The sequence below is a fragment of the Adelges cooleyi genome, unplaced genomic scaffold, assembly GCF_023614345.1.
Source record: "Adelges cooleyi isolate 19-005CV unplaced genomic scaffold, UGA_ACOO_1.1 ACOO_flye_CR_arks_rails_tigmint_CR_PRNA_8, whole genome shotgun sequence".
Taxonomy (NCBI): Eukaryota; Metazoa; Arthropoda; class Insecta; order Hemiptera; family Adelgidae; genus Adelges; species Adelges cooleyi.
The window spans coordinates 4,495,195-4,715,652 of NW_026096513.1; the positions used below are offsets into that span (position 1 = coordinate 4,495,195).

The 220,458-nt window shown below is 30.8% G+C and overlaps 19 protein-coding genes and 1 pseudogene across 28 annotated transcripts; 11 read left to right on the plus strand and 9 right to left on the minus strand.

Moving 5' to 3' along the window:
- The first annotated feature begins 316 nt into the window (after positions 1–316).
- Positions 317–4,160, plus strand: LOC126845789 (pleiotropic regulator 1). The gene is made up of 8 exons (XM_050584688.1): positions 317–557; positions 650–756; positions 1,299–1,453; positions 1,521–1,759; positions 1,828–2,172; positions 2,243–2,361; positions 2,420–2,753; positions 3,864–4,160. Exons 1-8 carry the CDS (start codon positions 516–518, stop codon positions 3,921–3,923), a joined length of 1,401 nt encoding a protein of 466 aa, XP_050440645.1. The 5' UTR covers positions 317–515; the 3' UTR covers positions 3,924–4,160.
- On the plus strand, positions 4,126–7,787 carry LOC126845788 (5-methylcytosine rRNA methyltransferase NSUN4). The gene is made up of 9 exons (XM_050584687.1): positions 4,126–4,346; positions 4,420–4,599; positions 4,665–4,822; positions 4,905–5,230; positions 5,303–5,434; positions 5,572–5,726; positions 5,824–5,948; positions 7,280–7,417; positions 7,506–7,787. Exons 1-9 carry the CDS (start codon positions 4,251–4,253, stop codon positions 7,642–7,644), a joined length of 1,449 nt encoding a protein of 482 aa, XP_050440644.1. The 5' UTR covers positions 4,126–4,250; the 3' UTR covers positions 7,645–7,787.
- A 1,680-nt stretch (positions 7,788–9,467) lies between these two features.
- Positions 9,468–10,872, plus strand: LOC126845718 (neuralized-like protein 2). Its single transcript, XM_050584562.1, has 2 exons — positions 9,468–10,473; positions 10,556–10,872. The coding sequence occupies exons 1-2, from the start codon at positions 9,813–9,815 to the stop codon at positions 10,669–10,671; spliced, it is 777 nt and encodes a 258-aa protein (XP_050440519.1). The 5' UTR covers positions 9,468–9,812; the 3' UTR covers positions 10,672–10,872.
- Positions 10,873–11,180: 308 nt separating this feature from the next.
- LOC126845661 (uncharacterized) lies at positions 11,181–13,970 on the minus strand. 2 transcript variants are annotated; one of them, XM_050584465.1, is made up of 7 exons: positions 13,837–13,963; positions 13,462–13,604; positions 13,170–13,373; positions 12,695–12,880; positions 12,500–12,629; positions 12,228–12,431; positions 11,181–12,145 (listed from the first exon to the last, which is right to left on the minus strand). In XM_050584465.1, the coding sequence occupies exons 2-7, from the start codon at positions 13,513–13,515 to the stop codon at positions 11,826–11,828; spliced, it is 1,098 nt and encodes a 365-aa protein (XP_050440422.1). In that variant the 5' UTR covers positions 13,516–13,604; positions 13,837–13,963; the 3' UTR covers positions 11,181–11,825. The 2 variants fall into 2 exon arrangements, with proteins under 2 accessions (XP_050440422.1, XP_050440421.1); XM_050584464.1 differs by having other exon boundaries at positions 11,182–12,145; positions 13,462–13,607; positions 13,837–13,970.
- A 5,044-nt stretch (positions 13,971–19,014) lies between these two features.
- LOC126845765 (protein Wnt-5b-like) lies at positions 19,015–75,469 on the plus strand. The gene is made up of 7 exons (XM_050584650.1): positions 19,015–19,699; positions 57,985–58,304; positions 59,107–59,287; positions 66,375–66,486; positions 67,893–67,995; positions 73,017–73,184; positions 74,432–75,469. Exons 1-7 carry the CDS (start codon positions 19,593–19,595, stop codon positions 74,617–74,619), a joined length of 1,179 nt encoding a protein of 392 aa, XP_050440607.1. The 5' UTR covers positions 19,015–19,592; the 3' UTR covers positions 74,620–75,469.
- A 394-nt stretch (positions 75,470–75,863) lies between these two features.
- LOC126845570 (DNA ligase 4) lies at positions 75,864–83,643 on the minus strand. Its single transcript, XM_050584280.1, has 17 exons — positions 83,535–83,643; positions 80,533–80,710; positions 80,309–80,466; positions 80,071–80,225; positions 79,826–80,001; positions 79,543–79,757; positions 79,317–79,474; positions 79,065–79,257; positions 78,876–79,002; positions 78,694–78,805; positions 78,445–78,638; positions 77,281–77,418; positions 76,969–77,215; positions 76,631–76,905; positions 76,451–76,564; positions 76,248–76,372; positions 75,864–76,178 (listed from the first exon to the last, which is right to left on the minus strand). Exons 2-17 carry the CDS (start codon positions 80,686–80,688, stop codon positions 76,076–76,078), a joined length of 2,646 nt encoding a protein of 881 aa, XP_050440237.1. The 5' UTR covers positions 80,689–80,710; positions 83,535–83,643; the 3' UTR covers positions 75,864–76,075.
- On the minus strand, positions 80,727–83,592 carry LOC126845571 (general transcription factor 3C polypeptide 3). Its single transcript, XM_050584281.1, has one exon. It carries the CDS (start codon positions 83,475–83,477, stop codon positions 80,973–80,975), a length of 2,505 nt encoding a protein of 834 aa, XP_050440238.1. The 5' UTR covers positions 83,478–83,592; the 3' UTR covers positions 80,727–80,972.
- Positions 83,644–83,772: 129 nt separating the features above from the next.
- On the plus strand, positions 83,773–87,848 carry LOC126845572 (uncharacterized). The gene is made up of 6 exons (XM_050584283.1): positions 83,773–84,056; positions 85,116–85,422; positions 85,512–85,778; positions 85,839–86,060; positions 86,905–87,097; positions 87,185–87,848. Exons 1-6 carry the CDS (start codon positions 84,002–84,004, stop codon positions 87,728–87,730), a joined length of 1,590 nt encoding a protein of 529 aa, XP_050440240.1. The 5' UTR covers positions 83,773–84,001; the 3' UTR covers positions 87,731–87,848.
- Positions 87,849–88,613: 765 nt separating this feature from the next.
- Positions 88,614–90,214, minus strand: LOC126845573 (isoaspartyl peptidase/L-asparaginase). Of its 2 annotated transcripts, XM_050584285.1 has the most exons (6): positions 90,061–90,214; positions 89,893–89,966; positions 89,523–89,820; positions 89,223–89,448; positions 88,928–89,160; positions 88,614–88,863 (listed from the first exon to the last, which is right to left on the minus strand). In XM_050584285.1, exons 3-6 carry the CDS (start codon positions 89,794–89,796, stop codon positions 88,661–88,663), a joined length of 936 nt encoding a protein of 311 aa, XP_050440242.1. In that variant the 5' UTR covers positions 89,797–89,820; positions 89,893–89,966; positions 90,061–90,214; the 3' UTR covers positions 88,614–88,660. The 2 variants fall into 2 exon arrangements, with proteins under 2 accessions (XP_050440242.1, XP_050440241.1); XM_050584284.1 differs by having other exon boundaries at positions 89,893–90,214.
- A 1,272-nt stretch (positions 90,215–91,486) lies between these two features.
- Positions 91,487–94,999, minus strand: LOC126845690 (LETM1 domain-containing protein 1). 2 transcript variants are annotated; one of them, XM_050584511.1, is made up of 8 exons: positions 94,921–94,999; positions 94,570–94,712; positions 93,851–94,151; positions 93,601–93,785; positions 93,121–93,234; positions 92,788–92,959; positions 92,566–92,712; positions 91,487–92,052 (listed from the first exon to the last, which is right to left on the minus strand). In XM_050584511.1, the coding sequence occupies exons 2-8, from the start codon at positions 94,665–94,667 to the stop codon at positions 91,870–91,872; spliced, it is 1,200 nt and encodes a 399-aa protein (XP_050440468.1). In that variant the 5' UTR covers positions 94,668–94,712; positions 94,921–94,999; the 3' UTR covers positions 91,487–91,869. The 2 variants fall into 2 exon arrangements, with proteins under 2 accessions (XP_050440468.1, XP_050440467.1); XM_050584510.1 differs by having other exon boundaries at positions 94,813–94,932.
- Positions 95,000–95,157: 158 nt separating this feature from the next.
- On the plus strand, positions 95,158–99,034 carry LOC126845689 (adenosylhomocysteinase). The gene is made up of 2 exons (XM_050584508.1): positions 95,158–95,413; positions 97,566–99,034. Exon 2 carries the CDS (start codon positions 97,610–97,612, stop codon positions 98,948–98,950), a length of 1,341 nt encoding a protein of 446 aa, XP_050440465.1. The 5' UTR covers positions 95,158–95,413; positions 97,566–97,609; the 3' UTR covers positions 98,951–99,034.
- A 7,292-nt stretch (positions 99,035–106,326) lies between these two features.
- Positions 106,327–121,395, minus strand: LOC126845858 (ATP-dependent 6-phosphofructokinase). 2 transcript variants are annotated; one of them, XM_050584847.1, is made up of 15 exons: positions 120,919–121,395; positions 120,758–120,852; positions 119,977–120,128; positions 117,954–118,354; positions 114,143–114,251; positions 110,879–111,067; positions 110,587–110,777; positions 110,386–110,473; positions 109,709–109,855; positions 109,484–109,642; positions 109,259–109,411; positions 108,955–109,181; positions 107,533–107,630; positions 107,111–107,333; positions 106,327–106,978 (listed from the first exon to the last, which is right to left on the minus strand). In XM_050584847.1, the coding sequence occupies exons 2-15, from the start codon at positions 120,843–120,845 to the stop codon at positions 106,837–106,839; spliced, it is 2,367 nt and encodes a 788-aa protein (XP_050440804.1). In that variant the 5' UTR covers positions 120,846–120,852; positions 120,919–121,395; the 3' UTR covers positions 106,327–106,836. The 2 variants fall into 2 exon arrangements, with proteins under 2 accessions (XP_050440804.1, XP_050440803.1); XM_050584846.1 differs by lacking the exon at positions 114,143–114,251 and adding an exon at positions 114,704–114,812 and having other exon boundaries at positions 106,332–106,978; positions 120,919–121,392.
- A 3,536-nt stretch (positions 121,396–124,931) lies between these two features.
- LOC126845860 (uncharacterized) lies at positions 124,932–126,375 on the plus strand. Its single transcript, XM_050584850.1, has 2 exons — positions 124,932–125,142; positions 125,222–126,375. The coding sequence occupies exon 2, from the start codon at positions 125,233–125,235 to the stop codon at positions 126,235–126,237; it is 1,005 nt and encodes a 334-aa protein (XP_050440807.1). The 5' UTR covers positions 124,932–125,142; positions 125,222–125,232; the 3' UTR covers positions 126,238–126,375.
- A 544-nt stretch (positions 126,376–126,919) lies between these two features.
- Positions 126,920–130,386, plus strand: LOC126845859 (DDB1- and CUL4-associated factor 8-like). The gene is made up of 11 exons (XM_050584849.1): positions 126,920–127,452; positions 127,673–127,832; positions 127,959–128,128; positions 128,197–128,446; positions 128,545–128,795; positions 128,973–129,150; positions 129,216–129,372; positions 129,439–129,569; positions 129,647–129,769; positions 129,911–129,970; positions 130,065–130,386. Exons 2-10 carry the CDS (start codon positions 127,677–127,679, stop codon positions 129,959–129,961), a joined length of 1,467 nt encoding a protein of 488 aa, XP_050440806.1. The 5' UTR covers positions 126,920–127,452; positions 127,673–127,676; the 3' UTR covers positions 129,962–129,970; positions 130,065–130,386.
- A 106-nt stretch (positions 130,387–130,492) lies between these two features.
- LOC126845861 (transmembrane protein 147) lies at positions 130,493–132,812 on the minus strand. Its single transcript, XM_050584851.1, has 4 exons — positions 132,420–132,812; positions 132,217–132,349; positions 130,939–131,160; positions 130,493–130,830 (listed from the first exon to the last, which is right to left on the minus strand). Exons 1-4 carry the CDS (start codon positions 132,494–132,496, stop codon positions 130,564–130,566), a joined length of 699 nt encoding a protein of 232 aa, XP_050440808.1. The 5' UTR covers positions 132,497–132,812; the 3' UTR covers positions 130,493–130,563.
- A 587-nt stretch (positions 132,813–133,399) lies between these two features.
- On the minus strand, positions 133,400–138,633 carry LOC126845663 (zinc finger protein ZFP2-like). Of its 2 annotated transcripts, none has more exons than XM_050584468.1 (8): positions 138,291–138,633; positions 137,910–138,070; positions 137,719–137,826; positions 137,222–137,399; positions 136,756–137,019; positions 135,445–135,663; positions 135,024–135,299; positions 133,400–134,573 (listed from the first exon to the last, which is right to left on the minus strand). In XM_050584468.1, exons 1-8 carry the CDS (start codon positions 138,407–138,409, stop codon positions 133,676–133,678), a joined length of 2,223 nt encoding a protein of 740 aa, XP_050440425.1. In that variant the 5' UTR covers positions 138,410–138,633; the 3' UTR covers positions 133,400–133,675. The 2 variants fall into 2 exon arrangements, with proteins under 2 accessions (XP_050440425.1, XP_050440426.1); XM_050584469.1 differs by having other exon boundaries at positions 137,719–137,805; positions 138,291–138,632.
- A 622-nt stretch (positions 138,634–139,255) lies between these two features.
- LOC126845658 (zinc finger protein 271-like) lies at positions 139,256–162,579 on the minus strand. Of its 5 annotated transcripts, none has more exons than XM_050584457.1 (9): positions 162,291–162,579; positions 145,189–145,307; positions 145,028–145,112; positions 143,375–143,494; positions 143,135–143,248; positions 142,891–143,004; positions 142,650–142,763; positions 142,408–142,521; positions 139,256–139,871 (listed from the first exon to the last, which is right to left on the minus strand). In XM_050584457.1, the coding sequence occupies exons 2-9, from the start codon at positions 145,208–145,210 to the stop codon at positions 139,844–139,846; spliced, it is 711 nt and encodes a 236-aa protein (XP_050440414.1). In that variant the 5' UTR covers positions 145,211–145,307; positions 162,291–162,579; the 3' UTR covers positions 139,256–139,843. The 5 variants fall into 5 exon arrangements, with proteins under 5 accessions (XP_050440414.1, XP_050440413.1, XP_050440415.1 ...); XM_050584456.1 differs by lacking the exon at positions 139,256–139,871 and adding an exon at positions 140,409–141,168; XM_050584458.1 differs by lacking the exon at positions 139,256–139,871 and adding an exon at positions 141,708–141,903.
- LOC126845659 (uncharacterized) lies at positions 146,292–150,413 on the plus strand. The gene is made up of 2 exons (XM_050584459.1): positions 146,292–146,755; positions 149,520–150,413. The coding sequence occupies exons 1-2, from the start codon at positions 146,530–146,532 to the stop codon at positions 149,729–149,731; spliced, it is 438 nt and encodes a 145-aa protein (XP_050440416.1). The 5' UTR covers positions 146,292–146,529; the 3' UTR covers positions 149,732–150,413.
- A 1,339-nt stretch (positions 162,580–163,918) lies between the features above and the next one.
- On the plus strand, positions 163,919–166,736 carry LOC126845776 (uncharacterized). The gene is made up of 2 exons (XM_050584665.1): positions 163,919–164,056; positions 165,245–166,736. Exon 2 carries the CDS (start codon positions 165,248–165,250, stop codon positions 165,863–165,865), a length of 618 nt encoding a protein of 205 aa, XP_050440622.1. The 5' UTR covers positions 163,919–164,056; positions 165,245–165,247; the 3' UTR covers positions 165,866–166,736.
- Positions 166,737–197,507: 30,771 nt separating this feature from the next.
- LOC126845872 (heat shock protein 70 A1-like) lies at positions 197,508–199,350 on the plus strand (annotated as a pseudogene).
- The last annotated feature ends 21,108 nt before the right edge of the window (positions 199,351–220,458 follow it).

Consider the following 220,458-nt stretch of genomic DNA (forward strand, 5'->3'; position numbering starts at 1 on the left):
TAGCATACTGTTACAGTTTACCATAGAAAAAAATTAACTATTTTGATAGTTAATTTTTTTTTCAACTCTTGTAACGCATTTTTAACACAGTTAATGCCTTGAACAATTAATAAAGAATTTAAATATTTTTTTCAAAACTTAAATCAGAGTTTTCTTTAGGAATAGTACGCAAGTGTAGAGGCCACTTTTAAAAAATATTATAAAAATAATATTCTGTTTTGGGCGTAACCAAAGAGTTTGTAAACATATACCATGGTATCTTATCAGTTATTATTAATTGTAACATGCTGTTTTGTTTATCTCGCGACAGCCCGCAGCCGACAACTATATTATAGTCGTAAGTACTAAGTTGTGTTTGAATTTGTCGTGGTTTCCAACAAGAGCGTTTCGTTAAATCATTCCATAATTAATTTCTAGTGTTGATATTATAATATTAAAAAGAACAAATAAAATAGTGATGCGTTTTGCATATTTGAAATATAATCTCATTTAGAAAAAACTTCACCGGCTCAATAATGTCCGCAAGAAGTCAAGTAAACGGGATGAACTCAATGGAGGTAAATAAAAGACAATTCATACAATTTTATTATAATATACTTAATCAGTTTCATAACGATACTAATGCGTTTTTAAAAAAAAATTTTCAAAGGAGGTTCAAAGACATTCTGTTCATACGTTGGTGTTCCGTTCCCTGAAAAGGACTCACGACATGTTTTTGTCTTGTCAAGGAATGTTGCCACCAATCGACGAAGAAGCGTTAGTATCATTTTACCGTTTTAAATATTTTAACTATTGTTATACACTATACTTTTTTATTGTATAACAACGCCTAAGTACATACTGTTAAGCGTGATTATTAAATGTATTACTTAAAACAGTGTCATTTAATCAATTTTCGTTTTATATATAGTTCGTTTACCGATGTCCACATGCCAAAATAGATACAAGCTGTGCTTTAATATTCAAAACTTTTTTTTGTTACCATGAGTTTTGTTTTTTATTAAGTAAAAAAAATAACAATGATTATTTCATCAGCACAATTTTGACACACTTAAAACATTTTGCCTTTTATTCATAATTCATATTATATGTTAATAAACTGTGTTCAAGCATGGATTTTTTTATATATAATTATACAACATTTATAAAAGCCCTAAAAAGTTTGAATTTAATGGGTCAGTTAGTTTTTGAAAAATTTTACTATTATGTAAAAAATAAAATTTAAAAAGATATTTTCAATATTATTTTTTGATAATAAAAAATTTAATTTAATTAATTATAATTACTTTTATTTACAGAGAAAAAATTAAAAAGATGGTTAAAGCGCGGGATAGTTACGGCCTCGTCTTTGATAAAGTGGAACGTAACAAGATTAATATGAAGAAATCACAACCTAATCTGATAAAACACGATCACTTGGATTCACTTAAAGACAACATGCCCTTGGCCATAAGTAAGATGGTTTGATTAGTTAAATGTTTTAAATATATTTGTAAAGTTTTTTTTCTTTTGGGTTTTAGCCGACAACCCAGAAAAAATAAACAAAAACACCGAAACTAGTATGGTCTTGTCGAGTCCAAGTACCCAAAACATAGCCGCTGCCAATCGTCTTATGAACCATATAATGCCGAAACCCAAGTGGCATCCACCGTGGAAATTGTACAGAGTGATCTCTGGCCATTTGGGTTGGGTGCGCTGCATCGCCGTCGAGCCCGGTAACGAATGGTTTGCGACCGGAGCGGGCGATCGAGTTATCAAAGTAAAATTATTTAGACATCATTAGAGAGTTATTTCATCAATGTACTACGGTTTTAATTTCGTACTTAGATTTGGGATTTGGCAACCGGTAAATTGAAACTTTCGTTGACCGGACACGTCAGTACGGTCAGAGGTCTACAGGTTAGCCCTCGTCATCCGTACTTGTTCAGCTGTGGAGAAGACAAACAAGTCAAGTGTTGGGACTTGGAGTACAACAAAGTAGTGAGACATTATCACGGTCATTTGAGTGCTGTTTACAGTCTATCGCTTCATCCGACCATCGATGTATTGTTGACCGCCGGCCGTGATTCCACAGCTCGTGTATGGGACATGCGCACTAAGGCAAACGTCCATACGTTGACTGGTCATACAAACACTGTGGCTAGTGTTGTCACACAAGAATTCGAACCACAGGTTCATAGACCATTTTAACATGTATAATATGGTAAATTATTATTAATGAAATTTGAATTGTCTAACTCAGGTTTTGACTGGATCGCATGACTGCACGATTAGATTATGGGATTTGGCAGCTGGAAAGACGAAAGCGACTTTGACAAATCATAAAAAAAGCGTTCGGTCTCTTGTTTTACATCCTAAATTGTAAGCGTTAAATAAGCCATAGTGTTTGATTTGTCTCTAAGTTTTGTGTTGTGCTTAGATACATGTTTGCCAGTGCCAGTCCAGATAACATTAAGCAATGGACTTGTCCGGAGGGTAAGTTTGTTCAAAATCTCACTGGTCACAACGCCATCGTCAACTGTATGGCCGTCAATTCCGATGGTGTACTCATGTCTGGGGCAAACAATGGTACTATGTACGCTTGGGACTGGAGGACGGGTTATAACTTCCAGAGAATACAGGCTCCCGTTCAACCGGGTTCAATGGACAGCGAGGCCGGAGTTTTCGCAATGGCTTTCGATCACAGTGGTACCAGACTAATCACGGCCGACGGCGATAAGACCGTTAAACTATACAAAGAAGACGATACAGCCGTACGTGACCTTATTGACTACAATATTATTATAATATTCTTCACTAGCCACCAGTTAAATTGTTGTGCTACGATAGTACACTATAAACTTCACATAATAGTAAAATTGTTTTATTTTGTTGAATTTTATTTTTAATTAATCATCTTAAGAGGACGCCACATCGTCCATTTTTAAGGAGTAAAGTATAGGCAATTTTTCGAAAAATCTTTATTTAGAGTTTGAACTATAATGCATACTTATTAATATAGTAATGAGGCTACTTTGTTGATTGCTATTTTTTTTTTTGTCAGACTATCACAGTCATTTCTATAGGATAAATTACAATTTTTCCCCTTTAAAACTGCTCTGCGCGAATTAATTTTCCTCAGGCTTCATATATAGTTAAGGAAAGAAATTCATGCATATTATTTATGACAAAATTATCTGTGTTCCATCATCCGTATTTTTTCGATATACCTAATACAACTAACACTATATCATTATTAAAAGAGTCCTTTCTTAATTAGTTAATTAGTCATTAACTGGTTGAAATATTTATAAAAGGGCGATGGTAGAACTCAGACAATGTTGTCTATATTATGTAAAAATTTGGTAGTTTTGATTATAGCCTTTGTAAAATTAATCCGCGCAAGGCGGGTTTTTTGAAAAAAATAGGAAAAGGTGTGTGACGTCCTCTTAAAAGATATATATTTAATCAAATTTTAATAGCAAACTCTCTTATTCTGTCTTGCACAGTGTACTGTATATTTCAATATTTTTCCTACAAAAACTATTCAACTTGTTAATTTAAATTTTTTGTATAACTTATGTGTGGTATATTTTTTATATGTACAAAAAAAAACAGTCGAATTTAAATGTTTAAATTTACAACCCAAAATTTGAGACGTATTTGCTTTGGGTTTTTTTCTTGCCGAATTACAAACTAAGAGTAAAATTTGATTTATTAAATTTTGTTAAGAAAGTTTTTGAAATTAAAAGAATAATTCATAACTGTTAGGTAAAATAGTAAAACTCAAAGCTTTCCTTTATCTATAAATAGTTGAGATGTACTTTTATAACTTAATAGATTATCAAAGCAAAAAATATTATAATCTCAATTTTTTTTTTCAGACCGAAGAAAGCCATCCTATTAATTGGAAACCGGACATACTGCGGAGGAGAAAATATTAATTCAACTTATGTGTACATTTTTTTTTCCTTATATGTTATGATTATAATATTAAAGTAGACACAAGCTGACCGACAACAATAATATTTGTTAAATATTTACAGTATGTGCTATAATAATTTAATTATTGTAAAAAAGATCACAAATAATGATAACAGTTGTTGATAAGAGATAACGTTATCATAGTTTAGCGGTATCCGTATCACATGTTTTTTTTGAATAAACGATTTCTTATTTTATTTTTAAGTGTCAAATGTGTCGAATTCAAATATTATTACTACCTAATAAGACATAAGTATTTATTATTTAGATACTTATAGTTTTGTGAAATGATCCCGAAAAATATCAATGTCCTTTTACCGCAGACATTGTCCCGCAACCGCGTTATTTTAAAAGTTCCCGTCAGGACCAAAAAAACGCACTGGGTAAAACGACATGAATGTTTTAAAATCCAATAAAAAAATGTCTTTATATTGATTTTGTTTTGGTGTTTGTTAGTCTGTGTTGAAAAAGAAAATTTATCCTAAGGACAAGGCTTTGGAACATTTTGACGATTTTTATGGTTCAGTTTATGGTAAACGATGGAAATCGATGCGTTTGGCTATGTTGTCGCCTCACAAGTACATGGCCATCGTTAATAATTACGGCGAACCAGAGAAGACGGCCGAGAATTTAGAGGTAACTGCAGATTTAGCTTAATTTGGCCTTTGGCAAACGGTTATTATGCCGTTTTTTTTTTTAAGTGGATGGGAGCTATGAATATAAGAAAAATTGTTGAAATGCAAGCGACCAAGATTGAAAATCAGACTCGTTCGTTTACTACGAAAAAACACAAAGATAAAGATATCAAAGAACTCGATAGGAAACTCGAAGGACTCTTATTAAGCAATGAAACCGAAAAGTAGTATAACATAATTTAACAAAAAAAAAATAAAGATCTATTTAATCACATATTTGATTACTTACTATTATATCATTATAAGACAGGAACCATACGTAGAAAAACCGTCACTCCAGGATAGTCTTGCAGAAGCTGAATGCGACGAAAGCAGAATCATAGATCCTGAAAGCAACTCCAACTTGGGAGGACTTTATCAGTTTGTGCCAGCCACCGAACTTCACGGCAAAACAGATTGGATACCCGAGTCGCAACATTATCAATACTATCAAGAAGATTTAGACTTTCCATTAAATATAATCGAAGAAGACAAACCTCTGGTCATTCCATCTCATTTGCAAGTGTACACCTTCGATCGTGGAGACACCTCGCCGTTTCCGCATCCCAGAACTGGTATCACCAATGTCAGCAGTTAGTATACACTTATTCTATTGCACAACATAATATGAGTTGCCGACGGAGCTGAAATTATTTAATTTTCAGATTACTATTTAATGGACGGGGGTTCGATTGTGCCAGTATTGGCGTTGGATTTAAAAGTGGGCGACCGAGTATTGGACATGTGTTCGGCTCCCGGCGGAAAAGCATTGGTTATGTTGCAGACTTTACTACCAGGTAAATTATCTGTACCTAAAAGATATATATATATATATATTTACTACTTAACTGTGGATCGACGTAAGGTGTTTTTAAAACGTCTGCGATTACACACATTTAATTTTTGTACAATACAGTTTTCTTTTTAATTTCAGATTCGTTGGTTTGTAATGATGTTCAAGAATCAAGGCTCAACAAATTGCACAGGGTAATGTCAGAGTACATTTACGACTACAAGACTTGGGGTGATCGATTAGTGATTACGCAAAATAACGCACGAGAAATAGACGAACCCGGAGTGTACAACAAAGTAAATAAAAAATACCATTATCTATTATTGTTTTGTATTATAACTAATTATTACTAACGTTCGAGTTTTAAACATAACTTTTCTGAATTTTGAACAGATATTAGTAGATGTTCCTTGTACAAACGATCGTCACAATTTAGAAGTTAACGAAAACAATATTTTCAAGCCTACTCGCGCCAAAGAACGACTTCAACTACCAGAAATACAAGCATCTATTTTATGGTAACATTTAATAATAATATATGTACAAATATATATATATATATATATATATACTAATCAACAGGACTGGGATTATTTTCTTGCAGTTAAAACTATGTAAAACCGACCAATTGTTAAAATATCAAATACATTTTAAAAAGATATTTCAAAATTTAATTGTTGAGGTGAATAATTCATTAAATAAAAGCAATAATAAAAAATTAAAGAAATATGTGAATATTCTTACAAAAACAAACATTTTTTAATTTTTACATATTTTTATCTAATAAAATGTGTTTGTTTTTAGTAGAATAAAGCAAAAATGTTAAAATTTGTTGAACTAATGTGAACTAACGTGTTAGTCTTCATTAAATGTGTTAGAGTATGTAAGGAGCAATTAATATTGATAGAAATTAATTTTTTTTTAATATTCAAAGTAATTTGCTGGTAGTTTAAATTAGAAATAATATATTAACCACAAATATATTTGAAAAATATAAAACTAAAAGAATAAATCGTAAAAATTCATCACAATTTTCAGTTGTAATAAACAAAATATAAATTGTTTTCTTCTTATAATAACAGTATACTCTGGTCACAATAAGAGCGAACCTCAGCGGCTACCTTAAAACTAGTTTTTCACGTGGCTTTCAGATAGGTGCCAAGGTTTATTCTTATTGTGAACACAGTGTAAAATAATCTATCTGATCTATGTATTTAATTTTTTACTGAGTACTTTTAAAACTTTTTAATGACTGAGTAGTATAATGATTATGTTTTATTAATGATGAATTGTTTGCTTATATTATCTGTGTTCATATAATTGAGGTAAACTATTTTACTCCGCACTAACTGTACCAAAAGAAGTATTCGGCTATTCAAGCCATTTATTTATTCAGCCATCTAAATAAATTGAAAAAATATCTGCTTGACTTTACATAAATTAAACGGTACATTCAAAAAACCTAATTATTTTTTACATTGTTCAAATTGTTATACTCAAAACAGTCAAACTTGACATCCTAAGTTTAATCTTAAAAACTGTTTTTGCTTAACTTCACACTCTTTTTTTTTCACTAATTTCGCTTGCGATGAATTTAATAAACTAATTTAGTTAACACATAATAAAATGTGGTATTGTTTACAGTTAGCTTTATTTATTAATTATTCACTAATAAAAGAACTAAAAAATTAACTTAAGAAAGTGTGATCGAGGGTTAAGTACCTAAAATTAAAAAAAGCAATAATTTGTAAAAGAAGAATGGTTACAAATTTGACACTTAATTAGATATACTAAAAGAAAAAGGAAATTTTAATTTAATGTTAAAATTAATATTTTGTTCGGTCTTTAGTAACGCGTTGAAAAACGTAGCTGTTGGCGGCACTGTGGTTTATTCTACTTGTTCGTTGTCTCCAATACAAAATGACGGTGTCGTTAAAATGGCCATGAAGAAAATCTGGGAAGAAACAAACTATCAAATCGTGGTGAAGTATGTTGTCATAAATATATTGGTTACTCTACTTTATTGAACTTTGTTCACTTTTAGTATAGCCCTACATTTTAATGTTTGCTTTCAGGGACTTGAAAAAGCAATTTGAACCGTTGCACTCGTTGTATTCTTTCGGAAAAGGTTTGAGGTTGGGACAACTGGTGGTTCCATTTCTACCTCTTAACTACGGACCTTTGTATTGTTGCAAACTAGTCAAAGTAAAATAATTCACATACTTTAACGTTGACAACTCGATACTGAAATATTTCTACAGTGTGTTCAACAATTTTTAGGTCATAATTACTGAATTTATTGTTGTTTATAATTATTGTTTCTTTTTTATTAAGCAAAGTTCATAGAAATTGTTTTATTTTCTGTGTTTTTTGTTTGTCTTCGTTGACTTTGAGGATGACTTCCATATGTCTGACGACTGAAGTGATCCAAAGACGTTTGTTTGAATAATTGATAAAAGTTATTTTTAACAATATATGTGTACGGTAGGCGTAATACCATACTGGTGTGCTTAAACACGTGAGTCCTATTTGGAATCTGTTCAGTGTGACTTTTGTTTTACGACTGGTTTTTTGGTTAGTTCTTAGGTCGTTCACGGTATGTTGATTTCGGAGGAGACTCATTTTTCATAAATCGCAAAAATAATTAAATGAATAGTAGTGCTTTTTTTTCAAAAAAATTATCCTGATATATGTATGGTGGATTGTGTTTTTTTAAGTAATTTTTTACCATAACATTTTTCTGAAATTGTTTAAAAATGAGTTATACTAATATTTTTTCAGCTAAATTTAACATAGCCTAAGAATCATTATAATATGACTTTTTTTATTTACTCATAAAACAAATTAAAAATCACAGTTACAATTGTGTTAAACATAAGTTAATAAATAAATTAATACAAAATTCATATAATCGCAACTACTATTTATAGGCGGATGTAACTTTTATTGATTTTCGCTACTTACAGACTAAAATCAAATTCGACTTTTTAAACATTTTTATTTTATTTTGTTGCATTTGTGTTTTGAAACATTAAAACCACTTTTAAGTTTTAGAACTACAACTGTGGCAATAATAATAGTTGAAACTGGGAAAATATCATTGAAGAAAAATTGAAGCTATAAATTATGTTATTTTAACTTTGGTGCGAGATTTTTAAATAGCAACAAACTATAATCCAGATAAACAATTTAATAATAATATAAAAATGTTTAATACGCTTCAAAGCGTTTTTTAGAGTAATTCTATCAAACCTCGGTTATAATAAAATCATATTTCTGAAGACCGATCACACTGTGCTGGTTAATTTTTATTGTAAAAGTCATTAGGTAATATAATATAAATGTTCATACAATGAACAAAATTTGTGTCAACGTCATTTAACAAATTTAAGCATATTATGCTATATCTGTATGTTATCAAATAAAGTGTACTTTATTTATCAACAAGAATTTTTCAATAAAGGATAAAAATCACTTTTGAGTATTAGTAATGGTATTAGTAAATATCTGATTTGCATTGAGCGAAACAATTGTTTTTTATTCGGTTGAAAAACCAGCAAATGGGAACAAATTTTCAGAAAAAGGCAACCAATACCTTCTCAACTTTGCACCAAAAATAATAAATAATAAACTTAATTTGCTAACTTATTTAAATACAATTTCATATAAATAATTTTAATTTTTAATCGAGTGAAAACACAGATCACAGTATAAAACTAACATCAATCGCGTTTTAGTGTTATAATTTATTATTAGTAATTGCATAAATACTTGTTTAAAATCGTTAATACGTTTTTTTTAATATTAGCTATGTTTTAATGCGACACGTTCCAGTTTAATACAATTCCCGCCGTTTCCAGGTACCAAAATACAATAATATGTATAATATATATTATATATAAATAAATAAATATAAATATTAGTATTCTCGAGAAACATATTTTTTTGTGTAATTCAAAATTAGTTCCAAACCAATATCGTGTTTTTGCGCCGAACGGGCGTTGGTTTCTTTTGTTGAAAATAACGCTGATGATAAGATTATTATTATTATTATTATTATTGTTGTTATCAACAATAGGTTTCGGTATGTCGTGTGTGTGAGTGTGTGTGCGCGCTGTGTCTACACTTGTTCGTAACACGAGCCAGGATAATCGAGCAATGAGATTCAAACTGGATATTGTGCCACTCAACAGTGCCACTCGGTTATTGGAAAATTATTCTACTCCTCTAGGTGACAGAATTGCACATGTGCCCCGAACCATGACGGTGGCCGAGGTGAGAGCAACGGTTTTGTTATTGCTATCGGTTTAGACTCCACAGAGTGTGTGTGTGCGTGCGCGTTTGTGTGCATATTTTGGTTTTGAGACAACAGGCATCGGACCATGTCGGAAAAGCCATTGGCTTGCCACCAGACCCGATTCCACCAGTACCACGGCTACAACCTGAGCTTGCACGAACACAACACCGTCGCTCACCGCGAGATGAGCTTCGCCAACGCCATCGTGTTCAGCGAACGATCGCTGTCCCCGGGCGAGGTGTTCCTCATCGAAATCGAGAGCTCCGAGAACGGCTGGTCCGGCCACATCCGACTCGGGCTCACCCAACTCGACCCGGACGTGCTGCAGCACAGCGGCTACCTGTTGCCCCAGTGCGCCATACCCGACATGGTGGCCAACAAGTCGCTGGGCGAGTCGTGGGTGTGTGCGCTCACCAAACACCAGGCGTGGTACGAGGGCAAACACAAGACCCAGTACTTCAGGCTGGACGGCAATCACATATACACGTCCCGCGGTACTTTTCCGACGAGCATCCTGCGGTCGTCGAGCGAAAACAAAACCGAAAAACTACCCACGGACGTGGGCAGTCGCGTCGGCGTACTTTATTTGCCGTGCGGCAACAACATGGCCATCATGCATTTCATCATCAACGGTGAATTTGTCGTACCGTTTTCCAGGGTCATACCGTACAACGATTGTCCCATCCGGGCGGTGATAGATGTGTACGGTGCGACCAAAAGAGTGCGCATTGTTCAAGTTTACAACGGTAAGTGTTGCTTTGACAAACGGCCTGATGATGTTAGCTCTCACAAGTATTCTCACATTAATAGATTTGTTTTTTTTTTCAGTTAATTCACTACAAAGTGCGTGCAGAGAATCCATTCTGAAAAATATCGAAGCTTCATCGATTTCCCAATTACCATTACCCAACGCTTTAAAAGAGTATCTCCTATATAAGACTTAATTGTTATTATCATTATTATATTTTATTAGTCATTAGCTCCCAATTTTTATTTATATAATAAGATATTTTTTTATTTTACCTTTCCTTCAACTTCATATAACAGTAATAACATTTTGAAAATGTATTTGATCAAATACTATTTATTTATAATTTTGTGTTATTTTAATGTTTAATTTGAAAATTAGCGGATAAAGTTGCCATTTGTCAGTATTAGTTATTGTAATAATAAAACATACAATAACTTTTTATTTTGTACCAATACTTTTATGAAAATATGTATACTCTGTGGGACTAACTTTTTAAAATATTTATTAAAAATGAGGAAAAAAAATTAATTTATTTTGGTTAAAGGAAATAAAAATCAAATCCCACATCATTGGCCACAATACAATTTTACATTCCTTAAAAGTATTTTAGGACCACAAACTTTTTTTTTTAGAGTAACATAAAAAAACACAGACGTCTTAAAAATATGAGGACAAAAAAATTACGTTATGTAGCACATATATATTTTGTTGTCAAAATTACTTTTAATTCTATTTGAACATAAGATAAAAAGGTACTTAAATATATTGTATTGTAAGTATAATAATTTGTATTAATAATAATAATACTAATTAAAACTAGAAAATTACATAAAATATTAATTGATGCAATTATTAAAAATACATAATAATATAATAAAAAAAAAATACTATCTTAAAATTCACACGTGATATTATATTAAATGGAATGGGCATAAAAACTAATTAATATATTATATGTATATAGAAACTACATAATAATACCACCTTAAAAAATTAGACAGCATAAAACACAAAGAATAGTATTTAGTTATAGAAACAATTGAATGCGTCGGTCGGTTCAGTTAAACCGATGCAGGTTGTATTGGCACTATTATTATTTGCAATTGTAGTAAGTTTAAACGTTATAGTTTTTAATGGGAGCAAGTTTGAAAACCATAATGAGCTCAACAACAATGTAGAGATACGATGGTGAATCTCAAAATCGTTTATGAAGGTAGATAATACGCAGTCTTATTTGAAAATGACTGACACTTTAGATCAATCACATAGTCATAACTATTTTGTAATGTGGAAAAATGGCATGTAAACGTTAATCGTTTGACATTTTTTTTTTTTTTAATATCAAATCTAAGAATCGTATTCTGATTTGATGCACGGTTGCGTCAAATCAATTTTGACGTTTGAGCCACTCGATATTTCCTTGGTAATTTGTACGGGTCTGGTGGATTGGTTATAAATACGTCGTTGCAATAAAGACTTGTGAGATGTTGTTTGAGTGTGATGCGACGACCTCGCGCCGATATCGAGATGACTCTTAGACACGTTTGGTAGTTCCATGCCTTTTTTTAATGGCAAATTGACAATTTTTCGTTGACTCTGCAAAATGTTGTAAGGTCGATAACGCACTCGTCCGTCGTTTGTCAATTTGTTTTCGCATTTTCCCAGACCTATGTTGAGAATTAACAAAAAATGTATCTTTGCTTAACACGTAATTGAATATATAACAAAATTTTGTTTTAACAATATTACTCGATTGAAAAGTTGGAGTGGTTTGAAGTCTTGGGCCGGCACTGTATCTCGGTTGGGCCAAACCAGAGTTTGTCTTTGCTCGGTCCAAAGGCACGGCTATGGGCAAATGATATTTTCTAATCAACGGTTTGCTATTCGGTTCAATGTCGTCTTCATCGTCGTCGTCATCATCGTCATCGTCGTGTATTTTAATTTCTCCTTCGCCTGTTAAACATTTTTTTTTATTTAACAAATAAATAATTGTTGGCATATAATTAAGTTTAATGACTCACTTAAATCCGAATCGCTCACTATTTGTTGTTTAGTCATATGATTATTTATTGGTTTTATCGATACAACTTTTTGATCGTTTTTGGAACCCATCGAGGTAGAAATATACTCGTACTCGTTACTATTATCATCCTAAATTAGAAAAATGCAATTAGATTGGATAGTATTAACAAATTATTTTAAAATCAAATATGCACATCATCGTCTACTCTGTGTTTCATAAGTAGTCGAAATTCTTCATCCGATATTGTGTTGTTGGCTTTCATTTTGGAAGGAGACATTTGTTTTTGTTGCATGGAATGGTTAACTATGTGGTTGTCTTCTTTTATCTCGTTATCCGGGGACACACGCGAAAGACGGTTACCTGCCCTTCTGTTAAGTTGCTAAAAAAAAATATATATATACTTGTTAGATGATTAACAAGCATTGATGAGATATGTATTTATATCGACGGTCACAACATAGGACGTAACTCAATTTTCACAAGATTTCTGTATACCAATTACATACATTTTCAGAGTTAAATAATATGTTATTTTTCAAATAGTTTTTTTATGCTTTTATAAAACTTTCATGGAGGAGTCAGAGAATTACAAACACTATTAAAGTTACGTCTTTCTATATCAGCAATGTTGTCGTATTAAAAAAAAAAAAAAAAATACAAGTCATTACTTCAATAATATTAACATTTGTCAATGATTCATGAGGCTCGCTGTATTCTGTATACTTAAGCAGTACTTGGTCCATATCTGTGCTGGCGTACTGGTACAACCTATTGGCTTTGTTAAATATAATGATGGCCACTTCGCAATCGCACAAAACGCTCAGTTCGTACGCTTTTTTCATAACTCCAAATTTCCGTTTGTTGAACGTCACCTACATCGGACAAGAGAGAGACGGTTTGCATTAGAAATATTGACATTGAATAAATAAAATTGTCAATGGTCAGCGTAGGTGTACTTACGTGACGGTTTCGGTCGTCGGTGATTTTAGATATTTTGATTTTCTTCCGCCCCATGATCGTGTATGAAATCAGTTGAATATGTAGTCAGAATAGGTTTATTATTCGAAAAAATTCACTAATAATCGTAGACCGGTACGACGTATCTACTAAAAAAAATATATAATTAACAATTAAAATGCGTTAATAATAAAACAATATACAACTAAAATTTTGCAATTAACTGATAAGAGATGAAAAAAAACAATGAAAATCTATTCGGAACTTATTATCTGACTTAAATGTACAAGATAAAAAACTAATTTTAATAAAATCTTTTACATCGGTCGGGTGATAAGTTGAAAAAAACGAACGTTTAAAATAAGCTCAGGAAAGTACCTGTGTATGAAAATAACTTCTTTTGACGTTTAAAATTAGAACTTCCGTTTATATAGAATGTGTACTATTCGACGAGCGCCGAGCGTGTGTTTATTTTAATAATATAATATAAAGGTTATCCCGTGCATGTCATTTCGTAGTCGTGCCAAAGACCATGTACAGTAAATACAATACTACCGTATTCGGTTGGGGTTCTTTGTTACCGCGACCACGGTAATGTCACGCGGTTGATGTTTTTGCGGTCAGATCGCGTTGTCAGGATTGATTCCAGTTTCTTCAATTTTGTATCGGCCGGCAGCGCGGCGTACGTGCTACGGCAGTAAATTAATTATTAATGACAGTAATAATTTCTTATAAATGATTATTGTTTTAATAGTTTGAAACAAAACGTTAAGTTTGTCGTCACGAGCGGTCGGACAGAAGCAACAACCAGCACAATAAGGAACACAAAAAGTGCATACAGATATTAAAAGAAATGTGTCTTTGATTTGGTATGACTTTAGTTGTATCGAATCAAATTTTAATTTTTAAGTTATCGCGTTAAAAAAAATATATTAAATTAAAGTGTTTACTTCTAACTCGAAAAATAAGTATGATATTCAATTTCGGATTGCACTATTTTTTTAGGCGTAAAAATATACGCATTTTCAAGAAAAAATCATAAAAAGTTCATTTTTACGAAGTTATAGCACTTTTTTTTTTTTAAAAAATGAAGTAAACTAAGTTTTTGCTTATAATTTCAAAAAAAGTCCGACCCCCCAAAGTGTGATTAAACCATCGTGTCAGCGTTAAAAAATACATTTATTCCCAAAAAATAAAAACTGCATTTATGCCAAATTCTATGAGGGGGAGGGGAACTTTTTCGTTTTTATTTTTTGGAAAAAAAAAAATTTGCTTGCTATTATTATATTTTAAGTTAGGTATTACATTTTAAAGCGACTCTCACAAACTCTCGACATTTCTAAATTCTAACTGTTTTGTTACTACTGCCTACTTGCTGTTTTTTTATAATCTTATAAGAACATTGTACTTATTCGGGTTTCTCATAGAAACCAAATGACAATGATTTTAGACGAATATCGCTTTATCTGGTATTAACTTATGTGTAAAACGTCTTTTAACTCTCCTAAGTTATAAAAAAAAACACCGTTTTGTAGTATTTTGAACGTGTTGATTAAATTATACATTTCAAATAGATTTCTATAAATGATTAAAACGTTGAATTGATCTCAAAAATAGCTACAGTAGAATGTCATTTTTGATTATTTTGAAGATAATTTGTAAATTTGTATTTAAACTTTAGAACCTAAAATCAAAGGTAATTACCCAAAACTGGTCATCGAGCAGTCAAAATGTTCAGAAAATTATTTTTAATTTAAAAAGTTAACTTTGACCAATCCCTATTTAGCATTGTTTCCAACAAAAAAATTTAATCTATGTTTCTTAATTTTTTTTTTCGAACTCTACACCCACTTCCTGTCGGTTCCTTAAAGTGTAAACATGTTATGTGTTATAAATAAATAAAAAGTAGTATAAAAAAAAATATATTCTTTTTTTTAATTAATGTGAATGTGTGATTTCCATTAACCTGTCGTTGTTAATAAAATACAAATATCAAGAGTAAGAGTTTCTTTGCGTTCTCGGTATTTTAGTTTAAATCAAAAATGTAACTCCAAAATTAGTTAATGTGTCTATGGTGATAATAATACTATAATACCATTACATTTTATACTTGATGGAACGCCTTTATTTTGGCTTCTGGTGAATCTTTTTAAAAATTCACTATGTAGGTAGGTATGTGTTTGTGTAGAATGTAAAAGGAGAAAAACACGATTGTCGCCGAACAATTGTGTTCACAAAGGCACTGTTGTTCTCCACACAACTCACATTTATATTTTAGTAGATATTATGTGTATATATTTGTCCTGGCCTCTCCATTATCAACACAGACCTGCACGTACCGTCTGGGGGGCCGTACATAATTTGTATAATAACTTCTTTATTCTTGCCCGTGGACAAGCATAACTGCCAAATTAGACCGTGTCGATGATATCCTCCCTGCTGTGTATTTTGTGTACTTCGCCCCACACATAACATGGGTGAGTATGTCTATTATATAAACACATATCTGTATATCACTATTCAAGTTGAACAGGTGAATTCTTTTCGTCCATTAAACAGCGGTGTGTTTGTACAATGTGTTCAGATAGATCCTAACATAAGTCATGCACAGTAAGAAACTTTCACGTTTAATAGATGGATTTCTATACCTACCCTCTCTTTAATTTTCTAAAAAAAACCCAACTAAATTCATAACGAAAAAAAAAACATACACCGCAAAAAAATGTGTTTAGAACAATAAATATGACCTGATAATGGACCCGAGACCAAACTTGGTTTTCTAGTTATCTATTATTTTTAATGGGTACCACTATACTTTATACTTTTGCATACATGTAGATGTATAGATATGTTATGCACAAACAAAAAATTGGATTTTTTTTTCTCCTCTTAAGAAAATATTCTTTATGTTATAAAAGAAGTCTACCAAAATTTAAAGTCGAATACATTTTAACCTACGCGGCAACGTCGCTAAAAACGCTTAAATATAATATTTTATTTTAAGACTTCTTTGTCAATAACACGATTTGTCTTCTGTATACTATATAGAACCAGAATTTTGATTCGTTTCATAGAACTTCTGGTTTTAAAACTAAATTTTACGAAATCATATCATAAATGATTTCATACATGGAACCCATGTCAAAAATGTACCCCACGAAAAAATCTTTTAGGAATGACCCGATTGAGTTCATACCAAACAAGTTTATGTACTGTTATTAGTGTATTTATTATTAATTTTTCTTGTAATCCATTTATATAGAATTTTATTTATCCCAACATTGTAATGTATTTTTGACACTTTTTTTTATGGGTGTGTTTTATGTTTACCCTAAATGATCCGTTAGTTACACAGAGATATTGTTAGCATAACTAATGTCTCTGTACACAGGTATCGGACAATCTGTACTTCAAAGGGTTTGTTCGTAAAAACAATTAACATTTAAAACAAAAAGATATACTCGTATACTCGTATACTCGTATCTCTCATTTTCATTTTTCTTTGTACCTATTTTTTTTTTTTTTAGTCAACAAACTCAGACTAGGTGTCAAGTTAAATACAGAGAATACATAAGTTTAAGGTAAATATAGGGATATATAATATTACCTAACCGTTACAAGGTTTAAGAATGAATATTTAGACAAAAAAAATCATTCCGACACGAACCATAATATTTTCAGAATTTTTAAAACCGTGATTTAACGGTAGTCGAAGTTGCTAAAATCGTTTCAGTGTAGTTCTATTTGTGATTTTTCTTTTGTTTATTTCAATTTTTCAGAAGAGCTGGGCTTGGGAAATAAATTGAAAGCTTTTTAATTTATTTAATAGGTACACTTATAAGTTATAAATACATCTAATGTTTGTATTAAACCGTACTCGTTATTAGTATCAGATAACATTAGAATTTTTCTACGATAACAGTTTGTATATTACTGTATACAAGTTGTCTGTTGCATATCGGATAAGCTATTATTTGTTAACCTACTCGTGCATATTTTCAGAGTACTTTCAAATGTGTAGTTTTTCACGAATAAGAGAAAACGGTAAAATCAATCGATTGGTTTAATAGAAAAAAAGGACAAGATACAACCATGTTTTTATTTAACTAATGAATTTATAGATGTTGATCCAACGATTATAATTTTTTATATACCTTTTACTGCGACTGCCTACATTGCGTTATAACTTATAAGTAATTAATATTAATTTAATTTATCTGTTTTGATTGACCATTTGACTATGTTATCTTAATTGATTTCGTGCCGAAAAAAACAACATCGGCATTCAAATAAGACGTATTAAATCATTTCCGAGTGATCTATCATCTAGGGAAAGTGCGGATGTGCATTCATTTGAACTGGTCTTGTTTGGTATTATAAAAAGCGCCAAAAAAAAAAAAAAGCAAGTACAATTTATTATATTTGATGAATGACGAATGACGAATAATTAATTTTAACATTCCTTCTAGTATTTTTTTTGATGCTAAGTTTGTCAAAATGCTAAACTTAACACCAAATACAGAATAGAAGTCCTAAAATGGATTATAAATGCATTCTTGCATTCATGAGTTTTGAAATTATTTATTTGATTAACCATTTAAAGTTGGCTGAACGAGCCGTTAGCTCGATATTTCAATGTATATTAATATTGTTAAATTACAAATAGAATTTTAGAACATTTTTAAAAATAATTTAAATTTTATTGGAGTAGGTATTAGACTTTTTTAAATAATTCTCTTTCATACTTTTTAGTGGCTCAAATTTAATATATTTTTCAACAATATATTCTCATCCCTTATATGTTAAAACCATATGAACTTCAGAAAGGTAACGTATATGATTATTATCTTAACTTTTTATATTAAGAATAATTTTCTAAAAATGTTGAATGGTCAAAAACCAGTTGCGAGTAATTGCTATTAAAGTTATTTAAATGTAAAATTTAAGACAGGGTGAAGTGCGCAGAAAAAAATAATACTACACACCACCACCTTCCTTATGTATAACCTTTGTAGAACTGGTTATCAACTAGTCGCAATTTGTAGAAAGTTATACCTAATGTGAAATGTTAATAAAATATATACGTTACCATTTTTAAAGCTTGAGTTCATAAGGTTAAAACACACAAGGGATGGGGTTATATTTTTGGAAAATATATCAAAATTAGCCACACTTAATAGTGATCCCAACTATTTAAATATAAAAAAGGATAATTTCGAAAAGTCAAATATTTTCTAAGATATGGACTGTATTGGTTATTAAACATTATACGCTAATTGCACGTGTGCATAATTTATATAATATACATTTTTTTTTTTTTGGACAAATAAAAAATATATTTAAACGTTTTACATTTGTGAAGCGTTCGCGTGCGTCGGCGGTGATGGTCCGGGAGATAGATATAGGTGTGTAGAGTGTATATAATATAAATATATATAATATCTTTAACGTGAACAGAACTCTGTTGCATGGAGGGGGGTTAAGGGGTTGTGAAAAAAACATCATGGGAGGGACTCGGCCGCCGGTTTCTAATTCAGTGTTCTTTCAGACGGTAACGCCTCCTCACGGACCATATAGTGAACGCTTGTACGGCGGCGCGCCGGTTTTGTTGTGTCGGTTTTTTTTTTTAATAATTTTTGTGCGGTTTTATCGCTCTTGTCGGACGGTTCTGTTGTATTTGTTTATATATTTAAATATATTGAAATATATATATATATTAAAAAAAAAATATATGTATACACGTGATTAAATGTTTATAAAATAAATAAATATGTATATATTTATTCGTATATATAATATATAATATATTTGTTAAAAAAAAACCCAAGTGATAGACATCGTTGTTCGTTTTTTCGGTTTGGTTTTTAAAAAACGGATCGCGATTATTTTGTTCGAAATTTTCATAAAAAAAAAGGAACAATAATAATAATATTATTATATCGAACCATGTACCGCGTCATGATGGAAAGCTCGCCGGGCTGTAATACCGGTGTGATTTAATCCAATACACGGTCCTGTCGGTTAGATATACATAATATTATATTATATTATTATGCTAGGTCGTTTCATTTAGACGTTAATAGTGTGCGTGTGTGTGTGTTTAATTGGTGGTCGTCAGACGATTAACAAAGGAAATGAACGTGTTTGGTTGTTGTTGTCGTTGGAAAACGGTTTTGATTTTGCTGTTGGTGATCGACGGCGTTACGCGGGCTTACGCTGGACATGCTTCCAGTTTAAAGTCGTAAGTGTTAAATATTTATTTTAAATTATAATTTTTTTTTTTGCCAAGATTGCCCTACCACGGCAGATCCCGCCGAACCGTGCACTCGCCGGCAATGACTATTGTTTGTGGCGCTCTAGCCCGGAGGCTGGTAAAAAACAAAAAAAAACGCAATTGGATTTTCGACACTAGTCGGTCGTCGATTATTTATCGTAGGAGTCGATTTTTAATTTTAATAACAGTCCACCGTCTATTGAATGCAACGACATTTGCCGCCGGCGGCGAATACCGTTTTTTTTTGTCGAGAAGACCTTTTATTTATTAAATTTTTTTACCTGCTCGCCGACAAGCCGAATTCGAAGTGATTTTCTTGCAGCGGGCGATCGTTTATCCCGGGCAAAACGTTATCGCAAGGCCAATAATAAAGTTAAGTATACACTACAGTTGTATGGACTGCAGTCGAGTTAAAAATACCCTAATGGTGTTTCCGAAGCTTTTAATTGCGTGCCTTTGCCGGTTATCTATCCATATTATTACAGCGACGGCAATCCAAATCACAGCGGTATTGTGATAAGTCCTCGTATGGTATACATTAGGTGTACGAATATATTTCGTAAGACGTGAGACTTGTCTTGGAATGAATACAATTTCAGCAATGCGTTTATTTAGTTGAAAATCATATGCGCGACTAGACCTACATTTTAGGGGGTGCTAAAATTATGTATACCTGACAAAACATAATTCTTATCTTCAAACCATTATTTATAAAATAAAATATTTTAGAACAAAAAGATTCTAAAATCAACAATTTTACCAGAGTATGTAGGTACATTATTAAAATGTTATGCGCATACAAATCAACAATTGGGGTTACAATTTATGGGGGTGCTAATTTTGAGTCTGAGAGTGCTTAAGTCCCCCTAGCATCCCTAGCACTAATTTTATTTTATAAAATATACAATATGTAAATTAAATGTGCGATTGTATTATACAACGAAAATGCATAGATTTCTATAACAGCTAAAAGAAATAGCCCGGCGTTGACATAAAAAGTGTTAAGAAAAAAAATATTAAGTAAGATTATTAGCCTAGACAATTTTTTTTCAACTATTGCAATTTAATTTTGCACACTTAACGATAAAATTTCATCTAGAAATTTCCAAAGACTACATGAAATTTTAGATAAGTCGTCTAGACCGCATTTATTAATATAACTATAGGGGTGGACCGTTACTAGAACCGATATTAGTGATATTGGTTTTTTTTGGAAACTGATATTTGGACCGATACCAAAAAAATAATAATCAATGGTAGGTAATATATAAAATCGGTTTTATCGGTTGATGGTTTTTGTAAAAAAAATGGAATTTTTAATATATCGGGTATCGGTTTTATATCAGCAACATATGTATATCGGAAAATCGGGAAAAAGTGGTATCGGCCCATTCCTAAATTTAATAACTATTATAATATTTTAAAAAACAAAAAGTTTCACGTGTAGACAATTTTGATTCTTGCCTTAATAAATAAATAAAATTCTTAATATCACAAACATATATTCAAATTAGTGATAACTGATAACAATACAATTAGAATGTTACTTAGGGTTGTCGTAAAGAAGTCGCTAAGAAGTTAAATTTAAGTGCAATTTTTTTTTAAAGAAATATTTGACTCATTAAATATTCTTCATTGTATGTATAAAAAGTTGAAAGTGGTAAAATCACATTTAAATGATTTTGAAAAAATTATGCAGGTTTGTTTGAACTTATGGTCTTAAAAAGTTCTGTGTATAATACGTAAAAAATCAGTAGCGGTTAAAAAGCTTAAGACACGGACAAATGATACTTTTTTAAAGGCCAATTTGTTCCGCATCCGGCATTAAGGCTAAAAATGTATTTTATGTACTTTTTCATTCTGATATATTGCAATCAAGCTTATTTTTATCAATTTCATTTTTAATTGTAGTTTATTATGAAAACAGAATATATTGTTACTTTTATTTTTTTTAAATTCATAATCTTAATTGAATGATAGACTGAAATTATTTTTTGTTTGTATCTTATATAATAATCAACGGAATAAAATTCGGGAAACAATAATGTAGAAAAACAAATTAGTGCGTTGTAGGATTGTAAAAAAAGGAGTTTTTAAAAATATTGTAAACTCGTGAAAAGTTTGGAATGAACCAATTAATTTTCAAACAATATTTTTTGGTTTTTATTTATAAATTAATTATTCAAACGGTTGAATAGTTTGTTGTGTCAACAAATGATTTCGTTTTACTTTTTTATACTTTTACCTTGATATTCGGCATTTGGAAACCTGTCGGCATTTGGAATATTAGCTGATGATAATTTAATTCTTGAAATAAATTGCTTCGCGAAATTACCATAAATCAATATTTTAATGGATTTTATTTACACTATTCAGTATACAGGCTATGTGTGACGTGCGTAGAACGTAAGCAAATCAAATGACCAGTCGTTAGAAATTACTTATTCTATAATACAATATACTAATAATACATATTTTTATAGTAGTATAATAATAATATAATCTGAATGCGGCTTTATGTGTGTACGCATGTGTGTGTGCGCTTGTATCTCATCTAAAATCAATTAAAATACCGAGGTCCGGCTTAAAGTCTCAAACCGCTCGTCCAGATCGAGTTTTCTTCGTGGAAACATATTAATGGACATAATTGTTGTCTATCGGCCAAGAATCGCAGGTCTTACACAAACGGCATATGTCAGGCTTTGTCTAACTGACGGGCGATTGTATTAAGCAAATTCGAAATTCCTAATTAAATTATTCATTCCGTTTATTGACAACATGTTTTTTTACTTGCCAAAAGCAATTCCGGCTTAGCAATAATCAGTTTGAATGTGTAAACTTTAGAAGATGTTAAAAGTATGAATACTGCTAGTTTTTTTAGATTCTTTATAATATGTGTTTGTCCCTATACGTAAAACAGAATCAACTGTTTTTATTAAATCCATTTCTAACTAAAGCTAAACTATTCGAATTCAACCTTAAATACAAATACATCGTGCGTATGTATAGTACACATTTATAAAAACTACTCAACTTTTGATTAGTTGAGTAGTGCGCGCGAAAAAAACATTCTAACTATAGGTTAAACCACCCATAAATTTTAGTGATGAGAATCAAGAGTACAAGTGACAAGTATTTGTCCATTAAACATTAGTTAGCTAACACTTTTTTATATTTGTGTATGTTTTATAATTCTCGATTAATTTGTGAAAAAGATATTGGGAAAAACTATTAAATATTGACCATTGTCTATAATATATTTGAACGCATTAAAATCTTCAAAAACTTAAATTCAATACTTACTCATCCAACAAGGGGGGGAGCGGTAAGAGATAATATTGTATTTTACTATTATTTTGCATTTATTTTTGTTCAGTCGTATAGCCACATATTATACTGACTTAAAATACGATGTTAACTTTCAAGCATTATAATTTCATCACACGCATCACGCAGTTGTATAAATAAAAATTAATTTCGGATATTATAATATTTTAGTTGTTGGACATTTTGTCCGATTACCATCATGTTGTTATGGAAAATAATTACACCTAGCAATGCACACAACGCCCTGCGCAGAGAAAATTTTTACGGTTTGATGACTAGCGCACTGGAGTATAATTTTTTTGTCTAGTTTTTCGTTGAGTGCGTGGAATAATGCGTTTATAAACTATAGGTAGGTACCGCATGTATCTGGCAGGATATGCGATGGCGTTTAAAATCTTTTGAAATGATTTCTCAAATCTCTATACACCGACCCGGACCCCTTTATAAAAAATGTCTATGAAACCGTAAAAAAAGGTGTACCTACCGTGTAATAATTCTTTTCGAACGAATCAAAACGTCATCAATCAACTAACTTCTTATACCGGGTGTGCGAGATGGCCCGTCTGGTCCTCAAATGCATGTTAAATTATCATCGAAATTCAAGCGCTTGTAATACCTGACTATGATTACCCGAAATTACACATAATCATTCTGTCGGCAGGTTACCGTGTAACACATGACAGCCTTATCTTGGAGTCCGCCACTCGGTGGTCTGTCTGAAACGTATTTAGCTTGCCTCAATTAATAACATTGTAGGCTATGCATTTTAGAAATAACGAATTAGTCACCACCATTTATAGAATCCCGGTAGCTGGTTCCTAATTTGACAATTATGTTTAATAGGCCTCCCATCTTTGGATTAGGAGAGGGGTGTTTTTTAAGTTTAATGTCGATTTATATGTTTTTTTAATAACTACTGGAACATAGTAAACAACGTTTTCTAATAAGCAAATTGATTATTTATTATGCTTTGTTATATTATATTTAACCTTTTAAACATCTTTAAAACAAATATTTTTACTATATTATTTTATGTACTTTATCATCTACAAAATACATGTTACTAACATAAAATTATTAAAATAGAGTTTTAATAGTTTTTGTGTGCCAACTATCTGAAAATAAAGTAAATCACGACCATAGTCACAAATCACAAAAACGTATTGACACTATTACCAATACACGGTCCATTGTAATCAGGTTTAATCAGACTTGTAACGGGTACTTATGAGAACCATTAAATCGACATAAAGATGAACTTATTTAGGTCTTATTCAGATCATATTTTCTAGTCAGAGTTACATTATATACTGTAATATGCTAAATTTACTGTTCAGACGCACCACTGTCGTAGTTAATACACCATGTAATTGCTAGAATAATAATGTAAATAACATTAATTTACAGAGGGGCACAAATAAAATTGATCTCATTCAAAGTGAATAGTATTATTGTTATAATAATAATTATTATTCGTTTTTTTAGTTTTACGTACGGTAGTCATGCTCTGTACAATATAATGTATAATAACACAACATGCGAACGGTTAGCCATTGAAATTGGCCGACGACTGAAAACCGGCATTACAATATATATATATGTATACATGTACATGTACGTATTATTAGTATTATTATTATCGGTGTGTATTGTCGGTGACTGGCACAATAGCGGGTAATAGAGGGTACGCGTTGTTGTTTTTATTGTTTGTCGGCGGCGATGGCTTCTCAAAAAGGGAGACCGTGTAAAAAAAAAATAATAATAATAATATCTGTCCGGTCGATCTGCATTGTCGAATTCTTTTTCATGCTAGCCGGTCCATTCATGATTTTTTTTTTTTGGCAAGACGAACCCTTCTTTCCGCAAAGAAATTAGTCGTTATTATTTTTGAATTACCGTAAACCGATACGTCTGTATGTATGTAATCTTCATACTCCCGTAACATATCCTTACTCTTCCTTCCCCCAACATCATGACCCCTTATTATTGGAATTGTATGTCGCCCCCCCACCCCTTCGACTTCTACTACTTTTCGCATATGAACATTAAATCCGAATGAAATATCATTCGGATTTATAGCCGCGTGTCGTCGCAAAGTGAGATCGTTTAGCTCGGGAGAGAGAAAGAAATAAAGAAAAGAGGAAACCCGATCCTTCTAATATTATACGTTTAAAGCGTGGATGTAAAAAAAAAATTGCTTTAAGGCAGACACACAATTAACTCCATTCAGCTGTCTGGCGAGCTTCTGTTTTTACTGCTGCTGCCGCCACCGCTTGCTTTTGTACACATGCTCTGTTGCCGGCTTAACTGTATAATATGCGATGGCGGAAACAGTGCCGAGTCTTCCATTATAGATGTTTGTTTGAGATTTTGCGCTATACCTATACGGACAACGCATTATATTTAATTAGTGACTGTGTGTTTATAATCATTAACAAACGTATTCCATTATTGAGTTAAATGCATTTGGCTTGAGAAAAACGCAAAAGACTCGCGGAGACCACACGCACCATATGTTTTCATAATATTATAGACTTGACATGTAGACACCCGCACTTGATAAAGAAATAATTTCTTGAATTGCCATAAGACGACAACAATTTACAAAGCATTGAAGAAATAAACTAGCGGTGTACGATTATTGTTATTAGACGTGTGCACTTGTCGGTTGTCGAGTGAAGTGTATGCATCTTGATTGAACGCATAAGTGATGAGAGTGGTCGCGATTATTTGATGAAAGATAACTATACTTGATTTAAGACAACAGAAAAAAAATACCCCATGCGATCAATGTGTGAAAAATGAAAAATGTGTGTGTATAAACCTGTCGCTTAAATTTTGTTTAAACACTAACATAATATTATATATATATATATATCTAATGACCGAGAACGGATCAGAATGATACAGATCTAGAACAGGAAAAATACACATAGTAGCATATTTAGTTTGTTGATATTTTTCCTAAGCATAATACGTTTAAAAATAGCGTATTTAAAGAGGATGCAGCCAAGAGACCGTCGTCTAAAACACAAAGCTCTTTCCTAAAAGAGCTTTGTGTTTTAAAAAAACTTAATTTTGAGAAAGTTCAACAAATTAGTTCGAGGCGTTTTATAGAAGCTATTAGGATTTTTGGGAGCAGTTATAACGCAAATAATTATTTCAACAGTTATTCTACTCAACCGAGTAAGTTAAAAAAAAAAACCTAGAAATCAAAGTATTTAAGTATACATCATATACATAATTACTTTGAGAAAACCTGGGCAATGTTTATTTAAATAATTAACATAATTATATGAAAATAATGAGCGGTATTAAAATAAATTTGTATATGAATATGTTTTATATATATTTAAATAATTTTTTATTTGAATTATAATTGCTATTTTTATTTAAATAACAAGCTATTTAGTGTAAATTAAAAATTTAATTAAATTTTTTCAAATTTATTATCATAATTTTTACTTGCCAACTTAATCGAGTCTATATAGTATAACTTTCGATATTTAAATCCCAAGAAAAATGTTAATGGGATCAGTATATAAAAATAATACCCATGTTCTTATCTATCACGTTTACAACTTAAATATTTCTAAATATTCAATAAAAGTCAAAATATAAAGATAATACATATTATTAGTATTCTTCTTTAAGTTTCAACTTTATTAACATGTTGTTTTAATTAAAACTCACGGAATTTCTGATTAGACAACTCTGTACAAAACTTGCTTTATGTTAAACATACAGCTATAATACTAGTTGTAAATGTGTACACGAAGTGCAGTAAATCATACAAGCGCCATAAATCATTTTTGAAATATTATCCTTGCAGCTGTAGTGCGGGAATAATTCCAAAAGTTCCTCGAGGCCCACCGCATAGGACAGCTCAATTCCCAGACTTATGTAAGTGCAGCACATGATATACAGTTAATTAATGAAGTAAGTAATTTATTATCAAACTTTCTAATTACAAAAAAATATTCACAATTTAAAAGTTTGCTTAATAAATAATTTAACTAGATTTGTGTTGTAGGTATAATGGTATAAGCCAATTAAAAAAATATTTCAAAATCATAACAGTTAATATTCTATTGAAAACCTTTTACTTTATTGCAACTAAATAGAATCGAATAAAATATATAAAAAAATGTTTTTTTTTTAATTAATGCAAATATGATATGGTTATGCTTTGAAACCAATTAAATTCTTTAAAAATAATCTAGGGACACTTTTTATATTTTATAATTGAATAACGTAACAACTAATATAGTATAATATAACTATTATATGTAATATATATAAAAGTATGTTAATGACATTTGTGGAGTTGGATTATAATAGTATAACATGAAATACTCAATTTAACTGAAATATAATATAGACTAGGTATGAATTAGTTGTTATATTGTGGATTTCTATATGATGTATAACATTAACAAATGTATCGTTCAGGTTGTTTGTTGATAATCCAGACTAATCGTCGAGTCTGTCTTCAAATGTCTGTAATCACCATGTAGACTGATCAACAATTAGTCCTTTATATTGAAGAAATAGGGACACGTAAATTAATTTGTAAGCTCATAAATATTTAATGTGTAATAATCATGTTGAATTGTACATTTTATATTAAAAAAATGTATATTTTCTGTTATTATTGGTCGTATCTTATAATTTGTTGTTGTATAACATGGGGATATTTTTTTACGTCAAAATTGTTTTCATGTTATATGTACAGTCTTTAATATTGAATCTATTTGACGTTATCGGTTATCCTATTACAACGCGGTGAATGGTGATATTTAATACATAATAATATTATATATTATTCGTACGTCGACTTAGCAGAGTCATTATTCGTTAAATATACAAGATAATGCGGATTTGTACCAACCTTATAGACGGGACTGTTAAATGTTATATTTTATTTTTTAACCGGTAACCGGTATACTTAAGCTTGTCAGAAAAAAATATATAAATTGATAAACATCACTTATGCTACATGACCCGTGGTCGGTATTAAAAAATTGTATTTTAGTATAATTAATTTTTTTAATTAAATTTTGTGGCTGTCAAGGTTTTTTTTATAATATTAAAGAACAAAATGAAGTTTTCAAAATGTATAGTAATCGATTTCGTGAAATAATAATCACATTGTTCGGTAAGCCGGAAAATATAATAAATTTGTAATTACTATTAGAATGAATTCAACCGTTACCATGAGTTATACAAACCAGTCGGCATTACTCTATGGCTTCCTTTCCGACATTGTCCCGTCAACAAATGAACCGAGCCTTTTTATATTATATAAAAAAGTAATTTGTATGTAATACGTTTTCCGTTAATCGTTAATTAGATATTAATTATGTCGTTGCAGTTCACCTACAATAATGTCGATAATTACTAAAAACGCGAGCCAAAGTATTTAAACTTAAATATGGAAGTTAGATCAATAGTTTATTTCTTGCTCGGGACTTAACAATGTTGATTAATAAATTTGTATTTATTCATTTTATTGTAGGTTTCTTTTTTTTTTAATAGGACCCCAAAATATGGGATTCTTAGGTACATAGTTGAAATACTGCGGTGGGGTTCTCACCGCCATGTGTAAAGAAAGTTCTACAAGCACATTGCATTATCATTGAGTTAAACAATGGACGTTACGCGTCACTATAAATTACTATTTTAATTCTAAAAATTCACAATTAACTCTTTGAGGGGAGGGGGGTGTTAAGTATACTAACCACTTTTGTTATGACCCTTTAGGGGTGGTGATAAAAGTAGATAACCCTTTCATGGTTACATTTTTTTGTTTTACTTTAGAAGTTAAAAATGATGATCACGTAAAATAGTCAACTTAACCCAACATTAAAGAATGCGGTTACTTATTATTTTCGTTCCTCACTAGAATAGTCGAACCTATCGAATCCTATATTATTTTTATCCAATAATTTTGCTGATTATATCATTTTTAGTTTGCATCTTAAGGGTCTTTTATTGCTCTTTAAAGAGTTAAATTAATCAACACAATCTATAAATTAGGTATTAGTTATTACTTATTAAGACATTTTTTTTCTACCTAACCTAACTTAAATTAGGCATGGATTAAAATACTGTTTTGTGATCCAGTAGTACTTTGAGGCTATTTTTCAAAATAGGGCTTTTATGAAGAGACAATAGTCAATTTCAAAATTGCTTAGCTTCCTCAATTTCAGTTTTCAAATGGATCTTTTACAGTTCCTAGTACAGTGACCTTTTTTTATACATAAACTATGTAACTTTTTTTTAGTATTATGATTGAAAAACAAAAATGAAAAAACACAATAAAAGTATAGTTAATATCACCTAGGTGACAACATTAATACTTAATGCTGTCTTGTCAATTGACAAATTCAATATAAATCATAATATACACTCGACTGCATTGTAATAATTACTGTAAGAAACCCAATAAATTTACCCTTGGATCGACATAAATGTTTACTATACCGCTAATTTGTAGGCGTGTTCACAAAAATCAAATTTAGGTTTATTTTTAAACTAGTAGAAGGAGTAGAAAAAAAAGTAAATAACAGTTTCGGCGTCAATTTAAGAATATTTGAAGAGTCTCGTCGAGTTTTTGTTCTGTTTGCGGGACAAGCAACGTTTGCTTGTTATTTTTGTTTTTTTAACTCTTGACAGCAGCGGCCGAAGAGCGTGAAACACCCGAGACGGACTTTACCCGAACCAAAATAATAATAACACACTAATTATTATGAGCTCGTGTACCGGCGGACATGCGAGGCAGGCAATTCAGCACACAAGCCGTCGCAACCGGTGTGTCACTTGTGCTTTCTGAGATGTCGCCGCCTATTTACATATTACCGACCGGGGCTGGCCTTTTTTTTTTTATATACCATAGGCTATTTCACGGTTGAGCAATCATTATTATTACGTGCAAGTAGCGTCGGCATACAAAAAAAAAAAAAAAATGTAAGGAAAAAACAGCCGTCGACGATTCTGAACCGACTAATCGACTTTGGCCATGCGCGCACTACGCGGTCGGATCTCATTAGTAAAACGGTCGACCGCAATAATATGTATAACACCCGGCTCGCATATTATGTATCTTGAGCCATTTATGACTATCTCTCACTCTCTTTTTATCTGTCCGATTATCAAAATCATGGTGTGTATCAACTGCCGCGGAGGTGGTCTTAAACAAATGACTTTAACATACCGAATCGTAGTGGCAGACTTGAGAAGTAGCTGCAGATACATAGAGATTGTTCTTCTTATTGGACTGGGTCTTTTTAGGCGAACACACATTCTCTTACAAGAAGCATATCAGGTAAAACAAATACCCGTTTGTAAGTTCTTCTGTAACCTTGTCGAAGTCACAGCAAACCCGAAACAAATTTCCTGCCCACTTTATTCACTTACAACTATGACAACTCATTATATAATATTATATATTATTAATATTGTATAGGTACCTGTTGTGAACTTTAAAGATTTAAATGTACATGTGACTTTTTTTTTATAAAATTAAGCACTTCGCAGAATAAAATTGGATAATATTAATTCAATTTTTATTGTGTTTACACGGAATGTATTTTATGAATAAGTTATTTGTATAAAATTGCGAAGAGCAACTCTACTCATTAGCTGTGTGTACGGTTTGAAAAAGAAGTAAATTTTAGGTTCTCATTGTGGAACATCATAATCTAGTCTAGGATGTTGTGGCCTCAAGACTAAATAATTATTTGTATGTCAGGCTCTTTTCCTCTTTGCTGTCCTCGTTATTTCCTAAGTGCTAGTCTTATATACTACATTCTGTGTTTAATACGTACCTAGTCACTTCACGTATCCATCTCGAAATTCTCATTTCAGTTACTTCCAATTTCCTTGAGTAAAGGAAATTGAAATTTCCTTTACTCGCACTCAACAAACATAAAGGGTTGTCAACATCTTACTTATTGTAAGAAGGATGCTACCTGCTCCTTAAAATTCCGTTTACACGATTGATATAATAATAACAACAACAATAATTATTGCCTTTTCGCCCGCTATAATAATATATTTTATCGATCACGAGAGCTGGCGTCGACAACGGACTCGTTGGGCGTGGTGTGGGGATTTAGTAGTTTTGTATCTACAAAAGAACACGTCTGTCCGCCGATCATTATTATACCCGGTGTTTTTATGTTCTAATAGCTTGGTCTGAGTGTATAAGGCCATATAATATACCTAGCTGATTTATGTCCCGGCAAGTTCTTTGACTGCATAAAGCGGCACGGGCCATTTCGCCATGTTCACAACATACACACACATATTATATACATGTTGAGGAATGCATATCCTGTCCGTGTTCGCAACCGATGTGCTGTGTACCGTTAATGATCGTGTTAACTATTTCGATTGGTTTTCTTCCACGAAGGTTTTTTTATAATACACGGTATGATGTATAAATATATATATATATATATTGTTTATATAAGTACACAGACATTGAGCTCAGCCTGGATGATGAATACCGTCTATTTGGTTTAAACAAACGATTATAGTGAAGAGTTGTTCGCCAAGACTTTGGATACGACGCAACTTTTGAGTATACGGTCGCTTAGTTATTTATTTGGCTTTCTTTAAACATCCCGTTGGAGTTTTATAATAATAAGACTGACTGTTACGTGATAACCAAAGAATCGTAAAGAAATGTTAGTCTGATGGACGATGATGGCAAGACTGAGCTTAGTTTATCATTTATGTTGAGTTTGTTGAGTTAATGATTTATTGCTAAGTTATGAGCTCACTGTGGCAATACCTGTAGTAATAAATGAATAAATCGTTTATCGAAGAAACGCCTCAGTTCTAATATTTACACGGCAGGTAATAAGAAACAGATTTTATGGGAAAAAAACAATTATTTATATAATAACAGTGCCGTATTTAGAATTGTCCAGCCCGCTACAACCAATTTTTTCACCTTCCAAATTCTGCTTTTCTAAGCCTCTTTTAGTTTTCAAATGTTTAAATAATTTTCCTTTTTTTGTTATTTTATAAGATCTCGTGTTATTTCTAACATAGATAACTTCATTATGTTCTGTACAAATAAATAATGCGTTAAGTAAAGAAATAAAAAAATATATTTTATTGAATTCACTAAGACGTAGAGCTAATTAATTAATGAAAACAAATTTATAACTAGATAAAAAAATATCAAAATGTTTATTACTTTCCTTCATTATCTTAGAGTTAAATGAATTACTTTTTTCTCATCGGATTAAAGTCAATTGAAATAAATTGTTTGTCAGAAATTGCTCAGCTTAGTTTAAACAACATAGCTAACGTCCTATCCCTGAATTATGATAGCGAATCATCAAGCGCCTGTATTTTCGATACTAAACAATCAAAAAAGGATTTGTATGGACTATGGTAGTGTATACAAGTTTAGTAACAAAAGTTACGAAAATGCTTAGTTTTTCCTCGATAATGATTATATTTTAATTATTTTAGGGTTATTAGAATACTAATAAATCATGTTAGTAGTCAGTTAAATTTAAAACAACATAGCAGTTATTGTTTATGTACAATAAAATTGTCGAATTATTATTATTAAAGCGCAATCAACGGTTAAAATAAACGTTCTCTCGATAACCTAACGGATATCATATTATTTGAATTGGTGAGCAATAAATTACAATTTTTAACGTTTGTAAACGCCGTTTGCGAAATCTAGGGAAGTCGAACAATAAAAACCCGTCGTAAAGGGTCGAATGTTTTTCGCACGATAAAGTAAACGATTCACCGCAAAAATTATTTACGAGAGCGCTATAATTCGTTCTGGTCTTGGTGTTGGTGGGCTTGGTGGCAGCTGTGCACAATGATTGTTAAATTTGGTAAACTTGAAATTAAAACGTCGTTTTTAATGGTCCAAATACATTGGCCGACATTTTATCTGTATGTGTGTGTGTGTATATTTATATATAAAGTCACATTAATACATTTATCTACTTTTATGGCAAAGCGATTAAAACACTCGCAAGAGGGATTTATAGCTTTCTACATGCGCATCGACAAAATCCTGTTAAATTCACTGATTTTATTGTGTTACTGTTATGCTTGGAGTTTAATTTTCGCGCTTTGGATCCAGAAGGGCTGCAGAGTTTTGTAGGGTTCTACTTTTCCGAGCTTAATAATTATTATACAATTGATGGCATCCATGTACCCTAGTAGGTTATAAAGTTTTAATGCGTTTTCGAATTTAGCAGAATATAATAGCGTGTCCTGGAAAAATAATTTTATTTTTTTAGCAGCAGCATTTCCCAGAGATTCATTTGTGTTCCATTTTCCCCAATGGTTAGATCCCTGCTTCTGTTACCAGACCGTTATATTGACATCTGGCCACTTGGCTGAAGTGGATTGTATGTATACCGTTTAACCCGACGGTAGCATAATACATCTTAGTAGTATGTTTATTAAAAAGGCTGACACTCCCCTATAATATAATCGAGTTGTATATTATACGTTTAAGTATAGTTTAAAAATGAATAACTATAAAGTGTACATTTTTAAAAATCTTTTAACTTTATGTGACATTACACAGATGTCTCCTTAAAACTTATATTTTAAGTGTATACCACAAAACACATTATTACGCAGTGTTAGAAAATAATAAATTGTTTCTAGCAGATTTTTTATAGTTGCACACACACAGGCCGCTGTCAGTTGATATGGGAAAATGTTTACAATTTCTTGGTAAATTGTTGATTTTCTGCGTACCTATATTAATTTTTTTTTTATTATTATTACCCGTAACAGTAGGAACATATATCACGGATTATAAATATATATTACACATATTAATATAAAACATATTATTATATTATTTATTAAATGACAGTGTAGGTAAAAACAAGATGAAATGAAAACAGTGTGTATTGATACAGAATTATAGAATAGGATACATAAACCATTTTTACAATACACAACACAAATAATTTTTGGTTTTGATATTTTTACAAGTAGTAATTTATTATTCAAGGTTTTAGGCCACTCAGTGAACATAGTGAAAAGTGAAAACCCTCTAAGCTTTTCTAAAGTCGTTCATTAGTTTCAAAACATAATTGCAGTATGAATTGCTCTAATTTTGAAACAAACTTTTTGTCTATATAATTAATTTTCTTTAATTATGTTTATTTAAAGTTTATAATTAATAACATTATAATATTGTATACACGGTTCAAAATAAGAAAATACCTCGGCGGCTATCTGAAAGCCGCGTAAAAAACCGGTTTTCAGGTAGCCGCCGAGGTCGTTTCTTATTTTGAACAGAGCATGGACTGTATTGAGAGGTTACAGCTTGTATGTCTCGATCATGCCGTGCAATTAGACCACAATTAATACCACAGACCACAGGCCGGTCCTACTCTGATGACTGATAAGAAGAGTTGACAGAGAGATATGGTTAATTTATAGCTAGGTTTTAAATTCCTTATGGAATCTGGTCGTAAAAATAATACGTTTATACATACTGTATTATAGGCATTATGCTTTTATAACGATCAATTACTCGGGGTTTATCCAAACGAATATAATATAATAATATGTAGAATATGATAAAAAGGATCGGCGACGAAAAAAGGATTTGGTAAAATAAGTAGGTACAGTTGTTGTATAGACAAATTGATCGCCACAAGCTTTCACGTGTATCGCGATCAGGATGTCCCCAGTGTGGTAATAAAAAAAAACAGAAAATTATAAAAAAAACACCATTATAATAATATGCCGACGCCTTCTCTTGGAGATAAATTTAAGGTCTGCCGGGCCGGAGAAAAAAATAATAATGTAATTTATTGTCCAATATAAACCGGACGATAACGTATTTCGACGGTTTTTCGTTAATATGGACGACGGCGTGCATGCCATACATAGGTACGCACTTAATATTATAATAGTAAAAAAAATCAAAAAAAAAAGAAGGAGAAAAAATCAATTAAATTTTAATCACGGACTGGGAGGAGTCGTGCCCGCGTTCGTATCATCCGCGGATCCGAAAATATTATTGTACACCGAATCACAAATCTCAACACGTTGTACCTATAGTAATTATCGCGGTAATACTGGTTTTTTACTCGAGATCCATCTATTTTTTTTTATTATTATATACCTGTATAATATGCACGGGGTCACGAATTAGCCGTGTACATATTATCTCTCTATAATATAGATAATAATAAATAAATAAAAGAGAACGGAATGGAATGATATATATATTATATATATAATATATATTTTTTGTTGTTGAACTCGAGGTCTCCGACCATAGGAATTTCTTCGGGATCTCTCCGGTCTGTCCGGTAGCAGCGTCGGCGCGCGCGGTGCCAAGCCAAAGTATGTGCCGACAAAAAAACCTTAAAAAGTAGAAAAAAAAAAAAAATGTATATAATTTTTTCGAAAACTATATAATAATATATAAATCGGTTCCGGTGGGAAGGATCGTATATATTTTATCTTCAGTGCATATTCACATATATACAGGTAGGTCTTACGTGCGTGAAACTTATTCTCGTGCCTTTGGACGACCGCCGCGTCGCTATGACCTGCCGGTGTAAACGTGTCACTTGGGTGTGTGTATATGTGTAGAGTAGACGTACGCTGACCACAAAACCTATTGTTTTGGATTTAAGAAAAAGAAGTAATAATAAAAAAAGACAAAGATAATATGCAGGGATATAGTTAAACCGTGTCTCGTCTCCCATGTGAGATAACGCGCTATGTCGCTTATAAATGACTCGAGTCGTGCATTGTTATACGTCAGCCGTCTTTTCCGATGCACATTTATACACTATGTATAATAATTTAGAATATGGCTACCATCAATAATAATAATATTCTCTTGTAGGCTTGTGACGTCGAGATTAATAAAAACCGCACGGGAAAAAAGTCCAAAAGAAACCGCCGGCACACTGTCTGCACCTTGGTTGTTCATTTTTTATTTAGTCTGTTATTGAACTGTAACGGTAGAAACAAAATTGGATGTTGAATCTGTTATTACGAGCGTATTAGAATAATCTTGCATGTTTTCCTTCTGTCGCAATTAAAGTTTGATCAGAACGACAAAAACGTGTCAAATAATATCTCAAGTTATGTATTTATATGGTAATAAAACAATAATAACTTATTCAATCCTGTAGGATGAAGGAAAAATTGCTTATGCTTATATCTTGCCATCATTTCTGTTAGGGAAAAAACAATCATCCTGTTCCACTGACATTTAATTGGTCGGTCTAACAATTATTATTTGTGTTACAAGAGCAATATTAAATTAACGACGCCGGATTAACTTTGCTAAATAATTGTTGTTCTTAAGATGCCTTCAAAAGCTGACCTAAACGCAAGAAACATGCTTGGAAAACTGGAATAATGTGTATGTAGACAATTCAAATAAATTATATTAATTTCATTAAACTAAGTAACTCTATGCCCGCGTAACGACTAACGATGGAGTTGTTTGATTAAGTATATCATGGGAATCCAATTCTAAGTACCTACTGACTATACAGAGCACGAGAAGTTTAATAAATATTTAAACATCGTCCATCGAAATGCGTTTGGAGCAAGTACAATTCTATAACTAAATGAAACGAGTATTTAATTAATTAAAACTAAACCGTATAGAAATACCAAAGTAAAATTCAATAACTCATTATCGTCCATGAGTAACGATAAAAATGTTTATCTATATGCATTACTTTTAAAAATCTGAATAAACGTGACAACTAGAAGAAGCTAGAAGAAAAATATGCGCATTACTATTTAAATAATTGCATAATTATACATTTGTTTCTATGTAATTTACAAATATACAATTATTTTATAATAAATTGCTGGCTAAAGTTATTTCAATTTGATTATGCTATTTGAATTAATTGAATAAATCATTTACTTACGAAAAAATGTTAATTTATTTAAAATATCTTATGCTGACATTGAACATATAATCAGATTTATAATTTAGTTTCTTAACAAATGACTAAGAAGATTTAACACTCAGTACAATTAGCAGTTATAAACATGAAAATGGATATTTTAATACTTTGAATTTACATTTTAAGCTCATAAAATCTAATTATGAACATTAATTCTAGTGAGAAATTGTCAACAAAAATGTATATTAATAAAAAAACATAAAAATGAAGAAGCACACGAGTCTCATATAAGTCAAATAAGCTATTCGAAATAAGTAAAGATTACATAATGTAATTCTTCTTTAATTAATCCAATCTTCGACTCAATTATAAGCTTGTGTGGAAAATTTTAAATGAGACTGAAAGTTAAGTTATTTGATAACAGTGTTACCCAACTTCAGAAGCCTGTACTTTAGTTTAGAGAAAAATGCAATTTATTTTTTTATTGTCCTTTATATTATATTCTCCTCTAATTAATCGGTGTAATTTTTTTTTTCGTGTTTGGGTGTAATTAAATTCAGTATTAAAAAAAATGTTATTTTAACTTTTCGCCTTTGAATTGCATCGTTGCTCTTTCACCTCTTATAAGTCTCGATCTTAAATTCACGTCAATACCAGATTTAGCAATACCTTCTTTCTCCCATTAAAAATATACACATTTCTCAAGTTGTTTAATTATATGCAATATTTCCAAAGACTGAGGTTATACTGCGTTATGAATGCCTAAGAAATTTCTTCACTCTCACGGATTGACTGTTTTACTGCACGTTTTTTTTTACATTTAAGTTTTCTAACACGTTTTTTCTTGCCTACTATATCTTTCCTTTTTGACTCAGGTCGTGTGCTTCGATAATTTTGAGTTTTTTTTTGCAATGTTTGCACCCTCGTGCGGCGGCGGCGACATATGTGACAGCATTGGCTGTATACTATTATGTTATACTTGTATAATATACAAGTATGTATATATATGTGTAATATTTATATATGGTATATAAACGTGTTGCACGCTGAGGCCACCGAATCAAAAACTAATGGGCGTGTACTCATCACTGTAAAGCCGCCGCCTTAACATCTCCTTATGCACAGACAACACATTTTATGATATTACTTATGTGTATAATGTATGTTATACAATATTAATAATATTCTGTTATGTGCCTCTAGGCTGTCTGGTTAATAATATAAAAAAATATATATATCAATAATAATATTATTATTGTAACTTTTTATTTTACCTACTCACAATCGGACGGTGTGCGGTAGGTATTTGTTTTGTTATTAATTTTGTATTTGTATAATATACATAAAACATATTAAATGAAGACATCGGCAGTAAGTAACAGCCCACGGCTTGTGTGTTAATAATCCTCTTATAATTGCTCCTGCCACGGCTTGGACGTTTTTTATTTTTGATATTTAAATTTTGTTTTATTATTACTCATTTCCACTAGTCGTACACGAGTGTTTTTTTTCTATTGAGAGACCTCTCGTTTGCTCTTGGCACTGTAGACATTTTACTTAATGTAATATATTATTATGTACACAAAAACCCGTATTGAGTTCTCGGATTCTTAAAAACCAGGCCATCTAGATCATGCTACTAATAAATTTAATTGTTTCTATTAGGACATAGAAAATAGGAATGGTCATTAGTAAATGTATTTACAGATTTAGATAAACAAAACAATGAAATGAATATTCATTAAATTGCGTAATTATATTTCTAAATATAATAAATAATAATAACAACTAGTTAAACATATTATTTACGCACAGCAGAATCAACTGTCCCTGTTGGTAACTGTGCCACGCCACGCCACTGTAAAATGTAAGTAGTTCAAAAAACCTTCAGATTTCAAAAGGTATTTTACTCCACAAAAGCATGATCCTTTTCGGTACACTTACATCGTATACCAGGTTGTAAGCCTAATCTGTTTTTTAAGGATTTGTAGGCTAACCTGGAAATTAAAGAATTGTATCAGAAATATCTAAATAAATGGCCAGAGTAAGACAACTGTGTTATAATTGGCCGATCAGATCAAACAAACAAGCGCCATTTAATTATTTATCTAATTGACATTATTCGGTCAATTTTAGTCACTATAGTTTTATTTTGGCGTTCAAAAGGATTCTCGTTCTCGCTTAAATGCTGGCCTTTTGTTTTGATTTTTTTTTTCAATTATTATAGTTATTACTTACCACCATTATCATTATTATTTGTTCGTTGACCGACGGCCTTCGACAGGTAAACGACATCGACGGCAGAGAGGCATGGGCAGCGGTTACTGCAGTATTATCGTTGTACCGGCTCACTGACAAAAATTGTAAAGAAAACGACCATTTTCTAGTGGAGAAATTCTTCTTCTTAGAAAACGACCGAGGGCCACTTTTCGGTTAATCAAACAACTGCCGCCGCCGCCTCCCAAAAAAAGACATGAGATACCTTTAATCGTCGTCGTCGTGTCGGCAAACATCTTTCATCTTATTGTTGTTACGGGAAAGATGAAAAAAAAAAAAAACTACACACCGACCACCTTCACCACAGACTATATATAGCAAATACTTGGGTATTCTTTTTGTTGTGAGATGTTCGCGCGGCCATCCCGATCGCGCACTGACGTGTTTGATCCTGTTTTTTTTGTATTGTTTGTGTCGAGTACCATCGAATAGGGCCTATTTACTCGTGTAATAATGACATTTAATATATTATTATTATTATTATTATTGCTGCTGCTGCAGGTATTGTCATCACAATGTACACTGGTTGGTCACTGTAAAAATATGGATGCGAATTTGTCGTTATACAATATTATGATTATCGCGATAAAATAATAATAACACAGAAAAAACATTGTGTTTTCCCATGATCGTAGGACGGTAGCTGTAGTTCGGAAATAATACTAAAATCAGTGGCGCAATTGGGGGGTTACTACAAAGGTAAGGAGCATTTGTAACCCCCATCATGATTTGACAAAATAATTAAATATATCAGCTATTGCCAATTTTACTTGTAGTAATATTAAAAATGTTATAACTAACTGGTATATTATTTGTTTATTTATTCGCAATCGGTGTACTGATTATATTATGTATTCTTCACACATTATTCCGTTGTAGAATCTATTGCAGTTATTTATATAAAATATTTACATTATTAGTTATATTAAATTCTAACTAATCTGGAACTGTTTGGTTTGCACTATTATTTGTTTGGTTTTCTGCACGGTAACTGTTTTTTTTTTTGTTACACAAATAACAGTATGAACTAGTTAACTGGTTTAACAATTATTTGTTTATTTATTCGCAATTGGTCAACTGATTGTTTATATTCAGCACATGTATAGTTTAACTATAATTTATGTAAAGTGTACATTATTTGTATTTGGGCAGGTTCACCCGTTAATCGACCGAGTATAATTCTTGTTTGTAACTTAAAGTTAACCAATTCAGATTAAGCTAACACTGTTTAGTTGAAAAACTAACCATTATTCGTTTAATTACTCGCAGCTGTTTTTTTATCCAACACAAATAACTGATTTTTGTGAACGTTGAAATTGTACATTTTTTTATTAAATAACTATATTGTTAACGATACTTTTCAATTTCAATATACTAATTAAAATGTATTCTATTAGTAATAGTTTAGGATAATCGTATTGCTCGGGTTTGCCTGCTAGTGAAGCGAGCACCTTTCTGCTTTGTCAGTTGGTAACTTACAGTAATGATCGACCGAGACTAGAATTTATGTATTTCTCCGTAAATCGGTATTTGTTTTTATGTTCTACATATTGTATTTTTAAAGACAGACTAGCTTCAAATTAAGTGTCGATCCAATGATATTTCCGTTTTCAATTCTATTTGCCTTGATTTTAAGTTTTGACTAGCATATTATCAGTTGGCGATAATTTACTGGAATAATTTTATTGCAATCGTTAATTGAACTTAAAGTCACATTGTCAATGTACCTTCATAATGAGTTATGTTATGCAGTTGACTCTCCTTGATGGAATAATTAGTTTGTTCAAAACCGTTTTTTGCGTTTTATTGCGGCGACGACCATGCCTTGTCCCGTGCATTACACGCGTATAACACACCTCCCTGAGATTCTTAAAAGCGATTTGTAAATAATTTTTCTCGGTCAGGCACCTAAAACAATAATAAAGCTGCAGGAGATGAAATACCTCTCGTCGACGTGACAATGGGATTTAATCCTTGTTCGTGTTATTTTTTTATGGACCACCATAATGACCACCATCCTACAGGCAGATTTAAAGTTCTAGGAACCACCGGGCCAATTACAAACGTTTATATATTATATTTCCTATCAAACATGCAATAGCATCGATGCGAGTTCCGATAGCAGGAAGGTATAGTTTTTACAATGATGTGTTTTTATTATTGTATGTGGCCCACGATATCTTTTAAACCACTGAACCAATTTCTTTATGTAGCAGCTCTATAGATCAGAAATCGTAGCTGTAAGATATTTTATTGAGACAAAAATTTTAAAAGATCACCTCTTCCCTTTTAAAGTCAAGAAAAACGCTAAAAAAATGATTATAATTATCAACTTGAAATTGCGGTGCTCTAAAACTTTTAAAAATAGTCGAATTAGTTCCAAATTTGTATGGAATATTTAAAAGATAAAGTACTATCGATAAACGTTGATAAAACAAAAATATCACCAGCGCTTTTCCCTAGAAGTGGTGGAAACTTTTTCTTTTTCTTCTCTTTTTGGAGTGAGGTTTTAGGACTTCAGGTCCGAAAATTATACCGAAGGTAGATCCTGAGCGGGGCTATAACATGTATGATTTTTTAGTAATCTGTTATCAAAAGTTTTTGGCTTCTTTGTGTAGCTATGAAGGTATTTTTTTACAATGTACTTATTAACGTTTTTTAACCTTGCACTTATTTAATTGACTAAATCTAATGAGCTATTAATTGTAATCGAAAATGGGGTTTTGGCATTAGAAAGGATGTTGTTGTTCTTATTGACAACGCAACATTTTTATCATTAGTTGAAATATTAAAGTCCTTCGTACAATCGGGCGCGAATTCAGGATGTCTGATTCCGGGGGGGGGGGGGGGTATCAAATAATATCAATAGAGATTATCAGGGTCTATGTTAAATTTTCTTGAAATCAGGATAATTATGATTGAGACGAAGTTTACCTCGAAATTATTTAGTTGACCAAAATTGAAAATATTTCATGTAGACTATTGGTGCCCTAAATGATCGTTATTTTTCATTATATTTTAGTTCCAAAAAGTAAACTTCAATAAATAATTAAAATTTTTTTTGTAATAAATAAACAAAAACAAATTTTAAATAGAATTGACCGGTAACCAATATCATTTTTACAAAATATTATATAAAATATAGAAATATTTAATAAGATTATTGTTTTAATTAATTATTTTAATGTTTTTCTTATGCAAGTTTTGATATTAATCCTATAGAAGATAAAGTTAAATATATTTTTATTACTATATAAATATGTAAACCTATAATAATTTTCACCAGCCTTTTTTCTTTTGTTGAGATTTGGAGGCTATTGCTCCCATGGCTCCCCCCTTGTATCTGCACCTGTGTACAATAATTCTATTGAGTTTGAAATATCTAAGAATTACAGGAAATTAATTAAATTTCCGACTCATTTATCACATCAGCTACTTTTTTTTTTAAATTCAGTCACAATACTCTTTTTGTTTAATTTCTTTGCTTTCTAATTAACGATTAACTGACTTACTATACATGCAATCTTTTGAATTTTCTGTTCGTTCGGGTTATTTAGTTACTATGCTTGATTCCTGGCTCCTATGAATTCATTCATGTTAAGTCGTACAACGTTGGGACGAGGTCGGCGTGAGTCTAAAAAACGAAAGAGAACAAATTGCGGACAAACGGGATTTCTATGCGTGTGTTCGGGCTTTGTCGTGTAGGACGGTGGCTATAAAATACAAATTAACCGGTCCGCGCCACTAAAGGCTCAAAAGGATTGTAAAAAAAAAATACATAAAATTGTTTAAGTATAGATGTACGAAATGACGGAGACACGTATTGTGTAGAGGCCGGGAGCAGCCATTAACGGAATATGGACAATTAAAACCCATCGGAGTATTTCTTCTTCTCTATAATGTGATAACTTACAAGTTACTTAGGCGCGTACAATATAATAATATGTATATATTAACGCGTGTAAGGATCACGGTCGGCGGCGGTCAAGGGAAGGAGGTGTGTAAATAAAAAGAAATACTGTTATTTTATGGGAAACGAACTGTGCGCTGTTTGTCCGTTGTCGTAAAGCTTCGTTTCATGCCGTACGTGCCTTATCATAAATCTCGGATAACGCTATAGGGTCTGGTCACGGGGATAAAATTATTATTATACACCTATAATGTCGTCCAGTGGAAATTTCGGACACGCCGCCGTTGAATACTGTTATATTATTATTAAAGCGCAGACGATGAAGAACAATTAATAGTTGGAAAACGTCCAGGATCGTTTTGAACGCGCACAAAACGCCCATAAAGTTAAATCAAAACAATTACCCGCTTTAAAACTAACATCTAGAGAGTATTTTTTTTCTGTGAAAAAATAGTGGATATGGCTCAATACTACTTTTAACTCTCCCCCGGTGCAATTAAAACCGATACGTTAAAACAGTTGACTAGGGGATGTCGTGAAAAAATTCCAGGCGCGACAAAAAAAAATCATTAATAAATCTAGTAAATTTACTTAAACTCTTAGGTAGGCGTTGTGTGTATATATATACACTTATGAAGAATCTTTATCGGTTACAATATTATATTATCATATTATATCATAGCGTGTATTTACAACGGAATTGCCACTTTTTCTTCATTATTGTTGGACATTTATCTATAAATACTTATTAAAACTCGAGTTTTGTTATTTAATCTCCTGTATTAATTGTTTTAATTAAGCGGATTGCATGCGGTCTGTTTTTTCAGTCATCAACACACCATTTGTATTCCATTGCACAGGCCGAATCAGTCACCCGACAAGCAATCTAAAAACAGATTTGAATTTTTAGGGTACTTTTTTCAATTTTTAATTTTAACCCTTTCCAAATTTGAAATTTTATATCATTCTCAAACGTGTTTTATACATAGTAGGAATAAGATATGAAAAAAGCGCGCTGACCGATCTCAAGTAAACTTCATAACGAATTCAAATCCGTTTTTAGATTACTTATCCGGATCACTGGTTCAGCCTGTGCGATAGACAAAAAATGTACTATTATATTAACTAAAATGGCTTTTACTCATAGACAAAATGATTTAAATTAAAAATAATACCACGAAGCTTATACAAACTAACCGGTAAATTAATTGACACGGTCAAAATTGATTAAAACCACTTTTTTTCTTAAATATTGCCTATACAAAACCGCTTAAAAACCAACCGCATGCAATCCCGCCCTTAATAAAACGAGTTTTACTTGCACCTTTTTAAGACACAAAAAACTGCTCCCTCGTGTTTCGCCGATTGAACACCACGATTTATGGCCAGTGTTAATTTTTTTCGAGGTTCATATAGTGTCGACGCGTAAAGGATTATTATTAAATACGCATTGGCGTGCACACAACAAAAGCGCTCATAGATTATGACGAAGTTTAGACTTTATCTCGGCTTGCCCCTAGTGATGATGATACTGAACGAGAGGCGCATCTGTATGTTATAACAACGATGTGACTAAAATGCGCAACACGATTAATAGCTGTCCGGGCTGCGGCGGTCTGTCCGAGAGACGGACGTGCGTCTGCTGTCGAATGCAACGTGTATATATATATTGTTCTCCTCCCCCACATAAGTCAACGTGATAGATAACTATCAGATTGTGTGCGTCGGATAACACGTGTACAAATTGCACGCGATAAAAACACCCTTTACGCGGTGGTGTCAACATGATTAATTCGTTTTTATTGTTACGCGAGCACAATACAAATCAGACTGAACACCAATGATTTCGAACAGATTTCGAAAAATACCTACTTACGGTTCGGCGGGCACACTCGTACGGAAAGCGTGCGCCCGTACTTAAACTTTAACGTACACATTTTAGTAGCGTATATAAGGACCGCCGGCCGACTTTGGAGTTCGTGACTTGCGGTGGGATCCGGTTATGACACGTCTTGGGTTTGAGCAACACCGCTGCTATCTTGGATACCCGTGGGAATTGTGTAGATCCGGTGGACGGATAAAAGTTCCACGTTTGTTTATGTGTCGTGTACGGTCGTCGAGCCACGAAACGAGTGTTTGCGGGCAAGGAAAATAAAGAAACGCTATAATATAATATAGCATCGTGCGCGTCATGTACTTAAAGACCTTCTAAAATAGCGGAGCAATCATAAATCTGCAATAGCGCATAAAACGGTATGTAATATGCTGTTGCTGCTGCTGCGAGACAACTGCAGTCGTGTATGCTTATATATAATATATATATATATATATATAAAAATATATACATAATATTCACTTTACACAGTATAATAATATCATACTAACGGGTAAGTGGCCGGCCAACCATTGCAGTTGGACGACATGTGATCGGCGATGAGCTTACCCGTTGCCTTTTTAAGTTCATTATTTGTACCAGAGTTCAAATCTCTGCAATTTTTATACTTGCGACGACGCGTTTAGGATATTCATGTCATAGTCGAAATTAATTTAACGTTATTATACTATTATTATAAAATCGTATTCTCGTGTGAATTGTCCGATGAATTATTTTTATCGCCATGTAAGAGACATCATTTTGACCATCTGTTCAAATACAACGAGAGTGTTACATGCATTACTCAAACATAAAAAGAAGAAATCTACTTAATTTTTCTACGGTCTACCTCTACTTTATTATTCCTTTACGCTCTTGTCCGTTTCACAATTTTGTTTCTTTCCCTTTTTTAACGTGCTCAAATCATATTTTTATCATTCTCGGATTTCCATCTAACATTTAATTTCAGCGCCTGAAGTTGTGTACGTTTGTCGTTTTAATTTAAATGGCGTATACATTTTATAATAATTCTCTTTCAGACCCACTAGTTATCAATTTTATGTCATCTCTCAATGCCTTCCATCCATTTATCTTGTTTTTAATACAACTTCTAAAGATTCTGTGCTTTTATTTGCTGAACTATGATATCACCTACAAACAATTTCAAAAGAAGTCTGAATATAATATTATAAAAAAATAATAATAAAATAATAATAAAATAATTTATAAATGTTAGTCAAATTATTAATATATTTTTTGACTGTTTGATCTTTGAAATTTATACAATTATAATTTTATATACTATATATTTGTTTTTATTAAAGTGCGCAGTTTTAACTTGTCAATCACCGTTATGAAAATCACAGGGTTTTTTAAAACAAATTTGTGAGAATTTTCATTACATGGAAGAAACAAATTTTTATAAATGTGTTAAAGCTTTCATGGACTGATATATTATATGGATAACTTTCGAACGTATCCATGTCTTCAGTTGCAAACTGACATTTCGAGAAGATGGTTGGTAAATAAGCAATACATAATAAAGAATTATTCAAGAGAAAACAAATTAAAACAACCCATCAATGCCAAACATTATAACAGTCATTGTCGAAATAAATGAAAATTGAAAATGCAGAAAGAAAGAAAGAATATGTAAATAATTCCAAAAAGGCAATATACAAAAAAAGCCACTTGATCATTCGTACGACACCCCCTAGCCCAGATAACACGGTTATTTCAAGGATGCGGATAGTGGTAGAAATTAGGAAACAAGAGAGCCAGTAAGTGAGTCCGAAACGTAGACATGTATAAAACTGAAGACATGGCATTCGGAAAATTATCCAGATAAAACAAGTTTATGTAATATAGTGTATTAATAATTATTGTGTACAATTTTTTTTTTCAATCTTCAAATAATAATTTCCTCTTATTAATAGAAAAAACTGGTAGGTGTATTACAAATTATACACAATATAGGTATTGGGATACCTCCAAACTAATCTGTAAAATAAAAAATATTACCCGTTGAATGATAAACACAGTTGTTAACTAGAAATAATGAATTATGAGATATTTACACATTACACAATTTTTTGTTGTTTGATAAAATTAGTGCATTCTTACCTATTGTCAGACTTTTTTTTAATCGAACCTTTTAACCGTTCACTGTTGTAGTCACAGGCCCATTATTTCCAAATTTTGATAATATTATTCAATGAAATCGCCCAATTTGCGCAACTTGTTTATAGACGCCCTTGTAGTTTTCTCTTCTTTGGAGCACATAATCTCATAATATGGTATACATGGTGTAGCAATAGTGGTAGTACAAGTGGTTTTTGGTATTTTGTTGTTAATTGTTGTCGCGTCGTTGATTTACTTCGAAAAACGGATGATTTATGGATCAAAAATCTAACGGTGGACAATAGAAAAGCAGTATTATCGCGGCGAACGCAGCAGAGGATATTCCGTGGTCAAGGTTTATTACCTGCCGAGTGATGTATAACTGGGCAAGTAGCGGAAAGGATATGTCATGGATCCGCCGTCTGTTTGGTGTACTTTTACAATGGCTGTGCTAATGGTACAAATAAACAGGCGAAAATGACCAACAATAACTTTATTTTATAAGATATGTGATGTACATATAATATGATGGCTGATGTTTTGTTGTCTCCACATGTAAAACATTTTCACGTATACTGAACAATAATCAATTTGGGTAATAATACATAACGTACAATAACAATATTATATTGTAAAATATAGGGTGGTAGTGGTGGTATTTTATTTCCTTAAACGCGCTGGAATTCGTCTCCGAATGCAGCGCAGTATGTATAATATAATGCGTTGAAAATGTATAAACAAGATAATTATATGATACTTTTAGGTTATAATATTATTGTATATAATAAAGTAGAAAAAAAAGAGCAAAAAAATAAAAAATATCAGTGACCATGATTCTCGTATTCCGGCTAGGTTCATATTGGTGAACGCCAACAAGAAATAAATTCCTATGTGTTTCATTTGGACTTTGTCTAAATTTTATTCATTAGACAGTTAATATCGATAATTAGGTTGTACAGGGAGAGAGTGTAAAGATGTAAATAATATTATAATATCGTGACAGGTGGTATGTATCCTAGTTTATTTATCCGCTATCATCTGGTCAAGTACAATAATGTGTTTATTATTTTTTATTGTTACTATGTTGTCTTGGTATATTACCTGTACCTATCTATAAAACACGGATATTTGCGCAGCTTGTTCCTTGTATACCGTTTTGCCGTAAGTCGTGACTCATTTATAAAAAAAAACTGGTCGAGACACTTAGCAGTAGCGTTATATTTATGTATTTACATCGATAATTTGAATGAAAAAAACTAAGTAGTGCCTAAAATATTATATGTCTTTCTAGTATTTTATACACTTAATATTAATATAGGTATTTGTATTATAACATTCACGTTTAAGGTGAGTATTAACGAAAAACGTCCAACAATGAGGTTCGTTCGTTCGGTCATTCATACTATTCACGACTTACTCTAATGTTATACTATATTAGACTAATGGAATGTGTAAGGTCCATTGTTATACCGGGAGCGAGCTAGGATAAAAAAAACGGATCAAGGTTCAGCCGTAGATGTTGGTTGACAAGATTGTTTTTTATAATCACTGCAATGAGGTTTTGTCATTATTTTTACTCATACAGACATCATCATAAGTGTTAAACTTTGTTATCAGCTGACAACAGATAAACCCTTTTAATAAAAATTGAGAATGGAATCATATAATTAAAATGTGCTCGTAAATATTATAAAGAGTAATTTTCTTTCTCACAATAACATTGTTATTAATGTTGAAGGTAGACGTTCCACAAACATAGGTAGTAAAATGTTACTATGTGGTTACATACATTTATTCTATTAGTGTGGCTTATTTGTGTAACTAAAAATAAATGCTATTTTTTACAATGAGCTTGTTGTGTATACAACTTAGTGGCTTGTTGTTGTATACGCATTAAATAAAAAAATGCATAAACAAATTTGTAATTATAATAGCAATGTCATAATTAAAGTTACGAATATTTTGCTTTTATCGGTTTTTAACTGTTAAAAACGTATACCTCAGCAAAAAAATTAAGTAAAATAATAATACAGAGAAAACATGTTGTATTTTCTCATAATCGTAGGACGGTATCTGTAGTTCGGAAATAATAACAAAATCAATTGTTGCAATTTGGGAAGGCCAGGGGGTTATTTGAAGCTCTATCAGTATTTGACAAAAAATAAAGTACCTATAAAAAAATATATATATTATATTAATATATTATACACTATCAATAATTTCATATGCATTAATATTCAAAACGTTATAAACTAACTTGTATATTATTTGTTTATTTATTCGCATGGTTAACTGATTATATTTATTCTTCACACATTATTCCGTTCTATTGCAGTTATTTATATAAAATATTTACATTATTAATTGTATTAAATTCTATTCTAACTAATCTGAAACTGTTTATTTTTCACTATTATTTGTTTATTTTTTTGCACGGTGATTGTTTTTTTTTGTTACACACTTTTTTTGTTAACTGGTTTAACATTTATTTGTTTATTTATTCGCAATTGGTCAACTGATTGTTTTCATTCAGCACATTATTTGTACTCAGATTGTATTCATTATTTGTATTTGGGCAGATTTGCCCGTTAGTCGACGGAGTATAATTCTTGTTTGTAACTTAAAGTTAACTAATTCAGTTTAAGCTAACACTGTTTAGTTGGAAAACTAACCATTATTCGTTTAATTAATTGCAATTGTTTTTTTATCCAACACAAATAACTGCTTTTTATGAACTTTGTAATAATTGTACATTTTTTTTATAAAATAACTACATTGTTTCCAATTATTAATTTATATTAAGTAGTTACATTATTAATTGTATTCAATTATATTTTAACTATTGTTTACCGTTAGTGACGGCATTGAGCAGATTCGCCCGTTAGTCGACTGAGCATAACATAGTTAACTAATTCGGATTAAACTGAAACTGTTTAAAGTAACTATGTTGTTAACATTTTTCTTTACATTTCAATAGACAAAAATATTTAAGTTAAATTCCATTCTATTAGTTACAATGTAGGATAATCATATTGCGGAGTTACCTGTTAGTTAGGTGAGTACCTTGCTTTGTAACTTACAGTAATCATCGATCGGTACTAGTATTTATGTGTTTCTCTAGACATGTGTTACATGTATTGTTAATGGCAGACTCGATTTAGTATTATATGATTTTGTTTTTATTTATTATAATTAATAAGCAGTGCTTGCCTAAAAATATTACAGCTCACTCATACGCTTTTAGACCGTTCTTGTTTATCATTCGATTATTTCCCCCTCCCCCGTTTTTCAATTTCGTTGTGTATAACTTAATTGTTTGGAAGTGAAGAAAATAAGGAAATGGTGAATAAAAGTTAGGTTATACCTGACCCACCGTTTAAATGACATTTTTGCTGATTTGGAATATTTCAACCAAAATTAAGCGAGTTGTACTTACTCTGCTTAAACATGTTTAGATGAAAAAACAATATTAAATCGCTTTCAAGGATGCTGTGGTACAACGAAAAATAAATTAACTGCCAAAAGAATCCCAATTACTGAGCTAATAATTATGAATAATAAAACACATCACCAAGGGTGCCCGCAGGTCAAAATTCAGGGAGGGGGCCGCCTATGATTTTGTAATAGATTTTACAAATTTGAGATATTGAATATACATTTTTTAAGGCACCCCTCCCTTCCTTCCCTGTGGGCGCCCTTGCACATCATAGTTTTACCTTTATACTAATATTTTCCAACAAATTGCCTTTAACTTACTCCTTAACAAATAGGAGGGGGTACGACGTACTCTTAATATTGCGCTTTATAATGGCGTACGGTTTAAGAAACTTCAACTCCCGTTATGGAATACCTTGCGTTATTTTGAAGAATGAAAAACCTGTTTATCTATGTACATGGCGTGGCCTTTAGAAAACGGTTTGTTGTTTTTCATGCTTCACTCTTAAGAAGCCTACAGTGTATCTGATATGCTTGAAAAATTCTTTTGAGTATAATAGCCACTTTGGTTGTTAATTGAAAATCTTAAACGGTTTATTAATAATGTACAAACCAACCATTGGCTTAATTCTTACCAATAGCAAACGGGACTTTCTGTGTCGGAAACCACGAGAAAAAAGAACATAGGGAAGACCTGAACCGCTTTGGGTTGATTGATGCTACGTTAGGTGAACACTAATGGAATCAAGTGTAGGGTGCAGGCGTGCAGCAAAGGCTTGAATGACCTTTGTGTGTTGTTAATTTTAACTTACAATGTATGTTTTTAACAGTACGATATGCTTCAATATTTGACTCCATCCAGCTGACGTGTTTATCCGACAACGGTAGCCTGTACAAACTTTCACATAGTGCCGGCGGTTGACGGGTTTGTTTTTTAGCCGCCACCTACGCTTAGGTACATTTAATCAAATTTCGGATAAACTAACGGTCGAGAGAGCGAAAAGTTCGCAGACCGATATGAGGGTTTTTTTACAAGGTTTGGCACGAAGACGCTATATCATAAGCATGGAATATATATATTTCTGTATACATATTTATATGTACGCGTTTTGCTTCAGCAGGTAGACTGGCGGTGGCGGCGGCTAGATGATTTAGAGCGCGTTATTTCAACAAAGGACAGTTTACAGAACCACTTAAGCCTCTTGGTGCACATAAATCACTAACGGGCGAACGCGGTCGTCGCGCGCCGACCTGCCATCCTCCTGTGCGTGTGTGTGTGTATGGATGTATATAAAATAATAATAATATGAGCTCCGAGGGTATATATATCACCGCGACAAGGCGGCCGTGTCTCTGGCTAGCGGCACGGGGGAGGAAAATATTATAATTTAAAATTCTCGGCTCGTTCGATGGCGAAAATTTAATATTATTACACGCCGATGTCCGTCGTTGTAGGGAGAAGCGGAGGAAAAGGCAAAAGGAATGTCTGCGACGGCCTACGAGACTGATCGAACGGCGGTCCGCATATAATAATAATAATAAAAATATGTCAACCGTGTGTGCGGATCGTCGGCTCTGTCAATGCGGCCGAACGAGGAAACCGACTTGTGTTGTGGGAAACGTCTGACTTGACCACGAGTTAGTTCAAGTCTGACCGACATAAGTATGAAATATTGCTTGTCGTCGGTCAGTCACAGTCGACAAAAGGAAAGATACCTCCGGAAACGGATCGGTTAAATTATAATGTTGACTTGCACGCACAGAACAAAACCAGATTTTGTAGTACCGGAAAGGTTAGGTTAGGTTGGGTTAGGTCTTTGGTCGGATTCAAATGAAAACCGTACACGACAGGCGGTAAACGCACGGTCTAGTTCTTTCTTATCACGACCCCATCTAAAATCTACACTATCAAAAATCGTAATACCGTTGTTTGGCCTGTCTCGCACAGATCAACTATTTGTTCTAGGTATTATCTACAATTTTTGCTCAGGTTCGATTGTTAATATTAGGACATTACAATTACATATGCTGTACAGGTTTAATGAAACCACAAGCTCGTGTATGGTGACTCCTATAAAACCACCACCTTCGTTTTTAAAATGTTAAAACTTATAGCATAACACATTAGTGCACATCGCCGCATTGCACGTTGATAAGACGTCGGTCAGTTTTTAATGACCGTTTCACGTTTTAACGACTTTTTTTTTTATTGCACTTGTACCTATCGATATTAACCGAGACAATATAATAGTAGCTCGGGTGCACTATATTTGCTTACATCTTATATAATACATGTTATAAATGTCTGTTTTCAGCCACGCACGATTTATCACCGCTAGGTGTATTATAATTGTACAAATATATCAATAACGGCGTCCGCAATTGTATTACATCATCATAATGATTAACGGCAACAGATGTTTGCAAAATCAATACCGCCAGGCGCAGATCCATAGTAGTAGGACTTAACAACGAACGTTAGCCTTATCCACGCGATCGCTCTATGTGTTAACCCAAAGATTTTGTACTTAGCTTCAATCTTAACCTAACTGTACAGTGCAGAGATTATGATGGACAAAAGTTGCGAAATTTTGATACGGATTAATTGCGTAAATCTGTGCACAAACCATGAACTATTATAATTTTTTATTTCGAAACGTGATTTTTTGCGCCTTGAAATACATTTTCAACGAGTAAACGCCAGATTGCTCCGTCTTTGTATGTGATGTCTGGATCCACTCCTGAGCACAGGAAGTCGCTTGTGACAGTGCATACGTATTGTAATGACGTATACTACACAAATGAATCCGTCAGTCCCTGTAAAGAACAGTCATATTTCATAGAGAGCAAGTTATGTTGTTCTCATAACCCTAAACGTTTTGCTGTTCTCTATGCGGGATAATACTCAACTTTCCCCTAACGGCCGACCCGTGTAGCTGTAATACTCGCATTCCCGAATTCTTTCCCCCCGCGAAAACCTCACCTCTGACCAGGATCTCCAGCGGATCCGTGCGCGCTAGACGAAGCGGTTTGCGTATTATTGCATCGTGCACCGCGCTCTCCTTCTTTCAATTACCCTAATAGATTTGCCGTGACATCAAAAGGAATCGAGTGAAATCCATCGTACAGCAACCGACCTTAAATATATATATACATCTCCGTAACACCGCGCGGTACCAAGAAGAGGGTTGAGCTTGATTAATGGGACCTGTGTATTGCTGCTGCTACTGCCCACCCCTATAGTCTACGCTCAACACGCGTGCCACCCCCTTTGTATAAATCATCCCCTCTACTCCTGGCTGGACGACGGGCCGCCGTCGTAAATTATTGCACTCGCCTGTTCTCCTCTGGTTCGCCTTCGCCCTCTCGTCATATATTATACACGGTCAGCGCAAGGCATTGGCCTTGTCGCGTGCACTTTTCCGCATTACAATGCCCGTGTACACGCGCGCTTCTCTCTTAGGTCGCACGGGCGATTTATCGCCACCGCAGATGCCGCACGTCAATCCGAATGAGCCGCCAGCAGGATCTGCAGAAATCCGCACGACCGGTACTGTGCTGCTGTGTATAATTCAATGGGTTTAACAAAAAAAAAAACCATATATATATATATATATATCCGTACATCGACAATGATTTACTATGGCCGAAAATATTGACGTAAAAAGGCTCATACAAAAGCTTCTAGTCCACGGTACCGCGGTCGTCTTGTAACCGTTAATATGTTTAGACATTGAGCAGCGGAGTCTGGTCCGAAGGACTACTATTATATCATTAGTCAGCTAATAGTCTCCATAGTCGCACATCACTTACAATGTCAAACGCAAAAAAATAAGTTGAAATTTATGGATACAAGAAACTTGAGCCGAGTTAGAGAGAAGATGCGGATGTATACAAAACGAATGAAATGGAAATTAAGATCTTGCCTTTTACAGATAATACTTGGGGGTAATTATTTCGGTTAGGTGGTGGACGATGAACAGATAGAACATGAACGTTAACCTGACAAAGACTGTACAAAAGCAGTATAATGCAATCATAACATTGTAGATAACTACGAGCAAAGGATATTGAAGTGATAGTTAAGGAATGCGTTTCAACCTTATGAATTTGCCACACAAGCTATGTCTCCAGTGCACATCATTTGGAATATTTCCCCACTTTTTCTAATTTTTATTGGTGTGGGCAAAAATGGAGGGTTCCTTTAATATTTTGTAGCCAAAATTGGAAAACCGCTTGAAGTCAATAAGATTTATAGTGCATATAGTACCTATATCAAAGAAAAGCTGTCAAATTAGGCTAGACATAAATGATCAACAAAACTAGTACAATATCTAGTGTATCAGTAGTTTCATTGGAATATTTCTTAAATGCAAAAGACGTTGGGTCAATAAGGTAAAACATACATTCCATTGATTAGTTTGCATCGAACAACACATTTGTGCTAAATCTTACACTTCAAGTTTTATATTTGATCGTACACCAAAGAATATTATATGTAAATGTGTATGTGTATAGTTTACACGGACATTGGCTATAATTATTTCGGTTTGTTGTGTAAAAACTTGGACGAGGCGCTACAGGAGAGCGTTCCTCTCACATCTTCGACGTTTTATTGTATGTTTACACCTCGGCCGACGTTTTGTTAATACTATTCATCATTGGTTTTGTTTACATCCGTCTTTATGTACATTACGTCCGACGACACACGCATATTATTTACTCGCTTTTTAGTAAAGTCTGTTCGTATCTTCGTTATATATATATATATATATATATATAAATGAAAAATGGATAAATCTGTGATTCTGCAGCCGCAGTTTATACGTCTAAAACTGTATAGATATATTTATATGCACAGCACATGATGCTCGTTTCCTGGATCAAGATTAGTTTAAACACAGTCCAGATTAGCTATACCTGCGTACATGGAGTAAAAAATAATATGTCCTTTAGCCTTAAGAGATTATTCGTGGAAACAATAGCCGGCGGTATGTTAAGTATACAATATGTAATGTACCTTATAACGTAAGTACCGTATACGTGTGCTACTTATGGCTTACGGTTGGCGATTGTTTCACCGTCTATTGGTTGACTTGGTGTAATTTTTACCAGATATTTGATCTACTGTCTTTACTTTAAAATGTATGTAATAGATTCAAGGCTGATACCGCATCAGCCTCGGAAGCTTAGAAAATTATTTTAGTTTAAAAGAGTTCATTATTATTTATCGGTTAATAAACAAACAAGTTTTGTTTCTAAATCAATAGATGTTTTATTTTGTGTATATTGAAAACGATTGTGATTAATCAACTGTGATTATATTTTAGTTTTATTACCAAGGGGTTTAGGTGTAGTGTATATAAATCGTCATGTTGCCCAGCTTTGAATACAGCTGAAACAGGGACCGAGGTAAAAATCCGACAGTTCCATTCCCGGCAAAATACACCTCTACCCAAGGTAAACGACGGTAAACATTTATTATTGGATTTATAAATAAATCGAAAACGAACATGGTAATATTATTGTGTTAGGCCCTCGAGGCAAAGCAATGGACGTGTGTATTAACTAGCATATATAATATATATTATACAACATAATATTATTAAAACCACCTACGAGGAGAAATATTTTTTTTTATACAAGCGGTTCCAGATTGTCGAACATATCCGATTGAATAATATTGAGCACATGATATTATAATTATTATTGTTATTGATACTATTCTTAACGTGCTTATAGAGCAATCTCAATCGGTTTCCACTAGTCGTTTATAAGTAAAATAACGTTCGTATATGATATATTATGTCGTTGTCATTGAATTGTTAGGTTTGATTAACCGCTAATAGAACTATCATCAACCTCCAAGTCCTAAGTGATCCCTTTATAAATTCAGAAGTCACGAACGGTGCTACTTTTCGTAAGACGCGTCGATATATAAATCTGATACCAAGGGAAAATATATACACAAATATTATAGCATTTATCTGCGGTATCTATCAGTTATATTTTTCGGTGATATTTTTATTCTGTAAAGTCTCGGCCTTTAAAAAATAATAATTGCAAATTAAAACCACGCAGCTCAGTCGGTTATGTCTTTAAAATACAACATTATACTCTTGCGAATCCTATACAACACTCGCGGACTTGCTTTATAAAGTCGACACTTATAAATTACTCAATTAAAATAAAACGGTCATTTGAGAGTGCAGACATGCCGCATAAAAATGCAATCTCCATTTTATGAAATATTTAAAGAATACAATAGAAAGACATTGTTACATGTAATATAGAGTAAATGGAGAGATAACCGTTGACGTTTACTTCATAAATAAAATATTATCATCGCCTTTATTTTGGCGATCCTTTAAGCATCCTTTTCAACCATATACTATACAGACAACGGATATTGACTTTGATGTACGGATCTAGTGAGTTATTGCTTATTGTTTTTCTTTAATATATTTGTCGTCTGTCGATTCGCACTGTAACATTTTTTTTTCCTATAGTAATTTTACATTTTTAGTCCTAAATTTTTGTCCGTTAAATGCTTATTGTGCTGGTTTTTGTTGCTTTATCGGATGGCATATGCGGTTTTAGGAGACCGAAGGAAAGCAAATAATAAAAAGCTTCAAACGAGTATCTTTGGTTTTCTGCTTGTAAGCAAGGCAATCGCGGTTAGGAAAGACAATTATTTACACAAAGTCAGTGGAATATATACGGTTTTCAGAGGACCAAGGGGGAGGGAGGTGCTTCAAAGGCTGTGCTGGTCGTTGGCCGGAAAATCGGTCGGTTGTATGAGGAACGGTAAAAATAGAGCTCTAACGTTTTAAGCGTAATTAGGCAGTCCGTTTACACTGCACTCGCTCCGGGGCAGCGGTTGATGATCCGTCCGCGCTTTAGGGGGTTGTTTGTTTGTGCTGACGGGGAGAGCACATGTATACTACCGCGGTTATTCGCTTCTTGTCTTTCGGCCGCCCTGGCTCCTGCCCGCCGGCGTTTTATGATTGCCATACACACAGGCAGCACCCGGGCCCTTGGCGAACCGTCGATGCAAATGAAATATAATATAAACACTTCGCCCTCCGGCTCGGTGCCGGCATTAAGTCGTTATACTTTAACGGCGGGCAAGGGGTAAGTGAATGAACAGCGTGTGGAGGGGAGGGTTTATAATTGCCTTCGGCTGCACTGCAGACGCGCACCGCTCGAACGAGAGAAATTCAGTTTCGCCAATATATTATAATATTATAATACTGTTACTATGATTCGATGATGATGTTTTCGCGTTGGCCCGCGGCATGAGCTTTATTTATCGTTACAGACGAATCACGGGGAAACATTTTGTTTTATCGACAAAAATAATTCTCAACGCTGATTTTTTTTTTTTTAATGTGTTTTGCAGGCATTTCAAAGAGCCGCCGTACCCACAACAGGTGCCGTGGACACCGCCGGAATTGGGTGGCACCGGTTTAATAGACCCTTCGGCGTCGCCTTCTCCACCGCCTCTACCCACCGAACCGCCGCCCAAGTGCTCGGAAATCACCGGTCTGTCGTCCGGTCAGGCCAAGCTATGCCTGCTCTACGAGGAACACCTGGCGTCCATCCGGCACGGTGTCCAGGCGGGACTCGGCGAGTGCCGGTCACAGTTCCTGCACCGCCGGTGGAACTGTTCCATGACCGCCGAGAACACGGGCGCTTTCCTAGGCCCCGAGCTGCAAACAAGTGAGTTTCAATATCGTTCTAAGGATGGAAGGTCTAAAGGGATTAAAGGGCGGAGATGTCTCAGTGACATCCCCTCGTCGTGGACGCGGTGAAGCATTACCCAAGAGCTGTCTTAGAGTGCCGCCTTCGACTTCCAGGATTTTAACGTAGATGTACACGTTATTCCGTCAATTAATAGTGCATGACAATCAACTGCGATTTTTGTTCTCTCCCCTGAAAAACGCGGAGCTAAACGTTGGTGGTGATGAAAATTAAAAAAACTATTTTCTCTGCTCCACAGAAAAACATTGGACCATAATTATGTCTTATTGTACCTATAAAAAATTAATGTTAACATTCACGTTTATGTTCCTACCCTACCCTCTGACTCTCTCAACAATATCTTTTCTCTATTTGTCACTGAATTATTATCAGCTGCTTCTTATCACGTTTGGGAAATTGACGCGCAAATTTTCGACCGAACCCCAGCCATAAGACATATTCATGTCAAAACGAGAAGACGTTTTGGTTTTGGAAATATAAAATAAATAATTGTAGCTAGCGGAATTAAAAATAACATTTCTATACGAACCAAGTTACGAGACTAAAGGTAAACTTACAGACAATGATCCGTTGGAAAATCTGTATTTTCCTGGCGGTCTTCTCCGCTATTCGAGTAGTTTATACTCAAGTGGTATCCGCCGTAAGTTCGGTGCGGATATAATTCATTGTGTGTTTATTTAGGACGGAGTTGAAAGTTATTGTGTATAATATCATGTACGCATTGTTATTATTTTGCTAAATTCATCCGCATCGTTTGCAGGTAGCCGTGAGGCGGCGTTCGTTCAGGCGATCAAAGCGGCCGGCGTAGCGCATGCTATGGCACGTGCCTGCAGAGATGGTCGGCTGAACACATGCAGCTGCTCGAGGTCCGGGAGACCGAAAGACCTGAGGAGGGATTGGGTTTGGGGAGGCTGTGGAGATAACATGGAATACGGATACAAGTGAGTAGTAAAAATTAAAAACCTATAATGAACACGTTATTTTAAGTTCAGAACGAGTGTCTCTATTAAAATAGTGGCCACGATAAATGTATGTAATAAACTGTACACGGATTAATTAAAAATCTCACCAGTTTTAATGCAAATCTAACATTATCTCAATTTCAGATAGGCTATCTTATATTAAATCAGAATTTGGCGAAATTTAATTAAATAGCGAGTAATAACTTAAGTAAATCGAATAACGTGTAAATTGATAAAAAGAGATAACATTTTATTCGAATAAACATTTTTCGATCTACATAAACATTTTTAATAAAATTATTTTTACAATAAATTCATTTTATAATAAAATAATCGTTTTATATGCAATTATTATGATATAATTATGTTTAAAAATTAAAAATAACATTGTATCTAATATCTATCTATTTAGGCAACAACACTTTTTAGATATCAGTTAGTCTGTCTTAACAAATATATCTAAAATACTGAAAACTGCATATCATAATCAAAATTTGTGGATTAAGCTTTTTGTTCCTATACACTTAAATTATTTAAAAGTCAATCTCTATTAAAAGTTTAATGAATTAACAGTCATTTAGAGACGTGTCCTTTAAATGTTGATCAATTTACACGGATAATAATATGTGGTCACATCTGCAGAAAACTGGTTCATCAAATATTTTATAGTTTATCGAACAGTAGGAACAATAAAAATGTTGTTTGTCAATTTTTTTCAGTCTACGTATATCAATGGTAACAACGTACAATAGGATCACTGAATTTTATTTTGCCAAAACAAAAAATATAGAAAATTTATCGACCTAATATGCGTTATGAATTCGACATTTCTTTATGATTTAATTAACAACAAAAAAAAAGAACCTTTTAAGTAGAATGCAATTTTAAATGAACTTTTAAACAGCTGATCGGTTGGAAGGTCAAAGTGGAATAGCATTTGGTCAATTAAGACGGCGTAAACGATACTTTATTAGTTTGAGATAACCACCATACATCTTTTCAATAGACATTAATGTTCTATAAGTCTTCTGTGTTCGATGAATTACGACGCGATTGCGGTACATATTTTGGTACATGCATTAAAACCGGTTACAAACATACTTTATTATAATATTTTTGAACGATATCTAAAATACGTGTACATTTACTAATCGTTCCCGTATCGGGGAAAACGATCAAAGCTATATTTTACACTGAAATATCATCTCAATGTATTTTCTATGTTAATACAAACGTACAATATTCTTCCATTTGATATTATGCTAAAAAAAAAAAGGTTAACTCTTTCGATTAATTATCGCAAAATTTATATTTTAAGTGCCAGTTTTGTAACGTACAAAATATTTTTTAACAGGATATCTTATATAATGCGATGCGCAATAAACGGTTAAGGAATATTTTAACGTTTTCATCTGCTCGATGAAAATATTTTCTAAATACTTATTTTGGGTTGAACAATGTAATAAAACTTTAATTTTATTACATTAAATAAAAAATAAATTGATGAAAAAAAATGGGCTATGTTATCCCAATGGCATTAATTTTGCTTTTCTTGCAATCCAAGACCACCGTGAAAAAAAACCGACTTGGAAGTCCCGTTGTCGCGCGCATGTAGGTACTTAAGCCGTCGTTATTCCTTATTTGGATTCACTATAAATGTATTGGACAATGATTTCCAATACCAGAAAACGATAGCCATCGAGTTGTCACTATAATATTGTCGGTAAAAGTACAACGTTGTTGTCCATAATGGAATGCAAGAAATATTCTTATCTACAACGCGCTTTGATGAGAATTTTCTTTGTTAGTAATTTTATTTCATGATTATATAATGTCAAAATAAATTATAAATAATTACACGGGTTGGGTATTTTTTTGGGGGGGATTCTATTATTTGCTCCTATTGAAAAAAATGGTTTATATTAAATCAAATTTCAGCCACATCCTAACTTTATGTAACGTACATAATATACTCTAAAACTTTGTTCTTGCAACAATTACAAAGTAAACGACGAATTCCCCTCGAAAAATAGTCTATCGGGTGATTTTACTATATATCAATGTATTTACTCTCTTAAACTATTTACAAAGAATGTCGGTATGCATATAAATAATGCATTCGCCAACGATCATTAATAACATCAATAGTATTTATTGCTGTTAACAATGAAACATAAAATATTAAGATCGCCGAAGAGACTTTTTTTATGAATTGAATAAGCGTTTTTTTTTTTTTTTAATTATAAAAAAAAACCCCGAATATATTACGCGTGAGTGTGTGTGCGTTGGTCGACGTGTCTAATGGAGGATTCCTCTAAAAGCTTTGGTCCGCCCTGAAAAACGTCCCAATATATTATTTCAGTGTTGATAAACCGTGTAATGCTCGCCTTGTACGTATACACAGATGCACAAAACACTTTATGGACGAATGTGTGTGTTTTCGTATAAAAAAATACCGTAAAAAACCTTTTCGAGCAGATAACCGAAAAAAAAACTATAATGTCGCGTAAAAAAATACACGTTTGTACTTTTATTCCCACGTGAAACCGGTTCGGACCGAGCTAAGTGTAATAAACATAAATATAATATGCTCTTCCTCTCTTGCCGTGTGCGTTTTTCATCGAAATCTGTCGACTCGAAACGATGTTTTCGTGTAATGTTGCGGTAAAATGTACATTTTTAAATAATAATAATAAAAAAAAAACGCGGTGTCTTTTTTTCGACTGGTTTTTTTACCATCGACTAATTCATCCTCGGTCTACCCGGTAGCTTATGAGTTTTCGACAATATTTTTTAGTGTCGCGCGCACACGCCGACGATATCTTACTCGGTTAACCGAACCCGGCCGGTGATGGGGGACCCCCGTGGCTCATTACAAGGCAGTTGAGTCAATTGATAAATAAAGAAAAATTAATACTTACATCTGTGTCCAGTCTTTTGTAGACCGGTGGAAAATCGAAAAACGGGGTACCGAAGGAGGTAGTAGATGCCACGATGTAGCAGATGCTAGGGATAAAAGTGCCCAAACAAAGAACAGCAAACGTGATTAAGGAGAATGGAGGATTCCGCACGAGTTCATCAACCCTGATTGGTTTTTCTCAGTAACAGATAAACTTACGAAGTACCTACAAAGTGATGAATATTGCATCTTTCTACTGTACTTTGCGGATCATGTAGGTTTTTTTTTTGGACACAAGTAAAAAGTGTTGAGAAAACTTATATGAAAACATATTGCAGGTCTGCAACCGAACATTAAGAGGTTTAGTAATATAAGGAGATTAAAAAATAGTTGGATAATCTGTTATCGTTGGAGAGCAAATGATGGAGCGTTTCAGTAATTGGGATCAGGACTGCAAGATAAGGGAGGAGTTGAAAATACGCGATAAATATAATCAAGTTAGATTGTTAGTTGGATAAGGCGCAAAGAAGAAATGGGTATATTGTGTGACAGTAGGGTGTCACTTGGGTGAAATAATATTGAATAAGATAGCTAAACAATGGATATGTTTCTATAGTAGCTAGGTAAGACGGAATTCGAGAGGTAGTTTGGGAGTTGCACCAATAGTAAGAAAAATTAAAAGGATTGTTTGGTCATGACGAGAGAAAGGATGAAAAAATATGTTCAGAGAATAATGTAGAGGAGTAAGATTTATGTTTATAATTTTCCAATTGATTTTTACATTAATTACAGGAGTCATGGACTTGGTGATGAAGAATATGTAATATTTGAAGAACCTGTGTTAAATGGATTTGAGAAAATGAAAGTATTTGGGTTTAGTCATACAAGACGATACAATATGCTCAAATATTTAACTTGTAGAATACAGTTTTATTGTATAAATCAAGGCCGGCAATATTGTATGAAAGTTACTGTTAAGCATTGAATACGATAGTGTGCTGAAATGAATGTACAAAGAATCTGAAATGAGAATGTTAACATTTTAATTAAAGAATAACTAGGTTAATTAGATTTTTCTTGTGGACCAATTAACTTGACTTCCTTTTAAACCAAAATCATATAAGGTATTAGGCACTTCGGGTACTAAGGTGGGTCAAATGTTGAAAAAGTCCTACATCCCCAAAATTATAAAACGCTTCATTTCAACCAAAATTCGGTTAATTCTCTTCCACCCATAAAGGAGACATGTTTTTACTATAGTTAATAAGCACAATTTTAGGACTAGAGCTGAAATGTACATCCACTGAAGGTCTTATTAAAATCGAAGTTTCGAAAAAATCACTAAAAACTTCTAATAATATGAGAATTATCAATAAAATTTCAAGTATACATATGCTAGTATTTAGTATGTGTTAAATTATTTGAACATTATGATTATTTAACACTGTTGTTTTAATTAGTTTTTTAACAGTACTTTATACTGTATTTAGTTTATACTTTATAGAGTTTATACTTTATAGAGTTTATACTTGTGTAGAGTAGGGCCTTTAACACCAATGTGTCCCCCGAGTTTTTAGTCTTAGGCTTTGTATCGACTTTTCTATCTGATCTAGGCGGTTATACCGATGGCGGCAAATTGTAAAATTACACATGTAACGAGATCGTGGTCCCGAGTGTACCTCAAACGTGTATAGTGGCTGTACTAGGACTAAGTGCATGCCTGTACCGTGACCGTGTCCATTGTTTTTGGAAACACCTATACGTAATAGTAAAGTAGTAGTAATAATAATAATGATGATAATAATACTATCGTTCTCTGTGCATGTGTACACGGTAGGTATGCGGCAACCCTTGTAATTACAATAATAATTTCGGATGGGCATCTCCAAAACCAATTAAACGGGCGATGCCGGTCGGCACCTCAACGGGTGATTTTCGTTCTGCCGCGATGACTGTCTCGCTACCTATATGCACTTGAATAGATATGTATAATAATATGTAGGTACATGTATACTTATTACTTGTACCTGCCTACCTAACCGACCCGGCCGATGTGTCTGATTAATTAGCTTCCGGGACCCTTTCTGGCGGTAATTATCGTTTTTGTTATTCCCCCCCCCTTCTCGCCCTTTACCTCTTTATAAGATAATTTCAATACAAAAAAAAAACACTTACGAAGCCAAGGAGGTGAGGTCCAGGCTAATAGGATACGTTAATCGCGTTAGCCGCGCAATTATAATATGTTATTGTATTCAAGTATCGTGATTAATTTTTTTTGTTGCTGTTATTGAGATATGTTTTTTGTTGTTAATTTTTTTTTTTTATTTCCTCATTTTCCTTTTAGTTTGTGTCGACTTTTTTTAAAAATAATAATGCGTGTTTTCGACCCTATTTGGCGTCTATCTCATTTATAGGTTCACTGGATCGTAGTTTAATAACATCTTAATTCCAAAATAACACTAAAGAAATAACACATTTTAATTTGAAACCAAAAAAAAAGATTAAGAAATTATTATTTATTCTGTTTCCAAAACTTAAGGGGAGAATTTTGTTTACAGAGCTAAAATACTTTAATAAAAGTAGATGAATTTTCAAAAAATAATGTTCTTCTTTTAAAATCTGTATGCATACTTTAAATAAATAAATTTGTCTTGATAGACTCTAAAAAAAAAAAAATAGATCTTTTGTTTCAACACATATTTTCCCAGCTCTCCGGAAAACAGAAACTGATTAAAAATTATAAGGTTTATTACACTAGAGTGACACAATATCGACAGATGCCTAACAGGGGTAATATATATATATATATTTTTTTTTTTTTCATCAAATTACTTTTAGCTGTCCAGTGGCGACGTGCAAGTGTACTTGAGATCTTATCCGTGTCTGAACAGTAATTATGCATATTTAGTTATCGTCATGCATAGTACATACTCATATATACATACTCATCAATCTGCACGGTCTAGAATAATTATGAGAACGTTTACGAGTGCTGCCCGAAACCGATTGTTATAATTTACTGCCCACTTAAGTACGAATGTACTTTACTTTTAAACATTCCAGTTGATAGATGCGTCCAGAAAATAATAATTATTAAAAAAAAAAAATAATCAAAAACTATTCATTTTTCTCTGATTGAGCAACATTAGTTTTGTCGATTCCGTTTAATCTGTACTATATACAGTTAAAGCGCAGATTGACTTATAGTTGATACAATTGTACAGATAATCTCATTAATCAATAGAATTAATTTGTCATGATCGAAAAGAGAAAAATATAGTTAAACTAGCTCAAAAAATAAAAATGTATGCGATTATGATTTCGTTTAAAGGAAATACCGAGGAAATAAACCGGTTACTGCTTTAACGTGTTAGCGCACGTGATAAGCATTTAAAAAATGTATGAAGAAACTGAAAGTGTTCGTTGTGGTTGTCAGTGACCAGTAGATTAATCATACAAATTAATGTCCATCATAAGATGTTCCCGTATGATTATGTTGTTCTTAGAAATTATTTTTAAAATTAAAATTGTTTAAATTAAGGTTACGTTACAAAATAGGTTTACTAAATTATACGACTCGTCTATGTAAAAGAATTCTAAAAACCAACATGGTACAGAATTTATTTTGGCAACAAAAAAGTGATAGTACACAATGGACAGTATCATATTCGCTGGAATTGCCAAAATGGTCAACGTGTTGCAGATGAGCGTCCTAAATTGTCAAAACAGACGACTACTGAACAACTGTTAAAAAGAGAGGAAAGCGATGTTATGTTAATTGAGATACACGCTCATCAACAAAAGACTATCCCCAATGGCGCAGCAAGGAATCCAAAAAAGCTTCGACAGAGTCCGCTTATTGGAGTCCTGATATTCTCTTATCCGAAGAAACTTAGGCTACAAACTCCGCTTAAGGTCCTATCAAAAGCATAATAGGAATTCCACAAAAGAACTGACGCATGGCTCCAAGAGTTCCCAATTATCAGATAGTTCTCATCACAATTAGATTTGAAGTTCATGTCAGGAAAACGTTATGCTAACTGACCTCGGTTCAGTGTAGTCACACAGGGCTTAGGGATTTGAACGCTAGTCCGTCGAGTTGCTCGAATGTGTAATACTTAAGTGGCTCGATGAATAAATAACGGGTTTTTTTTTTGTTTGTTTTAGATTCACCAAAGTATTTTTGGACGTCAAAGAAAAGGAGAAGAGATGGAAAAAAGGAACACCGGAACAAGGCCGGAGTCTAATGAATCTGCACAACAACGAGGCTGGCAGACGGGTACGCACTGAAGTTAAAAATACATTATTGTGATAATAGACAATGATGAAAGAGTTAAAACCTATCCGAGCAATGTTGATGACTGCAACAGCTCTAAAATCTTGGAACTCCCATTGTTATTGAACGGAAATTGATCATGATATTTATCATTTTTTTTTACCGGCACGACGTTTTCATTTTTTTTTTATTGCGTTTAAAAAAAATAAAAATCACCTATAGAATTATAATATTAATATTATACACCTTGGGAAGTGCCGGAGCTGTGTTGCCAACCGGTAGCCGGCTACACGCTGTTATTATTGCTCGTGTCTAATCATTTCCGACCACTTACAGTAGTTTCATGTTGCGTTTTTTTATTTTCATAATTTTCTTAATTTCGGTGTTTATTTATTTTTTACTCACGATACTACTAATAAGTTCTGAGTAAGTAGTCGTCACGAACCGCACGAAACATTAATATCGTTTTTTAATTTCACCGTAGTAACTAAAAAATGTAGTTTTTTTTTTTAATTTAAATAATTATGTGCACGCGTGAATATTGGTTTTTTTTTACCTATATGACCTTTCTGTATAGGACACGTCAGAGATTGTGTAAAAAAAGTTTATGTGATACAAATTGTTGTCATATTTCTTATAACCGATATAATCCAGTTTTTATATTCCGGCTTAGACATGATTTTGTTTATTTTTGTTTTTGAGCCTTCCGGTTTTTATATTATACACTTAAGGCTTAACATGACATGCGAATAGTGGTTTTCAATAGTTATTTATATTGTTTTTTAATAGCATCAATGCTGGTATTCACGCTAATAGGCACTTTGTAAATGTTTTTTTTTGTATTGTTCACCATAAAATAATTTAGAAAAAATTTCTTTTTTTTTTTTAAAAAAAGGACTTAATTTCTATAGATCGCTGACAGACGGGCGACCTTAAATTAATCTCGGGGAGCAAGTGATCAATAGAGTAGAAAAATTATGTTTTATTTGGGATAAAATGTGTGCAAGATAATAGAGGATTTGAAGAAGAAGTAGCGAGTATAAGGTAAGGTGTCTTTGAATGAAATTAGAAGAGGAAACAGTACTGTTGTATTGCGTGACGGAAAGTTGACTTATTCTTTTAAAATTTTAATGGGAAATAACTTGAAAACTATCGTGGGTGAGCATTGGAATTGTGTGTTAAGTCAGGTTAGGTTAGGTATGATGACGTATGGAAGCGAAATATTAATGTCTTACACAACTAGTTATCCAAAGCACAAAAAGGGTTTATTAACAAATTGCATTCACATTTGCCCCAATCGTGTACAATTACCATCTCCCGTCTTCCCTTTAGAATGTCTTTTTTTCCTTAAAAAAGCTCTCAATAAAATATGATTTATTAATTTTTTCCCTTATTCTTTTTACCTTTAGGCCGTACTCAAAAAATCTAGAGTCACGTGCAAGTGCCACGGCGTTTCCGGTTCGTGCAGTTTGATCACCTGTTGGCAGCAATTGCCGACAATTCGCGAGCTGGGTAAGTGCTGTTTTACTATGTGCTAAATTTTTCAAATTATTTTATCTGAACTGTATCTGAAGGGTTTTGATTATTAGAAAACCCGTCATTGATGAGGATTGTGATATAGATTGGACTATAGCTTTTGTCTAAGATTTAGCGAAAAATTGCCCTTCACCTAACCTTTTAATAAGCAAGACGTGTGTTGTCCACTTAATAAAAGACATGTTACATAACTATATTGGTTACAAAGTTACAACAATTAACTCAATAATTTATGAAATAATTTTTATATCAGAAAAAATACACTATTATTATGCCTAAATTATCTTAATAGTGTACAATTATTTTTATTTAACAAGCTAGTTAAAAACTCGTTTAAATTAAACTTGTAACTTAATTGTTGTTTTTTTATTTAGCTTGACCAACTAAATTTTTTTCTCAATTAGTTTATTTTTTTTTCCGAATTTGGAAAACCAGGTAACCCGAAAACAAAAACGTAACTACAAATTAAACAAATTTAAAGACGTTTTTAATCATAAAACTGAAACTAGCAAAAAAAAAAACGTTTTCAGAGTCTAGAACGAAGCCCAAAATCGGGCCCTGGCATCTGCTTGTTACATTATTATTATTATACGTGTGTTCAAAAAGTCGTCGTCTTATTTTACTCAGCCGCATCCGAGTTCTAATTAAGAAGATAAGTAAATACCGTTTAGACCCACACGTTTATAGTGGATCCCTCCGAACCTAAGGTTTTTTCTAATGTCGTTCAATTTACAAATACCACCTTAAGCTTGATATTACCTTGAGAGGATAGACAGGGCATACCTGCGTTGTTGCAACGGGTCATATATATAATATATTGTTAAGTTTCGGGAACCTGTTTCTCGACAGAGACACTCGGCATAATATAATGTATATTATGTTGATAATATTGGTTTGAGTGTGCCTACTCCACCCGTGAGAAAGCCATCTCAGAGGTCTTGGGAGCTACTCTAAGTGTATTGGCCAATATATATATGTATACTAATTATTTAGTATACAGCGACGATGGAAAATCGGTGTAAGACCAACGGTGGGCGGCAATTAATAAAATCCATTAAGTATATAGACAACGATAATTAATCACACCCGGTATATACCTATATATTATTTATTATAGTGTGTGTTTTATTATTGTTCGTAGGTGTATACGTTTCACACTCACCTGGGCTATACCTCGTTTACCTCCAGCTCCCACCCTACATATATATATAGTAGGCGATATAATAGTATATCTCCTCGACGTCTGCCGTATGAATTTGCCATTTTTTTCCCTTTGTTTTTTTTTTTTATACTTGTAAATCCGTATATTTATGTGACGTTTTGATTTAAAAGCCTCTTCTTCCTGGGGCGACCTCGGCGGTCTGCCGTACCGTCTTCACAACCACCGTTTACATACCATAGTGTGGAAGAAGTGAAATTCTTTTTTTTTGCCCATGTCGGTGGTGAATCGTCGCCATTCACAAGGTGCACACCGGAAACATAAGGTCGTCTCCATAATAAATATTACATTATACAGACACGGAGAATAGGTCTCGAGCACATAACACGCATATTGTGGGGTAATATACAGTAATGTGATCTCTATCGGGACGAGTCGGACATTTTTATCAAACTAGTGTTGACGGCCTTAAAAGCCGAAATAAATTACACCCGATAACACATACACACATGTGCATATGTAGTGTGTACTATTCTATGTACTATAATATAGATATAAGCTTCTTCCACAAAGGGTTGGCTCGACAACCCGCGGTCGAGTATGTACTCTGACTTTCGACTGCAACCCTTTTTTTTAATTAATTTTTTTTTAATATAACATATTATTTAGTGTTCATACGTTGGTGGTGGTAAGTACGCAAGAATATATAATATGGATTAGGGAGGGTGTCTCGATTTGTTTTCTGACAAAAACGTCCAAAGTCTGGTCCGAGTTGGAATATTATTATGTACTTTATAAATGAGTATTCCATCAAATCCCGTACACCGTTTGATTTGCTAAAATTGTAGAGAGAAAAAGGATTTGGACGGCCAAATTCATTTGAATGGGTTAAGGTGAATCATAATAAGAACTCAATTGTAAAAATACCGGAACTGTTGATATCAAAAAGTAACCAATTCAATATTTTAAATATAACTAAATCTAATTGAGTTAATTTTTAACCTGTGTTTAAGGCACAGATTTAAAATTAAAGTTTAAAACTTAGGATGTGAGGTGGAGTATGGTAGAGTTAATGCGCGCAGATAAAAAATAATACTACAGTCCACCTTTCCTCCCGTCCTTTTATTTAAACTTTAATAACTTTAAAAAAAATTATCCAAAACTGGTTATCGACTAGTCAAAATGTTCTGTAAATTATTCTTAAATTAAAAAGTTAATTAAATATGTACGTTACCACTTAAGTTTCAAAATTGGATAGAGCTCTGGAAGATACTTAAAAAAAGTAAATATTTTGTAATTTTATAATATTATAAATCGCATAAATAAAAAGGTTTTCATAAAGAAGAACTACAAATATTTTTCGAGGAAAATCGGTGTCCTAACCACTGTATATTAGAAAAATATTAACCTCTACAGTTTAAGTTTTTATTTTAACTAAAACATAACCACTACAAAATTGGGTAAACGTTATACACCATAAAATACAAGTATACTGTAGTTTTTCATCAAATTCATTTTTATTCATTAAAATTTATTAAAAGTTTTCACAAAGAATATATTACCAAGAACAAAACAATGATGATATATATTAGCTAGTTTTATTCGTTTATTTATTTTTTTTTTTTACAAAAAAAAGTTTAATCGTTTTTTTTCTTAGTACTTGTGGTAACAATAATAATTATTGAAATTGGGTTTTGAACATTATACTTTTGGGTTGCTGAGAACTGTACAAAACCATGTACAGCTCTGATATTAACACGACAATCGACGAATCATCCCCTTCAAGTTGTGTCTGAACTCAAATATGATGTGATACTGACACGCGATCAACTTCAATGTGCAAACATCTATACTCCGGCAACACATACACAGTATACATTTTAGTTTGTCCAAAGTTTTGCCGGTGGGAATTGTAAAAAATACACTACTATTAGGTATATGATATAATACATTATTATATCATTTGCATTTGGAAGCGGTTTCGCTTGTACTACATCGTTGTATTTGGTTTCCAAACTTTAAACAAACATTTTACGACCGCTTTTCGGTCTACTACTAAAAGTTTTAATGTATATTTTGAAATGTCAAATGTGAAACCATCAATGGCTGTGACTTATGTAGAGCTGGGGCTTCAACATTACTTTCGACCGCTTAGCCTCTGTGTATACACAACGCAGTTGGTGTATGTACACTATGTACCATCAAGCGGCATCCATTCAAAACTTAATGCCAATGCATTTCCAACAATGCCCGGCTCTTGTGTGTAAATAATAAACACCGAAAACCAGAAACGAATCACCAGCAAGTTACCGATGAAATAAGTTCAAAAATAAATTTGATCGATCATATCTGATTTCATCGTTCTTTTTCGACATCAAAAAAAATATATTTGTGGAAATCAGAAAAGGTACAATAATTATACACGCTTCGTGGCCTAAGCGTGTGCGTTTTATGGTCGCTCCTGTCTTTGAAGACGTTTAACGGTTTGCTTTTTTGTTTTATTTTTTTTTATCGACAACCGTCTGACAAACATTGTTTACACTCAAAGTCGGCTGTTCCGTGAGCCAAAATATTCGACGTGGGTGTTCGCCGCGTTCGACCCGTCTTTATTATATGTGAATAATAACGATTTATCATTTCATAGGCTTGCGCCGGACGCGTGCTTAGGAATTTCGATTGTGTCCATCAGCCAAGTGAGACAACCGTTTTAATCTGATTTACCTATGAAAGGCCACACGTATAAATATAGATATTGTATGGTACAGGCTAGTTGTCACATAGGTTCGCGACCGAGGAGATGCGCCGGTTAAGAATTTTCGATAACAATTTTTAACTTGAAACGAGTCCACCGAAAATAACATTTTAATTCCTATTTGTAAGAGTACAGACAACTGAATATAGTTTGTATGTATTATGTACCTACAGACTACAGTATAGTGTAGACCTTGCTGAAAACAAGGTAGAGACTAGAGGCATACTATCTATAATTAATATCCCAATAAAATAATATTTTATTAATTAGGTACTAATTTATCTATTTAAAAAAAATCAATTTTAAAAACATTTTTAATTTCTGTTCATTGTACATTTTGGTTAAACAAATGTAGATTATGTAAAAAAAAAAAAGATTTAATTAACTAAATGTATTGAATCATTTAAATTTTAAACAGTATACTATCAAATAAACGTAAAATTATTACCAATAATTTATTATTCGAAATAGTATATTGTATATAATATTTTATGTACAATAACAAATTATTTATTGCAATAAAAATGTATTTTTAATAACTCTTTTTTTATTTCGTTACGTTAAAAAAAATTCTTAGGTTGCTTGATTGTAAAACCAATAATAGGTACACGTCTCGGTGGCTCGTCTGAGTTGTAAAAGAGATACTTTTACAATGTGTATTATGGTACCTACAGTCAATTTTCTTAAACACCCATTCTTATTAGTTATTACTTATTATCATTATTTAGTATACAAAGCCGACGGTTTAAAATTTCTGCCGGCGTTTAAACACCATAGCGAAAATCGTCGTCTGGTTTTTTTTTATGCATTCCGTGTCTCGTTTAGAGTGTTAACAAAAACACAAACAAAAATTCTATTACCGACAACGCTAAACGTCGTTGATCTTATGCGGACATTATTAAATGCATTGTAAATGGCGTGCTGACCTGTTCAAATGTAGCGGCATAATAATATATTAAAATATTATAGCCTGTGAATCGTTCGGTGATATTTTTATTATTGCCTTGTCATAGAGCACCTGTCTTACCTATACGATTTTAATAATATCGCTGTGTAATGTGAACGTTCGTCTGCCGACTGTTGCAGGGGATTACCTGAAGGAGAAGTACGAAGGAGCCATCGAAGTGAGGGCCACCAGACGGGGAAGGTTGCAGATCAGAGACCCCAGGTTCAGTCTGCCGACGGCCAGCGATCTGGTGTACATCGACGATTCTCCCAACTACTGCATAAGAAACATCACAGCCGGTTCAATAGGTAATTATAGTGGTAATTCCACGATGGCAGTAATAAGTGTACATCGGGGATCGCGTTAAGTCTCCTTTGTCCACCCCAAAAAAAAAAAAAAAAAATAGCGGTAAAAAGCGGTCAGATTTGTAACCTCTGAATTCGGTTAGGTGCAGCCGGCATAATATAAAGGCAAGGCCGGACAATGAGTTTTACATAGTAATACCTAATTATAATTTTAATTCAGTCGAGTCGACCAAAACAGTTATTACCTACCTATATAACGGGTCAAAGGTTCACGAGCGAGTCGAAACCTCGCTGACCTCTTAGATATTTATATGTTTTTAAACAAAATTTTTTTTTTTTTTTTTCTTATTTGTAAAACATGAACAATATTATGAAACGGTGAGTCACAGAATCGATTCCGGAAAAATCATACGGGTCTACCAAACTATATATCTTTATTGAACGTCGTTTGGTGTTTTTAAGCTAGTTTACCTATATATATTTGTTTGCCACTCGGAGTCCGTTGCCCTAACCACAGTTGAGACTGAAAGCACTATTGTTATTTTTTATTAATTATAATCGGTTTTTGGTTGGTTTTTGACATTTTTATGTCTTAGCTATGGCACATAACCGAAAAAAGCGTAATCAACGGAAGATAGGGGATAGGGGTGGGAGATAGGGGTGGGAGATAGGGGTGGGAGAAAGGGGTAGGAAATAGGGGGTTGGGAGATTGGAGTAAGAGATATGTTGTACGTACAACGTTCAAAATAGAACTAAATGATAGTTTAAGGGCCCAAATTCTCTATGAATTGTTTTAAGCCAGATATTAAGCACTACAATTTTAGCCAGAAACTTGATGTTTTAATATACTAGCTTCTTACTGCTTCTTAATATACTAATGTATCTATTTATATATCTATAAATTCACCACTACTCTAAATTTATTCGGTACTTCAACGAGACACGATCAATGCTCTTTCGTGGTTGCAGACTCGGCTGAAAAATTGTTTCTTTAATATATGGTGTCAAATAATTATTTTAATAATGTAAACTAAACTTTTCCGTTGAGAAAAAGAGAGAGTGTGCCTACAGTGTTGCTGTTTAATAAATTCTTTGGGACTTTACGTTTCAATACCAGATGTTCCTTGGCGTTAGTGGTTAGCGATCCCCTACGACTGCGGACCGACTACGTTTCAATACCAATAATAGTTTCAAAAAAAGTTAACCGTATCATAATTCTTTGAAATATAATGCAATATTTTTTTTCGCAGGTACCCAAGGCCGCGAATGCAACCGCACTTCGCACGGGATGGACGGATGCAGTCTGTTGTGTTGCGGCAGGGGATACAACACCCAAAGGCAGGTGACGAAGGAGAGGTGCGAATGCAAATTCCACTGGTGTTGTTACGTGCAGTGCAAGACTTGTGTGCGCAACGCCGAAGTGCACACGTGCAAGTAGAACGCGGGACGGGATTTTTTTTCCATAACACTATAGCTATACCGAACGAAAAGAAAAGAAAAATGAAAAACATCACAAGACGAAAATATTGATTTTTATTTTTTGAACAGCATCATCGAACGCGCGTTAGATCTCAAAACGAAAACTTTCGACTTTCTCGAAATCGTCCCACCCCCTCCCCCCCTTGTCTTCTTATTTATATAAATATAGGATTTATAAGAATTTTTCAATTTTTTTTTTATTATTATATATTATTACAAATATGTATATGACGTATTCATACTATTACGATTTTTTTTTTTTGTCTCTTCGAACACATTATACGACTTTTGCAAATTATTTTATTTTTATTTACTTTAAAAGATATAGCTACGCCAACGTTCCGGGCGAGACTATTATATTATTATTATTATTTATTACTATTATTATTATTATTAACAAAGTGCGGATTTATTTTGTTTTTTTCTGTTATCGGACTATTTAGAAATATTTAAAAAAAAAAAAACCAAGCGATAGACATTGTAAATATTAATAATTAATATTTTTTAACGTTAATGTAGTTATTTATTAAGGCTATTTATTCGGTTTCGCCGTTAGTCGACCGAGACACGGGTTATAGCCAACAACTAGTATGTAATATTATAATATAGTAGACTATTTATTTTATGTTATTAAGACTTTTGTTTTTCTTCGAAAATTCGTCATTTTTTTTTCTTTTAGCAACTTCTTAATATACAATATTATACGTGTAATAATTTAAAAAATATATCTTTCATTATAATTTCTACACATGTAGTAGTTTATCGTATAGAGTTGTGCACAAATTGGAATAAGAAAAAATATATAAATCACAAAAAAAAAACGTTGTACTTTATTTTTATAATTGTTTCATAACGCTTTTGACTTTTTTCTCGTCTTTTATTAATTCTCGTCTACGATTCAAAAATTATTTTTCTTAACAAAAATATTAATTAAAAAAAGTTTCATGCCGAGTTAATGTTTGCATTACATTTTTTGGTTAACTTAATTCAATATTTTTTTAATCCACCAAGTCTTAAAAAAAAAAAGCCATTAGTAGGTCAACCTAACACAATATATTAGATAAATTCAACTTTATTTCTAAGATAAATAAAGAAAAAAAAAAGAAACTTAAAATAATACTATTATAGAAGAATTTCGATTTTATTTGTTTAATTAAAAATTGTAACTATAAATTCAGTAAGTTTGAAAGACACGAAAATCACACATATAATTTAAAAATATAGTTATCACTTATCGTAATAATAGTAATAAACACACATACACACGTAGTATGACATATAGTTTAAATGTGAATAGATAGTTATTTATATAATATATGTACAAATATTCAAATAAAAAAAATATATATAGTTATATAACATCACAAAATAATAATTGCGAAGTATTTTTTTGTTTTTTTAATGTACAAATTTTACTATAATTTGATTTGTTCTTTGACCCAATTCTCTTTTACAATTAGAAAAGGTTTTTCTCTTTGAGAATTTATACTTTCATATTTTTTGATATGTTTCGGATTACTGAAAAACAAAGAATAATGGTTAATTTTGTTAAATATGTAAATAAGAAAAACAGTGCATTGAACAAACCTCGAGTGAACTAGAACGTGTGTGGTATCGTTATTTATTTCTTTGCACACCGTACCGCCGTTAAATTTAAAAATAATCATTTCCAGAACTGAATTGGTATGGAAATTTCTGGTCGGTAAAGTATCCTAAAAAATAAGTAATGATAATAATTAATAATACTTGCACTTCAAAACAACATTTTTCAATAATAATCTGCTACTTACTAGGTTTAAATCGTCAAAGTATACTAAACATTTGCCAAACGCTTTAAAACAATGGACTTCACTGAATAAATCTTTCTGAAATTTAAAAAAACTCTCCTCCGTGACGTTAATGTCCTAAAATGCAGTTTAAAGTAATATATTGTTATTGCCTATAAGCATTATCATAATATCAATGCATACGTTCAATTCGACTTTATCCATTGCACTCCGTAGACTTTCGACGGTTGCCTCCTTGGTGAAACTATCGCCATAAGTGTCGTACTCTACATCCATCAGTATTTTATGCTCCTTAGACAAGGCCAGCACATGCTCTGGTGTCCAATTAAGGAACTCCTCATCATTAAAACAATACAACATCCATTTTGTTTTTATTATACTGTGTTCTCCTTTTTTTTGTATAGCGTTGACCCGCATTGATTTCAGGTCGTTGGCGAGCACGCAAAAGGTGTTGTTGCCTGTAAACGTATAAGAAAACAAAATTAACTATTGAAACATGCTCGCTTTTAATTTGTCTATACCGGGATTTTGAACGAAAGAGCCACCAAGCTCGTGAATTTTCCGTTCTATTTGAGCTTTAGTCAAATGCTCACAGTCAGACATAACGCAAAACTCTTTGCCTTCAAGCACTTCCGACGTTGTTGTTACGTCACACAAATCAGGCGCTCGAAACTGTTTGCTCACGCTAGCAACTGTTTGAGCTTTCCTCACTTTATTTGGTGTCTGTCCTTCCATGATGTGATCCTGGCACAACATGCCGTCCGTTCGCTGTCAAAACAGTAACAAATTGTTAAATACATATTTTTAGAAAAAAATTAAAAAATATTACGGACCACTTTAATCGCATTGAATTCCTCCACGGTCATACAGTGATTCCACGGCTTATCATATCGTACTTTTTGAATTCTGGGGAATCTCAGCACGGTTCCAGCTTTAAACAAATTACTGGTAACAATTTCTGTGGCTTTTATCTGTGGACATGTCAAATAAAACAAATCATGGCTTATCATTTTCGAAATTAAACGAAAAGGTCTGCACGGTATGGTCAGGATCATAGGTATTAGAAGTTATTATAACTAAAAGTGATAAAAATACTCTGCAAAAAAACTTCAAAACTTGAGATTGTAAAAACTATTAAGTGTTTATATAAATCATTTTTACACAATAAATGTATTAATAATCAAGCCATTTTAATTTTTGGAGTTGTTTTGATTAAAAATGTTTATCTACATACTTAAAAATTAAATTTAAAAAATATTCAATTCTACGAATGTCATTTATTTTTTATATCAAGAATAATCTACTAAACATTTTTAGTGGTTATATATTAGTGGTTAATATAATAATATTAAACATTTTTTTCTCCAATTTTAATATTATTTTCAAAAAAAAAATTCTCATCTTGTGCACATAATTAATACATCATTTAAAAAGTGCAGTAAACAAATATGTCAAATTTTAAAAATTATTTAGGAGACAGAAAAAACTTTCTAAAAAATTAACAAATTATCAAAAAATTAAAAACGTTATACCATTATTTTTATAAGAATAAAATACATTAATTAAAACAATTTTATTTACTATACATACCATATTCATGACAGTTTAAAAAACAGATTATTGTACTGGATAGAAAACCAAAACTAATAGGAATGTCAGGAGCAATAACCAATTATGTCACCTGGTTTATGCACCCAACAGAAATTTAAAAACAGTAATATTTTATTTTAATACTATTTGTTGGACGGATTGATTCTTGCACTGATGGCTAGAGATTATTTTTTTTTAATATTTTTATTTGAAAACATAATTTTGGAAATATCTGGTTACTGCACTGGTGCCTTCATTATTGTACAAAAGCGATTTTGTTTGTAATCTCATAAGAATGTTCATTTATAAACATAAGAATAATTATAATGATGTCATCAATCTATACAATACATTGTCATTGTAAAATCAACAACCAAAGCTAAAACGAAAACTACAAAAGTGCAAACCTGTAATATTACAGACGATTCCGGTTCTATCCAAAGATCAGGTTTTTCTTTATTGAAATTTATATTGGCAGGCATTATTTCGGGTTTTACTTTTATCCAATGCGTGGCCAATGTTCTTGATAGGTCTTCTAATTCTTCCATTTTACATCCTGAACCCACTCGTCCAATCGAAGTAAATTTCAACATACCGTCATCTATGTGTATTTCAAAATTAAAAACTAAACAAATTATATTGACTATATTACGTACTGTTTTCCATTAGACCCATGAGAAAATGACTAATTAAATCTCTTTTTTTTCCTTTGCCATAATAACCGCCGATGATCAATAGATCAAATTCTGATAAGGCCCCTTCTGTATACTAGAAAAAAAATAAAAAAATGTCTAACATAAAAAGCAAACAAAAAAAAAAACCAAAATTAGTATCTTACTTCTGGCTTTATTTTATACCATCCGGCGGTTCGTACGCCTGGCTTGTAAATCGATCGAGGGTCTTTTACAACAATGCCTTCATCTCGATTGTCAATTGCATCGTTTAAGTACTTTAATATTTCATTTCTAATTATAAAGAAAAACTCATAAATAATAATAATTATAATAATATTTTCCCAACACGTTACTTTTTTGCAATATTTCTCGAAGTTAACATGAAAATTCCATCCAATGGTACAACAATTTTCTCAAGGATTTCTAATCGCTTCTCTAAAGGCTCGTTGGTCAATACTTGACTGTTTAAATACAAGACATCAAAAGCACAAAAACACGGCCTATGGGAGTTGCCTTCTCGCAAGTGTTTTACGTCAATATTTTTAGCTGAAAAAAATTTGTATTTTAAAAATTAATTTGATTTAAGTAACTAATGTAATATTTACCTTTAGTTGTGAACGATTTTAATTTTTTGTTGTAGCACATCATCTCGCCGTCCAAAATACAGCTTTCGACATTAGATTTAAACACTTTTGTTAGATGTGGACTTAGTACGCCACTCGACGTGTTACAACCAAACGTGTCTGTATAATCGTTTCCCTTACTTAAAAAAAAAAATTATCATTTAAATTTATTCGTTTACCAAAAATTATGATAAAATTTAAAATTTACCGGCTGAAGTATTTAAATTGATTTTTGTCCCAGTGCAATTGAAACCGTTCACCGTCCAATTTGGTGTCCACGTAAAAAAAATCACTTTGTGATTTTATGATTTTGTCTACGTCGGTAACATCACATTTCTGGCTCAACATCGGTGCAAACGGGTCAAATAAATTTATTGAGACCTCATGAAGTCGTACATCTGGATTGTTCAACATCTGGCAAACCTATAAATAATAGTTTACAATTTTTTTTTAATGATTTATACAATGGGGTTTTCTTTTAAATATATTACTTTTTTTAGACTGTTGCTAACATCGTACAAATCATTAGCGTCCTGATGGTACACATTAAGGATTTTTTTGTGTGCTACGCCTAAACGCATGTCTTTTAGTAATAATCTGATTAGCCACTTTTGTTGGATTGCACTCATTTTCACAAGCAATATTTGTAAAATATTTTCAACTTGTCCTAATAATAATAATAATACAAATTCATTAAAGAAACGTTATTTTAATTAATTTGAAAAAAAGTTATTACTCGGTTCATGAGCAGCGTGTTTCGATGCAATATCGTCTAAGTGTTGATTTACTTCATGCAGAGTTAATGTGCCTTCTTCTTCGAACCGTTTCTTAACCACCCAAAACACGGTATCGGCAAAATCACCAAAAGAGCCGCTAGCATTAGTTGGAATTCTGTTGCAATTAAATAATAAACAATTTTAATTAAAAAAAAAAAAAAACTAAAATTTGGTAAGTATAATTTTATTGATTTGCACCTGAAATTGGTGAGTTTTTGAGCATCCTCGCTGTCCTTAGCTAGACAGAGTATTTTGACATACATTTTGCCTAACATGAATTCTTTAACTCCATAGGTTCCTCTTTCCTTGTCTAATGCTGGAAGTAAACACCTTAGAATTGGATAAAATGTTTCTTCCTGAAATTATTATTGTATAATTACTTATTAACAACAATGCAAAATAATATTGCTGAAATCACTTACAATTTCAACGTCAGAGCTTTTGTCAACAGACCCTCTACACATGGCGATAAACTTTTGGAGAATGCTGATTTTTTTATCATGTTGCGATGCTTTATATATATCCTCACACGCCCGGCAAAATAATTTAAATTGTATTTTCCCGGGTGCGGTTTCCATCGTAATTGTCAACAACAAAATTCTATTGTACAGAAATGTTTGTTAATAATCAATAAGTATAAATATTTGTTTAATTTTAAGAATCATAATCCATAAATCACATCGTTTCATAATAATAAAAAAAAAAAGATTCAATGAATGTGGTTTAACCTTTTTGTATTTAGAACAAAGAACTTAAACAAAAATTTACAATTTAATTAGTATAAATAACACATTTTCACATTTAGGCGTAGCACATAAAAAAAAAAGAAAAACATTTAATTTAATATAAGTCAACTATCAAGTTAAACTTGAATGCGACCAAGATACATAAGGGCAACTTCAATATTTCCAGAGTTTTTGTAAATCAAATGCAAATTATAGGCTGCCGCTTGTTTTAAACATTGTTCTTGTTCAAAAGGTTCTATTTCCAAAACTTGTTTATAGTAATGTAAAGCCTTTGAGACCATGCCGACTTGATGATGTGCCCTAGCAATGTTGTAGTAACATTCTTGTTCGCGGTCTACACCTCGATGTTCTTTGTATTTCATTAAGAAACCAATAGCTTGAAGAGTCAAACTGTGCCTTTCTGTACCCACTTTAAATGTACACAACCTGAGCACAACAACTCCTAACATGAAGTATAAAGAACTTTTGTCTTCAAATTTGCTTAAAAGTTCTGTATACCTGGAGATTATCAATTGATAGTTATACGTATCGTTAAACACGTTAGTATCGAGAATGTTCAGGGCAACATTATCCGGATATTTAGCGGCTAGACGAAAAATAAACTTTGCCTGTTTTTTCACAGAACATCGTTTAAAGAAAAAATAAAACAGATTTGCCAATTGAGGGGCTTGTGGGTATTTCATCAACAGATATTTTGATAACATAAAACCCAATTTGAACGCACGGACTTTATACGAACACTGTATAGCGTTTAATATTATATTATGATTGTAAAGGGCAAATACAATAGAATTCATGGCTGAAAGAAGTAGTTTCAAAGCTTCATAATTGTAGTTTTTCATTATACATTTCTGACAAACGGTATGAAACAAATTCCATTCTTCTTCAGCTGTAGGTAATGGGTTTGCCACAGAAAATTTGTCTGGTCGATAGTCTCCTGAATCTTTCTTCATAATCAGCAACGTGTCATGCCTATATTCTGTATTTTGGATCGCTACCATCGTCTTTACTTCTCTTAAGGAATCTACTGGTATACAGTGGCGGGATAACATTAACTTAACAATTTTCAAACACTCGTCAAACATTTCATCTTTATCAACAATAGCTGAAGCATATTCGTACAAAAACCGGCAATCTTGATTATCAAAATTGTCAAGACGCAATATTTCCAAACTTTCCTCTATTTTGTTCAATTCTTTTAAAGACATGTAAAGATCAAATTTGACTTTTAGTTGCTTAGGATTTTTCACAAGCAGCATATTGTAACTGTCAACAGCTTGCTCCAATCGTCCTAGAGTTTTTAAACAGCTAGAATATTTGATTTTAATTGTCGTAAGATCGAATTGCTCATTTTTGCAATCCACTAATTTTTCTAGGAACAAAATTGCATGACTATGTTGGTTATGCTCAAAAAAAACATTAGCAATATCTAAATGATATTGGCTTGCTTCCGGTAAGTCTAAAAGAGGTTGATAAATCACAGGCAGTATTGAAAAAGCTCCAAGATGTATCAAGGTTTCTATTAGTTTTACACGTACTACCATGGGCAAATTAGGCGGAACTACACATTCCACTACTTCCGTTATAGTAGCTGTATTGTCGTTAATATCGGCCACAAACTCGATACTATAATACTCAAACATTAGCTCAAAACATTTTTTGTAGCTCTTACTTTGAATAAGGTAACCTAAACATTTAGAAAATTCCTTAGGGTTTATATCATCTGGAAAAATACTGAATAAATATATCATTATGTTTGATGCACGTTCGTAGTTTTTATTTTTAACAAAATTATCTATCAATAATTTGGAAAGACTCAAAATTGATTCTTTCTGTTCAGGCTGTAGTTTACGCAATAGACGATCATATTCATTTAAAACACTTTTGGCTGTACCTAACTGTTCTAATATCGAAGCTCTTTTAATGTGAAGGTCTACATTACGTTTATCTTTTTTAACAGCTTTAGTCAAACAAAATTCAGTTAATTCCAACATATTGTTTGCTTCACAAGTCTCGCCTAACAATACCCAATCTTCAGACGTTACACTACTAAGGCTATTGCCGATCACAGCAGTTTCTAAGCTTTTTTTCATATCGCCCAATTGTTCATAGATATCTGATAATGTAAAAAACGGTTCAGAAGCATTTGGACATTCTTTTAATATGTTTATACATATTTGAATAGCCATGTTATAGTTTTTCGTCAACATAAACATTTTGGCTTGTCCAATTAGTCCCCTCAGCGCTAATGGAATCTTGCCCATTTGTTTGGATCTAGGACCCTCCACTGCTTCATCATCACTGCTGCTTATTTTCCTCTTGGTACTAGAAGTAGCTTTATTTTCAGACTCCACCTTGACTTTGTCCTGATTCAAATTGTAACGCTGAATGGTGTTTCCTTCGAGATTATACACAACGGCCAGTTCTTCTTTTTCTGAAGAACCTGCAGGAACTTCGATCGTGGTTTCTATAGTAGCCGCTTCGTTTTCTGGTACTAATAACGAATCGAATATGTCATCGTCGGGAAAACTAGAACTTCCGAATTCCTCTAAAACGACTTCCGGGGAATCATCGTCCAAGACGACTTCCATGTCATCAAAATTCAACAATTTTTCTGCCATATTATAGTTCACAAAGTGTAGGGGGAAAAGAGAAAAAACGAAAATATAGTGACTTACCAAGTTTACAAGTTAGTGGATGGCCGTACAGATTTGGGATTTTAAATAGTAAACATATAAATATGGTTTGTTTTGGTCGTTATCAAATCGTTATCACAGAATTGGGATAAAATGAACATAGCAACACCGCGGAAACGTAACCAAGGTTTTGTTTGTTTACTAGATTTTCCGTTACTAACTTCAGATTATTGCCTTTTTTTTCTATTACAACTGCTATTCGTAAAAATCGTTGATACTTCATAGTGCATACTGCATAGTGCATACTTGTAATTTAATCGTTGGCGGTTGGCCGGACCAAAATCAGACTACGGTGGCGGGTGGAGTCAGGGTTCGGACTAGACTTGGATGATGTGACGACTGACGTTACAAAAGTCAAATTTGTGTTAACAAATTTTTACTTTGTTGACTATAGTTTTAGTTAATTATTTTCAATGTTGACGATACAAATGCGGTGACGAACAAAAACAATGACTGACATGGCCGATGAATCGTTGTATTCGGACGAAGAACTTTTTGGCAATGGTAAGTTTAGTTCAGTACATGAGTTAAAAAAATGTACTGACCCCTTCAATTGTAACTTTAACTGTTGGCATTTAAATTAAAGATTATTCTAGAATATCACAGTTACTGTAATGAATCGGTGTAAGATTAATGTAAAAATTGGATTCCTTATGTATAAATAAATTATATGCAACATATTTTTGGTTAAAAAAATATATAATAAAGCTTTCACACGCCATAAACCAGAATAGGTATAATGTAATATAACACATAACATTCAATATTATCTTGGTGTGCAAATAATAATTTATATTAACAATTCATTTTTTTCTTGCAAATTATCATAACACAATATCCAAATGCTATTTCATTATTTAAATTTATTTTGCTAATAACAACCTAACACAAATTTATGGGGGAAAGATCAAATTTACCATTTTAGTTAATTAAATTATTTTTTTGATCTTTGTTTTTCTTATTATATTTAAATAATTGTGCTAACATTTATTAGTTTTTTATTTTTTTATTTAACATACATTTTGAAATTTCAATATTTAAAAATGTTTATCTATTCGAAATTGAATAATTGTTTATTGTTATTATTTAGTTGTTGTAATATATAGGTCATGTCCAATATAGGATTCATTAAAACATGAAATAGTATCTCTATACTCGGTTGTAAAATAAACAAATTATTATTATTCAGTTGCGAACTACTTTTTTGCACTTGAATAATTAAATAAATATTTTGAATAGTGTATTTGTTGATATAATTTTGTATATCTTCTCTGCATAATTGTTTGAATATTCATTCAAACAGGTAGGTCAAAATACAAAACGAAATTCTACTCTTTAATTCTGAATTTGGCATATTTGTATATTAAAAACTGTCTCATTTTACTTAAAATTATTTTTTAATTTGAACGTGTTTTTTTTTCCATTTTATACCTTTAAATGTTACTATTAAAGTTGAACTAATACACTTTTAGGAAATAGTAGTTAGATTAGTTAGTACTTTGTATGCATTATATGAGTGTTAGTGTTAACCTATGGTATAAAATTGAATTATTTATTGTTTAGATTCAAATGAATGTGTTGTTACATTGACCAGTTCAGTTAGCTACGAGGATGAATACCAATCATTGTTATTCCATAATAGGGATAGAATAATATCGAAATTAAAATATGAACTCTCCAACGTACTGCCTCCACCACCAACAGTAACCACCTGCAGATTAAGTGTAGATGATATACTTAAGAGATGGTATGAATATCAAAATGTGAAAACACCATCAAAAAAAATTGAAACTAAAGAACTGAAAAATATCGATAGAGCTATTAATTGGCAATGGCCGGAAGTTGTTAATGTTCAATGTTTTGATGTTTAGTAAGTATATAAATTTAATATAATATTACTTTAACATAACCTGTATTTTGGTTGAAATTTTAAAAAACAATGTTTGTTTTTTTATACAGTTATTATGTTGATAATAAATCTGCAGAAATGGCGTCGTTAGAAATGAAGTACCAACAACGATATGTTACCAACGAGACCAAATCGCTGATGAACACGGGCCGTACACCTCTACCCAAAAGGGAACGGGGTCTAGCTAGACAACAACCAAAGCTGCCGGAACAAAATTTATTAGTACGTAGAAAACTCGTCTCCAAACCACAAATTTTGGCTGAAGCTAAGGCAAAATTAGCTCTTGTCGAAAACAAACGTAGAATTCTCGTTCCAGGGTGAGTAAATTGTAACAAACAAACATTTTGCGTGTATATTTAAACAAAATTCTATTTTAGAAAATTGAAGAGAGACAACATAGTCAAACCCCTCGAAAAAAGTTATCTTGAAAATAAAAATGACAGTGTGAGATCGACTGGTCATAAAAGAGCATTGTTCCAAAGTCCTGAAACATATTTTCATTCTCGAAAGCGTATGTGTTATAGCCAAAATACAGAAGCAGAATCGCCTAGTGCTTCATCAATTTGCAGTGATACGTCAAACACTACTCCAGTTAAAAGGTAAAATTAGTTAAGTTTTCAATTTTTATAAATAACTAAGTACTAGATATTTATTCTTAAAAAAAGTATCTGAATAAAAATCAAATCAAATATAAAATCACCAATATTAAGAGGACGTTTTTTTAGTTTGTATTAATAGTAGAGTTACAAAATTTATACTGTTCACTGAGAAAAACTTGTGGTGCAGTGTTTTACTTTTTTTTGATAAATACAAATTATTCATTGGTGGTGTTTTTTTTTTTTAATTTTACATTTTTTATTAAAAGTTTGTGAGTATTAATACTTAAAAAAATAAAAACACTATGACACAAATAACGTTTTCTTCTTGTATTTTAAAAATTTAATCATTTTACTGTGAATATTGCCTTCATAAGTTCATCCCTCGTAAATCAGTTTTGAAGGGAAAAAAATTATAATGTATCATATAGAAATGACTGATAGTCTGACAAAAAAATATTAATTATGATCAATAAAGAAACCTCATTACTGTATTAATTAGTGTACACTATAATTCATGCTCTAAAATAAGATTTTGTGAAAAATTGCTTATACTTGACTCTTAGAAACGGTGTCTTCTTAAAGACAAATAGGTATAACAGTTGAAGTTGTTATTTATTTAATATTTATTGCTTTTGTGTTATTGATTTTACAATTTACAAATTAAATGAGTTCTGGTTGACATGCATTCAAGAGTGTTAAATATGAATATGCTAATTACTACACCTCCTTCATACATTTCCCTCACTTGAATGCATGCAAGCCGCTACCATAACAATAGCACGGCAAATCGGTATAATATAAAATACATGGCCGGTATACTTTAAGACATTTGTTCGAATTGTAGATGGAGTGTTGCACCGATAAGTACACAATTATTCGATGATGATCATGATAGAAAACCATCTGAAATAAAAACAGAACCAGTAAAAAAATGTCTGAGGGCGTTAAAATTCATTAATAGTGTCGAAACGGCTGATAAAAAAAAAGCATCCGAAACGAGATCTGAACAAAAGGAACTCAGTAAATTGCATAAACAGGTATAGTTTGAATTTATTTTGTATTTTCCTTAAAACATGATTTTCCTAAATAGACATTAATAAATCATTTTTTAAAATAATTTTCAGAAGTTATTATGGGCTGTGTCTGAAGTGTTAAAATCGTGTGGCATTGACAGTCAGCACAATCAATTTCGTTTATTTCTTCGGCAACTGTTCAAAGTTTGTTCCAAGCAATGGTTGGAACAATCGTGTGTCGGAATCAAAACCAGTACTAGTGAAGCGATGCGAGCTTTAGTGATGAAACATAAAAACACAGTTCTAAAATTAAAAACCGTGTCACCTGGGAATTCTTCAAAAACCAAAGACGTCCCTGTTGTAGTCAAACAGAAGTCTGTTGCTGACGTCAGGAAAGTTTTATTTACAGACAATACTCCAAAATCTGACTTTAAGTTTAAAAAATTTGGCTCTGACCTGAAAAAGAAAAGTTCACCAGCCAAGAGCAGTGGTGTCCCCGATAGTCTTGACGACTTGACCGTATTCCTTGACATTACAAAATTACCAACTAAAAACTTTGAGGACGACCGACCTAGCAGGCCTTTATCCTCTACTTCGGACTACTGCTCAAATTTGGATATGGATTCAAAAGAATTGGAAACTTTGTATGCTGGCTAATTATTATATTTTTTTTCAAGCTTAAGACAAATTTTTTTTTTTGTAACTACTAAAATTAAGAACTTTACCTAATATAATTTTTTATTTTTATTTAGACTCACAAATTAACTAGAATTTATTAAATTTGGGAAATTAAGTATATATTGTATATTTACTATATTGTCTTTTAAATATTCTTTTTAGTATTAAATTTTAGTTTATATTTAGTTATCAAAAAAATGATTTGCTTGTTTACTTTACTTAATTATTATCTTTCTATTGACGTTAAATGTATTTTTTTTTTAAAAATTCTCGACTGAATATTTCTTATATCTACAGCTAAGATTGTTTGATCTCTAATTAATAAAATATTATGGATAACAACTCAAAAATATTAATTTTTCGGTACACCTATCAGTTTACAAGTAGAAATACTCAATATATAATTTTTTTGTTTTTATTATATTAATAGTTCTGAAATTTTTGTTTTTATTTTGGTTTTAGCTTTAACTAGATTATATTTAATAGGAAAAACGTTTGTTTTTACAAAACACAACTATCTAAAACAAATTGTTTTAAGTAGTAGTGATTTTTTTTTAATAATGGCGTGTGAGTAACTTTACTTAATGTTCTTTATTCCAAGCCAATCCAGTATGATTTTCCAAATGTTTTAATTATTAAACAGTAAAATAATCCATGCAATATTTTTAAAACTATGTCTTACATAGTCAATGGTTAAAAATGTTTTCTATGACAATATACAAAGAAAAAGAAATATTAAATATTGTTGACTCATTCAGCTTACTAATTAAAACACAATTGAATGCGTGTGTTGTTTATAATTATTTTTCTGTATGAATGTTAAAAAAAAAAAACAATTTTATGAAAAAATATTGTATTTTTATAAATAAATAGTACATGAAATTTTATGATAGTATTTTCAACTTCTTTTTATAATTCAATTGTTAAATGTTGACCTTTTTTAATACCATAATGAATAATTCCTCCTTTCAAATATGCCCAGCCCATTTTCGGAGACGAAAAGCCAATCCCTATGACGCCTTCTCTATTTATAGCAATTGCACCTGCACTGCCGCCCACACGAATTGACAATTTATCGCACTCCATTTGTACTGCAGAGTCCGGCTCAACATCTATTAAATGTATGTTAAGTTCATATCATAAGCACAAAAAAATAATATTGTCACTAATATTAACCTTGGTCTAGATTGGTCATGATACGCTGGGCTAAACAAAAACGCATTATGCTGTCACCGTGGCCAGTCGTCGAAACAGTACCTACTGTATTATCGCAGTAACCTCCAGCACCAGGAATGGGAGTATCACCAACTCGTCCGGCCATTTTACCAGTGATCCCTCCAGTCGATGTGCACGATATCATATGTCCGTTCACATCCATGCCGATGGCGCCAACTGTGCCAACACCACCTCTAAAAACAATGTAAAAATTAAATTTTAAAAGTTGATTTACAGTGAATACAATTTTTATTACTGTCCGATTTCAGTTGTTGTTGGAGCGCCGCCTTTATTTATGAAATTGTCTAAAGCTACTTTAGCCGCATCCGTCATTAAATCCTCTTCACTGACATATTTAAAATTCATTTTGGTAGCAAATTCATTTGCACTTGAACCCATAAGAAAAACATGAGGTGTATGCTCCATTACTTTTCTGGCTAACGCAATCGGATGAGCAATGTTTCGAACGCCAGTTATACTTCCTAAGCATATTTAAGCAAATAATACCTTAATCAAAAATGCTTGAAAAAGACTCGCATATCATCACTTTACTTACCAGCCTTCATGTTTTCACCTTCCATGATCAGTGCTTCCATTTCGATTTCTCCTTTTAAATTCAACACCGATCCTCGGCCAGCGTTAAACGCCTCGTCGTCTTCCATACACTCGACTGCTGCCTGACACGCGTCCATGATTGATGATGTGTTTTTGTAAACAGCATGTGCTCTCCTAATAGCAGCCAACATGCCATCAAATTTTGGTTGGTCGCGATTGTCTGGAATATTGCCTGCTCCACCATGCACGATGATAACTGGTTCATCCAACTTCATCGTAGAGCAGTCAAAAGAAGCACACTAATTTACAACAAGGGTTCTGTATGAACTGTATCTCAACATAAAATAGCCAAATGTTTTTAAAGCACTTACCTTGTCTTGAATAATTTTCTAGTTATAATTGGATAATATACTTACTATAGATAATATTATATTATGTAAACGGCCTAAAAAAAAAGTTAATAAAGTGGTACTATAGCAGGTAATATTTACATTTAATACTAAAACAAATATTAAATACAAGATAAAAACAATTCTGACCGATTTATAAAAAACGTAATGGGTTTGAATTCCGGTAATCGTAATAAAAATAAGCCGGCTTATCAATACATTACAACTTGATTAGTTGTTATTAAAAAAAAAATCGAATAAACGCAGCCTACAGATTAATAATTGTTTATAGATCATTATGATTCAATTGGAACTTAAGTAATAAATCATTGTTAATGTATTTAAAGTGCAGACAATGATAGTACAGGCGCTATTATTCTAACCATGTATATAATAATATGTTGAATATTATGCAGCGTTATTGAATTGATAAATCGAATGAAATAGGATAAAATAATTTATTTATATGTACCTACTACCTATGTATACCTAATAAAAATGAATAGTGTTTAATATTTAATATTAAAGAAAAGATTGTAGATAATGTGATAATTTTTTTTTATAAGTATAACACACTACCACAGTAAAACTACGAGTAAATAGTATTAATGGTAGAGCTTTTTTTGTTCTGAACTTTAGTAGTAGGTATCTGTATCACCGAAAATAATTTTAAAGCCATTAAGTTTCAGATTTTTTTAATTATTGTTTTCAAATGACATGAATCCTATAAGCAGACAAAAATATTTCCCGTCCTATAGACCATAGTTTTGTTAAACATATGTTGGTTTATTGTATTTTTTCTTCAAATTAAAAATAATAAACAAAATCTGTTTCTTACAAACGAGAAAAGACACTACTCCTTTCATCAAGCCTGGCACGCCGAACGCGACCAAGTTATTAGGGAATTTTGACTTTTGTTGATATTTAATATTTTTATGATGTATACAGGGTGATAAATTTAATAAAGTTTACGTTACTTCGAATAGGTATTGAAGAAAATGTTAAATGAGGACTCGGCAAAAGGACAAAAATGTTTCAAATCCTGGTACTTCACCCTCAACCCAAATAACACACACAATTTCTTCTGTGTTTCACCTAAGCAATAGAGAAGCTAACAAGACGTTTCACCTGTTAATTAGTAGTGCTTGTGTTAGCATACCAAGTGAGAACGCACCAAAGTATCTTAGTATTAACCTGGCAGAGCTTTAATTGTAAACAGCATCTAAAAGGGGTCTATATATATAAAATATTTATAAAGGGGATCTATTTAGTCCCAGGTTTTGAATACCCGCGTGTCATATGGATTGTTCAACTTGACAGTTATCAAACAAGGAAAGTGCAATTTTTTTATACATAAATGGGGTTTTGTAGAGGAATGTCCCAATGCTATGTTTGATGAGGCATAGCTAAACTGAATAATGAATAATTTTAGGTAGATTATTCAGGTAGACACCATAAAATTAAAGGTTTACATAGTCCATGTTTACATATTTTAAACATACATTATGCTAGTGTTCAAAACATTACCATTACCAATATATTTCATCTTTATGTAAAATGTATACATAATAACAAATTGATAAGTAACAATTTATTTATTTAAATGAAAACCATAATAAATATAGTAAAGCATATAAACTTAAAAATGTGTAAAGTAACAAAATCAAGAGTACTTATAGTACTCTGAAGAGTAAAGACATTCGGTATGGTGGATTGAGATGAACATTTTTTTTTTAATTTAATTAACAAATATATTATAACGTAACAAAACGAATATCACCAGGGTAAAACATTATCATCACCAATGACTTGAATATAAAATTTGTTTAAAAAAAAAAAACTTATGATCTACCAAAATACAATAAAACAGACTAGATTTTTTTAAATTCATTTTAATTTTATATCCGTCTACAAATAAATAGCTCATTAATTAGTATAGTATATTAATATGATTATTTATTAATCTGTTTTTCTTAAAATGTCATTTTCAGGTCGATTTAATGCCAGTAAAACCTGGCAATGGAGTATACAACTAAGTGAATTCTTGTCAATTTTGGAACTGACTTTTAACCAGTTTTCTAAGTAGGAAACTAAATTTTCTCTAGACGACGAAAATGGATACAATCCTCTAAACATACAAGCCTGAAAAATACAATTAGTTTTAAAAGGAATAATTTAACAATAAAACTAGTTTTGAGAAATAATAGTATTGGGGTATAACGCTAACGAGCAATAAGAGGTACTATTTTTGTCTAGTGGTAGTTAATTTGAAATTTTTAATTTTATAAATAAAAAAAAAAATAGATTAATATAAACTCTATTAGCGGTAGAGTTAGGTAAAAATTATTCAAATAATGAACAATGAATAAAAGTCATGAATACCTGATTATAATGGTGAATACTAAAAAATGTTGTATTTATCAACAACATTATTCATGAATAAATTATTAATTTATTAATCACATATTTTTTAGTATTAAAAATTACTTACTAGTATTTAATAGATAACAGTTAAATGTTAAGTTTTTAGGCTCTTTAGTAAAGTAATAAATTCACAAGTACGAGGTGTTGCTGTTACAACACGTTATAACAAACTATTTGAGTAATATACTTAAGTTCTTTATTAATTCACGTTCATTTATGAAAATAACATACCCACTGCAATTGACGATCATTTAAATTAACAGGACCACCTTCAGCTTCCATTGCTCGATCCATTAACTGTATATATTGAGCTAATTTCTTTAATCGCACTCGCCTCCGCAATCCACGATGCATGTTGTATAATTTTAACAATACAGTCTAGGTGTTAATTACAGAAAATCATTTTAATATATTTTTGAACACCATTATTACTCAAAAAATAAAGATACTTACAATATGTTGGCGAGGTAAAGTACTAAAATGGTAAGGAAACATAGAAAATACTGGTATAGCATGCTGAATGTCATCTACTGGAGAAACACCTCCTGCTGCTAAGCATTCAATTACACGAAACCATTTCAATAGCATGTCGTCTGAACATTCCTCAGCCATCAGACTTAAGTGCCTTAAAATTAAGAAAATAATTTTAATTGTTAACATAGTTTTTAATTAACAAATATGAAGACAAAATACATTTCATTTTATGTTAATATTTATCCTTAAATTGTAAAACTAAATTTATATTAAAGCAGAGTTATATGAATTAATTTATTGAACTTCTCTCACTCAAAAATTCTAACATTGTGTTCATAGCATTTTCTCTGATCTTGTGTCCAAAACTGTTTTTGTTGTTCATCGGTCCAAAAATGTTCAGACAACAAATATTTGGGAAATATAAACCTAAAATGAAAAAAAACCATTTCCTAACCATATACAACAGTTTTATATTTAATTTAATTTAAAAAAAAAACAAAATAAATAAAATGTAATGACATTATAATAAAACCATCGATTGTAATATAATAATTATACTGAATTACATTATTAATTATTAGTTTTTTTAAGTCATTTTTAATTGTTTAATACAATACATTAAACATAATAAAACAATTGTATAAGATTTCGGTATTAAAAATAATATGTATAATTTCCATACCTACAAAATATTAATCCTTGAACATTTAAACAGTATACTATAATATTTAATTTGATTATAACTCAGTTAAATATATATAAACAAAATGAGTAAAAATGTATTTGACTTACGCTAATGGAAACAAAAGAAAGTTTGTAAATGGTATTGGCCAACATAGTAAAATAGGTGTCAGTCGGACAAGTTGCACTGGCAACCTGTACTTCAATTCCAATTCTTTGTATGTTAAAGATGAAAGACCAGAAGTAAAATATTTTTTATAGGCTGACATTAGTACTTGACCATCATTATACAGGTACTAAAATTTGTAATAAAGCATTTTGAGAAAATGTTTAAAATACAAATGTATTCAGTACTACTCACTTTACAACCAAAAACACCGAGTCTGGCGTATTTTGCAGCTGATGGAGATATTTTTTCTATCTTATCAATTAAACGGATACCAAATGAATTTTCTTTCAAGAACTTTAAATCCTTAAGTCTTTGTTCACTATCAATAATATTTTTTTCATTTTGCGTGTTATTTAATTTTACATCCTTTTTTTCCGTGGATCGTGAACTGTTATTAGTATTATCTATATTTGAACTCAGACAAGGTGGAACAGAAGCTTCTGGCCTCGATTTAGTCGGTTCTTTTTCTGGAATTTGTAAATATGGTGTATTTCTAAGAAAGAAAAATACCATAATTATATTACATATAGAAAAGAATATGAATAGTTTTAGTTTTATTTTTATTAGCTCGTTATAAACATCATTATAAAAATACAGCTGTAATTAATTTTATTTATTATCAATCAATATTTTATAAAAGAATCCAACAGCTAACTGAATTTCAATAGTCTATAATTTTAAGTAAAACGTCTGAGGCAAGTGTAAATTATTAAAAACTTTTACTAAATAAAAAAAAATTATTTTTAAATTAGTCGATGTCGTTAGCTATAAATGATTGTGAAACGTGATGGGCAGAACAATGTCCAATGACAAGAATAGTATAATATGGTCATGTTAGGATGCTTAAATGTAAAGATTTCTGATCAAAAACTGGGGGGTGCAAATTAAAAGACTAGATTGTAATAACTCACTTGATAAATCTACAGTTTTTGTACATGAAAGTCTCTACATTTAATAATCTCGAGTTATTAATGCTGATGCACCGCGACGTGTTTAATATGAATTTCATCTTGAAAACAACACGTCTTGTAAACAGATGATGACTGTGTTATTGCTAAAAAAATAAGACACTGAATGTATGTTATGCTATGTTCTAATCAATAATAATTACACCTGCCAAAAAATAATTATAGTTTTAAACTTATGTATTATACCATTTACATTCGTTCAAATTTATTTTTCATTTTCTAAATCGGTTTTTGGCGAAAAAACAAATACGATAAATTGATAACACTACAGCTGAACGCTGATAGCAATTGTACCTTGACATGACGTTATTTTTCATAAAATAGTTTTGTTCTATTAAAAATCATTGTAGTATTAAAAACTAAGGCTATTGTAAATTATACTTGGTTGAGTAATTTAAAAACAATTTAATAATTTGTTTTTTAAAATTTGTGTTAGTTTCAAATATTGTCATTTATACTATCGATATTTCGTATCACAGTAGTCGATATTTTCTTATGATGCCGGTAGCTATCGATAGTAAAAGTCACGCGGTTAAGCTCTGGACTTGGGACTACGATTATTATAATTGCTTCTTTTGTATTGATAGGATTATAATACATCTACTTATTACAGTAGAATAATAGTTTAATAATATTAATTATTTTGTAATCTGTTTTTATACATCTTTGATCACGCCATCCTTTATCTGCTCGTTTAGTTTATATTTTATTTTTCACCGTTCGTCGTAAAACATTTTGGTGAAGAATCTCTTATTAACAAAATACATAACGCTTGTGTCCAAACCGCGTAAGTAACTATTGTTTATAATAACTATTTTAGTTTTATATTATGTTGTTTAACGGTTGTTTTTTTAGATGGTTTGCTTTCAGCTACCAACATTTAAAAATTAAAACAAATAGTTGAATAGTCCTTGTTTTGAACACAATTTTTTAAGGTTAATATTGGATGCTACGATAAAATATTGCACAATATTTGAAATAATATTATGTTGTATTAAATTATAGATAGTAACTTTTTGTTGTTATTGATGTAAGTGTGAATAATACAATGATACTTAAGAATAGTAAAGTACATCAGCAGTACTGAGTAGGAGAAGTATTGACCAATTCAGTTTTAAGACTCGAAATTCGATGTGACTGTAGAATATCTTTTGTTTTAATTATAACATAATAATAAGGTTAACTAGAATTGATAGTGTTGTATAATTCTATTAATTATATAAACAATTAATGTAGTTTAACATCAGGGATCATCACTGGATGGGCCTCTTAAAAAGAACAGTCCTCAAAAATAATAGTAGTTTATAATGAAATAGTTAATAAACAAAAAAATAATTACTAACAAGTGTCTATGACTTGTTCTTGATAACAACTGCACTTTACCAGATATTTTTTTTACCATATCTCAGTGTTTTTTTACGCTGGTTACGAATTTAAAGTCGGAAATTGGCGGACTCCTCTAGTTCAAACGTTACAGCTACTTGAACTTTAAGAATATTGTTGCGTGAGATGACGTCAGCGCGGCCCTCTTGGCAACAGGCTCTAGAATCCGTGTTTCAAGTCGGCAAAAAAAAACGACCACGAAGGGCAAGGGCATACTCATGTATTTTTTTGGTTAATATACTTTTTTATACTTAAATACGAACCTGGGCATTATTTAATATAATTCTGCTTTTACTACTTCAATTTTTAATGTTTAAACAAAAAAAATGTTCTCAAATGATTTTTAATTCTTCAACATTAAAAACAAATTCCGCTCTTTAAAATAGTATTGAAACTTATCATAAATTACTTATAGTAATTATATTTACTTACTTTTTGTATTATAGTTTTAACTATAATACAACAATGTTTGCGTTTAAAGAAATTTTTTAATTTTAAAAATGTTCTTTGGATACTTAAAAAATATTATTAGGTATTCAAATATTTTTTTACATTTTTTATATCTAAAAAAAGATACGTTGTACGTTGTTCTAAGTATTATTTTAATGCTAAAGACTCAAATGTTAACAATGGAATTTTAATTGTCATTTAAATGAATATTTTATTTTGTTAATGTTATCATGGATAAACTATTAAACTATAAAATAATTAATTTACATATTTTGCTAAGTTAATTCCAATTTACTTAATTTAATGTTTATTCTTATATCAAAAGCTATAATAGTTTTGTATTAAGATTAAAACTACTCAATACATGGACATTGGTTTAATTATGAATTTATTTCATTAATTACTCATTCCGATAGTAATTTGTACAAATTAATAATTTGACATGTATTATATTTAACTATCTGCACTCTGCATGATACTTAACTGTTGGTAGATAATATATAATATATATCAGCGGTTCCTAAAATTTTTGGTTAGCGTTGCCCTTTTTTGTATTAAATTCAGCGGCAGTGCCCTGCTGTTAATACCACGAGGAATATGAATGAATAATGAACACTATTTCACATTGACGTGAACCAATTTATATAATTTTATCGAACATCTACTTTGCATTCAATTTTTCAATATTACACAATTGTAAGTAATATTTTACATCTTTGTATGAGCCGCAGGGCACCTCGGTGCACAGTTTGGAAACCGCTGATATGTATAATCAAAAATTGTTGTTTAGTATTTTTGAATACTAAAAATAGTAAAAAATAACAATGTGTGAAATATTACAATAGTCCAATGAAATGTTGGTTATAAAGAATAAACTGCATAAACATAATAATACTTATTTATTAGAAAAACTAAAGAAATATTCCTATTTAGACATATTTCAAAGGATCAATACAAGATCTATTGCTATTTAAATTTAAAACCTTGATGTCAAGATTATATAAGTCAATGAAATATATTATTATCAAATGTTAACTCTTAACTACAATGTATATTCTATGCTATAGAGTATAAACACAAGGTTAAATGATAATTTTTTTTTCCAGGTCGCTACCAGCTAGTCAACATTTACATCGTCTTAAAGTTTTAGATGTGTTCAGTTGTCGGTAATAATAAGGAAACAATGCAGAACGGATTCACACATAAGTTTAAGGTAGCGGATCTATCGCTAGCTGAATGGGGTCGCAAAGAAATCATTTTAGCTGAAAAAGAAATGCCCGGTTTAATGGCACTACGTAAAAAATATGGTCCATTGAAAATTCTTAAAGGAGCTCGTGTTGCTGGTTGTCTTCATATGACCATTCAAACAGCAGTCCTCATTGAAACCCTTACTGAACTCGGCGCCGAAGTCCAATGGTCTAGCTGCAATATCTTCAGTACCCAAGATCACGCAGCTGCAGCCATTGCCAAAGCTGGAGTTCCTGTCTTTGCCTGGAAGGGTGAGACCGAAGAAGAATATTTATGGTGCATTGAGCAAACACTAGTTTTTGCAGACGGTAATCCATTAAATATGATATTAGACGATGGTGGCGACTTAACGACTTTAGTACACAAAAAGTACCCTCAATTCTTGGACGGTATTAAGGGAGTGTCTGAGGAAACCACCACTGGTGTCCATACTTTGTATAAAATGAAAAAAGAGGGTATTCTGAAGATGCCAGCTATTAATGTAAACGATTCCGTCACAAAAAGCAAATTTGATAATTTGTACGGCTGCCGTGAATCACTTATTGATGGTGTAAAGCGTGCGACAGATATAATGATTGCCGGTAAAGTTTGTGTAGTAGCTGGTTATGGTGATGTTGGCAAAGGTTGTGCTATGTCGCTGCAAGCATTTGGTGGTCGCGTCATTGTCACAGAAATCGATCCAATCAATGCCTTACAAGCCTCCATGGCCGGTTTCGAAGTCACTACGATGGAAGAAGCTTGTTCAAAGGGTCAAATATACGTAACGACAACGGGCTGCAAAGGCATAATTACTGGAGCCCATTTCCCGCTTATGCCAGATGATGCTATTATTTGTAACATTGGTCATTTTGATTGCGAGATCGAAGTTACATGGTTGGAAAAAAATGCTGTTGAGAAAATAAACATTAAGCCTCAAGTTGATCGATATACTCTTGCCAGCGGCAAGCATATAATACTCTTGGCTGAAGGCAGATTAGTTAATTTAGGGTGTGCAACGGGGCATTCGTCATTTGTAATGAGCACATCGTTCACTAATCAAGTTCTCGCTCAAATTGAATTATGGACTCAAAATGATAAGTACAAAAATGATGTGTATGTGCTCCCTAAGAAATTGGATGAAGAAGTAGCTGCATTGCATCTAGAACATTTGGGTGTGAAATTGACTAAACTTACAGAAGAGCAGGCCAACTATCTTGGAATCCCCGCTGAAGGACCTTACAAACCAGAACACTATAGATATTAATAGTTTAACTACTATCAGTCTTTTATTTTATAAAATTACAGTTTTTTTTTTCTTCATTAAATAAACCAATACCATCATCAAAAATAGGTTTATGATTTTTAACATGGAACTATAAATGTTTGTTGCTTTGTCAGTGTCCAGTACAGGGTTCACTATAGCATAGCCAAATTCTGCATTGTCTGTACCGTCTCTGGGTATCCAAAATGTTCCATTTTGGCCCCATGAAGTATTGCCAAATGAGTTCAATGCTAACCAATAATCTTTACTTTTCCAAGTGCCCTAGCCTATAAGTTTCACGGCATGGTCGCCTTCGAATGCACCATTTACTTATGAACGTATATTCCTGCAAATTTAACATAAAAAATAGTTTTTCTTTGACAAAAACTGATCTTCAATAAAACAATGGTGTATCAGTTGTAAAATGAATGACAACAATTTTAAAAATAATATTTGAAGAATAATTTTTTGTTTTTTTATCAAAAACAAAAAGTTTACAAATAATACAGCTTACAGTTTATAATTTAAGTGCATTTTTAATTAAACTATTTAGTTAATTTACACGAGTACTAAAAATAATTAATTATTTATAGTAAATGCCATTTTATTTTTTTTATAAAATTGATGAAATTCAAAAGTATACCTATCATATAAAACTTGTTAATTAAATACTAGTTTAGAGAAAGTAAGTCATTTTGAAAAACTAAATCGGTAAATCTAACAGTTATATCCAACCTTTAGATGAAAACCGGTGTATATGATATAAGAAGCAGTTAACATAGCGAATTATAGGCATTTGGCAGCTACGTTTTTTTAACACATTAAGTAGCAATTAACGGGAATGTGATAAAAACGCATTTATTAAGGCGCATTGTATAGGCAATTGTTCTTTAAAAACCTAAAATTTGCAAGCATACTATAAATTGACACTGGAAAGAGAAATCTATTTTTAAATTTAATTTTTGTTTAAATTCTGTAACGCTTACAGGCTCAATTATTGTAAAAAAACATATGTTTCCATTTCCAACAGTCCAAGCTCCGTTTATATCCTACGACGTGCGACTACTTTTTATTTTTATTTGTTTTCATTGTAGAATAGTTTTTGTGAAAAATTTGTTTTCTAATATATCGGAAAATAATAAAGGCGATACCTACGTCAAACAGAAATGATGAGGAATTCAAATTTTTAAACATTTAAAAGATGTCAAGATGCAAAAAGTTTAGATTCAACGCCGGAGATTAAACCGTTGACAAGTCGCGCTAAACACCATTAAGTGACGTAATTTCGTGACATAAAGACGTCACGAAAAATTCGATTGTGTATCCAGTCCAGACGACGCATTAGACATCAATTTATATACCAGGGAACAAAATATGTATACAAGTAAAATGTGTGTAGTTGTTATACTATAATATAAAAGATATCCGTCACGATAAATCAGTTCTAACGTTAAAAAACGTCGAAATATATTTAAAATCATTGATAATTAATTATTTATCGCGATAGCAATTTACAGCATTGAGTTGATCTCGTTAATTCTTAACGAAACCTTCCAAAATGTGTTACTATAGTGCCTTTGTTCACGGAGGACAATAATCCACCGGGTCACAGTCATCGGAACGGTCTTCTTCGATACACAACAATTCGTTGGCATAACTGTACAATAAAATCCATCCATAAATAAAAAGAGCTACAAAACAAAAAAAAAGACATCATTCATCATTGAAATGAGACCATTTTCAAAGATGTAAATATAATAATAACGGATTATACTTGTAAGCGTTTAATTCTATACAGCAAAAATGATTGTTTTCAAAATAATAAATATTGTTAAAAAGTAAAAAATAATAACAAACAACAAGTTATATAAATATTATTATGGTACAAAAATTAGTATTAATATATTTAAAAAACATTAGTAAAACGTTAGAAGTTTTTTTATAATATTGTAAATTTGTTCAAGCCGGTTATAAGTTTTGTAAATAACATTTTTGAAACATAGTTCACCATAACATTTTTAGAACACATTGAAAACATTATCCGGATTTACGTCTCATCACTACTGGGCGATTGGTAAACTATGGACCAGTCAATAACTTAGAAGATATTAGACTTTTTTTAGTTATTTTTTTAAAATAATTTTATAGTTATTAGTTGGGACAAATTTAATATATTTTTTTTAAATTATAACTCCGTCCCTTATATGTTAAAATCTTATAAATTTGAGTTTTTTAAATAGTAACGTATATATTTGATTAACTTTTTGAATTAAGAATAATTTGCTGAATATTTTGACTGGTCGACAACCAGTTTTGGATAATTCGTTTCAAAGTTATTAAAGTTTAAAATTTAAGACGGGAGGAAGGGTGGAGAGTAGAGATGTTTTTATCTGCGCGCATTACTCAACCGCCCTTTTCTCCCGTCATAACTTTTAAAATTGAACAACTTGAAAACTAATTATCCAAAGCTGGTTATCGACCACTCAAAATGTTCAGCAATTTTTTCTCAATTTAAAAAGTTTATAAAATATGTACGTTACCCTTTAAAATTCCTAGGTTCATACGGTTTTAACATATAAGGGTTATATTTTTCAAAAATATATTAAATTTGTCCCATCTAATAACTATAAAATGATTAAAAAAGTCTAATATCTTCTAAGTTATTGACTGGTCTATAGTTAACCAATCACCCAGTATAGTAGTCACTACTTAAACAGACTTCGACTATATTCCAAATTTGACACGAATAGGTTGGTATGCGTTGAATATTGTTTTTAACTTTTATTGCAAAATAATGTTAGAAAATATTTTTAGTATTTCCTACTAAGAATATCAGAATATTAAGCCCCTTGCGTTTAGCCCTCCCACCTCTTTCTTCGTCGAAAATGACTCGGATGGCGCCAACCTAACTTTAGATGAAGTAAATATCATGTGAAATTTTTAACAATTATCCTATTGGAAATGTATGTGACAGCAATCTTTTTTGGGAACTCACACATCAAACATATGGCGATCAATACAATAGTAATGCGTTCTTTGTCGGCGTCGGGGTCGCGTCCCGAGAGCAAAGACACCGATTGCGCTTTCGGTGGCTTCCATGTTGAGTTATGCGACATCTGATCGTCTATTGATCTTTTCATTCGATAATAATCGTCGTATTCCTCGTCTTTCGTGTCCTTGTCGGACAACATGTCGTAATCGTCGGTCAACAAATCGACCATTCCGTAGTTTTCGTGCCACGAACTGTTATAGAGCCACAAGCTTTCAGGACACCGCCTTTGCAAGCACAAATATCTATAAACGGAGTGGACACAAAATGTATTGCTGTATCAACAAAAAAAAAAAGCCTCAAACATAAAAATGAACTGAACAGGGCGGTAAAATTGTAAGCGACTGCCACAATGCTGCTGTAGAGAAAACACTCTTCCCCGCATCGTGGCGACTGCACTGGGAATACAATTGAAAATTTAAATAGACCCGTCGACGGAATAAAACCGTCCATACAGTGTCGTGTCTGTTCAAAATTAAAAGCTCAACAAATTTCTAAGTCATCTCTTGACCCGAAGTATTTCATCACACAAAAATGTACCTCGAGAAGAAATTAAAAAAAAAACTATTTTTATAATGTAATAAACTCAAAAATGAGTCAAAATTCACAAAAAAGTACATTAAACAATTATGAAACGTTAGCATGCATATTAGATATTCTATAATTGGGCTTACCAAAAATCCACTTATCTGAAAATGCAATATAATTGTCAAGTTAAAAAGTAACAAAAATGGTATTTAATGTTAAGACAATAAATCGTATTAAAACCGTTTGTTACTTTTGTCAACGTGCTATCGATATCGAATACTTTTTCTTTGTAACAGTTTTATTAAATTTGTTGGTAAATTTATGTTCTTTACAAAAATAAAAATACCGCTTACTTACTGTTCTCCTTTACTGAACATCGACAAAAGTACAAGACTGACCCACAAGACTATAAAAATCGTCCATAGAAAAAACGATTGAGTCGCGTTCGATCTTGACTCCTGAATAAATTCCAAATATTATCATCTGCTTAAGATTAAACCCACTCGTATATTCTATTCAAAACGTAAGTACATAGATACATCGAAATTTCGTCACCGACCAATTAACCTAACGCGATTCGCCTTGTTAGGTTAACCAACCGTTGTCTAAGGTTTGTTGTAAAACAAGATCACAATTTAGTTATGTTTAAGCTGTATGTAGTATGTATAATTAAGATAGGTATGTTCAGAAGAAGTTGAAATAAGGTATAAAAAAACCAAAAGCCATTAAGCAAATTGTAATTAGCTACCGTTGATATAATTTAGCGATTAATTAACAACAAAACACAGTTTACCTAAAATGTGTTATTATAAAACTAGATTTTTATCAAAACTATTATAACTTATTATAAGCTATGTATGAATGTTAACTGTACTTTTTTTTCTGTAAAAAACGAATTAATTTTGTACAAGTGCTAGGAAAATAGTTGATTATTTAAATAAAAAATTTGAACAAAGGGTTGGTACTAATTCGTTAACAACATCATCTAGTTTAAATATAATGAATAATTATAGTGTAATCATAAGATTACACTTAAACTAATTAACCGCATTCACTCAAAACCTGAAAATGACTGTTTTATCAAATCAAGTGATTTGATAAATTTCCCATAATATTTCTTACTTTAAAAGCGCTAACAAATGCTACGGCCCACGTTACGATGAAATATACAGAGATTATCATGATGACACTCCAAGAGGCTGAAATAAATAAATTCTATATAATACGTTAAAAAAAAAAAAATAGGAAATGAGACTAGAGTGTTTATTAATACACGGTGAACAATTTAACTTATGACATTCGTTTTCTCTCAAAATAATTGCAATTTTGTAGGTTTTTTTAATACATGCTGATTTTGTCAAGTTATTATATTTTTCCAGATGGTTAATTTATCTTTTTATTTTTTCCAGAGCTTTATAAACTTTAGAACTATAATGGTAACGTATAAATTTAATAACTATTTAAATTAAGAATATTTTGCTGAAATTATTTACTTAAGAATTAGTTTTACTGTAATTGGTCAACGAGGAAAAATATTAAATTATTCGTCGTGCACTCAAAAAATGAACGCTAATAGATGGAAAGTTATGAAAATCAGCTATATTGTTGTTTGAATAAATATACAAAAAATGTCAGGAAAAATGATTAATATATTATATTTTTTTTATTATTAAACAAAATAGATTTTATATGGCGGCGTTTTGTATAGGCAATTTAGCTACACGAATGATTAGAAATATAAATTATGACATTAAAACAAAATTATTTTAAAAACTACACTCGCGATAACGTCTTGGGTGGGAAATATTATTAAATTTATATAATACTGACGAGTCTCTTTTTTTCCCCTTCTCTTATTTAAAACAAAAAAATATAGACATTTTAATGATTGTTAGTGATATAATTATGCTATAATTTATACTACATAACTGCAAACTGTTGCTAGACGATATTTTTTATTTGCTCTAGTATAAACTGGGTAGGATGTTAGAAAATTCCTGATGATTAACAATATTATTTACTTAAGTACTGATGCCTCATTAAATTACACTATTCTGACAGTTCCACGGTAAGTCTATAAACATTTAAGGTAAATAGCTAATACAAAATAAGTTATACCGATATGATTGCATATTTAATGTGTTTATAGGCGGAAGGGGGAAGGATTTACAATATCAAATATGTGTTTTAGTAATGATACAAGTCAAACATTTTAAATTATGATTTTCATTAGATGTTGATTGTTTACTCAATTACTATTACCTTGGTGATAGCTCAAAAACACAAATTGTTGGTCACTTTTGAAAAAAAATGTACGGTTGTGTCAGTGCCTAATAACTACTAGGGAAACCCCCCCTTTTTTTTTTTGCGAAATTGCGCCCCAACTTAATTTTAAATCCGAGTAAATTACACGAAAACAGATAACTTTTTTTTTTATGGCTCATTAAATATAAACAGAAAATTCTGGGGTATGTCACCACCGTTCAATAATGCTGGCCGACAAAATGCTTACCCGGATGCGTAGGATTCAGCATCATGAAGTTCGCCAACATACTGCAAAGTCCAAACGTCTAAAGTATACAAGCAAACGCAGTGACAATTTTCCTTCTTTATTGAAATTAATATCAAAAGAGTTACCATAAAAACTGATGACAGCACAGTAACGCCGACTCTCAACGGTAAAATCGTTAGGAAATCGTTAAGAACGAACATATTTTAATTGTGAGTATCTATCACCTCGAATATTAAAATTAAAATTATATTTCACTGACACTGTTGACGTTGTAAATCAACAAGACAACAAAACATGTTTGACGATGGCAATGAACAATGAAATAAACAAATTTAACAGCTTTCCCATCCCATCAGTAATTTATTGGTGATCGACTTGAAGCATTTAGACTGCATTCGCTAGATACCTATTTTTATTTACTTTGTAGTCGTTACGTATTAGATATAATTCAGTTTTTAATTAATAGGCGTATAATTTTTGTTTATTGACAAATAAATTCAATTTTGCTTGGAAACAGACAATTTCTATAAACTACGCTTCAGACGTAAATTCCTAAGGGTTTTGACAAATACCAATTTTTTTGTTTATTTTTCAACCTTTTTCTGATATTATATCAAAAATTTAAGCGCCGAGAATCAAAAAGGATTCAATTGATTCGTTTACGGGAGAGCAAAATAAAAGTCATTTTATGAGTGTGATTATATGGTAATTATTTTTAATTGAATATAAATATTGTTTTAACAAGTACAAGTGGAAAATGCCTCATTGAAATATAATTAATGATCAAAAGTGCATTTGTAAAAAAATGGTCACATCTACTCTTTTCGGTTCTCACCGCTTAAATTTTGATTTTTAGATTTTTCCAAAGCATTTTTTTGTATAAAAAAACTAACTTTTGTTAGTCAAAGTAAAAAACAACTGTTTTACAAAAAAAAAATTCTCGCCAAAGTTAAAATTGGCAATAAATAGTACTGTTCCAATCAATAGTTTTTGAATTCCAAAACCTATTCGAAACACCCCCGTGAATTATAGTACGAGTATTTTATTAAATTTAACATGAATTAAGTTAGTGTGTGATCCTAAATTGAGCTATTTTTGTTAAAAATGTACCGTCATAAGTAAGTTCATACACATACTAGTACTAAATTTGGGAACAATAATTGATAAATAAAACCAATATTTTATTGTTGAAAAAAAATGTTTTCTTTTATGTATTGCACGTTTAAATTTATTAAGTTTGTCTTCTACAATATTAATTTGATCCATGACTTTTGAAATTCTTTAATCGATATAATTTCATATTTAGTTTACACACAAAAAAAAAACATTTGACAATAGGATGACGTAATGAAATAAACAATAAAAAAACAACATGGATATTATTACAACATAAGTAACACATAATTGGTACACAATACATAATATTATTATCAAACTACTAACAGTTAAAATTAATATAGAAATTCGAGAGGCTAAACAAAAAAAAATATTTTTGCTCCTACAAGTAAGTACTAAATAGACGGATTTACATTTTTATCTCAAGTAAAAACCGATTAACAAATAATTAAACAAGTGGGTCAAATAGTAAATGTTTTCTTTTCATTTCAAATGGAATTACCTACATTATACAACATGACTAGAGTATTTACTAATATAGTTTATAACACGAAAATGTTTTTTTATAATTTAGAAAAATCAAGTTTAGTTACTATATGTTATTTATTATCATGATCCATGTGCTAAGTCATCAACAACGGCATAATTTAAATACAACAAAACAAGTCTAATGTGTTTTTGTTTTTAAACCAGCAATGTATCTGCTTCCAGTCCTTCTTCCACAGTGATGTACATACCTTCTTCTTCATAAGTACTATCGTGCTTAGCAAGGATGCGTAACATTGGTCTAAGTTTCAACCACCATTGAGTTTTGGGTATCCGTTGTCTATAAATTATAAAAGCACATGCGTTAAAATCAAAATTATTACGAACTTAATTTTACATGTTCAAATTATGTAAACCAATTTGAACTAGTTAGTTAAAACAGTTTCAAAACTACTATCCATAAACAACTCACTCAAAGTTGGTAAGTGGAACTAAATCCGTCAGCGGGGTAAATCGATATTGCCGCCTGACAACCCCCATCATTGCGGCTGTTTCTGGAGCTTCAGTGTAGATAGTTCCGTCCGGTCTAGTGGACTCCCTTAATTTTTCTACAAGCCATTCGACACATTTAGCTGCCTGTTTTGTGCCCATATTCCGATCGAATGGTGTGGGCGAACCACCTTGTTGCATGTGCCCTGCAATTATTCGATTGTTATAATTAAATTAAATGCCAAATGGGTTCAATTAAACTTATTCTAGAGAATAAACCTTTAACAGACAAGAGAATTAAATCAATCGAACCCTGTTCGGCTTAATGGGACAACTCTGCTACAAAATGTTAAGAAAAACAAATAGTTATTTAACCTTATCTTCCATAAAAACTTTTTTTTTTACCGAGAACATTCATACGAGTGCTGAAAAGCCCTTTTCCTTCTTCGGTGTACAGCCTAAATATGAAATCTGTATTGTAGTTTTCACTGCATTTCTCATTTCTGAAATAAAGAACAAAAATAACAATGTTAATATGAAATTTTATCAAGATAAAATAAAAATGTTCCTATTTTCACATTTAGTACAGCTTTAATACAGTTTCACAATTCAAATTATCTCTTAAACAATATTTTTATCTTGAAAATATAAAATTGGTGTTCATTTTGAACTTGTTATCGACCAGTCATTTTTTCTCATACAATATTACTCATATAAATGTCTGTTTTACATAAAAAATATCAATGTAAAATATAGTTTTAGAACTTTTAGAAACATGAAAAAAAAATTCAAATAGCCATATATTTTAGTGGATATAAAAAAAAAAATTTCAAAAAGTTGTCATCAACTAAGATATTGTCACCTTTATTTAACTACTTGAACACAAAATATATTTTGCAACGAAAATTTAACAAACCATTTTTCTATCTTTAACTTTGTTGTTCTTGGTCTTTATTTCTATTAGGTTACATTTTCAGGTTTTTAAGTAAAAAGATCTCAGTTAGTCAAACCATGTTTACGGAATAAGTGCTTTTGAATTTAATATCAGTTTTTAATTTTACCTGGACACAAAAATCTCGAAAAAAAAAAAATTTTAGAACTAATAAACTTACAAAAACTTAATAAGATGACTTTAAATAGATGTCCATACAAATATTTACATACAAAGTTATAACATGTTCATATTAAAATGAACAAGATCTTCTAGAATATAGTTTTCAGGCAACTCATAAAATACTGTAGTTAGTCTTCCTTTCTTTCTCAGTTTATATATGTACTATATACATGTATTATGTATATATATGTATCTTACATTCTGATTAATTTTCAACTAGAAAATTTTATAATTGCGACCAAAATACACAAAAAACTTTCACCCCCTTAGAGGGGTGGAAAATAGGTATAATTTTAATTTGGGACTATTTCCGTATAGGGGCACACCAAATAAATTTTCCTCATAAATTTCACCTCGATCTTAATCAATCATTTTCTCGAAATCAAAGCGAATCGAAATATGAAGTTTTTTTTTTGATTTTCCCAATGTTAATAGTGAAGAAGTGAACCTCCACCCCTAAGGTACCAAATAGCTAAACTTTGTAATTTATAGAGAATTTACTCATAGAAATTGGTCCAGTGTAAAATAAGTTACAGTGGGTAAAGACTAAAAAAAGCTCACACCATAGTCTCAGCTTCGCATTGAAGTTAAAATAAATAGAATATCTTTTTTTTTTGCCAAGGTAAATCTTCATTATAAATTAATTCTCGTGTGTACAATGTGTTACTCTGTGGTTAGTTTTAAATTTCATCTTTGTTGTGTAGCTCCATTACCTTAATATCAAGCCTCGTTGAACACCTTCAGCCATTTTGGACGCCATGTGATACACATCATTTTGCAAGTCTTTAATTGTGAACTTCTCCTCATAAATATACGCTGCATCCGCTCCTCCTGCCAAACCAGCTACAGTAGCCAAATATCCACAAAATCCGCCCATTGTTTCAATAACAAAGACACGCCGCTTCGTTCCTTGAGCGGACTGTCTAATCCGATCACAGATCTAAAAGATGAATACGAATAAATTGCATTGTAAAATTTATTAGTGATATAAAATTTAAATATTTTTGATTAACCAACTTCGGTAATCTCGTTCAGAGCCGTATCGCAACCTAAAGAGAATTCCGTACCGGGTACATTATTACTAATAGTCGAAGGTATAATGACCATCGGTATGCAGAACTCTTTAAATTTATCTCGGTTTTGAACCAATTGCACTCCAGCTTGATATGCCTACAATAAACATAATAATATCCTAAATAGGTGATTGTTCTAATTGATAACAACAAACGACACAACACTTACTTCAAACCCTCCGATAATCAAAAGAGCTTGGATATTGAACTCTTTAAGTCTCGCTGCGATTTCAGGCATACGCTTTTCGGGTAATGTACGTTTTGTGCCCAACATAGCACCGCCTTGACCAACCCAACCGGTTACGTCAGACCACTGCATTACTGTGATCTAAATAAAAATAAGTTATAGATTGTATCTTTGGTGGTGATCATGTCTTCATCCAATACTACTTACGTTTCCAGCAACCAATCCTTCGACGCCATCGTGAATTCCATAGACAGTGTCGCCTCTGTAAATACAATTACGCACAAACGAACGGACAGCCGCATTCATACCACAAGCTGGAGCGCCGATATGCATCACTGCAAGAGTGTATCCTTCCTGTGTTTGTTTAAATTCAATTTACAACTGTACTTACATAAACGTGTACATTTTTTTATATACATACATATACAATAAAAATAAACAATAACATATATACAGGGTAAAACTCAACACAAAAAACAAAACAAAAATTGATTACAGGAGCGAGAACAAAATAAAAAAAGTTTTTTTAGTTTTATTCAGCATACTACTTATGTACATAACTCAAAGTTAATAAATTTCTATGTACTGCAATAATGAAAATTTATTAAGCATATAAATCATTCAAAACACTCCACCTTTACTACCAAATGTCTTACCTGACCCCACAGTGTGTCTTGCTGTATTAAAATAATAATGTTTATAAGTATATGTTTAGTTTTTTGTGCAATCATAATCGTTTGATTATACTTACTCGACTTAGACTCTAAAGGTAATATGCATGTAAAAAAGGTCAAATAAAAATGCATGAATTAATAACATTCCGGGAATAAACATAATAGAAATTTGTTTGTAATTATATTATATATTGTGTATATCTAACTTACCAATCCCCGTCCCATTTCGTCAAAAGCTGAACGTGGAGGCTTCAAACGAGTCAACATTTTATAAGTTTCTAAATTTCTAGCAAAACTCCTAAAACATTATTTTTTCTTTTATTTGCAGTTAACAAACGTACGACATTAAATATAAACACAAATTTTTTAATTCTATATATATATATATACAAAACATTTTTTTCTTTTTACCTTCCTCTCAACTGAACGGCTAATTCCCAATTTTTGTCTGCCATCGCTTTAGCGACAGCCTTTGTCCTCTCCACACATTCCATCAATGGTAAACGAACAGCTTGGTTACCATCCAAAGACACAACACACGCTTCAGTTTCCGGAGTAGCTTCCATTAGAGCCATTACAGCTTCAGCTCCCATTCTGCATCCCTATAAAATGAATATGTGTATAGTGTGTATGTATATTAAAATGTATATAAGCATCTGCTCAATTTAAACATTTGAACGTGTTACATGTTTCAAAATATTACCAAAACTCGATCGAATGCTGATGGAGCACCGCCTCTCTGAACGTGACCTAAAACAGTAATACGAGTATCTTGCTTTAGGTTGTCCACAACCACTTGTTTCACCATCTCCGCTGTAATGGGTTTGCCTTCACGGTCAATTGCACCCTCTGACACTATTATAATGTTTAATCGCTGACCTGCTGTTCGTTCCTAAAAACATAGTAAAAGATATTAATTACCGATTTTTTTTTTTTTTTTTTTTTATGTGCAAGAAGAAGTTTTGAAAGCCCAAATTAAGTTTTATACATTTATGTATATTGTATATACTATATATATTAGGGTGGTCCTTAGATTTTACTTTGCCAAAATCCATGTTGGATACCTATCAATCAGCTCCAACTTGACTATTTTACTTTTTTAAATTATTTTTTTGTTAGATTAATTATATTAAATTTAAGATAGCATTTTATTAAGAAAAATTATCTGAAAATGTTTACTGGTCGATAACCTGGTAAGATATGTATAATTACTTTTTAAGTTATTGAAAGTTAAAGGGTAGGATGGGAGGTGGAATGCGGTAGAGTAAGCGCGTAGAGCTATTTTTATTTGCGCGCATTACTCTAAACTTAAACAACTTTAAAAGTAATTATCCATATCTGGTTATCGAACAGTCAAAATGTTCAGGTAATTATTCTTAATAAAACGCTATCTTAAATTTAATAAAATTAATGTAACAAAAAAACAAAAGCAAATATTTAAAAAAGTAAAATAGTTAAGTGCAATAAAAAATGTGGTGCTTATAACGCAAATGAGTATAAATTAATTTTAAAAAAATATTCACTAGAACAAAAGTAATTTCATTTGTCTTATCTTTGTGGGACACCCTTTATGAAGTAAACGAATCTGGTTGGCTTTAAAATTATTTCGTCGTGAGCAGTGTGCATTCTACGCTAAATTAATAATTAAAAATTAAAATAATTAATTTAGCATTCAATGCATACTGCTCACAATAAAACATTTTTAAAGCGATCTAGACTAGTTCTCTGACATTTTATAACTATACAATTTTTATTTTTTTTTAATTAACGGCTAGTACAAAATACAAAAGGAATGTTAACGTACAGAATACAATTTAGCATATTACAATTATTATTAATCACACAGAGATGGCTAAAAAAGAAAATATGGGATCATTATTTGCAGTGCTCCAGATACGAATGAATAGAGAATTTTCAAGGATGTTCGTAGAGGACTGAAGAATGTAAAAGGGTACGATAAAACGTGTTACACGCGAAGAAATAGGAGATAAGAGTGAAATAAATAAATATAATATAATGTTAAATGCGGTAAGTAAACCGTTTAAAATACTAAAAAAGAAGTCAAACAAAGTAGGGTAAATTAAACATTAGTTAAGTTCATAAGCAATTGCTACAAATGCGGTTTTAGAAAAAATCTTAAAAAATAAATATACATAAGCGCAAGTCAATGATATTAAATAAAAACCAAGCATGACATACAAAAAAAATCTGGTTGATTTAAATGTAAATACTACACAATGCTAAAGTAAACATACAATTACCTCGGTGTAATTGGAACAAAAAAAAAACAAAAGGCACTGCACAGTAGGTACAGCTGCAATTATACGCGTACGAGTAATTAAGAACAGCGTTGTCAAAACAAAGTGCATTTGACCAAAGCAATTTGTACCAAGCATTATCCGTTTTTATGTTGTAAAGAAATAAGTCAATTCGATTTTTTTTAAAATTATATCTATAAATTATCCTGAATTACTAAACAGCAAAGCATAATTATTGTACCAAGTCCCATAGTCCTTTTAATTATAAAATAATTAAAATTGTTTTTGTTTTTTTATGCTGGGAAAAAAATATGGACAAAAAATGATAAAAATAAAATACCATTATTTTAATATTTTATTTGAAAAGGTGTTTATTTTACAATGGTGTTATCAACTTTTGGCCAAATTGATACAAAGCTAATTGTAAGGAGGTATTTTTTCATAATTAATAGATATTATTATTGACATTGTTTAGGTTATGATTTATGATGTCTACTGACTAGTGTTTTACATGTTGTTTGTTATTGTGTTATTTTACTGTTTTATCGATAAGTACTCAAATTGTCCACGGACCACGAGACAACAATTATGATTATATTGTTTCATTAATAAAAAATAAATAACAGTTATAATTATAATAATTTAAATCAACCATAATTTCTATTAAAAAACTCATTAGTTTAACTAAGTCTAAAAAATTTGTTTAAGTATTAACGAAAATAAATATTTTGTATTTCGTTATTTCTATTTCTTAATGTTATTCAAACATTAAGACATTTTTATTTTGTTTAGGGTTCGAAGCAGCTATTGAATTTTTTCAATAAGTTCGACTTTCAGTTAATTAAGAAGTTTTAAATAAAAGTTTTCATAAAAATGATTTTCAAAAACATGATTTAAGTATTCTGTAAAACAGGAGTTCTAATTTTGAGAACTCTTTTGCAAAAAAACTATAAGGGGAGGAATGATGGCTTGAAAAAAGCTTTAATTTTAAAAGTACTAATAATAGCTATTTTAATAAAACAGTTCTAAAAAAATCGAGAAGAATTTCAACTTTTGAACAGAAACATGTATTATGCAAATAAACAATAAACTTAAAATCAAATTAAGAGAAATTTTGTATAAAATAAGTTAACATTGAATTTCGATTTTTATTTTGATATTTAAATTGATGGATATTTAGTAAAAAATGAATAACTTTCTCGATTATTTTAGAACAATCTGGTAAAACAAACGTAATTTTGTTACTTGTTATTATATAAAGCCATTTCAAAGCGAGCAATAAGCTATTTTCTAACTATTATCTATTGTTATTTGATAAGACTTGAACTGCTTTTAACTATTCTAAATTCTAAAGACCAACGTACACAGAAAAGTATGTTGTTTGAATAGGCTCCCATCGGTGTCAATAAATAATTACACTAATACACTCTCGAGTCTTACTACATTAATTGATTATACTATAGACATTTAGAATACTCATAGTGATTCATTATATAATTGGAGTATAATATGAATTGGTCCATTATTAACTGTACTAGAGAGGAAATCACTTAGATATTAATCATAATAATTCACATTCTACAGCTACAAGCAACTAGATTTTGTTCATTTAATAGAGCATAATAACCATACATCGGTTTTCGACTTAAGCATACAGACTAAAACGAACAAGCATTTAATTACGGCAGGTTGTCAGAATTCGCTCTTGCCTGTAATAACTTTTTACACATTTTCGATGCCCAGTCTTGGTGCGGTGGCCATTCCGGTATGAACACAAAATCGGCTTCAGACGCCAATGCCGTGACGAGAGCTAAATACCTGCACATTTGTTTGCATAAAAGTAACGCTACCGCTCTTTTTTTGAAATACACATACATATTATTATTAAAAAAATGTGTAATTCAATCAATAACCATGGCATAATATATGATATTAAAATTTATATTATGTAAAAACCACAATCCTTGATCTATATCTAAATTTCATAAATTAACATTATTTTTTTTCATATCAACGTAAGCAAACATAGATTCCCATAAATCCTATGACCTTATTTACATTATTTTGGGCTTCTCTTTAAGAGATAAAAATCTAAGGTATATATATATAACAGGTAAAGCTTTTGTTAGACTATAGAAAACGATGGCAGGAAAATAAGCATGCTGCAGTGCAATATCAGCATTATTTGTTAATATGTGATTTTTAAGAGTTAGGGCTAACTAAAAAGGGTTAATTGGTACATTTTTGTTTTATTATACAATTATCCTTGCCTGCTCTAATTTGGTACAAAGTTTGGTTGGCCAATCAAGTGGTGGAGGCATCTCTGGTATAAAAACGTAGTCAGCTTCACTAGTGAGGGCTGTGACGAGTGCAAGGTACCTTAATATGCAACAGTAGCGTTATTAAACTTGTATAGACACTGTGCACCAAAACACTTAGCGCTCCTGAGGACAACAGCGCAAACTTATCGCTCCATAAAAAAGCATTAAAAAATGTAAAATTTACTTATTTGTAATTTTGAAGATTGATTATTGGACATTTTTTTTCTAATCAAGTTGTTTGATATGCAAAAAATGGAAAAAACCATTCGTTTTAAAATTGCAGTGGATTTAGAATAAATTACCAAAATACCCGAATACACATACCCCGAACTTAATATACCTATTGTCCACGGTGCAAGCTGTTTTCAATCCGGTGAACGGTGTCTATTAAGAATTCTTCATAAACTTGTATTCGGTAGTATAAAACCAAATAGATTGAGTTGTGTTGAGAAAATTACAAGAATGTTGGATTCCGATGGTTATTTTTATATAAAAAAAATCCAAATTATTACCTACAACTTAAAGCTAAATCAATTTTGAACACTGAAAAATTACTATGTAACATTATAGATGGGCAACTCGAAATATGTCTCCATTATTAATTTGACGCTTCATGTTTTTTTGAGATTGTAAATGTTTAATTAACTGCAGGGAAATCCAGAAATTCCATTACCTACATTAATGTTATCAAGTTTTACCTATCTATAGTACATTGAGTCTATTCTCAAAGTGACCCTATTTAATTTTGTTCATTCAAATTCATTTAGGTTTCTAAAAACAATTCAATATTGACTAAGCCATAATTGTATTACTTATTTGTTTTTTAACATCATAAAAATTGAATGAGGTGATTCTATGACTAAAAATTTTATACACATTAGTCATGGATATTATAAAAAGAAAAATTCTTATTTAAAAGCAACATTTCAACAAGACAAATTCCAAATCATATTGAAAATGGCAAGTGAATAAATTTAGTTTTAAAATATTTGACACAAAGATTATTCTTGATTGTGTAATTAGAATTACATACGAATGCAAAATATTTTGTTTTCTATACTAATATAAGTTAAATTCAAAAATTGTTGAACGAATAAAAGAATTATTTAATGTTAAAGTAATAAAATAAAAACTGAGTAACAAAACAGCACCATTTTTGTATTTAAATAATATTAATGACTATTTACACAATTAAAAAACAACTATTGCAAAGACACAATCAAGCATTAAAATTGTTAAGTAACTGATAAATAATAATGTTAGGATCAAATTGAAAAAACAGCGTAAAATGGAATAGAAAAAATAACTGTACTTATAAATCCAACCAGTTTACATCACGGAAGTGTAACCTAGTATATATAATATATACTCAAATTGTTTCGACTAATAACTGTTAGCTCTCGAGTTAGCTACATACAATTAAAAATTAATAATCCTAATAAACTCTCTATAATATTGCCATTTAATATCAAATAAATCGAGTACACGAGTAGTAAGTGAACCTATTTCTAAGTATTAGTAATCGGTGATTTGTGTTTTATATAATTTTAATAAAAATAAGTTACTTACAAATTTTACTAACAATGTTACATTTATCAAAATTTAACATATTATATATGTGTACTTAAAAAAATGTTTGAAAAAATATATACTTAGTTTAGTTTATGCTATAGTTTAGGCAGTTATTGCAGTACTAAAGTATTAATATTGTGTGTATTCTTATTTAAGAAAAAATATTGTTTGAAACAGTTATAATATAAACAACAGTAAACCATAATTATGTGCAAAAGTTGTCAACTACATCCGAAAAGTTAACTTACGGTAAAATATGTTAATTAAAATTGATTAATTTGTCCAAATTGATAAACTCATATTTTTCAAAGCAAAATCAATATCGTTTATATAATATGAAATCTGTATCTTTTCAAAGGGGGCATTATTGATTGACATAGGAAAACTGTTCCTAATTATTAATCAATTTTGAGAAATATAAAATAAATGTAGGCACAAAATAACAACATAAATAAAAATATTATTTGAGATACAAACTAAAATGTATAAAGAATAAAGACAGTTTTAGTTATATTGCTATCAAAGGCAATCAATTGTTATTAAAACAAAGGTCAACCACATAATTCTGGTTTTAAATTATTTGTAATAAAAAAATGTATATAATAAGAATAAAAACCAACTAGATTGTAAAAGAAACATTATATAATATTATAAATAAATACTATAATTGAGCATTTTAAAAATATATTATTTTCAGCAACCAAGCTGGACAATTTTATTACTTTTGTTGTTTAATTTCTAAACTTTAAGATTAGTATTTGCATATGTAAAATAATAATTTAAAAATATGAAATACTAACTTTTGTATGCTTTACAAGGTTTTAATTATACATTTGTATGTATGCAATTTTTATTATTAAAAAAAAAAAAAAATGTTTTATACAAATACTAAAATAAGTTAAGAAAAAGAAAAAGCATTACCTATGCACGGAGAAATGTTTAAAAGAAATTTCAAGGTGCTAAGAGTGTTGTTTTTTCTAAATGAAATAAGTATAGTAAGAATAATCAACATTTGCATAGGTTGTATTACAAATTTTGATGCGGTTTAAACGTTATAATTTTTTTTGGAAACCAAACTGGTCACACAATTAATTATTTAAGATGTGTTTATTTAAAACACTATAGCGGTTAGAGAATTAAAAACTGTATATCATGTTAACTATGTTATTATTCTTTTGCCTACTATTTACAAACAAATATTGTAATTTGAGTTGCTTTTTGGAAAAATGTATTTTCTTGCAAAAATTAACATTTCACTTGTTTAAAAAAAAAAGTTTCTATTATTTTAATATATAGATGGTTAATTTAATGCAACTGTTCAAATTTTCCTTGAAATTCCTTTGAAATATCTATACAAAATAAAGGTCATAGAATCACCTAAAGCTAAAAAATTATTTTGTTTCTCTCATTAAGTATAAAAGTATGTTCTTGTAAATAAAAATTATAAACGCTGTAAAGTTTAGATTATTTCTGAATCAAACCGAATAACAATTACAATGTAAGCCTGTATGTACTGTGCGAATTTGTTGAAACTTACTAGTTTTTCAATTTTTACTGTCCAAATTATTAATATTGTACACACTTTTCAATTAGACTGTTAATTTATTAAACAATAGTAATGACTTACCCACAATGGCGTCCCATCACTTCCATAATAAATGTTCTCTGATGGGAGTATGCGGTCGATGCAATTGCATCAATAGCGTCCATGATACGATGTAAAGCAGAGTCGGTACCAATCGTCATGTCTGTACCACAGAAATCATTGTCGATGGAGCCGACCATACCGACAATATTTAATTGGGCATATTTTTCGCGTTCAGTTTTATTGAGTTGTTGATTTTTCAATAATTCGTCCAGTAAGCTGGACCATTCTTGTCGGAATAGATTGGCTCCCGTTAATGAGCCATCACCTCCTATTACTACTAAATTGGTGATTCCACGTTTTACCAAGTTGCACGCAGCCTTCAATCGTCCAGCACGATCTTTGAAGTCCATACAACGTGCTGAACCAATTACAGTACCACCCTAAATAATATATCAAATTAAAAAATTTTTATTAGCATGGTATTAGTTACTTTGATATAATTTCTACACAATCTTATTAATAAATATTATTTAAACATAAATTATATAAAAATTAATTACCATATAAATTTGAATGACTATTTAACCAAAGTATTTTAATAGGGGTTATTTGAAGGTCAGAAAGTTCTTTAATACTAGATGCAAGATGAATAAAAAAAAATTGCACGTAAAACAAATAGCTTTCAAAAATTTAACTAATAATGATTAAAAAAAAAATTGTTATTTTTGAGCTTCGATTGGGAGCTAAAAAGGTATTCATTTTTATAAAGGAGCTCTTTTGATTTTGTCTAGACCCACAATACATTTTTAACTGCCAGATCGTTCATTGAGTAGCTACAATAATAGTACATCAAAGGAAGATTACAAAGGCTAAACATTTAAAAATATCATCCCTTGTATTCAAAATTGAGAAAATGCCTTAAAAAGTATATTTTTCTACTTAAAAATAATGCTTGCTATAATTTCTCAACAAATATTCTAATAGTTAAGAATTTGTTAGGAATATTTTTAAGGTAACTCTTACCAAACTGCAGTCAAAAAACCAAAAAATATTATTTACCCTCCTTGCCTTGCTCTCAGAAAAGTTCCGAACTTTTTCTTTATTTCACTTTTAAAGAGGTAATTGCCTCTTAAGACTGAAAGTAGGTGTAGTGTATCCTAAAAAACCCCAATACTTAGAGAAATTTTTATTTTATCATAAGAAAACCCCCAAAACACATGTACAGTGATTTTTATGTACATTTAATACTTTTCACCATTTATAAGTTCAAATTGGAAAGACCTGTGACCTCCTTGACCTCACTGTTGGCATTTTTTTTTACAGAAATAGCTGGTTCATTAGTGGAAAACTACTTGAAAAATACTACTAAAACCACTTTTAAATATAAAACTATAAAGTAGTGTTAGTCAAATTATTCTGTTAATTTAAAATATAAAAATAATGCAAACACAAATATACTTAAATTAATAATAAGTCAGATATAATAACATGAAGTATTAAATTTAATAAACAATTTTTAATGAGCTATATCAATTATGTAACTAAAAGCAATCGCTTTGAAACTATTGCGCAATCATGAATTATTTCTAGGGAGAAGTGGATCATAAACAATATTATAAAACTCTGCTTGGTTAAAATACTGAAATTTTTTTTTAGAAGTACAGCTTGAACCCTCACCCAAATTTTGTTGTCACTGCTATGTAAAGTCAAACTTTACAAATACAAATTTGTAGCTAGTCAGCATAAATATATTTTTATACAAAACACATGTTAACAATGGCCTATATAAAACTAATCATATGACTAAGGCTGAGTTTGTTTCTACTGATCTACTGATCCCGATTCTACTGATCACAACAAGTATGGTTATGTTAATGCTACCATTTTACTTATACAGCTTCATGTAAATTCACTGGTACTATTGAAATTCACATCATGTAACTAAGATACTAAATATTTATGAATATGATTATATGCCTATAAATATCATTATATTTTTACTGTATGTTGATATTTCAACCATACTGTGGTGAATACTAATTTTATACATACTTGTACTAACCTTATGTATTATTGAGGATACCGAAGACCAATTAGCTTCTACAATATTATCCCCACCGTCTACCATCCCTTGATAACCCTCTTTTATGAAAAAGACTTTGCAACCCAAATATATGGCCATACGCACAACAGCACGGACAGCCGCATTCATACCTGTCGAAAAACAAGAATACAATACTCACCTCCTACTTAATAAGTACTAAAAAGTTTATTTATTATAAAAACATATCAGTTGTCAAAGTACAATGTAAAGGCAAACATCATCAAGTCCTAACAATAACAGTCAACCCACAGTGGATTACCCACCATCAATAAATTGTATCACAATGAAAACTTCTAAAGTTTATGAACTCCCAACTACACAACAAATTAATATTTATTCAACTTCATAAGCAAAATGAATTGTATAATATCAAAGAACCATTACAATTTATTTATAATATTGAATTGTTAGATTTTACAGACAAATTATAGTTTATCATAGTGTTTAAATCAATTTTTATAATTTTGTTTTTAAAAAAAGAAGTAATAAACTAGTTTTAGAATTTTAAATAAAAAAATTATATTGTATATGTATACAATTTCAAACTAAAAAAAATACTTGTATATATTCCAAAAAATATATAAATCATTTACTAAAATACGTAATCTCTATTCAATATGTCTTCTAAAAAAATGAATGTATGGTCTACTTTAAAGTAAACACAATATCCATAGTTAGCCTATACAATTTTCTTAAAAGTTATATTTTTCCATGTTCATTTAATAAAAATATTACCTACCTTGTGAATCACCACCACTAGTGAATACTGCAAGCCCTTTGCCCTTGTGTGAACCCCGTTCAATAAACCTTTTCTGTTCTTCTTCCATTATTGGTCTGAAAAATAAAATACTATTAACAAAATGTTTATATTGTACATTATTGTCCACATAAGATCCGTACCAGTGTCGTTAAAGCAAAGAAGTGGTAAAAACCAATAAGTAAGAATATATTTTTTGTTATTTTACTAAATAAACGACCTAATTAATCATTGTAAAACAAAAATCACTAATTGTTGACATCAATAATTATTATAGCTGTTTGTATAGCAACAAGCGTTATATTACTAAACGCTATTTTAAAACGACTGCCGTTTCAAAACGACCTCTAAAGGTCACGAATCACGGTCAAAAAATTAGAAATAACGTTACTTTTTTTTTTCACTAATGTACATTACATATAGAAGGGATAGATCAACCGTGTGTACATCAAAGGAAAGTAAATACAGATGCGGTCGTCATACAAAAGTAAGAATGAAATGTTGACTAGTGATACTGATGACTGAATAGTGAGTACATAGATGACAAATGTCTGTCCAAAATCAGAGTTCTAACCAATAACCAGCCATGCGCTAATCGCTATATATGCGCAAGTGCAAATTCAATAATATTATGTATGTCAACAAAGTCTTAAGTCTACCGACTTTTATCATTTAATAATCAGCTGAAGTGATAACAAGAATATCCACCTATAAAACACAGATATCATCAACAATATTACCATCTGTAAATTTGACCACGGTTATGTATTAGTGAACCACGATAAGCGGCTATATTATCGTCTATTATGATCATAGACCCATCTTTATAGGTCTATGATTATGATAATAACAAATTCGGTAGATATGTACAGAAATTAAAACTACAGTCTACAGACTAATTTAAATTTTAGTAATAGTCATGAAGTAAACGTAAAATAATAACAAAATACACCTTCATTGCAGTAATTTTAATACACGTCTCGGTTTATTTGTTAGCACTTCACTGTTGTATTATTTGTACCACGGACTAAACATATTTTGTACTTTTTTTTTTACATTTATTGGTAAGTTACATAATATGTACTAATAATCTTAATCTTCTACCGCAACACATACCTGCTTCCACTTATCCCTATCCTCCTCAATTGCTTCTCCATCCTGAATTCCAATTTATTCTATATTCTTTTCGACTTTGACTATAGTATCCACCTTTGTTTTGGTATTTCCCTTTGGGTTTCCATTTAAGTCAATATTATTTGTTTAATATATATAGGTACCAACATCCTAAAGTATCTCAAAATGATTAGACTGAACCCTACCAGATTGGAACTTAGAATTGAAGATTTAAATGAGTTTTCCGAAGTAAGAAAAGAATTCGAAGCCATTAAAAAAGCGAGAGAAGACAAACAAAAAGCTCTTCTAGGCAATGTATCGAACAATGTGAAAACCAAAGAAGCTGCTGTACAAGAACGAATAGGATTTGTTCCAAGACCAAGACATTCATCACAATGAACAAGTAATAAATCAACATAGCTTTGTAACCTCAACATATATACTGTGTAATTCATATACTATAAACCTATGTATTATTTTTATTTAATATAATTTTTAGCTTCAAAATGGTTCATTACTTTTTATAAAATAAAACATACTTTTGTCTGCAACTTACTATTTCTATGTATTACTTTACAAATTAAACTATTTGATCATCCATACCAGCTACACCAATTTACTTTTTATATAATTGATCTGTATATTGTGTTGATTTGTGTTAAGTGTAAACTTCAATTGGGACTTAATGATTTTAATTTGTCTATTATTACACTTATTCGGTATTTTAGTCACCAATATTTATTTAATTTACTATTTAGTAAGTATTAAAGGTTTACCGACGATTGCTCTAGCTACAATACAGAGGTAAAGCTTTACAATTAAATGCTAATTAATAAAGGACATTAGAAATTAATACATCAAACACATTTTTTTTGTATTTTGAGAAGAAAATAGTTATTGTTTATGACTACTATTTTCTGTACTTAATGAACTTTAAATTCACTTTGGCAACAAACACAGCTGTAAGATTTAGTCCAAATTGTTTCTGTTTTAGAATCACAAGTTCCTTTCGTTTGTCAGCCTTCTCTGGATTGATAAAAATTACCCATCAATAAAACTCTTAAAATTAGTAGTTCGTTCCCACCATGACATAATTTAAGGTTGTTGTTAGATAGCAGAAAACACATATGCATTTTTTTTTTAAAGTGAACCTTTACAGCCAGTGTTTTTTGATAGTATAGTTTTTTTATAAAAAAAACTATAAACGTTACAAATATTGTATATTTTACCATATTTGTTTTTAATTTACTTATCATCTTGTTAGTTTTGTTTATTAAATTATGTTTTTTTTCTTTTATCGTATGAATATATTATATATTGATTTTGTTTTGTTATAAATCTTATTATTCATACTTTTATTCATTATTCGTTTGGTGTATAGACAAATTGTACACAGTTGCTATGATTAAATAATTTTTATTCTTTTAGTTTAAATAATATTATGTTGTCCTAAGAGTTTTATTCTTTCTTTTCCTTCATCTTCATCTCCACTATTTGGGGCGTTAGTCAGATACTTATGGATAGAATAATAGGCCAGCAGTAGATACGGACTGAATATAAATACAAACAAAACTAAATTTATGATCATCAACAAGGAAGATTTCACCGGAGCTCACACAAGTATTAATCAAATCAGAATATAAAGACAGCATCAATTCCAATACCTTGGCACCGTCATTAACGAACAATGGGATAATGCAAAAGAAATAAAGTGTCTTATTGGAAAAGCCAGAAAATTATTTAATTCAATGAGTGTGACATTCAAAAGCCATAACCTATCTTTACACATAAAAATACGACTCCTGCAATGCTACATGTTCTCAACTCTTGTATGTTGCAGAAACTTGGACCCTAACCAAAACCACTTAGAATAAGTTGGAAGCATTTGAACTACGGTTATACAAAAGAATTTTGAGAATATCATGGACTGAGAAAATTACCAATACTAAGGTAATGCGTAGAATGGGAAAGGAAAAAGAATTAGTTTTAACAGTTAAATGCAGGAAACTCTAATGCTTAGGACATATAATGTGGAACAAGTGTAGGTATGACCTTCTCCAACTTATGCTACAAGTAAAAATAGATAGCAAAAGATCGTCTGGAAGAAGAAGAATAAGGGGCTATCCAACCTACCTCAGAACATGGTTTGACAAAAGTTCGGTAGAATTATTCCGAAGTGCCACTAACAAAATTTGCATAACAATGATGATCGCCAACATCCGAAACGGATCGGCACATTAAGAAGAAGTCGCTACTCGTCTTAACCCTTCTTCACTCAACACGATCTCCCACATCATCTTCGCATACACCAGCTGCAGTCCTCATATAATTTTCAATGGCGTCCAACCACTCTTTTTCGGTCTTCCTCTACCCTTCTTTCCTCTTACGTTTCTAGAGTTTTATTTTTTATACTTGGCCACGCATCTCCAACATGACGTGGCTTGATTATAATTTTTTTACATTTTTTTTTGCATACTTAGTTACTAACTCACTATAATTATGTTAATATACATTTCAATATTGCTTTGAAAAACCTAATAATGCAATGCTAATTTAATAAATACAATTTTAAAAACACGTTAAAGAATAAATATATACTATTTAAGATAAAATGTGTGAAGGTTGCAACTTGTAATATAATATAATGAGGAAAAAGTGTCATGGCGAAGGACGTGATTACTGTGTTGTGTATTCTATGGACTATGGTTGTTGGTAGGTACCGACTATACCCTCCGTAAAAAACATATAGCGCCGTATTTTATAATTATTATTTATTAAAAATTATTTTACCGCCAACCTAATCGTAGCCGATTTCTTAATTTCTGTGTTGTAAACTGCGATGTATTTTTTAATAAACTAATGACAATTAAAAAAAAAAAAAATCCTCAAAACCAGCTGTACAATTGTACATCAACTTTCTTCAGAGGGCCTCTGAACTGTTGTATGCCATCGCCATATCAAAAATTACTTGCGATGTAATCACAAGTTAACTGATAAGAATATGAATAATTTCAATTTTCATTAAAAGTTATTACTTTTTGAATAATTGTAACAAACGAAATACTGAATTCATATTTGTGAAAAAAACTTAAATAATAAATATTTTATCTTATATAATAATGAAATACTAAAATAATTATTATTGTTATTAATTACAATAGCTTTAACGCTATTGTAAGGTAATGTTTTATATTATAAATAATACGATTTCTATTTAAAAAATAATATAAATGAGGATCATTACTGTCACATAGGTAGGTATATACTATATTTTCATTTTTACATTCAGGGGTTTCTAGTTTTATCGTTAACTTGTGTTTCATATTTTTATAGATAATTTCAGTATGTTTACGTTGTCTGTTCTCTCTTATAACGCTTGCAATGAAGATCAGAAAAATATTTATTATAGACTAAATGTTCCACGTATCGAATTGAAATCGTGCTGTAAAGCGGTATTAGCAAACATTAAGGATCCTTCTAGATGGAACATCTCAATGGTTTATGAAAATGCTACTATTAAGGCTGCAGAAAACGGTCATTTGACCTGTTTAAAGTATGCCTATGAAAATAATTGCCGATGGGACACATTTACAGCTACGAGCGCTACACACAATTTAGAGTGTCTGAAATATGTAATTGACAATGGGTGTCCGACCGATACTTCAGTATGTAGCAAGGCGGCTGAAATCGGTAATTTAGAAAGTTTACGGTTTGCCCATGAAAACGGATGTGCATGGAACGCCGACACCACCTGGTATGCTGGCATCAATGGACATCTGGATTGTTTGAAATATGCCTGTGAAAACGGTTGTGTGTGGGATAAAGATGTCACCAGGGTGGCTGCAGAAAATGGATATTTACACATTCTAAAATATGCTCATGAAAACGGCGGTCCATGGGACGATCAAGTAATTGAAGGAGCTGTAGTCGGCGGTCACTTAAACTGTTTAGTGTACGCTCGTGAAAATGGATGCCCTTGGAATTCCATTGTAACGCCATTAGCTGCTGAATTTGGAAATTTAGAATGTTTAAAATACGCTGCTGAAAACGGATGCCCAATGAGCCACTCTACTGCTTCGGAAGCTGCAGAAAATGGACGTCTTAACTGTTTGATGTATGCTCATGAAAATGGTTGCCCTTGGGATGAATCCACAACTTGTATGGCCGCTGCAAATGGGCATTTAAAATGTCTAATGTATGCTCATCAAAATGGATGTCCGTGGAATGAATATTTGATCAAAAATGCACTTCGAAATGAATATTTTGACTGTGTAAGATATGCTTATGAAAATGGTTGTCCAAACAAACTTAACAAAGAAACTATAGACTTTATAAATAGTCAGCTATAGTTTTTGAAAAGCCGCAATATCAAAAACCAAATTGCGAGTAGTAGCTCTCAAATAGTCAAATCACAATCGATATTTTGTTTTAGTTAAATTATATACTTTTTATAATTATCATGTTTCTCAGAATAAATTAAGATAAAATAAAATGTTATACAAGTCTAACAACTTTGTGATTTTTTTAGAATAATATATTAATTATTTTATTTTATTTTACTCTAAACATTTCAATAATTTCGAACAGTACTTCAGTTTTTTAATGCTTCCAAAGATGTAAAAAAACATTTAAAACAACAATTTTCTTAAAAAAAAAAAACTACTAAATCATAAATCGTAAATCTACATAAGCTCCGAGACCCCTTCTAAATTCAGAAAATAATTTAATTAAATTAAAAACTTTTTTTGGAGTAGCTACCAGGAGCACCTTTTTTTGTAGGGGAGGCGGAAAAATCTAAGCAAGCAATTTTTCTCATCTGTATTTTTACTTAGCTATAGGTCACATTTACCAAAAGATATTTATAAATACTTTATAATTGAGAACTATTTTAGCAGGCCATTAAAAGACAGAAATGCATGTAAAGGAGACAATGCTCTCCCTAATACGTCCTCCCTGCCCCACAAATAACAGCATACACATAGCTCTCCAGCATGCAATATCATAATAGTTAATACTTAATTTAACATTTTTAAAAGTATTTCATAATTCATGTTATCATATTATACAATATAATATCAAAATAATACTATCAATCCTGACAAACTCATTAGGTATGTCGATAGCTTTTGTTATCAACTTCACTACATGGCTACTAACATTCTTCCGTAAGCTTCCGGCGAACACCGACAACCATCTTAAGTTATTGACATACCTATTGCCAATCTACCGTAAATAATTTAATTTGTGATTATGGGAAGCAAAGAGATAGTGTTGCATGTATTTTAGAAAAATAGATAAATAATTAAAAAGTGAATAGTAAATACTGATCGGAAACAAATTGTATTCAAACCTAAATGTATATTAGTTCCAGTTGTGTCTAGTTGACTTCTTCAGTTTTATGTAGGCAATTTAACAAATATATTGAAATAGACTTAAACCATACATTTAATTTTTTGCGAGTTGGTTTTTAGTTCTAATGTATTATGTAGTCAACTAGACTTGTTCAATTTATTGGCACGCGGCTGCTTCTGAATAAAGAATATTAAACAGTTTTGTTTAATTTTGTAAGTAAAATTGATTATTATTATTTTTTATTTTTGTTATTCGAGTAATTTATTCATAAATACTTTCCCTAATCGTAATGAATAACAATTACTCAAAACAACTTTATTGTTATTATTATTATTTAAAGTCACACAGACAATTTATTATTGCTATTTGAGTTAATTCTTTAAATATCGTCAATGAACAACAATATTTCTATATAATTTTTTCATGTTTTAGCATTATGTCAAGCTGGGACACAGATAGTAGTTCTGATTCAATTCCACTAATTGTTTATGCCAACAACAATCGTTTACCAGGTAGTAATGACTCGGTAGCCGAATCAGACAGTGAAGATAATGAAAGTATTCAAGATAATTCTGATACTTCATCTGGAGACGTAAGATATTTTTTTTCCTTCATTTACCTATATTGTGAAAAACCAGCCTTATTTTCCAATACATTTTTTTTTTTTTTTTATAAAATCAAATACCAGCTGTCTTATATATAATTGAAATTATTTCAGAGTCATAATGATGCCATATTACTCAACACTGACGATTCTGATATTGGGCCTAATAGTCCTACATTAAGTTTTGCCATTGATGATCCATTTTTGGAAAATCTGTACCAAGATAATATCAATGTTACCGCACCTAAACCTAACTGGTGTACACCAAAAGAATTGTACAATAGGTAAAAAGACAAACAAAAATTAATATACTGTTTTGTTATAATGTTAACAAATAATGTTTTTATTTCAGAGAAATTGGAAAATACAGCAGTCCTGCTATTTGGTGTAATAAATTTTATGGTTCGATGACTGCCGTGCAAAAACTTAAATTGGTTCATCAATTGAAAGGCCATCGTGGTTGTGTAAATACTTTGGATTTCAATCCTGGAGGTGATATTATTGCTAGCGGTTCTGACGATCAAAATATTTGCCTCTGGAACTGGTCTCTAGGAAAGTGTTTATTAAAATATGACAGTGGACACCATGAAAACGTTTATCAGGTTAAATACAATTGTAAATATGAGTACATAATTTGAAACCGACTGTAACGTTCAAATGTAAAACTAACTTTGTATTTTTAATTACCATGTGTGTGTAGACCAGATTTTTGTTATCTCAAGGAGATATTCGTATTGTGTCATGCGGACGCGATGGTTTGGTGAGATTATCTGCTGTTGGCAAAAGTCATCTATATTATAACAAACTACTGGCATCTCATTACCATTCCTGCAACAAACTTAGTGTACATAAAGATTTACCGTATGTAGTTCTTAGCTGTGGTGATGACGGAGTTGTAAAATCCATTGACATTCGTGAATCACCTATTTACGAAAATGTTAATTCCACAAAGTAATGTATACCAATTTGAAAAACTAATTTATTGTAGTTTATGTTTTTTTTCTCATTTTCGGGCAATGTACTGTATCCTGTAAGGTTTTCACAATTTCAATTTTTTTTTAAAGTAAACAAGTTACTTAAAGTTGATTTCTTGGTCACATTTACTTAAAAATGTTTTATTTTTATTAGCATACAGAAAATATGTAATGAAAATGGTTCTGTCGTACGATTATTCGGTGTTGATACAAATCCAATGAATTCGTTGGAGTTCATTGTACACGGCGATGATAAATTTGTAAGGATGTATGATAAAAGAAAACTAAAGAAAGAGCCTGTAAAAATATTTTGCAGAAAAGGTTTTTCTATGGTACGTTTATTAATTATTAGATAGTCATAATACACTAAGTCAGTTCTTATATAATATTTTTATAGATCGAAGGAGTGTCGCATATCACCTCGGCTGTGTACAACTATTGTGGTACAGAAATTCTAGCGTCTTACAGTGAGGACGACATTTATTTATTCGATGTCAACAGTTCGCCTGACACACATCTTCATCAGTATGGAGGTCATCTGAATAAAATTACAGGTAAAACTATTCATTTAGAGTAGGTATACTTCAACATTTTTATTAAACAAAATTATTATTTGCCAGTCAAGGGTGTCAATTTTTATGGACCTAAAGGCGAATTTGTTGTATCTGGTTCCGACTGTGGCCATATTTTCATATGGGATAAAAAGACTGAAGCCATCGTACAAAAGAAACACGCCGATGCAAACGGAATTGTATGAATAGTCTGGAAAAAGGGATAATTATTAACGTGTAGTATTTTATTATTATATTTTTTGTTATTAAAAAATAGGTTAATGTACTGGAACCGCACCCGCACATTCCTACTTTAGCAACGAGTGGTTTGGACAAGACTATTAAGATTTGGCAACCACTAAAGGGATGCATAGAACCAAATATTCTAAAACTAAAAAAAGTAAGTAAAATTTGCTAAATATTTACTTAGTTAAAATACATGCCCTAGCTTAGAAATTTTGAAAATTCAAATAACTACTTTATTGACTCCTCGTCAAACCTCAATCTTAAAATAATATTCGTACATATTAATTTATTATAGTCGATAATCCAAAACCGAATTGAAAGAGAGCGAGGTATCAGAAGGGATTAATCGTGAACGGTAAATATAATACTAGTCCAACATGTTTAGACTAAGTTATGAACTCTTTAGCACTTTGCTTTATAGAAATATGTATAATTTTTTTCTTTTCTAGAAATTTGGATTAATACTTCATTTAACAATTTAACTATACTTCATGAATTTTTGTTGAAAAATTTGTCTCAGTCAGTTCTCGGTTCTTTGACCAAACTCCATTAGGCAATCAGAACTGGACTTTTTTGGAGACTGAAAAATCCACTTCCTTTTATTAAAATATAATGCCTAAAGAATGATGAAGTCACCAACCACCAGTTTGTTTGATCCCAACAATACTTCATAGTATTTACTTTGCTTATTACTTATTGTTTTGTATTTTATTTGTACAAATAAATTATTTCTTGTAATAAAACTATTACCAGTTTGTTTGATCCCAACAATACTTGATAGTACTTTATTACTTTTTGTTTTGTATTTTATTTGTAAAAATAAATTATTAATAGTAATAAAAATAATATTTAAGTTGAAAAATAAAATAAAAAAAACTTTTACAAATACCTTTTTTATTTTACAAAACATCCTTAAATGTACATATTTATCAGTAAACCGGTTTTTAATTAATACATTCCAATTAATGTAGAGAGATCAGTATAATATTTTAGTACAACTAGACTAAGCGATAAAGTATAAATGGCTTTGATAGCGATAATTGACCAAGCGTCAAATGTAACCCAGACACCCAGTAAATCGATAGCAGCTGTACGATAAACAGACAACAATAGAAGTATGGCCACGGCAACAACTGGAGAAACAATCGATTGCAATTTGGATAAATCGTGTCTAGACCAAAGCCATACTAATGCAGCAGTCATTATGTGATGCATCTATAATGATAACATGGATAATAATTAGTACAAATCTAATACTAGTTTATTGATTTAAAACTATTACAACTTGGATAAAAACAACCTTATTTTTCATGATTCACTCACCAAATTTATGTTTGATTCTAAACACTTTTGTGTATATATCCAATCAAATTCGGTACCTCTTGCATCCACCCACAATAGAAGAAATCTTGTTAACAAGATCTCTGCACCAGCCCAGCCGATACCAGCAGTAACTACTTTTGCATGTTCTTTGCCGGGTATACTCTGCAGTATAAAAAATATTCCAGCGAGGTCTGCTAGATCAACTGAAGTCTTGAATAAATTCTAAAAATAATAAAACGTATTATAACAGGACTAAAATTGCCACACGGTCAGTATGTTGCGAGTTTAAATTAAAAGAAACCAATTGTTATAACTAGTTAGAAATAATTGCCCAGTCTTGTTTATTACAGTGAGTAGTTTTCTTAATATTATGATATAATACTGTTTTGTGTCGTTTTTAATGGGAGTATGATAACCAATAAAATGTTCAACTTTTTTTTTAATGTATATGTAAAATTCAAGTAAGAGTTACTAGTGTTAGTTTATTTATTATTATTAAAAACCCTTTTGACAATAAAATTTCACTTTTACACAAATATGTGTATTTGGGCGACTATGTGTCTTTTTAATTTTTGTGTCAATTGGGGGTTTTTTTTTAAATAATAATATACTCACCAGTTTAATATTGCTATAACATTGTTTTTATACATTTTTTTACCCAAAAAACAATAATATTATCTGAATTTGTACAGCTTAATTACTTTCTGAGACGTATAATAAAAAAATCAGAAAAACTCTTTTTAAGTACACTTAATTTGTACAATTTTAAAAAATTTGACTAGGCAACAAAAATGTTTTACATATGAATCATCAATCAGCAACATCACTCTAACCATATTACTGAATTTGGCAAATATTAAACTAATATGAAATCCATGTAAAAAAGCAACAAATTAATGGAGGGGATTGAGCAATTATTTTAACTATTTCATCTATGATTCTGTGGCTTGGAGCAAGAAGGGTCAATGTCGATTTTGTGCATAAACGAGTTAGTCCGCTAATTGCAAAAATTGAATCATTCTTTATATACTGTGAAAAAATCACACTCCGAGGCCAAAAAATGAATTACTCATGAAGAGTTTGATAAAAAAATTAACATAGAGCCTAATGGAAAATAAAAACTTCAAAGCTCATTTTCCGAAAGTTGCTAAAAGTGACATTGGCCCTTCTTGCTCTAAGCCACAGGATTACATTATAGGCAAAATAACTTCTCATCACAATGAATTGAGCTAATTATGTACAACACTTGTTGTTATTTTTTAATTTAAACATACTTACAGCTAAACTTAAGATGCTGGTTGCTGATTCATTGGCTGGAAAGAATGTCGCTAGAATAAGCATTTTACACAGTTGAGTAAATGCATATATTATTCCTCCTTGTATGCATTTCCAAAATGCGCCATACTCAGATCTGTAAATCATTTTGTATAAATTAGAAAAAACTTAGTTCAAAGTATCTAAAGAACTATGTGTAAACTCACAAATTTGAATATTTATATGTCAAGTAATATGGCACGTACAGCAACGCAACACAATTTCCAAAATGATACAATGTCATGTTTATCAGTAAATAAATTTACCTATCTTAAAACGAAATTTAACTAGAAAAAAAGTAGCTGTACCAAAAAACGGTAGTATAAATTATAATGAAGTATTGGTTTCCATTTAATATTATGAAATAATTATTAATTAATAATCTATTAGCTAAGGCTGTGGTCTCGCCTAATCTATACGAGTGTGAAACTAGCAATTTCATTCTAGCAATTTGTGATAACGATTTTCCGTATGGACCGCAGTGGTTACCGACTGGTGACCTAAGAAATATCATAATATCTACCGCTTAAGGCCGCCGCATATTCCGTGTATGCGACGGCAACGACCCATCCGCCGTGGCCCGGCAAACACCAAGAAACACGCAACTGCCAACTACCGCCGCGCGGCCGGCTACATAGCCGCGCCCAGGACTGAGCCACTACGACCCGGGCGCACTAAGGTGGCGACGGGCACATCGCCGCACCAGCTGCCGCCGGCGAACACAACATCGCCGACTGCCGGCCACAGAGCCACTTGACGCGTTCAGAATTTTATTATAAAATAATAAATATAGAACTTTTACTATAAAATATAGAAATTTTAAAATAAAATATAGAACTTTTATAATAATATATAGAAATTTTATAATTAAGTATAACAATTTTATAAAATATAGAAATTTTGTAATATAATATGGACATATTATATTACAGGCCAAGGTTGGCTAATGATCTCAAATGATCATTGATTAATGAGTCATTGACACGTGAACATAATATTAAAGATGCATAACAATTATTTAACCGTTTTATAATAAATTAACAAAATTACCAAACAATTGCCACAAAAATGAATAAACTGTTTAAAAAATTTTTTTTTTTTTTTAAATAAATCAAAAACAGTTAAAATGTCTAATAGTAAGTATTTATAATAAAAACAATAACAATGTCATGTATTCAATAAAAAAAGTCTGCATTATTAAGAGAAGTACATCAACTTAATTACATAGAACATTTTTTGTTTTTGTTTAACGTTAAAACACTTATACGTCTAGTGGTTGTAGTTAAATTTAATTAAAATTAAATAGCCTCGATTAAACGCTAGTAGTTGCACTTACATAGCCTATTGAGTTACAATTACTCTATTTAACGCAATTTATTTACAAACTGATTGAATGAAAAGCGGTTAATTACATTTGTAGAACTCATCGAGCAGTGGGCACGCATCTGTGTAGTGCAAAATGGGATTTTCGAAAAAATGATTTTAAACACACATGACATTTGTGAGCTGTCTTTCCACCAGTGTGTGAGCGTTTGTGTTTTGCGAACTCAACCTTATTAGAGAAAGGCATAGAGCATGCGTCACATTTATAAGGCTTTTCACGAGTATGCACGATTTTGTGTCCTGTGAGGTGGGTGTTTCGAGCAAATGACTTTGGGCACTCATCACATTTGTAGGGCTTTTCTCCAGTGTGCACCCGTTTATGTAGTTTGAGGTAGAGATTCAATGCAAACGATTTTGAGCACACAACACATTTGTAGGGCCTTTCATTAGTGTGTAGGCGTTTGTGTTTTGTGCAGTCAGACTTATTGGAGAACGACTTTAAACATACATCACAGCTATAAGGTTTTTCACCTGTGTGCACGCGTTCGTGTAGTTTGAACGGGCCTTTTCGAGAAAACGACTTTGAGCAAACGACACATTTAAATGGCTTTTCCCCAGTGTGCACGGGTATGTGTTCTTTGAGGCCAACTTTTTGAGAAAATGATTTTGAGCATATACCACATTTATAGGGTTTATTAGCAATGTGCACGCCTTCGTGTGAAGTGAGGTTAGATTTTCGATAAAACGATTTTGAGCACACCACACATTTATAAGGTTTTTCATCAGTGTGAATGATTAAATGGTTTTTGAGGTAGGATTTTCGAGCAAACGATTTTGAGCACACTGAACATTTATAAGGTTTTTCACCAGTGTGCATACGTCTATGGTTTGCAAGGGTGGATTTATAAGAAAAATCCTTACGACACACATCACAATTGTAGCGTCGGCTGATGTTTTCGGTACATCCTTTGGTCACATTGTTAGTCGTATGATTGACACTAGAACAAAATATTGTCGAATAATAAACAATAATGTTTTACAAAAATATATTATTCACATAATTTTACGCAGCAAACTATTTATTTTTGTTTATCATATTTTTGGCAATCACACAATCTAAATGTGGTTTTTTTTTTGTAATTTAGATTTAATATACTAACTTTTTTTTTTTACTTTTAATTAATATAGTGAAACTTGAATAAAACCATAATTTGCTTTATACGTTTTAAGGATATACTGAAAAAAAAGAGAAAATACAGTTTGACCATAGTAAATTTCTAGGTTACTATATTGTGTGAATGCTATCTTAAAACTAACACTGCTTATTTAAAAGTAAATAAATTGATGGATAGCGAATAAGACGTTACCTATTTAAGTTTTATATTGCATTATCATCTTAACGACATAATAATAGATAATTTAATATATTAAATCAAAATTTGCCTTACATGAAATTATTTTGGACGACTTGTTTTCCAGTGCTTTTCTGTGTTGTTGGGTGTGTACTATGTGATTGATATATGTGTCTGGCCACTCTCCTTTTGGTAGCAAATGTCATTTTACATATATCACAGACAAATGGCTGAACCTCGTCCAAATCATAGCTTGTTGTTTGCTCATCTAATTGGAAATTGTTATCAATTTCTATCAAAGACTCATAATAATGACCATCTACTAGGTCCATTTCGACTTTCACTATGCTTTCGCTGCACGTTTCTCTGACACTAAAAACAGAAACTTATTAATTTCCATAAACATTATTTCTCCGTCCTTAGAGCTTGTGCCAACAGAATAAGTGCTGTGACACTACTATATTATTGTTTCACAATAACAATATAAAATATTAATTGTATTTTAAAATTTACACACCTGTATGAAATCTCATCGGATGTTTTATAAAAATTATTCTGAGCCGTCTCACAGACATTATATGATTTTTCAAAGCAAGTAGGACTCGTTTTTATCACTAAGGCTTCTTGAAAATGCTCTTTTATATCTTCTTCATTATCTTCATTTATTTTGCCCACAGGACAGTTAGAAATATCAGTTTCGTCTTTAATTTCAATTTTAACTTTCTCATCAGTAACTCTAAAAAATATTGTTTTTCACATAAACCGATTAAACAAATTTTACAAAATACATACAAAAAACTTTTTTTGGTGTAAAACGAGCATATGATGTTTTTTAATCAAAAATCTGTATTGTTAGGTACTTGTGTTTACTAATTTATAAAGTTTGACATTATAAGGAAAAGAAAATGAATGGAACCAGAGGATGAGATCAGGCACGTATCTAGAAAATTTCTAATAAGGGGGCCAACAATTTTGGGCTCTTGTATTATTTTCTATAATTTGTTTTCAATGAAAAATGTGTGGGGGGGCTTCTCCCTCAAACTCTCTCTTAGGTATTATCACATAACAAAAATTTACCTATGGTTGGTTAAAAAAAATGTTTTCGTATCAAGTATATCTATTACAGTATTACAAAAAATGGTTAATAACTATTATTAAAAAAATTACCTACATCTTCACTATCGAGATAAATTTTATATGATGTGAAAAATAAATCTATTTAAAACATAGGCTGATTTAATTTTTCAACTTCTATTAAGAAAAATTAGTTCATATCTAAATATTAAAAAAGTGATAACTACATTTTTTAATTTAATATACCTTTTAAACAATGTCAAATTTATTTAAAAAAGTTCACATACAAGCAGAAAATGTTAATAATACAATATCGCTCAAACACTGAAATAAAGCGCAATCGGCTACCTGACCACTGGGAAGTCCATTTTTTTACTCAAAAAATATTTTTTATGAATATAAAAATTAAAATGCAGTCATAATATTAACTGTATTACCTAATAGTAATCACAATAGATTTTTTTACGTGTATAAGCCTAGCACGTTTTTGATACTTATTGTTAGTAAAAATAATTATATTTTGAATTTAAGGGGAGCCAGGTTACGAGCTTGAAAATGATCGACCAAGAAATACAATTTTAGTGAAACTATAGAAGAGAATGTCCTCTCCCTGTTACGAGGCAATGAGAAGGGTAGCGAAAAATAGATAAGATTGGTTGCTCCATTAATACGAGCTCTTTAGTTGAAAAAAATTAGATATTTATAAGGTATGAAACACTGACAAAATATTATTTGTGATTAAAAATTGTCTTACTTGAATCCCTTTTCATCTTCTGTTGATATTAAACCTTCATCAATCGTAGAAATACCATTGTGCGATGTTGTAATATGATGTTTCAATTCCTTTTTAGATGTAAACAACTCCAGACACATGTCACATATTTCATCCACCAAGTCGTTTGTTTGTTGGATGTCTATATGTTTGGCGTCTTCATTTTTGTTCAACGAATTAACGCAATATTCTTTTATTTCATCTTTTCCCGAATTAATATTGGTCTCATTGATTATATTATTATCTCTACGAGTATAAAAAAAAAAATGTTATTTTTTTAAAATTAATAAAAGTTAGTTATAATTTACATAGGTGTAATATTAAGTATAAAGTAAAATCTTATTTTTATCAACATTTTTTAATATAGTTATATATTATATTGGTTGCTATTTGATAGATTTTAAATGAAACTACTGTTTAGTCTTTTGAGATTTTAAAATAGACTTACTCAATTCTATTTTCTTCTTCTTGTTTCATTGAACTTTCATCGATCGTAGGAATACTATTGTGCGATGTTATAATATGATGTTTCAATCCCTCTTTAGACGTAAACGACTCTAGACACAAGTCGCATTTCTCTTCCGCCAGGCTGTTTGTTACTTGCATGTCCAATGACGTCGTTTCTTCTACTTGTAATAACAATTCAAAACAATAATCTCAATTACATCAATTTAGTGTTCAATATTAGTCCCGTTGATCAAATTTTATATACTATTTAAAAATTGATAAATAAATATAGGTAAACTGAAAATTGGACATTAATCAATTTTTTTTTTATTTTACCCAAAATATAAATAAAGGGATGAATACTAATACAATTACATTTAGATGAAAATATGACTAAACTCAATCGTTTTATTATTTTACTCTAGAAAATGTGTAACAACAACTCCAACTGATAACGCTATCACCTTATCATTGTTGCATGTTGGTATGCATGTTTACCTAGTAATCTAAACTGACAAAAAGGTGCAGACAAATCCAAATGACTCTCCATTTCGTTGTGACTTGCTCGTTTAGCCAGTATGTCATCTAAAACCAATAATCGTTCGTCTTTACAATATATAGTATACATTATACACTATATATTTTTTATTATCTAGAACGTCTAGATATTAACTTTTGATATACCTTACCGTTAAAGAGGGTAGGAACAGCATTATCTGTTAACCTGTTTTTACGATTAACATTCAGGAACATTTTGTCTTCAAAATGATCCTGACATATCCGAACATCTTTAACGATAACGTCTTTGCCAGCCAATTCGAGAGCACAATTCTCAATCCACATCGCACGTCTAGAACCAAAAAAAATTATATCAGTACAAAATAATTTTTGTGGTATATGACAAAATTTAATATTTTAAGGTAAGCTTTTCTTGTCATGTGCTGTCTACCCCTGTCGTATGAATATCTAACACCTGGTATGCAGTCAACCTGTCTCCGCATTTGATTAAAAATAGCGAACTGTAGAAGAAGTCAACAAGAATACCGAAGTTAAATTAAAAATATTCTTACCTTTCGGACTCCTTCGGTAACGTGAAGTAACGAATTAAATTGGTCGAATGTACCGAATTTCTGCTCTTACAGTATTTCACACCACATTTGCGGTAAGGAATACTTTTGGAATTGTTCATAATTAAAATTTATATATAAAAGTACAAAGTCAAACGCTGTAAAAATTAATTAACAATAAATAAATCATTTTTGAAATTTAAAATGCGCATCCGTACATCAGTAGACAGTATCGGCGTACAGCAGCGCCATAACAATGAAAGTCAGTGATGCGTAGTTAAAAAAACAATAATTTCTCATAAATACTTTTTTCCTACGAGTGGCGACACTGACCTGAGGCAGGTTGTGGTTTGCTTACATTTTCGAGAATTACATGGGCTAATAAATAGGAAATGCACTATCTGGTTTTATCTAATCTATGGTAGATACTAGGTATAAGTTATAACGGCGTTTGTGAAACTGTGCTTAACTAGATATTTTATACTCTCAAAATGCATATGCGCATGTGTAATACATAAATATTAGACAACGTTCATACTATACAGCACTTTATTAATAAATTCACACCAATTTACAAACTAAAACGCTTATTAGAACAAGGGTCTTATTTCAAGTTTTAGTTTTTTTTCAGGAAACTTTAAAAAAATCTTCATGCTAAATTAAAATTTAATAAACCCATTAAATGGTTAGAAATTAGGCAAAGTTATAAAGTTTTGTTAAAATAGAAAAATGAATCATTGAATCAATTTGAAATTGGGTATTTATTATAATAAGCGTCTTAATTGTAATAATAATTAGTAATAAGAGTTATAAGACTACATGTTTTATACTATACAGCACTTTATAATAAATTTGCACCAATATAAAAATTGTATAATAATTTTTATTTTATTGCATTTTTAGAATCATACAATTTGTATTTTTTTTTAAACTATTTACAATAAAATATATACATGACTATCATGAGGAAACCCCACATTAGGGGCCCCTAATCGTATTAGTAATTATTATAAAGAAAATGTATAACAAGTATTCTAAAACACTATACAGCATTTCATATAAAATCTACAGTATACTGTACTGTTATTATATTTATACCTAATTAAAAATGACATGAATATATACTAGTTAGTTAGTTATTACTAAGTTTATATATATATATAAACTTATGTTAATAACAATTGTAAGTACTAAATTGTATTCAAAGCTAAACAATAGTGTGTAAGATAATTTGTAAATATATTATGTAACATGGTTTATGCAACTAAAGCTTTTGTTCAATAAAAAAAAGGGGGTTTTCCTACTTTTTAAACGAAAGCGTCCCTTAATTCACACAAACGTGTTTATACCCCAGAGAAGCCAGAGAATAATTATTGGATCATGGCAATATTTTTATGAACACTACAAATTAAAAACTAGATAAAATGTATCCTAAGAAATGCCAATTGGATGACCCACTCCTTCTGAAGGTATCTAGATATGTGTAAGAAATATATACTATCATAAAAAATTTTAATTCCTTTTTGCTATAATTTAGATTTTTTTGTAGATACTCATCAGCCAGAGGTGAATAAGCGGGTTTTCCTAAAAAAATGGATAGTATAAAAGAAAAACATAAATCATGAAAAGTATATTTGACAAATTGGGGAAAAATATTAAAATGCAAATCATAAAAGAAATAAAACATAATTTGGTTGTCAAAAAACAAAGACTTGCAAAGGAAAAAAAGTGAATCACTTGAGAACTCAAGCAACCATTAAACAGATTTTGCTAGAGATAACTGAATAATAATAAAAATGTAAAACAAATTAGAATTGTAAAAAATACTATAATTTCTTATGTAACTAAAGTATTACAAAATTAATAAAAAATGTACTACTAGGGGCAAAGAAATGTATTGGCAAGGAAATGCAAATAAATTGCTAGTGTAAATACAGTATGACACAATATTGAGTAAAAAACCAAAACATGTAAACATAAGCATCAAATGACTAGAACTTAAAGCATCATTAAGTTAAAATAAATTAATAGCAAACCTCTTTATGGAGTACAAATAAATGTACAACACAAAATAAAAGCTGTATTTTTATTCACAAAAAAAAAAAAAAAAATGTAGGCAAAGACACCGATTGCAAATTGTTAAATATAATACGTGTTCAATTATGTAAGCCTTTTAACAAGTGTGCACACGTTCGTATGTTTTGTAATGGATTTTTACTGAAAGACATTTTAAGCACACTACACAATATCTGTATGACTATTCTCTTGTATGGACACGTTTGTGCTTAACCAGTTAGTCATTTTCGGAAAACACATGAAGCACACATTGCAAATTTAATAATGTATGTTTTCATGTCCTATAAGGTAGGATTTCTCCGAAAATGATTTATAGCACACACTACATATGTACGGCTTCTCTGGGGTATGAACACGTTTGTGTGCATTAAGGGACCTTTTCCTTGCAAAAGATTTTAAGCACACATTACATTCAAAAGGCTTTTTATTTTTATGGATTTGTTTGTGTTTTGCAAGGTAAGAACTTCTAATAAAAGAAATGGTACACACATCGCATTCATAAAGCTTTTCTCCAGTATGGATACGTTTGTGTACTACAAGGTTAGATTTTGTAGTAAAGTACTTGGCGCATATATCACATTTGTACAGCTCTACTGCACCAGGCACCTGTTCGTTATTTGTGAGTGAAGTCTTGCATACATATACACGAGTATTGTGCACATTAATTAAATGACAGAGTATTTCCCTTACGGCAAAAAACATTTTTTTACACGAGTCGCATTTATATGTATCCGAATGTTTATAGGTCTTTGTTTGTTGATTAATTACATCAATAAGATTCGTTTCATTGGTAATTTCATTTACACTAGAACAAACATAACAGTACAGCTTAAATTAATAATTAAAAAAATATATTTTAATATTGTTTTCAATAATTTTTATCATAATAATATATTTTCTTTTAAATTTAGTAAGTATGATTAATATACACAACCTAGAACGGCAAGGTATTTATATTAGAGAAAACACATTAGTACAAGTGGTAGTAGCTTGATTAAAATTATATTCATTTCAAATTTAGCATATTAATAATAAATATGTGATAATAAAAGTTAAATTTATTTTTGATAATAAAAAAAAAATGTTTTGGCTAACAAAATTGATTTTAAGTTATTTTATTATTTAGAGGGATATAATTACATCTCCTAATTAATTCATGGTGCATTACGTTTTAATGTTCTAAACTTAAATAATGTAAGCACAGTTATATTTTTAATCTTACAAAGGGTAAGACAATGTGTTTATAAGATTTATATAAATGACAGTTGCTGATTCAAGTACACTATATTGATGAAATTGACATAAGGTATATGCACTCTACAAAATATAACTAGTCTGCTCAGCTATAAATATTATACATCCACGAAAAAATAACTTGTTTTTATCCTAACAACAAGCGAAATTCTTATCTTTAAATCACTGTTAAATTTTTCTGGCTGCGGTGTTCATGTTATGTGGTAGTCCGTACGCCTTTTGGATGTAATTGTATTGCAAATAAACCGCCGTTTTGAGTAGCAATCATACTTTGCCGTTATCACATCTAAAAGCCTTTTTTTTATCAATTTCCACCACCCACACAAATCATTTACTACATCTATTTCAATATTAAATTAAAATTATAGTAACTTGCAAATGTAATGGCTAGCTCAGATGACATCAGCTATTAATTTAAAAAAAAAGTAAATCTAAAAAGAAGGGGTTATTTGAACTTGAATGGTGGTAATGCCCAACTTGTCAAACATACTGCTGTAAAACATGCCGCTTGCCACAACAAATGTTTTGATTATTTTATTTTTAATGTTTTTTTTAACAAAAGAAAAAATTAAACTGAACAAGTTACCATGACGGGGGCCAAATAGCGTTTTGTAATGATGACATAATACTAACAACGCTAGGACACAAATTTCCGGATAATAAAAAAATATTTGGGTTTTGAAATAGAATTTTTGAGACCTATCTGTTCAAGAAACTACACTGTACATTTTACGGAAGTCAAGCCAGTCTCAATTTAATTAAAAAAATGTATTGATTGTAAATATTTTACTTGGCAAGTGTGTTCAGCAGATTATTTTTATTCTGTATTTGTATTGTGGTCTCATAGAAATTATCAACTGTTCCTTCTATTTCAATTGGAGCCTCATTTTTTTTTTCATCAACACTAAAAAAATAAAACAAATTAAAAAATTGGTTCATGATCTGAATTACTATATTATGTAGAAACTATAAATAATATAATAATAATGTCTTAATTTAATTAACAAAATGTATTGATTGTAAATATATTACATGGTAACTTCCGAGTTCAAACGATCATTTCCCTCTACAGCAATCATGTTCTCTTCGTTAAAATCATTTGTTTCATCTATTTCACTTGACGCCTCATTTTTTATTTCATCAACACTAAAAAAATAAAACAAATTAAAAAATTGGTTCATGATCTGAATTACTATATTATGTAGAAACTACAAATAATATAATAATAATGTCTTAATCAATTAACAAAATAATATAACTGTAAATATATTACATGTTAACTTCCGAGTTCAAATGATCATTTCCCTCTACAGCAATCATGTTTACTTCGTTAAAATAATTTTTTTCATCTATTTCACTTGACGCCTCATTTTTTACTTCATCAACACTAAAATATAAAACAAATTAAAAAATTGGTCCATGATCTGAGTTACTATATTATATAGAAACTACAAATAATAATATAATAATAATGTCTTAATTGAATTAACAAAGTGTTATATCTGTAAATACTTTACATGGTAACTTCTGAGCTCAAAAGACTATTTCCATCTACTATAAACATCGTGGACTCGTCACAATCATATGTTTCATCTATTTCAATTGGTGCCTCATTTTCTACTTCATCAACACTAAAAAAACAAGACACATTAAAAAATTGGTCCATGATCTGAGGTACTATATTATGAAAAAACTACAAATAATAATGTCTTTATTGAATTAACAAAATGCTATAACAGTAAATATTTTAATTTTACATGGCAACTTCTAAGCTCAAAAGACTATTTCCCTCTACTACACACATCATGGTCTCATCATCATAATCATAATAAGTTTCATCTATTTCAATTGGCGCTGCATTATTCACTTCATCAATACTAAAACATTGAAACATAATTTAATTATAAAAACTGTGAGATAAATTCTTGGTAATAAATTATGAATGATTATATACTAATACAAATAAAATTATTTCCCTGTTTGACATAACAATGATATGTTCCTTTTTTGGGTGTAACAAATATTTAGTCCTAAGAGTTTGAAAAAAATATAATAATAAATTTGATAACTCCTATTTATCGTTATAATGATATATTGATGTAATAAAAGAACTAAAAGGCATCATTATATGTAAAAAAAAATTAGGTATAATTTGTTAAAATCATTCCATTTTTTTGAGATGTTTCTAAACAACTTGGCTATTGGTACTGTTCGTCACCGTAGAGTGGTAGCGTTTTACAAGAGGACTGCCCGCCTAGGAAATAGAATTGCAAGACCAAATATCAAACTAACGACAATGCTAACACACTGAACAATTTGTTCAGTGTGTAATTTACCCGCTCTGCCATTGGCCTCCTCAAAAACTAATAATATGGCAAAAATTTCACAGAAAGTATCAACGCTATAAACGGATACAATGGCACGTGGATATGTCTTACAAACAACACAAACGATCAAAATTAACTGTATCCCTAATAAAGATTTGGTTGCAAATAACCAAACGATTGGTTGTATATTCTAATTGAGATCCCTGCCGAGAATGACGTTATCGGCATGACATAATAACGTTGCTGGGCGAGTTCTTCGTATAAACACTTTAGCTTTGGACTATAGGCGAGCAAATAGGTCGACGCACAATTCATGCATGCACACCTGCACAAATAACTTGACCGTGACCATCACCAGTCATTAGCCGTCGACGCCCTCTCTTCATCTCCGCCGACGACGAGCAGTGTTGTTTTTGTTACATCCAGCATAACGCGGAAACGTTTAGGACAAATTTTTAGGATGGTCCCTGCCATAAGACATATCCATGCCAATAACTCCTATAATGGTTTACTTAAAAAATTAAGTGGTGCAAATATCTTTCGAAATTTTTTATTTTAAAAACAACTCAGTTGTGACGTTACATCTATTACATTTCAATTTGAATGAAAATCACTATTAAAACAGTCGAAAAAACAAAGAATAATTACTTGTTCTCGAACTCATAATAAAAACAACGACAAAGTTTTTTGTAATTTCATTAATCGTTATATAAAATGAAAAAAGGCTCAACAATATTAGACAACAATAATTTTTAACAAAAATTGCTTTTTCCCGGATTCATGCATTAAAGTTTATATATTAAAATCGGAGTACTCATGTAGGCTTAATTTTTTTTTTTATGCAATGAAAGAGACACCATTTAGCGAGACGATACGCCGTTATTTAACCCCCAACAATAAAATTACTTTTTTGAAAATATAAATGACTAGTTCATTATAATACAACAGTACATTATTTAGTTTGCTTTTATTAATAAATAAAGATTTTCTATATTTTTCTAATTTCTTATTTTTTGCGCCTGGGTGTGGCCTCCCCCTCGCTACGGCCCTTATAATCACTTTCAAGTTTACTTTTTTGTTTACCTTGAAAGACCCAGTTGTGAGGTTTTATCCATTGTGTATTCACTAGAGTGTGTGATCACGCTTTTTCTCATTTGTTGGCTCATATCTAGACATAGAATAAAATATGTATTATGATGATTATGTAATTTAAAATAATGTTATCCAAAAATATTATACATTACCTGGACCAGGAGTTGACATCATAATTCTTTATAATAACAATACTATATTAAAATAGTATTCAAAGTGTAATAAAATACACAGTAATGGATCGAAATATAGTTTATAACAAAACTGGTGGCTGAAAAATAATATTTTACTTCGGTTTTTTTAGGAACTAAAAATAATGAGTATTGAATAATGAAACTTAAGAGAAAAATATATTATGATAACATTTTTGCAATTCTGCATTGTCATGGCGTCAGCGTATATTGTGCGCCAGTGCGGTAACTTAAAAGGGGCAAATAACGCCATCTATGATGTACTTTTTAATAATGTATTGATTTTTACATTTTTTTTTTCAAATCCAAGTTAACCGCAATATCTATTAGAATATATTATGTTTTTTAGTATTTTCGTTTATTTTTTAATAGATTTCTAAAGTTTCAATACGGTTTAAGCATTTAAGTGTACTTGTGTAAAAAAAGTAGGTACCTTTAGTAAATGTTATGTAGTTTACCAATGTTACAGTTCATTTTGTACTATTTATAAAGTTAATATTATTTTTAACAATAACATTAGTTCTTTTAAGATCCCTAACTTATGTCTACTTTTATATATATATATATAAAAAATTTGTATTCACACCTTGGATTGTTATTATTTATCTAATAATTGAAAAGTAAAATATTTCAGATTTCTAACCCTGAGTGGTTCCTATTGAGCCATATTTCTCCTACATAATTATACATGTAAATAATGCATTTTTTATACAAATTGTAATAAATAAACCGAAAAAAAAAACAATCTAATGAAAGATACGCTAAGACTTATAAATATTGTAAAATTTGGAAAAAGATTCTAGGAGCTGACACTTTTCACTTTCCAGCGTTTTTGAACTAACACAAGTCCTCAATATCGAAAATGGGCAAATTATGTGAATTACAAAAAACACTAACCAAATTTTTAACTGTGGTGGGCGCTCGCGAATGTTCTAGAACGGTCGCGCCGTGCAACGCGTGTTGCATGGCCGCCGCCGTCACGTCTCCGCGAGAATCTTCCCGAGCGTTCTCACACACCGCAATTGCCGCCCCGAGACTATTCTGTGGCCTATATAAGTGCCGTACCACCAGACAGTCAGTTTAGTTCATCAGTCGCATTCTGTCGAAACACAGTCTCACTCGATACACCGTCTCGCGACATCTCTCGTATTGTTTTATAGTTGTGTTACGTTGTATATTTGTTTATTGTTAAATATTATTATTTTATTTAATTTAAATATAATATTTACATTTGGTTAGTAGTGACAGTGTTATATTTATTCGCACTCAATACACTTATTAACCATAGTGGTGACCTCGACAATGGACAACGTACAGCCTCAAGACGTACCACATGTCTTTCGCGTCGGTATCAAAATTCCACCTTTCTGGCCTGAAGATCCAGCCGTCTGGTTTGCGCAGCTCGAAGCTCAATTCACTTTAGCTAACATAACTCAAGACTCCACCAAATATTATCACGCTATTTCACAACCTGATGGTCCAGTTATCAAAGAAGTTAAAGATATAGTTTCCAACACACCAGAAACCGGTAAGTTTGATAAACTAAAAACCGAATTAATCGAACGTCTTACTTCCTCACAAGAGCAACGCGTCCGTCAGCTTTTAACTCACGAAGAAATCGGTGATAGGAAGCCGTCCCAATTTTTGCGTCATCTCGCAAATCCTGGTGGTTCCTCGATCCCACAGGACTTCCTGCGTACCTTGTGGTCAAATCGCTTACCTCCCTATATTCAAGCCGTTATAGCTACTCAAAGAAATGCTCCTCTTGACGACGTAGCGAAACTCGCCGACACCGCAGGCTCACGTGGCTCTTACATCACCATCCAATGATATCGCCAGTCTTACAGCCCGTATCGATAACCTTGCACAGCAGGTAGCAGCTCTTACAGCAACTGGTCGTTCGTCTCAGAACACAAAACGCTTCAACACACGTGCTCGCCGTCTTGCCCCAGATCGTCTGCGAATCGCCCGATCTGAGTTTGAAACAATGGTTCGCGATGGTATTGCACGTCGATCAGAGAGTTCCTGGGCATCTCCACTCCATCTCGTGCCTAAAAAGGACAATAGTTGGCGCCCTTGTGGCGACTATAGAGCTCTCAACGCGCGAACTATTCTCGACCGGTACCCCCTTCGTCATCTTCTCGACTTTTCTCATGCCCTTCATGGCAGTACCATTTTCAGTGTCATTGACTGTGCAAAAGCGTTTACTCAGATTCTAGTCGCTCCTGATGACATCCCAAAGACCGCCATCACAACCCCATTTGGTCTATTCGAGTTCGTCTTCATGACTTTTGGACTTCGCAACGCAGCTCAAACTTGGCAACGTTTTATTGACAACGTTCTACGCGATCTGCTATTTTGTTTCGGATACTTAGACGATATTTTGGTGTTTTCTCGAAATGAAAACGAACACAAAGAACACTTATGTACAATTTTTCAACGTTTCACCGACTACGGAATTGTCATAAATCCAAATAAATGTGTACTAGGTGTCCCCGAAGTCACCTTTCTGGGCTACGTCGTCTCTTCTTCTGGCTGCTGTCCTATTCCAGATAAAGTCAACGCTATTCAGACTTTTCCTCGGCCTTCTACGGTTCGACAACTTCGTCAGTTCTTAGGAATGCTTAATTTCTACCGACGACACTTGCCACACGCTGCCGCTATTCAATCACCTCTTAATGCCATCTTAGCAGGTCCAAAGGTGAAAGGCTCAACTCCTGTTCAATGGACATCGCAATTAATATCGGCTTTCGACGATTGCAAGACCGCACTTTCCAATGCTACACTCCTGGCTCATCCAAACACTTCAGCACCCATAGCTCTTTTCGTTGATGCTAGCCAGTACGCAATTGGTGCGGCTCTCCAACAGCAATCTCAGCAGTCCTGGGAGCCCTTAGCTTTCATTTCCAAGAAGTTTAACCCTTCTCAACAAAAATGGAGTACTTATGACCGAGAACTTTACGCCATCTATGAAGCTATTAAGTATCTCCGACCCATGCTGGAAGCTCGTCATTTTACGATATTTACGGATCATAAACCAATCACATTTGCTTTTTCTCAGAGAAATGATAAATGTTCACCGCGACAATTTCGCCATTTAGATTTTATTTCCCAGTTTACTACAGACATAAGACACATTTCTGGGAAGGACAATGTAGTCGCTGACTCACTGTCTCGCATTGACTCAGTTTCAACTCCAGTTAACTTCTCAGCTCTGGCATGCAGTCAAGAAACCGACCCGGAACTTCGAAAATTTCTAGATCACGGTTCAGCTCTCTGCCTCGTTAAAGTTCCTATCCCTGGATATGACGAATCTCTGTACTGTGACACAAGCAGTAACCATCCTCGCCCGTTCTTGACGCCAGCCTTCAGACGTCAAGTATTCGATAATATTCACGGCCTCAGTCATCCCGGAGCCAATGCTTCAAGACGATTGGTATCCCAGCGTTTTGTTTGACCATCAATGAACAAAGACTGTCGTGAATGGTCTCGTTCCTGTCTTCAGTGTCAACGAAGCAAAGTCTTTAAACACACTTTTGCGCCACTTGGTAATTTTACTGTTCCTCCGGTTCGTTTCGCCCATGTACACATCGACTTGATCGGTCCTCTTCTCTACTCGAACGGATTCAAATACTGTTTAACTGCAATAGATCGGTTCACCAGATGGCCAGAAGCTACACCTTTACAAGATATATCTGCCGAAACTGTCGCTAAAGCACTCGTTTTCTCATAGATTGCGCGCTTTGGCGTTCCACTTCAAATCACTACGGATAAGGGACGAAAATTTAAATCTCAACTTTTCCAGCCACTTGCTAAACTATTTGGTATTCACTTGTTTAGAACAACTAGTTATCACCCACAGTCAAATGGTATCGTTGAACGTTGGCACTGCTCTCTTAAAACTGCTATTATGTGCCACGAAGGTTCTTCTTGGTCAGACGCACTACCGTTAGTACTCCTTGGTGTACGCACTGCCTGGAAAAGTGATCTCCAATCTTCAGTCGCGGAACTAGTTTACGGAGAGACATTACGAGTTCCCGGTGAGTTTTTGTCTCCACTACCAGTCTCTCCTGAACCTTCAGACTTTGTGGAAAAACTCCGAACCGTAATTTCTAGACTACGTCCCGTCCCAGCATCACGTCACTCTAGAAGTCGTATTTTCGTTCATCAAGATCTAGCAACTTGCACTCATGTCATGCTACGCACTGATCTGGTTCGAACTTCTCTTCAGCCACCTTACACCGGGCCATATCCTGTTCTAACCCGTAATGACAAGACATTCGTTGTTTTAGTTAAAAACAAGAAGTCGACCGTGTCCATCGACCGCCTTAAACCGGCTTACTTCATCTCTAACCCTTCAAACTCAGTTGAACGTTTACCATCTAAACCAGCTGATGAAGAACTTTCTAGCTCGTCCACTCATGAAGCCGTTTCTACGAACACACCTTCGATAACAACTCGCTCAGGTCGTCGTGTTCGCTTTACCAAGTTTTTTCAAGCATAGCAACTCACTTCCCAGGGGGGTGATGTGGTGAGCGCTCGCGAATGTTCTAGAACGGTCGCGCCGTGCAACGCGTGTTGCATGGCCGCCGCCGTCACGTCTCCGCGAGAATCTTCCCGAGCGTTCTCACACACCGCAATTGCCGCCCCGAGAATATTCTGTGGCCTATATAAGTGCCGTACCACCAGACAGTCAGTTTAGTTCATCAGTCGCATTCTGTCGAAACACAGTCTCACTCGATACACCGTCTCGCGACATCTCTCGTATTGTTTTATAGTTGTGTTACGTTGTATATTTGTTTATTGTTAAATATTATTATTTTATTTAATTTAAATATAATATTTACATTTGGTTAGTAGTGACAGTGTTATATTTATTCGCACTCAATACACTTATTAACCATATAACTAAAAAATATGTAGACAATTTTTTAAAAATACTGGATAATAAAATAGAATTTTTTTTACTTAATTTTCTTTTGATTTTAATTTTTTTTTGTAGTTCAATATTTATTCTCAATTCTTTCAAACAAATATAATAAACATTTTTGACATTGCTTCGAGGCGGAACCAAGTGTATTATTACAAGAAAATATCTAGTTTCTTTTGGTGTGTAATATTATACTGGTTACTAAAATGTATTAAATAAACAAAATGGAGTACAGAAAAATGTACAATACAAATTAATAAGAGTCTAAACGCTGTTTTTTTTATTCACAATAAAAATAAAAAAACCTAATTATAAATGGAGTTTTTAACATTAAATAAAAAATGTAGGAGAAGACCACGAATGGGAAATAGTTGAATGTATGGGTTCAATTCTGTAGACCTTTTAATCAGTGTGCATGCGTTCGTGTGTTTTAGACTGGATTTGTACCGAAATAGATGTTAGTACACAACACATTCGTACAACAATTATCTAGTATGGGTACGTTTGTGTAGTGTATGAGAAGTTTGAAGTTAAAAATAAATGGCGTCATTAGCCCTATTGAGTTCCGAAGCACAGATGTTTCGTTATTAGAGCATACTTAACAACATAATTAGGATAAGACATACAATATTTTTAATAAGCATCATATCTTCAATCAAAACTTTTATGTTCGAAAACGAGAAGAAATATAACATTTTTGAACATATGTTGAACTTTTTTGTATTTTTATAGCATATACAACACAAATGACAAGTTTCTTTAGTTCTGAATATAATTATTCTAAAACTTTAATGATAAAAATTCTGAAAACATTCATATAATATAGGTTTATACATTCTATTGGGCCATTTTTTAAAACGTTGAAAACAAATATCATACTTATGACTCTATGTTTCGCCCAAATTTTGATAATTTGACTTTTAATTGCTAGAGTATAAAATATAAATTTCGAATATGTAATACAATATTGTGTAAATAAAACCAAAACTATGTAGAAAAATGCATTAAATGAACCAAACTTAAAAATATGGCATTATATAATTTATTACACAAACAAAGTTTAGACATTTAGAAATATTTACAACACAAAATATTTAATGTCTAAAAGATGTTTTTTTTACAACAGTATAAAGTACTGACTATAAAGTACTATAATAACACATAAACAAAAAAATCTTAATTTTAAAATATAGGTATAAACTGATGACTGAGAGAGATCTGACTATTCTCCGACATGGACACTGTTTTGGCGAACCGGGTTGTATATTTTGGCAAAACACTTGAAACACACTTCGCATTCGCAAGGCAATCCACCAGAATGGACATGTTTTTGGTTTTTTGCGAGGTAGGATTTCACCGCAATAGGCTTTAGGCACATAACACACTTGTATGACTTTTCTGTGGCATGGGTGCGTTCGTGTGTTACCAGATGAGATTTTATAGAAAAAGATTTCGGGCAATCGTCACACTTGTAAGGCTTTTCTCCGGTATGGACCCGTTTGTGTATTGTGAGGTATGGTTTTTTAGTAAAACACTTGAAACACACGTCACATTTGTAAAGCATTTCTCCGGTATGAACACGTTTATGTACCGTAAGGTTGTATTTTTTAGTAAAACGTTTGAAACACACGTCAAAAGTGTAAGGCTTCTCGCCGGTATGCACACTTTCGTGTCTTACCAAAGAGGATTTTGTCGAAAACGATTTCAGACACACAACACAAGTGTAAGGCTTTTCTCCGGTATGCACTCGTTTGTGTATTGTGGGGCTTGATATTTGAGTAAATTGCTTTAAGCACAAAACACAGTTGTATGGCTTTTGTCCAGAATGGACACGTTTGTGTTTAACCAGGTAGACTCTTTGGGCAAACGATTTCAAGCACGTGTTGCACTCGTATGGCTTCTCTCCGGTGTGGATGCGTTTGTGTTTGATAAGGTGATAACTTAATGTAAAATACTTTAGGCACACTTCACATTTGTATGGCTTCTCGCCGGTGTGTATGCGTTCGTGTGTTACCAGTGTGCTTTTTACCGAAAACGATTTCAGGCACAAAACACATTTGTAGGGTTTTTCGCCAGTATGATTGCGTATGTGCTCTACCAGACTGGCTTTCGCGATATAAGATTTAAAGCAAACGTCACACTTGTAAGGCTTTTCATCAATATGCATGCGTTTGTGCGTTACCAGATGGAATTTTGTAGAATAAGATTTCTGGCACACAACACACGTATTAGGTTTTTCTCCAGTATGCACTCGTTCGTGTATTGCGAGGTATGATTTTTTGGTAAAACGCTTTAAGCACAAAACACATTTGTAGGGCTTATCGCCGGTATGAATACGTTTATGTACCGTAAGGCTTGATTTTTTAGTAAAACGCTTGAAACACACGTCACAAGTGTAAGGCTTCTCGCCGGTGTGCACAATTTCGTGGCTTACCAAAATGGATTTTGTCGAAAAATATTTCTGGCACACAACACACGTGTAAGGCTTTTCTCCGGTATGCAGGCGTACGTGTGATACCAGACTGGATTTTGCCTTAAATGATTTTAAACAAATGGCAAATTTGTAAGGCTTTTCGTTAGTGTGCACGCTTTTGTGTCTTTCCAGCCTATATTTCGTGGTAAACGATTTTAAACAAACGTCACACTTGTGTTTTCTGAGTAAACGATTCGCCGTTACAGTTTTGTGGATGGTAATCATATGACGGAGAATTTGCTTTTTCGTAAAAAAACATTTGTTACACAAATCGCATAGGAACGTCTGGAGAATATTTGAATATTGGTTGGTTACAGTTTGTGCCATTTGATCTATTTGTATATTCGTTGTAATGTTAATTTCGGCTAGGTACTGCACTAGAACAAACAATATAGTGGCATTCAAATAAAAAGTTAAAAAAATATACTGCAGTATTTTTTTCCCGTAATTTTATTCACAAATATATTGGCCCGGCTAATATATTTACACACTACTAATAAGACACCGCAACTCCCAAAACGACTAACCCCGGCTAGCTCGATCAATCCGGACCTTTCCGCGACTTTTTTTAAAACTGCTTACTATTATTAATATACCATTCATAATATTGTCATTGCGTGGTCGAATAAACGTGTTTTCGCCGCAACCACCGAGTTGCCTTATTTATTTAATTCCCCAGCCCCTAGTGTTGCGCCCACGATACGACCCCGTCAATATAGGTATATACATTTTTTAAATTAATTAAGTAGTATTAATACGTATAAAACCTAGAATAGCGAATATAAGATGGTATTTTCCAGAGCTCTGACCACTTTAGAACTTTAATAGTAAGATATATAATTTATTTACTTTATTCGATTTAAGAATAATTTGCTGAAGATATTGACTGGTCGATAGCCCATTTTTGATAATTCATTTTATTGAGTTATTATTTTTATTTGCGCGCATTACTCTACCGCACTACACCTCCCGTCTTAAATGTTAGACTTCAGTTAAAATAACTGAAAAAAAACAAAATTTATAATATTGTCTGATAGTGTAAAACAACACAAGCTTAAGTGTATGCAATGAGAAAGATTACAGAATTGTATTTGTTTTTAAAATGGAAACGAGTGTTTCATCCTTAATGAAACTTCCTGTATATTTGCCCGGTTTCCCAGTGAACTTTTATCCGCCTTTATTTACTTATGACCTCACCACGTTCAAATGTTTACATAACTTAAGTCATATTTCTTAAATTTACGGTTACATATAATAGAAACTATAAGTAGCTAAACGTTTCTCAAGCCACACGATACGTGTTCTGTGATCATGGTTTTCTATAATATTACAATATACATAAATATTATTACAACATTTATTAAAACTGCTAAACATTATAATATATTGGCTATTTTTTAACCAATGTGTAAGAAAATATTTTATTATTGCCATATAACTATTACACAAAATAAATTTATCTTTTTACTCAATTAAAGCTAAAAATAAAAAGCAAGTACAGTTGGGTCAGGGCATAGTGGGGACAGAGAGTATTGGACAGGAAGGTCACAGGTCTATATAAGTTAATACAACTGAACAAATATTTTCAAATACTTGTTGATTGTTGATTCACTCACACAATATGGTTATTTAGAAATTGACCATGGTCAAAGTATATTTTTCTCCTTTTTATTTTTTTGCATTTCCCCAAGTAAAAAAGAAGTCTGAAAACAGTTATTTTTGAGAAAATTTTATACGTTTTAGCTTCGGTCCAATGGAAGACCTTAACCTATACAAATTTACCTTAAACCGAAGTAAAGAAAAAGTTTCCATCTCTTCTGGGGAAAATGGTTTATGATATATTTGTCGGTTTGTCAATTTTAATCGATAGTACATTTGTAATAGAAGAAAAGGACGGGGAAGCGGCGGTGAATGGATATTTTAAATAAGTATGAAAACGGCTCTTAATCGGGGTGTGCATGTGTGTATGTTTACTACAAGGGCTCACTTCCTGCCTCTAGACTTACTATTACACAGTGTTATAATATTGTATACAGTACATACCTTGTCGTGGAGTCACTCGAAGCTCTATGACCTTGTCGATATTCCTTGAGTATGTGATCTTGATATGTCGAAATGAACGTTGTTTTAACACGAATGTTTTCATTCATAAAATATATTTCAGACACTGGTGTTTTAACGTTATCTTACGACCATCTATCTCTCGTTAAAGTGTAATTCAGTACACGGTCTACCAATGGTTTTATAATAATCAATGCGCTTGTCAGAAATAACAACGTCTACTGAGTTATTATAAGCCGACTACATTCCTTGCTGACCAAAAATAGTCACATGGGTGTAATAGGATTGTTCGACCGCTAGAATTAATGACCTTTAACGACACTTTTAAGAAGTATAGGTATAGGTATATGTATGAACGAAAGAACAACAGTGTTTTTATTGCTTAATAATGACACGTGTGTGATAAGAAACTCGTACGGTTTTAAGTAATTGAATTGTAATGAATATAGTATTTTTATATATATATCGCTACGGACTCGGCGTATGTATGTGTAAGGATAATAAGGAAGGATTATGTTATTGGTGGCCGCGGCGGACTGATAACAGCTACCCGACTTTGGCGTCCACACAATAAGGAAAGGAAAGATATTGGTGGCCGCGGCGGACTGATAACAGCTACCCGACTTTGGCGTCCACACAATAAGGAAAGGAAGGATATTGGTGGCCGCGGCGGACTGATAACAGCTACCCGACTTTGGCGTCCACACAATAAGGAGAGGAAGGTTGTATGAGAGATGTGAGAGAGCAACTCCGCTTCGCTGCGCTGTGGGCTGGGTTAAATAGTGCGTTTCTGTGTTGGTTAAGTTCGTCTCGGATAAGTTCGTGTCGAGTCGTGTGTTTAACTCCTTCTTTAATGAACCTATTGTTATGTAAATGTTACGCCTAAAATGAGTATGTACGCTATCTATTAGAGTATTTTAAGTTTATTGAAATTATTCAAAGAGGTTCTATATCACACTACGCGCGTTGTATATTGAATAATAATAACATGATAGTTATATAAAAATGTCACATATAGTATAAATTTGAATATATAATATGTTATTACAAAATGATAGTTTAATAAATATAGTTAAAACTTAAACATATGCTTTATGTTACTACAAAGTGCGGGCTAATTTTTTTATGTTACGCCCTCGTAACATGATAAGGTGTATAATAATGGATAAAATAATAATAGTAATTATGATAATAATAATGTTTAGTTATCTTAAACTATGAGAATATAATGAAATGTGATACATGTTGTTTCCCCTTTTTTTTTATTTTATTATGAATATATTATATTTTTTGTCTAAAAAATTTAGGTGTGTGTATTATTGTGATAATGTGTGATCATGTGTTTTTGCTTTGTTCTTTTTCTTGTGATTTCGTGGTCTTTTATAACCCATACGTTTGAGTCTACGCTTGTTCTTTATGGCTTTATAGTTTATTAACTCAGTGGACTCACCTGATACTGAGTTGAGTGATAATGTTGTGTTTTTAGAAGTTTGAGATGATTGATTATTGCTACCATCCATGCCATGTCGTAAAAGTATTGGTAGTATTGTTTGAAGTCGTAATTCCTTCTCATGTCGAATACGAATAAGAGACATATGTTTCTGATTGAAATTGAATGGTGTTTCCATAGTGATATGTTTGGTCATTTCGAGAACAAAAGCTCCACAGTCATACCCGTTTTCTTGATAGGGAGAATCACCTTGAACGATTGTCCAATTAATTGGATCAATGTTCATGAGATCTGTGTATTGTTTCAACATGGTTGCAATGGTATTGGTTACTTGCGGAAAATATGTGTATAAGCTATCATACTGTGTTATAGTATGTGATGGGATGTGTACTGTGTTTAGAATCCAATGGCAACCGCTCACAATTGTTGGTAAAAACAAATATTGTTTAGAAAATATGTTGTGTTCGATTAAATTTTTCTTGACGTTTTCAAAGCCATGTGTGAGGAGTTGATTAATGAAATCCGTATTAAATGCATAAACGTTTGACTTGGAATAGTTCACGAGAAGTCTCATGTAGTCGTCAAAAATGAAGTTTGAATACCAAGCATTTCTTTTGGAAAATGTCGACATGACAGTAAGATTGGTTGAACTACTGAAGTTAAACACGTGAACCGTTGCGAAGGTCGAACGAATTACTGTTTGTAATAGGATTTCAGGATTGTATTGTTGGGGTGACAATAGTATGGTCATCCCTTCTATTACCAGGCTGTATTGAGGATTTGACAATCCGGTTTGGTTTGCGTGTCCTTCGTGATTCGTTTCCGTATAGATGTGGGCGGTCCGATGATTGGTTGCCGATGACCGTATGTGATGGAATAGATCCTGTTGTTGTACACATTGATAGATTGTAGATAAAGAAGGGTCGATTATGTGTGAGCATAGGTGTGTATGTTTGTTTACAAATTGGTGTTGTGTTTTTTATACAATAAATGGTTTTGGTGAAAATGAGGCATGTATCGATTTTATAAATGTAATGATTCATTATATATATATGTTTAAGTTGTATATAATGTGATAATAACTTAAGTGCTAGGTTATATTGAAATACAAATGTTTTAGACACATAATAACAATTATGACATGATTACATTTGATAATAATATTATTTAATAATTGGGAATATATGAGATTGTATATAATAAAAAGGTTTTTTTTTTTATACTTTTATATTTTATGTTTTTTTTTTACATAAATCAATGATTATAATATATAATTTAGAGAATATTTTGAGTTAAGTGATATTTATTAAGATCTAATATTTAAATGCTAAATACATGATTTATGATAGTATTAATTATGTAATTTTTGTTTTTTTTTTATATAAGTTATATATATTTTTGTTTTAAAATTGTGTTAGTGAATTATATTATGTTTAGTAATAAGCCTTATTCTAGATTAGTATATATTATTGTATATGTGATATATATAGTATAAAAGCGTTGATTATTGCATATTTATTGATGCATTTGTTATATAAAATTATGAACAAAGTGGTCATAGTGGTGTAGAAATATTAACTATGGAATAAATGTCATCACATTGTGTGATTGAAATAGAAATGTATGTGTTAATTTAACTAATGTATTTTTTGTTTCTTGAAAATATAGTTTTTTGTAAAAAAGGTTTTGAAATATTTTAGAAAACTTTAAATTTGTTTTTTTTTTTATTACTTAGATTAGATCTAATATAACTAAGAATGATTTCATTGAGTAGATATACTCGTGTATGCTTAATGATAATATGTATAAAAGAATTTTTGTTGTATATATGTTTTTATTACGTTATTCTAGATTTAAGAAAAGTTGATCAAATTTGTATTTTGTGTCATTAAAGTTATATGATAATTATAAGAAAATTGTATAGTGTAATTTATTCTTGGCTTAAGTGAATTTTATTGTGATGGGCAATTTTATTGAAATGATTTAGTTTTGTTTAATATAAGTGGTAATTTATCTTAATAAAGTATTTATATTCTTGTTAATTTGTGTTATCTATCTCCCTTTTAGATGATTTATGTATCAAAATTGTGTTTTAATTTTGCTGTAACGCATTTGACTCAATGCATAATATTAAAAGTAGTTTTATAATCTATTGTGAATATATTAATTATATGTGTAATGTATGAGTTGTATGAAAAATATCATACTTTTATACCAAATTAGAATTTTTTTATATATTTTTCTCAGTATGTATGTTTTGTCTGATCTTAGCGTTATGCAATTGGTCTTACTTGGCATCATTTATGTATTTTTTTGGCCTGTGTGTATTTTTATTATTTGTGTAATAGAGTATTTATCAGCATCTTGTTTATATGTTTAGACTTTATATATGATATCTATATTATTGATATCTCATTTATGTATGTTTATATTTGTATTGTAAATAAATGATCAATAGCATTTTTTGTATCATTATTCAATATTTTTTATTGTTTGTTTGGCTTTCTTATTATGTATGTAGCCTATATTAACATTCTTTATGAAAATAGCCTGTGTTTTTTAAAAAAAAAAAATTTTTAATATATATTTGGTATTTGGTCTGTATTATTTATGTAATATTTATTAGCATATTTTATGTATATATTTTTTAATATTATCATTATTAATATCACTTATTATACAAGGATTATTAATATTATTCTTATGTAAATTAACTTTGCGATATAATGCTTATATTAATTATTGGTAGTATATTTAATGTTGTAATTAGTATTGATGCTATATCCCGACATTTTGTCGGTTATAATATTGTGTGTGATGTTATTTTTCTATGTTTGAAACCTTAAATTAAGAAAATCCTATGGGTCGCAATTTTATTAGCATTATTAGGTTATAAGGACATTTCCCGTTTGCATTTGCTATTAGGTATCTCGGTTTGTAATTAGAAAAGTGTTTTAATACTGGTATTAAAGTAATGATAGTTTTTGATTTGGTATTTTATGATAAATTTCAGTTTTATATTTATGGTTCATTAAGTATACTAGTATGATCTTTTATTTCGGCCTGAAGCCTCGCTTGAGCGTATTAAAGTGATATTTAAAAAAAAATTAGGTGTGAATTGTAGTTGATTTCGTGTAATACAGTAATATTGTGTATAAGGATTGTTTGCAAAAATTCGATAATTGTTTATGAGATATGTGGAAATATTGTGAATGTTAGGAAATTATACTATTTTACGCATTATTTTTTGTGAAATAATTGTAATGGATTTGTTTACTGCATTATTAAAATTATAAAAGGGTGATACTTTTATACTAAATTTGATTTTGTTATATTATTGTTTTTATAATATTTGTTATAAAGATTCATAATGTTATACGATTTGCTTGGCGAATATTATTATTATGTTGTTTAATGAAAACCTATTCTTGTTAAGTTCATTGCTATATTTATATAATTTTATCGGTTTCAATATTATATATTTGGCTTATATAAAAGCGTTATTTATTTATTAATGCTCTATTTATTAGCATTAATATTATTTTTATTATTATATGTTAGGCCTATGTGTATTGCCCTTTATATATATATATATTTTTTAGCATGTATTATTATATGAGTGGCCTTTATTTTATAGGTGTTATGTATATTATTGTTATTATTATAAAAATGAACTATGTTAGAACAATATTATTTTTGTATTCAAAATTTAAGTTGGTATGATGCAGTGGTTATAATTTTAAAGTTATCTACATCTATAATAAGATAGTATATAGATCTATAGTATGATATTCACCAAGATATATAAAAAATAAAATCGAAATTAAGTATTTGTGTATTAAAAGAGTTACATTTCCTCAGTGTATTGACAAAGCTGAAATTATTAAGTGTTTATGTTTGTGAAAATTTGGATATGTTACAAAAAAAACATTTTGTAGGTATATATATTTATTAAATATTTAAGTTTGTAAGCAAATTAGGCATTTTTGAGAGTTTTGTAATGAAAAATTTAACGATATTTTTAAGAGTTTTATGTCTGGTGTACAAAGAGAAGTTTTGTCACCCCTGTTAAGTGTTCTACAGAAAAATCGGTCGGGGCTCAATTACCCGTGTATTGCCGTGTTAATCTCGGTTAGATCATTTAATGACCTGGTTGGCGTCACTGTAATTCTGTCATAACAGTATTCAAGGGTGCCTTCTAATTGACTTAAGTTGTTTCGTTCATAAGTACTATATGTATGTTTAGATTCCATTTAAAACGTTTTATCGGATGTTAGTTATATATTAGTGTAGTATGTATACTCTAATAGTTGTAATATTTTCAAAAATGGTTTTTGAATTGTAGAATGAAAAATAAAACTTCTAGTTATATCAGTTAAATCTAGTTATTTTTTAACTTTAATGTCAGTATTTTTAAGAGTTCGTATGTTTATTTAATATATAATTTACTTAATGTTTTATATTTATATTTCTTGTAATTTTACCAAGTTTTTGTAGTTGTGAAAAAATTGGGCAGCGGTTTTTTTCGGGCGAAGCCAAAAATTTTGTGATTTGTGGAATAAAAGCTTTTTACGTTGGGCGCCATTTTGTAATAGAAGAAAAGGACGGGGAAGCGGCGGTGAATGGATATTTTAAATAAGTATGAAAACGGCTCTTAATCGGGGTGTGCATGTGTGTATGTTTACTACAAGGGCTCACTTCCTGCCTCTAGACTTACTATTACACAGTGTTATAATATTGTATACAGTACATACCTTGTCGTGGAGTCACTCGAAGCTCTATGACCTTGTCGATATTCCTTGAGTATGTGATCTTGATATGTCGAAATGAACGTTGTTTTAACACGAATGTTTTCATTCATAAAATATATTTCAGACACTGGTGTTTTAACGTTATCTTACGACCATCTATCTCTCGTTAAAGTGTAATTCAGTACACGGTCTACCAATGGTTTTATAATAATCAATGCGCTTGTCAGAAATAACAACGTCTACTGAGTTATTATAAGCCGACTACATTCCTTGCTGACCAAAAATAGTCACATGGGTGTAATAGGATTGTTCGACCGCTAGAATTAATGACCTTTAACGACACTTTTAAGAAGTATAGGTATAGGTATATGTATGAACGAAAGAACAACAGTGTTTTTATTGCTTAATAATGACACGTGTGTGATAAGAAACTCGTACGGTTTTAAGTAATTGAATTGTAATGAATATAGTATTTTTATATATATATCGCTACGGACTCGGCGTATGTATGTGTAAGGATAATAAGGAAGGATTATGTTATTGGTGGCCGCGGCGGACTGATAACAGCTACCCGACTTTGGCGTCCACACAATAAGGAAAGGAAAGATATTGGTGGCCGCGGCGGACTGATAACAGCTACCCGACTTTGGCGTCCACACAATAAGGAAAGGAAGGATATTGGTGGCCGCGGCGGACTGATAACAGCTACCCGACTTTGGCGTCCACACAATAAGGAGAGGAAGGTTGTATGAGAGATGTGAGAGAGCAACTCCGCTTCGCTGCGCTGTGGGCTGGGTTAAATAGTGCGTTTCTGTGTTGGTTAAGTTCGTCTCGGATAAGTTCGTGTCGAGTCGTGTGTTTAACTCCTTCTTTAATGAACCTATTGTTATGTAAATGTTACGCCTAAAATGAGTATGTACGCTATCTATTAGAGTATTTTAAGTTTATTGAAATTATTCAAAGAGGTTCTATATCACACTACGCGCGTTGTATATTGAATAATAATAACATGATAGTTATATAAAAATGTCACATATAGTATAAATTTGAATATATAATATGTTATTACAAAATGATAGTTTAATAAATATAGTTAAAACTTAAACATATGCTTTATGTTACTACACATTATCTAAGTAATATTCCACACAAATTTGTAATTAGTTTGTGTATTTTTAAAAAAGTAATAGAGCGCCGTAATATTAAGTTAAAAAACAAGTATATTTTTTGGGTGTTTTTCTCAATTTATAGTGGAAGGGGTGGATTTTTAACATTTTCAGGCCAACAATGTCACTTTTGGGTACGATTTCTGGTCTATAGAGTTGCTTCACTAAGAAGTCGGTCAAGTAATACTTATTAATACTACATATAGTAGGTTGAATTATGTTTAAAATTTACCTGGAATCTGACAACCGGTGTTGGTTTGTTCGAAGATTTTTTTGCTAATTTCCAATCTGACGTTCCTCCGGCTACAATTATTGCTCAAAAGTTACTTAATCTTTAAAGCGATTTTAATAATATAGGGTGTACGGATCGATATTGATAGAAGCATACCAGAAAATGCAACGACATATTATACATATTGGTTATTTCTGAACATAAGTTTAACATATTGTTGTATCAACAAAAGCGATGCGACGAAACAACACATGTAAACGACCAACCCGAATGGCTGCAAACTGCACAATATGCAATGTACAACACTATGATGAATTCTGCACAGTTTAATCGCTTCCTGGACCGGGAGGGCGGTCGTCTGGCAGACATAATACACATTAATCAATAATCCACCCGGTGAATATTATGCCGCTGGAGTATAACATGCAAAATCAATAACTGATGTCGTTGCACCTTTTATTGTGTTCAAAATTGAGCGCTGCGTTTTTTCTTATAACAATTTCTTCTCCTTATTTATATTTTATTTGATATTGTGGTAGAATTATTGGCCCTGTACGCATAACAACATACTGTAATAAAAAAACATAATTTTATTTCACTAGCAAAAGGGCCTAATAAGTGTTATTTTATAAACCAAAGTACAACTGTGACTAAAAAAAAAGTCATATTTGCAAAGTAAAATATTGTAATAACCACTTTTGTTTTCTATACGGTACTTTTCTTTTAAGCATGTTAATAGAATATTATAAACATTTTACACTTCATACACAGAACAAGACGGGTTTTTTTTTATTAAATAAATATTAGCTATCAGTTTTAATTGATTAGAACAAAGGCTCAATTTTACAACTTTTAAAAAATGTCATTAACGACATTAACGTCTGCATACTGACAAAAAGACTGTATAATTTATTGCGGTGTTTATAAAAAATTGTCCATAACAGTTATACTCTCGAAATGCATGTGAATATATACATATTAGACAACATTTATACTTTGCAGCATTTTATTGACAAAAATTCGCACCAATAAACAAATTAAAACGCTTGTTAGAAATCCCTAAACTATTTTTTCTTTATTTCACTTTTTAAAGCAGTTTTAGGGATTTAGGCCTGAAACGTAGACCAAAGGTAGATCAAGAATGGAACTATAACATGTACAATTTTCTCATAAATCTGTAGTCAACCAATCTTTTATTTCGCTCAGTTATAATAATTTCTGTAGACCTGCGACCACCCCGTCCCCACATGCCCCGGCTCCGCTATACTGGCTTTGCGTTTAGTATACGGGTTAAACGGGATCAATAAAAACATTATATAAAAAAAAAAGGCTACTCTGTAAGGCCGAAGGGTTTTGAACGTCGCTGCACAAACACTTACCTGCACAATATACAGTATGATGATGGATTCTGTACGGCGATTAATCATGCGCCGTGACCGTCGGGTGGGCCTGGTCGTCTGGCTGTCTGGCTTGCATGCACATCGATAGCATTCCCAACAAGTGTTTGTGTACGGTGCATTTAAAGTGCGCGTCCATTCCACTTGGTATTGTCTTTTCAATTCAGTTTTGAACCATTATATTATTTGCTAACAATTTTATCGTTTATTATGTGAACCAATACACGTGCACTCGTCGAGCCCACATTATTATTACAGTGCGTTCGTTTTCTTATTAATCTGCCGTGCACGTGCAGTCGCACCAATAATAAATTGACTGCCCGAACGAGACACTACAACCGATCAGAAAAGAAAATCACCGTCAGGAAGGTAAGATTACATTTGTTTGCCACCTCGAAGCAATCGCTTCGTGTAAAATTGGGTTTGCGGAAATCTTCTTTCGGGCGCATTCCAAGTAATGTGAAAGACCTCCGATAATACTTAGGGGTGTCGTGGGACGTGTTGAATACAGATTTTATGGGCACTCACCCTAGGACCAGCAAGGTCAAGACCCACATCTTAATCACTACTGATTGTTTTAGTCACCAATTAATTCGATAGCTAAACATTTTAATCATCCCATAAGGGTAACTTTTTTATCATGATTAAATTAATCAAAGAATCAAAAATTAAATTAATCACGAACACAAATTTTAACATTTAAGTGTGAATAAATTAGTCATAATTCAAACATATTTAATCTTGGGTAATAGTTAAATTAATCACGATTGAAAAAACTTACCATGACCAAAAAATTAACTTTTTTGTAGATACACACGAACAAAGTTATAAGTGATTTAAGATATAAATTTTGTTTGTTTAATTAAGCACTTATTAGTGCACTATTTGAACTTGAGTAATATGTACAAAGTGTATGTATATGAAAAAAACAACTTTAAAAGCTGTGTAGAATATTTGTCTGTAGCCTAATAATTTGTTTTAAAAAATTTATTGATATAACAAATTTAAAATTAAGACATTTTTATCTTAAGTGTTTTTTTTTCTGTTCCCATAAAACTACTTTATTTATACAAATTAATTAAATTATCCTAATCAAACGAATATTACATACAAAACAAATTACTAATTTCGTTTAACAATGATTAAAAAATATCAATTACGATTGAAAAAGTTAATGCAAATCATAGTCAAATTAGTTATAATTGAAAAAGTTAATAGTGGGCAATACTCAATCAAGACTAAATGAAATTAATCACGTATAACAATAGTTGATTTAATCTTTATTCGTATGGTTATACTTTGTGGTTATAATATGAATAATCAACTTTTACTCAAAAAATTATTTAAATAATATATTTACTAAACAATGCCCAACTCTGAGTCTACAAGGCACACGGTTTGTCGAAAGCCAGCAAAGATTTTCACTCTTGGCTTGCACTCGAATGGAGTGAATACAAGGGGGGGGGGGTAGCTTATACAACACCCTCGTTGAACAACAGAAAAGAGGGTATAGTGTAAAAAAAAAAAACAAACACCCATCCGTTATGTTTTTTCCAGGACATGGCTAGTGAAAATGCCGACAAGTGTGAAGGGGTCAACTCGGGGTCCCGTCAGATCTTCTCAGCGCAAGTTGCCGCACTCGCTCGCCGAATCCGCATGATGGAGCGGCAATTGGGGGTGCACACAGTGCGCAGAGTTCAAACAGAATCCGCGGAGGTAGACGCAGCTCAGGCGGCCGCCTACGAGATGGGAAGAAGGGATTTCAGACTAGAAACACGGTTGGGTGGCGCAGGGCTGGAGGCAATGACGCTGGGTACCAGGTACATTCCTGACAACGCTTCCCGGATCACGGCTTCCATTTCGACCCGCACTCCGGTTACAACTCCCTCCAGCACGCCGGCCATCGACAACCCGACAACGGGCGGGGATGGGGCAGCAGCCGGCCCGTCGACGCGACCTCGGAAGCACAAAACGCCGTCGCGTAAACGGAAAGACAACGCTAAGAAGAAGGCCTCCGTGCAGCGGAAGAAGGAAGAGGAAAAGCAGGCAAAGGCGGAGAAGGCGTCCGCCCAGCAACGCGACTCAAGTCCGAAAAATCCACAACCACCTCTTCCTTCAAAACCCACAAAATCCCCATCCGACCCTCCCAGCCCCTTTAAGGAACAAGGGGCTGAGTAGGCTAGCCAAGTCTCTTTGCCGTCTTCCAATCCCCACACCACTCACTTCAAAACTCCTCAGTCCTTTCTCTCTTTTTCTTTTTTCACAAAGCTTTTCAACGCGACCAGGTTAACACAACTTCAACCTCCGCCCGTGTCCAATCGACTTGGTATAGTCTTTTTCTTTTTTTTGTAAAATTAGGTTAGTGTTAGGTTTGTTGTAGGTTAGGTTAGGGTTAGGTTAGATAGATAAGGTAAGATTTGCATTAGATTGGTAAGGTTAGAATGGGGTTTGGTATCTACAGAGTTTAAAAACGCACAAAAAGGTTATTTTGCATCAACTGTATTGTTGTGACAAATTTCAGTAAATCATTGCGTGGGATCGAACCCATATAATACGTGTAATATTATTACAGTACGTTTGTGTTCTTATTTATTTATTGTGAACCGTTCCAGTCCCACGATATCGTTCATCTTACATCACGGTGACACCTAAATAGAAATTTTCTGGCATTTGTCGACTTTCAACATTGATTTGCCTTTGACTTCCCGTAAAAATAATAGGTTCGAGTTGAAATTTTTAAGAAAAATTAGGTAAACGTGCCGTCAGTAAGTTGTTTTTAAACAATTTCGCTGGGCGATTAATGAATGAAAATACAAAAAACTAATCAAATAATGTAATGTTTTTAGAAAAATTCACATTTATTTAGGAAAACGCAAAATGTTGAGTGACATAGCTATTTGCTATAGGGGATTTTACAGGAAACACACAATTTTGTACCTTGTCTTATCAACCATGACACATTTTTGAAAAAAAAAATAGCAAAATGTTGGGGTATATTTTTACCTTGCAAATTATCGTGTAAAAACGTAGCCACACACACGTTTTTTACTGAGAGTTAAATTAGTTTAAATAAATAAAATAATATTCGATAGATTACATTAATATAAAACGGTATATAAGGTAAATAATAATATTAGCGATACATCATTTATTTGTACTGCACTGTTTTTTGAATATTTAATAAATAGTGAGCACTCTTATTATTGTAAAAAGTTGAAACGTTATTGTGTAAATATGTGTGTTGATTGATGTTAAATTACACTGTACTTAACATTTTAGTATATTCTTTGGTAAACACTTTAGTATTTGGTTCCTACACTGTACTTACATTTCCATTAGTATTTAATTGTTAAGTTGTCTTAGTGTCATTAATTATTATCATTATTACCTTACAAAATGTGTTTATTAGATATAATGCGGTGTTAAAAAGATATTGCATTTACGAATTATTCCTATACTCGATTGTAGAAGTACTTAAGTTAATTAGAGCTAATATTGTAGTTTGTATTTTAAAAATTATAAGCTCGTAAAAATAAGTAATTAGAATAAATTTTGTTTTTTTTACTTCATAATCACATCGAATGCCCAAGTTATTTTATTTATTATAAATAGGTAATTATTATAACTCAACAAAAACAAATACCTGCTTGTATTGTTCACACATCAACATGTATCTTAATATGTCGGCCGATTTTATTTACGTAATAAACGTATTTAATTATTGCACTGTTTCATAAGTAAATTTTGTGTTATTATATTTAATCTCAAGTTTCTAGATGTATTAAACTATTCAAGTTTCGGCTCTTTTAATAAGTTAACATTGTAATTACCATATTGCGATAATAAAAAAAAATTAAATTAATTTATCCAAATAAGCATATGATAATTCACATCACCTTTATAATCAACTGGTTTAGGGTTAGTCACTCATTTTAACTTTGACTAACACTTCCGCAATGGTTATATCTTTAGAGAGTTAATTTTAACTATTCAAAATTAATTTTAAGCAACTGAACAGATTTATTTAAAATTCAGTATAATACTGTAAAATAGCACTAAGCGAATACTAGAATTTTTAACCAGACACCCAAAAAATCGAATTTATACATACAGCCGAACTAACAAGTTAAAATCTACATTTAATCATCAATGGCAGATGAATGCTGCACTATTATTTAATACAATAACGGTACAAAATTATTAGAGTTCCCATAAAGCAGCCTGGACGGCAAGGACCAAAATATCTTTAAAAAAAAACTTAGTTAACCAACAAAAAATTTGAATATTATTGTGTTACATACTTACAACTTTTATGCATATATGACCTAATCAAATTTATACTACACCAACTACCATTTTTTGGTTTTAATTTAAGTAGTATAATATATTTTTTTATAGATCGAACAGTTATAAAATTGAAATAGATATTATAGGTATAGGTGCACGTTAAAGCGGTTTAACTAAAAATAAAAACCGCTCACCTTGTGTTGTATACACAACAACAAGAGTAATCTTAATTTTTGGCCCGAAGTTATTTTACATTATTCTTAAGCCATTACTTCTGTTTAAAAAGAATTTTCTAATATTGTGTATCTTAATAATACATGTAACTATACATACACTTATTTTGTGTCTAACTAAACAAATACATATATTGTTCTGTTTGGAATCATACATTATGTTAAGCGAGACAACTAGTCATTATAGACATACGTTTTCCCATTAAATATTATAATCAATATACCAATTTTGTAGTTAAGTTTTGTTGTGTTTTGGTATAATTACGAGCATACCAATGTATTACGGAATAGTGTGTGGATTGGACCCAAGTGTTCAACTATACGTATATAATAAATAGTGAGCACTCTCATTATTGTAAAAAGTCGAAACGTTATTGTGTAAATATGTGTGTTGATTGATGTTAAATTACACTTAGAATAAATTTTGTTTTTTTTACTTCATAATCACATCGAATGCCCAAGTTATTTTATTTATTATAAATAGGTAATTATTATAACTCAACAAAAACAAATACCTGCTTGTATTGTTCACACATCAACATGTATCTTAATATGTCGGCCGATTTTATTGCACATTTTTTTTAAGCCATTACTTTTGTTTAAAAATAATTTCTAGTATTATGTATCTTATTTATACATGTAACTATTCACACACATGATGTTTGGCGAGACAACAAGTCATTATAGTCATACGCTTTCTAATTAAATATTATAATCAATAAACCAATTTTGTAGTTAAGTTTTGTTGCGCTTTGTTATAGCTGCGAGCATACTAATGGGCAATGTATTACGCCATAGTGTGTGGATCAAAACAATATCCACAACAAATGTATGGATGTAAAACAGTTGTCCATTCTGCGTTGAGATTGCCCACTTATCGCAAAATTTACCTTCGTGAGTAACTACATTGTTGAGTCGCAGTAGCTAAACCGTAACTAATATAATTCTCATGAAAATGGACTTACTGCGTTTGGTCTTAAAATTCAGTTCGAAATTGAACCCAGGTGTTCAACTTTACGTTTTGTAAATAAACATACACAAACGTTGTCCACAGTTTATTTATTTATTTTTTTTTTGTATAGCATTTGTAATAAACGTATTGTAATAATATGTAAACGGATACTGTTGTACTGTGTTGAGTTGCCTGACGCCTATTAGGTGTAACAATGCATGTGGTATTATAGTTACCGCATTTCTAGAATTTTCGCACCGGGGAAACTATACTTAATAATATAGATCATCGGTGTAATAATAATTAACACAACCAGATCACCACCTCGTTATTCGTTAACGTTATACATACCGGATTTTTTAGTGTAATCGGTAAGCCAAACAGCATACCAAAATGGTTGTAAAATAATGTATGTTTTTTGTTAAGAACTAGAATTATCTTACAATATTAAAATCAATTTTTGTGTGCATTTTTTTTACAGATATCTAATAAATAATACACCGATACATTGTGAACACATACATTTTACCGAGAAATAATTACAATTTTGTAGTTTTTACTTTTTGAAAATATTTATATCATATTGTACATTATTATAAAGTTACCAAGTATTTACTTTATTTCAGTATTTTCCAGAGGGTTGTGAACCAAAATGTGAATGTATAATAAATTTTATTAACTATCTAAAAGAAGGATACAAATTTTTGAAAATGTTGACTGGTAGATAACCAGTTTTATATAATACCTTTTGTACTGAGCCCCAGTACTGAAGGAAGTAATCGAACAGCAGGTTTCCAATAATTAAATTAATATAGATCAACACTAGTTAACACTTGATTTTATTTTAAAACAATCAAGTTTAACCACACACAGATTGAAATTGGATTATTATTGTAGCCTAACCTAACCTAACCATTCGTTTTTAAACTGTAGCTATATAGAAAAGAAAGGATATAAAAAAAAGGATAGCGATCTCTTACATCCTTATACGTCTAAATCATTAAACACAATATAATATTCCCTAGATTTACTTATAGCCAAAAACTTATAGTTTGGTTAAATATAAATATTAAAATTATTAATGATTGCATTATCAACTTTAACAGGAATAGGAATTAATTTATATAACGTAAGTTCCTGTTGATAGGTCAAAGGTATTTGGATTACAAACACAAATTTCTTATCAACATGATATATAGTGTTCCTCTGTTAATTTATTAGCCTTAAATTTTTCATTTATGTCAGTATACTAATGCATCATAATTCATACCATACAAATACTTTTGTGATTGTATTATTTTAATCTGTTCTTTTTCTATTTTTATTTGTTTTGCGTCTAACACATTAAGTTGATTAATTAGGTTATCATACTTAGATACTAAATGACTACCTAAAGATAACTTACTAAAGATTAAATTAACGGCTTTGCCGAATAATAAAGAAGTTAAATCCCTTCTAGATCTTCCCATATAATAATTGCTTCCTCAATAAGATGTTAGTGTACAGTATACCTTTGCTTTACTTGGTTAATACGATTTTCCATGTTATCCCAAGCTATTTGACAAAATGAAAGATTAGAATTATTAGATAGTACAGTAGTAAAGTGTAAGCCAGATAGAGCATTATGAGTACTGAACAAATGAATCTGCTCGAAAATGCCGATGTGGCTCCCTTTTATGCCGATTAAGGCGGATCTGTTGTGGCTGGCTCCCTAGGACACTTTGAAAGTTGTTGACCTTTCGACTCGAATTGCAACTTTGTTTGGCAAGGGGTTTGTCGAGACATTGATCATAAACGTCTTGTGCTTAATACTTTTACAAATATAATTTACATAAAATATCAAATTTATAATTCTGTTGACCTTTTTAAATTATTTTCACTATGCATAATACTGCAATATATATTTACTCATCATTACAATTGTACATTAAATATATTGATACCAAGTTTGAATAGTTAAAATTAACTCTCTAAAGATATAACCATTGCGGAAGTGTTAGTCAAAGTTAAAATGAGTGACTAACCCTAAACCAGTTGATTATAAAGGTGATGTGAATTATCATATGCTTATTTGGATAAATTAATTTAATTTTTTTTTATTATCGCAATATGGTAATTACAATGTTAACTTATTAAAAGAGCCGAAACTTGAATAGTTTAATACATCTAGAAACTTGAGATTAAATATAATAACACAAAATTTACTTATGAAACAGTGCAATAATTAAAGTAATTGATGTGTAGAAAGAAAACACTGACATAAACGTTTAATAAAACTTTAGATTTTCTAAAATGTTATTTATATTATATTACTATAGTGTAATATTGAATCTCGGATATATAAAATAAACTGATTTTTTTTCTTCTTACAAGTTACTATCTATTGGACCTCAACGTCATTCATTTGTCTTAAATTCAACAAACGTAAAACATTCGACAGACTATTCCAAATTTCCTTAACATCCGACGAATACGCTAGCAATCGATTTATATTACCTTGGCCATCGTTGATGTCGATATCGATATCCATTTCAGAAACATGTTGTTCAATCATTTCGACATCGGATGATTCGGATGTCGTTGCTAATATTGTATGATCTGGTATCGAAAGTACTATTTCATCGACTTTGGCACCAGACGATCCTTTCTGCAATCCCAAATAATATTCTTCCACTTCGATTATACGAATAAGTGTATTTTTTTCAATCGAAGAATCGCCTAATAAGTACTCTTCGAAATATGCAAAAATCGTTACATACACGTGTTGTATTCTGAACGTGATACACGAATCGAATACAAAACGTAATGCGTCAAGCAATGTGTTCATCTTATCAGAATATAGTAAAAAGTTGTTGTTTACAACACTAGTTTAAATAATTGTTTTTATGTGATCATAGGCTACAAAAACAATGGCTTTTATCACAGCCAGTTGATATTTTCACAGGTATTTTGGATTTATGTTGTCTTTGACGAAAACGACAATTTCCGGTAATCTCATGAAATGGCCATGCCACGCAACGTTGATGCCGAGCAACATTGATAAACCGCTATTGGTCAAAGCCTTATTCAAAATGGTATTCATTAATAAACTTTCAACTGTGGAATCGTTTCTATCCATTTGGGTTTCGACGGTTTTGTAGTTTTTCAAATTTTCTTCGGTGAGTGTGCTGACACATTCAACGAGTCGTGTCTTGTCCTTATGGTCCATAAAGACGCTGCAGTGTTTGGTCAACCGAGTGATAGTGATTTTTGCGAATTCTTCACGAGTCGATGGCGTTGAGCATCTATGTACCGTGTAATGTTCGATCAGGTTGACGATGAACCGATGAGATCGTTTCAATGTGTCCAATTTAGAAACCACCCCGTTTAGGTCCACAGATCCCTGTTCGGTTAGCGGTACTTCGCTGCTGAGTAGATTAACATTGCTGAAATACAGTTTCATTGCTAGAATCGAGTCAATTAGTTTGCGGTTGCCATTGTTGTACGGAGTGGTTGAATCCAACGCTTTTATTATAGTATTCAACGAATGATCGAGCTTTTCTACTATCGATACGATGGATTTGATCAAAGAGTAAAAACATGATTCCAATTTCTGCTTGGACACGTGCAAATTATTTGCATCCAACGTTATCGATTCGCACTGCGATATGATATAATCATTCAATATAAAATGAACGACGACGACAAACGAAAACTGACAGTTATTCTTTTTTAATGATACCATGATTGGTTTTGCTCGCTCTAATTGTTCGCTAGCATTTTCGTAGCGTTGTTTTGTAAACGTAGATGTGTCATACTGCAAAAATCCCACCTCTTCAAATTCATAGTCACACAAAATGGCATTTATCTCTGTAACTGATTTTATGTCAGATTGCATGGCTTTTATATCTTTTGTGAATTGTCCCAAAATAGTGGTAAAACCTTTAACGGTCGTTATTGAATTTGCATTGCGATACGCGGTTGAATATCCAACTCTTTCATCGATTTCAAAACTATTTATCTGGGAACCATAAAAAATTGTACGAAACGCTTTATTCTTGTTTGTGTTAATTGTTCTTTGGTACATCACGTTCCTCAATTTTACATGTAACAATCCAGGAAAATTAAAACGTCTTAAGATATCTATGGCGTTGGCTACCATATTTTCTGTACGCGAATTAAGAGTTTCGCCCATCTTCTTGGATATTTTCAATATTTCTCTGATCAAATAAAAAATCGTCATGGCTATGCTCTGAAACACTACTGTCTGGCTTTTGGTGACATTTTCCGAACGATAATCCCCCTTGCGGACGTATTCCAGGTAATTTTCATGTATGCGCAAATAGCTGAGCCCATTGTTGACGGTCATTAATCCCAATCTACTGTACGTGGTGGTGGGTTTGAACCGGATTTCCGAAACACCGGTCAAAAATAACGTTTCTAGATTGAAGTGTTCGCGTTTAAAGTGCGTTTCCGGTAAATTGAATTTGTCGACAATTTCGTTGTCGTCACAGTCGATTTCGGTTGATGGATCGCCGCCATCGAACGCACTCCAAGTACAATTCCAGACCGCAAACGACTCGATCAGGTATCGCGTGTACAACTTCATTTTCAAGAACCTTTTGGGGAAGTCCTTTTGTTGATGCGGCGTTCCGGTCGAGGATTTTCCTTTTTCTACACCACTCACAAACAAGTAAAACGACATAATGGCGTTCAATGCGTTTTTGTCGGCTCGTGCGTCCAATACTTTTGTAAAGTTCAACGCCGTCGTTAACATTTTCAAAATAATAGCCCGCCACTGTTTGACCCGATATTTAATGGCTTTCAAACATCCGATAAACTGGTCTAAAGCTATCACAGTGTGATAATCACACCATTATCGTTCCGTGTCTCCTCGCATTTAGCAAAATCATATTCCATCTTATGTATGAATTGCATTATTTGCGAGCAATACAGACAACACAGCGCAGTAAGAGACATGTCGGTTATCATCCGAAAGTTGCCACTATCAACACTCCATTCGGCTGGGTTTGGCCCGAACATTTTACTAAGGGTGCACGTCTGGCCGTCTTTCCGTATGTCCACATTCTTGAGAATGTCTAAACCGGGTATTTTAGTTAATCTGCTGTCCATCTTTTTTCGATTTGATAGCTGTTGGTATTGTACAAATAATGCACAGTATAATTACCCGGGAAATATTCGAAAACGTCATTTTGGTAAGAAATACTCCCGTTTTTTCTTTGTTAACTGATCTGCTATGTCGAATGCGTTGGAATAATATTATGTTTTGTACAATCAAGGAATAATACTCTTCGCCTAAAAACGAAAATTCGAGACATATCATTACTATTGTAATTTGTTTAAATAAATCTGAAGAAAATTGTAACTTTACCAATTACCGTATCGACGGCTAAGAGCACATTAAACGGTTTTTATGTAAAATACCACAAGACGGAAAAATTACTGATTGTTTAATATATAAGTTTTTAATGTCATAAAGGGCCGAAAAAATAACAGCGTTCTTATCGAAAATGAACACTTCATATTGGGCAGACCTGTATGTTTAGCTAATGGAATGATAATAAGTTTTCGAAAAATGTATACTTACAATTTTTTCCGCTTCTTAGACAACTTATCGAATGTACGTAGTAAATCGGTAAAGAAAAGTAAGTGTACTGTTATATTTCGTCGTATGACGGCAGGCGGGTTTATGATGTTTGTTAAAAGAGTCAACACATATGTGCTACATCGACAAAATGTCAGACTCTCATTTTTGTTTTCAACAAAATTGTATTCTAAGTACCCACTCGTCACACGAGTATTAGACACATAACTATAACATAATGGTTTAGCCTAATCCCTTTGTGGCGACAAACATACATCATACACGTTTTGTATTTTTCGGAATTTCAATTGCTTGTATTCGGACTTCTTGCCAGGCGTACGAGTCAGTAAAAACAAATTTCGAGTCTCTAAAAAATCATTCATTATTTAAATTTAATTTTATAATAACTAAATTGTACATTCCAAAAAAATATTTTTAATTATCAGTTTGGCATATTACACTGTTCTCTTTATTAGCTTGTCAGTATTAATAGGGCCCTGTTACAAGTTATATTAAGTAGTTACTGGACGTACAAATATAATATAATATTATGTTGTGATTATAGTTACACAATCCTGTGTAGCTTATAAGGCAGTAGTCACAGTATTTAGGTAGCTGTATATATTTTTTTAAATTTAAATTTATTAACTAAAACATAAATAGTGGGCTGGCCATAATTTGGGTTACCACATAACACAGATTCGTTATAATCCATTCATTAATTGTAATCCATTATAATATTGTTAAATTGTTTTTGATGAATTTAATGAGTTCTTGCCTAGTCGATAACTCGTAAACAATTTTTTTTTGCGTTGCCATTTTCTATTGTTTACATAAATGAAAATGTAGCAACCGTTAGCTACAATTTTTACACGTTTAGAAAACTGTAAACATTATTTAGACACACATGTTCAGCTTACGTGATAATAAAACGACCTATGTGTATCATTTTTAGTTTTTATCATACAGTGATATTTTAAGGTCATTGCAATTTCCGCCTCTTCGGTAAAAGGATTTAGGAAAGGGTGGTTTTGGAATCTCTTATAGCAATCTGTATATTAATTTAGATACGCATGTTAAGCGGTTTTTTGTTTTATTGTTAGCAAAAAAGAATTTGATTTAACTTTGAAGTTATTATAACATTAGGCAAAAGAGCCGTAGCCTTTTTAAATTTCATATTTAAAATGCAATTTCTACAATAATCGTAGTGCATTGTAACGACTATTTTTAATTATTTAATTAGAAAAATTAGTTTATTATTTTTTTTTTTTAATATAAATATTCTCGTTTGAAATAATAGGTTTTGGTTAAAAGGTCGGTTTTGTTGATATCTCTAATACCTTTGTTTTTATTGTACTGTATAAAATCCATGATTTTCAGTTTTATATTTATTGTAATATAAACTTACTTAACTGAAGTATAAAAAACCCGACAACGTATAATATATTTTCTTAAATTCCATCAAAATGTTAAGACTGTACGACCATTACAGGAAAAACATAGGACTTATTAGTTATATAAGGTATTATTAGGTATTAGTCTATTTGTATTCCTTCGAACAACAGTGTCCAATTAAGACATATAATAATTGTTATAACTTTTAAACTCTTATACAACATAAAAAATGGTTGTTCAAAGCTGGTTATCAATTTATAGGAAGGGTCTCCCGAATGATATTTTGCTTTTGGTTCGAAATGTCAAAATTCGGTGGAAACCTATGTTAAAAAAAAATACAGTATCCGCAAGCACAACAACTGTTGCCATCGATTACCGTATGGTATTTTTTTTTCGCAGTAGGTACACAAGTCGCGTAGGTTTAACATATAAAAATGTTCACTCCTAGGGGAATCCCGTCTGTGATTTTTTTGTTGGTTTGTCAACGTTTTTGATAGTAAAATATTTAAAGATATTTCCATACATATTTGGAACTACATTGAATATTTTTAAAAGTAATAGTGCGCCGTAATTTAAGGTCAAATATATTTACATTTTTTATCGTATTCATCTTAAAATAAAAAAAAAGAAGCGATAACTTTAATACATAACATTATGAAAACCTATATTTAAAAATGTCGTTGGTACACAAGATAGCACTACCACTAAATAAATAAAAGAAGGAAAAAAAATGATAAAAATACCTAGCTTGAAACTCTTGAAAATCAGAATTTCTATTAAAAGTTATACATAAGATTTATAATAATATTATAAAGATTAAAAACAAAATTAACAAATGAATGTGAAAAAAATTGTATTAAGAATTAATACAAACGTTAAAAAAATGAAACTAAACAATAGATGTGTCCAATAATAATAATAATAATACACTAAAAATATAAATAAAACATATCAAACAATCACTAATAGTGTCTGCAGGGTAAAGAGGATTTTTCAGGTTTTATAATATATATTATTCATGAGAGATTAAAATAATGGTGTAAAACCATTAACAGTTGCCCTAAAGTCAATTAAGGCCGTCTCTATGAAAAAAGTTGGCACCGGGGGTTTTGCGGCCACCAGGAGCCGCCGAATCCAACCCCGCAATAAAAGAGTGGCCGACCCCTATCGAATATCGAACATTTATTTTAGTTTGTAACATGTTTTCAAAACGATGAGGTGTCATGTTTTTATTTTTGTTATTTTGCACAATGCCACTCTACTAACGAGTAAGTATATTTGTTTGTACAAGTATGAGAAAAACATAGTTTTTTTAAACGTATTCAGTTTGGTTGTTTGTGTTTTTATATGTTTGGCCTATTTTTTTGTACTATATATTTACATAAGTTATTGCGAATAACTATTTGTGTTATTTATTATGGATACGAGTATGGTGCATCTATTTAGTTTAAACTTGTAAAAAAAGTTTATTAAGAAAATCTTGATGTTAAGTTATGTCATTTGGGACGATATTAAAAATCCATAATTTTGTATTTTGCTTGATAAGTCATTTAATATGTTATTCTTTAGTATTTGAAAAATTATGAACCTAAAATTTACACAATTTTTTTATAACTATAAAAATCATAGATTAAACGAATAATTTTATGGTATTCTGATAGTTTAACCGAGTTTGAGCTTGTAAAAGCTTGTAACAAAATGTTAATTAAGAACATGGCATAACATGTTTGGGCCAATATTTAAAATTCGTTCCAGGGACAATATTATTATGTAATGTACGTAGTTTGAAATATATTTTTGGTGTTAAGTAAAAACATGATTACTTGTTAATATCCTATCAGGAAGAATTCGTATAGTAAAGCAGATAATCTGTTATTGCTTTTATTAAATGTTTACCAGTAACATAACATCCGTTGCTTTTCGTTTTTTTTGTAAGCCGATAAATTCGTATTTAAGTAACCTACATATTTTCTTAGTTTAATATGAAAACATGTTATTATTTGAACACTACAACTGCAAAATTATTTTCTGCTTTTGTATTAAAACAGTGGATTTATGAGATGCCTGTCCTTCAGAAATTTCCTAAACTCAATTCATCCCAAACAAGTTACTCGCTTGGCACTTAAAGTGTTTAAACCATTGTTTTGAATTTTACTCTTTACTTACAAATGGTATAAAGGTAAAAGTAAACTTTTTGAATCTATACAATACTAGTTATTTAACATTTTTATGAAGTTTTAATATTTGAATATAACATTTACAAATCATAAAAACAAAACAAACACCCACACACCCATTAATAATATTTAATACATCACATTTTAAAAATAAGTTAAAAGAATACCACATTGAATTTTTTATTTTAATAGACATAAATTAAATACATAAAAATAGTTTGGTTTTTTTGAATAAAGTGAACTATAGGATGATGAAGTAATCTTGTAGCTCTGAAATATTGATATAAAATTAAACTTACAATGCGATAATAATACAATACGTTAAATTATATTAAACGTAATTTCCAAATTAATTGTAGCACCTTTTTTTAAAAATGTTTCTACTCTGAAAACAATCGATAGTTAACTACAATTTTAAATAATGTTAAACATGTTTAATTTTTGAATGAAAAAAAAGTTTGGGCCCTATTCAACAAAGTCCTTATAAATTTTTCCGATAAAATTTTAGATAAAGTTTTATATTGTAAGTTCTTTTTTTAATTTAAATTTGGATTAATTTTAGCTGTGGCACATACATTTCATAATACTTAACTCAATGAATTTAAACAAACCAACAAACTGTGTCAAAAGTCTTTTCCTAACAGATGAGTTTGATACATATCATCTAAAGACAGATTCTTCCAACCCCCTTAACTTTTATTTTTATATTTACTATTTGGAGTACTAATAATTAACCTACCCAAGCCTATAATATTTCACAATTTTCATTTTTTCATCACATTAAAAAAAATTGCTAATAAACAAAACAATATAATTTATAAAAAAAAACGAAACATATTGTACTGGTAAGAGTTAAACAAATTATTTACCTGGAGGCTGCACATTTTTAAATCCACTACCAGCTGATGTTGTGGAGTCAATAATTTAAAGCTTGTCCACTAGTCATTAATGCTTTAAATTCGTTTTTTTCCATATGATTAACTAGAAATCATTATAAATGTATTCACAACAAAGTTTAAAATTTTTAACTTTATTATGCTGTAAAGAATTGACTGGTTGCAACATAATTTATAGAGAAATAAGATAAAAGCGTTTTGCATTTCTATAACTTGTTTTTCCTAACTATCTTTATAGATGACATTTGTATAATGTTGTTAGTACTTTTCAAAAATGTAATAACTCACACTACCTATCCCTAACATATTTAAAGTTATGTTAAGTTAACTTTATGTTAAGTATAACATAAAATTGATTATTAGTTATTCACATTTCACATATTATATATGTTACAATTTCTATTACTGAATTTTTATTATTCAACGTACACTTCAAAAGTTCAGTTATCTTTTCGACGTCCTTTGGAGTTAGTCCATATTGGGCGTGTTCCGCATATAAATACTCTTTAATTTTATCCTTGGTAACTTCATGATGCCTCAACCTTTGAAAACCTATCTTACTCTTTGATTTTTTATTTTGACGTACCCAATTATAAATGTAGTCGAGTTGCTAAAATAATTAAATTTTTGTTTTTAATACACAATGTGAATACTACTATTATGGAAATAATTCATCACGAATTATTAAAACATATATATTTAAAAAAAATATAAATCATTTATATAATTAAATAGAAAAAATTTTAATTTACCTCATTTGTAAGTTCTTTTATTAAGATTTTTATAAAATTATTTATTGTCATATGACCACCTAAAAATGTCAAAAAAGTATTCACATCAAAATTTACCAAACTATGTTATGCCGTTACAAATTGAGTTGTTGCAATAATATTATCATTGCGTTTTTATGAACAATATTAAGGCATTAAGGGAATTACATATCAAATGTCACTTAACAACAACAATTTTATTTGCCTGCTTGTTCAGTTTTAAAATAACTTAATATCGTGTAGAAATAAAATTCTTGGGAAATGTCGTAAAGATGACATTTCATTATTAATTTAAATTCGTTTAACAATTATAAAATTGTTCTGGAACACAATTTGTAGCAAACGAGTAAAAGCGTTATATTTTTTTACGACTGTTTCTTACTATCTTTAACTATTTTTACAGACGACTTCTGCAAAATATTTTAAGTACTCCTCAGAAATAACTTATTGACAACGTTAAAAAGATTTTTAGTTCTTACATTTCACATTTTATATATTTTACAATATCTATTATAGGATTATTATTATTCAACGAACCCAACAGGACACGAATTATTTCGGAGGCTTCCAATTCAGTTATTCCATGTTCCTTCAGAGCTGATTCTTTTCTTAAGTACAAAAGAACTGATAATGAGCTAACTTGGCCGAATTTATAAGATACCGCATTATACAATTTTTTAAGTCGCTAAAATTATTATATTTTTATTTTTAATTGGTACACAATAATAAAAAAAACAGAGTTACCTCCTCAGAATTTCTAAATTGTCCATTTGCTGCGTGAATATGAAAAAATTACAAAATTTAATTATGAAAAACATATATTTTATATATAAAAACATATAATTAAATAATAATTTAATAAAATATGTAAAGCTCATTATAATATTTTATTTAACGAGTGAAATAGATAATGAATTAATTGGTTTCTTTTGGAATATAATTTGTAGAAAACATGATAAATAGCTTTTTATATTTTACAACTTATTCTCCCTGACTATCATTACAGACGATTTCTGCATGACAGTATTAGTATTTTTTAGAAATAATTTATGTACATCATTAAAGTGATTATTAGTTTTTACATTTCACATGTTATATTTTTTAAAAAGTCTATTACAGAATTATTATTAAACGTACTCGACATGGAATCAGTTTTAATGTAAGCTTCAGACATAGTTGTTCCCAATTTCTGCTGAATTGACTCTTTGTTTAAGTCGTTTTGTACTGTAGTCTCGGAAATTTGTTTCCCGGAATCATTTACCGCATTATCAATTTTTGCAAGTTGCTAAGATCGTTACATTTTTATTTTTAATACACATTAATATTATTGTTGTAGGAATAATGTGAGTCGAATTAATAGTAGTATAATATTAACTAGGTTTGTAGAATATTTAATTTTTTTTTTAAATTAATCATAAAATCAGAATTACCTCATTAGAAGATGGATGGTCTGCATTAGCTGTATAAAAATACAGAAAGATGTATAAAAATGTAATAAAGTAAGTAAAACTCATTGTTATTATGATATTTTTTTCAACGAGTAAAACACGTAATGTTTCGTAGCTGTTGAATACTTAAATGATTCTTATTATGTTTAACGCCTGTTGTTTCAGCGAAATACATGAAGCATTTACAGTATAAAACTTATTAAATGCATATACACTTTGTTTTGTCAATTGGTTGAAAATTCATATCGAGTTTTAATAACAATAAACGTCGCTAAAGCTTATGTGAGACAAAAATACAGTTATTGTTTTTCTGTTTGATAAATCCCACACAAAATTACCTATTACATGTTTACATAACAGCTTTTATAACAAAATATTATTTTTGGCTTTTTGTAAAACTAAAATTGTATAGAAAAACATGATTTTTTTTCAAATCACTTCCATATTAGTATAATTGTTTTGGACGTTTTATTATTTGTTTTTGGTTTGTATCATGTGATTGCACTGGTGAACTTACCCAAGCTATGTTAGGAATCCTTGATTTTATTGTCACTGTTGTTAAAATCTGTACTGTAGTAGTGTATATTTACGTAAGCTGTTATTGCGAATACCTATTTTGTATATTCGTATTTGACCATCGTTGAGGTGTTCAGAATGATTTTATTTGATATTTTACCCCGCAAGACATATTGTAACTACATTGCTATTTGCGTTTGATACATAATAACTATGAGATATCAACTAACATTTTTAGTACCTAGTAGCTAAAATCCCCTCGTTGTACAAAAACCAACGATATGTAGGTATTATTTTCTTACACATTTAATGTGTTAAAAAATATGAAGGAAATGTATTCAAAATCTTGCTATTCACCAGTTTTATTACATTAGTCTACATTTAATAGGCAAACTTAATATGCATATTGAATCTGTTACTCCGATTGAATTAAGTTAATTCTCCAATTTAAATCGAAGAAACAACTATATTTTTATTAAACATGCTTTATCGTTACTTATTGCTGATAAAATAAACATTGAAAACTAATATAGGTACACATGTAGAGTTCTAGTCTATATATCAACAATAAATAATGCGATACAAAACAATTTTGCGTAAAACGGGTATACCTAAGCATTAAAATTAAAGATAAAACATGTTTTAATGATTTATACAATTATAATTAAAAAAGATATCACAGACAAGAAAAAACTTTAATATATTAAAACATATTTATGCTACTAACCAACCCCTAAAAATATATATTGCGGATTGCTAATACAAACCAATTTGGATTCGAATCTTCGAATATTCGGATTCGAATACCTAATTTTTAAAGAATCGAATATTCCAATAATTATTCGAATTGAAAATTGTTTACATTTCTATTTAGAGTATAACTCCTACTTTGATCAATAAAACTATAATGCTGGCATCAAACTTCATTATTAGGAAAAAAACTATTTGTAATTTAATTATTATTACTATTTGAATATTCGAAGGATTCGAATCCTTATTGAGAATCAAATCCCGAATATTCGAATCCAAACTATTCGAATATTCGAATATTTCCCATCACTACTATATACCAACAATAAATAATGCAGTAAAAAACAATTTTGCGTAAAACGCGTATACCTAAGCATTAAAATTAAAGATAAATTATGTTTTAATTATTCATACGATTATATTTAAAAAAGTTATATCACAGAAAAGAAAAAATGTTGGGAAAAACTTTTATAACCCATTTAAGTCATATTTTAAAACATATTTATGCTACTAATCAATCCCTAAAAAAAGATTTTGCGGATTGCCAATACTAAATTCCCCTCCCATTTCCCTTCCATTATTATTTATGTTGTTTCAGTTTTTACTTATTTATACTGAATTTTTTAATTTATGAATTTACCGTACATCATTGTACTAATTAGGATAGTGAGCTCTAACTCAACAAAGTATACCAAAAATCCTTCCCCCTTGATGTGCTGAAAACTATTTCTTTATTTACATTTTTGAGCGTAGTTTAGTACTTATTCTCTGAAAATTAGAATGAATTTAAATATGGTGTGACTCTACAACATACAGAGTGATTTTTTTATCACGAGCCTTTCAATATCTTATAGGGTTTAATAAGAAATACAATTTTTATTTTCATATTGTTTTATACAATGTGATCTCAATTTTGCACAATTTGTTTTTGTTTTTACTACCCTCCCATCTCAATTTTTTTGTAGCAACTTTTGAAACTTAAAAGGTAACGTAAATATTTTATTAGCTTTTTAAGTTGAGAATATTGTGTTGAACATTTTGACTGGTCGATAACCAGTTTCGGATAAATATTTTTGAGGTTATTGAAGTTTCGAATTGATGACAGGAAGAAAGGTGGAGTGTAGTATTATTATTTTTATCTACGCGCATTTCTCAACCGCACTTCCCCTCCCATCCTAACTTTAAAACTCTTATAACTTTAAAAATAGTTATCCGAAACTGGTTATCGACCAGTCAACATTTTTAGTACATTATTTTCAATTAAAACAATTTATAAATATATACCTTTTATACCAATTAGGTTTCAAAAGTTGCTATCAAAAAAACCAAGTTGGGAGGGGGGTAAAAACAAAAAAAAATTGTGAAAACTTGAGATCACATTGTATAAAAACAATATGAAAAAAAAATGTAATTTCTTATTAAACCCTATGAGATATTGCGTGGTTCACGACAAAAAAATCACCCTGTATATGATTTCCTCAAAAAATCTGTAAATTTGTTTACTTATAATAATTATCAATAAAAAATTATTTATTATTTTTTAATAAACTCAATTATTTTTTTGGATACGAGTATGGTGCAAATTATATATAAATTATTATTTAATAATTATACATGTTTACATAAGGACAATTTAATGATATACTATTGTAGCTTAATAAAGAAAAATAGATATTCTCTATAATTATTGAAACATTAGGGCTTTACGGTCATGTAAGAAAATAGTTGAAACATGTAAATAGGTGTCTACACAAACAACAAAACAAAATACGTTAAAAAATATACTTGTTTCGACAACAACAAGTTCTTAAAAAAATCGTAAACAATTTTTTTAACAACTATGACCTATATGTATATTAGAACAAATAATAGGTAAGGAAAAGGAAACCACTGAAAAAAAATCATGTTGCTTTGTAGTTAATAAACATGTTATGGTATCTGTATATAATATGTACTTGAATACTTTTATAATGTACTGATAAACATACGTAAATATATCATTTATAAAAACTAGAATATAATTTAAATCCTATTACCATATCCAATATTAATTCCATTTTTTATACTTAATGGTTTCCTTATTTTTTTGGAATAAATTACTAAATAAGAAAACTGATTTTTCTGAACTTTTATACTTGATATCCTTTTACATACTTTCCTATGATTTTAGAAATTATACATATTTAAAAGTTTCTTCGCATGTGCAGAAAAACATCTATTATCAGACGAAAAACCGTATAATAAGTTATAATTGTGTATAGAATATAATAAATTGAATTATTTTTTTATTATTGTAAATGTAGTTGTTATATTAAACATTTTCGCTACTGTTTTAATCTGAATGTTCGAACTTATTTGTTGTAATCATGCTTGAAAACAAGTTATACTGTAAGCATTTTTATTCTGTATACAAGCTATTTTAGAAAATCTATTGGCAATTTTCTTTTTAATCTTCTGGTAGCATTATCGTAAAGGAAGGTAGTGGATAGTTATTTTATTGGGGCATTAGGAACTTAAATAATGATTAAAAAAAAATTAATAACAATTCTAGGCCAGTGCATAGTGAAACATTAAATAGACTCAACTTATTGTTGAATTTAATGGTCAAATAATATTATACGCTAAACAAAATACATATTTTGTTTTTGACAATAACAAGTTCTTAAAAATTGGTAAACATATTTTTGAATAGCTATAGCCTAAGTTTCATAAAAAAATATTAACGAATTTATAATTCATAGTATTCAACAGTTGTAATTGAATACTTCTATAATGTACTTTATGATAACACTAATATAAGCGGAGAATAAAATATAATTATTATTTAATAATAATGTAATGATATATAAACGTAATGACAATAATATACTCTCCCCCCCGTTGGACCTAACATGTTGTGGTGGAGGGGGGCTCACAGGCTCTTAATTGAGTACGTTCTACGCAGTTCCAGGTACTAGAGTTCGACCTTACTTTATTTAGTCGGGGTCGAAAGGTTTGGTCCACCTGCTAGCACATAGTCAACCGACCAGGAGCAGGACCTAACCTAACCTAACCTACCTGGTAAATAGCCATTATTGTCATACTTAAGCCTTGCAAATCAAAGAACTTGGTCACGTCATACAGACCTATTAGTTTATTGCCTACATTAAGTAAACTTTTGGAAAAACTACTCTTGAAAAGATATAGACCAATCATCCAGAAACTCGGTATAATTCCTAATGTCCTGAAAATCTTTGCCCTTAGATGTGTTAGAAACTGTTTCTTTATTTACATTTTTGAGCGTAGTTTAAAACTTATTCTCTGAAAATTAGATTGAATTTAGATATAGTGTAACTCTACAACATATTATATGATTTACTCAAAAATCTGTAAATTTGTTTACTTATAACAATTAGCATTACAAAATTATTTATTATAATTTAATTCAATTAATTTTGTTATTTATTATGGATAACAATATGGTGCATGTATATGAATATGAGTATGTGCATGTGGAAGAAGAATTAGAAATTTAAATAACACTAATTGGGCGCTTCATATTGGTAGTTGTAAGAAAATTAAATTATCAGAAAATTTCAACGTTATTTTCTAAACCATCTTGTTCCAAACGTAGGTAGCAAATAAAAATTAGTAATTAATAATTAATTCAATTTTTTTTTAGGTCGTCCTTTTTCTAAAAGACTGTCATGAGGCTTCTTTTACAAATATATTTTTTGTATAACAAATATCAATCTATGACTCATAATAAAAAAAACGAATATCTATTTTTTTTTTTTTTGGCTATTGACCAGTCAATATTTTCAAAGAAAATTTAGTATTTAAACCTTGTATTACAAAATAATTGGTACCAAATTCCTACTACGTACTAGACTTTACTAATGCCTCCTCGACTAGATACCTACTATGTAAATAATAATTTTCCTACGTTGCACTAAAGGAACAATAATATACTATAAACGTACTTACCCATTGCTGGACAGATGCTTTTTCGACTTCTGAAAAATTCTGTCGTCTCAATCATTGCGATCACTGTTCTATTTGGATAATCACAGCAAAAAAAAATAACAATAAAATAAATCTCTGCAAAAAACACTGAACTTTCATTCAACAAAAATTGTTTCAGTTAAATTAAAAACAAAAGTAATGATTATTGTTTATTCATCGACCGGGCAATTTTGTATTTTCCGTAGCTAAGCAACTTATTAATCGTGTATGCCGAACAAAAAAAAATACATAATAAATTCAAATGAAGAAATGTCATTGTTATAACGAATGTTACTTAGGTTTAAAATATTTAATATTATTTCATAGACAAACTATTCGTTTGTTTATCCAGTATACAAACTAAATAGTGATAAAACATTTTTTAAAAAAATTAAAATTCATATTAATTTAACGGAAACGTGTGGTATCACATTTCCAAAATGTTCTACTGTCGGTTAAATTTAGAATAAAAAATTTACTGTGTTAAAAAATTCAATGTTAAATTTAAAATTGTCAAATAATGGTTTTTAATTTTTAGACTTCTTTCTATGATGTGACATTTTGGGTAGTATTGGTAATTTGTATATATGGTTTTATTTGTATAAATTAATAAAGAAACATTTAAATTGTTTAATTATTAAAATATATTTTAAAAAAATTAATAATACTAAAATTCTGTAAAATTAAAATATAATCCAATCGACAAGATACAAAGTAATAATGTAATAATTTTGTAGACCTTTACTTGTAAAATTTGAGGTTTGGCATGTTATAAATAAAGTTCAGAGATTAGTATACTTAAGCTCAAGCATAACTAAATTGTTTTTAAAAATCTTACAATAAAATTACATACAATAACAAAAATACTTTAGATAATGGTGACCACAGGGAACTGTTTTAGGGTCATTACTATTCATTATATATACAAATGACTTACTTAATTTAGATCCCAATTACTCTATTTTTTGTTCACGCTAAAGCAGTATTATTTAATTTATATTTTTATAATTTTGATAGCGTCAGTTTCAAACACAATAATGGTACCCGTCAAATGAAGTATAACATGTTTAAAATCAAAAAATATAATACCAATTTGGAAAAAGAGATCCTGTTAATTTAAGTATAAATTTATATATGCTATATGATGTTTCTATAAATCATTTTATAAGTTATGATCTGTATAAAAACTATATTAATTTTAAGATATAATGTCTATGTGAATAAAAATTTGACCGGTAAGCTCACATTATTATTATACTAATTATTTAAATAAATTATTATTTATTAGATATATTGTATTTCATTAAATTAATATGAGAGTTGGTTAGTACATAAGTTTATGAATGTCACTAGATAAGAACTGTTGTCTCCTCTACAAGTTTAGGATTTTGGAGACAATCATTTATATTGTGCCTATTTCATTTAAATTATGCATTGTATATGTTTTTTCTCTATAAATACAATTAACTTCATGATTATTATGATTATTAATAACAATGTGTATATAATGTCCTTAATGTTAAAAAAATATATACAATAAAAAGCTGTTATGAATATATAGATCGAAAATACAATTATCATTTTGTACACAAGACTGACTTGTGACTTATGTCACAAGACTGTTATGCATTTTTGTTGCTATGCACGTGCATATGCGTTTAAGATTACCCTTAGTGCTATACATTTTATTGCACGCATTGCATTCATATGATTTCTCACCGGTATGTACGCGATTATGCACTGCTAGATTAGCGTTACTGTTAAAAGTTTTATTGCACACAAGGCATTCAAATCGTTTCCCAACTGTATAAACGCGATTATGTGTTTTTAGAGAAGAGTTGTGGATAAATGATTTATCTCGAACACTACATTTAAACAATTTTTTGGTAGTATGTAGGCGCTTAAATAATTTTAATTTAGATACATTAGTGTGCCTGTTATCATTTCGATAATATTTTTTACCACGCCATACCGGAACCCTGACATCTTTTTATAACTTTTCATTAACCTTGGAGATTTGATTATGTGATTTCGTTAGATGGAGTATGATTAGTTTTTTAGTAGCAAACGATTTTTGACACACATTGCAGACAAACATACACGTTTTGTGAAAACATTATTCGATTTCTCCATAAAACCCTGCTCATTGTTATGCGTGCCTACTTGAGTCTCATTCTTAAAGCACTTGACGTCATCGTAAGCCATCGATTCAACTCTAAAACATAGTTAATTTCCTATATTGAAAATTTAAAATGTGATTTTTTACAGAATAAAAAGATTTAATTTTTATAAAGATAGTGGCCGAGTGGGTAAGGCGGCAGTGTGTTAGCGCTCACTGTCGCCGGTTCGACACTCGGTTACAGGCGCTCCGTTTGCTGGGCGAGCAATCGTCCGGTAAAAAGGAACCGCCATCCCTCTCTCCGGCGACGGATTGACGACCCGTCCCGGAAGCGAATTCGTCAAGAAACCATCTCATGATGGCAGCGTTGGGCCTTCATGGCTCGTTAAGCTACATGATGATGATGATGATGATGAATTTTTATAAATGTATTTCATAATTAAATATACACTATTTTTTGAAGGAATTATAAGAATAATTATGAGAAAGTCACACATTTATTATTTTAAATTTAAAAACTAGCCTCAGAAAAGTTTGTAACTTCTAACTTATGGTTATCTTTATTAGCTTCTATGCGGAGCTGAGAAGGAATTGTTTTACAATGATGTTTTTTTTTTTTTTAGTTTTTGAGTCTGGACCCACGATATTTTTAAACTGCTGAACCTATTACTTCGTGTAGCAACTCTATAAACTAGAAATCGTACTGTAATGGGCTAAAAATTCAATAAATTCACCCTTTCTCATTAAAAATCGAGAAAAACACCTAAAAACTGTACATAAGTGATAGAAATGTTTTCTTTATTTTACTTTTTCAAGCAGTTTGAGGGATTTAGGTCTGAAAATTAGACCGAAGGGTAGATCTAGAATGAAACTAGAACATATAAACATTTCTTAAAAACCTGTTGTCAAAATTTTTAATTTATTAAGGAAAACCCCCCCAAAAAGAGGGGAAATTACACTTTGACGAATTTGAGTCATTTTGCTGATTTTCGAATATATCCGAAAATCAGCAAAATGGAATTTCAATCCACGAAAGCTTTAACGCATTCGAATTTGAGTCAATTTCCAGGTTGGGACGTGTGAGTGAATCAACAGTCAGCAGGTAATGAAAAATATTTTCATTACATTGTTAATTACGATTTATGGGTAACAATGTATGGCAGTGCATTTTTATAGAATATCAGCCCTAATCGTATCCATCCTTATACTAAAAATTAATTTTTTAGTACATAATAATCATTAGGTACAATTATTTTATCGATATTTGTATTTTTATATGTGAATACTGGACCACCCTTACCATCACATAGTAGTAGTAGTACTACTACTACTCACTTACGTATGTAGTAACATAAAGCATATGTTTAAGTTTTAACTATATTTATTAAACTATCATTTTGTAATAACATATTATATATTCAAATTTATACTATATGTGACATTTTTATATAACTATCATGTTATTATTATTCAATATACAACGCGCGTAGTGTGATATAGAACCTCTTTGAATAATTTCAATAAACTTAAAATACTCTAATAGATAGCGTACATACTCATTACAGGCGTACATTTACATAACAATAAGTTCATTAAAGAAGGGGTCGGACACACGACTCGATACGACTCGACACGAACTTAACCAACACAAAAACGCACTATTTAACCCAGCCTACAGCGCAGCGAAGCGCAGTTGCTCTCTCACATCTCTCATACAACCTTCCTCTCCTTATTGTGTGGACGCCAAAGTCGGGTAGCTGTTATCAGTCCGCCGCGGCCACCAATATCCTTTCTTTTCCTTATTGTGTGGACGCCAAAGTCGGGTAGCTGTTATCAGTCCGCCGCGGCCACCAATATCCTTTCTTTTCCTTATTGTGTGGACGCCAAAGTCGGGTAGCTGTTATCAGTCCGCCGCGGCCACCAATAACATAATCCTTCCTTATTATCCTTACACATACATACGCCAAGTCCGTAGCGATATATAAAAATACTATATTCATTACAATTCAATTACTTAAATACTTTAAATCGTACGAGTTTCTTATCACACACGTGTCATTATTAAGCAATAAAAACACTGTTGTTCTTTCGTTCATACATATACCTATACCTATACCTCTTAAAAGTGTCGTTAAAAGTCATTAATTCTAGCGGTCGAACAATCCTATTACACCCATGTGACTATTTTTGGTCAGCGAGGAATGTAGTCGGTTTATAATAAGTCAGTAGACGTTGTTATTTCTGACAAGCGCATTGATTATTATAAAACCATTGGTAGACCGTGTACTGAATTACACTTTAACGAGAAACAGATGATCGTAAGATAACGTTAAAACACCAGTGTCTGAAATATTTTATGAATGAAAACATTCGTGTTAAAACAACGTTCATTTCGGCATATCAAGATCACATACTCAAGGAATATCGACAAGGTCATAGAGCTTCGAGTGACTCCACGACAAGGTATGTACTGTATACAATATTATAACACTGTGTAATAGTAAGTCTAGAGGCAGGAAGTGAGCCCTTGTAGTAAACATACACACATGCACACCCCGATTAAGAGACGTTTTCATACTTATTTAAAATATCCATTCACCGCCGCTTCCCCGTCCTTTTTCTTCTATTACACGTATAATACTTTTTTATTGTGCTTAGTTTGTACCGTACTGATTTGAACCTACTATCCACAGATTCGTATCGAAGCGTTTAATTTTAAGAGATTTTATCACTTTTAATTATAATAATTCCTGAAGACTTGTTACCTTCTTGTCCTCACTTTGCTCCTGCCCCACTGTACTGGCTTTTTAAATTTTTTTTTTTTTTTTAAATCCACTTATTTGTACTCCTTTTTGGGTGGATACTTATTAGAATGTGTTAATGATAATAACCAAAAACAATATATGTCCATAAACAGAAGATAAAATTTCAGGGAATAAAAAAACCAAATAGCAAACTAGGCGATTGTGTGATGTCTAGTGATTTAAAAAAATTAACAAACCGCTTTTAAGAAAAATGTTTGATGTGCACACCGAAAAGCATATTATCGTTATCATCGACTGATTTAGTAATTGCTACATACATCACTAACTTTCTTAATGTACTGAATTGTTTTTAACTAAGTAGTTAGCAAAGTACATAGTAATATGTTAATTAGATGTAATACAATATAGTAACGACATACCTTGATAGATTTTTCACTGTTTGTTTGATCGGTGAATATGTTTGTTGAGTATCAAACAAAGAAGTGTTCTCAATTTCTATTTCAGATTGAAAAGTATGTCCATTTAATTCATCTCTTTCAAATTTTATAACAGTATTGTTGATCATCTCGTTAAAACTGAAATAGTGTGTATTAAATAAATATTGAAGTGTATTATTATTGCATACATTGGCCTAGTATCGGAGTATCAAATTATCCTAACATCAAATTTTTCAGTACACATATTTTATAGATTATAATTAAACTATTTTTATACTTCTAATTAAAAGACTAAAATTCTTAGATATTTAATTTAAAAACTATTAAGAACTATTAGGACTAATAATGTAATTTGTTATATTAAGACACGCTTATTTGTCTCAATACGTCAAAACAATAATATTCTAAATCGCTCAAAAGTGCATATATTTTTTTTCAGTTGTCATAAACTTCATGGTGTATATGGAGTTTAATAAGGCTTTGGTTCTGTGTACCTTAATGCTTTAATCGGTGTTCTTAATGAAATATATACATCCAAAAGTTTTGTTAGGTGTTTTCTAGATAAGAAAAATAAATGAACGAATAGAATTCGTTCAAATCGTACTTAGTATAGCCGTTTGTTGTGTAAATAAACGTAATAAATGTATCATTTGTTGCCACGGTGATCTATAACCATGCTTGTTGTACATCTGTTATCAATTTTTAGAAGAACTGATCGGCCCCGGACACTGATAAAAATTAACACAGGGAAGATACTTATCACACAAAAACGCGGCTGTCACATAGAGTACTCCTTAGGCGGCCATCTCCTCTAGAGTCTAGGCTACACCACTATCAAATTGTATAGGGATAACGCACAATACTAAATAGGTAAAAATAAATTTTTCTTTCTTTTAATTATTTATTTGTTAATAATTGGAAATAAGTATAAATGATTAGAATAAGTATTAATGATTTTATCCACTAGATGTTTAAGAGATTTAACGTTAAATAAAAACCAAAAAAATCATATTTTTTTGTCATATTAAATTGATTTACCCCACTTAGCCCTGCAAACTTCTATTGAGTAATTGTTTGACTAGTTTTTTATTATATTATAAAATGTATCTTTTATTTAATCGTTTTATACATATTTTGCAGCATTTATTTTGTAATTTGATTTCTAATACAACATAATATACTCTTTACACATGTACTATCTGGACCAATAAACATATTTACCCAATTAATGTAATATAGATTGTGAAATCACTGCACTGATTGCCTAATTCAACAAACGTCCATACAAAAGCCTACACTTAATTTTTTAACCAACTCTACTGGCTTCCCCATACTTAATTAAGGAAAAAATATTTAAGTCCTCTACGGTCGCCCATATAATATACAATTATTCAAAATGTAGTCATTTTCAAAAGAGATAAAAATACATTGTTCAACTACTCCTAACTTCCATAATCTATGTGCTGTTAGAGACCCTAATTCAAATATATGATTATATTTGCCGTTGCTGAATTGTTAGGTCTGTCTTCATTTTTTTTTTTGAGATATTGTGTTAAGTTCTTTGTACTACCTACAGTTCACATAATATGGCTTCAATTTTAAAAATTAAAATTGTATCGAAATTATTTGTCATACCTAATAAAAATGTAAATATGCCCATATATAAGTACATATTTCATACTTTTTCTATTATAAAAATGTAAGTATTGTTTAATAGCTGTAAAATATTCTTTTCATATTTTTCAAAACTATTGAATCCTTATTAAGATATCATGATGCTTTTGTAAAAAAAACTAATGAAATTGTTTTATAATAATCGACTGATTCTACCTTTATTGAGATAGTGTGTTTGAAGAAAATAGATAAAAATTAATATTTAATTATATATTTTGTAAAAAAAGTGTACTCATTAAAATTGTTGATTTAATAATAATCGCAGGGCATAAATGCGTATGGCAATTTCATTTGAAGGTTGCGGTATGAAATTTTATTTAATTAAAGAGATTTAATATTAAAAGTTCTTTCAAAAAAAAGAAGTACAATTGGAATTTAATTGTTGGAATCAGGTTTAAGAAAAAATGCTGAAAAGTGAAATAGTTAACAAATAATTTTCCAGTTTTGTAATGTGTTTAGATAACTCTTATCACAAGTTAAGATTTTGCAGAGTACATTATTTTGATAACAGAACAAATTGATAACGAAAAATAAAATAAAATTGTTGTCATGAGATTTTTGTCATGAAAATTAATTATTCTTACAATATCTAAGGTTGTTGGATATTTCAAGTGTGAGAGCTCATTCGTGGAGAGACAGTTGGACGGTACTGTATATTATATTTTTTAGTGTTTTTAATTGATTTGCATTGTAAATTGTACCTAATATGAGTGTGAAAATAAATGTTTCCATAACGAATGATGAACTGACACTTAATTTCGTCGACTGATATGAAAATGAAGAAATTTTATGCGATACTAATTTGGAATCGTACAAAAATGGAAGTGAGGCTGTAAAAAGAATAATTAAAGCAATTAATATTGAAGGTACCCTATAATAATAATTATAATTACCAAAGTTGTGACGATCCGGTCCCTTTGTGAAATATTATGGGACAATATGTTGTTGTTTTATATGATTTAGTATTCAGTGTTACAAATTATTTGCAGCTAAATATTTTCAAGTTATTTTTTAGGAGCATTTTCTTGTTTTGAAAGCATTTCTTTTGTAGTATTATTGATAACTTTTTAACGCATTTACCATAGGTTTTTAGTGCATCATTTTTCTAGTCCTATTTATGAGATACTCGTAGATTTAAATAGAATTATATAAAATATATTTGAAATAATAAAAATAACATTTCATCCTTGAAGGTTTTGGACTGGATCATGTTATAAGTAAGTTTGAAAATTAAAAATTCATATTGCCAAGAACTAAAAAGAAAAATTGCTGCTAGTGTAAAATCTGAATCTTCCGCAAAATATTTTTATGTACTGCATGTTGTTTGGTTTCTCAAATTGTGTATGTTTATTAGTATAATTTTTTAACAATTAAAAGTTAAAAATTGATTGCAAATCTATTTAATTTAATTTTTAAACAATTAATTAAAAAAGTTAAATTTATTATTCACACAATTCCATTGTCGTATGACAGCTCCTTCTCTATTTAAATAGGTGCAATAGTCTGCAATGTATTCTTAGCTTCTTTACTATAATTTCTATAATTTGTTGGTTGAAGATTAATCAAGCAACTCTGATTTTGTCTCCACAATCCTTTTATAATTTTAATCTTCACGATCAATAAGACCAGTTATGAATTCATAACAACAAGAGTGAACAATTTTGTCTTTGTTATTAGCTGTTTAAAGGATAACTTACAAATTTGCTTACAAAAACTACAAAAATATTTCTGATATTCTTCTAGCTCTGGACAATCTATAGTTGGAAATTACTTGTTCTCTTGTCAAATTTGTTCTGTTGTGTATGGTTTCATTAAATATGTTTTGCATCATCAACGACGTTTACAGTACCATCTAGAGTATTTAGAGTTAAGTTTTCGATTGATTCAAAGAGAGCTTTCTTGAAATACGCCACCTTTGGACCCTTTTCCATTTGCCCAACGTCAATAGGTACCTACATGTAAAACAGTAATTGTGATTGATTAATGCTAATAATATAATACTCTATTAATGTTTACAATTATAAAACTCTGATCCACTTTAAGGGGATGATTTTTTAAGAATATGTTTCCCGTCCATCGCTACAATACACCTAGGAAAATTCCACCTATTGTGAAAGCGTTTTTTTATTTCATTCTACTCTTTAATAGTTTTTGTCACTTAAGACATAAAATAATGTATTTTATTGTTTTTCAGATGATGCTAAATGAGAAAAAAAGTAGTAATATTGAAAAGACTGATTGTGAAGATCCAGCTATGAATAAGATGAGTGGAAATTGTCAAGTACAATCAAGGAACAGTTCCAAGTACTTCGACTAATGGTGATACTTGTAGTATAAAAAAATATACAAACAAAATCAGGGCCGATTTTGACACCAATAAAGGTTTAAGCCAGTTAAAACAACATAAACTGTTTGCATAGATGCAATACATAAATCCGTTATTAGTTGTGTTTTGTTATGTTATAAAATGTATGCTTATAATGCTTATCAAATTTTAATATTTTAGGATTTCCGAAGACGCAATGTTGAAGTTAAACCTGATAGTGTTGGCCAAATTTGTGTGTAGTTTAAGTCAGACAAAGTCTTGGAACTAGTCCTCAACATGCTTAAGTCACTTTCAGAGCTGCATTTATGGTTGGTTCTTATGGCGACCAGACGAGATAGCATAATAAAAACTTACATTTAAAGCATCCAACGCAACAAGAATGTACATGTTTTTATTTTTATTTTATTTGTTTCAGGTATTTTTACGTAGACGATGCTGTTTAAGCGTTACTTAGATTGCAAACATTTTTGTAACATAATCAAAGAATATAAAAAGAGAAAAAATAAAAAAATCCAACTAGACCGGCCAGTTGACGTGGTAGGAAAAAGAGAAGTTTACTGCAAGAAGTCAAAGAACAAAGGCTGATTAGTATGAGTAAAGTAAGTTAGATTGTGTTTTTTTTTTTTTTTTGTTAGGACACTAAATGATAAACACTTTATAATTACTGTTTTAAATATTATCATTAACTTCAAATTATAAAATTTCTAATTTGTAATGTGGTTAAAGAAACCAATTTTTATACCTACAACATGATTATAAGACATTTATTGTTGTAACAATAATTAACAGTTCATTTTTTTTTTACATTAAAGTTAAAATTTTATCACCAAAAATTATTATAATGTAAAATATTGATTTTTACAGATGCTGTTGAAAATGTATACCAACGAGATCTTTACATCCCATAGAATATTTCTCAAGACATAAGCCAAAAGTAAATATTCAAGTAAGATTTTAGAAATTATATTACATGGATAAATACTTTTATGTTGAAATGTATGTTAATTTCTTAAACATAATGTTATCATAATATTTATAAATTATTCAAATTGGGTTTTGGTACCAACTTTAGACTAGTGTTAAGTATGTGTTTGATAATGTATTAAAAAAATAGTATTTTTTAAAAGTTTAATTAAATTACATCTAATATTTAATTAAAACACTCATATAATACACATAAAATGCTAATTAGTATTTATATTTTTTTGATGTTAAGGCATCCTAAACATAGCTTGTATATTTGATTAGCCAACCCAACATATTATATTCATTCTATTTATAGGTCTATTGTAAAATTTCAAAAGTAAACATCAATTAAGATAATATAGCTCATCATTTATATTGTTATCTTATTCTCACTTAATTACATTATAAACAGACCGGCAGTTATTTTCGTTATTCACTACATACAGTGTATAGCACACTTTATGTGTGTTAAGTTACTTGTTAAGTTAGTTATTAATTGTTTATATACTCATAATAAAATATATTTAAACTTCAAGCAAATATGGTGGGTAAAACGACCATCGGCATTGACTTGGGTACGACCTTCTCTTGTGTTGGTGTGTGGCGAAACGGCAAGGTCGAAATCATCGCCAACGAGTACGGTAACAGAACAACACCCAGTTATGTATCTTTTACAGTAACAGAACGATTAGTTGGCGAAGAGGCCAAAAGTCAAGCTTCCATTTATATCAAAAACACAGTGTTTGACACCAAAAGGATGATAGGCCGACGTTTTAGCGACAAAAAGATACAAGAAGATATGAAACACTGCCCATTCAAGGTAGTTGACGATTGTGGAACAATAAAAATTCAAGTCGAGTTCATGAGCAAACAAAAGAAATTTTCGCCCGAAGAAATGAGCTCAATGATTTTGGCAAAATTGAAAAAGATGGCTGAAGAATATTTAGGTGAGATAGTTACAGACGCGGTAATTACAGTTCCAGCGTATTTCAACGACTCACAGAGGCAGGCCACTAGAGACGCTGGTACTATTGTGGGCCTTAATGTTCTCAAAATATTAGTCGAGCCTACAGCTGCTGCTCTGGCTTATGGTGAGGACAGTAAGATAGCGAATGAACAAAATATATTGGTGTTTGACTTGGGCGGTGGTACATTTGATGCATGTATTCTAAAAAAATGAAGTTTATAGAGTGAAAGCTATTGCTGGCGATACTCATTTAGGAGGCGAAGATTTTGACAATAGATTAGTATCGTATTTTGAACAAAAATACAAAGAAGATTTTACGGGTTGTCCAAAAGCTTTAAGGCGTCTTCAAGTAGTGGCTGAAAGAACTAAAAGATTGTTGTCTACGCAAATTCGTGGATTGATCAGTATTGATGTGCTGAAAGTTGGTATAGATTTCCAGGCAACAATAACACGTTGTTGTTTTGATAAACTCTGTGACGATTTATTCAAATTAACTATTAACCTTGTAGAGAGAGCACTGACTGATGCTAAAATGAAAAGAACAGACATAGACCATGTAGTGTTGGTCGGTGGCAGTACAAGAATTACCAAAATTCAGACATTATTGAAAACCTTTTTTGAAGGTAAAAATCTTACAATGTCCATTAATCCAGATGAAGCAGTAGCTTATGGTGCTACCAGTCAAGCGGTTGTTCTAAGCGAAGACTTAAGTTACACAATTAATAACCCAATACTTATTGATATCACTCCTTTGTCATTGGGTATAGAAGTAGGCGAAGAAGACAAAATGTCTATTATTATAGAGAGAAATACACCCATTCCTTGTACAAAGATGGAGAAGTTCACTACATTATATGATAACCAAACGACAATTCCTATTAGAATATTTGAAGGAGAAAGAATGCTGACCAAAGATAATAATCTATTGGGAAGTTTTGACTTGGATGGAATTGAGCCAGCTCCTAAACGTGTGCCCAACATCGATGTGACATTGAGTATAAATTCCAATGGTATTTTAACTGTATCAGCCACAAACAAAAATAATGGTTTCACTAAAAGTATAGTTATAAAAAATGATAAGGGTAGGTTATCTAAACAAGAAATTGATCGTATGATCAGCGAGTCTGAACATCACAAAAAAATAGAAGATGAAAAACAAAAAGCCAGGATTACTGCAGCCAATAATGCGGCCCGGAATCGATTGAAAAATTACATGATTGTTGTGCAACACACATTGAATTTTTTGGGAAACACACAGTTAACAAAGTGTGAACAAAAAAAAGGAAAAAAAATATGTGACTTGACGAGAAAATGGTTGAATGCGAATCAATTGGCAGAAAAAGAGGAGTATGAGTTCATGCTTAATAGCCTGCGCTCAAAATGTTCAATATTCATTAAGAAAATAGACAGTATGTGATGTTAAAATGTCTAAAAGTTAGCAACCCTTTAGAAGCTCTATTAAGTTATTTTAAGTTTTTTAGTTTAACTTACTATAAAAAATACTTATTTAATTACTATCCATACTGTTAATCCATTGTTATGTTAAAAAGTTAAATTTATTAATTTCTGCTTTGTTTATTTGAACAGTATGTTGATGTACTTGTACATTTTAAAAATGTATTTGTTATTGCATTATATGAACTAAATTTGGTTGTAAACAATGTAATGGCAAGCAAAAAATGTATTCCACAATTGTTTTTTATCATTGTTCAGTAAAGAAAACTATTAAATTATTTTGTTCAAAGTCTTTTGAGTGCCTAGTTTTAAATATGAGTTTATTCATTATGTGTTAAAAATATGTAATTGTTCTGATGTTTAAGAACCAAAAAAATTATACAAATATAATAATTATATACATGGTTGACACTTTGGAGTCATTTATTGAAGCGTTCATAGTTTTTTGTGTTGTGTATAATTTACATTAAATTTAAATATTTTTACAGATATAGCAGAAATCAGAAATTTGATATAACCTTATAAGCTCATAACTATGAGCAACGGATTAATTTTTCCCAGTGTGTACCCAACCCAATTCTACAACTGATCAAGAAATTTTACTCACAATTTGTACTGGTAAGATTTGAACAATTGGTTATTAGCCAGATAAGTTTTCTAATTTCATTTTTCAATCAATTTCTAGACATTTAAGTTTTAGTTTTATTTCTAGTTGTTACCCAATCCTTTGTTATGAAAGTATTATATTCAGATAACTGAAGATTGACATTATCATGTTTTTACACTCAATATTAAGATTAATGTCAATAACACTCAACTGATGTACCTTTGAAATTTTGTTTAAAAAAAAACATTCTAATTTTGAATTTGCTTTCTATTATACTTTAATCAAAAATTGTAATTACATTTTTCACCTTTATGAAGTATAAAAAAATAAGTGCACTAAATTAATTTTTTAATCAATTCTATAAAATATAAAAAAAAATTGTTTAAAATACATGACTACCCTGTAACAATACAACTTGATAAAAAAATAAATTTGTAGGTAAATTAAAATGTGACTTTATGTCAGTTTAATAGTATTATTTTGGTTTTATAAACCTGAGGAACTTAAAAAACAGAAATTTTATTTGAAACCATAATTAATGTTTTTTTTTTTTTAAATTATCAGGTTAAATAACTGAAAATTAGGATTTGAATACCATCAACCCCGATGAAGCAGTTACTTACGGTGCTGCTGTTCTTAGTGGAGATCCAAGTTAAATATTTAAAAATTTAACCCTCATTGATGTCACTCCTCTATTGTTGGGTATAAGTGTTAAGGAAGATGATATAATGGACACCATAATATCGAGTAACACACCTATTTCATGTAAGATGACGGACTACACTACACTCAGTGATAAACAAGAGCTAAATATATATATATAGGAGTTTTTGAAGGAGAAAGTACAAGTGTAATCTAATAATCTTTTGGGGAGTTTTTTCTTAACTGGAATAGAGCCAGCTCCCAGAAGTATACCTAGAATCAATATAACTTTTAATATAGACTCTAATGGTATTCTAAGTGTTTCAGCCACACAAAAACGGCTTTACCAAAAGTATAGTTATAAAAAATGAAAATTTATTGTAAATATAATTTTTGTTATCTTTAGGTTAAACATTTTTCATGTACACATTTTATTTTATAAGTGCTAAAAAAATGTATTACCTAAACAAATTTCAAAAAGCGTTCTATTCAAATAAATACTTTCTACAGGTGTGCGTTGAGAAATAATTAAAAGTAGTTTTTTATCAAACTGGTACACAATACGTAACTTACCATAACAGGTCTTTAAGAAAATAGGAAAATCATATTTACAATTTTTAATATTTAGTGTAGTATGTTGTAGAATATAATTGTGGGAAATAAATTAAACGTTACTATTTTATATTATTTAGCTGTAGGAAGATAATGCTAATCCAGCAATAGGTATGTACATCCTATTAATGTAGGAGCAAAATTATATCCATTGTGCTTACTATTTAAGGCAAATGAAAAAAATATCGGCGGTTACTCTCTCAACTGATATTGAGAACTATTGTACTTTGTATTGTCATCAATTGTATGACCTACGATCATAGTGTCTTATATATTTTTGTGTGTGTTTAATTTTAAAGCGTTACCTTTTACCTTATTTATTTAACGTATTTTCGGTTCATTTCTAATTAAAAAAGCAACTTGGGCAACTATAAACGATTATTTACTGGATATAGTCCTTTATCTCTAAAGTTCTATATTGCAGAAATAGCCACTAACTCATCTTTAGTTATAATTAGAAATAGTCCCTAATATCGACTAACGATTGTATTAGGAGATACTGGCTAATTATCGTTTCCAGTGTGAGCTAATCCGCTGGCTGTAATATAGTCTCGAAGGTTTAACAGAAAGTGGCCATAGATATTTGATCGTTAAGTTTAATACAAGTAGTTTTAGTGAGAAAAAAAATCAGAGTAAAAATCTCATCTCACAAGAGAGATTACATCTCATTTATAACAAATCCCCAATTATATGACCCTCTAGAATTAGTCATCAGTGAGTTGTGAAGTGTAGTTTATTTAAAACAATTTTTTTAGAATTTTTTTGTAGTTTAATTAATTTTAAGTTGTCTTAGTATTCAATAATTATTAGGTGTATTGTTTATTGTCCGGTTAAAAATGACGATCGTGAAACCAACTAGATTGTAGTAATAATTGTATGTACAAAGGTGATAAAGGTAGATTACCGCCATATTATACATTAAAATAATAATAATTGTTGGTTGGTTATTGGTAAATAAAAATAGCTAATAAATCGGTAATAAAATGCTGTAAACGAGTCGAACACCGACCGACCAATTTCAAAAGGTCCATTGTCCATGTTATTGATATTTTACATTTTGTTATTGTTTATTGGTCGTCAATTCCAAACTTAGTGTATCCTATTGTTAATTTTCAATTAAAAAGTAGTTTCGAAATAGATTAAAAAAGAATACATCAGTGTTTTATTATTTTTGAAAACTTTGCATTGGTGCGACCAAACGACCTTCTGAGTTCTCAAACTGGGCAGTGTGTACATAAGAAAATTTGATTTTATCTTACTGGTGCATCTACTTACGTCGGTATATACTTCTAACTGGATTTTGTAAAGTAAGTCTGATCGAATGTTTGATTATGTTTAATTAATTGTGTGAACCTCGGCAGTACTCACAATGGTTAGGTATGTGTAAATCTACAGTTTCAATAGAATTCCATATTGAAAAATAATTAATTGAACTATCAGCCATCATAGTTATTAGTAAGTGTTAACTTACAATTCAAAGTCGATGAAATCGGCTACATTTTATTACTTAAGAAATAATTAACATTTAATAAGTTTTATTTGTAAAATATCTATTATAATAACTGTCATTAAGAAAGAGAAAGGTATAAATAACACTAAATTTAGATGATTATAAATGTCAGGAAAATATTGATTGTAAAAAAAAATTACTCAAGTACATTACATCGATTATAATCGAACAATTTGGCTTTTGGAGTCGATGCGCAGCTGAGAAGTTATTGTTTTTACTTTTGATTTCCAGAAATCATACTTGAAAGGTATTTTTAAGGGGTAAACATTTAAAAAGTTTACCCCTTCAAAATCGAGAAAAACATCCAAAAAATGTACATTTTGCCTAATTTTCAACTTAAAATGATATGACTTTTTTTTTAAAAAAATCGAATGAGTTTAAAATTTCTATAGAATATTCTTTGCAATTTTGTTTTTATAATTTTTTATGCAATTTATTTTGCAAGTACACGGCTTTACAAACTATTTTTATTGCAATTTTAATGTGCACAAGGTGCAACATACTATACAAATAATATATTGATTATTTCTTAGCTATATTTTCTACTCAATTATAAGACTAGACTGTTGGCAACATTATAGAGCCCTCCTACGGTTTGCATTTCCTTTGACCCTGGTACGGGTCGACGGTGAATCGCCTTGTTGAAAAAAGGGGTCGAGTGTAGGCAATTTAGCTACATAAAGAAAAGTATACTTTGTTAAAAAGAACGTCAAATTCATTAAGGAGTTGGGTGTAGGCAATTTTTTGCAAAATCATAATATTTTAAACGTTAAAACGTGGTTATGACATAATGATTAGCTCTGCAACTGGGACACTATTTGGGTAGGTAATTTAATTTTCGGGCTTTCCATCCATACATGTTAGTTTATTATTAGCCAATTAGTTTTCCGATGAATTCGTATAAGATCCAAGTTGTTATTTAAATCGTATACGATTTTTTCTATGAGCAAAAGCTATTTTGTTTGTAAAAAAAATGGTGTGACAGAATTGTGAAACTTTAGCTAGACCATCCTAAGTTGAAATTATATCAGGTTTTTTGGCCTAAAATGACCTTACGGCGTAGGATAAACAGATTGGCATCGAAAGCGTTTGCTTGAATGTGTGATCTCGGGTGGAACTTTTCACCTATTGGCTATATTTATTTTAGTGTTAGGTTATTTAGTATTTAGACGGCAAGGTGGAGATCATCGCCAACGAGTTCGGCACCAGGACCACACCTAGTTATGTGTCGTTTACACAATCCGAACAATTGATCGGCGAAGAGGCGAAAAATCAGGCTGGGGTAAATTCCAAAAACACAGTGTTCGACGCCAGCCAAGAGGATGATTGGCCGGCGTAGCCACGATAAAAAACCATCGAGGAGTGCGTGAAACACTTTCCGTTCCGCGTGGTCGACGATTGTGGAAAAATAAAAATAGCTTAAAATAAAATAAAAAAAATATAAAAAAATAGCTTAAAAAAGAGGCTTTTTTTTATATAGTATTCCGGTAATAAAAATATACTCTATCTGGCCGGATAAGTCCACTTTTTCCAATTGTACATGAGAGACAAAAAACTAAATATTGACATGCCCCATTTCTGTTATAATTTGTAATTTTCGAACGCTATATTTAATGTTTGGACAGTTCGACATCTTTCTACAGTAAACGATGCATTCACCGTTAACGTGTGCTTAGTATAAAATAATAAAAACATCAGAATTGATAAAAATGACCTCGTTCACACTGCATTAGCGATCCGTTCACTTCAAAATGCGCTTATTAGTTGGTTGTCATATCATAGTATACCAATAAACATACTTTAAAAAATAATAATAATACTAATGATCTATTTAAAAAAAAAAAAATATTTACATTCATAGTTAACGTAACATTATTTTAGGACGTAAGCCTAAGTTATGACCGTGTTTAAATACATATTATAAATATTTAAAGTTTAACCGCTAAGTTGAAATTAAAATTTGTCAATATTGCAAAAATACATACCAGTTGTCACTATAATTTTCGTACTATAAAACTAAGTGTATAGTATAGCAAATGGGATACTTATATAATAGAATATAGGTATAATATACAATGATCAAATATACTTTTTATAAATGTAATTAAAAATATTATTTTTAATGGTAATTTTTGAAGATGGGTGTCTTTTATAAGTCAAATAACAACCATTGTATTTGATTAACTTATTAAAAGCAAAACGATTGCTCAATTTATTATTTCTCAGTATATTTTTCGTACATAGGTTAGTAACAATTTTATGTCATAGAAAGTATTTTATATAATTTTAATTTTCATTAATGATAAAAAAATGAGATTTATATTAAAAAAAAGATTCGAAAGGTAGGTTGGTCGAGTGAATGTTAATAATTGAAAGATTGATAATCTTTTTTTCACGTGAGCTTTTGGTTTTCTGCATAATTCTTTCTCTCTTGTTAATTAATTATATCATTAATTAACAAGAGAGAAAGAATCATGAAAAAACCAATTAAGGTGGGGTTGTAGCTGTACTTGTGCTAGTTTTGCTACTGCGCTCGCGCTTGAACTTTTCGTAATTTGCCTGTCTCTCTCTCTCTTCCAGGAGCAATTTACCATCTACTACACTGAAAAATGTTTCTTGCGTAAGAACACCGTTATCTGAAATGTATACATACTCGCATTAAAATAAACTAATACATACATTAGCAATTACTTTATTTTTAAAAGTTTTGATGACTAATATCTTTTGTTAGAAGCTAACTCGAGACTTTCAGTTATCAATATTTATATTTTTTCCAATGTAATGTTCAGTTACACTTTAAGTGCACCTGTATACAATTTGTATAGCCTAAATTGTTCTCTACTCAACATTAAAAATAAACTAGCACAGTATCTGATCACAAAAGAAACCGTCACAAAAGTAAATACAGGAAGTAAAATAACCAGCTGAATACATTTTTAGAAAAGTGGGATCATAGCCAATGAATTAAGTCTGAAAATAATATTGTCATAATCAAACGCTTTGGTGTGAATCTGTGCTCTGAAATTACTATACTCTGTCCTCATTATTTCCCTGTGGGCTGTGATGGTTTTTGTTTACCTAGTTTTTATAGCATCTGTTCATAAGTCATCGTTATGATATAACATTTAATATTAATTTGACATTCGTTACATATTAGCTCCATACAATACATTATAAAATCTGACTTTGTAAAATATTGTACATATACTTAAGGGGAACGGAAAGCGCTATTTTTAGGGGCAAAGGATAGGCAATATTTGACAAAAAATGATCTAATAGCCATTTTTCATATGCCTACTAATTTCAAGGTGTACACGTATTACAATTTTCTAATTATAATATGTTTTATCTCCTTAATAGTTACTTTTCTCTGAGTTATAACGAAATTTTGATAAAAAATTACTTTCGTAGAAGTTATTTTCTGGCGTATCTATTGGACGGATTTCAAGTTATTTTATTTTTATGCGAAGCTTACTACTTTTTCTATGGGGACTAAAATGCCGATTTTTGATTTAGCGATTAAAAAAGTAGTTAGGTTTATTGAAAAAACGATAAAAAAGTAAAAATAAAAATACTTGTAAATATTTTTTGAAAACAAAAATAAAAAATCGGCCTCTTCACCCTCATAAGAGAAAAAAAAATAATTGAAATCGGTTAGGTCGACACTTCAGAAAGTGACTCCGCGTTTTAGTCTTTATTTGTAAAAAAAATTGACACTTTCCGGTCCCCTTAAGGACCTTAAGGGCATCGCACCGGTGATTTTCAGTGGTAAAAACATTTTTGAAAAGACTAAAAATAACTCGCTTAATTATGGTTTTAGAGTAAAAGCATCCATTATAAAATTTAAAAGTAAACAATAATCCGGAGGGCAAGACGGTGCCTTTTTTTTTAAAAATTAGTCATTTAAAAATGTTAAAATAGTCGTTATTTCTAAACTATGTATTGAGCGTTGGCGAAAGTTTGATAAAAAATGAATTTCGTAGAAGTCACTTTCTGGCGTATCTATTGGACGTATTAAATTTTTTTTTTTTTTGTGAAACTTACTATTTTTGACATTTTCATGTCTTAGCGCTGGCACATAACCGAAAAAAGCGCAACGAAAAAAACGTTACCAAAAGAGCGTTACCAAAATAGCGTAACGAAAAAAGCGTTACCAAAAAAGTAATGGGGTTGATGATGTGGTGGGTATGTGAAAGGGGTGAAATTAGCTATGGCAAATAACCGACTAAGCGTAACGAAAAATGCGTTACCAAAAGAGCGTTACCACACGGAGATGGGTTGGAGGTGGAAATAGGGGTAGGAGATAAGGGGTGGGGTGGGTGGGATAGGGTTGGGGTTGGGGACAAGAGATAGGGGTGAGTGATAGGGACGGGAGATAGTGGGTAGGGGATAGGGGTAAGATATAGAAAAGAGATATGTTGTACGTTCAACGTTTAAATTAGAACTAAATAATAAATTCAAAATAATTTAAATTTCTATGCTAAGTTACGCTGTCACGCGCCGCAAGGTAACAAAAACTGCGGCGGACCCTACTACGAAGCGATGACCAAAGACCATTTCGGATCCATTTTGAATGTTAATCTATTACGCTGATATGAGATAAGAGATATGTTGTACGTTCAACGTTCAAATTAGAACTAAATAATAAATTTAAAATAGTGTTTTCTATGTTAAGTTACTTTTGGCCAGATAATAAACACTACAATTTTAGCCAGAAACTTGATTGTAAATAATTTTTTAATCTCCTTGGCCTTATGCTGTAACTGTAAGCTCCATGTAATTTTTTTTTTTTAAATTATAATTGCACACCTAATCTAAATTTATTCGGTACTTCAACGAGACATGAAAATGCTCTTTCGTGATTGCAGACTCGGCTGAAAACCTTTTTTTTATGGGTGCTAAAAGGCCTATTTTTTATATAGTTATTAAAAAATTAGTTAGAATTATTAGGAAAAACTATACAAATATAAATGCTTATACATTTTTTATAAAAACAAAAATTAAATAATCGACCTTTTAGCCTTCATAGAAAATATGTTATACTATATAATAATAAAAAAATATAATTGTTGAAATCGGTTGGATACATACTTCATAAAGTGATATCGCGTTTTAGTCTTTATTTGTAAAAAATACCAATTATATTTTAAAAAATTATTAAATACTTATCGTGATTTTTCAATATACCATTTATATGCCGTAGTACCATACTGGCAGGTACTAAATTTAAATGCCATGTCTTTGTCAAAAATTTGTTTGTCTTTGCTTTTGTAACTTTACCATTATCACTTGCACTTTGAACATCATCATATAAAGTTTGCAACACGGCTCTAATTTCCTAATTAAATATAATATATACAATGATTAAAAAAAAAATGTTTGTAGTATAATTATTTAACACAACATTACTATTTAAAAAAAAAATAATAATAATAAAAATAATTAATCATGTGCTTTATGGATAATGTGTAATAATTAGTGTTGAAGCAAACATTTTTTAAGAACAAAAATCATATATCAATAGCTTTAATTAAAAAAAAAAAAAATACCTCTTCAGTATATTCAGCAGCTGTTGACTGTTGGATAAATAATATTACGCATAGAAAAACCAAGAATTTGAAATGCATGTTGCTTCTTGCTCTAACGACTTTGTACTTTTCCAAGTAAGTAAAAACATAAAATATGATTCTCGTATAATTTTCTTTGGGTTTTATAGGAATTTTTTTACCTACTATATTGATCGTACACATACAGTGTTTGCCAAAGCAGTTGTTTATTTTACCTATGCTAACAATTTTATAGCCCCAAAAATATTTATTCAAAACTTGTTATCGACACGAGCCTATTTTTTTCAACCGAATATTCATGGTTTAGTAAATATAAAAACTACGCTCCGTCCCCATTATGTCCTGCCTCCACTGTACTGTTTTTTTTTTAATACTAGATACAGATAATCGCTTATAGTAAATAAAATATAATTTTTTTAATTAGTATCCGAACAACGTAGATGATAACTATTTTAGTTAAATTCAAATAATTTGTCTTTGGTCTGCCGTAAGGCAGAAGATGATAGGTATGTGCTAAGCAGCATACCCTAGATAGATAGTGTTATGGCACTTTTATGAGTTAACACTTTGTATTTATTTTTTAGATATAATTAGGTCGATAGGTATAATTAGGATATAATTGTAAAATTGGAAGAGTTATGTTAAGAGTGATGTTTTGCTCTATTATTCCACTTAATAATATAATTATTATTCTAGTTGATCGTCGTTCGGGGAGCCGATGCTCTATCGTTTAACTTTTATTAAATTTTAAAACAATTACTAACGAAAGTTTGTAAAAAAATATTCCCGTTATAGATATTTTAGAGTCTTACTTTCTGAATAATTTTTAACAATATACTTCCTATTAAATCGTTATAATTTATTATGTTTTTTGCGCAATTGCCAATTTCTAAACCACCTCAAAACGTAATTATTTTAACTCAATTATTTTGCTCATGCTCAATACAAAACGAGATTTATATAGATTAATGGATTAAGTTGAACATAGGAAACATAACTACATATTGTACGAGCCATAAAGGGTGATTTTTTTTACTACAGACACTCAATACTATCATACTGGGTTTAATTAATAATTACATTGTTTTCCATAGTGTTTCATATAATGTGATCTCAATTTTTTACAAATTTTTATGTTCCTACCACCTTCCCAAACTAATTATTTTTATATTAACCTTTGAAACTTAAACGGTAACGCATACATTTCATTACTTTTTTAAGTCGAGAATAATGTACTAAACATTTTGACTGGTCGATAACCAGTTTTAGATAACTATTTTTTAAGTTTCAAGTTTAAGGTAAGAGGAATGGCAGAGTGTAGTATAAAATATTTTTTTAGTATAGTTAATAGTAATAAAATTAAAAATGTTTTGCGCATAAACTTCTACAAAATATTTATCGATTTTAGATAAATGATATTATACTATTACATCTTAAATAAAATCCAGCATCGTGTGACATAGAATTTTTAAATAATGATTTATAATACGGTGGTTAACTTAAAACAATCCAGTTTGAATCAAGATATTTTTGTATTTTATTTACTAGGTATTATATACCTATTATACAATTTTCAAATTTGTTCTTTTTATGGTATTTTTCTGAACGCCATACCTAATTTTTAAACTACAATTTCTACGTATATAATTTAAATACACATTAGGTTTTAAATCAAGAATGGTTTTCTGAAAAATTTGACTTTGATTAATTGCTTTGAAAAATTATTATAGCTCAAAAGTTAGGAAGGGGGGGAAGTTCGGTTGAGTATAGCGTGTAGATAAAATTAGTGCCATACCTCCCATCTTCCTTCGCTTAACTAGTTTCAACCGTTTTTTGCAAATAACATGTTTGTAATAATAGTATTTAAAGAAAAAAAGAATAGGAATCGATGTGATGGATATAACGTTGCGCAGTTTGTGATACATGCGGGTGTGTTCTAAGCTATCCTAATTTCTTTTAATCCTATTATTACTCTAATATTTATTTATTTATTGAAACACACGCCTGAGGGCTTTGAGTGCAGTTATATATTATAATACACATTTGACACATAAGCCCAAATAATTACACTAATTATAAGTAATTACATTATATAACCATAATATTAAATTATAAACAACAATAGGTGATAAAACCGTTAGCCTATTGACAATTAATACAATACAGATAATTAAAACCGTAATGTACAGGTTCGCAACTTCGCCTGACAGGAATGAAAAATGTCCATGGTATTATCTAGTTGGTTGCAAGAGACCAAGGCTCTATTTATATTATTGTGGTATGTTATTTTTCACGTACCTTGTTCTGACTCAGCGACCATCTTGGAGTAGTAGTTCTTTGTAGATTAAGTTTATTTTTTATTTTTTTTATTTATTATGGCTTCAGCAGCTAGGCTATAGCCAAACATCGGTTAATTAATTACAATATAGTTGAGCTTTTATAATACTATACATGTACAAATTGTTATACATGTTAATTTTTTTAAATAATTGAACAATTTGGGAACATTCTCGGTACTCAATATGGTTTTGAGGCTTCTGTCGTTACCAAAAATATGTCTTTCATCAGACCACCGACGACAATCGATATTTATATGCTTAACGGTTAGCTCCATGTTGCATACTTCACATCTAGGTTGTGGTTCTTTGTTAATAAGGTGGAGATGAATAATCCGGGAGTGTCCTATTCTTAGTCTTGCCAACGTAGTTTGTTCCCTCCTAGACATGCCATTGTATATTATTTTAGGGTTAATCTGGTGAAGTTTGTTAGTGGTTTCTTTTTCCCAGAGGGATTGGAAAGAGTCTCTTGCCTTTTTTCTATTGAGCTTTGATAGATCCATAGATGTGGTTTCACACAGGGGAGCACCATTCCGTGCCACATCTTTCGCCAATTCTTCGACGTGCACGTTACCTGGTATTCCGCTGTGCGCTGGTAACCAGATGAAGGTAGTTGATCTAGGGAGAAAAAATATCATAAAGTAGTCGCCATAAAAATGAAAAACAATATAATAATTACTATATGGCTTAATTAGACACTGCCGTTGGACGGAACAAATAAAAAATAATACTAAATAACTGTCCTATTTTTTCCTTTAGTGGTTGTACAATTTTAACATTTTGATGGAATTAAAAAAAGCTATATTATACGATGTACATCTTCGTGTTTTTTTTTATATTTTGGTTAAATAAGTTTATATTAAAATAAAAAAAAAGGGAAAAAAATGAATGTTAAACAATTATTAAAAACGAAGCTATTAGAGGTAACGACAAACCGATGTTCAACCAAAACCTATTAATTCAAACATAGATATTTATATTAAAAAAAAAACTAACCAATTTATCTAACTAAATAATTTAAAGTCTTTAATATGCTTTACGGTTATTGTAGAAATCTCATTTTTTTAAAATATTTCAAAAGGCTACGGCTCTTTTGATTGACGTTATAAACTTCACAGTTCAGTCAAATTATATTTTACCAAAAGAATAGCCTAACAAGCATAACTAAATTAATATACAGGTTTCAATAAGAGATTTTAAAGTCACTCCTCCCTAAATCCTGTTGCTGAAGGGCGGAAAAATCACAATGACCTTGAAGTATGTAAAAATTATTCACATAGGTGGTTTTGATGTGAATCATTTTTAAACGTTAGAAAAATCGTCAACAAGTCAAGTTGGCCTTGAAATTCTAAAGACCATGAGTGTTTTTCGTATACCGTCATTATAATGTAAGCTTAACATGGGTATCTAAAAAATAGTCATAGTATTTTAGCTTTGTACAATAGTTTTTATACATACGAGCATTGTATTTTATTAATGCAAACAGTGCAAAATTTAAACGCACATTGAACCAAACAAGTGTTTTTTTAAAGTAAAAGAATTTTGTTTTCGAGTAAATGCTTAGGCAAGAATTCAGTAAGCAATAGTTTAATGAAAAATAATATTTTTAAGCCTTTGTGTACTTTTGAACTCGGTGTCCCTTTTGAAACACATGCACCGATGTGCGAAAATATGCAAAAACTTGCATATTTTTGCAAGATTATGCTAAATATCCAATAACACAAAGAAATAGGATTTTTTGAAGTTGATAAGACTTTTTTTTTTATAGAATTAGACACTCTAACCAAAATATGTTTTCATCATAGTTCAAAAATAGGATGAGTACAGTTAGGGGTTTTTTATTTTAAATTTTCAGAAAAAAAGTTTTTCAGCCAAGTCTGCAACCACGAAAGAGTATTTTCATGTCCTGTTGAAGTACTGAATAAATTTAGAGTAGTGGTGGAATTATAGATAATGATATAGTATATTAAGAAGCAGTAACAAGCTAGTATATTAAATATTAAAACATTAAGTTTCTGGCTAAATGTTTATATTAAAAAAACTGTTGTTTTCCTTCAATAATATCATTGCATAATTATGTTTTTTCTAATACTAATTATATATTCAAAACTGAAACCGTTAGTCAAATGTTTTATGAATAAAAATAAAATCAATATCCTCTTAACAGCTGAACGTCTTTAATATTTGTTTTATATATATTTATTAGCATTCGTTGTAAGATAACTCGTAAAAATATAATTAGTAATTATTTTGTAATTAAAGTGTAAATTGTAAATATTTTTATATTATTTTTACAGTATACTAACACTGGCCAGTAGAGTATGGTTGAGGCATAGTAGGGACGGAGCATTTTTCAAATAACAAATGTATTTTTGAACAGTGAACACCTTTAACCTTGCCGTCTTTAATAAGCTTTGATGCTAATAAGACCTAACTTTACTTAATTTACATTAATATACATTAATTTAAACAATTAATGTATATTTAAAAAAAAAAAATGGTAATATTGATATACAAAATCAGGGCCAACAAATTAAATTTGTTCGCTATTGTTATGAACCTCTGAATATTATAAAGTTTTTCAGCCGAGTCTGCAACAATGAAAGAGCATTTACATGTTAAAGTATCGAGGTAAATTTAGAGTAGTAGTGGAATTATAAATAATGATATAGTACATTAAGAAGCAGTAACAAGCTAGTATTTTAAAACATCAAGTTTCTGGCTAATATTGTAGTGTTTAATATTTGGCTTAAAACAATTCATAGAGAATTTGGGCCTTTAAACTGTTTTGAATTTATCATTTAGTTCTAATTTGAACGATAAACGTACAACATATCTCTTATATCTTACCCTAATCTCCTACCCCTATCTCTCACCCCTATATCCCACCCCCTATCTCCTACCCCTATCTTCCACCCCAACCCCATACTCATTCCCACCCACCACCCCATCTCCATCTCATAACGCTTTTTTGGTAATGCTTTTTTGCTAACACTTTTTTCGATTATGTGCCAGAGTTAAGACATGAAAATGTCAAAAAATGTCTATGTAATTGATATTTAAAAAGGCCACGTGTAGTGAAATAAGAAAATGATACTTTTACTTGGTAAAATTTGATTTTTCTTTTGATTTAGAAGATTAACGATAAAAATAATAATTGAAAACGTAAAAAAAAACTTTTAAATAATAACCTAATATTTTTTTACCAATTTTATAAACGTCAGTTAAAAAATATTTAAGATGGCAGCGTTTTTAAAATAAGTGATCAAATTAAAATAATCAGTGTTATTTTCTCCGCTCCCCGGAAAAACATTGAACCATGGATATGTTATAGCATGCTTTCTCAAAATCAGTATAAATAACATCGGTTTGTTGATTATTGGAAAAAGATTTTAAAACATGATGTTTTATAGTTATTAAATTAGTAGGAGATGATTTATTAATAAATAAATAACAAAATCCATGTTGTTGTGGTTCTAAAATATTTTTAAATAAAGGTGTAAGATTATTATTTATTATTTTAGAAAATATTTTTGGGAGGACAGAAATTATTGATATGGGACGGTAGTTTGAATTTAATGATTTATTACCTTTTTTGAGAACTGGATTAATATAGGTGGATTTCCGAAGAGAATGAGCAACTATTTAAAGAAGCATTGAAGAGATATGTGTTAGGTGGAGAGTATAAATCTGTAGTTGAATAAAATATAGGAAAGAGACCATCAGGACCAATAGCGTTTTTATACTAGAAAATATCTAATTCATTGAAACCTTCAAGGAGTTCAGTATGAAGTGTATTTAGCGGATCAATAGATTGAATTATATTAGACTGGAAATTATTATTTGTAGGAATCGTATATTTATATACTGAAGAGAAGTATTGACTAAATAAGTCAACAATTTCTTGACTATTTCCAGCTGTCTTTTAGTTAAATGACATTGAGTTGGGCAAACCAGATAATGTTTTAAGGTTATTAAAAAAATACCAAAATTTCTTATGATGGGATTTAAATGATTTTTGAATATTATTTAAATATCAGGAGTAAACTAGTCTGCTTAAGGTTTTACATCTATACATGTATACATAGATTAACTATCGAATTGCTAATTATATTTACTATAATATAATTCACCAAAACGTTTAACCAAATCCGAATAATTCAAACGTGGTTATAATGAGTTAAGCTAAAAAATAAAATAAAACAACAAACCTCTAATTAAATAATTTCAAAAAGTCTTTAAAACGCTTTAATTGGTGACTGTAGAAATCTTATTTTATGAAAAATATTTCAAAAGGCTACGGCTCTTTCAGCAAATTCTATTTTACTGAAGAAAAAAAATACCTTAACATACATATCTAAATTAATATACAGGTTTCTAGAAGAGATTCCCAAATCACGCCTTCCTAAATTTTCTTGCCAAAAGGGGAAAAAATACAATGACCTTGAATACCAAAAATTATTCGCATGGGTCGTGCTTTCATAGTTTTAAAAAATCTTCAACAAGTCAGGTAGGTCATGAAATTCTAAAGACCTAGAGTATTTGTCAGCGTTAAGTGAACATTAGTATAACGCATGTTCAATGAGGGTATCTAAATAATGTTTACAGCCTTTTAAACGTGTAAGGTTTTTTTTTTACAAAAGCGGTTACCGTATTTTCGTTTATGCAAACAGTGAAAATAAAAACGCACATCGAATCGCCAAGTATTTTTCTAAAGTAAAAAAACTGTGTTCTCGAGTAAGCGCTTAGGCGAGAATTCGATAAACAACACTTCTTCGTTTACTTTTGAACACGGTGTCACTTTTAAATCAAGTGCGCTGATTTGAGAAAATATACAAAAACTTTTCTAACAATTGAAATAATTTTCATATAAAATACATCGCGCATTGGTCTAAAACGAAACCTCTAATTTGTTGAAAATTGACCACGAACTTTTGGTGTCACCGCATTAACCCTTCACTGCATGAATTTTTTTTTTAACCATATACTGTAAATGTGCTTAATACTACTTAAAAAAATAAGACACTAATTTTCTCGGATTATATTAACATTTTGAACAATATTTTTTTCTAAGATTTTTTGGTACACATTGTACTATATTTTTCAATATTTTAAAATTTTTTATCACCAATCCTTGAAGGCCAAAAAGGGGGATTTTAGTTTTTTTTAAATGGCAACATATGTTTTTAATTACATACATTTGTAGACAAAAAATATAAAAATATTTTAGCCTGTTTATTATAGTTATAAAGCTAGACAATATAATTGTCCTGAGGCGTTATACTATTTATAATCAGAGGCTTGATCGTTGGATGGAAAATCACCTGAGGCAGAAACAATCCGGAAGGTGACTAGAGATATTAATACAGTTGTAAAATTAAGTGAGATGTCTCTTGTTCCTTTAGATGATTATCATCCGGCATTAACCATATCTAATGATGTAAACAAGTCTAGTTTAATTGATGCTGGGGTTGGTGAGGTATATAATTTTAAAAAAGCTTATCCTAATATAATTTCTATGGAATTACATCGGATAGATGGGATAAATTATATCTAAATAAATGTATTGACACAGCTGTTAATGAATTTTACTCAATTATAAATGATATAATTATAAGACATGAACCTACTTACTAGGTAGGCAACAAAAAATTCCCATCATGGTTTAGTGTTGAATTACGAAACTTGATAAAATAAAAAAATATAGCACACAAAATGTTTAAGGTATCCAGATTCTAATGATTATAATACGTTTTCTAATATAAGAGCTTAATGTAAACGTATGACTAAAATTTTGCTATAGTAAGTTATTGATTTTACACAAAACCAATTAAAAATGAACCCTCGGTGTTTTGGAGGTTTTATAAGACAGGAAAAATAAAAACGTCTTACCTGTACTAGTGCAGCTTCATAATCAAGAGGCTCATAATAATTTAGCTAAAGCAAAGTTATTCAGTAAATACTTCTCCTCTGTATATGTCCCTGAACCATTCAAAGGCCTAGTGTTAACTACAATAACTCAGGTAATTCTAATTTATTTGAATGTTTTTTTCTTTATTGCATATTTTCCAAGTGCTTGAAGAGTTAAATAACGATCCTGTACCCGGGCCAGATATGATATTGTCAATATCATATTGATGTTATAGATTTTTTTTTAATTCAAAAAATATGTGACCAACAGCTTCAGTTTTAAATTTATAATTATTATTAGTAGGAAAAACATTATTTTGCAAAGATACTACTGAAAAAAAATTTGTAATATAAATATTTAAAATGTATTCCATCGTTATGTTAAAATTGATTTAATAATGAAAATTAAAATATAAGATAAATCTTTATACACAACCAGGATAAGTTATACTACCTTGTAAATGATGGGCATTTTTTTAATTTATAATTTAATATTTATATTACACCGCGTCTCCCTGTCTGAGTCCTGTCGTTACTGGGAACTCATCTGATACCTCTCCTCCATAACTTACTTTACTTTTGGACTCATATGTACATGCATTTATCATTCTGGCTAATTTTGCTGGTATTCCCATATGGCTCATGACATTCCATAGTTTTTCTTTGTTAATCGAATCGTATGCTGCTTTGTAATCTATGAATATAAGGTGTACATCTTTATTGACTTTTCTCAGCTAATTCCTTAACTCTATGAATTTGATAAACTGTTGATCTCCCTATCATGAATCCAGCTTGATATTCTCCTATTATTTCTTTAATATATGGATTGATTGAAGAGAAGGAGTGGCCGAGTGGGTAAGGCGGCAGTGTGTTAGCGCTCACTGTCGTCGGTTCGACACTCGGTCACAGGCGCTCCGTTTGCTGGGCGAGCAATCGTCCGGTAAAAAGGAACCGCCATCCCCCTCTCCGGCGACGGATTGACGACCCGTCCTGGAAGCGAATTCGTCAAGAAACCATCTCATGATGGCAGCGTTGGGCCTTCATGGCCCGTTAAGCTACATGATGATGGATTGATTGTGATCAGTAGTATATTAAACAGAATTACAATTTTATTTTAATAAAAATAAAATAGATGGGCTGCCTGATATTCATAGGTTGGTTATTAAATTAAACACAGTAACTAGTGTAAACAAAAAATATATTTAATTACTCTCTTAAATTCCATGTAATCAATGACTAGCAAACAACAATCAATGTTGTCAGTATTGGTAAGAGATCATTTTAAAATTTTAATCAAATAAATAATGACAAAATGAAAGAGCAAAATTATTTATTATTTAATCCAAACTTTATTGTATGTGACAAACTACATACATAAACAAATATATTTAATAAAAGTTAATAATAAAATCAAACTATTCAGAAAAAAAAAAATCAGTGACGATAAATCTAACTTCGGTTCTGGTAAAATTGTAATCTGAAAGCACAAAATATTATATATTTTTAAACAAACGAATTAGGTAAAATGACAGCAAATAAGATGTAAAAATAAATTAGTACACTTGCAAAACATTTTTATTTCAAATCATTAAAATTAAATTAAATTTTAAACTATTAGTACAGATTATAATATGTAAAAAAAACCGATCATATATGCCACAAGTTTTTTATTTATTTTGTTCATTAACAATTGTTCAATATTTTTTCTGGTCCGAGAACCATGTTTTTTGGTTTTAAAAATAATTATAATTTACAGTTATATAAATGACAAACTCCATTCCAAAAATGTTTTTTCAATGGTTTTGATCACTTTATTCAAAACATGTATTGATTGTAATTTTATTGTTTATTACCTGATCTAGATGTTTTGTACGGTATTGCCGTTTTTGGTTCATCATGAAATTGAAATTTGCCAACAGAACCGTATTTACCTTTTGCACTTGTAATTAAGTCTTCTAAGTCTTTAAATAGTATACCTTCTGGCTTGTTATACATACTGAATAGCGCTGCCACCATATCCTATAATTTTAGAAAAAAAAAATAGACATTAGAATGTTTTTTACAAGAGAAACAACTAATGATATATTATTTTAAAAATAAACTAGAGAAAGGCGTTAAAAAAAATCACTCGGTATTTAATTTGACAATTAAATCTAAATTTTTTAAAATAAAATAAAAATGTCTTTCTACCAGACATATTATATGCCCTAGAGATTTTTTTGGCATAATTACATCGTTGTCATTGTAGTTGAAATTTGTTTTTTTTTCATTTTTAAAAAGAAATATTTTATATTTTTGTTCTCATTTCTTGGCCAATAACTAATTTTTTTTTAGCGACATACGATTACCTAACAACCAGATTTTTTTTAAATAATCATATCGATTTCATAGTAGTTAAAGCATTTTTTTTATAACAGGAATTATTTTTGTTATTTCTCCTGTTCTGGAGTAAAATCGTTCAAAAATGGTTATTTTGTTTTTATATTTCTATGTATGAAAAATCATCAGCAAAATAATTTGCTTTAAAATCGTATCATTTTACTGGTGGAAAGGATGTATAAATTTGTTGGTTTAAGGAAAAAACTATTTTGTTCAAGATCCGAGAAGATAAAATAGAAAATGAAAAATAACTGAAAGTAAGAAAATCACTCAAAAAACATCTGCAGCCTTAAATTTAATTCTCTAAACAAAAAGTAATATCTTTTACAAATCAGTTAGAATATTACCAGATTAATTTCAACCTAATTTATGTAGAGTAATTGAATCTTGGAATATTTCGAGTGTCTCAGTACATAAAACTTAACTATCCTTTTATTTTGTAATATTGTTTTTTATTTACCGGTGCATCAGCGACATATGATTCACCAACTACGAATGGATTGACGAGTGTTATAACTTCGCCTTTTGTGAATTTATAGTCTGAAATCACAAAATATTTCACATTTTTTAAATAACCCAATTGCGAAAATTTTATTAACTCGAAGGATTTATGAATAATAATTATTTGTAACGTTATAACTATAATAATAATATGATAATAAATATACAGTTTTATCAAAATAAATATTTTTTTTTTAAAAAAGTAATCATGTATTTTTCATAGTCTACTATTTTTTTTTGTTTACCATCAAAAAAAGTCTAATTTTTTCTAATTTTTTAATTTTTTATTAAAAATAATAAAATAATTTAAAGCTATACTAATGACAAACTTGATTATTAAAATGTCTTTTAAATATATTTTGAAAAATTTACTCAATGAATTTATTGGATATTTTGTATTGTTTATTACTTGATCCTATAGTTTTCAATGCATCAACAGTGGGAATTTCTTTGTTATTTTCGAGTCGACATCCTACTTCTACCATAATTTCTCTTAGACCTATCAAGTTTATGGTCGGATCCGTATTTTCTTCATCGTCTGTGTCCTCAGGCTTATAATCGCTGAGTAATGTATCTATAATTTTCTTCTGTTTTCAGAATATTAATTAGACGTTAACATAAATATATATATATATAATTTACACATTAAAATCAAAACGCCAAACTACTATAAATCTCTAATTCGTACTTGATGTGTGGTCGTTATACTTACACTCATTTGAGCACTGGTTTGATCATCGGCCATGACCTCAGGCTTTGACAATTCCTTGATCACTTGATATATAATTATCTATTATTTTCAGAATATGAATCAGAAGTTTATATATATTTATAATTTACACATTAAAATCAGAATGCTTAACTACTAGACATAATATATATGCTTTGTGTTTTTTTTTCAGAGTAATAATATTAATTTTATAGTAGTTGAGGTATTTTTCCTTATTGTTATGCATTGTTTATGAGTGTAAATATAATTTAAGTAAGCTCATCGGTGCAAAAATGG

Bases quoted from the DNA above. Each gene is read 5' to 3' on its own strand.
- LOC126845776 (XM_050584665.1), top strand. From the start codon at position 165,248: ATGGCTAGTGAAAATGCCGACAAGTGTGAAGGGGTCAACTCGGGGTCC.
- LOC126845718 (XM_050584562.1), top strand. From the start codon at position 9,813: ATGTCGGAAAAGCCATTGGCTTGCCACCAGACCCGATTCCACCAGTAC. The intron at 10,474-10,555 runs GTAAGTGTTGCT...TTTTTTTTTCAG, and splicing joins CATTGTTCAAGTTTACAACG to TTAATTCACTACAAAGTGCG.
- LOC126845659 (XM_050584459.1), top strand. From the start codon at position 146,530: ATGGACAACGTACAGCCTCAAGACGTACCACATGTCTTTCGCGTCGGT. The intron at 146,756-149,519 runs GTAAGTTTGATA...TCGTTGTTTTAG, and splicing joins TTCCAACACACCAGAAACCG to TTAAAAACAAGAAGTCGACC.
- LOC126845571 (XM_050584281.1), bottom strand. From the start codon at position 83,477: ATGGCAGAAAAATTGTTGAATTTTGATGACATGGAAGTCGTCTTGGAC.
- LOC126845658 (XM_050584455.1), bottom strand. From the start codon at position 152,957: ATGGCACAAACTGTAACCAACCAATATTCAAATATTCTCCAGACGTTC.
- LOC126845690 (XM_050584511.1), bottom strand. From the start codon at position 94,667: ATGAAATTCATATTAAACACGTCGCGGTGCATCAGCATTAATAACTCG. The intron at 92,713-92,787 runs GTAAGTATCTTT...ATTAACACCTAG, and splicing joins CTTTACCTCGCCAACATATT to ACTGTATTGTTAAAATTATA. The intron at 92,053-92,565 runs GTATGTTATTTT...TGTATTTTTCAG, and splicing joins ATGATCGTCAATTGCAGTGG to GCTTGTATGTTTAGAGGATT.
- LOC126845663 (XM_050584468.1), bottom strand. From the start codon at position 138,409: ATGAACAATTCCAAAAGTATTCCTTACCGCAAATGTGGTGTGAAATAC. The intron at 137,827-137,909 runs GTAAGGTATATC...TATATTGTAAAG, and splicing joins TGTTCCTACCCTCTTTAACG to ACGAACGATTATTGGTTTTA. The intron at 137,400-137,718 runs GTAAACATGCAT...TATTACAAGTAG, and splicing joins TTGTCAGTTTAGATTACTAG to AAGAAACGACGTCATTGGAC.
- LOC126845661 (XM_050584465.1), bottom strand. From the start codon at position 13,515: ATGGGGCGGAAGAAAATCAAAATATCTAAAATCACCGACGACCGAAAC. The intron at 12,881-13,169 runs GTAATGACTTGT...ATTTTTTTTTAG, and splicing joins CAAATGTTAATATTATTGAA to CAACTTAACAGAAGGGCAGG. The intron at 12,432-12,499 runs GTGAGTCATTAA...AATGTTTAACAG, and splicing joins AGTGAGCGATTCGGATTTAA to GCGAAGGAGAAATTAAAATA.
- LOC126845765 (XM_050584650.1), top strand. From the start codon at position 19,593: ATGAACGTGTTTGGTTGTTGTTGTCGTTGGAAAACGGTTTTGATTTTG. The intron at 58,305-59,106 runs GTGAGTTTCAAT...CATCGTTTGCAG, and splicing joins AGGCCCCGAGCTGCAAACAA to GTAGCCGTGAGGCGGCGTTC. The intron at 73,185-74,431 runs GTAATTATAGTG...TTTTTTTCGCAG, and splicing joins CATCACAGCCGGTTCAATAG to GTACCCAAGGCCGCGAATGC.
- LOC126845572 (XM_050584283.1), top strand. From the start codon at position 84,002: ATGACTGACATGGCCGATGAATCGTTGTATTCGGACGAAGAACTTTTT. The intron at 86,061-86,904 runs GTAAAATTAGTT...TTCGAATTGTAG, and splicing joins AACACTACTCCAGTTAAAAG to ATGGAGTGTTGCACCGATAA. The intron at 87,098-87,184 runs GTATAGTTTGAA...AATAATTTTCAG, and splicing joins TCAGTAAATTGCATAAACAG to AAGTTATTATGGGCTGTGTC.
- LOC126845858 (XM_050584847.1), bottom strand. From the start codon at position 120,845: ATGGAAGAAGAACAGAAAAGGTTTATTGAACGGGGTTCACACAAGGGC. The intron at 110,778-110,878 runs GTAATATTTTGA...TTCATTTTATAG, and splicing joins CAGCATTCGATCGAGTTTTG to GGATGCAGAATGGGAGCTGA. The intron at 109,643-109,708 runs GTAAGTAGTATT...ATTTTTATTTAG, and splicing joins AAGGATTGGTTGCTGGAAAC to ATCACAGTAATGCAGTGGTC.
- LOC126845861 (XM_050584851.1), bottom strand. From the start codon at position 132,496: ATGACATTGTATCATTTTGGAAATTGTGTTGCGTTGCTGTACGTGCCA. The intron at 132,350-132,419 runs GTGAGTTTACAC...AATGATTTACAG, and splicing joins ACATATAAATATTCAAATTT to ATCTGAGTATGGCGCATTTT. The intron at 131,161-132,216 runs GTAAGTATGTTT...TATTATTTTTAG, and splicing joins CCAGCATCTTAAGTTTAGCT to AATTTATTCAAGACTTCAGT.
- LOC126845860 (XM_050584850.1), top strand. From the start codon at position 125,233: ATGTTTACGTTGTCTGTTCTCTCTTATAACGCTTGCAATGAAGATCAG.
- LOC126845859 (XM_050584849.1), top strand. From the start codon at position 127,677: ATGTCAAGCTGGGACACAGATAGTAGTTCTGATTCAATTCCACTAATT. The intron at 127,833-127,958 runs GTAAGATATTTT...AAATTATTTCAG, and splicing joins CTGATACTTCATCTGGAGAC to AGTCATAATGATGCCATATT. The intron at 129,770-129,910 runs GTAAGTAAAATT...AATTTATTATAG, and splicing joins ATATTCTAAAACTAAAAAAA to TCGATAATCCAAAACCGAAT.
- LOC126845689 (XM_050584508.1), top strand. From the start codon at position 97,610: ATGTGTTCAGTTGTCGGTAATAATAAGGAAACAATGCAGAACGGATTC.
- LOC126845789 (XM_050584688.1), top strand. From the start codon at position 516: ATGTCCGCAAGAAGTCAAGTAAACGGGATGAACTCAATGGAG. The intron at 1,454-1,520 runs GTAAGATGGTTT...TTTGGGTTTTAG, and splicing joins CAACATGCCCTTGGCCATAA to CCGACAACCCAGAAAAAATA. The intron at 2,754-3,863 runs GTACGTGACCTT...TTTTTTTTTCAG, and splicing joins ACAAAGAAGACGATACAGCC to ACCGAAGAAAGCCATCCTAT.
- LOC126845788 (XM_050584687.1), top strand. From the start codon at position 4,251: ATGATCCCGAAAAATATCAATGTCCTTTTACCGCAGACATTGTCCCGC. The intron at 5,231-5,302 runs GTTAGTATACAC...TTTAATTTTCAG, and splicing joins TGGTATCACCAATGTCAGCA to ATTACTATTTAATGGACGGG. The intron at 5,727-5,823 runs GTAAATAAAAAA...AATTTTGAACAG, and splicing joins AACCCGGAGTGTACAACAAA to ATATTAGTAGATGTTCCTTG.
- LOC126845573 (XM_050584285.1), bottom strand. From the start codon at position 89,796: ATGAAGTTGGATGAACCAGTTATCATCGTGCATGGTGGAGCAGGCAAT. The intron at 89,449-89,522 runs GTAAGTAAAGTG...AAATATGCTTAG, and splicing joins AGGTGAAAACATGAAGGCTG to GAAGTATAACTGGCGTTCGA. The intron at 88,864-88,927 runs GTTAATATTAGT...TACATTTAATAG, and splicing joins CATGACCAATCTAGACCAAG to ATGTTGAGCCGGACTCTGCA.
- LOC126845570 (XM_050584280.1), bottom strand. From the start codon at position 80,688: ATGGAAACCGCACCCGGGAAAATACAATTTAAATTATTTTGCCGGGCG. The intron at 79,475-79,542 runs GTAAATTTTAAA...TTTTTTTTTAAG, and splicing joins CAATTTAAATACTTCAGCCG to TAAGGGAAACGATTATACAG. The intron at 78,806-78,875 runs GTAAGATACTAA...TTTTTTTTCTAG, and splicing joins GGTATAAAATAAAGCCAGAA to TATACAGAAGGGGCCTTATC.